Raw genomic sequence first — 283,234 nt, forward strand, 5'->3', positions numbered from 1 at the left:
GGGTGGGGGGGGTGGGGGGGGTGGGGGGGGGCAGGCAAGCGGAGACCAGGTGAGGGCGTGGAAAGGTGTTAAGATGTGCTCCAAGAGACAAGGGAGCCCCTGGAGTGTTTGAAAAGAGGAAGGAAGTGATTTGACTCGTTTTTTTAAAAAAATAATTTTTATTTACTTCTTTTTAAAATTTACATCCACATTAGTGAGCATATAGTGCAACAATGATTTCCAGCGATTCATCCCCTCTGTACAACCCCCAGCGCTCATCCCAACAAGTGTCTTCCTTACTGCCCCTTGCCCGTTTAGCCCATCCCTCCTCCCACAGCCCCTCCAGCAACGCTCCGTTTGTCCTCTATATTTAAAGTTGATTCACGTTTTTAAAAGATCCTGCTGGCTCCTACGTGGAGAATAGAAGGTAGAGGGAGGAGCCAGGGCAGAAGAAGGGAGTCCTACCAAGAGGTCTCCATGGAAATCGAGGCAAGAAAACATGGTGCCTCAAGAGTAGTGTGGGGATGGTGGGGGGTCAGATTCTGGACACCTTTTGGGGGTGGGGCCGGAGGTATCTGTGCTGGGTCAGGTGTGAGTGTAAGAGAGAGGAGTCAGGGATGACCCCAGCCGTAGCCTGAGCCATTTGCGAAGATGGGAAGACCAAGGGAGGATCAGGTTTGGGGATAAAAGTGAAGACTTCGGTGGAGTTTCTTGCCGAACAGCTGAGCAGAGATGTATGATTCTAGAGTTGAGTGGGAAGGTCTAGGTTGGGGAAGCAAATCTATAGTCAGCAGCATGTAAGATGGAGGTAAAGCCTCGGGACCCGAGGGGAGCACCCCGGAGTGAGCTGGGGAGAAAAGGGGTCCCTTGGGTGCCTGGGTGGCTCAGTCAGTTAAGCATCCAACTCTTGATCTCACCTCAGGTCTTGATCTCAGGGTTGTGAGTTCAAGCCCCTCATTGGGCTCCATGCTGGGCGTGGAACCTACTTAAAAAAAAAAAAAAAAGGGAGGTCCCTGGAGGTGTGAGGGGAACCGAAAGAGTAAAGTCCAGGAAGATTCAGGGAGGATGTATTCAAGTAGGAGGACTCAGTCACCTGATCACACGCTGATGATGAGGACCAGGCATTGACCATTGCAACAGTGGGTCGCCCGGGGTTCTTTGTCTGGGATTGTTACAGATAGCTGTGGCTTCCGCTGACCACCCGATGGAAAGGTTGGCTTGCATTTAAGGCCACCCAGTATAAAACACACTTGAACGCCAGGATCACATTAGGCATGGTGAAAGCCCGCGCGCTGCTGGGTGTGGGGGAACTGGGATCGATTGGGAGCAGGCCCCACTAGGTCATGTCCCCATCAAGGTGTGAGTGCTCGCAGGGCGGGATGGGAGCATAACTCTGTAGCAATGATTTGTGCACATGGCTCTCTCTCTTCTCTCCTGCTGTGTGTGTGTGTGTGTGTGTGTGTGTGTGTGTGTGTGTGTGTGTTTAAATGTAAGTTAAATGCACCACAGGGGCGCCTGGGTGGCTCAGTCCGTTAAGTCTCCGACTTTGGCTCAGGGCATGATCTCATGGTTTGTGAGTTCGAGCCCCATGTCAGGCTCTGCTGACAGCTCAGAGCCTGGAGCCTGCTTCGGATTCTGTCTCACTCTCTCTCTGCCCTTCGCCTGTTCATACTCTGTCTTTATCTCTGTCTCTCTGTCTCTCTCTCTCTCTGAAAAATAAATAAACATTTAAAAAAATTTTTAAAAAAACGTTAAATGCACCATAATGAGGACTCCGCTGTAAATGTCACAGCTGGACCCTCAGGCCTCCTGGCTCCAGGCCACTTTTCTGTCTCCCGCTCTCTCTCTCTCATCCCGAGTCAGTAGGGAACACCAAAATTGCAGGGAAGAGAGTAACCGAGGCTGAAAGGAGGAAGAGAGAGTCTAAATCACAGAATTCTAGGACCTCAGAGCCTGGCAGGTCTCCACAGGTCGTCTGGCACAACACCCTTATTGTACAAGTTTATTTTACAACACTATTATTTTATTTCATTTATTATTTTCTTATAATTAAAAAACTAAAACCAAAACTTTTAATGTTTATTTTTGAGAAAGAGAGAGAGCATGAGTGGGGGAGGGGCAGACAGAGAGGGAGACCCAGAATCCGAAGCAGCCTCCAGGCTCCGAGCTGTCAGCACAGAGCCCGACGCGGGGCTCGAACTCACAAACCCTGAGATCATGACCCGAGCCAAAGTTGGCCGCTTAACCCACTGAGCCTCCCAGGCGTCCCTTATTTTATTTATCATGACTTTTTAAATATTATTTCATTTTATTTTTCAGCTCAGGGTAGAGAAGTGCAGTGACTCACCCAAGGTCACGCAGCAGAACCCCCGTCGTCCCCCTCCTATCTTCGTCTTCAAAGCAGCTGGCCTGCACTGGCTACTCCGTGCCACCAAGCTGCCTCTCTCTTCACCCTCACAGCCTCTCTGAGGTGGCCCCTCTCATTTCACAGGTGGGCAAACATCACAGAGCAGGTGAGCCTGCAACCGGGGGACCGTCCTCCCACCCCCTCTGTAAAAATCTTGGCCGGAGACCTGACGGGGGCCGCTAACCCCACGATACAAGGCGGAAGGGGGCTCCCCTTGAAACCTGAGAGTAGTAAACTTAAGACCAGTAAAAGGAAGTTTTGCTTTGCACAGAGGGGGTGCTGGCTAAAAATACTAGTGGCTACAAGAAGTATTTAGATGAATTCATAGATAGTTGATCTTCACACAGCAGTTGGAGTGACCTTGTAACAACATAAATCATATCACAACACTTTGCAGTTCAAAACCTCCCGCTACACTTCGAGCAAAATCCAGACTCTTCCCCCCACCCCGGGGTGGCTTCCCCACCTTCCTCTCCTGCCCCCCAGCTCCCTGCTTACTTGGCTCCGTTCAAGCTGTTCTCCTTGTGGTCTCTTGGGCAGGCCAAGTGCATCCTGCATCAGGGCGTTTGTTTGCACATGCCCTTCCCTCCCTGGACTACTCTCCTCTAGGCTCTTTGCCTGGGCGGCTCCTTCTCATCCCCCAGGCCTCTAAGTGTCACCTCCTCCAGGGGGCTTTCCCTGCATGACCATCCCACTGAGTCAGTGCCTGCTCACTCTGTCTTGTTACCTGGTGGTTTTCCTCTTTGCCCTCATCATGAGACACATTCTATTATTTCTTTATTTACTTGTTTTGTGCCCATTTCCTTCGATGGAACGGTGAGTTCCATGAGGGCAATATCCCCATGTCTCCAGACCAAGTACCTTTCGGGCAGGGTGCTTGGCATGTGCTAGTTATTAATTTGGGATTGACTGTGCTGGACACCGTCCTAAACCTTTTATTTAAGTTCACTCAGTCAGTCCCCACACATCAACCCTGTAGGAGAGGTACTGTTAGCATTATCCTTATTTTATAGGTGAAGAAATTAAGGAACAGATTGGTTAGAAATTTACCCAAGGTCACAGCTAGTGAGTGGCAGAGAAAAGATTCAAATTCAGGCAGAGGGGCTCCAGAGACCATACAACTCTCTGCTCCCTCTCCAATATTTATTGAGAAGATCACCAGTAGACATTTCATGAATGAACGAATGAACGAGAGGCAAAGAGATTGGTACACAGGGCCCTGCAATCAGGGAGATGTGGGTGTGGGACCCAGCTCTGTCCTCTGTGAACTTGGGTCACGGATCCTCACTCTATTACGAAACAAAAGCACGGGTGCCGGACTGGCCCAGTCGGTAGAGCATGCAACTCTTGATCTCAGGGCCGTGAGTTTGAGCCCCACATTAGGCACGGAGATTACTTAAAAGAGGGAGAGAGAGAAAAAGAGAAACAAAAACCTCCTTGAGAATGCCTCAAAGTAATAAGAAAAAACTAACAACCTGACCGAAAAAGGGACAAAAGGCTTGAATGAACAATTTCCCGAAAAAGAAACCAGAATGCAAAATGAACAAAGAAAAAGATGCTTCATCTGATTAGGGAAGTGCAAGTGAAGACTGACGTTAGGAACTCAGAGGAGTCTAAGTACTAGTGAGGATGTGCACCAACTGGAACTTTCCTCCCTGCGGCAGAGGAAGGGCAAGTGCTCACAGTGCCTTGGGAGAACAGTTCGCCAGCAGTTGTAAGGCTGGTTATGTGCATGCTTGATGACCCACGATTTACTTATCCACCTACCTATTTGCTGATTTGAGAGAGCGAGCACATGAGCAAGGAGAGGGGCAGAGGGACCGAGACTCTCAAGCAGGCTCCGTGCTCAGCGTGGAGCCTGACGTGGGGCTCGATCCCACGACACTGGGGTCATGACCTGAGCTGAACCAGACACTCACTGACTGAGCCATCCAGGAGCTCCGATGACCCGTGGTTTAAATCTCAGATATGTCGCTTACAGAAACCCATGCGTGTCTCCACCAAGAGACATGCACAAGAGCAATCATGGCAGCAAAAATGAGAAACAGCCTACATCCCCTTTGACTAGCGAACGGATAAAGTCACCGAGGTCTACACAGACCACGGAGCACTAGACGGCTGAGAAAAATGAATGCATGCCGGCTACAATGCAGACATATATTTAGAAACACGGTGATACATGAAAAAAATCAAGCCGAAGAGAAACGCCCATCCATTATACTATTTACATAAAGGTATCAAAGCAAACAAAGCAAATATGTTGTATAGGGTCCATCCCCATATAGTGACACTATTTTTTTCCCAAAGCAAATGAGTGGTGACCACAAAATTCCATACTGTGTCCACCTCTGGAGGGAGGCAGGGAACAGAATTAGGAGGCCCCCAGGGGGCTTCAGTGGTGCTGGCGAAGTTCTAGTTCCTGAGTTGGGGCAGTGGGTCCACAGATGCTGGTAGTCATAAGCCAGACACTCATCACACATTCTTTGTAGTCATCAAATATTACATCATTTACAGAATTGAGAACTTCTGTAGTTCCCAGGCTTGTTCTAAGGATCAACTGGGAGTGTGGATAGAGTTGTTCATTCATTCAACAAGCACCCGCCATATGCCAGCTACCCTCTTAGACACGTGGGAAGATGGAAAAAAAGAGAACAGGATGCATTTGGGAGGAGGTGGCTCAAGACAGAGCCGCGAAGGGCACCAGCTCTTTGGAGCCAGGGACACCCGGGTATGGATCCCAGCTACTAGTTGTGTGGCCTTGGACAAGCTACCCAACCTCTCTCTCCCTCGATCTTCTCATCTGTAAATCAGGAATGACACCCTTGGCAATGCTATGAGGCTGGGACAAAGCTCTAAAGATAGCTGGGCGGGGCGCCTGGGTGGCTCAGTGGGTTGAGTGTCCGACTTCAGCTCAGGGCATGATCTCGAGGTTGGTGAGTTCGAGCCCCGCGTCATTGGGCTCGTTGCTGTCAGCACAGAGCCCACTTCAGATCCTTTGACTCGCCGTCTCTCTGCCTCTCCCATACTCATGTGTGCACGCGTGTGCTCTCGCTCTCAAAAATAAACATTAAAAAATTTAAAAAAATAATAGAGATAGCTAGGTTGCCATATACTAAGCGTTTAGCAAGAGCTCAGTAAATGTCGCCATTTGTACAAAGCGCTGAGGAGGTGGGGTGGAGAGGAGGGTGTGGCTCTGCCCGGGTGAGTGTTGAATGGGAGAAGTTTGGATTATGTATTGAGGGCTCTGAGGGGTCACTGAAGGTTTGAAGCAAGGTTTGAAGATCTGAAGACAGGATTCGTGTCTCAGACAGATCCATCTGGCTGAAGTGAGGGGCAAGACCAGAGCCAGGAAGTCTGTTTAAGAGGCTATTTAAATAATCCAGGTGAGAGATTATGGAGTCCTGAACTAGCAGGTCTGGAGTGCATAGGGACAGGGGGAGTGAGTGGACAAGACAGACTCCAGGACAGTTGGGAAGATAAAACTGATTGGACTACAAGACCATTTGTGGGGACAAAGGAGCAGAAACCACCTGGGACAATATCCAGGTGTGATGCCCTGAGACAGGAACCCAGGAGAAGCAGGCTGGTTCGGGGAGCAAGATGAGGAGTTCAGAGTTGGTTGAGTTGGTTTGGGGTGCACAGGGGCCACTAAGAGATGCCAGGAAGTGCTGCCTTCACACCTCGGGAGCTCAGGCAGAGCTCCCAGCTAACCGGGAGGGGGTGAAGTTGGACGGGAAGGGATGGAGGGTGTGAGTAGAGTGCAAGGTGCCCGTGATCCCAGGGGCAGGAGGAGGAGGAGCTGGGGAGGGAGCTGCACCAGAGCTGATGCCGAGGCGGGAGCACAAGAGGAATGTGGGGTCTTCCTGAAGTTGAGGGAGGTGACAGCGTGATGAAGGGTGTGGCACACCCCAGAGTCACAAGTCAGAGAGGCACAGAAGAAGCCACCAGATCTAGCCATGAGGGGTTGTCAGTGCCCCGGGCAGGATCATTTTCCTGGCCTGGTAGGACTCAACTTTGGAGAAGGTCCACAGTGAAGGGCTTTTCTTTCCCAGTGTACCTAGAGTGAATTGTGGCCTTCCGATGTCTCCTCTCTAGCTCCGATTCACCCTACAACCACCCCCTCGGTCCTACTCATCATGTTGGTTCAGTGTTTATTCCTGGTGGGACTGTAAACTTCAGGAAAAACCACCAGAAATCCTGCTGAGCATATTATTGCATTTGAGCCTGTTTCCGTCCGAGAGGTCTGTATTATTTTCTTTTTTAAAAAGTTTTTTTTTTGTTTTGTTTTGTTTATTTACTTATTTTGAGAGAGAGAGAACGTGCATGCACATGATCTGGGGAGGGGCACAGAGCGAGGGAGAGACAGAGAATCCCAAGCAGGCTGCAGCGCCTAAGAGGAGCCTGAGGTGGGGCCCCGACTCACCAACCTTGAGGTCATGATCTGGGCTGAAATCAAGAGCCCAGCACTTAACCAACTGAGCCACCCAGGCAACCCCGTCCATATTATTTTCGTACCCACTCAACAGATGAGCAGAGGCCCCGAGGTCAGGGACTCACTTGGCGCGTACTGGGGATAGGATCCATCCCTGACTTGTGGGTGGTAGTCAAGACCGACAAACCCCCATCATGTGAAACTACAACATCTGAACTCTGTGGCTCTCGGACTGTCGCCTACTTACAAATCACCGGAGACTGGTATGAATTCACAGACTCTTGGGTCCTAACCGTAGAGATTCTGATTCAGCAGGTGCAAAGCAGCGTCTGGGGACCCGCCTGGTTAACCAGCACCCCAGGTGATTCGCATGCAGGTGATGGAGAAACATGAACCTCATCGTGCGCTGCACACATGGCGTGATTGCAGGCAGCAGCGTGGTCCTGGACCCTGAAGCGGCCGGTTTCTGGCCATCAGTTAGGGCTCTGGCTGCAGCTGGGAGCTGGGCCGGGGCTGGGGGAGGCAGAGGGTGGTAATAAAGAAACAACAGGAAGCTCAGCTTTTATTAGCGCTGGGTAGTCGCAGCTGCAGGTGAGTAATCTGATTTCTGCGGCGTCCTGTTTTCTCCGCTGCCTGGCGGTTCCTCGACACCCACTCACCTGCCACCAGCCACGGGAGAAAGGGCGGGCGGGAGGATGGGCGTGGGGCGCCACCCGCCGGGTCCCCTCGCCCGCGCCCACGCGGGCACAGCCGCCGCGCCGCGGCCACCGGGGCGCACCTGGCGCGCTGCGCTGCGGGAAGCGGGGCTCCGCGCGGGGCGGCGCGCGCGGAGGTGGCGCGCACGCGCACTCGCGGGCCCGGCGGCCCCCCCCCCCCCCCCCCCGCGCCCCGCGGAGTTTGGTTGCGGGGCCGCGGGCGTGGTGCCCTCTCCCGGCTCGGCCGGGCTGGTGAGACCGGGAAAGAGGTGTGAACGGTATACACTCCAAAGCGCTGGGCCAATACGGTGGGGGGGGGGGGGGGGGTGCTCAGGAAGACCTAAGAGAGGCAAGGCTCTCAACCGGTGCGTGCCTCAGTTTTCTCCTTTGCAAAATGAGAACGATTAACTCTTCCTCGTGAGCCCGTTAATGCTAGCGAAGTGCCCCGAACGCTCGTGCACAGTAAGGGCAGGCGCTGTCACGGTGGTCATGGTGGCTGCTATTAGCCCGGCCCGGAAGCTGCGTTCTCCCTTCTCATCCAGGTACGCTGGCCTTCTGTGCCTGGCAGCCCCCATCTGGGAAATGCGGAGGGTGGGGAGGGCTTGGATCAGAAAAGTCTGAGGGGCTGAGAGGGTCAGGGGCTTTCCCAAGACCGGGGTTTGGTTGCATTCCTACCTGATGCGAGTTTTCCACTTGTGATGTGGGGTTGATAACACCTTCCCTGACAATCCATAGAGATAGATGCAAGGACCAAACGAGGAACCCAGAAACGCTTTGTCAGCTATGCAGTGCTGTCCACGTGCAGAGAACCGAAATTATGATTTTTTTTCCAGGTGCCTCTTTGTCCTCAAGGGTCAAGGATTAGTCAAGAACCGAACTAGATTTAGCCGGTGAGTTTCCGAGCCCCATGAGAAGGACCACTTGGCATTCACTTTCTCTGGAGAAGCCCACCACATCCAGCCTCGTTGGCATAAGGGTGGAGAGATCGATCCTACCCTCAGGGGGGTTCACCGTCCAGTTAGCCAAGAGGCAACGGTGTGGTGGGAGCACTGAGGGGTTGGGGAGTGCACTCCCTGGGGGTAGGGTAGGAGGATACAGGGAGGAGGACTTCTTTGAGGAATGGTTGGAGTTCAGGTGGGGAGAAGTGGACACACATTCCGGGCAGAGACAGTTCTAGCAGAAGAGTCTGGGGACAAGAAAGTATGTAGTGTGTTCAGGGAAAGGGCATGAAATGTGTCTGAGATGCAGGGTGGGAAGAGAGGGGTGCGGGAGGGAGGAAACAGGGCAGGGCTTTCAGTGCCACCATAGGGAGTGTGACTTCTCCTGAGGTTGATGGGGAACCCTGCAGGGTTCGAAGCAGGGGAGCGATGTCATCAGGTGTGGGTTCTAGAGAGATCGCTGTGGCAGTAGGTAGAGAGGACAGATAAAAGGAAGGAAAAAGAGAGGACTGCTTGAAGTTGTCGCAGTGAGTTGAAGGTGGTCTAAACGAAGGCAATGGCAAGGGAGCAGGAGAGGGGGACAGATGGGAGAGAGCTTTCTGAAACAGAACAGCAATACTTACAGTAGAACAGTTTGGGGGAGAGAAGGTAAGGACAACTGAATTTTCTGGCTCTGGAACCTGAGGTAGACAGTGACAGCATTAACTGGGATGGAGGACCCAGGAAAGGAGCAGGGTGAGGTCACCTTCAGGGTACCTGTCAGACATCCATTTCTTCAAGAGCTCTCTGTACTAGGCCCCCGGATGTGGGAGTAGATAAGACCCAACCTCATCCGCAGGAGGCTAGAGGGAGAGAGAAGAGAGAATATTGTATTAGGAAGCTTCGGTTGTAAGTGACAGAAACTCAGTTCAAACCAGGCTAAGGGGGGAAAAATTGAAAAGGAAAAGGAGAGATTGAGAATTTAGTGGCTCCTTTACCTTGGAGTTACAAGGGCATGTCAACTTCAGGCGTTGCTGGATCCAGGGTTCCTAATAGGGTGGAGAGGAAGGTTCTACCCTCAGGGGGCTCCTTGTGTTATCTCCCCTCCACCCATCAGTCAGTTCTGTTTGTTTCCGCCTGTCTTTAAGAATGGGCCTCTTTCTAACCCATGGCAGACGGGCCCTCTCCAGTCCCAGGAAGGGCTCTGATTGACCCAGTGGGCATCACACGCCCAGCCCCCGCCCAGTCACTGTACCAAGGAGAATGTGGCACTGTGGTTGGCCTCCTTGCCCTTCCCAGCTTGTAGGGCCCTGTGATGGACATCCCGCCGGCCCCCATGGACAGGAAATGAGAAGGACTGGGGATACGCCAGATGGGCATGACGAACTACATCCCTGCCTCCGTTCAGCCTGAGGCTTGAGGGCAGAACCCTGGGGAACACCGATGTTGAACAGAACTTGGGAAGGAGACTGAGGAGTATGAGAGGGGTTCTGGGTCTTCAAGGCAGGAGAGAAGTTCTGCAAGGAAGGAACGGGCAGAGGCAAAATCTGGAAGGGGCGACAGGCTCCTACTGTTCTGGGCTCCACCCACCCAAGCGGAAAGGCCCTCCCCCCCCCCCGTTCAGCCAATACAGGTGCTACCCCCTGCCCCCAGCAGAGCCTGTTTCTCTATTTGGGAAATGAGGATTCCAACAGAACACTCCCCCCAGCCGTGGCTGAGGGGCATGAGTGAACTGTCGCTGAGAAATGCTTACCTTGGTGCCTGGCACCTGGTAAGGGCTCAATAAATGGGAGCCACGTAAGGTGCTGGTGGAAGATACGGCGGTAATAATGGCACGCAGATTCCTGCTGTCCTGGGAGGGCGGAAAGTACAGCTGATAAATTCAGCATCACTGAGATACCGTTCAGTCAGTCAGTCAGTCTTTAATGGAACACCTGCTGTATACCGGTCCCTATGCCAGACACAGCAGATGGCAAGAAGGCTAGAACGCAAGAGTCTGAGGTAGTGTGGGACAGACACAGCTAATAGTTAGGCTGTAAGGTCATAAGCACCATAGGGACTGGGCTGTGGGAGCCCAGAGAAACTCGGTCGTGTGGAGGCACGAGGGCAGCGCCCCAAGAAGGCAGAATTTGACCTGGGTCTGAAGGACGCTGGTGAAGGACGGAAACAGCTGACATTTCACGAGTGCTCATAGTGGGTCGGGTACTAGGCCGGGTATCTATTTCCACGCATGAGGTAGGGGGCGTTGTCCCTGTTACGTGGATGGGGGCGGGGGGCCCAGGCTTGCTCAGAGTCACTTGCTTGTAGGTGGGGGCACCGGGCCTGGCCCAGGGGCCTGACCCCACTGGATGGAGGAGAGAGGAGAGATAGGAGGTCAGGCAGAGGGGAAAAAGTGTGACCCAACCGTCTGGGAGGGAGAGAGGGAGCCAGGATTCCCGCACAGGGAACGTCACGCCTCTGAGAGTGTGGGGCAGGGACAGTAGAACAAACATGAGGTGGGAGCCGTGACCTCCAGAAAGTGTGGTGCCCCCTGGAACCTACCTCTCCTTATTTGTAAAATGGGGACAAGGAAGTCTGTTATCTTCATCCCCATTTTACAGATGAGGAAACTGATTGTTAGATCGAGACCGTCTGGCTGCAGGGCCCACATGCTAAGCCACAACACCGTGGTTCTGTTGGAGCCGATGAGCTGTGAGAGTTCACTGCAAACCCTCCTCTCTGCCTCAAGGGTAGCCATGAAGAGCACCCCAAAGGAAGTGGGGAGCCTCCACAGGAAGAACCCTCAGAGGACCCCAGAAGACAGTCCTGTGCTCTTATGCAGAAATCCGATCTCTTAAGGCCCTTAGAGACTATTTCATTCATGCATTGGGGGGATGACGCATGTAACTTACAAATAGGGAAACAGCCCAGAAAGAGGGAAGTGACTGGTCCAAGGCCACACAACGAGCTGGTCGCGGAGAGCCATCTAGAACGCAGGTTGCCCGACACCTGGTCCTGTGCTCTTTCTCCATTCCAAAGTCCTCTCGTCACAAATGACCTCTCCTCTGCCTACAGGGCAGCAATCTCTCCCAGTGCCGAACACCTAGTGCGGACCAGGCACTTCATCTGCCTGTCTCTGGTCTTCCAGACTACCCTGTGAAGTATTATCCACGGCAGCCAGGAGACCTAGAAGTACGCACAGATAAGACCTGGTTTACTGATAGCACATTACAAAGCGTACCAAGTAATCGTGCATCCAGACTCTCCCGCCCTACAAATCATACAACCCGATTTCACAGAAGAGAGAACTGAGGTTCAGAGATGGGAAAAGTCTGCCTCAGGGGCTCCCGGCTAGGAAGCAACAGGGTGAGGACTAGTGTGCGGGCATTTCTGACTCCAAAGCCAGGGTGTCTTGTCCCCGCCCCAATCTGCTGTCAGGTAAAAGATGGCAGGACTTGCCGAGGGAGCTGAAGGGTGACGGCTGGAGGGGCTGATCCCCAATGATGAGCGAGGTAACAGTTCCCACAGTGGCTAAACAAAGAGCCCTTGCAGTCCGGCTGCCTGGGTTCGAGTCTTGTTCTGTCCCTTCTTAGTTCTGTGCCCTCAGGCAAGGCACTGGTCCTCCCTGAGCCTCAGTTTCCTCGTCTGTAAAATGGGGATGGTAATAATGTTGCCCACCTCGCTGTGTTGTTGGAGGGTTAAATTAGAAGCGTGTGGCACACAGCAAGCACAGTGAAAGTCTTGCCTCTTATTTGCTGGCACCTTGTATGACATTTGGTAGAGGCCTCCTGTCTCGTCTACTATTAATACTGCCTTTATAGCACTGCGTGTTCCGGAGCCTGGCCACCTGGGCTCTGCCACTTGCTAGCTGTGTGGTCTAGAGCTTAGAGGGAGACTGAAGGTCAGGCTCATGAAGTTTAAGCCTTGGGTCGCTCCCTTGCGAGGCCTTGTGCATCATTTTGTATTCATAATTTCCTATTATTTTTCTTACCGGGGTTCCCCAGTGTGGTATACGCTCTACTCACATCCTGCAAAGTGTGGATCCGCCCCTGTGTGCGCAACACGCTCGGCCTCTCCGGTGCCTCAGTTTTCTCATCTGTTAAGTGGAAAGAGTGTTACAGTGCTGATGAAGTGAATGAATACGTTTAGGACGCTTGACAAGTGCCTGGCACGTTGTTAAGTCCCCGATAGCTGTCGGCTTCTCAAGTGAATCTCCAGCTAGTGAATGTGCTAAATGCTAGTAAATGTGCTTCGTGGTTTACATTGGTCATGTTATTTAATTATGCTTAATTGTCACAACAACCCCTCCCATTTTACAGGTGAGAAAACAGAGGCTCGGAGAGGTGAGGTCACAGAGCTTGGAAGCCACACGGGTCTGATGCCAGGGCCATGCCCCTTAACTATTGCCCTGATACCTCCCTGTTTATGAGGGGCGCCTGGCAGCTGAACCTGAAAGGACTTGGGTCACACCGCAGCCAGGCACTGCCTGCCAGGTCACTTGCAGGGAATCCACGAGGCCCCTGCCGGGAAGAGCTCCCCGTCCCCCCCAAGTCCAGCTGGGCCCCCCTGGCTCTGCCACACCTAGTGCCCTCGTCCCTCCTGCCCCCTAGAGCTTCCTCTTGAGCCCCTGTCACCAGAGGCCCTGGCCCAGGTGGGGCGGGGGCCAACGGGTGACAATGACCGATTTAGAAAGTAAAGTTGCTTCTCAAACAAATAAGAAAGAAGAGGAAAGAAAGAAATGGCCTGCCCGCTTCCTGCCCCACTCTCTCTCCCAGCACCTGGGGCCCAGCTGTGAGCTTTTCACTGCTTGTTTGTTCATCCTGCTCGAGGAGCCTCTTCTTAAAGCTCCAGGCCCCCTCCACGGGGGCGGCGGGATGACTGTGGAGCCCATGGAAATAAGCACCCTCTATGATTGTTGTATTGTCGCCGTCTAGAGTATTGTTTTGGACAACAATACCAATAATCATAACAATCTGGGTTTCCTGCAGTTGGCAGAGGGGGGGTTATGGGCTTCGACTTGGGTGTGGCCGTCCTGGCTGCGATTTCTGAGGTGTGAAGGCCTGCGCAGGTCATTAGCTCTCTCTGGGCCTCAGTTTCCTTGCCTGCAAAGTGGGAATGGGGGCATGGTGAGCACCGGAGGAGGCAAGCAAGAGCGCGTACCACGCAGGGCACGGCCGCTGCTCAGTCGGTTACCAAAGCCAGGGTCACCCAAGAGCACGACTTTAAGAGCCTCCCCAGACGGGGTGGGAAAACTCGGTGGACTAGGAGGGGGTGATAACGCCTGTTGTGTTCTAGCCTCCGTTGTAAGGGCTTTATGTACAACAACTCACTTCATCCTTACCACGCCGCGTGCGTGCATACTGCCACCCCTGTGTTACAGATGAGATGAAGACACCCAAGAGTGATTTGCCCAAGGTCAGTGCATCCGGCAGGTGCAGAGCCAGGCCGAACCCAGCCTGTCCCGCTCCAAAACCGGCTCTCTTCTTAGGGGCATACGCTGCCCCGGGGGCAGGTCTGGCTGCATAGGGTCTGCTTTGCTGCGTCACCGTGGACAAGCCCTTTCCTTCTCAGCCTCAGTTCTTGCTCTGCAAGCTGAACAGCCCACGGTACCTGCCTCCAGACAGCATACAGCCCGCAGGGAAAGTCATGGTCAGATTTAGTGACCGTCTAGAGAAAGACAACGAATGAACATATCAGGGGCTCTGGAAGCCACGGCTGCCGCTGCCGTAATTATTATTAGTTTTAGAGCCACAGGCGAGAGTCAGGCTAGAGGATGCTGAGGGCCCTGCCCAGCTCTGCAAATCTAAATCCTGTGGTTGCAGCTGGGGAGTGACTCTAGGAGGCACCTGGTGAGAGGTGGCTCTACCCGTTGGGGCTAAAATAATCCCTGAGGCTGCCACCATGCAATCTGCCACTCACCTGCTCTAATTAATGGCAAACTCACCAACCCTGCCTCTCTGCCTCACTCCCATCCCCCACGAGCTGTGTGGCCCTGGAGAAATCACTCGACCTCTCTGAGACAGGAAAAGGACATGACCCTGCAGAATTTTGATGGATTAGAGATAATGCAGACAGAGTACTCAGCACAGTGCCTGATGTGTAGTTGAGAAGAGGTGATGAGAACCTGAGTTTGGGGGCCGACCCGCGTTCCATTCCCGGCTACACCATTTCCTACTGTGTACCCTCGGGCAAGTTCCTTGCACTCTCTGAGCCTGGAAAATGGGTTAGCACAGCACCCGGCATACAGTAGTTGTTTACCTAACGATTGTGGTTGGTGGTGACCGTGTCTTGCCCTCTATAAAGATGTCCAGAGGCCTTCAAAGATCCCAGGGGTATAATGTTCTCCACAGTGCTGTGTTTCTCTGTTTGCCCCTCTAGAACTCCCCTCTGCCCTTCTCCATCCTGTTCTGTGCCCTGGCAGGTGAACTCTGGGGTGCCATCAATGGCCTCTTTTGCCCTCTGGTTCTGGTTGGGTGGGGCAGGAAGGCAGAGGGCAGGTGGAGAATGGGGCATAGTGATTCCCCCAGCCCCTTGCTACAGGGTCGCACGGGTTGGCTGTGTCCCTCACCCAAAGGCTCTGGCTCCTGGTAGGCGACCCCGTGCATACATCTCTGGCCCTGAGTCCGGGTCGCTTCTCCCTCTTCACCCTTCAGGCCATGGGTGGTAACGGCCCCCCACTGTGGCCAGCCCTGGGATACTGCACCATCCCTCCCGGTCTCCCTGAATCCTGCCTGCGACTTTGGTAATAGTCTCTTGATTAAACCCTCTTCAAACTTCTCAACTTGAGTGTACCGTCTGTTTCCTGCCAAGGCCCTGCTCATGGTTTTAGTGTGACCTGTATCCTGTTGTATTCGTCAAGGACTCCAGGTAGAATAGCAAAACTTCACCCTGCTTTCACATGTACATACGTATCCACTTGAGTAACTTTGGCTGAGTATCTGCTGTGTGCCAGGCCCCGTACAGGCAGCCGGGAGCAGAGATAACCGAGCTAGAGCTCCTGACCCCAAGGAGTTCATGGACTAGATGGGGAGACAGACGCCTAAACAGACAACCACAATATTTGCTAAGAAGCCGTTATAGAAGCGTGTTCAAACCCTGAGGCAAGAGAAACCCTCAAACTCTGAGGGAGGCTGGGAAGGCTGCATAGCAGAGGGACCTCCTCAAAGGTAAAAAAAAATTCTTAATAACATATTTTATCTAACCCAATATTTCAAGGTATTATCAATGTATAATATCACTTAAAAGTGATACAAAAATCCTTAAGAATTTTAACATTTTTTCCCCTAAGTCTTAAGCAGTCCAGTGCGTTTTTTACATGCACGGCACGTCTCCGCTCGGCTGGTCCCCGTTTCAGGTGCTCAGGAGCCACAGGGGGCTGTTTCCCCCCACTTTACAGATGAGGAAGCAGAGACTCAGGAGTTAAGTCACTTGTCCGAGGTCCCACTCCCCGATGGGGGCATGATGTGAACCCACGTCTCCGTAGCTCCAAAGCCTGTCTCTTCCCGCTGCCCTGTTCTGTCTCTGGGCCAACCCCTGCTCCCCAGAGTGAAGACCTGGCCGAGGGCTAAAAAGTTAAAACTTCACCTGAGGTGAACTTCACCTCTGACCCCAAATCCTGTAATGTTTCTACATCGGTTGAGTCCATGGGACAGAGTGGGGGAGGGTAACCCACCAAACTGGGTTCTGACCCCTGTTCGGTCTAGGGTCCCTGGGAGGGCGTGAAGATAGGCTGGCAGGAGAGAACTGGGGACGACTGGTGAGTTGTAAGAATCTCTTGCCGGGGGAGCTGTTAATGGCTGGAAGGCACGGCCTGCGTTGGACGGGGGGTCTGCAGAGGTCACAGACTAGGCTCACCAGACGGTAGCCAGCAGGTCAACTTGGCGTCTTCGCCTCCACCACCCTCAGCGGTTCCTCCCTAGGCAAAACGCCGTATCATCCAGAAACACCCACTCCTGAGTATGTAGGGTCACAGTGAATAAGTCACTGTCATTTTCACACCGACGCGGGGGAAATTTCGATGGGATGATAAAGGTAAGGCCTTCTTCTTCTTTTTTTTTTGTAATATTTATTTCTTTTTGAGAGACAGAGACAGAGCTTGAGTCGGGGAGAGGCAGAGAGAGAGGGAGACACAGAATCCGAAGAAGGCTCCAGGCTCCGAGCTGTCAGCACAGGGCCCGACGCGGGACTCGAACCCACGAACTGTGAGATCATGACCTGAGCCCAAGTCAGGTGCTTAACCGACTGAGCCACCCGGGCAGCCCGGTAAGGCCTTGTGATGGGCAGCTTATCCAGGCTCTCGTGTGGAGAGAGTCCTGGGAGGATTCTTAGACCCGAACGTTGGCTGCGAGTAGGGGAGGCCCCTGGCAAGCCCGGGGTGTGTGTGATGCTAAAAACCATGATCAGTAGCTGAGTATCCAACACCCACCAATTCACTTTCATCAGCTGTCCACCTGCCGGTAGAATCATCATCCAACCATCCATCCGTCCACTGTCCACTCCTCCGGCATCCATCTCCCAATTCCCTCATTCCCCCCTCTCCCCATTCACTCACTTCCCTCCAGTCCTGTCCCCCCCCCCCCCCATCCCTCACCACTGACTCTGCACCTGGTCCTGTGCTGGATGCTCAGTGTGCAACGAGTAAGACTGCGATCTTCCTTCAAACCCAGTGAGGCAGGCAGACGCTTCGTCTACGCGAGGGAGGTGGATGTGGTGGTGGAGGGTTCTAGGAGGTCTGAGATTTCAGATCTGGAAGACCTAGACAGGCATCAGAGTTAGTCCCGCGATGCTAAGTCTGGGAAACCGAGGTCTAGAGAGGAGAAAAGACATGCCAAGTCACAGAGTCATGGGGGGGGGCGGGGGTGAGCTCAGGTCTCACTCCCATTTCCCTGTTCTTTCCGCCAGACTCTAGGCCCCACTTCCCCATCCATACTCAGCAACACTGGAAGCCAGACGCTCTCAACCCCTTAGTGCCTGGCACGGCCCTGGGCCTGGGGAAGGGGACCTTCCCTGTTGCCACGGCACGCCTGCGCTGTCCCCACGGACAATCAGATTGGTAGAGCTTTCTCGTGCTCTTCCCATCGTCCCACGGAAAACCCACCACAGTTCCGGAGGACTGGCGTCACCGCCCCTTTTTACAGAAAAGGGGGCTCGGAGCGGGGAAGGGGCCTGCCTAGAGTCACACAGCTCGAGTGCAGCGGAGCCAGCATCCTGAGTCACCATTCTGAACCTGATCTGAGACACCAGGCGGCACCTCACGTAGCCTTGAATGTTCTGGCCCCAGGCCGATGTTGTGCCATTGAAGGCAGGGGCTGCTGACAGGTAGGTTAGGCAGGGACGGGAACGTTGGGGGAAGGACCCTGAAAAGGAAACCCCGGAGATTGTTTTCACCTGGAAGGGCTCCGCCCCGCCCAGCAATGGAAAATGTGTGTCAGAGGAAGCCGCTGGCTGGGGATGGGGTAGGTGTGCGTGGGTGAGCATTTGGAGGGGCACAACGGGGGAGGGGCAGGATGTGCTGGGGTTGGTGGGCAAGGTCGGGGTGCCGGAGCGGGGCGCGGGCTCTGCCCTCTGCCCACTGCCTTTTTCTCTCTGGTTCTCGCTTTCTTTCTCATGCTCTCAGAACTAACAATACAACTTTCACTTCCAGACAGATGGGGCGACTGTCCTATGAAAGCTGTCCCCACGCCCTACCTCCCAGATCCCCCTGGCCAATTCGCTCTGCTCGGTAGTTACCGCAGCAAGCATTTATTGCGCTCCTGCTGCATGCTCAGATGCGGGGATGCAGGATGGCCTCTTCCCTGCCCAGAGAAGTGCACAACCTGGTGAAGACAGAAATATGACGAGACAGGTACAATACGTGGGTGACACAATCCCCTGGGATGCGGGGTGGGGGGGGTGGTGGGCAGAGAGGCCTTCTGGGAGACAGCACACCAAGCATGAGGGAGGTAATATGACTGCTCCTCCGTGTGCCAGATCAAAAGACTAAGCCCTTTCAAGGTGCCTTTCCATTCTCTGAAATAGGAACGGCTAGTATTCCCGTTTTACACGTGAGAAGGTTGAGGCGTTGAGACAAAAAGTTGCCCAAGGTGCCACTGCCGGACGCTGGGCAATGGGGGAGCCGGGATTCAAAACCGGGCACTCTGCTCTTAACCACTCTACCGAAGACAGGGAAGGGGGAACAGGTGGTGGTGGCGGCGGGGGTGGGGGGGGGGTAATAAGAGGAAGGGCCCGAGGAAATGCTGATAGCAGAGGGCAAGGGGCAGAGATGAGAGGCTGGGAGCATGTGGGGCCCAGGCAAGGAGTCCCTCCAAGCGTTGCCCGGGGCACTGGGGAGCTGTGGACACGATTTGAACAAAGGAGTGGCATGGGCGTGTCTGTTCTAGAAAGGCCCCCGCCTTTCAAGTGGTGATCAGTGGGGGCAGTGGCCGAAGTTAAATGTGATTGATTTCAGTGTGTTATTCGTTTCCTAGGGCCATTGTGACAAGGTACCGCAAAGCCGGGGTTAAGACAACACCGACTTATTCACTCTCTGTTCTGGAGGTTCGAGGATTGAAATCGAGGTACCATCAGGGTCACCTTGTCGAAGACTCTGGGTAGAAACCTTCCTTGCCTCCACTAGCTTCTGGTGGCCATCAGTCTGTGGCATTCCGTGGTGGTCCCATCTCTGCCTCTGTCAACAACAGTGTTCCCCTTGTGTGGTTCTCTCCTCTTCTTAGGAGGACACCGGTCAGATTGGACTAAGGGCCAACCCCGCTCCAATACGACCTCATCTGAAGTAATTACATCTGCAGCAACCTTCTTCCCAAATAAGGTCACATGCTGGGGTGCTGAGAGTCGAGGCTTCAACATAACTTTTGTGGGGACGTAACCCAGCCTATAACAGATGTCCTTAAAGTGCTTGTCATATAGATAAATGTCAAATCTGGGGGGAAAAAAATCCTATGCACATCTCACGTCACAGTTTGAGATTTAGGAAATCTGGCCTCGGCATGTCTGTCCCCCACACTAATCCTTTGCCCTAGTGAGTACTAAATAAATGTTTGGGAAATACTTGACTCGTGGTCCCCTAAGGCTCCCAGGTCTTTCCTTAACAAGTTAGAGAAATAGAATAAAAGTCCCCAGAGAACAAAGTCAAGCTGCCCTCTGTCCTGGATTCCTGGCAGGCAGCAGCCCCACTGACCTGGGCACCCCCTTCCCTGCCTGCCTGGGCACCAGCTTGGGGAAATAGCCAGTCATGAGAAGGATGGAAAGGAGAGGCCTCAGCTCCCTTCCTCTCCGGATTAAGCAGACTCACTGTTCTCAGTCCTCTCCCTTGCCTCCCTATCCAAACAGGCTCAGACTACTCCATTCAGACAAGTATCCCTGCATTACTCTTGCTTCCCTGGCCCGGTTCAGGCCTTTCCCTTTACCACTGGGACTATTGTCCCCAGTCTTCGAACTGATTTCTCTGCTGCCAGCACCAATTGGGTCATCCTAAATATGAATCTGATGACTTCTCTCACTGCTCTAAAACCTTCAGTGGCTCCCTATTGCTCTCAGAACAAAGTCCGTATGATTCCCTAGCTTACCATTTCAGACTTTGGACATGTTGGTCCCCAGGTAGCTATCCAGGCTCGTTCCTCACTATCTCCCTACATGTGCACTATCCTACAGGCAGGGGAGGTTCCAGAATTTCCATCTAAAAGAGACGGGGGGGGGGGGGGGTGTCGCATTCTGCTTGGCAGGGGACACCATGGAGGCTTGTCTTTATAAGCAGGAACGCCGGAGCATGACGGTGCTTTCCTGTTTTCGGCATCTGCTCCTTGGGGTACACGGTCCCCTCTACAGGGAATCATCTCCCTACATCCCAGTTTTTCAACATGTGACTCAAAGGACCTCTTCACCCTGATCACATAACCAAAAGGACTTCTCCCCGATCTGCATACAGGGTGTTTTGGTAGAACTTCATTATGAAGTTTATTCCAGTGCACCTTGTCCTGGCCACAGGTTGCACCTCCCTTCCCTTAGAGCTAGGTTCTAGCCCCAGGCCTGGGCTGAACAGAAGGAAGGGCCGGTGAGAAAAATGCCAGGGTAGAGACCTGGCTGCTGAAACACTTTGTCAGTGTTTGGCTGCATGACTCTAGGCCAGTCACCTTCCTTCCCGGGGTCCTTCTCAGGTCCTTCTCTGTAGGGTGGGGGATGGGGGGAGGCATTCAAGGAGGGTGAAAGCATGAGCTAAGTTTCTCCCTCCACCCCAGGTCTGACCAGACCTCGGTTCTATGAACAGAAGCTTTTGGGGGTCCTTTATTTTGTATTAATTTACATATATTTGCATATGTGCTGTAAGAGGCACTGACTACATTTCATTCATAGAAAGAACTGATGTCATCTAATTGATGTCCAGGGACGGAAAAAAAACCCCACTGGCTCATGGTTCTATCCAAATCTTACCAGTCAGAGGTCTTTAGTGATTAACCCTCCCACACCCTCCTTTTTCAGAGGAGTAACTGAGGCTCAGAAAGGGAAAGTGACGAGGCAAATGACACACAGTGAGTGTCAGGCTTCCTCCAGGCTTCCCAGAGTCCTCTGCCAGGGGATTGCCCCAGGCACCGGGTTCCTCTCTCCATGCAGGGTGCAGGGTCGAGGGGTGTGAGGGGAGGCTAGGTTTTCTCTGTAGGCCCTTCTCTGCACCCCAGAATAACAAAGCCTGCTAGCTTAACAGCCTCCGCAACCACCACAGGAAACCAAATTGTAGTAGAAAGTCAGATGGGAGTGGAAAATCTTCTCAGAGATGTGAGATCGTTGCTTTCACCTGTTCTAAAAATAACTCGGTTTATTAGAGATTGATAGATGACAAGATAACCCACAAGTTATTCCGCTGAGGCGGGGGAGAGGAGAGAGTTCCACCTGTTTGAACAAAAGGGGAGTTTGGGGGGTGCTGTGGGGGATTGGCGAGATGGCTGGACCCTTGGAACTCAGTGTTCAGTGAAAGTTAGTTAGGGGGGTGGGCAGGTGCCCCTCGGAACACCAGGGCCCGGACGGAGGACACTGCCTTCAAGGATCCTAGTCCAAGGAGCAGGGAGACAGATAACAAAAGTTGACAAATAAAATAATTGCAAACCGGGAAAAGTGCTCCAAGAGAAACAAACAGTACGGAGATGAAGAGGAACAGGCAAGACTGAAATGGTCAGGGAGACCTCTGGAAGGAGGGGGCCCTGAAGCTGGGACTGGACAGTGAGCAGGAATGAGCACAGCAAAGAATGGGGGGAAGGGCATCTCCAGGAGAGAGACCAGCATGTGCAAAGGCCCAGAGGTAGAAAGGAGCCTGGCGGATCTGGAAGCTGGAAGACCAGTGCTGGGCAGAGAGGGAAGGGGTGTGGACTTGTAGGAGGGGCTGGGAAGAGGGCAGGGCCAGGCCTGTGCCGGCTTGGGGGGCTTCTTAGGTTCATGGATTTGATTCCAGGTCAGTGGGAAGCTACTAAAGCGAAGTTTTCAGCAGTGGCATCAGGAGATGTGGTTTGCCTTTTAAGAAGCTTGTACTTGGGGCACCTGGTTGGCTCAGTCGGTAGAGCACGCAACTCTTGATCTTGGGGCTGTGAGTTCGAGCCCCACACTGGGCGCAGAGATTACTTGAAAAAAGAAGGAAGCTTGCTCTTGCCTGTTGTGGGGAATAATGAGGGGAGGCTCAAGCAGCAAGGAGACCGGCCACGCAGTGGAAATGGCATCCCGTGGCAGTCCCGGTGGCCTGGACTAAGATGGGGAGAGAACTCAAGGGACTCAAAGTGGGTTTTGGAAATCCATTTCACGGGAGCTACAGATGGGTTGGGCTGGAGGTGGGGTAGAGGGTAGAGAGAGAGAAGGCACTAGGAGGGCCACCCAGGCATCTGGCCTGAGCACCTGGTGGGTGGTAGTGTCATTTCCTGGGGTGGGGAAACACGCAGGCGGGAAGGGCAGGTGTGGGACTCCGGTTTGGGGGTGTGAGGTTTGAAAAGCCTGGCGATCACCAAGAGAATCTGCCAGAAGGCAGCTCCAGAGGCCCTAGAGGCCTCGGGTCCTTCCACTGTTAATGAAGTCTTATCGGTGAGCTCCAGGGGACCAGGGGCCAGCTCTGCTTGGTTTTATAGCATCAGCACCTAGGAAGGTGCCTTGCACATAGTAGGTGCTCCACAAAAAGTTGGTGGATGCGGGAAGCTGGATCATCAGCTAAAAGCAGCCTCCCAGGCATGGTGGGTGCTTCGTAAATATTGAAGGGATTCTCGGACCCCTCTTTTCTCACCCCTGCAGCCAGCCAGTCGATGATTCCTGCAGCTTTGCCTTTCTCAGTGTTTCTCAAGCCAATCCCCTACTCCATTCCTACCACCGCTGCCCTAGTCCAGACCCTCAGCGTTTAGCTACATTTACTGCGAGCTGTGAGCACCTACTATGCGCCGGGCGCTGTGCTAGGCCCTTTAGGAGTATTTTTCTTACTTAACACCCCCAAGGCGCAGGAAACCTTTCCTCCCTTTCACTACCCACAGCACCACTGCAACAGCCTCCTGTGTGATCTCCCCGTCTTCAGGCTCCACCCTTCCAATCCATCTGCCATACCTCAACCAGGGCGGTTTGCAAAACTCAACATCTGCTCTGTCCCTCCGCTGCTTACAACCCTCTGCTTGTCTACAGCATCGTGACCCGACAGCTTAACGTGGCTGACAGGACCCGAGTTCCATCCCTGCCTCATCTGCCACTGTGCCTCCGGCTGAATCTTCCCTTCCCTTGCAGGTCCCTGGAGCATCCGGCGCTGCTTCTCACCCCCGTCCTTGCTCACGATGCGTCCTCTCCTGGCGGGGGCGGGAGGAGGTTCCTATTGATACTTTGTTCACACTCATCATTTAAGGCTCAGCTCTTCTTCCCGTCTTCCTCAGCTCCGCTGCTGGCTAGGCTGCAGGTCCCTCAGGCCACCTTCTCCCCACTCTGTGTCGACTTCGGCAGCACCACTAATAAGGACTCTTTTTAATATGATAATTTGTCTCTTTAAAAAAATTTTTTTCATGTTTATTTATTTTCGACAGAGAGAGAGAGAGACAGAGCATGAGCGGGGGTGGGGTAGAGACAGAGGGAGACACAGAAGCCGAAGCAGGCTCCAGGCTCCGAGCTGTCAGCAGAGAGCCGGATGCGGGGCTCCAACTCACAGCCCGGGAGATCATGACCTGAGCCCAAGTCCGACGCTCAGCCGACTGAGGCCACCCAGACACCCCGATAGTTTGTCATTTAAATTAACGTATGGGATTATTTCCTACTCGTTAGGTCTCGTGGTTCCTGAGTCACAACTGAACAACGATCCCTGGGTAGCATTTCCCCATAGGGCAAGAGCAGTGGTCAGTGAGTCTACTCTTCTCCTGAGTTGGCTGTGATCTGAAATGAGTCGCTATCTCCAGAGACTGTATAGGTGTCAGTAGAACAGGGCTGAGGGGTCTTCGTCCCTTGCAAACCCTGGACTGTACCGAGGGGAAGAAGGCTCCGGTCCTCCCTCTGTCTTGGGGCTCAATGGGTTCCTCGAGTTTTCTTGTTCCCACCCAGGCAGAGGGGGAGCTGATGTCCAGTTGAGGGTTCTCCCTCCGCTAGGCAGGGGTCTACACCCGTATGGCCAGCGCGTGACCGGCCCAGCCAGCCCCTCCGACAGCGTGGTGCAGACCACACTAGGCAGTGGCCTAGCCCCTGGGAGTGAGAGCTCACCGCTGCCACGTTTCCACATGTCGCTGCCTGGTGGGGCCGCATGGCTGCCGCTCTCCGTGTGACGCTCCTGACCCTGTGGTTCAGGACCTGCTTCAGCTTCATGCACGTGGCAGCTTTGGCTGGACCGATGGTGTGTGGTCCCACACTGCTGCAGGACAGACAGACACAGCCAGCCAAGGAGAACCATGCCCACTCAGCATCGGCTTCCTTCAGCCTCAGCGACCAGCGTTCCAGCTCCGGGACCAGACTCCTGTCGTTCTGGGTGAAATGCAGATCCTATAATAATAATAATAATAATAATAATAATAACAACTTTTATTTATTGAGGCATATCATATAACATATACTATACTGAATGCTTTACAAATATCAAATAATTTGGGGCGCCTGGGTGGCTCAGTCCATTAAGTCTCCGACTTTGGCTCAGGGCATGGTCTCGCGGTTCGTGAGTTCGAGCCCCACGTCAGGCTCTGTGCTGACAGCTCAGAGCCTGGAGCCTGCCTCGGATTCTGTGTCTCCCTCTCTCTCTGCCCCTCCCTTGTTTGCGCTCTGTCCCCCTCCCCTCAAAAATAAATAAACATTAAAAATTTTTTTAAAAAAACAAGCATCAAATAATTTAATCCTGACCACAGTCTTATGAGGCGGGTAATTACTGGCCCCCATTTTGCACATTTAGGAAATTGGGGCACAGAGAGGTTAAGTGACTTGCCTACAGCTGCACACAGCGGGTAAATGACAGCACTGGGACATAGACCCAAGCAGGCTGGCATGCTCAACAGCTTTAACCGGTCACGTGACACGTGTCTGTTTGCTCGCCCGTCTCCCTTGAGAACAAGAACTGAGTCTTGCTCTTCAACACTGGCACAGCGGCTGGCACACAGTAGGTGCTCCATCAAGCCCCCCCCCTTAACAGGAGCCGGTTTGCTACAGGAGCCCTACGTAGGGTAAGAGAGCCTGGGGCGGGGCGGGTGGAGGGGTAGAAAATGTGTTTCATTTTAATGGCTTTTTGCAACCATCTATTCTACAAGATCACGTTCATTTTCACAGCACTGCTGGGCATGGATTATTAGACCCACCCGTCAGATGAGGAAACTGAGGCCCGAAGAGGCTGAGAAATTTGTCTGAGTCAGCTAGCTAAGAGTTGGTGGAGGTGGAAACCCAGGCCTCCTGACTCCAAGTCCAGTGCTCATTCTGCGCATCAGAATCGGGGTCGGGGAAGATGTTGCTGAACCTGAACCCTGTCCAAGGGGCATGGAGGCCCTGCCGAGTCCGGGGTCATTAATCACTCCCTCTCCCAGCATGAGGGAGCCTTTGGGGACCGAGGCTTTTTTCCCTTTCTCTCAGCCCTCAGGGTCTAACACCTCTTCAGGGCAGGAAACTCTTCCTTGTCACAAAGCTCTGGTCCTCCCTCCCCCCAAGTTCCCTCTAGTCCCAGGCCACTCCCCTCCCTGTCCCCCTCGAGGGTCCTGGTAAAAGCATCCGCTTGTCAGTGTAAATCTACAGGGTTCAGACCAGCAGCTGGAGACGGATGGGCAGGAAGCAGGAACAATGGACGAAAGAGCCTCTGTGCCCAGGTGGGTGGGGGAGGGAGAGGCAGGAAGCAGCAGCCTCTCTCCTCTGGAGGCCTGGAGCCTGGCTGGCCGGAGGCCTGGGCTGCCAGAACCTGCGGGGTTTATTTGGATTCCCCAAGGATCCAAGCCGGGAGCCCTTCGCAAACATCAGACCAGCTCATCTCCGTGGGGTGCCCGGTCCAGGATGTGTGTGACAAGAATGTCCCTTTCATGCATCTCTGTTTGTCCCTGGGGACTAGCACAGGGCCGGCTGCACAGTAGGGCAGGGGCTTGTCTGTTGCATGAAGAAATTAATCTGGCATTAACAATAAAGAATTGCAGGGTTTTCTTCTTTTAAAGTAACCTCCGTGTCCCACGTGGTGCTCGAACTTACAACCCTGCGATCAAGAGTCTGACTGAGCCAGCCCCTGATTTTCTTTTTTAAAAATATTTTTAAAACATCCACAATTTCCTCTTTCCCCTTCAAAATTTTTGCACAGACTGTTCTTTCTGCCTGGCGTGCTCTTCCCTCCGCTTTTTGCAAGGTCAGCACCTTTTTAGCCTCCAGGTGCAGCTCAGATAAAGCTCTCCCATGAAGCTTTGAGGGCCCACTTTGACCCACACCCCTTGCTAAGGTAACCCCCATTCCCTGGCCCGGCTAACTCAGCACCCTGTTGATTTCCTAGGTGGCACTTATCTTAATACCGCATCTTCTCACTTACTATGTATCCTCTTTTTTTTTTTTTTTTTTTTTTTTTTAATTATTCCCTGTCTCTCCCACCAGAACGTAAGTTCCCAAAGAACTCATTCATTGTTGCACCCCCAAGGGGCAGGCACTTAGCGATGCTCCATAAATCGTTGTTAAATAGATCAAGAGATGACCAACCGAGTCCTGTAACGATGTCATTCACACCCTGTGCTCTGCAATCTGCTTCCTTGACAGAACAAAAGGAGTCTCCAGCAGCAGAGGATTGTAAACCTCCAGCCCCGAGTGAGCGGCTAGTTCCCGGGTCAATAATTGTGATGATCACTCACAGATCACGTTAGGACTTCGCTTCCCCTGCAATGATTTTTTGAGTTTCGTCAAAATCTGGGTGTGCACAGAGGGGAGGGAATGGGGGGGGAGGCTGTATGTGGGAATGTCCACTGTTTGTCCAGCACACCGCAGTGGACGCTGGGGTGGACAGGGCTGGTTCCATCAAACCTATCCATTTCAAAGATGGGAAAACAGAAGCTCAGAAATGCCGCGGTCACCCACACACATCAATCCAGAGTTTTACCAGCGGAGTTCAATAGACCTGCAGATTCATGGAGCCCAAAGACTTAGTCATTCAAATATGTATAGAGCACCTATTATGTGTCTGACACTGTGCTAGAAGCTGGGGCATCACAACAACTAAAGGCTCAGAGACTCGGGACGCCTGGGTGGCTCAGTTGGTTAAGCGTCTGACTTCGGCTCAGGTCATGATCTCATGGTCTGTGAGTTCAAGCCCTGCGTCAGGCTCTGTGCTGTCAGGGCAGAGCCTGCTTCAAATCCTCTGTCCCTTCTCTCTCTGCCTCTCTCCCTTCTCTCTCTGTCTCAAAAATAAATAAGCTTTGGGGTGCCTGCGTGGCTCAGTCGGTTGAGCGTCTGACTTCAGCTCAGGTCATGATCTCGCAGCTCGTGAGTTCGAGCCCCGCGTCGGGCTCTGTGCTGACAGCTCAGAGCCTGGAGCCTGTTTCAGATTCGTCTCCCTCTCTCTCTGTCCCAACCCACTCGCATTCTGTCTCTGTGTCTCTCAAAAATAAATAAACATTAAAAACAAAATTAAAAATAAATAAATAAATAAATAAGCTTAAAAAAAAAAAAAAAAAGGCTCAGAGACTCAAAGCAGTTATGTAAAAGGCCCAGCCTACCTGACACAGAGCCACTTCAGTGACCTCGAAAGCAAGTCCCTGCTTGGCCAGGTGTGACAGCAGCGGGGCATGGGGTGGGGAGAGGAGCTCCGAAGTCCTGGGAGGCTGAGGGAGGGAGAGCTGACCTGGGGCTGGACAAAGAGACTCTGAAATGGAGGACAGTATTGACTCTAAGAGGCCAGCTTAGCTGGGGGTAGTGACCCTGCTCGCGTGCCTGCTGTTGGCAGCTGGTGTTGGATTGGTGCCCGGACATTCAGTGCCTTCACGTGGAGTGGTTTATGCCATCTCCACAGTGTCGGACCCAGGCAACAGAGAAGACCAAAGACCACTCCTTTGCCCAGGAAGCTCCCATTAAGCACCTCCCACAGCCTGTGCCGAGCCCTGGAGTCCCTAAAGTGAGGGAGACACAGTCCCGTTTCTAAGAGTCCTCAGTACGTACTGGTGGGGGCACCCAGATGTGCAGACAGGCCATTAGGGTCCTGAGATTCAGGCTACCTCAAGGCAGCACAGAGCAGCAAAGAAATCCACTAGCAGTGCCCTCCCAACTCCCTCTTCTGGGACCACCGAGAACATTGGGAGGCCAAACAGACCTGTACTGGGTCTCAGCTCCACCTCTAGGTCAACATGACCATAAGCAAGTGACTTAATAATACATCTGAACCTCAGTTTCCTTATCTGTAAAATGGGGATAGTAATAGTACAGTCCTTGCTTATGGAGCACTGTGAGAATCTGATGACATAAGCCACAAAAGCTCTCGGCGTACAGGTGCTGAAGGGACAGTGAGCGCCCGGCTGCTGTGGCCTACCGTTACCACCATTCAGCCTCACAAGTTCCTGCCTTGGATGGAGTCAGTCAGTCATGCAACGAACGTGGACGGGGCACTGGCTCTGTGCTGGGCCCAGTGCCTGACGAGGGGGAGCAAAAATGAGCGTTGCTCACCACCCAGGGAGGAGCAGATATGGCAATACACTTGCCACAGAATGTGACCGATGTTCGTATCGATATCGTATAAGGCCTAGTTCTCTGAGGCCGGCCTCGTTTATACTTCACCGCGGTCCTTTATAAGGTACACATCACTATCCTTATTTCACTGATGAGCAAACCGAGGCTCAGAGAGGCAAATCCACCTGCCCAGGGGTCACAGAAACTCTGCCTGTCTTTCTGTCCCGGAACCTATGCTCTGTCCTCACAAAAGCAAACCTCATTCCTCCAAAGTCTTGTACAAATGTGGGCTCATTCCGTCAGCGAACGCTTACTCCATCCCTGGTACATGCCGGGTCTGGACGGAGGTACACCAGGAGAGGAGCTGAATGGGCCGTGCCCCCCGCCCCAGCCCCCACCTCCAGCCAGAAGAGAGGTAGATCTGGGGCATGTTGGGGCGCTGTCCCCGTGTCTTCTTGGTAACACTGATGAGGGACCTTTTGGCACTGGCCTGGCCTTCCCTCCCCCATTAAAGTGCCCAGAGGGCTGCTGGGAAAGGCCAAGGGAGGGAAGCTGTGACAGCTTTAGGCCCCCAGGGCCAGCCTGGCTCTGACTCACCACCCACACCTGGCGTTGGCCTCAGGCAGCCGTGCTGCTGGAAATAGACCCGGGGTGGAGAGGAGCAGGAGCAGGAGCAGGGGAGGGGAGGGAGGGGGGGCGGGCAGGGAGGTGGCACCTGCATGCGTGGCTGCCATTCCCACTGTCCCCACCAGGAAGCAGAGAAATGTCATCCAACAGAGCCCACGCGAAATAAGCCAGGCTTGGGAACGAACGCTCCCTGGGGGCTGAAGACCCCAGCCTACCTGGGAGGCTGCCCCCCAGCCTGAGGGTTGCAATAAAAATAATGGCGGTGCCTCGGTGCCTCGCTTCCCACAACGGCTCGGTGGTTCTCGAGCACTTGCTGTGTGCCAGGCTGGCCTAAGTAAATGCTTTGCATGTGTTGGTGATCTCACTGAACTCCCACAGCTGCCCAGGAGGTCGTACTGTGACCTTGCCTCTTACAGATGAGGAACTTGAGACTCAGAGAACCAAAGTAAGTGCCTGAGACAACACTGCGCCTTGCATTAGAAAACGGGAAATCGCCTCAAGCTCCCCACTCCCCGCTCAAGTTCAAATAGCTCATTCTAGGTCACGCGTGCCAGCTCTGTCCCCATCTGCCCTGCCTGCATCACCTTCCCTCTTTACCAAGGTAAAGCCTCCCTCCTTAGCACTCTGGGAAGCAGAAATCAACCCGTAATCCTTCTCCTTTCCTCCCTACCTAGCTTAACCCTGCTCAGCTTTCAGCCCATGTCGGATCATGTTGTCTCCCTGTCTCAAACCTGCAGTGGCTCCCCATTGCCCTCAAGATAAAATGTATTCAAGAACCTTTGTACACTGGGCCCTTCCCACTTCTCCAGCCTCGTTGCTCCCTAATCTTTGCTTGGGCAAGTCAGGACACTTCCCAAAACTCGCTCTCCTGGTGGGCATGGTAACACTTCTGCATAGTAATGAGGATGAAGGGGCCAATTGATGATGCATGTGAGGTACCTGCCAGGGCCCTTGGTGCATACTCGGTGTTTGGTAGACCTTCCCGCTCTGCTACCGGGTCTGAGCCAGAGGCAGAGTTGTGGTGCGGGAACCGGTCTCTGCTTTCAGCCAGGCTGGGGTCAAAGGGCTCTCTAGTGGTCTAGCCCAAGGACTGGTCAGTGCTACTGGAATTCAATCATGCTGAGAAAATTTGAAAGACTTCAGGGCAGCAGTAGTTGGAACTAGGGGAGGGGAAAAGGGCAAAGGAACCGTTGGTAGAAATGTAAAGTGGTAGGCCACTGTGTTGGCAGCTCCTCAAAAAAATTAAAAATTCAACTACCACGAAAGAATTGCAAGCAGGGTCCCAAAGAAATGTTTTCACACCAGTGTTTATAGCAGCATTAGCCACAACGGCTAAAATGTGGAAGCAACCCAAATGTCCCGCTTCCCAGATGAGGACACTGAGGACCTGTGTCTTGCCCAGCGACACGGCAACCCACTGACGAATGAATGGATAAGCAAAATGCGATATAGGCATCCAATGAAATATCATGCAGCCTTTCAAAGGAGGGAAATCCTGACGCATGCTTCTACGTGGATGAGCCTCGAGGACATGATGCTGAGTGAAACGAGCCAGTCACAAAAAGGCAAATCCCACGTGATTCCACTTCTAGAGTAGTGGGATTCGGAGAGCTAATGGAATGGAGGGGCACCTGGCTGGTTGAGTCAGTGGAGCACGCAACTCTTGATCTCTGGGTTGTGGGTCCAAGCCCCACGTAGGGTGTCGAGATTACTTAAAAATGAAATCTTTTGAAAAAAAAAAAAAAAGAAAAGAAAAAGAAAGTCAAATGGAGGTTGCCAGGGGCTGTGGGGAGAGTTTCGGTTTCACAGATGAAAAGGTTTGGAGATGGATTGCAGTGAGAGCTGCCCAGTGTGAATGTATCGAGCACCACTGAGCTGTATGCTTAAAAGTCGTTAACATGGTACATTTTATGTTTGTGTATTTCGCCACAGGAAGAAAAATTGGAAAAAAGGGGCAAAAGAAACCAACTTCCCTAATCGGCTTTTTTACCTTCACCACAATCTAGAAGGTAGATACAGCCACTCTACACTTGATCTTAGCCAAAAGGCAGAGAAACAATAGATATACCCACTCTACAGGGAGGGAAGCTGAGGTCAAAAGAGTGAACATTCACGGGGGGAATCAGGGACAGCCAGATCCGGAAGCAGCTCTGTCAGGCTCCAAAGCCCATGCTGTTGTTCTGCCCGTACCCAGCACCCTGAACCTGGAGGATGAAGAGCATCAGCTTAGAAAAGGAGGGCAGGGCCGTGTGTGTGTGTGTGTGTGTGTGTGTGTGTAGGGTAGGGGGCACTGGACAAAGAGCTCAAATGGAAGCCTAAGGCAGGACTGGTTCCAGAACTGCAGGCACATATGAGGTAAATAGCTGGGGTGAGGTCAACCGTGGCATGCGGAGAAGCCTGGACTTCCTCCTTCCTCCCTTCCCCCCATTTCCCAGATGAGGAAACTGAGGACCTGTGTCTTACCCAGGCCTCCATAATACAGTGGGCAAGTGCAGGAGAGGGCTGAGGCAAGAAAGAAGGGGGACCCAGGCTGGGCAGCCACTGCCACCTCTCCCTGTCCCCAGACTCCCCCAGGACCACCCTCCCACCCCCACCTCCAGGCTTGGCCTGGTCTCCTGATTTACAGGTGGGAGTGACTCAGGCCGGGGCCTTCTCTAGTGGCCCCAGTCCCTGGACCACAACGGAGCTCTGGGCCTCTCAGCTGTGATGTCAGTGGGCCCTTCCTTCCTCCCACATCTGCTTGAAAGGTCACCTATTTTAAACTCTATCTCACCCCACCCTGTCCCTCCCCCCCCCCCCCCCAACCAAAGAGGATGACTTTTTCTAACCTGTGTCAACCACTCAGTTCAATATCCAAACAGCTTCCTTCTCTGGTGCCCATCACTGGGGCCTCCACTTCGAGAAACCCCCAGCAGATTCCCCAGGTGATAGAAGCCCACCCTACCTGCTTTTCATTTGATAAACAATCTCCTGTGAATCTACTGCATGCCAAGCACTGTCCTGGGTCCCCAGGGAAAGATCCTTGCCCCCCACCCCACCCCCGGAGCCTTACATTCTAAGACAGGCAAACACACAACAAATAAAGAAGTCAATAAATACAGTAACGGGATAATTTCTAAGCATGACCAGTGCTGTACAGAAAACAAAACAGGCAAGATGTTAGTGTCCTAGGGGCTAGAGTACGTGAGTGGTCAAGGAAAGCTTCTCCGAGGAGGTGACAAAGATCCAAGGGAGAGCATCCCCAAGGAGAGGAAAATAGCAGGTGCAAAGGCCTTTGGGTGAGAATGGGAAGGTATGTTAGAGAGCAGTTTTCAAAGTGGGGTCCCCCCAACCAGCAACATCACCTGAGAACTAGTTAAAAATGGAAATTCTGGGGACTCCTGCCTGACTCAGTCGGAGGAGCATGAAACCCTTGATCTCGGGGTTTTGAGTTCGAGCCCCACATTGGTTGGGTGATCATTTAAACATAAGTAACTAAATCGCTAACTAAAGAAATAAAGTGTAAATTCTTGGGACCCACCCCCCCCCCAGATCTACTAAACCCTTTTAGGGGTGATTGGTGATTCTGATGAACCTTCAGTTTTGAGGGTCTCTGCGGTAGAGCTCAGGGGGAAAGCCATGTGTGCTCTAGCGTGCTGACGGGGAGAGGGGTAGCCCTGACCGTTAGCCTCACTCCTGCCCATCCCATTTACTGCCTGGCCTCCCCTCCTGGACCCCTGTAGGCAAGGCTGAAGGCCCTTCCAAGGCTCCTCATTGCCCTCTGGGAGGAAATTACACCCGTCAGCTGGGTTTTCGATGCCCCTCAAGATCTGCTCCTACCCACTTCTCCAGCCTCACCCCTCACCTTTCTTCCTTTCAGATCTTACGCTCCTCTGTTCTTCCCCTCCCCCCTACTGTTCCCTTTTTTAGTATATTCGTTTCTTCATTTGGCTAATTTTCACCCTCCTTCAAAACATAACTCCGGACTCACTTCCTTCAGGAAGCCCTCCCTGGTTGCCTAATCGGGGTTGAGAGACTCCTCTCTGCTTTGACCAGCCAGTCTCCTTGCTTCCCCATCATTGCATTCATCACATAGATTTGATGTTATCCGGAGGTAATTGATATTTGATATCAATTTGATAGGTTTATTGCGGTGTAGTTGGCACACATGTAACATCGTGTTCGTTTCAGGTGTACAACATAATGATTTGATATCTGTATATATTGTGAAATAATCGCCACAATAAGTCTAGTCAGCACCCACCACCTCACATAGTTACAAGTTTCTTTCCTTAATGAGAACTTTTAAGTTCTAGTCTCTTAGCAGCTTTCAAATATACAATAGACTCTGATAAATTAGAGTCACCCTGCTGTCTGTACATTACGTCTTCAGAACTTATAGCTGGAACTTTGTACCTTTTGACCCCCTTCACTCAAGTTCCCTCACCGCACCCCCCCCCCCCCCCCGGTTGGTTTTAAAATGAATTCCTTTCGGGGCGCCTGGGTGGCGCAGTCGGTTAAGCGTCCGACTTCAGCCAGGTCACGATCTCACGGTCCGTGAGTTCGAGCCCCGCGTCAGGCTCTGGGCTGATGGCTCGGAGCCTGGAGCCTGTTTCCGATTCTGTGTCTCCCTCTCTCTCTGCCCCTCCCCCGTTCATGCTCTGTCTCTCTCTGTCCCAAAATAAATTAAAAATGTTGAAAAAAAAATTAAAAAAAAAAAATGAATTCCTTTCTATTTAATGATTTAGACAATACGTGAATATGTGCTTATTTTAAATTTTTGGACATACAGGCAAGAGTACAAGACCTCCTTCTCACTGATGCTAGTTTGGTGTCTATTGTATTTTTCTGTGCCCCGCACACATCCATATAGACGTACAGAAGTTGAAGGTTCACTTTGTGTTTATTTTTTCCACATGTCAATGGAATCTTATGGCTAAGTATTGTTCCAAAACGTGTTTTCTTTACTTAGCAACATCTCGGGGGCCACCTATGTCAGAACATGGAGACCTACCTGTTTAACTCCTGTATAGTATCCCAAAGTATGACTGTACTGCGTTTTTAGTCCTGCTTCCCTGTTATCTGTATTTCATGAGGCTCGGATCCCCCCCCCCCCCCCCCAGGATCTTTCCAATCTTGGAGAAACTGCCCCTCCTAAGGCTAGCTAATTCCTAGAGATAGCAGACAATTTGCCTGAGAACAGACCTTTCATATACAAACAAACCGATCTGGAGCCCACACCCCCAACCACCTTATCTAACTCTCACACACCAAGTCAGTATTTCCCCTGCCCTAACTCACCCTAGGGCCGGGTACTGCAAAACTAAGCACCACCTGATAGCCCAAAGCCTGCCGACATCATTCAAGCTCCAACTTGCCTACCCTAGCTCGCCCATTCCTTACCAAGGAAACCACAGCCGAGGTTCATTCCTTCTGCCTCCCCATGGACCCTGGTGCTACCGCGTGTGGCCTCGTGTGGTGTGGTGCACCCCTCCTCTTTGGAATTATAAGGAATAAAACGTCTTTCAATGGCTGTGGCCTCACTGTGTTGGCGCTCAGTCACCTCTATACATTAAGCCCCAGGTACCGTCAAAACACTGGATGATAGACATTTAGACGTTTTCAGTTTTTCACAGTTAGAGGAATGAGCTACAACGACCATCTTAATAGATACCTCTTTGGAGGAACGGCCAGGTAGTAATTACCTACTTCCTCACTGATCGCCTCGGGCAATGTCCCTCCACACCCAGCCCCGCCCCCTCCCCCTTGCCCTTGTCCATTTCACAGCTATTGAGTCACAGAATAATGAGACTCAACCACAGGGGTGGCCCCTGGAATAGTTTGAGAACCAAAGATGCTCCACAATACAAAACATCTCCCTCCTCCCACCAGTCCTCCCTGACCCCTGAACTTCCTGTTTGAAACTGAGCATCACCTGGTCCAGAGAGATTTCCCCTGGAAAGTAGAACATATCAGCCAGAAAGTCAGGGAGGGCTCTGTCAGAATCATGCCACATGGACAGAACACCGGGAGCTTCTGGGCTGGTCAATGCCCGGAGATCTGGGGAGAGTGGCCTGGAGAGGACACAGAAGCTCCGTGCTCCTTTTCACATACCTTGCCCCACACATCTCTTCCATTTGGCTGTTCCTGAATGATATCCTTTTATAATAAAGCAGTAATCTGCTGATAATGTTGACCCTGCCCACTGGAAAACAATGGGCTTCCTGAAGCTTCGCTGCTGGGACTCCTGTGGGGGAGGCCTCCCCTCCTCAGCTGACACAGCTGACACGGGGCTGCACCTCAGCCTACATTTGGCTCCCCCAAGCTCTGTGGAGATACTGGTCCATCCAGGTGAGGCTGTGCTTTGCATCTCTTTGGCTTTTAAGATATTTAAATATCTCCCTATCTCCCATCCCACTCCAAAGACTCCATTAGAACATGGAGAAAGAAGGAGGGAAGGGTGGGAGGGAGGAAGGAAGGAAAGGAGGAGGTGAGGAAGGAGGGAGGGAGGGAAAGAAGGAAAGAGGGAGAGAAGGAAGGAAGGCAGGAAGGAGGGAGGGGAGGAGGAAGGAAAGGGAGGAGGGAGAGAAGGAGGACAGAGGGAGGGAGGGAGGGAAGGAAGGAAGGGAAGGGAATGAAGGAAGGGAAGGAGGGAGGGAAAGAGGGAGGGAAGGAAGGAAGAAAGGGAGGAGGAAGGAAGGAAGGAAGGAAGGAAGGAAGGAAGGAAGGAAGGAGGGAGGGAAGGAAAGACCGTGGTTTTGGGTCAGAAGACCTGGACAAGTCACCTCACGTCTCTGAGTTTTGATTTCCTCACAACTGCCAGAATATATGTAGCACACATAATAGTGAACTAACATGTGTAAAGTCTCTCAAGCATAGATGTGCTAAAAACAAAAGCAAAACAACAGCAAGGCATGCTGTGTGTTCGCCACATGCCTGCCCAGGAAAGAGCCTGGGCTTCTCTGTTCTCTGGCCTCCACTTGGATTTGGCCAATGAAGTACTGGCAAAAGACTGGTGTCAGAAGGAAGAGAGAGGTTGGGTATTTATTGCCCCGTCTCCTCCCTCCCCACTGGCTGGGTTGACTGCGCAGAGTTCTTCTACCTAAGACCACACTTCCTTTCCTGCAGCTACCCCTCGCCCCTCCAGGCTACGGAGGCCAGGGCTCCCTGCTGTAGTCCTGGGTGCCCCTCCATCCGTACCAACCCCTTTAGGGATTAAGGCCCTCCATTAAACTCTCTCTCCAATGACCCCTTCGGCCTGCTGGAACCTTGACTGATGCAATGAGCCAGTTTCCCTATTTTTATCGAGGTGCTCTCTTGTCTGCCCCCCCCCCCCAGCTGCAGAAAGAAGGTTCCTGTATCCTGAAGGATAGACCAGTCTTAGGGGAGTCTCCAGAGGGGTGGAGTGAGACCACCCTTGGGCAGAGGAGCCTGGGAGAGGATTCTTGGCAGAGCAGCCATCGGAGATGCCTCGGTGCCCCAATTCTCTTCCTGAATTTTGCAATAGCAGGGTCTTGTCCGCCCTTCTTACCAGCCCAGGTGTCCAGGCTCTGGGAGCCTGACTCACACTAGTAAAATGGGCCAGGACCAATGGCTACATCAGCTTATTCAATGATCCTGAGAAGGATATGGGCTGAGCAGGAGGATTCTGAGGTCAGCTGGTGAGTAGGCTCTCCTTCAGGAATTAGTGGTAATAAAAACAGTCACCAGATACTGAGCACCTACCAAATGTCTAGGCGCTGCGCTGGGACTTTCATTCCTCCAGCAAATAGTCAGTAATTGATGTCGGGTACCATTCCAAGCCCTGGAGATAGAGCAATGAACACATACACAGGGACGCTGCCCTCTTGGCGACGGGCATCTGTCATCCTGGCTAGTCCCTGACTAAGGATATTGAGGTCCAGAAACTTGCTAAAGGCACTCACTGGTAAATGGTTGAGCCAGGATTTGAACCCAGGCCTCCCCACAGGAACTGTCATCTTTGGAAAGTCCAGGAGGATCAGGGAGTATCGTGGGAAGCACAAAACCCAACTCAGGGAGAGAGGACCTGGGAGAAGGAGGCGCTGATCTCGGGGGGGAGGGGACACGGGGCTCCCATCTGTATTCCAGCTGCCTGCGGTGACTAAAACATAGGGTCAGGGGCCCACGGTGACACAACCAGGGGAGGATGCTCTGTGAAATGGTGCTCCTGGCTTTTGCTCGTTTGTAATTTCCTTCTTGACGTAAAATTTGTGAGTCATGGTCTCAGAACTTGTCTAGTTTCACAATCCACAGAGATGATTGCAGACGCTGTCGTGACTCCTGCTGGCACATTCATTTTTCCCTCCCGGTTTGGGACATCGGGGATTTATTTTGGAAGGTCGGTGGAAGCCAGGCAGGGAAAGGTAAGCACAAGACCTCGTGTGCCGCTCAAGGGGAGTGTCGTGCCAAGGCTCCGGGAATGCTGAACAGCCGGCCAGAGCTCCGTCTCCCCGAACGCGAGCAGACATCCGCCTAGTTGAACACCTACTGTGGGCAGACGGTGGATTAGGCAAAGGTGGGCAACGGTTAAAACCATAGACCGCGCTCTGAGCTGACAATGGGGAGCCTGCCTGGGATCCTCTCTCTCCCTCTCTCTCTCCGCCCCTCCCCCGCCCAAATAAATAAATAAATAAATAAAAAACCCGAAAAACCATAGACCCTGGATTCACTGGATCCAAGTTCTAGCTCCACCACTTTCTGGCTGTGTGACTTCAGGCAAGTCTGTTCACCTCTCTGAGCCTCAGGTTCCTCCTTGGTAAAAGAGTGGGAATAATGGTGCCTTCTTGACAGGGCTGCTATGAGGATTAATGAAGCAACACATCAAAATGCCTCGAAGGGGACACAGCACGTTGCAAGCGTTACACACAGTGCGAAGGGTCAGTCCCATCGGGGAACACGAGCCGGGAGCCGGACACGTGAATATGCGCACACCGTATTTGTACGCGTGTAGTAATAAGCGAATTGTAACACAGGTGGGGGCTCAGGTAACCAGTTTTACCCCTCCCCGCTGCCGTCTGGCATTCACACAGCACACCTGGCCACCACAGAGAATCCCTTAGGATCAATCCCCTAGGTCCTCACCTCTTTGAGGTCTCTGTTCAAATACTGCCTCTTTTTCTTTTAATTTTTCTAAATGTTCATTTATTGTTTGAGAGAGAGAGAAAGAGAGACAGGGCATGAGCGGGGAGGGGCAGAGAGAGAGGGAGACACAGGATCCGAAGCAGGCTCCAGCTCTGGGCTGTCAGCACAGAGCCCGACGTGGGGCTCGAACTCACAAACCCCCGAGATCATGACCTGAGCTGAAGTCACTTAACTGACTGAGCCACCCAGGCGCCCCAAAATATTGCCTCTTTAGAGGATGCTCTCTAATTGCCCAATTGAATTAGAAACATGTTCTTCCTCTACCTCATCACTCCTCTTATTTCCATCGTAGAACTTACGCGGACATTTTCCCATTGACTTATTTGTTTGCTTGCTTGTCTAGGATCAGCCTCTCCCATACAAAAGTAAGTTTCCAGATGAGCTGGAGCCTGACATCCCTGTCCCTCCTCGATTCCCAAAGCCAAGTACAATGCCCAGCACATAGTAGATGCTTAAAAAATACTAGTTGAGGGGCGCCTGGGTGGCTCAGTCCGTTGGGCGACCGACTTCGGCTCAGGTCATGATCTTGCGGTCCGTGAGTTCGAGCCCCGCGTCGGGCTCTGTGCTGACAGCTCAGAGCCTGGAGCCTGCTTCGGATTCTGTGTCTCCCCCCTCTCTAACCCTCCCCTGTTCACTCATGCTCTGTGTCTGTCTCTCAATAATAAACATTAAAAAAATTTTTTTTAAATACTAGTTGAAAGAACAACTAATAAATTCCATCTTCCCAGGAGTTGTCTTCTGGCACCTGTACCTGCTTTCCCGAAGGAGGGTCATGGAGGCTCTGGAGGCAAGAGGTTTACATGTTGAGCCTCAAGCGTGCCTGTGTGGGTCACCGAGCTGGCCCCACTGTGCACCTGAGCCGTGCCCCCAAGAGTGAAGGGATGAGGTGGTGATTGATTGTCAGATGCGGCAGTCAGAGCTATCTGCCCCCACCCCCTCCTGGTACCACATGGCGTAGAGACAGCATTTGTCTGTGGCAGGAGGCCTGGTTCCCAATTCTATCCCTGATTCGTGGGGAGACCGTGAAGGGGCTGCTGCGCCTCACTTGGCTGCAGTCTCCCATCTAGAAAACAAAAGGGCTAGAAGAGATTGGAGGGTTTGCTTTTTGGTTTCTTTTTAATACCTTTTTTTTTTTTTTTTGAGAGAGAGGGAGAGCACAGGGGGTGGGGAGAGAGAGAGAGAGAGAGAGAGAGAGAGAATCCCAAGCAGGCTCCATGCTCAGCAAGAAGCCCAATGCAGGGCTTGATCCCAAGATCCTTGACCATGACCCCAGCCAAAATCGAGAGTTGGACGCTTAACCAACTGAGCCACCCAGGCGCCCCCCCCCCTTTTTTAATCTCTCTCTCTTTTTGTTTTTAGCTTTTTGGTTTCTTTTCAACTGAGATATAGTTCACTTGCCATAAAGAATCAAAAGTTTTTTAACTTTGTTTTGTCACAGAATATTTGTTTCAGACATTAAATTTTATATGAAGGTCCAATGCATAAACAAGGTAAGAGCGGGGTTGTTCGGGGGGGGGGGGGGGGAGGGGGCGTGGCTTGAGAACCAGGTCTGCTTAGTGTACCCCTTGCTTCCACCACCCTGCCCCCTCCCCTCCCTCAGTGGTCCCTGAGGCACTTCCGTGGGATCCCAGGGCTTAGAGGAACCCGGTTTGAAAACCACTGGACGAGAGGCACTGTTTAGGGGCCCTCCAAGGTGCAGGAGCCCTGGGGGGTGGCAAGGGGCCCCTGCTCTCCCAATTTGCAGATGAGAGTTGTTCCTTGAGCCGCAGTCCAGCTGCCTCCCAAGGGTCATGAGAAAGAAGGCAAGGGCAAGCTCGGGGCGCCGGAAGCGGAGCCGGCCAGCTGGAAGGCAGTGACAGGCACTGGTACCGTGGCCTCCTGGATGGGCTGGTGACATCACAACCCCAGGAAGCAGCTGCCCGAGAGGCCCTCGCTGTCCCTCAGTCCCCCTCTGGGAAAATCAACCGCCAGCTGTTGTAGTCCTTTCTCACTGGCTTGCTGTTCTGGATTGTCTCCTCCTGAATCATGATCTTCAGCCCCAGCAGCAGCCCCTTCCTCCCGTTAACGATCTCCTACGAACCAGGACCGCACTGCCCTTACAGCACAGCTCGTGATCACATGAACTCTCTTATATCATTTAATCCAATCGTCACCTCCGTGTTATGAAGTAGGGACCAGCACCATCCCCGTTTTACAGATGCTGAAACCGAGGCTCGGAGGGGCAGGCCAGATCGCACCAGGCGAATACCCGAGTCAGGATTTGAACCCGGTTCTGTCCAACTCCGCCTATGCTCTTTTCATGAATTACCACATTGTCAGTGTCAAAGCAAAACAATGCCGGGTGGAGAATTCTTCACACAGGGCAAGGCGAGGTTATAAATTTCAAACCCAGTGTCTTCTATTAAGGATTATACCTGGCCTATTACCCAGGCCTTCTTAGGAAACCTGGCAAGGGCTTACCCCACTGCCTGGCATTCTACAGATGTTAGCTATATATTAAAGAGTACACGTAAGCACGATAAAGAAATAACATAAAATAACATAAAATAAAATAAATAAAAATAAAATAAAATAAAGTAAAATAAGATAAAAATAAAATAAAATAAAATAAAATAAAAATAAAATAGAAAAAAAAAAAGATGTTAGCTATAATTATGACTCTCTCCATTTTGCACAGAAAGAAATGGAGGCTCAGAAGAGTGAAGTCATCCATCCAGCCCATAGAATAGATATGTGCCAAAGCCAGGTTGGTGAGACCCCAAAGTGGAGGCTGTTTCCCTTAAGCCTTGAATTTCTCAGCCAGGATTATCCACCTGCTCAAACCCTGTGTTCGTCTTCTAGGGCTGCTGTAACCAAACAACCACAAAGTTGGGGGCTTCAAACAACAGATGTGGATTCTCTCACAGTTGCGGAGGTGGGGAGTCCAAAAGCAAGGTATCAGCACGGTTTGTTTCCTCCAGAGCCTCTGGGAAAGAATCCTCGCCTCTATGCCTCACTTCTAGCTGCAGTGGCTGCCAGTAAAGGTCAGCGTTCCTCGTCCTCGGGCCCTGTGACTCCAATCTTTGCCTCAGTCTTCACTTGGCCTTCTTCTCTCTGTGTCTCTGTGTCTCAGATCTCTCTTTCCTGTCTCATAGAAGGACGCCAGTCCTTGGACTGAGGGTCCACCCTAAATATAGGATGATCTCATTTCGAGATCCTTAACTTAATTACACCTGCAAATACCCTATTTCCAAACATGGTCACATTCGCCGGTACCACGGTTAGAACTTGAGCACATCTTTTGGGGGGACATAATGCAACATGCCACATCACCACCACCACCCTGGCTCAGCAAATCTTCGTTGAGCACACCGTGCCAGCCCTGGGCACAGCAGGTATATTGCATTCATGGTGCCCGTGGTCTTGTGGGACAGGCAGACAGGCACAGGTCATAGTGGGATGGTTTTTTAACCAAGCATAGAGGGGCGCCTGGGTGGCTCAGTCCGTTAAGCATCCAACTTCGGCTCAGGTCATGATCTCACCGTCCGTGAGTTCGAGCCCCTGTCGGGCTCTGCGCTGACAGCTCAGAGCCTGGAGCCTGCTTCGGATTCTGTGTGTGTGTCTCTCTCTCAAAAATAAATAAACGTCATTGCACTGTAGGCTAACCAACTTGGACGTAAATTAAAATAAATAAATAAACATTAAAACAATAAATAAATAAACCAAGCATAGAAATAAAGACTATGAACCACAAAAGATGGCAAGTAATAATGTCCAGGATGGAGAAAGAAGGGAGCACGGTATGTGTCCTATCAATCAATAGATATTTATTAAACACCACATACAAGATATTTAGGGAAAAAATATATATTTGAAGAAAAGCAGCACAGAACTGAAGAATGAGCCCGAACTTCAGCTTTGGAGGCAGAAAGAACACAAATGCAGGCTTTAACCTGTCTGTGCCTCAGTTTCCTCATTTGTAAAATGGGAATACTAATAGTGTTTGCCTCACCGTCATTATTATATTTAAGTGAAATCTCTCAGGCATCCAGTCACCAAATATTTACTGAACCCTTTCTATGTGCCATGAGGGACTAACAAGACTCCTGGCACCAAAAGCACTTACTGTCCATTCTTATCCTCTTTCTCCCAATTCACAAGTTAGGTGAAAGTTCAGGACAGAAATACAAGAGAGGTCACAAGGCAGGACAGGCTCAGAGCCAAGAAGAAAGCACGGGATCCGTGTGTTTAGGAATAGTGAGGACACGGCCAGGAGGTCTGCAAACGCTTTTCCTGGGGAAATGGGCTTGGAATCAGACCCTGGAGGACAGATAAGAGGGGGAGGAGGGAAGATTCTGTGGAGCAGTGGTGGTGGGGATGTAAGATTGGGGGGTGAGGAAATCAGCTGGTAAGAAAAGTAGGTTTGGGCTAGATCCTTTCTGCGGCATTCTGGGCTTTTGGGTGGGGGTCAACTGGCACACCACTGAGAGAAATTTTCTAAATCCAAAAGAAGCAATCAAGGGTAAGCACAGATAAGAATGCTTTCAACCATACCACAAGTGTTTGTGTTTCTTTAAATTGTGTTCCAAAGTGAATATCACTTTTTCTGCAGGGCATTTCCTGTATGGAATAGTTCCATAGGTTCCCGCTAAATTTCACTCGGGTGCCTTTCCTACTCGACAAGGCTTTCTGAAGGAAGGGGCTGTATCTTAGCCAGTGCCACCCTGGTGCCTCACTCAGTAAGCACTCAATAAGCATTTCATTGAGTGAATAAATACTTCTATAATTCTATTTTACACGAGAGCATGAAACTTTGAGCAGCGTGCTAAAATGAATGTTTCCTGGCCTGGGGCAAGTATAATACTGATACGCACAACCCCCAAGCCAGGCAGGACTGTTCAGTTGTAGACAGCTGCTAGAACGACCAGCCTGGAATCTAGCAGGACAGAGCCACACAGAGGCCTTGCTAAACTAAACTTACAAACTCATATAAGTTGAGGCGGTGTTGCTTTAAACTCAGCCAACCAAAGGTGGATGCAAACGACTTTCTTTAAACAAGCCAGCGGCTTGAGACTTGAAATAGAACAGAAAGGGAATTCACAGGACTCAACCTTGTCTTCTGGCTGGAGCCCTTGAGATCTGGGGATGCTGGCCAGGCTAATTGTGTGTTGAGATAAGAAACGGCAGCCTTCTTTAAGGTTTATTTTGTTTTTGGAGCCACCAGATCCAGTGGGCGGATCATGCCTTGAAATAGAAGCATCTCGAAAAGCCTGTGAATCATTTCTTAGTGCCGGCCTGCAAGGTTTCATATCCTGTTCTCAGTGTTACCTTGGGTGCTGTGAGCGTGTGTGTGCGTGTGTGTATTGTTTTCGGGGTTGTTTGCTTAGGATTTGGTTTTGAAACTTTTACTTTCTTTTAATAGCTTTTTTTTTTTTTTTTTTTAAGCTGGAAGAATTTTTCAAATGGTTTTTGCGAGAAAGTTCAAACCCTGGAATGACTAAGTCTCTGGAAGAATTTGGACTTTGTGAGGGGAATTTGTTGGTATTTGGTATGAATCACCCAGTCACTGATTTCTGCAACGAGAAGATCCTTTGGAAAACTTTTAGGTCAGCCCCTTCAGTGCACACATGGGGAAACTGAGGCTCGGGGAGGGAGAGGGGTTCAGCCAAGGCCACACTGCGTGTCAATGGAAGAGATGGGACTGGAATGTAGATCGGACTCCTGGAACCAGCTTCGGGTTTGCAAACAAGCTGTCATGCACACAGTCTACGTTGAGGTGGGCACAGCTTCAAGATCGGGAAAGGAACAGAAAGAGAAAGAGAGTTCTGAAGAGTCATAATTCAAAGCATACAGGTTAAAAAAAACAACAAAGAGTATAGATTTAGAAGGGGCAGAGAAGCGAGGATGTGAAGGTACTCTACGTGCATTACCCCTGTTTAATCCTCGCCAGATCCCATGAGACCAATGGTTCTCAACTTGGGTTGATTTCGCCCCCCAGGGAACTTTTGGCAAGGTCTGAAGACACTTTTGTTTGTCACAATTTAGGAAGGGGATTTGCTACTTCATCTCTCAGGTAGAGGCCAGGGATGCCGCTGAAACTCACAATGCAAAGGGCAGCCCTCACAGCCAGTGTCCATAGTCCCAGGGCTGGGAAGTGCCCTGGGGAGGACACTCACATCTCTATCTCCGTTTAATGGCTGAGACAGCCTGAGGCTCATGTGGTCTTGGGCAAATTCCTTAACCTCCCTCTGCCTCATTTTCCACATTTATAGCATGGAGACAGCAGCACTAATGTCAAGGATTATGGTGATTAAACGAATTTATATTTGTAAATCACTTAGAACAGTGCCTAGTACATATCAAGTATTATATGAGTTTTTTGCTAAAAAAAAAAAAAAAAAAAAAAAAAGAAAAGAAATAAATTGGTCCAGCACACACAGAAAATAAGTGGAAGAATTGTAATAAAAGCCTAGGGAACATTTAAGGGCATGGGGGCTGGAAGATGGGAGACCTTCCTGGGGTGCGAAGTTTTGTGAGCAGGTGAGGCACGTGCATGGCCGTCCAGGTGACAGCTTACATCCTCGTGACCGTGAGGTTTTCCTTCTCAAAACTACCACCTTAAATGCAACTTCACCTTTTCATGTTAAAATGACATGCACTGTTAAACAGGAATATCTGAGGCAAGTCTGGCATAGCGAGCCACTGCGAGCCATCAGCAACTGCCCATGATAAACTGGCTGATGGGTTCCTTCTCGGCAAGCTGGGCTGCAGCTCCCCCCAGCAGGCCTGAACCACCAGTCATGCCCAAACCCACTGGCACCACCTGAATCAGGCCTGCATTCTGGACCAACCCCGCTCCCTACCCCGGCTTACACCCCACGCGAGGATCTGTGCCTGATCCTCCCACCTTCGGCTCTGATGGTCCTTTTACCCGGCCTGGGGCCCAGTCCCTGCTTTTCCACTTTGACCCTCTAATCCTGTCCTCAATCAAGGGACAGATTCCTCCACTGGCTCCTGATACCCGCCAGCTCTCTGCGTGGTGACCCAGGACTACCCGCTCAGCCCAACTCTCTCAGCGAGGGCTGGACTCTGGGATGGACACTAGGCACCCATGTCTCCCCCCTGTCCGGGATCCACCCTACGGGCCCATTCCTTACATCAACCATTTACCGAGCATTTTGAGATAAGTGCCTTATGTCCGTGCAATAGTCCTCTCCAGCTGTGCCCCACTCTCCCATCTGCAAATCTCACCAGCCCAAAATCAAAGTATTGGCAGGTGAGCGTTTCCTTCTGGAGGCTCTAGAAAAGGATATATTTATTTCCTCGCCTTTTCCGCTTTCTAGAAACTGCTGACATTCCTTGGTTCATGGTCCCTTCCTCCATTTTCAGAGCCAGCAACGTGACACTTCTCTGGCCCTATTTCCGTTGTCATCTCTTTCTCTGCCTCCCTCTTCCACTTTTAAGGACGCTTGTGATTACATTGGACCCAACAAAATAATCCAGGATACCCTTCCTATTTTAAGATCAGCTGATTAGAGGGGGTGCCTGGGTGGCTCAGTCGTTTAAGCATCCGACTTCGGCTCAGGTCATGATCTCAGGGTTTGTGGGCGCGAGCCCCGCGTCGGGCTCTGTGCTGACAGCTCAGAGCCTGGAGCCTGTTTCAGATTCTGTGTCTCCCTTTCCCTCTGCCCCTCCCCCACTCATGCTGTCTCTCTCTCTCTCTCTCTCTCTCTCTCAAAAATAAATAAACATTAAAAAAAAGATCAGCTGATGGGCAACCTTCTGCAACCTTGACTCCCACGTGTCATGTAATATAACATATGCTCAGATTCCAGGACACAGACATCTTTGGAGAGGCCATTAGTCTGCCAGCCACATTAACCAGCAGGCAGTGGTAGGTAGCATGACAATCCACACCCGCAGACACTCCTTACGCAGACAGCTGCTGCTCAGCCCTGGCTGATCTCATCACGCGTGTATACGGGTTCAGTATGGCTACATCTACCAATATTTCAAATGAAGCTGGAAAACCAGAGTCTCAGGTGAAATTTTCCAATCTTGAAATCATTTGGCAAGGCCAAAAAAATAAAATAAATTTTTTTTTTCTTTTATGGGCCAGATTTGGCCTGAGGCCACCCAGGTGTGACCTCTGGATCCACCTTCACCCTATCAGCCGTGGGGAGACGATGAGCTGTTCTCTGGCATTTACAGGCTCTGCAGGCTCTGGGGTATGAGGAACAAGCTGGGCCTGGAAGTGGGAGGGAATGTGGTCAGGAGCCTAGCGGGTACTGGTGGGGATTCCTCAGGGGAAAGTTTGGAGGGAGAAGGGACAAACCATTTCCCTAAGGGACCAACCATCACCTGCAGGAAGCAGCGGTGCATCAAAGGGCACAGGAAATCAGGCAGAGACTGACCTGAAGAAATCAGCCAGAGTGAGGTAGGCTTTATGCCTCATGACTTCAGAACAAATTAAGCACATACTTTCTAATTTCAAAAGGTATCAGTTCTTCCCTTCCCCTTGAAAAAAAAAAGAAAAAAACCTAGCAATACTGGCTGGCTGGGAGGAGACTGGCAGGCTGGGGGGATGGCAGGAAGCGGGGTGAGAAGGAGGCTTTCACCTTACGCCTTTTCATGCTTTTTGAATTTTGAGGCAGGTGTGTTACCTATTTAAAACATTAAATTGAAATCCTTTTATAAATTTTAAAATGGTTTGACATATGGTAGTTTATGTTAAAGGTAAAAACATAAATGCAGTTGTCATGGCGACTCTACTGTACTTCCATGAAGATGGTATATGTGACCTCAGGGCAGAAAGATTTAGAAATGGTGAAATGTTAATCAATTTGGCCAGTTACTTTGGACCTGCCATCGTAACTGACTGATGCTTCTCCTGGTCCTCACATACCAGGACTTCGATAAACCAGACTGGAATCAGTCTTTCTGTCTTTCTTGAAGTTGTCTTTTTAAGTAATTTCTACACCCAACGTGGGGCTCGAACTCACAACCCTGAGATCAAGAGTTACATGCTCCACCAACTGAGCCAGCCAGGTGCCCCCAGACTGGGGTCTTCTTTAGGTCTATTCTATTCCATTCTAAATGGCAAAAGGCAGGGCACCTGGGTGGCTTAGTCAGTAAAGCATGCAACTTTTGATCGCGGGCTGTGAGTTCACAGCCCATGTTGAGCCTAGAGTTTACTTAAAAAAAAAAAAAAAAGCCAAGAAGCTAAGGCTTTGAAGTCAGTTGGCTTGCCCTTTCCACACTGGGTGACCTTGAGCAACATGCCAAACTTATCTGAGCCTCGGTTTCTGCATCTGCAAAGTGGGGGTAATAATAATACCAGCTTCAAGGGTTGTGATGAACATTAGTGAGTTAATGTATGCAGAGGACCTGAAACAGAACAAAATCAGCATCCATAAATGCTGACTCAAATTATTTAACTACTTTTACTACCCTCTTTTAACCTTGTTTCTTTTGAGTGGGGAATTGTCAAAACCATAACAACTTAGGCAATAACAATGTAGGCAGTCTAAAATGAAGTGAATTTAACCCCTGGTTCCCCAAATCCTTACAACCACCCAAGGGAGTATCATTGTCTCTATTTCACAGGTGAGAGAACTGAGGGTTGGAGGAGGTGAGCAAGTTGCCCAAGGACACTGAATGTGGAGATGGAGAAGATAGAGGGCTGAACCAGGTTTTCAAGATTCCAGATCCCATGACTTTCCATTCAAGTCTGTTCTATGGCGTGAATATAAAATAACAGGGTTTGTTAGTTTGGTTTGGGGACAGTCCCTCCCCCACCATGGCCCCAGATCCAGTAAACTCCAAGGTGGGGGTCAGGTCAGGTCTCTGGCTCACATTCTGGCCTCAGCTTTGGAGCCAAGTTCCTTTCTCCCCTGGGAGGGAGACAGGGTTGGGGAGAGGGTGTCAGAGCATGGGGGCTACCACACATGACCTTGGGCCAGCTGCTGCCGGAGCTTTCTCACGGAGGAGGTTCTCCCAGCATCCCGAATCTGCAGCCTCCCCCTGACCCTTGCCATCTAAGAAGTCGTTGTTGCAGCTCGAAAACATGTCTGGCACCAAACTGGTGAGTTAAATGTCCCCAGAAAGATGGAGGGCACAGCCCAAGCAGCCTTTATCAAGTGTGAGAGTCCAGAGGTCAGCGGCTAAGCTCGCACGTTTCAAGCCTGGCTCCTTCACTTCCTAGCTGAGGCCTCTGCTTCACCTTTCTGAGATTTCCCCAGCTGTAAAATGAGGTAACGGTAGGATCTATCATAAACATTGTTGGGATACTTTTCTTTTTTAGAGGAGCTTTATTGAGGTATAATGCACATACCATAAAACTCACCCACTTTAAGTATAAGTCAATGGTATTTCGCACATTTACAGAGTTGCAAAACCATCACCACATCCATTTTAGAATATTTTCAATCAGCTCCCTTCCCCCCCCTCCCCCCCAAAAAAAACCCTGTCCCATTAGAAGTCACTCTCCTTTTGGGGCATCTGGGTGGCTCAATCGGTTAAGCGTCCGACTTCAGTTCAGGTCACGATCTCACGGTTTGTGAGTTTGAGCCCCGCGTCGGGCTCTGCGCTGACAGCTCAGAGCCTAGAGCCTGTTTCAGATTCTGTGTCTCCCTCTCTCTGCCCCTCCCCTGCTTGAGCTCTGTCTCTCTCCCTCTCTCAACAATAAATAAACATTTCAAAAAAAAGAAAGAAAGAAGTCACTCCCCTTCTTCCTCCCAGCCTTATGCAAACACTAGTCTACTTTCTATCTCTATAAATTTACCTTTTCTGGAAACTGCACATAAGTAAAATCACACTGTGCTCCTCTGTGTCTTGTTCCTTTCACTTAGCATAATATTTTTGAAATCTACCTATGTGTTGCATATATCATTACTATATTCCTTTATTTATTGCTGAATAAAATCCCATTCTATGGAGGTATATCTGTTTATCCATTCATCAGTTGATGGACATTTGGGTTGTTTCACTTCTTGGCTACAAGGAACAACGTGGCTATGAGTATCTCTATACAAGCCTTTGGGTAGATGTATGTTTTCATTTCTCGCCTACAAGAATTGCTGGGTTGGGGCACCTGGGTGGCTCAGTCGTCTAAGCATCTGACTTTTGGTTTTGGCTCAGGTCATGATCTCATGGTTTCGTGAGTTCAAGCCCTATGTCGGGCTCTGTGCTGGCAGCATGGAGCTTGCTTGGGGTTCTCTCTGCCCCTCCCCCACTCACGCTGTCTCTCTCTCTCAAAATAAATAAACTTAAAAAAAAAGTCACTGGGTCATATGGTCAAGTTATGTTTAACTTTTTAAGAAACTGCCAGTTTTCTAAAGTTTTCCCTTCAGCAATGTCTGAGCGTTTGTTGAGAGAATTAAATGAGGTAATTAACATAACACACTTAGCATAGTGCCTAGTCATAGTGAATCTTCAATAAATGGTAGCTGGTGCTAATCGAGGTCTTCATATGGTCAACTAATTACACTACCCACGGTACTGCTGCCTTCTTCCCTGAAAAGAAGGTAGATCTCAAAGAGACAGTCATTCTAAAGTAATAATGCCCATATTCTTGATGCTCTAAGCCTGGCACTCAAGCCTCTGCACACACCCTGCCTCCATCTACTTATCCGATCTTGGCCAGCATTCACCCACCGGTCAGCACTTTTGCTCACACTATTCTCTGCTCGCTCCCTCCTGTCTTCCTTCTGTCTGCCCTTCATGTATTAAAATCCCTCCTGGGGGCGCCTGGGTGGCTCAGTCGGTTGAGCGTCCGACTTCAGCTCAGGTCACTATCTCGCGGTCCGTGAGTTCGAGCCCCGTGTCGGGCTCTGGGCTGCCGGCTCAGAGCCTGGAGCCTGCTTCCAATTCTGTGTCTCCCTCTCTCTCTGCACCCACCCCCCCCCCCCCCGGCCCCCGTTCATGCTCTGTCTCTCTCTGTCTCAAAAATAAATAAAAACGTTAAAAAAAAAAATTTAAAATCCCTCCTGCCTTCGAGACTCAGCTCCAGTCGACTTTCTAACTAATTAGATCAGTACTGTCCAATCAGTAACCACTAGCCATATGTGGCTACCAAGCACTTGAAATGCAGCTAGTCTGGACTGAGATGTGCTGAATTATAAAATGCACACCAGATTTTGATGTGCATGAAATCACATGTGTATAATTTTTTTTTTTTTTTAATTTTTTTTTTCAACATTTTTAATTTATTTTTGGGACAGAGAGAGACAGAGCATGAACGGGGGAGGGGCAGAGAGAGAGGGAGACACAGAATCGGAAACAGGCTCCAGGCTCCGAGCCATCAGCCCAGAGCCTGACGCGGGGCTCGAACTCACGGACCGCGAGATCGTGACCTGGCTGAAGTCGGACGCTTAACCGACTGCGCCACCCAGGCGCCCCTGTGTCATAGTTTTTTTGGACAGCATTGGTGTAGAGCATCAACCTCCTAACAGTTGCTATTTATTGAGCACCTATTTCCTAATTTTTCTATGTGTTATCTGATGTAATGCTCAGCACGATCCTGTGGGGTAGATATTATGAATATCTCCTTTTTACAGATAAGGAAGCAGAGGGAGGGTGTGACCTCCCCAAGGTCACACAGCTGGACACTAGCAGATTCAGTATTCAAACCCAAGCTGTCTGACTCCAAAGCGGATAGTCTTCCGCGGGATTTTGCTGCACAGACTACTAAAGCACCAAGGGCTTTGGGGGTCTCCCTGGGGTGTCTTCGGCTGGAATTAGAACAGCTCTGCATGGTAATGAATCATGCTAATCAGAAACTCTGAATGCTTGTCTTTCATAAATACAAATTGAGACAGCAGATTAATTAATATAAGCAATGCATTTGGAATAAATTGGATCTGGGGATCTGTGGGCAGAATGAAAGGCTGAGGGCCACTGATCTAAACAAATACCTCATTTTGCAGGTGGGTAGACTGATGCCCAAGGATGAGAAAGGATCTGCTCAGGGTTGTCAATTAGTGGCAGAGCCAAGTGCAAAAGCTGGGTTTCCAAGATTCTAGGCTGAGCTTCCCTGGATCTACGTCCCCATCTTCGCAAGGACGGTCTCTGCCCCCAGCTACTTGGAAGCCCTTTGTCTTGAATCAGTCTCCTCCTCCTTCCCCTAGGCCCATCCCAAGGACTATAGTGGAGGGGGCCAGGAGACCCAACCCATTTCCCACCAGGGTCCCAAGGCCACCATCCGGTCCTGGGCCAGGAATTCCTTTCAGGGACTGAACTAAACGGGGCGGAAAATAATGCTGAACCCCTGGAGGCCTCCAAGAGCCCCTGTTTCTACTGAACCCTGGCCTACCAGGCCAGGCCTCCCCAAGTCTCCTCTCTGCCGGCTCTCCGGGCTCCCCCAGGCTTCCCCTTGTCAGCTCCCTTCTGCACACTCATATGTGTGTAGGGAGAGGAATGTTTAAACAAACTGCCCACATCCCGGGTTCCCTCTTCCCAGCCCTCTCCAAACAGGCAGGAGACTGTGCTAAACCCAGCACCGTAGTCCTTCTGAGCCAACCCAGGAGAGCCATGGTCAGAGGCACAGAGAAGAAGCCACCAAGAAATAGAGACACGGACACAAAGAGACACAGAAAGTGTGTCGGGCGACAAAGAGAGGAGATACAGGATGAATGTTTAAATCAAGATAAAGAAAGACATGGAGTAAGAGACGAAGAGAGTAGAAATGAGAAGAAAGAGGTGGAGGAGAAAAGGGGATTCGCGAAAAGGAAAATTAGAAGAAAGGAAAACAGGGAAAAGACCTAGAAATTAGAACTTGAGGAAAGTGACTGAGGGATCCATCTAATGGGCAGAAACGCGAAGGGAGAGAAAAGCCGAGACACAGAGAGCGAGGGCTTGTCGCGCTGGGGCGCGGGGGATGCGAGGGTCCCTGGGGGCGCTGGCGGTGCGGGGCGTGGGGGACGCGAGGGTCGCGGGGGTCCGGGGTGGGGGGACAGCCCCTTCTCCGCGAGCCTCGCCCCGCTGCGCCGGTCCCAGCAGCCACATTCCTCCGGGTTTCCCACACGCTCGCCATCAAAGAGTCCCCAAAGCCCAGCTTTTCCCGCGCCCCTCCCCCGCCAGGACTGGAGAAGCTATTTTTCACCCCCTCCTGGTCTTTAATCTGTTGTGGGGAAAGAAAGCCGCTTTTGTTGGGCGAGGGGCTGCGCGGGGGGTGGGGAGGGGGCGCCGGCGATTGTGTGTCCCGCAGCTGCGCGCCTGGGGCCGCCGGGGGTGGGGGCGCGGGGCGCGGGGCGCGGGCGGGGAGGGCCCGGGGTGGGAGCCGCAGGGCCCCGGGGAGCAGGCGGGGAGGGCCGGGGTGGGGGCCACAGGGGCGCGGGCAGGGAGGGCCCGGAGGGTCAGGCGGGGCCGAGGTGGGGCACCCGGGCGCTGGCAAGGAGGGCCAAGGTCGGGACAGGGCCAGAATGGGGGCAGCCAGGGCTCGGGGTGAAGGCGGAGGGGGAGGGTCACAGTGGGTGAGGGAGTGGAGGAAAAGGCCACCCGGGCGTGCAGGCTCATTGTCCTCTTGGCCCTGTTTGCACCTGGCCCCAAGATTGAGGGAAGATGGACACATCCTGAGGAGGCACATTAGGGAGAAGGCAGCACGCCCAGAGAAGCTCATATACTAGGCAGGGGACCACGGGCACTCGGGGAGACACCCCCACCCTCACTCGCAACCCGCAAGGAGGGTCCCAAAACCCTGAGAAGGGCCAACGACACACACTCAAGGGAGGAACACACACGTTCAGAGAAGCACCCACTTACTCAGAGACGTACACACATGTAAGCTGCCTGACATCATGAGGGTCTGTGAATTTCCTTCCCTTTCCATCCTCAATTCCTCCTTAAGGTAGTCCCCATTCTCCAGCATTTGCTTCCTTTCTCCCTCCAGTTGATAAGCCTGGCGCATGCTTCAGAGCGCAAGCTCTGGACTCAGGCTGCCCTGCTCTGCCACCCAACAGCTGTGTGACCTTGGGCAAGTCACATCACCTCTCTGAGCTTCAAACGATAGGATTGAGAGAGAGAAAATACATGTAAGATGCCTGGCTCATTGTTGGCACTCATCAAAAGCTGTCCTTTAAAAGGCTGCTGGTTGGGGCGCCTGGGTGGCTCAGTTGGTTGGGCAACCAAGTTCAGCTCAGGTCATGATCTCATGGTTTGTGGGTTCAAGCCCCATGTCGGGCTCTGTGCTGACAGCTCAGAGCCTGGAGCCTGCTTCCGATTCTGTGTCTCCCCCTCTCTCTGCCCCTCCCTGCTCACACTTTGCGTCTCTCTGTCTCTCAGTAATAAATAAACGTTAAAAAATTAAAAAAAAATAATAAGGGGCGCCTGGGTGGCGCAGTCGGTTGAGCGTCCGACTTCAGCCAGGTCACGATCTCGCGGTCCGTGAGTTCGAGCCCCGCGTCAGGCTCTGGGCCGATGGCTCGGAGCCTGGAGCCTGCTTCCGATTCTGTGTCTCCCTCTCTCTCTGCCCCTCCCCCGTTCATGCTCTGTCTCTCTCTGTCCCAAAAATAAATAAATAAATAAATTAATTAATTAAAAAAAAATAATAATAATAATAAAAAATAAAAATCAAAGGCTGCTGGTGCTTAGCCCCCTGTGATGATTACACTCATGAGTAGCTCCTACCTGTGCTTTCGGACACCCCTGCATTTCCAGCTCACTGCAGAGCTCTGGCCTGGTTGGGGATAGGGGACCCCCTTCCTCTCCGGCAGGGTCACCTTTATTCCCCTGACCGAGACCTCAGTACCTGTCCTCAAAACCTTTGAACTGTGGCTGGGACCTAGGCCAACCCAAGACAATATCCGGGCCGGGTGAACATTGCTTTTCAAGGCCTTTCTTTTTTTTTTTTTTTTTTGCCATATTTTTTCTTCCTTTGGACTTCATCTTTCTAAAGACTTTTCTGACCCCTTGTTAGTAGGAGCCCAAATACAACAGTCAGCATCTGTCTGCAGCAAAGACCTGAGAGTCACAGAATCAGAGTCATTCAGTATAACTTGCATCTAAGTTTTAAATCCCCCCCACCCCCAGATGGTCTCCCCAAAGTGATGACTGAGGTGGAACTTAATTCAGTACATGTTTACTAAGTGCCCATTCTGTGCCAGGCACTCTGAGGTCTACTGAAAACAGAGAGACAGATTCCACTGGCTACAAAGCAGGTGAGCTATATGCCTCCTATGGTGGTTGGGATGGTGGTGGGTTCAATGAAATCCTGAATGAAAGTGCTTTGGAACTAGTAAAACCTCGGCAATATGTTCATTTCCTTTTGTTGTTATTTAAGTCACAGTTGAACTTCCACATAACCTACTGATGCTTTCCAAACTCTAAAAGTTCCAAACTGTCCCTGCTTGATAGGTTATTGCTGGCCATACTCATTAGTCTAGAAATGCTAGGGCAAGGGAACCAGTCCTTTGTGTCTGCACACTGTGTGAAGTTTGAATGTGTGTCTCCATACTTGTGTGTATCAATTTTTGAACCACAGGACCGGATTCAAATCTCGATTGGTGGAGTTCTATTTCCTACCAGCTGTGTGACAAATCTCTTTGAACTTCAGTATCTTTGTCATAATAGTACCTATCCCCCAAAGCCTCTAGAAGAGATTGTGTAAGATAGAGTTTATAAAGCACCCAACAAAGGATAGGTGCTCAGAAAATAAACTCCGTACCTGCTTCGCTGTGGGTGTCCACCCCTCCACCCCAGATGCCAAGCCAGATCCTGGACATCTCATGGCCACTGCCTACCTGTTGAAACAAGGGGTTAGTTAACTTCTGGGTGGTATGGCTGTACCAAGCCAGGCTGGATTTGGGTTGGAAGAAGGAGAAAGGGAGGAAATTCAATTCCAAATCTGACTCTTTAATTTTTTTTTAATGTTTATTTTTATTTTTGAGAGAGAGAGAGAGAGACAGAGGCAGAGACAGAGTGCTATTGGGGGAGGAGCAGAGAGAGAGAGGGAGACACAGAATCTGAAGCAGGCTCCAGGCTCTGGGCTGTCAGCACAGAGTCCGACATGGGGCTCGAATCCACGAACCTTGAGATCATGACCTGAGTGGAAGTCGGATGCTTAACCGACTAAGCCACCCAGGCGCCCCCAAAGCTGATTCTTAAAAACAGGAGTAGTGGGGTGCCTGTGTGCCTGTGCTGACAGCCCAGAGCCTGGAGCCTGCTTTGGATTCTATGTCTTCCTCTCTCTCTGCCCTTCTCCCACTCTCTCTCTCTCTCTCTCTCAAAAATAAAAATAAACATTAAAAAAAAAAAACAGGAGTAGTCATTCTGCACTTTAAGAATAGATGTCTGTTGGGGTGCCTGGGTGACTCAGTCAGCCAAGTGTCTGGTTCTTGATTTCGGTTCAGGTCATGATCTTACGATTTGTGGAACTGAGCCCCACATTAGGCTCTGCGCTGGCCGTATGGAGCCTGCTTGGGATTCTCTCCCTCTCTGCCCCTCCCCCAGCTCAAAATTAATAAACATGAAAAAAGATTTTCAAAAAAGTATAAACATCCCTTAAAGTATGGACAGGAAAGGGGTTTTTTGGGGGGGAAAGAAAGCTCCAAATTTCCAAGAAATTTCCAATGCTGAGTCTTTCTGTTAGAAAACAAAGGTTTTCTCTTGGGGCGCCTGGGTGGCTCAGTCAGTCAAGCTTCTGACTTCAGCTCAGGTCATAATCTAATGGTTCATGAGTTTGAGCCCTGCATTGGGTTGGCTGCTGTCGGTGCCGAGCCTGCTTTGGATACCCCTCTCTCTGCCCCTCTCCCATGCTTGCTCTCCCTCTCAAAAATAAACATGAAAAAAAAAAAGTACTTTTTTAAAAAAGAAAACAAAGGCTTTCCCTTAATGTCCCCAATACCTTAGGGTCTGTCTTCCTATCATATGCACCACCCCCTCTTGCTTTTCTCTATCCTGTAGAATAAAATACTGTCAGGTCCAGCTATGTTCCGAAAAGGTCCCCTGAAGGGGCAGAAGGAAAAGCATAGGCACAGAAGGACAGAAGCTTTGACACAGGCAGACATGGGTGCAAATCTTGGATCTGCCACTTCCTGGCTATGTGACCTTGGGCAAGTATGTTAACCTCTCTGAGCCTCAGTTTCCTTGGCCATAAAATGTGTCTATGAGATAAGGTATGAGTAGGCACACAGTTAAGATTCAGTGGAGGATGATGATATAGCACCAATTACTTCTGAACTATCGCGTAGCCTATCTTGGAGGCCCCTGGAATCCTCACCCCTATAAGGACTCATGCCTTAGATCCCCAGGCTTCCCACATTCCCCTTCTCAGTATTACCCACATTCCTGACAACAGTCTCAGCAGGAGCCATTAAACTCACCTGGCACCACCCATTCCACACACCAGGGGCTATCGTGGCACAGAAAAACAACTAATTGGTTCCCACAGCGCTTTCCATCCCTCCTCCCCTTTCATCCTCCCAGCTGTGAGGTAGGTGGATATTATTTTCCTTCCCATTGTACGGAGGTGACAACTGAGGCAGAGTGAGGGGAGGCAGTCCCTACAGGAATTTGAGCCTGGTCTTGGTTCTGAATTGCCTGTGCTTTCCTTGTATCATAGGAGTTTCAAGCAGCACTTTGAGGTCTAGCCTTGCTAATGGGAGAAGGAGCATGTTTTCTGTTTTTGTTTTTGTTTTTTTTTGGAACATGTTCTATGTGTGTGGCTGGAAAGTCCTGAGCACACAGTTACAGGCACTTTAGGAGCAAACCAGTACCTATTAGGAAATGCAGCATCTGGGGATGTTCTGAGACCACAGCAGGCCACCCTAATGCTAATGAGAAGGGAGAGAGTGGACAGGGAGTCCAGTGAGGGGGAGGCCAGGGTCCTGGCCCCAGGTTCACGGCTGACATCCCCAGTAACCTTGGGCAAGCTTCTGAGGTTCCCTTGATTCCCACTTTGGAACACAACTGGAAAAAATAGATAGGTAGATAAATAGATAGAAACTCAGTTTAGGCAAAAAGACATCTGCGGTTCTCATCATCATTACTTTGGCTTTGAAAGCAACAGCTCAGAGACCCCCCACCATTTTTTAAAATTTTAGAGACAAAACAGTATAACTTAATAGTTCTGCCAACTCTTCAAAAAACAGAGAACACAACACTGAATTTTTTTTTTCTTTTCTCCTTCTTCTTCTTCTTTTTTTTTTTCTTTCTTTCAATTTTGGCAAAGGAAGATTCAGTTCCTGGAAATGCTTACAAAATGATTCCTGACACTGGGAGGAGATAGTTTAAAAAGGAAGAAGGAGACGACAAAGAAAAACTATATACTTATATAGATCAAGGAAGAATGTGGAAAGAAAGGATAAACAAAAGGAAGAAAAGAAAGGACTAAAGGAGGGAGGGGAAAAAAAGACTTTAAAGGGCCCCAATTCAAGGAACGTTATCAAGTTCCCAGCATCTGCAATTGACAAGCCGCTCGCCTGTCCGGGCGGCGCAGACCCCGCCCCTTTCTCGGGTGTCGGGCGCTCATTGGTGGGGGCGGCAGTCGCCGACCGGTGACTGCCCGAGGAAAGGTTGCCTGGGACACGCATCCCTGTGTGAACGCATGACGTCCCACCCTGGCGCCAGGCTGTCTGGGGCTGAGTCTTAGATCAACACAGCTGTGGGACCGGGACCCACAGCTGGGCAAAGGAGCGGATTCCTCAACAAAAAATAGGATTGTGAGAAAAGTTCTGAAACAAAAACAGCGCAGACAAAAGCCTTAATGACATCCTTTCATAAAAATAAAAAATGCAAGAGGGGGGAAAAAGCTGGTAAAAGGAGCAGAACTGGGAACAGAAAGTTCAGAGGCATTTGGAATAAGAGGCTGAGGCCCCGCCACCACTAAACTAGCTGCAGAAGGCCTGAGCTAGCCCTCCGGTTCGCTGTTGGAAAAAGAAGTCGCTAGGGTTCAAACTTTATTCAGGATTCCCAACGGTACCCTGCTTCTTTCAGAATTAGAATCTTAGATTGGAGAAGACCCTCAGAGGTCGTTTGCTCTCCACCCCGCCCCCCTGGCCGCCCCCCCCCCCCCGCCCCCGGCATTTTGCAGAAAATTCGGCTCAGAAAGGAAGGAAATTCGTCCAAGGCCACATTGCAAGGTGTTGGCATGGCCAAGCCACAATGCTGCTTGCTAATCCCACTGCATCCTTCTCCTGCCTTGTGTCACACAGCCCATGGGTATTTCAGCCTGAAAGCATCTGGGGAAATAATAAATGTGAAGGTGCTTTGCAAACAGCTACACAAGCCTGAGGCATCAGTGGTAGTAACAGAGGAGGGGAAAGGAGTGAAGAGAACCTGTGTGGACCTGTGGACGGAGCACCTACCACACACCTGGCCCCATGCCGTGTCCCCAGGCACCAAGGAGAGTAACAGATCTGGTGGAGGGAGCATGTCAGGTGCCTTGCAGAGCAGAGGCATGCAATAAGTATTTGTTGAATAAATGAGGTAGGTCTAATTAGCTTCATTTTATAAATTGGGGGATTGAGACACAGAGAGTTGACTTACTACAACATCATTAGTAAAAGAGAAGAGATTTGAACATAAATCTGCCTGGCCCCAAAGGCCATAATTTTTCCAGAACCCGCCCCCCCCCCCCCCCCCCCCCCCAGATTTGACCATTTTGCACAAACCACGGAAGTCTGCATGATAGAAAAAGAAAAGGTTTTCTATTTGGTCGCTCAGGAGTCGGCATAGCCACCATTTTCCCTTCCCATGACCAAACAGTTGGAATTCTCTTCTTTTGATGTCTGTAGTTCTAGACTGACTTGTGTACTCCCAAGTTGTTTTCTTCCTCCTTCTTGTGCTAGAGTATGAGAAACTTAAAACCATTAATATTCTAGAAGAAATCTTTAGAAGACCCCTTTCTTGGAACAGAGCCCTATGGTATGATGGCAAACAATGGTACTTCAGGGTTAGCTCTGCCATTAGCTATGGCGTGACATTGGACATGTTTTATAGCCCCTCTCTGGGCCTTTTACCGTCCCACACCTGCTTGTCCAAATTTCATAAAGCCTTAGATTCCTGGTATTGGGAAGGATTTAAAATAATAATTTGACACCACCTCCCCATATTATTCCCAAGGCAACCAAGGCCAGGGTACCTAGGCTTGTTCAGGAGTGTGTGGCAAATTATTGGCAAGGCTGGGATGTTGATTCCAGTGTCCTTTATACTATGACTATTTTGAGACTCTCTTAGCTCTGCGCTCCCATTGTCCTGTTAATCAGTGCCACATACTATAGAACTCTTAATTGTTTCCTGTGTTAATCTTGTCTCCCCAAATTGTGAGATTCTTGAGAGCAGGAGTCACTGTTTTATGTGAGGGGACTCCATAAATATTTACCAACTGATTGATTTAGGAAACAACCATTGGGGGATCCCACCTGGTCAGTTCCAAGATGAAAACCAGCACTTTGAGGCTGCAAATTCCCCAAAGTTCTGGGAAGTTACAAGAAAACAAGCAGAGAATACTTGAGTGCAATGTCCTGTTGCAATACAGAGCTTAGCTCTTTCCTGGGCTCTCAGATAGAGCTGGAGCTCTTTCAGCAAGGCTAAGAATAATCAAGTCCAGGTGGCCTACCCTTCCATTGCAGAAAGGGACAGACAATAGAGTGATGAAATTACCAAACTATTGTTTTCTGCATAGAGGTGTGTGGAAAGAGCAAAGCAAGAATTAAGAGATTCGCTGACCCAATGTGGGACTCCTAAAAAGACTAATGAAGAAACTATCCTGTCTGTAGGCCCATATTTAAAATCCAGTCCAAAAGTCCAATCAAACTCACTTCCAAAACACAATTGGGCATATATTTGGCTCCTTATGGAATGCATAGGGCCAGAGGGTGGGACCTCCTTTCTTTCTCCATGCAAAAATCACGGATTCAGCCTGCTTTCTCCTTTTCTTTTTTTTTCTTTTCCCCTGTTGCTCAAATAGTGTTCTTTGCTCAAACCCCCTTCCCCTCCTCCTTCTGCAATCTCAGCGCCTAGCCCAAATCTGTTTTCTTCATTGTAACCTCAGCTTCACCGCAATTAATTTTTTTCCCCTCTGGTCACAAGATAATTCCTGACGCCAGTGAGTCTGGAGGTCAGACGAACAGCAAATTGGGGAACAAGGCGGCACTAATTCCTTACAAGTTTCCCTTGAAAAATCCTTTGCTTTAAAAAAAAAAAAAAGCTTCTTTGCTGTTCAGGGATTTATGACCTCAGAGGAGCTGTGGGTTCGAACCAGTGTTGGGCTGTGGGTGGACTGGCAGGGGGCAGGGAACTCAAAGATCTGGGGCGCTGCCAGGAAAAGGCAAATTCTTAAAGTTAATAGTTTTAAGTGATTTTTAAAATCCTTGCTGGCAAAGAGGCCTGCCTCTCCCCAGTATCAGCGCTTCCTCATTCTTTGAATCCGCGGCTCCGCGGTATTCGGCGTCAGACCAGCCTGAGGAAGCCTGTTTGCAATTTAACCGGGTTGTGAACGCCCAGGGCTGGCGGAGGCGGGGCCGAGGGTCACGTTTTGCATAAGGGGGCGTGCCTTCGAGGCGGGCTCTATAAGTACGGGCCGCTGCGAGCGTGCGCGCGTTGCCAGCTGCCTTAGGGGTCCGTTGGCTTTCTGGGTCCTTTCGGCACCTCCGGTCTCATTCCTCAATATGAAGGCGCTGAGCCCGGTGCGCGGCTGCTACGAGGCGGTGTGCTGCCTGTCTGAACGCAGCCTGGCCATCGCGCGGGGCCGCGGCAAGGGTCCGGCAGCCGAGGAGCCGCTGAGCCTGTTGGACGACATGAATCATTGCTACTCGCGCCTGCGAGAACTAGTACCCGGAGTACCGCGAGGCACTCAGCTTAGCCAGGTGGAAATCCTGCAGCGCGTCATCGACTACATTCTGGACCTGCAGGTGGTTCTGGCCGAGCCCGCCCCGGGACCCCCAGACGGCCCGCATCTTCCCATCCAGGTGTGTGGGGGCGTGCGCGGGAGCCGGGGCGGGGCTGAGCTCCAGAGCCCGGATGCTGCTGAGACCCCCCCCCCCCCCCCCCCCCGGCCCCGAGCGTTCCCAAATACCATGCATAACTTTCCCCTCTTTTCTTTCTCCCAGACAGCCGAGCTCGCTCCGGAACTTGTGATTTCCAACGACAAGAGGAGCTTCTGCCACTGACCTGGCAGTCCTGGCGCCTCCAGGTGAGTGAGTATCCGCCGCCTTCTCCAGGGGCTGGAGGTGGGGCGGTGCTTAAACGACAAATCATGGAATTGGTAGGCCTGCCAAGGGATTGGGGCCTCCTCAGCGTAGGGAAAACGAGGCGAGAGAGGGGCTAGTGACTTACCCGCGGTCACATCAAATGAATGACGGAACCAATTCCCATCCAGTGTGCGTTTCAACCTTCAACGCACTTTGCCCCTGCCCTCCCCCAGTGGCCAAAAGACACGAGAAAGTAGGCGCAGGTAAATAAAATAGCCGTTCTGTTTGGGGTTTGGTAAAGGAAGCTGTGTCTTTCAGCCCTTGTCCAACTGGTGTCAATTCCAAGAGGGCGGGGTGGTTGCGAGCTCCGCCTGTGGTCCTTTGGCGCCAACTGGGTGGGGGCAGCGTGGGGCGCGGAGTTATCAGCTGGAGGTAGAGACCAAGTTTCCTCCCTGGCGCCGGGCAGTCTGCGGACGGCCCCCGCCTCGGCGCGCTCGGCGGAAACTGATGGCTCCCTGGTCTTCTTTCCTCCCCAGCCCAGAACGCAGGTGCTGGCGCCCGTTCCGCCTGGGACCCCGGGACCCTCTACGGCCGGAAGCCCGAGGGCATGGATGGGCCCCAACCTCGCCCTGCCCACTTGACTTCCCCGAACCCCTGCCTCGAGGCTGGACCTGGCGCCCGGGAGCGAAGGACTGTGAACTTGGGTGGCCTAAAGGGCCAGAGCTAGCTCTGGGCACCAGCTGGGCAACGTCACCCAGCCCCCACCCCACCCCCAGGTTTTAAAGACTGTCTTTCAGAGTGTGGAGGTGGGGGGTGGGGGGGGGGAGTGGCTGCTCTCCAAACTCTGCCAAGGCAGCAGTAGAGCTGGTCTTCTGGTCTCCTTGGAGAAAGGCTCTGTTGCCCTGATTATGAACTCTATAATAGAGTATATAGCTTTTGTACCTTTTTTGCAGGAAGGTGACTTTCTGTAACCATGCAATGTATATTATTAAACTTTTTATAAAAGTTAACATTTTGCATAATAAACGGTTTTTAAACACTTGAGTATATAGTTTGGTTCCTTAAGTTGCTAACACTCTGCGAAGACTGAATTTAGGGGAAATACATGTCCTTCTTGGACCTTGGGGAAAAAGCAAACTTGCTTATTTAAGGGGGATGGGAAAATGCCAGCTAAGACTGGAGTGTGGGGAGAGGGGGCGAGTGGAAAAGGCTCATGATGGGAGCTCCACATCCATTGAGGTTTGGGGGCAGAGAAGATCCTGGCCCTTGTCCCCTCATTTTACAGATGAGGGAAGATGTGAGGGGAAGTGACTAGCACAAGCTCACCCAGCAGGTTGGGAGCTCAGGATAGAAATTAGGTTTCCTGAGCCCCAGTCCTTAGGTCCCTTGAGCTCTTTGCTGCATTACCAGATGGTCGTCTTCTTCAATGTCATTAATGATTCATGAGGTCTTTCTAGCAGGGGATGTGGAAGAGTAGTCTCACCTGGTGCCCAGACGGGTGGTGGTTGATAGACCCATTTCAGAGATGAATAAGCACATGGGGGCCTGGTTTCATTTCCCTCCTCATGCTCTCTGGTTTGGCTTCCCCTTGGGCTTTCAAATTTGGAAAAAGTAGGAGAGGGGTTTTTCTCGTCCCTCAAATCCCTAGCCACTCTGATCAGAATGATTTGGGTGCTCGTTGGAAATACTAGTACCAACTAGTTGGTCGTTGAGGGCTCTGAGACTAGACTGGGAATTTGAAGAAGCTGCCTTACCGCCTCCATTCCTTCCGGTATTTCCTTCCTATAACACCTCCATTGGGAGTCTACTCTGTAAAGCATCTTTATCCCTTTTTCAGAAATGGAGAAACTGAGGCTCAGTAGATAATGGGTCTGAGTCAGGTTCTCAGAGCCCCTTGAGAGAAAGCGATGGGACTTTAACCTAACTACAGGGACGATAGTTGTAGGGGACAGGGACAGAGCCTGAGAGTGGCCATCCCATAGGTCCAGGTCTGAGAGGAGGGCAGAAGACAAGACCCCCCCCCCAAACCCACACCATCCCCTTTTGCCCCCCACCTGGCAGCTCCCCAGGTGGGCTCCACCAGGCTCCTGGCCTCACTAGATTCCTGTTTATGATATGATCTCATCTGTGTTGGCCCCTGGCATGAGTTACTTCAATATTTCATAACAAACAGGTCACGTCATCACCCTTCATGCCTTAACCTTGGTGAGCTTTCAGGGGTGAACAGGGGCATGTACAGGGGGGCGAGGGGGGGAACTTCTGTCTTTGCTAACCGGCTGACCAGCCGTTCCTGTTTCCTGGTTTCTTCTGATGATCCGATGGCAGGTATGAACACTCTTCAGAAAATACATGCACACACCTTTGAAGAGTAATAGCAGACCTCCAGTCCCCTGGGAAGTCCTCAGTCCCCATGCGTGGAACTCTTGCTCAAACCAGGTAGACCCAGGTTGGGTCCACCTTGGTTTGGATTGTTGGGTGTGCTTTGCTGGCTCTGGAGACAGACACACGGGTGCAGATCCTGACTCTGTCACATGCTAGCTATACAACTGCAAGCTAGACTGCCTCTCTTTGACCTTCAGGTTCCACATCTTAACTAATTGCTGATCCTGAGCATACTATTCGGAGGCCCCTGGCTCTACATTAGACCGTGAACTGCAGTAAAGCCAGGCACGGAGCTTCTACCCTTTCTGCCACAGCATGCTGCTTCCTGCTCACTCAGAAGCGGTGGGACTGGAGAAGGCTGGAAGGAGCCGATTGGCTCATCTGCCAGGTGACCTTGAGCAAGCCGCTTCACCTCTCCAAGCCTCTCTCCTCCTTTGCCCAGCAGCTGGCAGCTCTCGAACTCTCCCTCCCTGGACAGAAGATAATGGTGGGAAAGTTCTTTGAAATGCATCACACACCTACAAGGTATTATTAAGCTAATTCCAAGGAAATTGCCTGTCAGTTCTGCTGAGACTGAGCTGTTCAGGTGGCCGGGACAAAAGCTGAAACCAGGCTGCCAATTCATTAGTCATTAGAGAGTGAAAGCAATTTGGCCTCAGGTCGGAAAAGTCTGAGAGAGAGGATAGTGTCTTCTGTCATAATCACCTATTGAGCGCCTGCCAGATGCCAGGCTCTATTTTATCTTCTTTTCTTCTAATCCTCACCACAACCCAGCAAAGTGGGTATCATTATCCCCATTTTACAGAAGAAACCGATTCATTGGGGCTGAGGAACTGGATGCCGGTCACACCACAAAGAAGTGGCACAGCAAGGATTAGGAAGCCCAAGTCCGCGTAGCTTCAAAACCCACGTCTTCACGTCGACTCCAGGCCAGTTCTTCTCCCTCTCCATTCCCTGTGCCGGGTACTAGTTCAGTCCCCAGTGGGTGCTTGCTGAAGGAACGACCCAGGGCCACCTCGGGTCTCTCCCTCCTTTGTGAAAGGGGGTGACGGTCCTTCCCTTACAGGTTTGGAATTCAGATGAAAGGGAACATACATGAAGCATATGTCAGGCTCTCTGAAACACAAGGGTCGGTAAAACTCCGCCTCTTACGTCCATTATCGCATCAGCTCTGAAATAGGGCCATTTGGGAGACATTTGTACTTTGTAAATAAAAAACAAAACGAGAGTAACAAAACAGGCTCAGAACACGCGAAGTAACTTGCCCGAGGCCACCCAGCTCTTGAAGCAGGGATTCAAATTCATGCCCGTGACACCGGAGATGATGCCCTTTGGAGGAGGCCAGTGATAGCTCTCCCCAGCTGCGGATGCACCCGACAACCTTCAATTATCTGTTTTCCCGGCCTCATCACCTCTCACGGCCACCACTCTTCATTCCCCAGGCTACACTCTAAAGCCTCCTGTCGCTCTCTTTCCCGCAGAACTGCTTCTCGGCTCCCCTCGGCCCGCGCTCCCCACCCTGCAGCCGGGCAGCCGCTTTCCACCCGCCGCGGCTCGGAGCCCGGGCGGGGGTGGAGCCTCGGCCCACGTGGCCCGGAGCCCCGCAGGGCGGAGGAGAGCCGGCCCCGCCCCTCGCCCCGCCCCCGGCCCGGCGACCCGCGCTCCCCCCGCGGGCCCTGGGGGCCGCTCGCAGGTGTTCACTGGCGCCCGGATGTCTGAGCTCTGGCTCCGCTCTGGCTCCGGCTCCCTCCGCAGCCTGCGGGCGGGGCTCCCAGCCCATCCGGAGCCTCGCGGCGCCCCCGCCGCTCTGCCAGCAGCGCGGCCTCCCAGTTCCCAGCCTCCCGGCCTGGGGGGGGCCCCCCACCCAGCGGAGTCGCTGACCCGACTGCTCTCCCGCTGCCCCCAGCTGCGCTCGGGCCGCCGCAGCCTCAGCGTGCCCCCACCCCGCTTCCTGCCTAGGCAGTTTTGCCCTGGCCGGGCGGCCGCCCTGGATCGCACCCCGTTCCTTCCTTCCTTCATTCTTTCAGGCTACTCGCATTCCTCGAGCGCCTGCGACGTGCCCCGCACAAGGCCAGTCCGACCTTCCGAGTGTGGCCCCAGGCCCACCGGGGTTCTCCGGGAAGCCTCTGTCCTCCGCCCCCCCGTCTCCCTCCCCATCCCGCCCCACTCTCCTCGCTGATGTCCTGTTTCACCCACAATTTAGCATTGAATTGTTCTCTGGTTATTTCTCCTGTTAAGGGTCAGTCAGTGTCAAGGTCAAGGGGTCTCCTTGGGGCCCAAATCCGGGGTGAGTCTGAAAGTAGGGTAACGAGTCAGAGTGTGGCCAGCGTTGGAATTCTGCCAGACTGCGGCAGGGTTTGCGGATAAACGTGCTGGCCGATAAACCCAGAGCCTGGGTTAATAGACATGGTGGGAAGGTCAGTCTGAGTGGCATCGGTGGTCGAGGTTAGTGAGTCAGTCTATGGGTCGGGTAGGTGGACAGTCCAGATCAGGGCTGTGGGTTTCTTAGGAAAGGATTTGAGGATTGCCTTTGACAAGTCAGATAAAGGGGGTGGGGTGGTGGTGGTGCTGTAACCGTTTGAACTCAGATTCATACTCCTCCAGAGCTGGGGGCTGACTGTGGGTAGTCTCCCCCCTAAACCACCCAAGCTGTAGAACTGACTTTCCATCTGGGGACCCTCCTTCTCCTCAACACCACCACCCCGCTCCGCTTGGTGCCAGGTGTAGGAGGCAGAGCCCTCACGGGGCCAGACCATGGTCAAAGGGAGCCCAGGGGGGTAGTAACACTGGCCAAGGTAGGGAGGCCATAGGCTTCCGGCGAACCCCACCCTGGAGCCACCTTGGTCTGCAGGTAAGTTGATGTTCTTCCCTGCACCTTTTGTCATTTGCTCGTAAATCTAAAGCTTGTCATGGATAGAAGGGCTCTTATGGGTCACAAATGTGGCCCAGAGAGGAGAAGGAACCTGCTCAGCGACACACAGAAAGTTGCTAGTCAAGACAGGACTCAGACCCAAGCCTCCTACCTGCCTATCTAAGGGCTCTTTTTGTGATATCTGCTTACCCTGAGCAGAGACCGTCATTCCCACTTTAGAGATGGGGCAGCTGAGACCCTGAGAGGCTTAGGGCCTCACACGCTTTCTACAGAGAGACTGTCAGGGGCTGGTCCACACCCCTGTCCCTCCGTGCACCCTGAGGATCTGGAAATGTGAAGTCAAGGACGGTGGTTCGCTGGAGCATTGCCTCGTTGTCATTGCCACCCAGCCACCTCCCTCCTGCTCTCATTAGGAGCAAATGAAACAAGGGTGGCCAAGCATGAGTTGGAAGCTGGGGAGGGGAGAGAAACACTTTTTAAGAACTGCTGGGGAAAAGCTTAGCTGGGTTCTTGTGGAAACATATGGAACTCATTACCCTAAGTCGAGGTGGTCCCTGGCCAGCTGGCAGTTGGTTTGGGGCTAAAAGTGTGAGCTGTGTGGCAATAAGGGTACCAAGGCATGGCGGACCCCCTGGAAATACCCCACCTGCTCACTGATCCAGGTTCTTCTTGAACCTGGTTTTGTTTCTAGTCCATGCCATTTTTTAGCATTAAACCAAAAAAAAAACAAAAAAAAAAGTTTAAAAATAAGGGTTTCAAGACATTCCAGGCTACTAGGCCACTGTAGGTCACGCGAGGAGGAGGTGAGGACTCGAGGACCATCAAGACAGATGCTACCGCACCACACACACACCCTGGCTCACACACATCCCTTCCCCAGCAGGGCCCCTGACAGGTCTTACTGTGGGTCCAGATACACGAAGGATTGATCCCAGCTTCCATTCAGATGGGTCCCAAGGAGCCTAAATGTTGGTCACGCATCTCATTAATGGCATTTTCCACTGTAGATTTGACTCCCTCTACAAAGAGAGCAGCAAGAAGGTGTTCAAAAGAGGCCACTCACTCGTGCACAGCATTTTCATCTACATGGTAATAGGAGACTTGAGGGGCTGCCTCTATTTCACTCCTGCGAGGCCCACAGATATTAGCGGACCCGCAAAAGGTCACCCTGGAGTAAGTGTCAGAGCCCAGGTCTCCAATACAGCCTCCACATCCAGTGCCGTTGATGTCTGTAGCTCTTTTAGAACTCTGTACAAACCAATGAATCATACAGAATTGGCCTCAGCCAGCTACTCGAGCCCTCCCGCACGTTCTGAGTCTGGGAATCAGACAGATGCTGGTTGAGATCCTGACTTGCTACGTATCAGCTGCGCCCTTACAGGTAAGTTACTTATCCTCTCCGAGCCTCACATGACCGCTTTGATGATTCAATCAGATGACATATGTAAAGTGCCTGGCACTGGGTAGGCCCCGGGTGACCCCAACCACAGAGCTAGCTGGGCATGGCTGTCACATTCCTCATATAATTCTTTGCTCATCTTTCCAGGGAGGCAGTGTTGTTGGCATAATCCAATCACGGCATCTCAGCACTGCCTGCCCAGCACAGATGCCCTTCAGAGCCCTTTCACATGCACCCAGGAGCATCTGATCAGCAAGACAGCCAGGTGTCTTGAGGAGTAGAGCCGGGACTAAAAGCAGGACTCCAGCCCCCTAGTCTAGTACCTCCATTCCCAGGCTGTGCCACATTGGACAAGCTCCTTCACCTCTCTGAGCCTCAGTTTTCCCTTTTTTTTTTTTTTTTTTAAAGTTTATTTATTTCTTTTGAGAGAGAGCAAGAGAGGGGCATCTGGGTGGCTCAGTCGGTTGAGTGTCCGACTTCAGCTCAGGTCATGATCTCACGGTTCGTGAGTTCAAGCCCCACATCAGGCTCCGTGCTGACAGCTCAGAGCCTGGATCCCGCTTTGGATTCTGTGTCTCCCTCTCTCTGCCCCTTCCCCACTCACACTCCGTCTCTCTCTCAAAAATAAATAAGCATTAAGAAAATTTAAAAAAAAAAGAGAGAGCAAGAGAGAAAGAGAGTCAGAGAGAAAGGGAGAGAGAGAATCCCGAACTGACTCCATGCTGTCAACACGGAGCCCAACATGGGGCTCGATCCCACAAACCATGGGATCAGGCCCTGAGCAGAGATCAAGAGTCGGATGCTTAACCGACCGAGACAGCCAGGCGCCCTGAGCCTTAGTTTTTCATCTGTAAAACTCCCAACAGCGCCTCTTTCAAAGGGTGGTCGTAGGAATGAATTAAGACAACAGAGGTAGAGTACCCGGTACAGGTGAGGGGCTTGGGGCTGGCAGCCTTCCTGATTTCATCAGGAGAAAGTCAAGCAGCAGCCAGCTGTTTCTTCATCATCCTCACCTGCAAATCCTTTTGCCAGTGTTCAATTGAACTGACAACGGATAATGCGGATGTTCTAATTCTTGGTGTTGAAATGCTTCTGTGTGCCCACATTGCTCCACTTGGCGAACTGCGTGAACTTGATCAGGTGACTTAACTTCTTTCATCCTTAGTTTCCGCATCTTTCTGCACCTATAAAACGGGGGTGATCGTGCCTGCAACAGTTGTGAGGATTAAACCAGTTAACACACAGAACTCTCAGACTGGTGCTTGGTACATAAAAAGAGCCCCCCCCCACCCAGTACTAGTTGTCTTTCGTTATCTTAAAAGACCACGGGAAGTCTCTTCTCATGCATTCTATAGCCATCTGTGCTTTATGAAGTCATAATGTCTCAATTTTTTAAGTAACGTTGACATTTCAGAGAGATGTGCAGGTTTTCATCACATGCCTTTCTGAGACCCAGCCAACTTCACACGTAGTCACACATGTGCACACGCCCCTGCACGTGGAGACACACACACTTTGAGAAAGCCGTGCTACACTATGCTGCTTCCCAAATGGGCTGAAACCACCCCTCTTACCTTGGAGAACTGCCTGCACTCTCCCTCCCCCTCATCATGCTTTGTGGAGTGAGACAAGAAAGGGTGGTCACCTCTCAGCAGGAGCGTACTCGTAGGCAAAACTGACTTGGGAGCAAGTCCAGGCTCCGGCTCTTAAGCTGAGAGTTAGAGCCCGGGTCCCAGTCCTGGCTCTATCCCTCTCTTGCTGTGCAACCCTGAGCAAGTACCTTCACCTCTCTGAGCCTTGGCGTCTCCTCTGTGAAAAGGGGCTGACCGTTTCTACCTTGCAGGATTGTTGTAAGGATTAGAGAAACTCCTAGAAAGCCTGGCACACAGTGGCTGCTCCATAAATGAGAGCTGTTGAGAGCTTGGCTGTTTTTTAAATTTAGTAAAAGCTATCTTTTATATATTCCTCAATAAAATGGGGCCATTGTTTCTATGCCTTACATAATATGTTTTATTGGTTTTAAACACATCTGTTAATCCAACAAAGGTTCCCCCCCCGCCAAACATTATTTTATTTCCCATTTTATTCATATTTTACAATGTCTGGGCAAATCATTGAAGCCTTCTGAGGCTCAGTTTCCTTACCTCTAAAATGGGGAAAATGCCTTCCTCACCAGGTTGTTTTGAGAATTTAATGAGGTGGTGTATGTAAAAGTGCTTTGTAAAGTCAAACAAGTGGAAGAGATTATTTTCTGCCCTCGTTGCCCTTCCCCTCTCACTAGGCTGAATTCCTCAAAGACAGGAGGGAGTTTTGTTAACCTTTGTATCCCCAGCACTGAATGTGTAGTAATAAATCTAGTAATAACAGTGACAGCGATAAGAACTTTCATTTCTTGAACACCCACTGTGTGCCGTGTCCCAGACTAAGTGCATCATCGTAGGGGAAGGAGGAAGGATAGACATTTAGAAGTTTTTGGTTCCCTCTGCTGATTATTTAAAGGTGAAGGAATTGTTTCACTTTTCCCATGGGCAAGTTCTGTCTTCTGTACTGCAGATAAATTAATCTCATTCTCGGGTCTTATACATTGTTTGGCCAACCCAGTCGGGTAACAAGAATAGTAGTTTTTAGTTTCCTTATCCACAAAATGGGCTTTTGAGCAACTTGCCTCATATAAAAGTGTCCCACAAATGACAGCTTGCCTTCCCTCTTCTTTCCTCCCCACCTCCCCACACCTTTCCCTTGGAGAAGATGGTGATAGGTCAGGATGGTGATAGGTCAAGATGACTGGGCAGCAGAGGGCTGAGTCCCTTCACCCCTCTGGGCTTTTGTTTCTTTTTGGCACAGGAAGATCTTTCTGGAATAATTCCCTGATTCTGAAACCCTCTGAGTCTTGCCTCTTTCAGAAATTCTCCCTTATCGGCTACACTGCCAAATATTGGACTCACCCAAATACCACATGCCCCCCATGAGCATGTTGTGTGTTCCAAGATTTAATTTAGGGGCGCCTGGGTGGTTCAGCAGGTTAAGCCTCCGGCTTCAGCTCAGGTCATGATCTCACTGTTTGTGAGTTTGAGCCCTGCGTCAGGATCTGAGCTGTCCTGTAGCCTGCTTCAGATTCTGTGTCTCCCTCTCTCTCTGCTGCCCTCCCCCCAAGTGAAATAAACATTAAAAAAAATTTTTTTTAAGTCCTAGAAGGCAGAGTTGTGTGTTAGGGGTTTGATTTCTATTTCCCTAAGCATTTTCTTCATCATCTCACTTCATCCTTTATAAACCTTTCAAAGTCCCCAGGTCACAGATGAGGCAGCTAAGAGACAAAAAGAGCCTCGGTTAAGACCACAGAGCCAGTCCTATGACCCAAGACATGCCAGGAGCCTATAAGAGCTCAGGTACTCTCTAGTACCTTCTTTTCTTTTTTCTTTAAAGATTTTATTTGGGGTGCCTGGGTGGCTCAGTCGGTTAAACATCTGACTTTGGCTCAGGTCATGATCTCACGGTTTGTGGGTTCGAGCCCCGCAGCGGGCTTTGTGCTGACAGCTCGGAGCCTGCTTCAGAGCCTATGTCTCCCTCTCTCTCTGCTCCTCCCCCACTCTCACTCTGTATCTCTCTCTGTCAAAAATCAACATTAAAAAAAAGATTTTATTTATTTTTATCAGGTAAACTCAGCACCCAACATGGGGCTTGAACTCATGACCCTGAAATCAAGAGTCACATGCTCTACCGACTAAGCCAGCCAGGCACCCCCTTTGAGTGCCTTCTCGATACCAGGCTCTGTGCTTGGTTCATCCTCCCAGTAATTTAAAAAAGCAGATGTTGTCCCCACTTTCCAGACAAGTAAGCTGGGATTTGGACAGGTAAAGTAACGCGCCCAAGTCAGACAGCAGTAAGAGACAGAATCCTGATTTGATCAGGGCCGCCTCGTGAATGTGTGGTTTTTGTTTAATATTTTGAGGCACTTATGCCGTTTGGGGGCCTCGGAAGACGGCCTCTTCAAGTCTCTGCAGTGGTAGTGTTGTACCCCAAAGCAAGGAGTGACTTCCAAGGCTGACCCCATGCCCAGTTTTCTCAACCTCAGCAGCAGGGTCAGGGGTTTCCTAGAGCACAGCACACAGAGCCTGCAGCAGCATCTGCGTCAAGTACCCCCATCCCCAAAGCCCATTGTCTCCCCAGGAGACAATACAGATAAAGGACCCAGCCTAGTGCTGCCTGCATCAATCTGTAACCATGGAAACCCCTAGGGAGACAATTCCAAAGCTCCCCCAGCCACCCTCCGCCCTGCAGCTGTGGCTCCAGGAACCCAGCCTCCAGCAGAAGGGGCATCGCTGATAATTGCCACCCCCACCACTACCACTACCAAATGGGACACAGCTGGGCTCTCCTCCCCACACATTGTCCCAGCCTCTCAGTCCTAGAACTGGTGTTAGCAAAGGGGCCTTGGATACATTTAAGGCCTAAAGTTTATTTCTGTTGCAGGAAGGTCAGTTCCGTGAGATTCGGGCGCAGGCTGAGATAGATCATTGATCCCAGGGTTGCCCACAGGGGGAAAGGGGACTCTGAATCCTTAACCCTTGAACTGTCAACCGGGCCTCCCGGGAAGGGCTTAGGTCCTCAGCACATGACTCCCCTCTGGTGGCCAGTTGCTGTAATTGTCAGTGGAGGCTCCAGGGAGGAACAAAAATGACTTCTTCCTGGGTAGCTGCTGTGATCCAGACACCTACACATATTAGATCTAATCCTCATAACTACCCTGTGAAGTGGGTATTCTTACCCTACTTCCACATACTGAAGCCAAGGCTTTCTGAGGAAATCCTGAAGTAAAGCTAGATGGCAGAGTGGATGAACCCTGGCTCAAAACCTGCCCCATCATCACCAGCCCTGTGACCTTGGGCAAATTACCTAAACTTTCTGAGCCTCACTTTCTTCATCTGCAAAGCTGGGGTGATAACAATACATAGTTCATAGGGATGTTATGAGGATTACATGCGTTAAGATTTCTAAGCTGTCAGAATGGTGACTGGCACATAGTAAATAAATACAATTCTGGGCCCTCATACTCAAGCTCTGTGCCTTCAAGGCATATCATCGAACTACTCCTGGCCTCAGTTCTTTCATCCGTAAAATGGGGCTAATCGTGGCTTCCCCACAGGGCTGTTGTGATCACATGGATTTGTGGATATGGGGTATGAATGTGCTTGCTTTGCTACTGTTAGCATTGTTGCTTTTAATCTGCCTGTTGGGGGAGGAACAATCATGAGGGTGGGGGGCAAGTGGGATTAGAAAGTAAGGGGACGCCTGGGTGGCTCAGTCAGTTAAGTGTCTGACTTGATCTCGGCTCAGGTCATGATCTCATGCGTTGGGCTCTGGGCTGACAGAGTGCAGCCTGCTTGGGGTTCTCCCTCTCTCCTCTGTGCCCCTCCTCCTGCTCTCTCTTTTTCAAAATAAATAAATAAACTTTAAAAAAAAAAAAAACAAGGAGAGTAAGGCCAGGAGAAGTTGGTGCCTGAGAATACTGGCCCCTATGACCTCTTTGGCCCCACAAGGTCCCCAGTTCCCCTAATGCAGAGTCACAAAGAGATTCTGACAGTGGCCAGAGCTTTCCTGGGAAGAGATTGGGAGTGATCCTTCAGCCATTCTAAAAAACTTTCATTGAGTTCAGTTCAGTAAGCAATTCTCGCACTTCTGCTCTGTGATGGGCGCTGGGCTGGATACTGGAGTGTAATGATAGACAAGACAAGGAACAGCTTAAATCTGGAGAAGAGGATAGAACAGAAGAACCACTGTAATTACACTGTGAAATGATGACAGCTTGAGATTCTTAATAGGAGGTGGGGAGCAGGCATCAGAGTTCTGATGGGGGTGGGTGGTAGGAGCTATCACCACCCAGACCCATATGAACATCACCTGGACTCCAAAGGCTGGATGTCTTACTTATTTCAAGAGGATTCTGAGTCTTCTTTTCTTAGTTTTTTAAAGTTTATTTATTTATTTTGAGATTGAGAGAGAGAGAGAGAGAGAGAGAGAGAGAGAATTCCAAGCAGGCTCCGCACTGCCAGTGCAGAGCCCCACCTGGGGCTCAAATCCACAAACCCATGAGATCATGACCTGAGCTGAAGTCCAGAGTCAGATGCTTAACTGCCTGAGCCACCCAGGCACCCCGAGTCTTATTTTTCAGTGTTGGTAATTGATCTGGATCCTTGATTTTGCTGTCCCAGGTTCCAGTTCTGTTAATCTGAAGAGTTCTAGAACACCCACTGTTATTGAATGTTGTTTGAGATCACATATGTGTACAAGGTACACAGCATTCTCAATGATTTGTGTATCTGAGAAACTTGTGTCTGAGAGCAGACCTTTTTTTTTTTCCTGGTGGAAGAGACAAGACGTATGGGTGGCTTAGTCGGTTAAGCGTCCGACTCTTGGTTTCAGCTCATGTTGTGATCTCGTGAGTTGGAGCCCGCATGGGTGGCTCATGAGTGGAGTGGGTGAGTTGGAGCCCCATATGGGGCTCTGTGCTGACAGCACGGAGCCTGCTTGGGGTTTTTTCTGTCTCTCTGACCCTCCCCCCTCTCTAAATAAATAAACATTAAAAAAAAAAAAGAGAGAGAGGACATAGGTAAACAGGGAAAGCAGGGATGTTAGAGGGGAGTCAGAAGTGCATTCGATCAGAGCCTAAGGTCCTTGTGTGAAGGGGGCTGAAAATCAGAGGGGCTGGGGGCAAAGGGGTGGCCAGGCCATGGTGGGGAACTTCTTGCCAGAACTTATTAAGCTAGAGAGTGACAAGGTCAGGTGTGCATTTTAAAGAGTTCCTGCAGGAAGAGGAGAGAATTAATTGGTAATTGCAGGAATTGTGGGTGGCGCTTGCCTACCCTACTAGTCTGGGCATCTCTATTGGGACTTGAATCCGACTGCCCTACTACAACATGGGACCACCTTCACAGGACCCAACATCTGTGAAAACCATCTCCAGGGTCTGGAGACATCTGGGAAGAATCCGACCAATTTGGTAGCCCTGGCCTTCCAGCAGGGCTGCGTTTTTCACATCTTTTTTCTCCTCCCCAAGCCCACAGTGTGTGTGTGTGTGGAGGAGGGCGGTCGGGGCTGACTTGTTGACCAGAATAGATAGCCTTGCAGATTTAGGGCAGTTGCCTGAGTTTACCTCTAGATGGCAGCCTTAACCCTTAAACCTCGCCAGCTTCCACCCAAAGGCCAGAGAGGAGAGAAAAGGAGTAACTACCAAGCTTGCCCAGCCACCTTAAGTGCACATCATTATCTCTGGTTTACAGTTGAGAAAACTAAGGCTCCAAGAGAGGCGAAGTCATGGGTCCAAAGTCACACAGATAGGCAGGTGGAGTGGAACTCAGCTTCTCTTCAGCTTCTCTTGAGCCATAATTTCCTCACCTGTGAAACGAAACTGATCCACCTCTGGCAACGCAACCCTATTTTCTGTCACTATAGATTTACCTATTCTGGACATTTCACATTAGTGGAATCATACAATAGATGGCCTTCCATGTCTGGTTTCTTCCACTTAGCGTAATGTTTTCAAGGGTTTCCGTGTTGTAGCCTGTATCAGTCCATCATCCCCTTTTATGACCGAATGATTTTCCATTGTACGGCTAACACATGAAATGTATCCATTCATCCACTGATGGACATTTGGGTTGTTTCTACTTTTTGGTTATTATGAATAAGTCTGCTGTGAACACTCATTTTCAATTCTTTTGGGTATACATCTAGGAGTGATATTCCTGCGTCTTATGGTAACTCTCTGTACAACTTTCTGAGGAACCGGCAAACTTTTTTTCCAGTTTACATTCCTCCTGCAGTGTATGAGAGTTCCAATTTCTCCACATCCTGGACACTTGTTTTTGTCAGTCTCATCAATCACAGCCATCCCAGTGGGTGTGAATCTCATTGTGGTTTTGATTTTCTTTCCCTAATGGGCAGAGATTTTTCTCCCTTCGTTCCCACAGTGCCCATTTGGCTTCTCTCTTGATTTTAGGTTCATTTGAACAGGTAACACACTGGGGAGCCCTCAAACAGGAGGTCTGTACCTTCAGGAAGCTTCTATCAAGAATTTTGTATTTTGGGGGCACCTGGGTGGCTTCGTCGGTTAAGCGTCCAACTTCGGCTCAAGTCATGATCTCACGGTTCGTGGGTTTGAGCTCCACTTCGGGCTCTGTGCTGACAGTTCAGAGCCTGGAACCTGCTTCGGATTCTGTGTCTCCCTCTCTCTCTGCCCCTCCCCTGCTCATGCTCTGTCTCTCAAAAATAAATAAAATGTTTTTTTTTTTAAAAAAAGGGTTTTGTATTTTGATAAGCAAGGCTTTGAACAGAGAGAATCTGAGCATTTTTCAGGAGACGACGCACCGGAGATGAGGTCCACCAGTTGGAATGGAAGTTTGCTTGGGTTTGGGGACTTTTCCAGAGTTTTGGGGTGTGTCTGCAATAGGGTCTTTCTCTCTTACCAGCTGTGTAGCCTTAAGCAAGTTCTTTAATGTCCCCCATGCCTTGGCTTCCTCGTCTGGGAAATGGCATCCCTAACTTATTTAGTTGGGTGGGGCACACTCTTTCCACCCTCATCAATGTCTGCAGCAGAACCCTGGATTCAGTAGCAGAATGTACCCTCCTTCACCTGGGACACTGCGGATAATAAGCTCTTTATTCAGAATGACTCAGTGCCTTGGGAGCCAGAGGTCTGAGTTCAGTTCCTGGTCTCATCTCTAACCAGCCCTTAGTCAAATCTCTCTGCATGTTTGAGCCTCAGTTTTCTCATCTGTCCAAATTGCACCTGTGTTATAGGGAAATATCAAGGTGATAGTGCATATAAAGTGCCTAGCTGGGTGCTTTATGCTGGGAGGTGCTCAGGAAATGTGAATTATCATCACCATATCACTGAGCACAGGCCTACTATGGCCTGGCACCCTCAGAGAGGAAGGCAGAAAGATGAAAACAAAGCATGGGTCCTGTTCCCAAGGAGCCTAGAGTTTCCTTAAATGTCTGACTTCAGGCTTTTTGCTCCTGCCACTCCGCCATTTGAGTTGGGCCTTAAAGCTGGGTCAGAGTTGAGCATGAGGGGATGGAAGGGAGAAGGGGCCTTGGGGATATGGAGCCACGGTAGCAAAACCTGGGAGATGGGAGTGTGTAACCCATGAATGGAAAACTGCAAATGTTGTAGTTTGGTTCCACTGGGGCTTCTTCTGGTCCATCTCACACAAATCTTAGATAAAATATATTAAGTGCCGGGGCACCTGGCTGGCTCAGTTGGCGGAGCATGTACCTGTTGATCTGGGTGTTGTGAGTTCAGTCCCACGTTGGGTGTAGAGATTACTTAAATATATGTTAAAAAGAAACAAATAAAATAAAATATATTAAGTGCACAGTAATGCCCCTCTGAGGACTTTGAGGACAACTTACTGAATCACACAGTAAATAGACAGGTCACTTTTGCCATCCCCATTTCAAAGATGAGGAAATTGAGGCTCAGAGAGGTCCAGTAACCTGATCAAGAGCACAAGCTACGAATGGATGGGGCAGGGATTCGTGTTTGGGGAGATAGACTACAGATGTGCTCCCACAGGAATTAGTCAGTTCCCAGGCAGTGAAACTAAAGCCAGCCCCAGCTGCCCGAAACTCAACCACAGAGAGCTGGCTCTTGGCCCCCTTGCTGGCTCCCTTCTTTAGTCTCAGCCCCACCCTACCACCCCCATTTCCCTTCCTGGCCCTAAGGCTCTGCTCCTTCCCCAAACCTGCTCTGCCACAATTCCTTCCAGGATCCTTCATCTGTAAAATGGGGATAATGATAGTGCCTGTCTCAGGGGGGTGTTGTGAGAATCATCACCACCACCATTTCAATAGTGCCTCAGAGTCCTGTGAAATCAGCGAGTAGAAGCATTGTCCGCGCTTGATAGTTGAGGAAACTGAGGTTGAGGGGTGGAGCAGCAGCCTGCCCAGGGTTGCTCAGCTAGGAAGCAGAGAACGCGACTTGACTTGGAGCCTCCTTACCACTAAACAGAGCTTTGTTTGTTGAGTCGAAACACACTACGCATGGGTAGAGGTCAAGAAGCACTCTGGGAGGGGGAGGCAGGCAGGGAAGGCTTCCTGGAGGAGGTGAGGTTTAAGCTGGGCCTTGAAGGATCAGTGAAATGTGTAGACTAGAGTAAAAGGGTCTGTGTACTGGAGATAAGGCCAGAAATGTAACCACAGCTGCTATTTCTTTATGAACTAGGCTCCATGCTGACAGCTTTACATGCATTATCTCATGAGATTTCCCCACAATCCAATGAGGTGGGTGTTAATAGGGATGAGAAAAGTGAGGCTCGGAGAGTTTATAAAACTTGCCTGGGATCACACAGTTAGTAAAGTAACTACCTGGGTTTGGGTTTGAGCCCAGTGCTGTCTGCTACAAAGTCTGGGCTCTTAATCACCGTGCATTAGTGCCATTTCATCCATGACATCTGAGTTTGAGGACCTGGTATTAAGCTGGGGACTGACTCTGGAAGGTTTTGAAAGCCAGGCTCAGACCTGCATAGAAATCACATAGCACCAGGCAGGAACCGGCGGACCTGAATTTAGCTTCTGACAGCTGCACCACTCACCAGCCAAGGTCACATCTTGGAGCCTCGGCATCTCTAAACTCGAGAGCCGGGGGATGTAAATGGATTACCAGCAAAGAAAGTTTTGAAAGAGAGAGGGAGGCTCTTGTGACCAAAGGATTGTTTAGGAGAAACACGGAGATGTTCAAATATTTACTGAGTATTGGGCTCTGGGAATGTAACCGAGAACAAGAACGAGCTCCGCACTCCAGACCCAGCCCCCACCCAGGCCGGCATGGGGCAGGACACAGCTTGGGAGAGTGGAGGAGAAACCTCATATTGAAACAAACAAGGGCTCAGAAACAAACAAGGGTACACCTCTCTGTACCCGCAGACTGTGCCTCCCACTTGTGCCGGCACCTTGTCCAGACTGGACTGCCAGTTCTTAAATCAGTGAATCTCTGTGTGAGCTTGGGCAAGTTACGGAGTCTCTCTGTGTCTCCATCTTTACGACGAAGACCATCATGCCTCTTCCCAGGATTGTTGGATTCAATTAAATAAAACAACTCGTGTAATGATCTAACTAACGGGGAGCCTGACATATTGTAGGCACTCAGCAGATGTTTAGTATCCTCCTATGAAGAGGTATAAATGTTAGGCTCCACCCATCGCCCCCTGCCAAGAAAGAAAACAGGTTGCTGGCTTTCATTTTAGCGGGGGAGAAAAAGGATATAAAAGCGTATATGCTAAATAAGCAACCGTGCAAACTAACAAAAGGCCTTTGGCCTGGGCAACGTGCTGCTGGGTCTGGGCTCAGGACAGGACTCCGTGCCCAAATCTGCCCCCGCCCCGGAATCCGGGCCCATTACTCAGCGGGCCACCGTGCAGCTCCGGCTGCCTCTGCACGATACGGGACCCACCCTCCCAACCTGTTTCGCGGGCTGCGAGGGCCAGCGGGCGCCAGGCGACAGCAGGTGTGGCGGCCCCTTTAAGCAGCAAAGCTCGTGTTGCAATCGCAGCCTTGGGGACCGGTCCTTTCCGGGGGGTGGAGCCTGTGCGTGGTGCGGCGACCAACCAAAGCGCGGCATTTTCCGCGGGAGATCCGAATTTCGCGGCACGCAGTTTGGCGCTAAAAAAAAAAGGAGAAAAAAAAAAGAGGCACAGAAAGGCTCGGGGACTAGAGAGCCAGGCGCGAAGGAGTCGGTGCAACCGCGCCCCCCACCCCCTCGCCGGTCCGAGCGCATCGCCTCTCCGCCTAGCCCCCGGCGACCCCGGAGACCCCTCCCGCGAGCTAGCCGGACCCCAAGCGCCGAGGCCTTTCTGGGGCGCGGGGCCGTCCGGGTCGCCGCCGCCCTCGGGGCGGCACAGCCCCTGGCCGTGTCGCCGCCGCCGCCGCCGCGGGGCGATCTCTAAGCGGGGATCTCCAAGCGCTGCTCTGCTCGGCCGCGGGCCAGGAGGGGAGGGTCCGGCCTTGCCCCACAGGCGTCCATTGGCGGCTTCCCCCGGCCTCCGCGCCATGCCTCCGGCCGAGTGAGCCTCCCCGGGCTCCGGAGCCCGCAGGTGCCTGAGGGCGCGCCAGGCCCGGTTGGGGAGGGGGCGCTGTGCTCGCCATGCTGCGAGGGCCCCGGGCCCTGGCTCCAGCCGCCGGGCCGCCCTCGAAGGGACTGCCCGCGATGAGCCCTACAGAGCTGTGGCCGCCCGGTCTCAGCAGCCCCCAGCTCTGCCCGGCCACCACCACCTACTACACCTCGCTGTACCCGCAGACTGTGCCTCCCACTGCGGCGCCCGGCACCTGCCTCGACGCCACCCCCCACGGACCGGAGGGCCAAGCTGTGCGATGCGTGCCGGCTGGCCGGCTGCCGGTAATGCTGGGGACCTCCCCACCGCCACCCACCGCTTCTCCTTGTGCTTTTGCGGGTGTGGGAAAGGAGGGAGGGGCGCCTGGGACCCAGTTTGAGTGAAGCAGGTCGAGTTGGGGAGGGAAATGAGAGCTTTCGGCTTCCAGAACAACCCACTGCCCTGCATACCTGAGCAGAAGAGCCCTTCATTTTCGGACTTGGGATGAAATAACCTCATCTATTGGAGTGGAGTGGAATGAGCACTGGAGTGGGATTGTGGAGACCCAACCCACCACCCCCAGTGCACCGTGTGACCTTGGGGAAGTCCACGGGGGCAACACTGCCACCATTCATTCATTGCTGGATCCAGAAACTCCTACCGGGCATCTGGTATTGTCCAGGTTCAGGGCTTGACCTAAGGACAGTGGGGACTTTAAAAAAAAACAGGGCAAGGGTGGGGGCTGTGTTTCAGGTCCAGTCTGCCTTGGACAGACTCCAAATTTCCCATACAGCCAACTCTTTCCCAGTTATCTGCCCTAGGTCTCCCCCCAGGCCCAGCCTTCCCTCCCAGCCAGCCAGTAGCAGGTGCAACTTGAGGGCAGCCCCTTGGGTTTCCTATTCAGATTGTTCCTTTCTCAAGCCCCAGGCCACTGCCAGGGAGGGCCCAAAGTGTGGCACCGGGTACAGGGTGTGTTTTGTGGGAGTGGAATTCCTGGAGCCCTTGAGAAGGGAAACAATCATAGGGTGGGGGTAGGTGGGGTGGGAAAAGCCCTGGGGGTACTGGGGGGGGGTGGGGAACCTGGTTTCTGGTCCTGACTGCCACTAATTCAGTGGGGCCTTGCATCAGTCTTGGCACCAGTCTGGGCTTACATTTCCCTTGCTTGAAAACGCATGTGTATATGGGGTAGCTGGGCTAACTCATCTGAGGTCACTTCCAGCTCCAGGTCCTGGGTTTTGGAAACAGGCTCCAGGGAGGGGAAATGGGGGTGCTGTAGGCTTACTTAGTGGTGAGTGGTGAATAAGTTCAGGCACAGAGCTAAGACCACCCCACCCACACTGCCATAGAGACATCTGCTCAGACCTGTGTCGGTGAGCAGGCACGGACCCCCAGCCCTCCCTGTCAGTGGCTACCACTCCCTGCTACTGAAATTGTGCTTTGCCCATCCTCAAGGCTTTGAACCTTTCAGAGCCCCTTCCTGTGATTTCTAACTAGGAGGAAGGAGGCAGGGGTGTTACTCCCATTTTGTAGGCCAAGCAGCCAAAGATAACTTGACACCAGCTATCTATCTTATGTTCAGCATTACCCTGTGAAGTAGAAGGTATTAGTAGCCCCAGGGAGAAACTGAGGCACAGAGTGGGGATGTGATCTGTCCAAGGTCATTCAGGGGGATGTATGACCAAGGCTGGTGATCATTGGGTCTCTTCTCTGCAGCCTTAACTTTCCCTAGTGCAGCCTGACCTAGGAGCTGGGTACCCCTGGGGGAGGGGGCTCTGTGGCGGGCGCAGTCTCTTCTGGCCAGCTGCTTTCAGGCGCTCAGGCGGAGTTTCAGTGGCTGAGTTTCAGTAACAGCTGTGGTTTTGAACTGCTTCCCTCCCAGAGGAGCCCGAGTGCATCTGTCTGTAGCTCCCTCCCAGAGGGGCTCAGTGATCACAGCAAGAATGGCCCTCTTTTACTGAACGCCTCTCGTGTGCCAGGCACTGCTTGGCACTCTCCGCGTTGTTATCTTGGCCAAGATGCCTGGGATGAGGCATCTCACAGATGAGGAAACTGAGCAGAGACGTGAAGTCACTTGTCCAAGTCACAAGCCAAGAAGTGGGAGAGTCTCCTTGCATCAGACTGCCCTAAAGGCCTGCCGGGCCCAGAGCCCCCTCTCCTGTCGGATGCCCCATGGCCCCCTGCCTGTGGGCAGGCTTGGCCCCCTGCTTACTCATTTTACCAGGGTGTGACCTGGAAGAGCTCCAAACCCAACCCTGGGTGTGGCCGCTTGTTTTGTGGCCGGGTTGCAAAGTGCAGGGTGAGCAGGATTTGTTGAGGAGCTGCTGTTTAAAAGGACCTCAGGGGTGGCAACCAAGTTCAATGGCAGAACGAAGCCCTGAGCCCTGGTCTCCTCACTTCCTGTCCAGGGCTCTTTCCAGCACCCTCTGGGGAAGGCTTGCGGTGCTCCTCCGTGGCGTCCCTCCTCCGGCCGGGCACATCACGCTGTTCTGTCTCATTCCCGCGGGAATCCGTGAAGAGGGTGGGGTTCTGTGCACAGTTCTCCTTCCTTTTAATTTGTCTACGTTTTCCAAATTCCCTCTGAGAGCCATGACAGCAAACGGACATTTTAAGGAACAACCATGCAAGCCAGGTCAGAGGAGGAGATGTAGGGTACCGAGTGGCAGAGCTGGGATCTGGAACGCTTGTTCCTACCCCCGCCGTCTAAATGAGGACTTGGGGCTTGGGAGAACCCTGGCTCCGGCCCGTGTGTGCCCTCCGGCAAGTCAGCTCCCCTCCTTCGAGCCCCAGCTTCCTCACCTCGCTGCCCATGGTGGGGTTGTGCCAGGTGGTCTCGGACCCTCTCACTTCCGGGGCCGCCTGAGGAAGGAGCTTCGCTTTTGTCCTTTGGGGTTGGCAGGGGAGCTCGGATCCTGATCAGGCCTTTAGGAAACAACTGAAGGGGCTGTCTACGAGGGTCCAGGTTAGAGCCAGGCTGGCCTTTGCCCTTGGCACATCTCCGTCTCTTTCCAGCTTACCTCTGAACTGTCTTTCTCCTTGCTGGTGCCCCTCGTGCTTTAGTGATAGCCGCTTCCTTGTGCGAGCGAAGCGCTTTGCTGCATTGTTGCTGAACCCCCAGCCGCGGGGGAGCAGATTATCCCCATTTTACAGGTGGGGCTCAAGAGGTCGACTGTCTTGATGAGCTCACCCAGCTGAGACGGGGGGAGGCCTGGATGGGAACCCAGATGGGTCTGACTCCAAGGTTTGTGCTCAGGGCCCCCTTGGCCCTCATCTTCCTGGGCTTGTCCTCTGCCGCCTCTGTTCTGCAGGCTCAGGCCCATCTATGGGCTGACTTTTCTCTGGGCAGTGCCCCAAGGTGTCAGGGAGATGTCCTTGGATGAGGGACATTTTGCTGCTTAGGAACACTTGGAGTATAGCATAAGGGTGAGGGAGAGTAAGAGAAGGGAGGGAACTGGTGTGGGTGTATAAAATAATGGGGGCAGGTGGGCACAGCCGGGCCTTGGCTCAAATTCCAGCAAATTCCGGGGGGGATGTGTGTGGGACAGAGCTGAGGCAGCCTGGTATGTGGCTTTGGCGTCAGACAATCCCGGGTTCAAACTCTGGCTCTGCCCTTTGTCTGTGTGACCGTGGGCGTGTGTCTCACCCTCTCTGAGCCTCCATTTCTCGTCTGCCAAGAGGGATTGCCAACACTGATGTTGCAGAACCGATGAGCACGTGATAGGCCCAGTGCAGGTACTCTGTTCAAGGTCCTTCCTTCCTTCTCCCCACCTTGTAGGTGGTGAGATTCTTCCTCAAGTGTTCTGTGAACTCAGCAGGGCCTGGCTCCTGTTGGGTGGGGGAGGTGGATGGGGTTGGGGAGACTCTGGGCTGCCCCACCTTTGCCTCAGGTAGAACTCAGCTTGGCTTCCCTTCCCCTCCTTGCTCTTGGCATTCCTTCTTGAGGGTGCTGGGATGGACAACCTCAATCAGGATTGATAAAGGCCTTGGAGCTCACCAGGTCCTGCTTACTTCAGCTGTTAAGTGGGGGTTGGTGGTGCTGGGGAGACTCAGTGAGGTGATGAAGGTTGGGGCCCAGCCCAGGGCATGTGGAAGGTCTCAGTGAGTGACTGGGCCTTTCTCTAGAGACAAGATGGGTTACATTCCCTAGGATCTAGGATCTCACCAGCTGAAAGGTTAGAAAAAGAATATCCCAGAGAGACTTCAAGAGGAAGGAGCAGGGAAGTGTTTGGATCGCGTCCAGGTCTGGGTAGGGGTGGAAGAGAGTGGCATCGTATCCAGGCTCCTCAAACCCGGGAGCAGGTCTCCTGAAATCAGTCCGGGAAGGCTTCCTGGAGGAGGCAGGAGCGGGGAGGGAAACTGACAGCAGGAAGAGCTGTCACCACCTCCGACACCTGTCAGCCCAGCTGTGCTCAGCAGCAGTTAGTCTCAGCCCTGCCGAGCATGACCTCACTGTCAAAGGTTAAAATAGGCTTCTCTGTCCTGACCAGCTTAGAGGTGTCTGGGCGGTTGGGGGGAGAGGGAGAGGAAGGAAATGGGTTCAGTGGCCCCCAGAAGGGTGTGTCAAGGAAGAGGCCAAGCCTGGATTTCAGAGAGGGGACTCTGCATTTTCTGAACACCTACTGTGTCTGAGTCACAGGGTGAGCACTTTGCAGGAGTTAGCTCCTCTATTCCTTGTAATCATCCCTCAAGGTAGGTGATTTCTGCCTCATTTTACCAAGGAGGAAACTGAGGCTCCTAGATGCAGAGTACATCCCCAAGTCACACACAGACACAGTGAGTCCCTGAAGGAGCCGGGAGATTCAAGTCCAAGCTGGCTTATGCCCCCGTGCCCTAGTGCCCTAGCCCTGCCCCTGCCCAGCCCTAACCAGGAGAGAGGCCCCTTCCGGGCCAGTGCAGCTTCTGGGCCTAATTGGGGCCTGGTGGCAGTGGGGTGGAGAAGAGCAGACGGGTCTGTGGTTTGATTTCCCCAGCAGGTGTTTCCCAAGCTTGGCGGGAACAGGCAGGGGGAGCAGGGGGACCTCAGCTGTTCGTCCTTGAGAAGCAGGGGAAGGATTCATTGTCTGCCCCTCTCAGCAAAGAATGGCAAATGGAGTCTATTCAGGAGGCCCTGGGGCCCTTGAGCCGGAGCCCAAACATGGGGGTGGGGAATGTTTGCTCTGCTTCCCGATGTGGGCACCTCCCTGGGGTGTGGCACTGAGCCAGGAAGTCCCCTGGGCCTGGGCGGATGCCCAGCCCCACCCTGATAAGGGCCAGCTGTGGGGCTGTGATGGGCACCAGGGCAGGCTGGGCCAGCTGCTTTTGCACTTGGTGAGGCGGGAGGCTCTCCCCAGCCTGGTGTGGTTTAGGTCCTACCCACTCCTTCCTCCCCGCATCATCCTCTGGGCATGGTGCCAGAAGTGACCTTGGGGCCTGTTATTAAGGAACCCCGGGCTCTCGGCTGGACTGGCTTCCATAGTCTTCAAGAGCATGGACCTCAGAATGGGAGCGTTGTGTGCTCTTCAGAAAATAGGACTCCCTGCGGCACCTGGCTGGCTCAGTCTGTGGAGCATGTGACGTGACTTGATCTCAGCGTTTTGGGTTCGAGCCCCATGTTGGGTGTAGAGATTACTTAAATAATAAAATCTAAAAAAAAAAAAAAAAAAGGTAAAGAAAAAAAATAGGATTTCCTTCCCATGAAAGCTCACTTTTTGAGCCCCTCCTATTTCCTCACCAAGTGCAATGATGTTTTCACCAGGACTGGTGGTAAACTGAGGCACAGAAAGTAGCTGCTGGTGGCCTCCATGCTTTGGCCCCAACTTGGGGAAAGGCTGAAGGAAGAATGATTCTCAAACCCTGTCTCTTTCTCCTCTCTCCAAGGCCAAAAGGAAGCTGGACCTGGAGGGGATCGGGAAGCCAGCAGTCCCTGAATTCCGGACCCCCAAGGGGAAGTGCATTAGACTGGACGGCCTCCCCAGCCCCAAAAGTAAGCCTTGCCGATTGGGCATCTAAGGGCGGGCCCCGGATGGGGGATGGGTAAGGGCAGAGGGCAGCAGCCCTGCCCGAATCATCAGGAGTGATATTTGTAGCACACTTCCCAGTTTACAAAGTAGTTTCCTCTGGGTTGTGTCACGGGACCCTGCCAGTAGGTAGCTCTGTCCCCCTCTCAATGATGAGGCAACTTGAGACACAGAGCTTGAGCGACTTACCCAAGGTCACACTGCTGGTGAGTGGGGTCAGGACTCAAAGCCAAGCTAGCACTGCTTCTCCCACACTGCACACCGCTCTCGTGACCTGAACGTGGTGACCAGCGTTTTACTTGGGAGCTTACTATTAAAAAAAAAAATTACATTTCCTGCAGTCTGATCTTTTCTAAAAGAGAGAATCCAGGGTGTTTCTCCCACATGCAGAGGGCTAAATGAATGACTCAAAGGGAAGTGAAACTTGGGTTGGTCTAACCCGCGTGGCCTCAGAGATTTTTAAGATCCAGGGGCTGCCCGGGTGGTGCCTTCCTAAAGTTAAGCTGCAGGGAATTTCTGCCTCTGCCTGCTGGTATTTTCAGTCAATATCCTGGTTCCAGCTGGAGTTTTAGAAATTATGTTAGAGAGGAACAGTAATTTGGGGGGGTGGGGTCAGAGACCCAATGAAGAAGTTATGTGACCAGGTGGGAAACATGAGGGGCAGGAATTTGGGGATCTTGGGGCACCTGGGTAGTTCAGTCGGTTAAGCGTCAGGTGTCCAACTTTGGCTCAGGTCATGATCTCATGGTTCATGGGTTCGAGCTCTGCATCGGGCTCTGTGCTGACAGCTCAGAGCCCATAGGCTGCTGCGGACTCTGTGTCTCCCTCTCTCTCTCTCTGCCCCTCTCCTGTCCACTCTCTCTCTCTCTCTCTCCCTTTCTTTCTCAGAAAAATGAATAAATAAACATTAAAATTTTTTTTAATGAAAAAAAAAAAAAGGAATTTGGGAGTCTGGACAAGGTTCTGCCCTGATCTAATCACTCCTCTTGTGAGCGTTAGTTGTCTCATCTATAAAATGAAACACATTGAGATCAGGAATAGCAATAAAGTTTGCTCTCCCTTTGATTGGTAGAGGCTGCCGGGATCATTTTATTGAAAGGTACTAAGTGCACTGATCAGTCAGCGATGTCTGTCAAGGGTGCAAAACCTGACAAAAACAGCCTGTGTGCCAAATGCTTGCCATCTGTGTGTTAGGGGATTCTAAAGTCCCCTTCCGGAGGAATCTGAGACTCTCTAAAACTCAGTTTCCAAAACTAGTTTGGCCACTAGCTTGCTATATGACTTGCAAGTCACTAAATTTGCAGAAGTCTTCTTGTGGTTTAAGATGCTGCAGCTGAGATGTGGTCTTGGGACATCCACCTCATTAAGAAAGGATCTTTTTTCATGCGCCTGCCCAGTGTGATAGTATAGGGCTGATTCCTTTCAGATAATCATTGGGCTGCACATGGAAAGAAAAAGCAAATCTATACAAATGTTCTCGAATCTCAGCCCGTTATTCTCTCCCTACCGTAATCCTCGATTCCTGACCTAGCTGGCAGGATAGGGTGATGGTTAAGAAGGAAGACTGCAGCCGGACTGCCCAGATTTAAATCAGCTTTGTCACTTTCTAGCCGACTGAGCTGAGCAAGTTCCTTCACCTGTCCGTTCTGAAGTGTACTCACCCGTAAGATGGGATGCCTCTCAGGCAACAGCCTGAGAGGGTGTTGCAAGGATTAAATTTGTGGTATATGGAAAGTTGCTTAGAACGGTGACCAACACACGATAACTATTTGTTGGTGTTGATGGAGGTGGTGTTTCTAGGGCTGCCCTAAGCTATAATGGAAAGGGGCTGTGAACTAGGAGTTAGGATGCTTGGTTTCCAGTCGCGCCCCTGCCCCTGCGAGACCTCAGACAAGTCACGTGTCCTCTTTAGGCATCAGGGTCCCTGCCTGGATGGTGGTGGCGAACGACCTCCTGCCTCACAGTGCTCTGTAAACTGGAGAGGGGTTGCTCCAGCCCTCATGCGAAGGGTGGTACTTAACGGGTCCAGATCAAAGGATGAGGTTGTGACTGGGCCCCTTTCCTCTTAGCCCCCAAGTCCCCTGGAGAGAAGACTCGGTATGACACGTCGCTGGGGCTCCTCACCAAGAAGTTCATTTACCTCTTGAGCGAGTCCAAGGATGGCGTCCTGGACCTGAACTGGGCGGCTGAGGTACTGGACGTGCAGAAGCGGCGCATCTATGACATCACCAACGTGCTGGAGGGCATCCAGCTCATCCGTAAGAAGGCCAAGAACAACATCCAGTGGGTGTGAGTGCCTGGGCTGGGGCTGATGGCACCAGTGGGTGCACGTGCTGTGGGTGGAGGTGCGGGGTGCACGGTATGCAGTGGGTGTGTCGGGGCTGGAGCTCAGGGCGGCGTCCGAGAGGCTCACGTACCTGCCGGGAGCAGAGCCAATGTATTTAAGAGGGAGGTGGAAGGACAGATGTATATGCTGGGAATATACTGGGAAAGCAGGTTGGGGCAGCGTGGAGAATGATTTCTAGGACACACAAAGGCCCAAGAGAGGACCCAGATCCTCTTGAGTTGGGATCCCAAAGATTCCCCTCTTCCAGCTTAGGAAAGTCCCCTGGGAGCTGGGCTGTAGCAACCCACACTCCTTGCAGCTCTGAGGTAGGAGTCCGCCAGGCTCCTTTCCTCCCACAGAGAGCAGAGCGGGCCTGCAGCCCCTGGCGCGACCCTGAGGGAACCCAGGCAAGGCGTTTGGGGGAGGCGGGGGGTGGCATAGGCATTGACAGCCCCCCAAAGTGGGGTGAGGCTTGATTTGTTTCTTTTCCCTAGCCCAACCCTCAGACCTCAAGTTCCAGTTCCTAGCAGCTCCCCGGGAGCTAGGCAGGGCCCCTGATCTGCACAACCCAGGGGGCGCCGTTGTAGACCGTGTGAGTGGCCCCATCCTGGGGTTTTGCACCGCCCGTTTAGGCCCGCACAGCCGCCCTGGGGTTGGGGCTCCTGGATGTGCGCTGAGACTGACACTGGGGGACTGCTCTGTTCCCAGAGGCAGGGGAATGTTTGAAGACCCGACCCGACCTGGGAAGCGGCAGCAGCTGGGGCAGGAGCTGAAGGAGCTGATGAGCACGGAGCAGGCCTTGGACCAGCTCATCCAGACCTGCTCTCTGAACTTCAAGCACCTGACCGAGGACAAGGCCAACAAGAGATATCCTGTTGGGTGGGGGGAAGAGGTCAGGGAGCAGGGCCTTATCGGAGTTGAGGCAGCACCTCCCTGCAAGGCCTAACTCAGCCTCGGGGGCTGGCATATCTGTTTCTTCCTTCTTTGGTGGCCTGTCCTCACGAGCCTATCGAAGTTACTCTCCTTATAAAAGTAAGTCCAGTTTCTTAAATCTGGAAAATGGAGAAAAGAACTAGGTGCCCCCTTAATGTAGCCATTGTTTCTTAACTATACATACACAAGGGCACGGGTTATTAAATGTAGCGTGTGCCTGCTATACATAACTTTAAAAATATTTTTTTAACATTTATTTTCAAGAGACAGACAGAGTGCGAGTGGGGGAGGGGCAGAGAGAGAGGGAGACACAGAATCCCAGGCAAGCTCCGGACTCTGAGCCGTCAGCACAGAGCCCGATGTGGGGCTCGAACCCACCAACAGCGAGATCATGACCTGAGCTGAAGTTGGGCACCTAACTGACCTAGCCACCCAGGCGCCCCTACATAACTTTTTTTTTTAAGTATTTATTTTTGAGAGGGGCAGAGAGAGAGGGAAAGAGAGAGAGAGAGAGAATCCTAAGCAGGCTCCATACAGCCAGCAAGGGGCCCGATGTGGGGCTCAAACTCACGAATCGCAAGATCATGACCTGAGCTGAAGTCTGACACTTAACTGACTGAACCACCCAGGTGCCCCATATGTAACATTTTATATCCTGCTTTCTATCACCATAGACCGTTTTTATGTTGTTACAAATCCTTCCTAACTATTTGCTTGATCCATGAACTTGTTGCTATTGGACCATTTTTTGCCAAACAGCAGTCTCATAGGATTTAACCTCATGTTCAGGATGATTTGAGAATGTCCTACTCAGACCACATTCTGGTTTGTTAAGGCCTAGAGTCAACACTTAGATTGATTTGAGATTTCTGCTTTTATAAAGCAGCATTGTGATGAATATTTTTGTAGAGAGAACATTTTCCTATATTTTTTACTTATTTCCTTAGGTTGGATTCCTAGGACTGACACTATAAGCATGGGCTTTGCTAAGGCTTTTCATACACTTTTCCCAATCAGATGGTTCTACCATCTAATTGGTCTTTGGATCTGACTTTGTGTTTTTGGAAGGATTCTAGGCATAAAGAAATAAGATGGAGCCCTCCTGTCTCAGAGCTAATGATACAGTCTGAGATGAAGTCTTTACATAAAAAACCGTTATGAGGCAGCATTAAGAAATGGTGTATACTCCTGTTTGTTTTCTTTCTTTTTTTTTTTTTTTAAATTTTTTTTTTCAACATTTTTTATTTATTTTTGGGACAGAGAGAGACAGAGCATGAACGGGGGAGGGGCAGAGAGAGAGGGAGACACAGAATCGGAAACAGGCTCCAGGCTCCGAGCCATCAGCCCAGAGCCCGACGCGGGGCTCGAACTCGCGGACCGCGAGATCGTGACCTGGCTGAAGTCGGACGCCTAACCGACTGCGCCACCCAGGCGCCCCTGTTTTCTTTTTTTAATTTTTATTATTTTTTTTAACATTAATTTATTTTTGAGACAGGGAGAGACAGAGCATGAACGTGGGAGGGTCAGAGAGAGGAAGACACAGAATCTGAAACAGGCTCCAGGCTCTGAGCTGTCAGCACAGAGCCTGACGCGGGGCTTGAATTCACGGACCACGAGATCATGGCCTGAGCCGAAGTCGGCCGCTTAACCGACTGAGCCACCCAGGCGCCCCTCCCGTTTGTTTTCAAAAGGGATGCGGGGTAGCCTATGATTGTACAAGAACAGGTTATGGTGTTTGGTTATTTCTAAGCTGTAGACGGACCGAGAAAGAGATGTCCAGAGGCTTAGGCTGGCAGGCCGGGGGTTTGAATTGTGACCAGCTACTTCTCTTGACTCTCCTGCCCCTACACTGGCCTATGTGACTTACCAGGACATCCGTGCTGTTGGAAGCTTCAAGGAGCAGACAGTGATCGTTGTCAAGGCCCCTCCTCAGACAAGACTGGAAGTGCCCGACAGGAGCGAGGTGAGAGGGAAGCATTTGGTGGAGAGCAGGGTTAGGAGGGTCCCAGGCTGCTCTGTATGCTCTGTCCCTGGTGCTGCCTGACCCCAAGCTTCCCAGGTCCGTTCTGGTACCCATTACAAGATCAGTGGTCCCCGAGCTGGGGCAGAAATGGCAGAAGCTGGAAAGGGCAACAGGCATCAGATGCTGGCCCGAGAAAATCTCCGTTCCTGGTATCTTTCTGCATCCCATGGCCCCCAACATTTCTGGGCACACGCACACATGTGCCCACACATCGTGGTGTTAGCGCTCACAGTAATCCTTTCCTGCTAACTGTGTTTGGCGAGGTGAAAGACCAGAAATTCTTAATACTTCCTTATGAGGTCCTCTGTGCTTTGACCTCACCAACCTCTTCTCATATGCTGCCCCATGGTGTCTTTGCTTCAGCCACACTGACTTACCTACAGCTTCCCCGCCACACTAAGCTCGTCCCCAGTGTAAGACCTTCACCCAGGCTGTTCCCTCCAGCTGAAATGCTCTTCTCTTTCTCTGCCTGGTTTACTGCTGTTCATCCTACTGGTCTCAACTCAAACATCACTTCTTCAAGGAAGCCTTCCCTGATTACCCCCCCCCCCCCCCCCCAGATTTCATTACTACCTGTGCTTTTCTACCACACTTGACCTCCGTTTGCTGGGTGATTGGTGATTCTGTGGTTGTGTTCTGCTTCACCTATTAGAGTGTAAGCTCCACAGAAGCATGCCGCGCTCCTGTGGTACCCCCCCCAGCCCAGAGCTGGACACATAATAAATGCTCAAGAAATAATTCGTTTAATGGAAGGACATTAAGATAAAGGAGGCCCCACCTCTGTCTTGGAGGAGCTCGGGACCTAGTGAGAAAAAGACCCAAGCAAGCAGTCATCCTGCCATTTATAGACTCCAGGTGCCCAGAGAAAGGACAGTTGGAGGAAGAGTCCATAGATGGCTACAGGTTAATTGGGTCCTAAAGCATGAACAGGAGTTGTCAGGGGAAACGGGTGGGCAGAGGGCAGTGCAGGTGCACCGGGTGGAGACCTAAATGCCTGTCGGAATAGCATGTGTGCAGTTAATCATGGAGGGAAGAAGCAGGGGCGGGAAGGCCAAGTTATCAAGACGCTTTGTTACAAGTAACAGAAGGCCGAGTCCAAATGGCTTAAGTTGGGGGTGGAGGGGACTAAGGGGAAGCAAGTGACAGGTCCAGAGGAAAGACTTGGGGATTGCAGGCAAGGCTAGATGCAGGAGCTCAAACTATGACTTTCAGTTCGCCCCATGCTCTCCATCTTTCTCTGCCATTCTTTATGCTTCCATTAAGGCAGGCTCCCCTTTTCTGGTGGCAAAGCTAGTTTTTATGATAACCACCAGCTTGGTGACCCCAGTGGGAAGGGAGCTTCCGTTTCCCACCAGTCCCGCACGAGTCCTGGGTCCGATGCTCCTGGACTGACCTGAGTCGTGCGCTACCCTGAACCAGTCACCATCACAGTGGCTTTCCCAGCCTGTACCCCAAGCTCACCCATTGGAGTGGGAAAGAGTGCTGTCCCCCCAAAGTACATGAGTTGGAGAGGAGTGACTTCCCAAAGGAAAATCAAGATATTCTCCCTAAAAGAAGGGGACCTGGGGACCAGACAGGCAGCAAGAGCGGATGCCCACCACAGGTCAGACAGGGCAGGCGTCAGCACCAAGCTCAGGAGTTGCGCTGGCTCACGTGGATGGCGGGAGCCGTGGGTGTCCATCCATACACCCCACCCCGACCCATGAGTCAGTGCCCAGCTGCCCAGAGCCATGACTTGGCTTCTCTTCTTCCTCCAGGAGAACCTGCAGATATATCTGAAGAGCACGCAGGGACCTATCGAAGTCTACCTGTGCCCAGAGGAGGTGCAGGAGCCGGACAGTCCGACCAAGGAGCCCTTCCCCTCCCCCTCCCCCCTCGGCCCCATCCCTGACTCCACCCAGCCCAGCAGCAGCACTGACCCTGGGATGACAGAACCCATGGCCTCTCCAGGTAGGACCCTCTGTCCAGAGGGACAGGAGGTGGGGAGAGTAACCAGCCTTCGCGTTTCCTCTTCCATGTCAACATTTGTTGGGCGGTGAAGAGGGGTCCAGTCCTTCTCCACCCTTGTGTGTTTGCACGTCACACTTTATAGAGCTCATGCGTGTTCTTGTCCCAGGGGGGAGGCTAATGCTGCTCTGGGCCAGAGGGGTCCTGGGTCTGAATACCAGCACTTCCAGTTACCAGCGATGTGACCTTGGACAAATCACTTACCCTCTCTTTGCTTCAATTTCCTCATCTGTCAGTTGGGCATAGTAACTAACAGGATCTACTTAATAGGGTGTGAGAATTAGAGGAAATAATATAGGCAAAGCACTTAGAACGGCACCAGGCAGTAACGGCTAACTAGTCTTGTCATTATTACTGTCACTAGGGCTGGTGCCACACTTCCGTGGTGACTACGAGCGACAAAGCCCCTGGCACTCAGTAAGCCCTCAGTGAATGGGAACTACAGATGTTTGAAGGAAGGCTCAACTAAGATTTTTAAAAATTAATTAATTATCTATTTATTTATTTTGAGAGAGAGAGAGAGAAAGCATGAGCAGGGGAGGGGCAGAGAGAGAGAGAGGGAGAGAGAGAATCCCAAGCAGGCTCTGTGCTGTCAGCACAGAGCCTGACATGGGACTCGATCTTACAACCGGGAGATCACGACCTGAGCCGAAATCAGGAGTCACACGCTTAACCAACTGGGCCACCCAGGTGCCCCTGGGAGTTTGGAAAATTAATTAATTATTTTTATCTTTTATTTATTTTATTAATTTTTTGTTATAATTAAGATGTTTAATTTTTCTATTAAAATTTTTTAATGTTTATTTTTGAGAGAGAGAGAGGGAGACACAGAATCCGAAGCAGGCTCCAGGCTCAGAGCTGTCAGCACAGAGCCTGACCTGGGGCTCAAACTCACAAACTGTGAGATCATGACCTGAGCCAAAGTCGGAGACTTAATGGACTGAGCCGCCCAGGCGCACCATGACTAAGATTTTTTTTTTTTTTAATTTTTTTTTCAACGTTTTTTAATTTATTTTTGGGACAGAGAGAGACAGAGCATGAATGGGGGAGGGGCAGAGAGAGAGGGAGACGCAGAATCGGAAACAGGCTCCAGGCTCCGAGCCATCGGCCCAGAGCCCGACGCGGGGCTCGAACTCACGGACCGCGAGATCGTGACCTGGCTGAAGTCGGACGCTTAACCGACTGCGCCACCCAGGCGCCCCTGACTAAGATTTTTTTAAACCATGACTGTATCAGGTACATCTATTATCACGTTACTTTTCACAGCCATTGTTGAGGCAGGTGTTCTTGTCCCCAGTTTAGAGATAAATAAACTGAGGCATAGAGGTGATGTGACTCTCCCCATGTCCTCTCCCAGGCCTCTCCCCACGAGGCTCAGAACAAATCAAGGAAGGGGTTCCTGACTAGAGAGGCTCACCCCTGGCTGGGAGGTCGCTGTACGGCTAAAAAAAGCTGGCTATACCTGACAGGAAGTAGTATGAGTTCAGTCATGAGCAAAGAGGCGGGAGAAGTCCCAGGGAAGGAGTCTGGAAGGAGTAGAAATGGGAGCCCGGGAAGGACCTTCTTCCAGGATGGTTTATGCCCTTTACTGGGATCACACATCAGGTCAGACTGACAGATCCTTTCAGGTTGTGGAGGCCAGTGTTCAACTTTCTGTTTTCTTAGCAGCAGAATTCCCTTAAGTAGAACCCTGGTGTTTAAAGAAGCCAGAGCTCAAGCTGGTCTGACGGAGGAGGCTTGGTGGGGTGTCCACAGAACACAGACATGGATTCCATTTCTTTTTTTTTTTTTAATTTTTTTTAACGTTTATTTATTTTTGAGACAGAGAGAGACAGAGCATGAACAGGGGAGGGGCAGAGAGAGAGGGAGACACAGAATCTGAAACAGGCTCCAGGCTCTGAGCTGTCAGCACAGAGCCCGACGCGGGGCTCGAACTCACGGAGCGTGAGATCATGACCTGAGCCGAAGTCAGACGCTTAACCGACCAAGCCACCCAGGCGCCCCTTCCATTTCTTTAACTCAAGGGTTCACAAACTATTGCCTGCAGGCCAAATCTGGCCTGTTTTTAAGCAGCCCATGAGCTAAGAATTGTTTTCACATTTTTGAAGAGTTGGGGGAGAAGAAGAAAGTGACTGTGTGACAGAGATTGTAAGTGTTCTGCAAATCCTAGAATACCATCCGGTCCTTTACAGAAGTTTGCTGGGCGCTGATATAACTCAGCCCTTCATTTTACACATGAATAAACTGAAGCGCAGAGAGGGCAAGTGACTTCCCGAAAGTCACACAGAGGCAAGTGACTTCCCTAAGGTCACACAGAGGCAAGTGACTTCCCTAAGGTCACACAGAGGTTGGCGGCAGAGCTTGGACAAGAGCCCAGACCCCCAGCTGATCTCTCCTGTGTCCTGGTCTGGTCCGGGGATCCGGGCTTCTCCCGGCACCAGCCATCTCTCCCTCTGGGCACCTCCCAGTGTCTATCTCCCACTCCAGACCTGTGCCCCACCCTGTTCTCTCTCCTCCCTCGCTCTGCTTTCGCACTTCACTGTCAACATGTGTGCATCTCTCCTGAGTTAGAACCACTTTCGCTTCGGATGTCCTCTGAGACTTGGGGCAGAGGCGGGGGACCCTCCAACATAAGCGAGGGCGAGGTTTTTGCCTCAGTTTTACAGATCAGCTGTGCTCCCAGAAGGAGTGGAAGCTGACAAAGCAGTCGGTGGTGGGGCCAGCCCAGAAACCAACCATGCTGGCCACGTGGTCTTTTGGCGACATCCTTGCCGAAGGGAGCAGGGGGGGTTGTTTTCTGGAAGGTATACGTGCCGGCACGCACGCGCATACACACACTCTGCGTTCTGGCCCGAAGCAGAGTCATTTTGAGGTCTGAGCACCAGGGTCCACATCCAAAGAGGAGGCCGCAATGGTCTTGGCAACCAGGTTCTGGCGTCGTGCAGGGAAATCACTAACCCTTTGGGGCCTCGGTTTCCCTCGTCTGTAACGGAAGGGCTTTGGACGGAAGGGCTTCTGGAATGGTCTCTGACATTTCCCCACCTCTGACATTCTGAGGTCAACCTAGATGTAGCTGTAGCACAGGAGATGACTCTGAGAGACTCGGGCTTGAGTCTGCACCTCACCTGCTGTGACTTGGTGACTGTAGGCGAGTCACTGTGGCCCCTTGGAGCCCCCCGTTCTCACGTCTCTAAAAACTGGGACGCTTAAAACTCCCTCACGATTCCTGGACGGTTTACAGAAAGTGACACAGCGTGAATGCGATTTTTGAAAAAGCTTATACGAACCGGGCGCCTACTCTGTGCGGTTTGGAGATAGAGGAGTGAGTCTGAGCCATCGGAGTGCGCGGAGGCCCAGATGTAAGGAACGGCTCCCTCTGGGGGGGTGATAACTGTGCAGGAGACCAAGGCCCAGCGGAGGCTTTCACGCACGTTGTCTCGTTCCTGCTCAGCACGGCAGCGAGCTGGAGCCTTATTCTTCCTCTCGACGAAAACGGGGGCTTCACCGGTGGGGTGGGCGGGGCTGGGGTCCGAGCCCAGGTCCTCCCCCTCCTCCCGAACCAGGCCTTTTACTAGAACACCTCCCTGCAGGCCTCTGCAACACGCTAAAAAGTACTCCATTTTTTTTTTCCATTCAGATATGTTTAATTGACTTCTTTGAGCCTCAGTTTCCTCATCTGTAAATAGGGGTCACAATATTGTCTCCTTCGGGGCCACCTGAGTGTCCGAGGAGGTCAAACACACCTCTTCCTGGGAGCCCAGCCAGCCAGGGTAAGCCCTTGGTAAAGCACAGTTCTTCTTACCATTGACCAGGGCAGCACTCAGACAAGCTGCCCTCTACTTGCACTTATCATTGAATCCTCTCAACAACCCTGGGAGGTGGGTATAATCATCCCCATTTTAGAGGTGAAGAAACAGGCTCATGCACATTAAGTCGCTTGCCCATAGACACAGGATCAGGCAGGATGACAAACCAGCACAGCTGTATTTTCCAAGGAATGCGTGGTTGGGGGTTAAGTCATGGCTCAAACGGAGATTCTGGGTATCAGGATATCTTTGGGGGGTGGGGTGGGTTCTGGTGCCCTATTCCTCATCCCTGTGTAAGAAGTCACCTTTTTGCCTCTAGGTGGAAATGCACCTGGTGTGCTGGAAAATAGCTGGGGCCAGTGTGGCTGGAGAGGCTGAGTGTGAGTGGAGCGAGGCTGGGACAGAGGGAGTAGAAAGGCAGGCAGGGGCCAGATCACGCAGAGCCTTCTTGGCACTGGTTGAACTTGGATTTCATTCCCAGCCATTTAAAAAAAAAATTTTTTTTTAATGCTTACTTATTTATTTTGAGAGAGAGAAAGGAGAGCGGGAGGGGCAGAGAGAGAGAGAGAGAGAGAGAGAGAGAGAGAAAGAATCCCAAGCAGGCTATGTGCTACCAGTGTGGAGTCCGATGTGGGACTTGAATTTAGAAACCATGAGACCGTGACCTGAGCTGAAATCAAGAGTTGGACGTTTAAGCAACTGAGCCATCCAGGCGCTCCAATTCCCATTAAAAAAAATTTTTTTTTAAATTTTTATTCATTTTTGAGAGAGAGAGAGAGAGCACGAGCTGGCGAGGGGCAAAGAGAGAAGAGGGAGACACAGAATCCCAAGCAGGCTCTGGGCTCCGAGCTGTCAGCGCAGAGACCGATCTGGGGCTCGAACCCACAAACTGTGAGATCATGACCTAAGCCAAAGTTGGACACTTAACCGACTGAGCCTGCCAGGCGCCCCACCCCCCACCCCCTCCGCCAGCCCTTTTTAAGCTAGAACACAGACTTCAAGGGTCGAGGCAAGCTGACTGGTAAGGAGGCCCCGTGGAACTGGCAGAATTCATTCAGTTGTGGAAATGAGCCATCTCGCTGCCGGGCTGGGTGCTAGGGAAATGGCGGGACTGCGTGCAACTCTTGGGCCTTTTGGCTTAGGCAGCTGAGTGGGTGGTGGTCCATTCACTGAGGGGGGAAGACCAGGAGTGTTTGGTTTTGACGTGCTAAGTTCTGGGGTACCTCGGTTCTCTAAGCAGAGGCGTTGCAGGAGCCGAGAGCTCGGGGGCGAAGTCTGTGCCAGACGCGTCCACTGGGAGCGGGATTGAAAGCCAAGGGGCAGCTGTGGTCACCCGAGGAGATGTGCAGCCAGAGAGGGGAGTCTGAGGCTGGAGCCCTGGGGCACTGAGGGCTTAGAAGTTAGGAAGAGGAGGATACAGAGCAAAGGGGACAGGAGAAGTAGCCAAGGAGGTAAGAAGAAAACCAGGAGACTCTAGTCTATTAGAGCCAAGTGAAGAGGTGTTTCCAGAAGGGTGTGAATAACGGCACCAGATTCTGCTGGAAGGTCAAATAAGATGAGGCCAAGAACTGACCATTGGTTCGGCAACGTGAGGTCACTGGTTCAGTGGCGTGGTGGGGACAGACCTCAGTGGAAGAGTGAAGAGTGGCAGGCAGGTAGAGGATACATTTGGAGGGGGTAGAGGGTAAGCACAGGCAATTGCTGAGAAATTTTGCTATGAAAAGGAGCGATAAGCTGGGCTGGGAATTGGAGAGAGTCATGAGGCCGGGGAGGCTGCTTTTTAAAGATAGGAGTCATTAGCATGTCTGTGTGATGATGGGAATGATCTGGGAGAGAGAGAGAGAGAGAGGGAGAGATTGGTGATGCAAGAAACAGAGAATGTGGTTTCAGGGGCCAGGAACTTGATGGTGAGAGGGGGTAGGGGTGTTTGGGTTTTGTTTTTGGTTTTGTAAGATTTTTATTTTTAAGTAATCTCTACACCCAACGCGGGGCTCGAACTTTTAACACCAAGATCGAGAGTCAAGGGTCGCGTACTCTACCGACTGAGCCAGCCAGGAGCCCTGAGAGGGTGGGGTTTCGAGAGCTGGAGATCCCATCTCCTCGGAGAGGAGGGGAGGGAGGGTAGGAAAATGAGGGCAGTGGCTAGAGCGGCACCAGGAAGGTACACAGGGAGAAGGGCGCACGGTCGTCCAGAGGACGGGAGGGCTGTTCTTGTGCTCCGAGGTCTGACCAGACTCTTTGGGGCAACAGGCCCGGGTATGACCTTTGTCTCTTTGTCTCCAGGACCAGCGCTGACTCCCCAGCAGGCCCTGCAGCTGCCAGCGCCTCCGCCACCACCACTGCCACTTGTGCCCCTGGAGGCCACCGACAGCATGTTGGAGCTGCCACACCCACTTCTGCAGCAGACCGAGGACCAGTTCCTGTCCCCCACCCTGCCGTGCAGCTCCCCCCTGATCAGCTTCTCCCCGCCTTTGGACCAGGACGACTACCTGTGGGGCCTGGACGGGGGCGAGGGCATCAGCGACCTCTTCGACTCCTATGACCTCGGGGACCTGCTGATTAACTGAGTGGCCCTGCCTGCCCCCGGCAGCCCGCCCCTGTCTCTACCTCCTCACAGACTGGCGGGCCCTCTGCCCACACAGGGACGTGGGACACAAGGTGCCGTCCTCAGGGTACGGGGGTCTCCTTTTCTCCTTTCTTACCCCTAGCCGGCCGAAGCTGTCTCGGGGGGCCATGTAGGGGATTCAGGTGAGGAGCGTATCAGAGGTTGGGTCCCCTCCTTCCTAATGGAAGCTGAGCCCGGAAGGCCCATCCGGCTTCTGACCTCTGACCTCTCATGCGAAGAGCCACAGGTGAGGCAACCAGGTCCAGGGAAAGGGCCCCGGCCCCCCCGCCTTTTGAGGGGGAATTAGGACCCTGAATTTATCAAGAAGCACTTAATGCCTTTGTATTTATTTCAGGTTGAGTTTTGTTTGTTTGTCTTCCCTGAGTTTTTAGCAGGGAGATCATTCCAGTTTCTAGTAAGACTTCTCAAGACAGGCCCGGAGCTGTCCACCGTCCAAGGGCAAGCCAGGGCTTCCAGAGCCCCAGGCCAACTCCCCAGTTTCCCCACATCAGTGGGCTGGGTCTCTGGGGGGCCGTCCCGTCTGCTAGAACACTACTTACACTTAGGGCTCGTGATTCTAGTACGTGGTGGCCTGGCATCTCCAGCTGAGGCGCCAGCCTTGGATTCCTGGTCTCCTCTGTCCCAGAGATGGCGGCAGGGAGCCACCCCAGGGTAGGCGGCATCGAGGCTCCAGTTCTGGAAACCTACTTCCTATGGAATCCCCTACCTCTCCCTCGGGACGTGAAAATCAACCTTGCAGGGAGTCGGCACAGAAGAGCTCCCGGGGAAACACGGACAGGGACGTGGAAGGCGCCGAGGGCACCCTTCCTCTATTTTTGCCTCTCGCTTGGGACAGGTGCTGTCTTGCAGTGAGGACCTGGGAGGGAGTGGCAGCCCCCCCAAAGAGACAGGTGGGATGAAAACAAGAAAATGCCAGAAAGCACCCCCTCTGGTAGCTGCTGGTATAGTCTCCCCCTTCCCTGGAAGGATTTTTTTGTTTCTTGGAGGCAGTCATTCTCTAAGGACCTCCTCTCCCCACCAGCTCTCACACAGAAAGACCTCCCTCTCTCCGCCACGCCCCCCCCCCCCCCAGCCAAGGACAGAGGTGACCAGGACTTGGTGGCCTTTTGCCTCCTTTTGTCACAGGAATGCCGAAGGGCTGACAGGAAGCAGTCTTAAGTGCACACCAGACCTTGGCAGCTAGTGGGGCGATGGGTGTACGTTAACTCTTCAGGCGTAGGGTCCTGAGAAGGTCTCTTGCCCTCCTCTCTCCTCCCCCTCCCCCCCCCCCCCCCGCCCCGGAATGGCTTGACCATCCCAAGGTGTCTCTGGAGCCCGCTTGGGTGTGGGGGGATCAGCTCTCCTCCCCACCCAACCTGGGGTGGGGCTGCTCTGGGCTGAACCAAGGCTGTGCCCTCTGGAGAGAGGCAGCCAGGGACGGTGGTCTGAAAGGGCCACCACCCACCCTCAGGGAGCTAGGTTTCCTCAGGGGCTCAGCTGGGCAGCACTTTTGTTTTTCTTTTTTTGAGTTTGTAGCATTAAGTTGGTTTTAAATATGAAGTTGGCCTCACGGGATTGCTCTCGAGCTGACCAGAAGCTGGCATCTGAAGTTTGGGAGGTAGACTTGTTCGGACATGGGGGTCTGATGGGAGCTAAGGCCCACGTGGGGACAGTCTTGCCTTGTCGTTTTCTCAACTTCCCGGGCCCCTAACTGCCCTCTCAGGAGTGGTCAACAGGTCACAGATGCCTCGTGCTGTGAACAGGGCTAATTTTGTATGCTTTGCAGAAGCTCCCCAGATACTCACAGGGGGCTCGTCAGAAGCCTGTCTCAAAGCCCAGTATGTCCAGAGTCAAGGGACTACCTTGGCCCTTGGGCAGGGGGAGGGAGTGTTGCATGGAATCTGGTTGGGGGCATGTGGGGCCAGAGATTGAGATCTCTGGGCTGCCATTTAGCCGTGCCCCATCTCTGAAGACAGAGACGTTTGACTTCCATGCCTTTGGCTCTGTCTAGAGTGTTCTCCTGGAATTAAAGCAGACAAAGGGGAGAAGAGGCTTGCAGGACCCACCGGGAATGAGTTTAATGGCAAAGTCTGGCCAGAATTCAAGCTCATTCCCCAAATTCCCAGCCATAGTGCTGGACAGACGGGCTGCCCCTTGGGCCCATGGCCTGTACCCTGAGCAGCTGCCCCTGTCCTGTGCTATCCCCTCCATACCCTGCCTGGCCCCCGGGGCTGGACCGCCTAGGCCAAGCCTCCGGCTAGGGGCAGGGGAGTTGGGAGGGACACATGCCCATGCCTGTTTCTTGCCAGTGACACTTGAAACCTCTCGAGTTCCGTCAGGTGCTTTAAGAATGCATTTTGGCTGGAATTTCCTTTAGGGGCCACATGTAAACTTGAGACCTAGCCTCTTTCTGAGATATGTTATTGCTGTCAGGATGTTTCCCCAGCTCCATCAGCAGCCCACAAGTCACCTGTGTCCCCAGGGGCACCAAAGGTTCGGGGGCTCCAGGGAACTCGGTAGCATTAAGTTGTGCGGTAGAGTTGGAGATTCAAAGAGATTTCTTAAAACCAGGGACATGCTCCCATGTCCCTTCCCATGAAAAGTGTTCATTAGATCAGTGTGGTGTCCCTTCTCCACAGCAGTGCTGTGGTTGGACTGGTGTAGCTGTGGGGGGTGGTGAAGCTCAGAAAGCTGGTTCTGGGATGGTTTTGACTTTCCTTTCTCTCCCCAAGTTTTCTCAGCCTCAGTTCTGCACAGCCTGTAGTTTTCAGTGAAATCGTTTGGGTGTTCGCACATCTGAGCATCGTGTGGCTTTAGTGCATTTGAAGTGAAAGCCTTTTGGGGTTGTTTGCAAACAGCTTTCTGGTTCTCATCATGTCCCAGGGTCCCCACCTCATCCTGGGATACCATTCTCCCACGAGGACCCTTGGTGACCAGAAGCCCAGCCAGCCTGCTGGCTCCTGGGTGAGTGAAGAAGCCTTGAATATGGCACGTGTGTCTCGAGGGTAATTAGGCCCAAGAGAACTCGGTCCCCATGCTGGGACTCTGTACAGGTCACTTCCCTCTGGTCTGGTTTTTCCCTGGGTCCTGCCTTGATGAGCACCATGTAAACCTCCTTGTGTTGTGATAATTGGGCATTAAATGGCAACTCTGGACACCTTGATTCTTGTGTTTTCTGAAGGTCATTACCAAGTGTGAGTCTGGGGACTATCCTGACCACCTGGCTGATTTCTCCCCAGAAGCAGCCTCCCTTTCCCACATTGGCTTATTACCATGCCTGAAATGTCACCACTAAGACACCGAAAAGTTAGCACCCAGATCTAAAATGTGAACATCTCCCCTGCTCTGGGTCCATCACCTCTCATTGGACTATTTGGACAGCTCCCTTCATCTTCTCACTGCCACCCATTCTTCTCCGTCCCATCCTATCAGTGGTTCTCAAAGTGTGGTCCTCTGACCGGCATTACCTGAGAACTTGTGTGAAATGCATATTCTCAGGTTCTGCCCCAGACCTTCTGAAACTCAGGGCGGGACCCAGAATCTGTAACATAGTGAACCCTTCAGGTGATTCTAATGCAGCTGAAGTTTGAGTGCTCATGCCCTCTACCACCCCCAGAGAGTTCCTTCTAAAATGCAGGGTTTTGGGGCGCCTGGGTGGCTCAGTCGATTGGGCGTCCGACTTCGGCCCAAGTCATGATCTCACGGTTTGTGGTTTCAAGCCTCGCGTCGGGCTCTGTGCTGACAGATCAGGGCCTGGAGACTGCTTTGAATTCTGTGTCTCCCTCTCTCTCTGCCCCTTCCCTACTCACGCTCAGTCTCTGTCTCTCAAAAATAAATAAACATTGAAAAAAAAATTTTTAATGCAGGTTTTTTTTTTTTTTAATGTTTATTTATTTTTGGGAAAGAGAGAAGAGAGCAGGGGAAGGGCAGAGAGAGAGGGAGACAGAGGATCTAAAGCAGGCTCTGTGCTGACAGCAGTGAGCCCGATGCCAGACTTGAACTCACGAACCGTGAGATCATGCCCTGAGCCAAAGTCAGATGTTTAACCAACTGAGCCACCCAGGCGCCCCTAACATGCAGTTCTGATCGTGTCACTCCTACTTAATGGATGGCTCCTCCCTGCCCTCAGGGCCCCTTCACTTGGCATGAACGTCCATTTACAACATTACTAGTGGCTTACCCTCCCTTTTCACCTCACTGGCCACTCCATCCCACTACCCATAGCCACACTGGACTTCTTGGATCCTGAAAACATGTTTTTCCTCTGCTGAGTCTTTATACATACTGTTCACTTCACCCAGCATGCCCTTGCCTCCATTTCAGCTGAGCAGGTGCCTGCTTCTTCCTTAAGGCCCAGTTCAAGAGTCTTTTTTATAGAGTTTTCTTAGACACTAACATGTAAGCATTAATGTTTTGTACATAGATATGGTTATCTATGGGTTATTGAATACCTGCTATGTGCTAGGCACGGAGGAGACAGAAGTAAATAAGAATGGTCCCCATCCCTAGGATGTTCATGAGACACAAATGCATAAAAATATAGTCACAGATAATGTGATGGTTGCAGTAATATGCGTTTTAGGAGTTAGGAGGGTGGTCATTAGGGAGGGCTTCCTGGAGGAGGTGAAAGCCTGGGACATTAGCAAAGACAACATAAAAAAAGATGTCACATATTGAGCTTTGTGTGTGTCTGGGCTCAGCACCATGCTAAATCCTTCACACAACATAATCTCTGACTTCATAAAGTCAGTGTTCTTGTTGCCACCACTTTACAGATGAAGAAACAGCTTAAATGAATGCTCAGGTAACCCTCATACTTTGCTCATGGGAATGTAAAATGGTACAGCCACTTTCGAAAGGATTTTTGGCACAAAGATAAGCTTAAAACTATCGTAGGACTTGGTGATGGTGACCCTTAGGTGTCTACTCAAGAGAAATGAAAACATATGTCCGTGCAAAGACAAGACTTGCACATGAGTGTTCATTGCAGCATTATTCATGATAGCCCCAAGCTGGAAACATCTAAATATCCATCAATTGGCTCCTCTGAATAGAGTTGCAAAAATTCTCAACAAAATACTAGCAAGCCAAATCTAGCAATGTGTAAGTAAAAAGGACTGTACGCCATGGGATTTATCCCAGAAACGCAAGGCTGGTTTAAAATCTGAAAATCAACTAATGTAATGTATCATATCAGTAGAATGAAGGATGAAAACCACATGATCATCTCAGTAGATGCAGAAAAAACATTTAACAAAATTCCATACCCCTTCATGATTGAAAACACACACACACACACACACACACACACACTCCTACACTGAAACTAATATAATAACTATACTAGAATTAAAATAAAAAACTTAAAAAGAAACCTCAACAAACTAAGGATAGAAGGGAACTTTCTCAACCTGATAAATGGCATCTATGAAAAATCCACAGCTAGCATCATACTCAATTGTGAAATACTGAATGCTTTCTCTCCTAGATCAGAAACAAGATAAGGAGATCTACTCCCTCTGTTTCTATCCAGCATTATACTGGAGGTTCTAACCAGGGCAATTAGGCAAGAAAATTAAATAAAAGTCATGCAGATGGGAAGTAAGAAAAACTAGCTCTATTTGCAGATAACATGATCTTGTATATAGAAAATCCTAAGGAATCCATTAAAAAATATAAAACTAATAAATGAGTTCGGTAAGGTTGTAGGATATAAAATCAACATACAATAACCAGTTGTAATTTTATGTACTAGCAATGAAAAACCCCAAAAATGAAATTAAGTAAACAATTTAAATTATAGTAGCATCAAAAATAATAAAACAGTTAAGAATAAGGTTAACAAGGGGCGCCTGGGTGGCTCGGTTAGTTAAGCTTTTGACTCTTGGTTTCGGCTCAGGCCATGATCTTGTGGCTTTGTGAGTTCGAGCTCCGCATCAGGCCATGTGCTGGCAGCATGCAGCCAGCTTAGAATTCTCTCTCCATCTCTCTCTGCCTCTTCCCCACTCACGTAAAATGAAATAAAGAATAAGGTTAATACTAAAGAAGTGCAAAACTTATATTCTGGAAACTACAACGCATTGTTGGAAGAAATTAAAGAATACCCAAATAAATAAAAAGACAGCTCAATAGTAAAAATATAAATAACCCAATTAAAAAAAGGTCAAAGGCTATGAATAAGCATTTCTCCAAAGAAGATATACAAATGGCCAAAAAGCACATGAAAAGATCTCAGCAACATTAGCCACCCATCAGGGAAATGCAAATCAAAACCGTGAGATATTGATATCGGGGCACCTGGCTGGTTCAGTCAGTAGAGTATAAGACTCTTGATCTCAGGGTTGTAAGTTCAAGCCCCACATTGGGTGTAGAAATCACTTAAAATAAATATCTTAAAATGACAAGATAATCGCCTTTTATCTACTAGGATGGCGATAACCAGCAAGACAATAAAAAGTGCTGTGGAGGGGCGCCTGGGTGGCTCAGTCGGTTAAGCTGCTGAGTTTGGCTCAGGTCATGATCTCATGGCTCTTGAGTTCAAGTGCCACGTTGGGCTTTGTGCTAACAACTCCGGGCCTGGAGCCCGCTTTGGACTCTGTGTCTCCCTCTTTCTCTGCCCCTCCCTTGTCGTGCTCTGTCTCCCTCTCCTTCAAAAATAAACACTGGGGCACCTGGGTGGCTCAGTCGGCTGGGCTTCCGACTTGGGCTCAGGTCATGATCTCATGGTTGGTGAGTTCGAGCCCCGTGTCTGGTTCTGGGCTGACAGCTCGGGGCATGGAGCCTGCTTTGGATTCTGTCTCCCTCTCTCTCTGCCCCTCCCTCACTCATGCTTTGTCTCTCTCTCAAAAATAAACAAACATCAAATAAATAAATAGATAATTGAATAAACATTAAAAATTGTTTTTTAAAAGTGCTGTGGAGGGGCGCCTGGGTGGCGCAGTCGGTTAAGCGTCCGACTTCAGCCAGGTCACGATCTCGCGGTCCGTGAGTTCGAGCCCCGCGTCAGGCTCTGGGCTGATGGCTCGGAGCATGGAGCCTGTTTCCGATTCTGTGTCTCCCTCTGTCTCTGCCCCTCCCCCGTTCATGCTCTGTCTCTCTCTGTCCCAAAAATAAATAAATAAACGTTGAAAAAAAAAAAAAAAGTGCTGTGGAGAACTTGGAGCCCTTGTATACTGCTAGTGGGAATGTAAAATACAACGGCCACTTTGAAAACAGTTTGGCAATTTCTCAGAAAACTAAACATAGAACTACCATGGAGCCCAAGTAATTTCACTTCTAGGTATATACCCAAGAGAAATGAACACATATGTATGGCCACACAAAAACCACACAGATGTTTGTAGCAGCATTATTTACACTAATAGCCCAAGAGTGAAACAACCCAAATGTCTCTCCACTGATGAATGGACAAATAAACGATAGTATATCCATATAATGGAATGTTTTTAAGCAATAAAAAGACATGACGTACTGACATGTGCTACAACATGGATGAACCTTGAAAACATGATAAGTGAACGAAACCACACACAAATGGCCACATATTATATGATTTCATTTATATGAAATGCCCAGAATAGGTAAATCTATAGAGACTGAGGGTAACTTAGTGGTTGCTTAAGACTTTAGAAGAAGGGGAAGGGAGAAGGGGAGTGACTGCTAATGGGTACAGGGTTTTATTGGGAGGGAGTAATGAAAACACTCTGAAATTGACATGGTGATTGACATACAACTATGAATATCCTAAAAACCACGGAATTGTATACTTTCAGTAGGTGAATTGTATGGTATATGAGTTATAACTCAATAAAGCTATTATTTTACAAAAGGACATAGGGATCTTATTGGGGGCATGAAAATGTTCTAAAGCTGATTTATGGTAATGGTTGTAGTTACTTGATAAAATTTCTAGAAATCATTTCATTGTACACCTGAAATAGGTTAAAAAAAATTTTTTTTTGAGAGAGAGACAGAGAGAGAGAGCGAGCCCGAGCAGGGAAGAGACAGAGGTTGACAGAATCTTAAACGGTCTTCATGCCCAGCATGGAGCCTGATATAGGGCTCAGTCTCTTAACCACAACATCATGAACTGAGCCAAAATCAAGAATTGGACATTTAACCAACTGAGTGACCCAGATACCTCAGGTGAATTTTATATTATGTAAACTATACCTCAATAAAGTTGTTTTAAAAAAACAAAGAGTTTCCAGGTAATGCAACCAATGAGAGGCAAGGCTGAAAATGTATGTGAAAGGGAGAAGTTTCTAGAAAATAATAAATTTACCCAAATTGACTCAAAAAGAAATAGAAATCATTAACTTGTATTGATGTTCAAGAGGTTCTGACTCCAAACTGATGCCAGAGCCAGATGGATTTATAGGCAGGTTTTTTTTTCATTTTTAAAGTTTTTAAATTAATTCATTCATTAATTATTCTGAGAGAGATAGAGTGAGCGGGGGAGGGGCATAGAGAGAGGGAGAGAGAGAATCCCAAGCAGGTTCCGCACTGTCAGCATGGAGCCCGATGTGGGACTCAAACTCACGAACCATGACCTGAGCCAAAACCAAGAGTCACATGCTTAACCGACTGAGCCACCTAGGCGCCCATACAGGCAAGTTTTATTGAACCCTGATCTTGAACCTGTACATGTTTCAGAGAATGAGACAAAGGGAAGTCATCCAATTTTTTTTTTTATAGGTAGGTTAACCTAGATCTCCAAAGCAGAAAAGGACGATACAAGAAAAGAAAATTGCAGGGGGAATTCTTTTAAACATAGAGACACAAATCCTAAACAAAAATTAGCCAATTAAATAGAGCCTTTAAAAAAAAAAATAATAGCCAAGTTAGACTGATCCCAGGAGTGCAAACACGTTATCTGCACATTTGCTGCAAAACTCCAAGCTGTTCTCATGTGCAGAATGCAAGATAGAAATGCTACTGGGTGCCTGGGTGGCTCAGTTGGTTAGGTGTCCAACTTTGGCTCAGGTCATGACTCAGGGTTCCTGAGTTCTCGAGCCCCTGTCAGGCTCTGTGCCTACAGCTCAGAGCCTGGAGCCTGTTTCAGATTCTGTGGCTCCCTCTCTCTCTGCCCCTTCCCCCTGACCCTCTCTCAAAAATAAACGCACATTAAAAAAAAATGCTACTTTTGGGGGTACCTGGGTGGCTCAGTTGGTTGAGTGTCTGATTCTTGATTTCGGCTTAGGGCATGATCCCAGGGTCATGCTATCAAGCCCCACATCAGTCTCTATGTTAAATGTGGAGCCTGCTTGGGATTCTCTCTCTCCCTCAAATAATAAAAAATTAAGAAATGCTACATGAGGGAAGTTTCCCCAAGAATCTGTTGTTCCTCGTTTATTCATTCAGCAAATATTTGGGTGCCTATTCAGTACTGGTTACTGTTTTGACACGAGTGCATAACATAAATGCCTGCCCGCAAAAAAGGAAAGAGAGCAATGTATATGCTCTTCTACATTACTACATTAACCAATTAAAGGAAAAAAACCATGTAACCATCTCCACAGATATGAGAAAAGCGCTTGAAAAATTCAACACTCATTTATGATTATTAAAAACCTGATACATGACAAGACCCAGGAGTTACTATTTTATAGCAAATATCGTATTTAATGGTAAAACCTTAGAAACAAGATACCTACTATCACTGTTACAAATCAACATCATCCTGGTGAACCGGGACAAAGCAATAAGACAAGAGGGAGAAAAAAGCCAGGATCTGACTGTCCCCAACCCAATGCAGTCGACTCCTGTGCTGTCCTTAGACGAGGGTCATTTATTTATCAGACATTTACTGAGCATCTACCCTGTGCCAGGGTGGGATCCTAACTACCGTTTCTTGTCAAGAGTATTGACCTATTTTAAGAATTGGCTTCTTCTTTCCATGGATGCACATGGCCTGGTAGGTGTGTCTGCAGCACAGCTCTTGAGGCACCTGAAGGGTTCTAGATTACAGCAAAGAGAGAAGACCAGACCTCCCTGGGGATTCTAAAGGAGAATTTCTAACAAGGCTCAGCAGTGTGACAATACTATTTTGTTATGTATATTCATACATTTTGTTTGCCTCTTGATCCTTCCATTAATCCTGGGGGAGTAGGATGCAGTGTCCTAGTAAATCTTAATTCACTGGTGTCAGTCTTAAGTCAATCTTCAAGTGACCACAGCCATGGGTGACCAGCAGGATGCCCAGCGTATCTGCTGGCCAGTGGGGCTGTGTTGACCCAATCAAAGCACACATCTCTCCTGGTGCATGCACTCACACGCATGCGCGCGAACACGTGTGCGTGTTCGTGTGTGTGTGTGCGCGCGCGCGCGGGTGTGTTCCTTCAAAGGGATCACTAATCACCAGGAAGGTTATTTTATTTCCAACATGGGGACCACTGCCCTCTGGTGGCCACTCTGCCAAATGCCGAATTTAGGAAAAGTATTACCCTTTATTGAGACCATTAGGAACCAAGTTTTATTTAATCTCCATAAAACCTTATAGAATAGGTATTATCCCCAGTGCGGCTCAGAGAGGTGAAGTTACTTGCCTGAGGTCACACAACCAGAAGTGGTGGACAGGCTGTGATGGGTGAGGCAGTTTAGGGGGAGGAAGAGGGGCCCCTCATCTGCTTCACCCTAATCCCAGCCCTGGTGATGGCATGGGACTGGAATCGGGTCAGCCAAGCTCCTAGGCTCATGATCTTAACCACCTGGTGACCCAGCCTCCTAACAGTCATTATGGGGGTTCCATTCTAACCTTGGATGTTTCCTTTCTGTGTACAATCCTAGATGCTTGTAAAGCAAAGACACAGCCTTTTGCCCATGAAGAACGTGACTTGTGTCCTGCAAATGTAAGTTGTGAAAAGACACCTTGCTCCATGGAGTGCCTGGCTGGCTCAGTTGGTAGAGCATGAGACTCTTGATCTCAGGGTCGTGAGTTCAAACCCCATGTTGGGCATGGAGCCTACTTAAAAAAACAAAACAAAAACCCACCTTGCTCCAGGAGCAGCAAAGGAAGCATGGTGTGTGTATGTGTGTGTGTGTGTGTGTGTGTGTGTGTGTGTGTTTGGTGTTCTAAGGGAACAGGTCCTGAGGGGAAGCTGGAAGGCAGTGCAGTGTCCTGGCCACAAGGAGTCTTCTTCCCCGGGCAGTGCATCCCCCGAGACAGGCCAGTCACCACCAGGCAGGCTCCTTAGAGGTGCTGGGGAAACACTTGCTGGATAAATGACCATAAACTTGCAACAGCTGACCTGCTGTCCCTTGCAACGATACACATGATCGTTATTGCACCGTGTGGTCCTGAGGCGCAGAGGGAAAATGCTCGCGGTGTGAAGGTAATTAGCATTCCGCTGACCAGACATACCCAGCTTGGCTGTTTTAGCTCTTCTCAGTTTGCCAGCATTTTGCATCAGAATTCAAGTCAGCAGTTTTCCCTGAAACTAATACCCAAGTGTCTATTGAGCAGCCACTAGGAAGTCAAAACACAGGGAGAGGGCAATTGGCAGAGGGAGAGCTCTAGGCCATTTAGTCAGCACCAGCAGGGCGCCTGGTGCTGCCCTAAGCCTGGTCCTCTTTACTTCAACCCAGTGGGGCAGGAGGTGGGAAGAATGAATCCTTTCAGAGATGAGAAAGCAGCTCAGAGAGGGCAGGGGGTGTATCTAAAGTCACACAGTGAGAGGCAGAGCTGAGATCTGAGTCCAAGTCTAGCCTCACGCCAGCACCTCGACTTCTGTGCCTGTGGTCCTCAAAGAGTGTTCCCCCGACCAGCTGCAGCAGGATCACCTGGGCACTTGTTAGAAATGCAGATTACCAGGCTCCACGCAGAACTACTGAATCCGAAACCGTGGGTGTTGGACCCAGCAGCCTGTGTCTTAGCAAGCCCTCCAGGTGATTCTGTGTGGATCTCAAGTGTGAGACTCACAGACCATTGCTATTGTGGTCCCTGAGCCTCACCTGCCCGCAGCCAGATGGGGACCAACCGGAGTGGGACAAGCCAAATAACTCCGGTCAAGACATTTTAGGATAGTGCCAGGGGGAGGGAGAGAGTTCTGGGGCTTCTGAAAAGGTTTCATGAAAGAGATGACATGTGAGCCTGGCCACGACGAATGGAAGGACTTTAAGGATTATAAATGGAAGAAACGGGGCACCTGGGCGGCTCAATCAGTTAAGCGTCCGACTTCGGCTCAGGTCATGATCTCACGGTTCGTGGGTCTAAGCCCTGCCTGTGTCGGGCTTTGTGGTGACAGCTCAGAGCCTGGAGCCTGCTTCGGATTCTGTGTCTCCTTCTCTCTCTCTCTCTGCCCCTCCCCCACTCGTGCTTTTTCTCTCAAAAATGAAGAAACATTAAAAAATTTTTTAAATAAATAAATGGAAGAAAAAGCCTTTCAGGCAGAGCAGAGGCACGGAGGCCAGAGAGTGCCTGTTCGTAAGTGGGATAGAGGTCAGTTCATGAAAAGCTTTGCAGGCAAGGCTGAAGGGCCTGGCCCTTATCCTGGAGGCAGTGGGGGGCCGTGGTAGGTTTTTGAACAGAGGTACGCTCAGTGCAAAATTCCGGTGTTTCGCAGCATTTTCCTGCTCGCCCACTGTAGCAGGCAAAATAATGGTCCCCGAAGATGTCCATGTTCTAGTCCCCAGAGCCTGTGATTGTGTTATGTTACATGGCAAGGGGAAACGAAGATTGCAGACGGAGTTGAGGCTGATAATCAGCTGACCTTGAGATGGGGAGCTTGTTCTGGATTATCCAGGTGGGCCCAGTATAATCACAGGGTCCTAATAAGTGACAGAGGGAGGAAAGTCGGAGCCAGAGTCAGTGAGAGACTTCAAGATGTTGCACTGCTGCCTCTGGGGACGGAGGAAGGGGCCACGAGCCAGGAATGCAGGCGGCCTCTAGAAGCTGGAAAGGCAGGGCATCCAATGACCAGAGCCTCCAGAAGGAACCCAGTCTTGCCAACACCTTGATTTTAGCCCAGTGAGACCCATTTGAGGCTTCTGACCTCCAGAGCTATGGGATAAAGCTTCAGGAGACTGCAGAAAACTGTCTTCTTTTTTTCAACCAAAGACAATAACATCCGTCACCATTTTCTGAGTGCTTACGGTGCATACCTCACGAACATGCTCCCTTTAACCCTCACAACAGCCCCATGACATAGGCATTATTATCTCCATTTTCCATGTGGGGAAACTGAGGCTCGCCGGAATGAATAAGGAGTACAGCCAGCACTGAAGCCCAGGCCTGTCTCCAAAGCTTGTACCCACCAGGCTTGAGAGGACTTTAGACCACGGTGACAGCTTTCACTTGGGGGTGCCTGGAAGGGCTTCAGCGAAAGGAGGGCCTTTCCTGGCCGGAGCAGGGGCACACTGTTGGAGGGCCCCGGACCCCTGGACGTCCTCCCCTTCTAATGAGGAACTCGGCAAAGTCAAACTTGAACTTCTCGGCACAAACCCCCTCCCCCCTGCCTTGGATCTGCTTTCAACTAGGCCATGGAAGACTGACGCCCAGGTTCACAGCCAGATTGCTTGTGTTTGTCTCCTCGTCCCAGGTAAGTCCCTCACTACTCTCGGTTTTATTTCCTACTCTGTAAAATGGGGATAATAATAGTACCTACCTTTGAGAGTGTTCTATGGGTTATGGCACGTATGTAACAGACTTAACTCATTACCTATATGAAGCAAGTCTAAGCACCGTTATCACTATTTTCATTATCAGTTCATGTCGTGGGAGACCCGCCCCATCCCAAGCCTCCTTCTCAGGCACAGAGGAGGTGATCGACTGTGCAGATGAATTCCCACACATACGCTTTTAATATGAATATTTTTACGTGCTCACAAAATATTTCTTTAGGAGCTTTCAACCTTTTGTGGGTTTGGGGACCCTTTGGGACTCTAATGACAACTACAGACTTTTGTATGTGTGGTTAGTCCATACCCTTCTCTGAAAATTGCCCCTGGGTGCACAGGCATAGGTTCCTGCAGCTATGCTTGGACTCTGTGGGTGTTGGTGGGCCCCCACAGCTCGCAGGCAGCCTGGCTCACCCTAATGGGCATCCAGGGCTACTTTATCCAGCTTTCCAGCTGTGCAGGCTGTATACTGCCCCACTCTAAGGGGCGCCATGATGTAGACTACAATTCACAACCCTGGGGTTGTACAACATGGAGGCTTGTGAGCTTCTGATCCAGACTGGGGCTCCCCAACTGTCTCTCTCCCAAGGGAGTTTACGTGTTGAGAGTCTAAGATTAGTCTCTACTGGCAGCTCAAACTGAGGATACGTAAATGAAGACCATTTGGCCCTGGAGAGCAGCTGCTCTTGATTCTTGAGTGCTTTCCAGTCTCTCGTGGGACTCCTGGGTAGGAAAGATCTTGCACAACTTGAAACCACAGGATCATGGAGCTCACAGTCTGGCAAAGGGTGGGAGTGGGTCCTCACACACACACACACACACACACACACACACACACACACACGTGCACACGCAGGAAGTGAGGGGGAAAACATGGAAACATGAAACGTAATGAGAAAGCTCGGGAGCCTATGGGAAGGGCACCAAACCATCTCACAGCCTCAGGGAAGGCTTCCTAAGGCAGTGATATCTGTGACATCTGGGTCACGAGAATGAAGAGCAAACGGCCAGGCAAAGAAACTGGAAGAATAGTGCAGGGAAAAGTAACAGCCAGAGCGTGAGCAGAGAGGTGGCGGTCTGGTGGCCTTAGGAATTGGGCAGAGGTCAGTTTTCTTCTCCTGAAAGAGAGGATTGAAGAAGCAGATGTGGCTAGAGGGGAAGGGGCTTGTGGTCTTGCAAAAGAGTGCAGACTTGATCTTGAGGCAGGGGGCGGTGGGGGAGTCCCTTTTGCATCCATTTTCCCTCGGCAATCCTCGTTTTCACTTCTGGTCTTTGGTCTCATCTCATCCCACGACATGAAACGTGAATTCTCTACTCCCTGGAGCTCAGCCTCGAATCTTCAGAAGGTAGATTGTAGAGCAGAAGAAACAGGGATTTTGACATTAGATAAACCTGGATTCTAATTCTGTCCCTGCCACTCACTGGTGTAATTTTGGGCATCAGTAAACAGGAATAATAACACCTACTGGATCCAGCAAATATTTACTGCATGCCTACTATGGACCAGATGTGGGGACAATAGTTAACATTGCCAAATCCTTTCCATCCAGCACCTCATTTAATCATTTCTATAACATTATGAGGGAGATACCATTATTCCCCCATATTACAGATGAGGAAACTGAGGCCCACAGAGATTAAACAATTTACCCAAGGTAGATAGCAAAGCCAGGATTCAAACCCAGGCAGTCTGGTTCCAAAGCCTGGGTACATAACCAAGCTCTAATAAGGAAAGGAAGTCCCTTCTTTCAGAGAACTTATATTCTAATGGAGGGAGCAAACAATAAAAAAAATAAGACAAATAAGAAAAGCAGCATGTTAAAAGGCGTAAATGCTAAATAGGAAAAAATAGAGCAGGGTAAGGGTGACGGAGAGTATGGCAAGAGACAGGTGGTTGCAGTTTTAAATGAGATGGTCAGGATAAGCATCATCAAGGTGGTGACAGTTGAGCTAAGACTGGAAAAAAGTGAAGGAGTTGACCACGTGCATATCTGTGGAAAGAGCATTCTAGGCAGGGGGAGCAGCCAGTGCAAAGGTCCTGTGGCAAGAGTATGCCTAGTATGTTCAGAGAACAAGGAAGTCAGTGTGCCTTGCAGGCCATGTGGAAACTTGGCTTTTAGTCTGAGTGAAATGGGGAGCCATTCGAGGGTTTTAAGCAGTGAAATGACATGACATTTTGTATTCTGACATGATATTTTAAAGGATCACTTGCTTCTCTGTTGAGAGTAGACTATAGAGGAGCAAGGGTGGAAGCTGAGAGACCAATCAGAAGGTTCCTGAAGTCATCCAGGCACGAGATGATATGGCTTAAATCAGGCTGGTAGCAGTGAAGTGGTGAGGAGTGGTGGATTTGGAATCGATTTGGGGTATAGATCCAACAGATGTCTCGATGTGGGGAAGGAGGTTTGGGGAGGGAAATCTGAAGTTCAGCTTTAGATACGTTAAGTTCAAGATGCCCCATCTGACTTCCAGGATCTTCAAGGAGGCAGATGGATAGAAGAGGCTGAAGTTCAGGAGAGAGGCCCAGGCTGGCGTTACAAGTTTGGGAATCATCAGGATCTAAATGGTATTTAAAGTCACGGGATGAGGTGGGATCATCAAGGGCCTAAGCACACATAGGCGAGGAGGTGACCAAGGACCAGGGTCCTCAGTGTTAAGAAACCAGAAAGAACAGGAAGAACTGACATACATAGGAGATCAAGAAGAAGTCACCAGTGAGGGAGGAAGAAAATCAAGACAGTGTGGTGTCCTGAAGGCCAAAGGAAGAAAGTAGCATAAGAAGGCACAAGGAAGCTTCTGGAGGCCACGCAGGGTGAGAACTGAGCACTGACCATTGGGCTCAGCAATATAAGGGGTGTAGCAGTGACCTTAATGAGAGCAGCTGCAGTGGCTGGTGGGGGCAAGATTCTGATCAGGGGGAATGTAAGAGAATATTGAAGTTCAGGCCTCTCTCCAGAACTCCTACTTCTGTCCCCTGTGGCTCCGCGGCGCATGCTTCTGGGCCTCCCTGAGCTCGTCTCTCACCCTCCCCACCACTCAATCCCAGCAATATCCTGGGCTCTCCCTTTGATAGATGCAATTTGCCTGCGAGCCGAAATCGATCGAAGTTATTTTACCGGAAAGAAAAATATTGGAGGAGAGGAATTGGATACGGTGAATACAGCAGTGACTTTCAATGACTTCAGCTGCAAAGGGGAGCAGAGAAATGGGGCAGTAGCTGGAGGGAGAAGTCAAGAGGAAATGTTTTATCATGTGAGCTGTTGAGGCAAGTGTCTGTGCTGATGGGAGTGGATTTTCTGTATTGTCTTTCTTCCCTGTCTTTGCTCATTCTGTCCCCAGCTCCCTCAGATCCTTCGGGGCTCAGCTCAGGTGCCCTTTCTTCTCTGAAGCCTCCCCAGCTTCCCTGAGCCACACGTGGAAAGTCTCTCTTTTCCCCTCCCCCACCCCTAATTCTCAGAGCACCTCTTTTTTTTTTTTAATTTTTTTTTCAACGTTTTTTAATTTATTTTTGGGACAGAGAAAGACAGAGCATGAACGGGGGAGGGGCAGAGAGAGAGGGAGACACAGAATCGGAAACAGGCTCCAGGCTCCGAGCCATCAGCCCAGAGCTGACGCGGGGCTCGAACTCACGCACCGCGAGATCGTGACCTGGCTGAAGTCGGACGCTTAACCGACTGCGCCACCCAGGCGCCCCTTTTTTTTTTTTTTTTTTTAATGTTTATTCATTTTTGAGAGACAGAGCATGAGCAGGGAAGGGGCAGAGAGAGAGGGAGACGCAGAATCCGAAGCAGGCTCCAGGCTCTGAGCTGTCAGCACGGAGCCCGACGCGGGGCTCGAACTCACAAACCGTGAGATCATGACCTGAGCCGAAGTCGGGCGCTCGACCGACTGAGCCCCCCAGGCGCCCCTCAGAGCACCTCTTCAAGGGCCTTTACACGTTGCATCTTCTGATTATTTGAGTACAAGTTCCTTGAGAACTGCTCCATATCTTGCCCATCGTTGTAGCCACAGCTTCCCCATTCCTCATTTTCCGCTCAGGAATACACCTAGAATTGCTTGATGAATGTTGAGTGAACGAGTAAATTCTGGAGAGTCAGATTTGCCCAGGCTGGTCCAGGAACCTTGAGACAGCTATTTCATAAGGAGTGTGCCTCAAACGCTTCCCTTGAATAGTCCTAGTAAAGTGAGTGTTTATGTAGGGTGGTCTGGTAAACAACTTGAAGCAACTGGAAATTTCCTTGAAGGCACATGTTTTCTCTGGAAATTCCCCCAAATTGTGTAATTTATGCTGACACAGCCCTGGGTTTGTCTTATTTTCCCCCAAATACTGTAATTTACTTAATGTTTGTCATTTCGTTTCCTCCCCAAAGTCTTGAAATAAAACTTATGCTTCAGAAAGGGGGCCACCATAGTAGCACGTGTCTCTCAGTTTGAGTATCTGATAGAGGATTTGACATTGAAGTAGTTGCTTCACAAAACAGGAAGGAATTTGTTAGCCTGAAAGATATTACGACAGTATTCTGTCGTATATTTTTAAGTTTTATTTATTTATTTTGGGATAGAGCAAGAGAGCGCATAAGCATGGGAGGGACAGAGAGAGAGGGAGAGAGACCAACCCCAGCAGGCTCCATGCTGTCGGCATGGAGCCCCATGTAGGGCTCCATGTCACCAACCATGAGATCATGACCTGAGTCAAAACCAAGAGTCGGGCGCTTAATCGACTGAGCCACCCAAGCACCCCCAAGAGGCAATGTTTTTAAGTTAGGTAACATAGTTTGGTGATTAATAATAAAACAAAACAAAAAACAAACTCATGCAGACCTGGGTTGGGTTGGAATCTTGGTTATATTACTTGTTCATTCTGATTTTATACCAATTAACCTCTCTAAGCTTTAGCTTTCCCACCTGTGACACAGAGATAGCAAGAATAATGTTACCTGCCTCACTGGGTTGTTGGGAGTATTGAGTTAACTATTACTTGTATAGTCCTTGGCATTGTGACCGGTACATAGTAAGTTCTGGATAAATAAATAGGTAGGCCAGAGGCCCAGATCAGCAAACAGGTGGTTACAGTCCACAGTGAGAACTGCTGTAGCAGGGGATACCAGGGTCTGTAGGAGTGCCTAGAAGGACATTGGGGAAGGCTTCCTGAAGGAAGTGACATTGAATTTGGGCAGTTGAAAGGAGGTCAGGGGGTGTTATGGGTCAGCAGGAAGAATATCAAGAGGGCTCAGATCGTATCAGGGATGGGGTGGTGAGAGATAAGCCAGGAGCAGCTAGCCATGCAAAAAAAAAAAGCTGGACTTCATCCAGAGAGCAATGGGACCATTGAAGAGCTCTAAGCAGGGTAGTATCAGATCAGACCTGTAAGACTGGGGGCAGGCAGACCCGTAAGGAGACGAGCGGTGGTATGGACTGGACTGGGGTTAGCCCAGAGAAGGTGGCCACATGTGTGAGACATTAGGAGGCAGTGATAAGATTTGATTGAGTGGAAATTGGTGGAAGGAGACGGGGAGGATGACCCCGAGAGGGTGCATGGTGGTACCTTTCACTAAGACAGGGACAGAGAAGAAGCCAGATCTGAGGGCAGGTTACAAGATGGCAAGTTCAGTTTTAGACATGTAGAGTTTGAGAGGTCTGCCTGTGATATAAGCATGTGGAACCATCCCATAGGCAGTTGCATACATAGATCTTAAGCCAGAAAAGGGTCCAACGTGGAGAGAGAGCCTTGGAAGATGTGGTGGGCTCAATAATAGCCCCTAAAGATATCCAGGTCCTAATTCCTGGAACATGTAAATGTTATCTCCTATGCCAGAAGGAATTTTGCAGACGTGATTAATTTAACGATCCTGAGCTGGAGAAATTATCCTGGATTATCTGGACGAGCCCTAAATATAATCACAAATGTGCGTATAAAATGGAGACTGAGGGAAATCTGACCATAGAAAAGAAAGCAATAGGATATGACACAGAGACAAGATGCCCTTGAAGATGGAGGAAGTCCGCTAGAGGCCAAAGGATGTGAGAAACGCAGTTCTAAAAACTGGGAAACGCAAAGAAATGGATGCCCACCTAGAGCCTCCGGAGGGAGTGCGGCCTTGCTGTGCTTTGGTTTCAGCGCAACGAAACTCATTTCAGAGTTTTGACCTCCTGAACTGTAAGAGAATAAATGTGTGTTGTTTGCAGCGATTTGTTACAGCAGCAGCAATAGGAAACTAACACAGAAGGCGTCAACATTAATGGTATGAAGGAAGCTGGTAGGGATGGACAAAAGTGTCCAGGAAGCCTGGGTAGAGTGAGAAGAACAAAGGGTCTAGCAGAGAGCTCCCAAGGATCCCAGCAGTTAAGATACATGCAGAGGAAGACCATCTTGGAAAGGGCCCTGAGATGGAACAGCCAGAGAGGGAGAAAGACCACCATGGAAAATAATCGTCTCAGAATTCAAAAGAAAAAAGTGTTTCAAGAAGGACAGCGTGGCTAACAGTACAAAATGCTCCTAGAAGTTAAGAAAAGGGCCTGTTGCATTTTAAGAGAGAGATCCTAGTTGACCTTGAAATAACTCTGTAGGAGTTCTGGCTGAAAACTGACTGGAGTGAGTTGAAAGGTGACTGGGGGTGAATAAGAGTTGTATTTCACCGCATATTTGTCCTATCTCCTCCACCAGACTGTACACATTGTTTCAACTTTAAATTCTATTACGCAAGTAGCATATGCTCCTTACAGAAAAGTTAGGATATACAGATTAGCCAAAGAAGAAAAATTACTCATAATGTCCTCAGCAGGTAATATCTTAGTGTATATCTTTGTAGTCCCCCTCCCCCCAGGTAAAGCATGTAATACTTTCACTCACCTTGTGGAGTAAAATATTATTAGGCCATTTGAAGAGTAGAAGATTCAGGTTTAGAGAAGCAAGCCATTTGCTCAGCTGCACACAGCTGGTCAACAGCAGCACCAGGATTGGAACTTAGATCTATCAAATTCCAAAGCTATTGGCTTTGGAATATTGGCAATATTGTTGCTTCCCCGATTTTTTACCTGAAGAAATCTTTTCCGTAGGACTTCAGGCTCCAGAACGAAACCTAAGTAGATTTCTGAACCTCATCTCTCATCCACCCAAGGACATAGATGGTTTCTAAGAGGCAAGGGTTAATAGTGGGGGAGGAGTGGCAGTCTTCAGCCTGGTAAGGACAGTGAGCTGGGTTCCGGAGGGGAAGGCACCATACTGAGCCCAGGAAGAATGAGGGTGCAGCGAGAGGATCGGGAAAGGGGGAGCGGGTTGCAGAGCGCTTACTGAGTACACGCAAGGGTTAGGTTCTTTCCTTGCAACATCACCGTTAAGTGGGCAGCAGGCTTCTCACCTTGCAGACAAGGAAACTGAGGTTCCAAGAAGGAATGTACTTTCCCCCAAATCACACAGCTACCCAAAGGCACCGAGCCACATAGACTCCGCAGGGGCCAAAAGCCAAGGCGGGGAGTGGGGGGGGGGGGGGGGGGGGGAGGGAGGAGGGAGGTGCGGCTCAGAGCCGAGGCTGAGAGCTGAGTGTACGAAGCAAGGGAGGGATGGTGCAATTGGGAGCGGAAGGGGGGCGCCGAGACCGGGTGGGCCTCGGGGGAGAGATGGGGGCCTGAGTCGGGGTAAGGCTGAAGGGGCGAGGTCAAGGGGGCTGGGAACGAACCCATAGGAGAGGAGAGGTAGATGAAAGGCTCACGAAGCGGGGGGCGCGGAGGGGGTGGGAGGGAGGCAACTTGGGAGGCCCAAGAGAGGGATGAAAGGGGGAGTAGCTGCAGAGGGGCCGGGAGACAGATGCGGCTGAGCTTCCAGGGAGGCTGGGGCGGGGTTAGTGAGTTAGGGGAGGAGCTCTCGGCCTGGGTGGCCTGGGGGCGGGGCCGAGGAGCCGGGCGAGGGGCGGAGCTCCTGGGCCAGGCGGCCTGGGGGCGGGGCTGGGGAGCCCGGCGGGGGGGCCGGGGGCGGGGCAGTGAGTCGGGAACCGAGCTCTCAGGGGCTGTGAGGCCTGGGGGAGGGGCTAGGGAGCCCGGCAAGAGGCGGAGCTCTAGGGCTAATAGGACTGGAGGCGGGGCTGTGGAGCCCGGCCAGGGGCCGGGGGCGGGGCAGTGAGCCAGGGGCGGAGCTCTGGGTCTAGGAGGCCTGGGGGAGGGATTGGGGAGGCTAGTGAGGGGCCGGGGTAGGGGCTGGGGAGCCCAGCGAGGGGCTAGGGCCGCGCTGTCCTGGTTAAGGTCGGTGGGGAGAGGTTGGAAGGCCGGGGGCGGAGCCGAAAGGCGGGCGAGGTGGGGAAGCTCCGGGCTCCCAGGACGCGAGGCGAACCGGCGGTGCCGGTCGAAGGCAGTCGGGGGCGGGGCGGGGCGGGGCGGGGCGGAGGGGGCGGGGCGTGCGGAGGCCCCGACGGTGCTCGCGGCTGGCTGTGAGGTCGGCCCAGCGCGGTGCAGCGAGCGCCCCCCGCGCCCCGCTCCGGCAGTCCCGGCGCCCCCACCCCGCGCCCGCCATGCCCGAGCAGCTCAGCGTCGCCGAGTTCTTGGCCGTCACCGCGGAGGACCTCAGCTCCCCGGCCGGGGCCGCCGCCTTTACCGCCAAGATGCTCCGGTGCCGGGGGGCTGCACTGGCACGGGAGGAGGTGAGGGGGCCCTGGGCGGGCGGGGTCGGGGGTCCCGGCAGGGCCTCTCCTTGACCTTCACCGGCGTGACCGGCGCTTCGATGGCCCTTACCCCTCCCCGGAAACCTGACCCCTCTCTAGATCTGTGAGAATCGGGTGCATCTCAAACATCTGCGCCCTCCCCGTTGAGTCCGCGGGAGGGCCCGAGGGACCGTTTGTGGTGGGGGGGGGGGGCCTTGAGTTCAACTCGATGAAGGACTTCACAGGTCAGGGTCATAACCCCAGTGCTCTTGTTGGTCGGTCCCGTCTCGTGTTTGCTCAGCGCCTCACTGCATCTGTTTGCGTTTTCATCTTTGGAGCCCCACAGATTTGTTCCCCCAGTCACTCCCCTTCTGGGAAAGAGGCCTTCCCGCCTCAGTCCTGAACTTCTCCCCGGCTGCAGGGAGGCCACCTCCTCCTGGCTGCTGGTTCTGAGATTTGGCCGGCGCTTGTGGAATGAATGCGAATGAGAAGGCGCCAGGAGCCGGGGTTCACCTTGGCCAGGCTGTTGGCAAGTTTGTAGTCTCCCCTCCCCTCCCCTTTCCTCTTTGTCTTTCCCAGCAACGCGTCCCAGGCCTTTTCTTTCGCCCTTGCAGGCTGCCCCACCCCATTCCCGTCCTTCTGGAGTTCCTTCCTCTTTCTGGACCTGCTTGCTGCACTTTCCTGGGCCTCCTCTGCAGGGACTATTCTAGGGCAGACACCCTGTGGCTTTGGGCCAAGGGAGAATAATGTAGTTTTGCAGTTCCCTTTCAGAGGATGCCCCAAACTGGATGGCATTTTGGACCTCAGCAGGGGCTCTCATCTCCCATCCTTCACCTTAAGAGTATTGAGCACCTACTGTGTGGCAGATACAAAGCTCAATAGTTCATAATACCCTGGGCCACTGTCCTGAGGAATATCTCCTTCTCCTCCTCTGCCTGGCAGGCTGAACTCCTATCCCAGAATCTGCGTGCATCTCTTTGCAGGGGTGATAGAGGATTGTGGAAAGAGCATTGACTTTGCAGGAGGCAGACCTGCAAATTCTGGCCCTGCAGTTTGCCAGTTGTGCGAGCTTGGGTATGTGACCTGATCTCTTTGAGCCTCACTTTTGGCATCTATAAAATGGGATAATAATGTTTACCTCACAGGGCTCTGGTATTACATGAGTCAGTGTGTATAAAGCATGCGTCTTGATGAATGGAATGACTATCAGGTTAGTTGATGGACCTTTTTAGACAGTGACTGGGTCCCTTTTGTCCTCATTTCTCTTGCAGGGCCTCACCTAGTGCTCTGTACCTAGTAGGGTTACAGGCTTTAATTAAAATAAGAAGAAGCCAGTGAGTTTTTGGCTTTTTTCCTTGGGCAGAACCAGTAACTTAGAGTCCACTGCCTATGAATGTGGATTCTGTTTTTCTGGGAGGTTCACAGGGAAACTGTCATCTCGAGGGGAGAGACCTTCCCGAAGTTTGTCTTCACAGCCTCCCATGTCAAGACCTGGAAGACTTAAGTGCCATTGGTACCCTTAGGGCTTTCACAGCTCTCCCTCCTCTCTGGGTTCTTCATTAAAATGTTAAATCTGAGCTGGAGCAGGAGAAGGGGCTGTACTATCAACCTTTCTCCAGGGACAGAAATGCCCATTTATCCCTGTGCATCTGGCCCTGCCTGGCTCGGTGTGTGTCAGCACTTGTGTGTGCTGGGCCGGAGGTCGTGGGGGGTGGGGGGGAAACTCTTGGAAGGGGTCTGGAGACTCTAATAGGCTCTGGTCAGAGCTCAGCTTTGCCCCGGTTCAGGCCAGACAAAAATCTGGCCTCCTTTGCCTTCAGGACTTTGGTTTGATGCATGCAAGCATTTTTGTTTGTTTGTTTTTATTATTTATTTAATTTTTTTTAACTATATAATTTATTGTCAAGTTGGTTTCCTGCAAGCATTTGTTTTTGCAGCAGGAAGGCTGGGGCACCCAAACACAGCTTTTCTCTTCAGCATTTCGGTGTCCAAAAAGGTTAGAATCTGACCTTTGGATTGGACTCTGCTGAGGTTTCCTGTTTGATTTTGCATTCATGTTTATAGTTACATGCAGTTTGATGCGGGCATCTGCCCACCTCCACCCTCCACTCCATCTCCCTCCATTCCACCCCTACCCCCATCCTGGGCATGACTAACCCACACCCAGGCTTGAGGTTCCCTTTGGCTGAATTAAAATGCAACAGATTCTTAAAGCAAGGCTTCCAGTCCCCACTGGTTTCCTGGGAGTAACTGGAGACTCTTTCCTGAGACTTGCAGCCCCTTTTTTTGCAGTCCAACTAGGAAGGACCCTGGGCAGGCCACTGAAAACTGGAATGTCAGCATTGAGCAACCCTTTAAGATAGAAATCGCCTAGGAACTCTCATTGAAGTTGGGGAAACTGATGTCCAGAGAGTACAAGAGACTCGTCTAAGCTCCCATCTCTGGGTAATAAAAGAATTGTCATTGGCACCCAAATATTCTAACCCCTGTTCCGATTCTATTTCCTTCTAAAGCCCAACTGCCTGTTCTCCCTATGTAACTTCTCTGAGCCTCAGTTATCCCACCCTTAAAATGGGTTAATAATCCCTCCTTGTTTACCTCTCTAGGTTGTTAAAGTTTTGTTTTGTTTTTTTAACATTCATTTCTTTTTGAGAGAGAGAGCTCGAGCAGGAGCGGGGCAGAGAGAGAGGGGGACAGAGGATCCAAAGTGAGCTCTGCGCTGACCGTAGTGAGCCCGAGACAGGGCTTGAACTCATGAACCGTTAGATCATGACCTGAGCTGAAGTCAGATGCTCAACCGACTGAGCCACCCAGGCGCCCCAAAAGTTTTTTGTTTTTAATTGTGAAACACTATACAAATGTGAGGGAGTGTTAAGACAGATGATCATTCTGTCAACCACTTCTTTCCTGTTCGGGGCCCCTTTACAGCCATCATCTTATTGGTGGTCACAATACCACAGGTGAAAGTGGGCCCGAGAAGGTTAAGGCAGTTGTCTCGTGTCACATAGTGGGTCCGTCTGACTCTGAGTCTGTTCTCTGTCCAGTTCCCCGTGCCATCTCTGGGCTAGGCACCAGGGACATAAAGATGCTACCCTGGTTTGCTGGCTGATTGTGGAGATGTAGCCTATCTTAGGGAGATCAGTAGGAATCCCAGGAGTCTATCCTGAATGCCCAGAGAAAGGTACAGAGAGGCCAGTGGGGTGGGGAGCGAGAGAACAGTGAGGACTGGTGTCGTCAGGGAGAGCTTCCTGGAGGAGGTGACTTCCAGATGGGTCTTGAAGGATGGAAGAACTCCATCATTCAGTGGAGAGCATAAGTGAGTGAATTTGGAGACTGGTGGAAAGAAAGCATATTCAGGAACCAAGTAAACTGTTTTGACCAGTGCTGAGAATTCATGCTATATTGTGCATCTCAAACTACTAGTGAACTTATTTTTCCTATTAGATCTTGGATAAAGCAGTCTTCCGCAAATAGATCTGCCAAGACTTGTGTTTCATATGTTTATTTGAAGGTTAAGGGAGTTTTAATTGCACAAAGGACATAATTTTTATGAAGTTAAAAATTTTAATTCCAGTATAGTTAACATATAGTTAACATATAGTTAATTTTTAATTAAAAAATTTAAAAAGATAACAGAAAAGGCAAAAGCCACCTCTGACCACGCCTCACAATCCTTATACCCTCCCCGGAGGTAATTGCTGTGGAAATGTGTGTGCTTCCCAACGTACGTCCTCAGAGAAAACACATTATTATAAGGGGATGGTGGTTACGAGGAATGTTTACCTCAATTAGTATCATGTCTTTTGTTTTGTTTTGTTTGAGAGAGAGAGAGAGAGAGGGAGAGAGAGAGGCAGGGCGTGAGTGGGGGAGAGAGAGGGAGACACAGAATCCGAAGCAGGTTCCAAGTATCATGTCTTATATTACATAGTTTTCAGTTTTATTGGAGTCAGATCTGTCTTTTCCTTTGTGACTTTGCTTTTTTGGAATCTTGTTCTAGAAAGAACATTGCTGATTCTTTTTTTTTTCCTTTTGATTTTTTTTTTCATTTTATTTATTTGAGAGAGTGAGTGAGAGGATGGGGCAGGGGAGAGAGAGAGAGAGAGAGAGTCAGAGTCAGAGAGAGAGAGAGAGAGAGAGAGAGAGAGAGAGAGAGAGAGAGAGAGAGAGTCTTAAGCTTAAGCAGGCTCCATGATCAGTGCAGAGCCCGATGCGGGGCTCGATCCCACGACCCTGGGATCGTGACCTGAGCGGAAACCAAGTTGTACTCAACCGACTGAGCCACCCAGGGGCCCCCTCGTTGCTGATTCTTAATACTCTTGTGACTTTTACATGGTGCTCCATCACGTGTCTTTATTTGTTTGACAAAAAATAATTAAAATTATGCAATCTTAGCGATTGTTTGTTTGCAGGAAACATAAAGCCTCTCAAGCTGTTTCTGTTGAAGGGAAATTTGTTTTAAGGACTCAGAGGTGCCTCATGGGACTGAAAAGGTATAAGTAAACGTGGACCTCGCCAGGGCCTCACTGGAGGCCGGAAAGCTGTCAGAACATCATTTTGGTTCTCTTGCCTCTCTTTCTTCCTGCACATCTGAATACTGCTTTTGCTCACTTGTCATCACACAGGCCCCGAAGGGTATCGCACAGTCTTCTGGGGAAGACAGGTGGCTTCAGCCCCCACACCCACGTGACCTCAGTGGTCTAGCCTCTGAAGGTAACCAAGCCAGTCTTGTGTCCCACTTCCCCGTTCCTGGAGGAGAGCTTGACGGCCCAGCTCAGCTTCTGGATTGGTTCTAGAAGTGGGTTTCCACCCCTGGTTTCATCAGCAGAGGTCATGGAAAGATAGACTCAGGCGGTGTATGCGTGTCTACAGAGACTTGTACTGTGGATGGAACACTTCTCAGAGAAGAGGGGCAGAGCCTGGAGAGTCCCCATCCCCCATGTATCCATGGCAATGGTGCTTCGTTTGGCACAATCGAGGATCCAGGGAGAGGCGCTGTGCTCATCTTGTTTTCTGCCTACTTGGTTATCCAGGGGCAGATGAACCCCAGTTTGGAAAGCTCAGGTTTAGTGGACTTAAAAAGACAGAGGGCTAAAGGGTGTAGCATGACTCAGAAGGCCGTGAATGCCAGTTCGTCACTTGGGCTTTTTGTTGGACAGTGGCGACCAATGGACCCAATCATGTTTTCCAGGGAATGGATGAGGCCAGCCCTGCTGAGGGACACAGCGGCCAGTGAAGTACCTGGGGACTGCTCCATTGCGGGCCCCGTATTAGGCACTGGGTAGACACGTTGCTTATAAAAAGAGATGTAGGTCTTTGCCCTGTTGAGCTTACGGTCTTCTGGGGGAAGACAGGTAGTCAACGGATTAACAAACAAATAAATAATTGCACATTGTGATAAGTGGCATGACGGCTCATCCTCCTGGTCAAGGCCTTCCTTGAGGTTTGGTCCGAGGTCCTAGCCCCTCCCTAGCCCATCTCATCCACATCCATGGCTTCAGCCCTCTCTCATCTTTAGGCGACTCACACATCTGTATATCCAGCCCAGATCCTCACGTTCAGGTGCCCACTTGGCTGTTTCACTTAGACATCTCAGTATGTCCAAAACCACACTCGTGACTTTCCCCGCAGGCTGGCCCTTCCGGTATCCCCTCCTCTGTGAGTGGTACCTCCCTCTATTCTGTTACGCCGGCCAGAAACCTTGTACCTCCACATACATCCTTCATCACCAAGGATCACAAGTTCCATAAGCGTCTCTGGAGCCCACCCACTTCCCTACATCCCCACCCTAGTCCAGACCACCGCCTCCTCTCCCCTGGCGTGCTGCAGTGGCCTCCTAATTTGTTTCTCTGCTTTTATTCAAGCTCAATTCTCCTGATAGCACTGGATCTCTCTCCTTTGCAGCACACCTCATAGGTATATTTTGTATTTATTTGTATAATCATTTATTAAAATTTGGTTTCTTGGGGCACCTGGGTGCCTCAGTTGGTTAAGTGTCCAACTCTGATCTTGGCTCGGGTCATGATCTCATGGTTTCATGAGTTCAAGCCCCACATCAGGCTCTGTGCTGACAGTGTGGAGCCTGCTTGGGATTCTCTCTCTCCCTCTCTCTCTCTGCCCCTCCCCCACTCACACTGTCTCTCTCTCTCTCTCTCTCTCAAAATAAACAAATAAACATTAAATTTTTTTTTTTTTTAAATTTTTTTTTTTCAACGTTTTTTATTTATTTTTGGGACAGAGAGAGACAGAGCATGAACGGGGGAGGGGCAGAGAGAGAGGGAGACACAGAATCGGAAACAGGCTCCAGGCTCCGAGCCATCAGCCCAGAGCCTGACGCGGGGCTCGAACTCACGGACCGCGAGATCGTGACCTGGCTGAAGTCGGACGCTTAACCGACTGCGCCACCCAGGCGCCCCATCATTAAATTTTTTTAATAAAAAAATAAAATCTGGTTTCTCACTAGACTTTGACTTCCATGAGAATAGAATTTAATCTCACCACTATACCCCTAGTATTTACCATAACACCAGAGTAGGTGCTCAGAAAATATTGGTTGGCTAACAAATAAGTCAAAGAAGAAAACTAAGAAGGAGCATTAATAGAGAATAGTGGTGTGAGGGTGCTCCAGATGGAGGGAAGAGCTTAAGCAAAGGCCCTGAGGCAGGAAGGAACCTAAAGTATCTGTGACACTGAAGAAGGTCAGAGGGTAGAAGCATAGCGATGGGCAGATGGGAAGGGCAAGACCAGATGGGTTTGGGAAGGCAGGCAGGGGCTAGATCATACTCAAGCTTGTAGGCCCTGATAGCAAGTGTGGATTTTATCTCTTTTGCAGGCCAGCAGCATGATCCAATTTCTGTTCTAGAAAGATCATATCAGCTGCTGTGTAGAGACTAGACTGGAGGGAGCAGGGGAAGACCCAAGGAGGCTGTTGCGGCTGTTTGGGGAAGAGATGACGGCGGTGTGGATAGTGTCACGATTGGTGGAGGAAAAAAGTGGACAGATTTTAGAAGTATTTTATAAGTAGTGACACCAAGATTTGCTACTAGAGTGCGTGTAGGGGGTGGTCAAGAAAGGTTCCCGGGGTGTCTGGGTGGCTCAGTCAGTTGAGCGTCTGGCTTCGGCTCGGGTCATGATCTCACGGTTCGTGAGTTCGAGCCCCACACTGGGCTCTGTGCTGACAGCTCAGAGCCTGGAACCTGCTTCAGATTCTGTGTCTCTCTCTCTCTCTGACCCTCCCCTGCTCGCGTGCTCTCTCTCTCTCTCTCTCAAAAATGAATAAACATTAAGAAAAATAGGAAAAAAATAATAAAAAAAGAAAGGTTCCCAGATTCCCAATGGAAGAGTGCTTTGCTTTTACTTTTTCCTAGGAAGGGGAGCTCTGGGAGAGAAACTGTTTTGGGGGGAAAGTCAGGAATTCTGTTTGTCAAGAAGGCGTTTTAGATATACAAGTTTGGAGATGAAAGGAGTAGGCTGGAAACACACACTGGAGATTGTCAGGGTTGAGAGAGTGAGTTTCAAGCTTGCATCTATGTGAGAATCACCCGATACCATTCCCAGAGGGTCCAATTCAGTAGCTGTGTCTTTCTTAGGCTTCTTATTGCAAGTTACAGAAACCAACCTGAGCTGATTCACATAAAAAAAGAGTTCCCTGAAAGGGAATGCTCAGTAGTTTGCAGAATTTCTGGGAAGCTGGAGAACTGGGGTGAGGCGGCAGGCAGGATCTCAGCCAAAATCATTCCAATGAGCCAGTTTGGCGAGGACACTGTTGCCATGCGCTAAGTGCCACAGCTTGTTACTGCCACTGTCCCTGGAGACGGGGCTCCTTTGTTGCTGTTGCCATCAGCATAAGCGCGGATCTTCCACTCTCTCCTCCTGATTGGGATCCCAGTGCCTGCTTGGCCAAGACTCACTCGTACACCTGTACCCTAGCTGCAAGGGAGTCTGGAAAAGCAAGAATTTCATCTGGTCAGCTTTTGTAGGACACAAGCTCTACCAAGATTTGCACAGCAAGTCGTTTTTCAGGTGGAGGAAGGAAATTCAGATGTCTCACTGGCAAAAACCTGGCAGATGCCCTCGGCAGCTTTGCCAAGCATGCAGGAGGGTGCCTGGGAATCTGAATTTTAACCAGCACCCCAGGAGATGCTCGCACAGGCAGTCCACAGACCACATATGCGTACGTTACATTCGCTGGTGTTTAAAGCTGAGCAGTGGATAAAGTCACCCACGGAGAGGGATGAAGAGGGCCCAGGTCCAAGCTCTGGGGAGCTCCAAGGCCCAGAGATTGGGAGGGAGAGAGTAGTTAACGAAGGGGGCTGAAAAGGAACTGCCAGTGGGGAAGGAGGGAACTCAGTGCCCCAGAAGCCAGGAAAGGAAGATTTCAAGGAGGGACCAATGCTCAGCTCAGTCAGACGCTGCCTAGATGTCCAGAGGCAAAATAAGAAAATGGCAGATGCAACCCAAGGTTAGCAACACCGAGGTTGTTGATGAACAGGTTCCAAACAGGATTAGTGCTGTTTTCACCTCGACGCTGGCGTGGACTGATTTGAGGAGGGGGCAGATGAGAAGTTCTCCTGAGCTGGGGAACAGAGACATGGGATGATGGCTAGGGACCTGCATCAAGAGGGTCTTTCGGGATGGGCTTGGAACCCAACCTCTTGGTTGAACCCCACCTGAACCCAACCTCTTTCTGTTTCTGCCTCTGCACAAGAGCAGAAGGTCTTCCCCGGGGTGTCAGCCTCACGCCCAGCTTTGTGGAGTCTCCTCCCCTCTCTAAATTTCGGTCTTCAGTAGTCACTTCCTTGCCTGGTGTTCAGCTGTTTTTGGCCACTGAGGTGACACAAGTAGGTTTGAGGACAGAAACTGGAACTGCAGGTCATGGCAGAAGGAAAATGCTTTTCCCGAAGGCAACTTGGTAGTCTAGACCTCAGACAGGCATTGTTGCTAGAAGATCCTTTTTTTTTTCCTTAACTTTTTAAACGCTTATTTATTTATTTATTATTTTTTTTTTAATTTTTTTTCAACGTTTTTTATTTATTTTTGGGACAGAGAGAGACAGAGCATGAACGGGGGAGGGGCAGAGAGAGAGGGAGACACAGAATCGGAAGCAGGCTCCAGGCTCCGAGCCATCGGCCCAGAGCCCGACGCAGGGCTCGAACTCACGGACCGCGAGATCGTGACCTGGCTGAAGTCGGACGCTTAACCGACTGCGCCACCCAGGCGCCCCTAAACGCTTATTTATTTTTGAGAGAGAGAGAGAGAGAGCATGTGTGTGCAAGCGGGGGAAGGGCAGAGAAGGAGACAGAGGATTCGAAATGGGCTCCACGCCAGCAGAAGAGAGCCCGATGTAGGGCTCGAACACATGGAACCGCAAGATCATGACCTGAGCTGGAGTCGGACGCATAACCGACTAAGCCACTCAGGTGCCTGGCTAGAAAATCCTTTTGATGGGCCTAGTGCCTGGGCTCAGAGCACCTGAGGCAGCGAGGCCCGTGGAGGCACAGTGAATGCCCCAGACTCAGAGGCAGGGCCCTGGGCTCCCTCTACCATGGGAACACTGTGCCTGTGCCTCGCCGGGGTCAGGGACAGGGCCTCACAGTGGAGGATATAGGAGGCTGAGCTGGGAACAGCCGCTAAAGTTTCTCTAACTCAGCTGGCTTTTGACTTTAACTGAACTTTTAAGAATTTTGGATGCTGTAGCCTCTACCCAGATGTACTTTTTAAAAAAATTTTTTTTAACGTTTATTTATTTTTGAGACAGAGACAGAGCATGAACGGGGGAGGGTCAGAGAGAGGGAGACACAGAATCTGAAACAGGCTCCAGGCTCCGAGCTGTCAGCACAGAGCCCGACGCGGGGCTCGAACTCACGGACCGCGAAATCATGACCTGAGCCGAAGTCGGCCGCTTAACCGACTGAGCCACCCAGGCGCCCCTCTACCCAGATGTACTTTATGAAAATCTCCTCCCAGGGGGTGGGGCCTGGGCAAGTGAGCAGTTCAGAAATTCCCCGGAGACTGATGAGCAGTGGGCAAAAACTGTTGTGGTAAGCTGTGACCTGCCCACTTAAGGTTATTGAACTTATCCAACACCTGCTGTGAGCACAGGCGGGATGGCAGGTTCTGGGGGCATGGAGATGACAAGACAAGGGCCCCGTCTGGAAAGGAGAAGGACTTACACCCATGAAAGGATGACTGACAACCCACAGCATACAGAGATGTGGCTGAGGTCTATGGAGAGAGTCCAGTGACTGAGGTCAGACAATCCTGGGTTTGAATTCCTGTTGGTTGTGTGACCTCAGGCAAATGACTTAACCTTTCTGAATCTCAGTTTCCCCTTCTGTAAATCATGCGTGATAATAACTATCTTGTGGAGTTCTTTGAGGAGATTACATATAAATCATCTAGCATATCCCGGGCACATAACAGATATCTAACCTTTGAAAATTCTCTTTTACTAAAAACACAATATCACCTGCACATGGGATAGCTAAGGAGATCAGGAACCACACAGAGAAAATGGGATAATAGCAACAGGGGTGAAGCCATTACTATGAGTGAGTGTTAAAATTGTCTGTGCTGTCCTGGCACCAGGATAAAAAGAGGAATCGCACGTCCCCTGCAGGTGTCCAGGAGGAAAGAGCTGAGCCCAGTTCTGGACAAGGCAGGTTCTCCCCTTAGCTCTGCCCTTTGCTGTCTCCCATCCGTTCATTTCATCATGAAATGTTTATCGAGAGCCTACCTGAGTCTCAGTCCTAACTGTACATTACAACCTGGGTTGCTTTTAGGTAGATTTCTTTTTTTTTTAATCTTTTGTTTTTAATTTTTTTAAACATTTATTTATTTTTGAGAGAGAGAGGCAGAGCATGAGCAGCGGAGGGGGAGAGAGAGACACACACAGAATCCGAAGCAGGCTCCAGGCTCCGAGCTGTTTGTCAGCACAGAGCCTGACGCGGGGCTCGAACCCACGAACCGCGAGACCATGACCTGAGCCGAAGTCGGACGCTCAACCGACTGAGCCACCCAGTCGCCCCTAGGTAGATCTCTTGAAGTCGAGATGAAATTCACCATATGAACCATTTTAAAGCACTCAGGTGGGGACACCTGGGTGGCTCGGTTGGTTAAGTATTTGACTTCGGCTCAGGTCATGATCTCGAGGTTTGTTGAGTTCAGGCTCTCTGCTGTCAGCACGGAGCCCGCTTCGGATCCTCTCTCGCTCTCTGCTCCTCCCCTACTCGTGCTCTCTCTCTCTATATCAGTGGAATCCTACAACATATGGCCCCGTGTCTGGCTTCTTTCAGCGTAATGTTTGCAAGGTTCTTCTGTGTCATCTGGGTTGCTTTATAAGTTATGCAAATAGAAACAGACACCAGGCAGTGCTATAAGCATTTCCTGTGTATAATTTGTGTAATCCCCATAAGGAAACAAAGGCACAGAGAGGAAATAGCTTAGTAAACAGAATTGCCAAATAACATACAGGATCCCCATGCAATATCTGGGACACACTTATGCTAAAAAGTTATTCACTGATTATCTGAAATTCAAATATAACTGCATGTCCTGTATGTTTGCTGAGTCTGGTAACTCTTCTAGCAGTAAGTGGCAAAGCCAGGATTTGGACTTGGCACTTGGGAGTGCTTGACCTCTTACACCACGGGTCATGCCTGACTCTGATTTAACAGTTCTGAAGTGAGGCTCTGGTACCCTTCTTTTGTTTTAGGTTTATTTATTTTGAGAGAGAGAGAGAGAGAGAGAGAGAGAGAGAGCAGGGGAGGGGCAGAGAGAGAGAGAGGGAGAAGAGAATCCCAAGCAGGCTTCTGCTGTCAGCACAGAGCCTGATGCGGGGCTCGAACCTACCAACCGTGAGATCGAGACCTGAGCTGAAATCAGAAGCCGGACGCTTAATGGACTGAGCTGCCCAGACGCCCCTGGTACCCTTATTTTTTAAGTGCTGCAGGAGACTCCCCTGGCCAGCCTGGGGATTTGGGTCACAGGGCCCAGGAGCACAGAGAAGGTGATCACTGGGTCAGGATAGCTACCCTGCAGCCCTCCCTATATGCAGGGTGCTGGGCTAGGTGCTGGAATGCCTGACTGCATTCAATCCTGTGAAATAGATGCTGTTCTTATCCCATTTGACAGATGGAGAAATAGAGGCTCTGAGAAACTAAGTCACTTGCTCTAGGTCACACAGCTAAGACTATTGGAAACAGAATTTGGACCTCAGAAGAGTGTGATGTAAAAGCTGGAGTCCTTAACCCCTGCTGCTTTTTCTGCATTCCCATAGGGCCTTGCTAATAGTCACTCATTCACTCATTCATTCTTTCCACAAACGTTTGTTGCTACTCATGTGCCGGGTCCTGTGCCGGGTGCTGTGGATGCAAAGGCAGATGAGCCAGTCCCTGCCCTTTTATAGAGTTTTGAGCCCCCTAGGGAAGTCAGATGTGCGTGGTACATAAGGGCCATGAATGTCCTGATAAACACGCGTAGTGGGCATAGCGTGGCATAAAGGCAGGAGGGATGCGTTCTGGAAGGGCCGGTTCTGTTGAGGTAGGGAGGTGGTGACCTGTAAGTGGAGTCAGGAAGGACTAAGTGTTTTACTCGATAGAATGGATTGGGGGTGGGGGACTCTCCAGGCGGCTGGAACAGCATGAGCAGAGACTTAGCGGCTGGGAACAGCCTGGCGTGTTGAGGACAGTGCAGAGCTGGGTAGGACTGGGGTTTACGGGATTAGTGACGGACATCCAGTCGGGCACAGGGAGGGATTCATCCAGGCCAGTAAGGGAGCCCAGAAAATGGGAGGCGGGGGACCCTCTCCTCCTCTATCCAGGAGGGCAGGCCAGGCTGTCCGCAGAGTTGGGTGGAATTCAGGGCTTGGAGCCAGGAGCCAGACGGGAATCTAAGGCGGTCGGTCCGGCAGAGTTCTTGATCTCTTAGCTCATCACTGCCGAGCAGTCTCCCGAGGAAAATCCCAGCCAGGAAACTTGGGGTTTTCAGGGGCCTCAGCTTATGTCGAGGGTGCGGCTCCCTTCCTGCAACCCGCCCCTCCCCACTTCCCAACACCCTGCAAGGGGCAGCCAGTGAGGCCTAGCAGCTTCCCTGGCTGGGGAGACATCTGTAGGGGCCCAACTGAGGGGGCCCACGGCTGGTCATGGGCTCCAGCAGCGCAGGAAGGAAGACAGCAAGAGGCCGAGGGACCCTGAAATAATAAATGTCAGAGCTGGCAGGAGCCTTCCGCATCCCGCCCAACCCCTTCATTCCAGACTCCAGATGAGAGTTGAGGAGTCAGCCTGGGAGGAAAGGAGACTGAACAAGGTCACACCAGGGGCAGGGGTAGACCGGGGGCTGGCCCCAGACTTTGCAGCTTAGCCAGTGCAGGAGTGCAGGCAGGCAGGGCTGGGGCCCCTCCACATGGGTGATGCAGGGGGAAGCTGGGAAGAGCCCTGCCCTGCTCTCTGGCACCTCCTTCTGACTGCCCCCCCCCACGCACACACACACACTGACTCTTGGGCCACTGACTCTTGGGCCCTGGGGGGCGGCGGCCTTGCCTATCCAGATGAAAACCATTTGGAGATGTGCTCTTGCTGGTGGCTGAGGTTGGAGCGGCCTCGCGAGGTACGATTAACAGGACTCTGAGTCCCAGAGCACTGACCTGGAAGGGGATTTAGCAGCCGTGTCCGCCGGCTGTAAGGTGTACAGATGGGGAGACGGAGGCACAAGAGGAAGAAACTTGCTCAGAGGGGCTAGTGGCAGAGGCAGACCTAAAATTCAGTCCCTCTGCCTTCCCTCAGCATGTTTCTGTATCGCCTCTCAAGATGCCTGGCATCCACCATTAGACAAAATATGGCCACAGTACTCCTTACAGAGAGAACAGGTTCCGCCAGCTGGGACTTCCCTCATGGTTGGCTGTAGTGTGGGAGAGTGGGAGAAGGTTCTGGAAGCTAAAGGCTCTATGCTTCCTAGAGCTACCTACGTGACCTTGAGCCAGCTGACCAACCTACCCCAGCCTCTGTTGCCTCATCTGTAAGATGGGAAGGATAATAGCTACCTCACAGTGTTGCTGGGAGGGATGCATGGGGTAAAAAATAAAGTGCCTGCCCCAGAGTGCTCACTCAGTAAGCAGGGCGGTGGTTGGATTCATGTTAATAAGTGGACTCATTCTGGGACCTTGGAATCCAAGTCCTTCCCGTTGTGTGATCTGCTTTGCGCTGGGTCAGGCCGTGCTCCCCATCACCCTGTCGTGCCTGGGGGGCGCGTCTGTACCCCTTTCTTGCACTTGGGCACTGGTCTGCAGCCAAGTCCTAGAGCTGATCTTTCTACCGTGAGAATTTACCAAGTCCCTCCTCTCTTGTCCAGAGCCCTGCAGGCACTCCCCATTACTTGTGGGATAAAACCGAGGGCTTTGGTTAAAAGTTCGGACTCTGGAGGCGCCTGGGTGGCTCATTCGGTTGAGCGTCCGACTCCGGCTCAGGTCATGATCTCACGGTTTGTGAGTTCGAGCCCCAGGTCGGGCTCTGTGCCGACAGCTCAGAGCCTGGAGCCCGCTTCGGATTCCGTGTCTCCCTCTCTCTCTGCCCCTCCCCGGCTCGCACTGTGTCTCTCTCTCTCAAAAATGAATAAACGTTAAGAAAAAAAGTTTGGACTCTGGAGCCTGACGCCCTTGGTGTACGTCCAGGTTCCTCTACTCACTAGTTGTGCGAACCTGGGCAAAAGCCAGAACTTCCCGGGGCCTCACTTTTTCCTCATCCGTAAAACCTCCTGGGTTGTTGAGAGGATTCCGTGAACTGGTACAAGGTATGTCATGTAGTAGATTGTGCAACTCGTGAGCTCGGGGTCGTGAGTTTGAACCCCACGCTGGGGGTAGAGATTACTTAGTAAATAAAGTTAAAAAAACCCAAAGTCTGTCACAACAAGCCTGGCGTCCAGTAGTGATGGGAGCGTCTGCTCAACTCTCACTGCAAGCGTGGCCTCCCAGTGGGTCACTCTGGGCCCTGCTCGGCCCTGGGCCTCACTGCTCACCACGCCCTGGCCCTGGTAAGTGCTGCTTCGGAAAGCTCCTGGCTGGTCCCCGAATGTGGGAAGCGTGCCTTCCAGGGACTTTGCCAGGTACTCCCGTCTGTTAGAACCGTCTTCCCCCCGCCTCTCTTTGTTCCACTGACGTCTCCTTGTTTCCGAGGCCCTGGTGAAGCATCACTCCATCTCAGTGTAGGGTGGCTGTGGCTGCTCCGTTCTGTGTCCCCACACGGACTCCTCTTCTGCTCTGCGTTCGCCAAGCGCCTCTTCAGCTGTTAGCGATCGTGGCGTATCTCCCACACCGGGGACCTCGAGGGCAGGGCCTGAGCTGATGTCCCTCTCTCCCCAGCACCCACACAGGGCTTTGGGTACAGGCAGGTGGGTGCTCGGTGTGTGCGAACGAGCTCCTTCTATGTGCCAGTGACCGTTAGAGACCTCATCGCAGCTGCTCCCTCTGCCCCGCTGGGTGGAGAGGGCGGGTTTGTAGATTTGAGCGTCCAGAGCGTGGAGCTGAGCGGGGCTTGCCCCCGAGGTGGGGACGCTGCAAATACTTCTCAACCCCACCCTTTCCCTTCCTTGCAGACCACCCAGGAAGGGCCCAGTGGGGCTCCCCTCCTTTCTCTGGATCTGGTGGTTGGGCAGGTGGATGAGAAAAAGCAAACCATGAGAGCCTGACATGAAGAGGACCGCTCACGTTTGCATGGGCTATAAACTTCCCCAGTCTTTATGACTCCATTCTCAGTGGGAGGGGACTGGAGCAGCAGTGACTGTCATTCCCGCTTTGCAGGTGGAGAGCCTACTCCCGAAGACGCTGGGGACTTGCTCAGGGTCTCGGAGCGGGTGAGAAATTGGGTCTGGAATACAACCCAGGCCTCCTCCCTTCACATCATGCCCTTTTTCCACTGTGTGCCCTTTTGTAATCAGGCCATGGAGTGTAGAGGCTGCCTCGAGCCAGAAGGTCAGCCTTTACCCCTTCCTGCCTGCCTCTCAAAGACCCTTCTGCCTGATCCTTGCCCTCCATTGGCCCTGGGCCCCAGGCCCCTGGCCTCCCTCAGGCCAACGTCTCCAAACCCACTCTCGCATCCCATCCCCCTTGTCGAAAGCTATGCCCAGACAGCTGTCCATTGAAAGGGGTCAGTTCTGCGCACCTAGGGTGTCAAAGGCTAGTTTCAGTAACTTAGTGCAGTGGTCCCCTACCTTTCTGAATATAAGAACCGCTTGTCTTTTTTTTTTTTTAATGGTTATTTGTTTATTTTGAGAGAGAGAGGGAGAGAGAGATAGCGCGTGTGCACGCTCAGGAGAGCAGGGGAGGGGCAGAGAAAGATGGAGAGAGAGAATCCCAAGCAGGCTCAGCGCTGTCTGTGCAGAGTCTGATGTGGGGCTTGAACTCACGAACCCTAAGATCATAGACTGAGCCATTCAGGCGCCTCGAACCCCTTGTCTTCTTGTATTAACTCAGTACTGTAGAAATCTTCAAACATACCCCAAAGTAGACTCACCCAGTTTCAACAACTATGAATATTTTGCCGATCTTGTTTTTTCATCTACTAGCTCTCACTTTTTCCTGATTATGGAGAATTTAGAATTGTCACGGAGACAGAACACGATGGTGAACGGCCTCCATTTACCTGTGACCCGGTCCTGCCCCGACCTCATCCCCACCTGCTTCCCTGACTCTCAGTTTTGAAGCAAATGCCAAGCATTTGCTGAAATTCTAAAAAAGTTTAAAAAGCAAAGTAAGGTCCAAGTATTGCCTTTGGTCAGTGTGTGTTTCGAGTCTCTTATGATTTCTCCTCCATCATTTGTGGTTTCATTTTCTTTCTTTTTTTTTTTTTAATTTTTTTTTCAACGTTTTTTATTTATTTTTGGGACAGAGAGAGACAGAGCATGAACGGGGGAGGGGCAGAGAGAGAGGGAGACACAGAATCGGAAACAGGCTCCAGGCTCCGAGCCATCAGCCCAGAGCCTGACGCGGGGCTCGAACTCACGGACCGCGAGATCGTGACCTGGCTGAAGTCGGACGCTTAACCGACTGCGCCACCCAGGCGCCCCTGTGGTTTCGTTTTCTACGATCCCCTTGTTAGAGAAACCAGCGGCTTGTTCTGTAGTTTCACGCGCTCTGTGCTCACTGCTGCATTCCCCAGGTGTGGGGTCATGAGTGTCTCCATCTGTGTTTCCTGTACATTGGTAGTTGGATGTAGAAATGAGAAGCCCTAAGGCCTTTTCTGGGTTTTTTGGTGGCTTTTGTTTTTTTTGCATTTTATCATTTCATAAATACTGTAAGTGTAACTTGGCTTGCTCATTAAAACATAGTATTTTCATTTTCACGTTTAATATGTAGCACATATAATTTAATCTTCTTTGTGGACATCAAGGCTTAAAGGAGCCAAGATTCTGCCCCCTCACAGGGGGACCCCTTTTTTTAAGACATTTTTTTAAATTAAGTTTATTTATTTACTTAGAACAAGCAGAGTAGGGGCAGAGAGAGGGGGAGAGAGAGAATCCCAAGCGGGCTCCACACTGTCACCGCAGAGCCTGACATGGGGCTCAATCCCACCAGCCGTGAGATCATGACCTGAGCTGAAACCAAGAGTCGGATGCTTAACTGTTGATTTGAGTGATCCCTTTTTAATGTCAAAGTTTCATTGACCTTCCCACAAAGTCATACTTTTAGTATTGCTTGAGAAATTTGGAAAAGGACCTAAAGTTACCATGAATTCAAGAATGCTTTTCTTTTCTTTTCTTTTCTTTTCTTTTCTTTTCTTTTCTTTTCTTTTCTTTTCTTTTCTTTTATGTTAATGTTTTATTTATTTAGAGAGAGAGAGAGAGAGCAGGGATGGGGCAGAGAGAGAGGGAGAGAGAGAATCCCAAGCAGGCTCTGTGCTGCCAGTGCGGCCCGATGCAGGGCTCCGACTCACCAACTGTAAGATCGCGACCTGAGCTGAAATCAAGAGTTGGACCCTTAGCCAACTGAGCTGTCCAGCCGACCCTCAAGAATGCTTTTAAAGCTTTTTTGTGTCTTATTGATCATAACAGCTGCATGCAGGTGTGGAATGTGGTCGCGCTAATCTGTGAGACTGTTTTTATTGGTCTAGGGTGCTTCTTGGACGTGTGGCTTCGTAGGGCCCCGGTAGTGACTCTGTGGATGTCACGGGTCTGGGGTCCAGAGACTAGACATGAATAAGGGGGTTAGAGTCTAATGATTTGGGTGCCAGCTTCATTTCTTCTACTTTGTGGCTGTGTGAGCCCAGGCCACTTCCTTCACCTCCCTGAGCTTCACTGACTCTTCAGCCAGATGGGAACAATGCAACAGCTGCCCCGCTGGGAAGCTGGGAATCTTAGAGGATGGATGTCAAACTGCTTTATAAACTGTAAAGCCCCGCGAAAGCGTTGGTTTGTGTGCTTTCCTTAGTTCGTTTGCATTTCTGGTGAGACCCGGGGCAAGAAACTCATCCGAGTCTTTGCTGTGCAGTCTGTAAGATGAGAAGGTAATGTTAGATTATCTCTAATATTCCATGACTTAGTCCTCTGGGGGACAAGGTCATGGCCCAAAGCAAAGATGGAAAATGGTTTTCATCTCCTGTGCTAACTCTAGTCTCATTGTTACCTAAAGAGCAGTCTTAAAACAAAGCAAAACAAACAAACAAAAAGAGCAGTCTTAACAGAATGATAAACTGAATCCAGGTTTTTCAGTGGGAAAAACACTGTGATTGATTAATGGTGCCACAAAAGTGGTGCCTATGTCCCATATTATAATAGTCCAAAGGAGTGAATGTCTAATGGTGAAATTTAACCGGCAGCTCCCAAGGCCTTAGCTTTTGCTGCTCTGCTCCCTTGGCTGAGTCGTCATGGTTACCACAGCTGGCTCTGGGAAATCACAGGAATGAAGAATGGGTCCTATTGATGAATTCTGACCCAGGAGGGGGGCAAGCAGAAGGCCCTTCCAAGCAGGGCAGCTGGGCATGGCCCTAGTGCTGCCATCTGTGGTCTTTTGCCTGCAGAGAACACGGATCAGTGAGCCAGAGCACTGTGTGTGTGTGTGTGTGTGTGTGTGTGTGTGTGCGCGCGTGCGCGCACGGTGGGGGCAGTGGCACTGGGGGAAGTAGGGGCACAAAGGGCAGGGCCACCAGCTGGAATTCAGGCTTTGTCTTGGGCCAGCCAGGCAAGGCTGACCAAAGGACTCTAGTCGGTTTTCCAAATTTAGTCACCTCCCTGATGGTCTTGTGTCTCGTCTCCCCTGCCTCTGCCCGATGCTTGCCCAGGCTTTGGAGCCATTTCAGAGAAATCTAAATAGCCATCACTACTGATCCCAAATCCAGTGCCCGAGTCATGCTCTGCCACCTGAAGTCCTTGAATACTTCAAGTGGTGGGGAGCTCACCGCTTAGTCTTCCTTAGGAACGCCTTCCTCTGTTTGAGCTGAAATTTGTTTCTGTCTCCTTAAATTCCACCTCTCAGTCCTGGGAACCCTCAGGTCCAATTTGAACAAATCTATATTCTCTTCAGTAGGATAGCCCTTGGGATATTTGTAGTTGGAGCACCACCGTCAACCTTATTTTCTTGGCACAGGTCTCTCCCTGCCCCATCCCTGTTTGGGGGATGGTGAGAGGATATGGCAGAGGTTCTTGAGGTGGGGTTCAGATTCAGAGGCAGATCCGGTCTTGATATCAAAGGAGCCATGTCCCTTAACCTCTGCGGGGCAGCTTCGTGGTGTGGAAGGAACATGAGCCCTGGATTTGGCCAGACCTGGTTTTAAATTACAGCTCTACCACCGTTCAGAATTATGGGACCAGAACATACCTGGACTTGTTCCTTCCTACAGCAGCTTCATCTATAAAATGCCAGTGGTGATGCCGACCTCAAAGGGTGGCTGGGAAGGTGACAAGAAATGTGTATTCAGAACATGTGGCATCTTGTTGTATATGACTGCCCCGTGGCAGAGGCTCCACCATGGCCCCTCTGCACCTGTCATTCCCATATCTTGTTGAGCAGGATCATGGCAGGGTGGGGAGAAGACCTTTAATTAGCTCAAGGAAGATTGAGAAATTCCAAACCAATTCAGGTTCATTTTGGAATAAGTAACATTATTAGCTATGAAATAATAGGTTCTGAGCACTTTACTATGTGGATTCATTTCATCTCTCCAACAACCCTATGCAGGAGAAACTATTATCAACCTCATTTCATGAATGGGGACACTGAGGCATGGAGAAGTCACACAGCAGGTGCCTAGTGGAGCTGGAATTCAAAGCTAGATAGTTTGGGGCCAGCCTCATACTTTTAGCCGTGATGATTTATGTGTCTCTGATAGAATCTGATTCCCAAACTTTAGCATGCATCAGATGCACCTGGAGGGCTTGTTAAACCATAAATCGCTGAGCCCCTCCCCTAGATTTCCTGATTCAGCCGAAGAATTTGCATCTCTACCAAGGTCCCAGGTGGTGCTGATGCTGCTGGTTCAGAGACCCCACTTTGAGGATTAAATGGACCCACCTGAATCCAGAGGCTGATTTTTGTTTTTTCTAGCCTAGCCAGTCTTCGACACGGAGAAGGAGGGCTGATCTCATACACAGGCAGAAAGCAAACCACAGTAAGGATCGTACTCATATTTTCCAGATGCCTCAGGGCTTGGCACGTGCTGCCATGTCTGCGATCTCATACAAGCCTCACCAGTGACTGTGAGTTAAGGAGAGGATGGATTTTCTCGCCATATGATATCATTTTCCTACTTAAAAGAAGAGGACTTTTGGAGCACTGCTGTTGTAGTATTGCCCAGGAAGATTGTTTTAAGGAGAATGGGGTTAGACTCTCAGCTTGCGACTCATTGTGCTATGGTAGGGTCATTACAGGAGATCTGGAAACCTCTGTGCCCTTCCCCAGATATCTTCCCATCCCCAGGCTATCTATGATCAGAATTTCCTCCTTAAAACTATAGTTCTAGGGGTGCCTGAGTGGCCCAGTCGGTTAAGTGTCCAACTCTTGATTTAGGCTTAGGTCATGATCTCAGGAGCAAGAGACTGAGCCCCGTGTCGGGCTCTGTGCTGAGTGTGGAGCACGCTTGGGATACTCTCTCTCTCTCTCTCTCTCTCTCTCTCTCTCTGCCCCTCCACCCGTTCTCCCTCTCAAAAAAACAAACACAACTGTATTTCTTTAGCTTAAATCTTTGCCCCATTATATCATAGAGGGTAGTTGTTAATCAGCCGTCGATACCCTAGTATGAGTGGCGTGCAAATATTTTCTTGGGAAAAGGGTGATCCGAACTCTCCCCTCTTTGTGCCCACTTCAGGCACTTGCGTGGTTATGTGTCTGGGAGCCTCTTGAAGGAAAGGGCCATGCCTGGCTAAAATAGGCACCAGTAGGTGCTTGTTGCAATGAACGAATGAATGAATGAACAATGTTCTTCTCCTTTCCCATTCTTCCCAGGGCAAGCCTTCCTCTTCCAGCAATCCTACCATTTATATCACGCACCCCCCACAGCACCTCACCGTGCAGTCTTAGTCTCTTTCCTGCCTGTCCCGGGCCCATAGTCAAGCATCACCGAATAAGACTTTCTCTGTTCTTCCTAAGCAGACACGGCTGTCCTTCTCCTGGGCTCCCGAGTGCCTTGTCCACCTTACATTATAGCCATAGTTACATTGCAGGTGTCTGTTTACTTGGCTCTTTGCCCCTTAGATGGTGATGTCCCTGAGAGCTGAGTCTGTCTTTTTTTTTTTTTTTTAATGTTGATTTATTTTTGAGAGAGAGACAGAGCATGAGAGGTGGAGGGGCAGAGAGAGAAGGAGTCACAGAATCCGGAGCAGGCTCCAGGCTCTGAGCTGTCAGCACGGAGCCCGACACAGGGCTTGAACTCACGGACTGTGAGATCATGACCTGAGCTGAAGTCAGACGCTTAACCAACTGACCCACCCAGGCGCCCCAAAGTCTCTGTCTTTTACACAGAGTGTGAACGCAGGCACGCAGCAACTAGTGAGTGAGTGAGTGAGTGAATGAATGAATGAATGAATGAATAGCTATGTGAACCTTGGTTGCTAAGAGCAGTAGGGGCAGAAATGGTATCTTGCCAGGAAGCCATTTCCTGAGATATGTCTGACAAGGGCATCAAGTGATAGTTTATTGGTCATTAGGGTGGCTTGCCTACCCGTAGGCAAGTGGGAGCTAGCTTCGGTCACGAATGACAACATACCCCGCATAACGTGGCTAAGATAAGATAGACATTTATTTCTTTTATAAATGTTTACAAATAAGTGGCCCAGGGCTGCTAGGGTGGTTCCTCAATCACCAGGACAAGGCTACTACTTTTTTGCTCACCGTCCATAACAGGTGGCTTCTACGTTGTGGTCCAAGATGGCTGCCTGAGCTCTAGACATCACAAATGCATTCCAGCCAAGAGAAAGTTATGACAGAGGGTACCCCTCCCTCTCTTCCTTTTATCCTTTTCTGTTTTTCCCCCTCTTTGTTTAAAAAAACACTTTATTTTTTAGAGCACTATTAGCTTCCCAGCAAAATTGAGTGGAAAGTACAGAGTTCCTATATACCTATATACCTTCTACTCCACAAATAACCTCCCACACTATCACTATCCCACACCAGAGTGGCATATTTGTTATAATCAGTGAGCCTACACTGACACGTCGTTATCACCCCAAATCCATAGTTTATGTTAAGGTTCACTCTTGGTATTGTACATTTTATGAGTTTTGACAAATGCATAGTGACTGTATCCACGAGCAGGCCCATGCAGAATCGTTTCACTGCTCTAAAAGTCCCTTGTGCTCCACCTGTTTATCCCTTCTTCCCCTGGCAACCACTGATCTTTTGATCGTTTCCACACTTTGGCCTATTCCAGAATGTCCCATAGTTGGAACCACTATGCAATTTTTTCAGATTGGCTTTTTTCACTCAGTAATATATATACATCTTTTAAAACAATTTAGTTTTAAGTCATCTCTACACCCATCATGGGACTCGAACTCACAACCCTGAGATCCATAGTCACGTGCTCCACCAACTGAGCCAGCCAGAAATATATATTTAAGGTTCTTTTGCGTCCTTTGTGACTTGGGAGGTCCTTTTTAGCGCTAAACAATATGCCATTGTCTGCAAGTTTTAGCAGTTATGGATAAAGCTGCTGTAAACATCCATGTGCAAGTTTTTATGTGGCAATAGACTTTCGGTTCATTTGGGTAAATACCAAGGAGTGCAGTTGCTGGGTTGTATGGTAAGAGTATGTTTAGTTTGGTAACAAACTGCCAAGCTGTCTACCAAAGTGGCTGTAACGTTTTGCCTTCCCACCAGCAGTGAAAGAGAGTTCTGTTTCTCCACATCCTCATCAGCATTTGGTGTTGTCATTGTTTTGGGTTTGGGCCATTTTAATAGGTGTGTAGTCCTTCCCTTCCTTTTTTTAATCTATTCGTTTTGAGGGGGCGAGGCGCAGACAGAGGGGGAGAGAGAGAATCATAAGTAGGCTCTGTGCTGTCAGCACAGAGTCCGATGTGGGACTCGATCCCACAACCCTGGGATCATGACCTGAGCCGAAATCAAGAGTCAGACACTCAACCAACTGAGCCACCCAGGGGCTCCCCCTTCCTTTTAAGAATACTTTCTGAAAGCTAACAAATGAAATTGTATTGTATTGTATTACATAGGTCAGCACTTCGTCATATGACCATATTCACCTGCAAGGTAGGCTGGGAAGTGTCGTCTCTATCGCGAGTGGCCGAGTGGCCGTCGGAAAAGTCAGGGTTCTTTTTGCTAAAGAAGAAGAGAGAATGGACGCTGGGAGCCAACCAGCAGTCTCTGTAGGGAAGAGAGATCCTCTCAAACCAGCTTAAGCACTTAGGGGAATTTGTTGGATGGATTCGGGAATATTTCATGAAGACCCAAGGACAGGAAGTGTAGAGGAGCCTCTCAGGGTGGGTGCGGGATCGGGAGAGGTGCCAGAAACCAGAGCAGCATTTTTCTAGTGCTTTTCTGTGGCCGCATGGGTCTCGTTTGCTTCTTTTGTACGTCTGCTTTTTTCTTTTCTCTTTGCACACGGTGGGAAAGATGTCCCAGCTTCAGTACTTCAGATCAGTTAGCTAACTTCCCAGAGCCTGATTCCGAATTCCTTGGAGAGAGAAGCTGATTGGGCCAGCTTGGGTCAAGTGTCCACCCTAGTCCAGTCAACTGTGGCTAAAACAAACAAGGTGACAAGGGCCCACCGCTAGAGGGGAAGAGGGCAGCTTTCAGAGAATCTGTGTCGTGGGATGGGGAGACTCTCCGAAATGTATCACGGACACAGACTTCTCAGGTGCATGTCCCAGGACTTTGCAAAATGTCATTCATTTAGGTAAACAATTATTGGGTATTTTCTGTATGCTAAGCACACGGATCTGCCTTCTAGGGAGTTTTCTAAATCTCTTTGGAATTTGTTCATATCTTTAACCAAAGCTGTCGTTTGGCGTAAAGTCACAGCTCCTTAAATTAATCATCTCTTAGCTTTCCCTTTCAAGTCTCGAGGTGGGGATCGAGGGCTTTGGCGAACGCATATTCCCTCACCTAGGTCTTTGGGAACTGTCCTCCCCCTCGTCTTTGTTTCTCCAGTAGAATGTCTTAGTTCTTTAGCTGATTCAAATATGGCCTCCTCTCCCCCCATCTCCCTAAGTCCTTGAGTCTTTTCTTCATCCCTGGGATGAGCCTCCATTGGTCCCACACATGATGTTCATACTCAGGATTTCCTCCATTTTCCAGATAGCTAATCAGGAAGCTCAGAGCAAATAGGCAACTTGCTCGAGGTCACACAGCACCTGGGCAGGGGAGCTGAGCTTCAAACCCAGACCCCCCTCCCTCTAGAGGCTCCCTACATGCCAGAGGCTTCAGAGAACACCCCACATTGCCCCTGAGGTCGGCCCTGTGCATGTCCTCCTGTGAGTATCACTTAGAATCTTTGGAGATACTATGCCAAATGTGTTTGCTAACCCTGGTCACGTTGAAGGTAACTCTTTGAAAATAAACTCTCGGGGCGCCTGGGTGGCGCAGTCGGTTAAGCGTCCGACTTCAGCCAGGTCACGATCTCGCAGTCCGTGAGTTCGAGCCCCGCGTCAGGCTCTGAGCTGATGGCTCGGAGCCTGGAGCCTGTTTCTGATTCTGTGTCTCCCTCTCTCTCTGCCCCTCCCCCGTTCATGCTCTGTCTCTCTCTGTCCCAAAAATAAATAAAAAAAAAAAAAAAAAAAAAAAAAAAAAAAAAAGAAAATAAACTCTGATCCCTTTTTTGGTCACGGGACAAAAGAGGTGGGGCTGGGGTCAGGGCGGGGCTGTGGCGTGTGGTTGGGTGTGTGGGTGAACCACGGTACTGAAGCAGCCCCTGGAAACCCAGCTCTGCTCCTGCCCCGCTGTTTGACTCCGGGCAAGGCGCTCCCCTCTCTTGGCCTCAGTTTCCTCATCTGTGGTTCTATCAGCCCTTCTCAGCCCTAACATTCTATAATTTCCAGCTTAACGAAGCATTTCATAAGGGCTCCATGGGGCTGGGGCTTCTGTACCCCAACTGAAAGAGGAGTGTGTCTGGGAGGTTTTGATCTGAGCTGAGCCGAGCCCCCCCTGCCCAAGGCACGCGAGTCCTGCTTCTCACCATCACATCTCCTGGCCTTCCCCACAGTCTGCTGTCTGTTCTGCAACCCACAGAGATGGTTGTCCCACCAGTTCTTTCCAGTTGGGGTTGAGTGCGGCCCCTTCTGCTTCCTGAGCCTGGGATTTGTCTTCGAGAATACAGAGATGTCCACATTCTCTCCTCTGGTCTTTTGCTAAGCGTTTTGCGTGTACAACACAGAGCCCGATGTGGGACTCCATCCCACGAACCACGAGATCCTGACCTGAGCCGAAATCAAGAGTCAGATGCTAAGCCAACTGAGCCACCCAGGCGCCCCAAGCGTTTTGTATATATCTGTAAAACCAATCCATTTGCTCAGCACCTCCAGGAGTCTATAGTGTCATCTCCATTTTTGTAGACAAGGTACCCAAGGCTCAGAGAAGTTAACAGGTTTGTCTAGATTGACGCAGTAGGTAGTGCCAGAGTCAGGGTTCCAATCCAGGTCTGACTGTCCCCACTGTGCCACATGCCTTGCAATCGCTGTGTTTAGCTGACCTGCACTGGAGTTGGGGAGAAAAGTCTGTGGTCTTCTGGAGTGGTGTGACCGATCTATGTTTCCCGTGTGGTCTGGGTGGAAGAGGGTGGTCTATTTATGTTTGGTGGGGGGTGCAGGGGGACCCCGGGGAAGAAACGTTATACGTGTGTTTCGAGGGTGGGATCATGGAGTCCGGCACTCCTCCCAGCTGGGCATCCCTGAACTCTACCCACATTTGCTTCCAGATCCTAGAAGGAGACCAGGCCATCCTGCAGAGAATAAAGAAAGCTGTGCGGGCGATCCACAGCTCCGGCCTTGGTGAGTGAGCCTGCTTGACGCCCAGCCTGGCCAAGGAGCCCCTTCCCCAGCCCCAGCCCTAGCATGGAACGAACTCTGCCTTTCTCTACCTCCACAGGCCACGTGGAGAATGAGGAGCAGTACCGAGAGGCTGTAGAGTCCTTGGGCAACAGCCACTTGTCCCAAAACAGTCATGAGCTGTCCACCGGCTTCCTGAACTTGGCCGTGTTCACCCGCGAGGTGGCTGCACTTTTCAAGAACCTGGTGAGGCCCTGTTCCTTTCTCACCCAGCCCTTAGCCTAGGCTCAGGGTACATCAAGTGGGCTTAAGAACCTGACTGAGAAAGGTTCCACCCTTCTCGGGGGTTGCCCTTGACCTCCAGTCTCCCCTGACCTTGACCAGGGACCCAGTTCCCTTTCCAGTTCTGACCTACCATTTGCGTTCCTCTTCTCCTCTGACTTTCCCCCCATGTCTTCTCTTTCCCGCCTTCCCTCTGACCCTGCCCTCCTCTTTCTCTTCTGTGCGAGTACCCAGCAGCAGATGGGCCTCACAGAGGGGAAGAGCCCCACAAAGAGAGGGCTTCCTGGAGGAGGTTCGGGAGAAGGGAGGGCAGAGCCTGGGGTTCCTGTCTTTGTGCCACTGCCTCCCCTTAACCCTCTTTGCCCTCTGCTTTCCCAACTGCATCTGCTGTGTCCACAAAGCCTGGGAACGACCTCCCCTCACCAAGCCTCTCGGCTCCTGCACGTGGTCCAAGATAGAAGCTGTTCCCCTGAACAGGCACGGTTCTCGGTGCCTCACGTGGGTTAACTCATCCGATCCTGGAGCACAGCTCTGTGGGTTTGGTTTTACTGTCTTCCCCGCTTTACGGGCTAGGAAACTAGGGCACGAGGTTAAGCACCTGGCCCGAGTTCACACTGCCGGAGTTGAACCCAGGTTGTCCGGCTCCAGTGTCTGAACTCAAGCCTGCCTGTAGCACCTCAGGAAAGCCCGTCGCTCCCCAGGCTCCATGGCTTTGGGACTGGCTGTCGTGGCTCCAGTCCCTCCCTTGCCCAGGCCCTGGCTGCATCATCTCTGAGACGCAGTTTGCTTGGTGGTTGAGCCCCCAGACCTCAGGCTTAGACTCGGACCCTGCTCTGCGGCTCTCTGGGTGGGTGTCCCTGGCCAAGTCGCTCACTCTGCCTGGGCCCCGTCTGTAAAATTGTGCTCATAATGGTACCCACCTCACAGAGTTATAATGAGGTTATGCAAGTTAAGTGCCTACCCCAGAGTAAGCGCGCAGTTAGTGATAGATAATATTGCCACCTGTCATGATTGTACCTCTCTGCATAGCACTGCCTCACACACCGTCCCGTATGTAGGGCTTTCGTGTTTGAGTTCAGCTGAATTAGTGACCTCTTTTGTCTTGACCTCTCCTCCTGCTGTTTTCAGTCAAACTAAGCTTTGCTGAGGGTCTACTCTGTGCTGGGCATCGTACGAGGGGCTGGTGACACAGGAAAGAGGCTAATGCCGTAGAAAGCCGTAGTCTAGTGGGAGAGACAGGAGCTGAGATGTGGGACGACACCAAGCATTACCAGTAGCTTGGCACAAATTCGAGGGCCCAGTGAGTTGGGTCAGAGGCTGCCATGGTTCAGAAAGGGGAAGGTCAGCGTAGACCATGGGGAGGAGCAATCAGGAAGGCTTCCTGGAGGAAGGGAGACCCAAGCTATACTTTGAAAGGTGAACTAAAATATCAGACAGGCAATTTGGGTTGCCAAATGATAGAAACTCAATTCAAACCAGGATTTTTTAGTGGCGCCTGGGTGGCTCAGTCGGCTAAGTGTCTGACTTCGGCTCAGGTCATGATCTCACAGTTCGTGAGTTCGAGCCCCGTGTCGGGCTCTGTGCTGACAGTTCAGAGCCTGGAGCCTGCTTCAGAGTCTGTGTCTCCCTCTCTTTCTGCCCCTTCCCTGCTCATACTTTGTCTTTCTCTCTCTCTCTCAAAAATAAAAAATAAAAAAATAAACATTAAAAAATCTTTTTCAAACTAGGATTTGTTATAAAGAGAATTCATTGGCCCCCGTAATGGGAAATCCAGGTATGCAACTGGCTCTAGGCTTCTTCTCTTTCTCTTAGATAGTTTCTCTCTGTGTCTGCTCAGTGGGCAGGATGGCCCAGCAGACCCAGATTCACAGTCTCACCAGAAGAAAGACCCAGTGTTTCTCCCAGGACTCTGGCAGAAAGTTCCAGGAAGGATCCTGATTGGCCAGCTCGAATTGTGCACCTGAGCCAATCCCTATTGCCCGAGGATGGGGTGCTCTGGTCAGCTCTGACTCCTGTGTTTACCTCACGTGACCACAGGGGAAAGGGTTCCCCACATGATGGGGGAGGGGAGCTGGCCAGACACAAACAGCAGATGGCCACTTCAGAGTCAGAGGGGCGAGGGGAGGGTGCTCGTGGCAAAGGAATGGAGATGGGCTGACCGTGGATATTCCTGGAGCTGTGAGGCGATGAGGCCGGGTTAGTCAGGAGAAGGGGAAACAGCGCTTTCAGGGGCCGGCTCTGCCACCCCTTCTGCCCCCCACCCTCACCCCAGGGCCCTCCTTTGCCCTCTGACCCTTCCTTGTGCCCTGTAGCCCCTTGGGGCTCGACAGATGGTCACCCAAGATGGGGGATGGCGGTCTCTGCTTTTTCCAGGTTCAGAATCTGAACAACATTGTCTCATTCCCCCTGGACAGTCTATTGAAGGGGCAACTGAGGGACGGGCGACAGGTGAGTTTCCATTCGGGGAGTGGAGGTGCCCAGAGGTGATGGGATGGAGTAAGAAAGAGGTGGGCAGGGGACCGAAGGGCAGACAGGGCTGGGCTGAAGCCGGAGGTCAGGTGAGGCTGTCACAGTGGGAGTGCTGACCCTCGGAGGGGCGGGAAGACCTGGCTTTGGGGTCAGTCTGGGATGGCTGAACTGTTGTCTGCCGGGGCCCTTACGGGAAACGGGTCAGGCAATTCTTACAACAACCCTACGAGGTGGGTTCTGTAGGTACTGCCGTCCCTGTTCTGCAGTTGAGGAGATCGAGGCCCAGGGAGTTTGGTAACCTGTTTACAGGTTACCTGGCTAGTCCAAGGAGCCAGGGCTGCTCTCTGCACCTGGCAGCTCTAGCCTCCAGGCAGAGCAGAACTCAAAGAAAGCGACAGAATAATCTCCCTGAGAAGTCTGCCCCAGAAGGCCCAGGGGAGAAGCTGTCCTCCTTCCAGAGACTTCCCTCTTGCCTTAGGCCGGCCACCAGCCTGGGAACCGCCCAAACCAGCCGGGCAGCTTTTTTACTTGGCTGACGGGGACAGTTCTGGAGGGTGTGAGCACTCCAGCTGGATGAGGCCCAGGCAAACCAGGCCAGAGATCAGCCAGGTCTCACCGGCTTGCTGTGTGGCCCTGAGTAGACTCCTCAGCCTCTCTGTGCGTGTGTCCCTCTACATGTACCCTTCCTGTGGAGAGGATGATCTGGTTCCAGGCACAAGAAAGGGTGGGATAAAGTTAGGGGAGGAGCCTGACTTCCATCTTCCTCATTCTCTTGGCGATCTCAAACCCAGCTGATTCTTAGCAGCTATAGGAAGAGGTCAGGTGGGAGAAGGGGTTCAGTCCTGAGAAATGGTGCTGGTCGGGTCTCGTTTGGGGGGTGAGGTTTACAGTAAGGGCTATGGGGGCAGGGGTTGGTTGGAGTATGGCTCTGAGCAGCATGGGGGAGCATGAAAGCACAGGGTCCTCCTAAAGGTAGCAAAGCATACTGTTGATTCCAGCCCCCAAGTGCCCCTTTGGGCAAATTGTTCTTTTTTTTTTAGTTTAGTTTTTTATTTTGAGAGAGAGAGTGTGTGTGTGTGTGTGTGTGCGCACGCACACTCCCATGTGTAAGTGGGGGAGGGGCAGTGAGAGAGCATTCCAAGCAGGCTCCCCCACACGGGGCTCCAAAGTCACAAACCATGAGATCGTGACCTGAGCTGAAATCGAGAAGAGTCAAGAGTCAGTCGCTTAACTGACTGCGCCACCGAGGCGCCCCTGGGCAAATTGTTCTTTTTAAACCACAGGATTCCAAAAAGCAGCTGGAGAAGGCGTGGAAGGACTACGAAGCCAAAATGTAAGTGGCTGCGGTCAGGGTGGTTTGCCCAGGGGAACGAATCTTGTGTTGCAGAAGGAGGCTGGACAGGGGGAGAACCTCAGTGCTGCCAGGACGTGTCACCCAAAAGCACATGGCATCTCACTCTCTAACATTTTTTTTTTTAATGTCTATTTATTTTTGAGATAGAGAGAGTGTGAGCCAGGGAGGGTCAGAGAGAGAGGGAGACACAGAATCTGCAGCAGGCCCCAGGCTCTGAGCCTGGACAAAAAGGCCCGACGCGGGGTTCGAACTCACGAACTGTGAGATCGTGACCTGAACCGAAGTTGGTTCAGCTTAACTGACTGAGCCACCCAGGCACCCGCCATCTCACTCTCTAGAGGCATTTACAGGAGGTGATCTATGCCCAGGCCTGACAGGAGTCTGGGGGCTGGACTGCAGGACCACCAAAGGGGGGCAGTTGTGAAGGGTCCTCGAGATCCTGCTCTCAGAGACCCATCTGCTTAGTGGTGCCAGAAGTGGGCAGAGAGAGGGAAAGGCTGCATGCCAGTAAGTCTCTACAACCACCCAGCCTGTGCGGGAGGTGTTAGCATCCCAAGCGTCAGGAGGAATTGGAGGCTCAGACGGGTTAAGTCGCCTGCCTAAGGCCACACGGGGAGGCGGAGGCGGAGCTGGGGTTCCCGCCCCTTCATCCTCTTTCTGCAACACCAGGTGGTTATTTGTAAGCGTTTAGTCGGACATAGAGGAGGAAAGGGAGTCAGTGTCAGACCCACGCCTCTTGTGCGCACCTCACGATACTCCAGACCTCTCACTGGCTACTGGCACATCATGGGGACAGAAGGAGCCAGTCCCCCCAGAGCAGAGACTCCTCGGGCCCTGTCTATGGGACTCTGCCAGGGCCCGGCCAGGCCCACCGTACCTCAGAGCTCTGTTTACTATTTGTAAACTGTTGTCTTCTCTTGCATTTTGCAAAAGCAGTATGTGTCCATTGTGAATAACTCAGGAAATGAGGAGGAAAGAAGAAAAAACTTTAATTATCCTTAGGAGAGGATGAGGGCCCTGTGGGGAACAGCTAGTACTTCTGTTATATGAGTGGTTTTTTTAAAAATTTTTTTTTAACGTTTATTTATTTTTGAGACAGAGAGACAGAGCATGAACGGGGGAGGGTCAGAGAGAGAGGGAGACACAGAATCGGAAGCAGGCTCCAGGCTCTGAGCCGTCAGCCCAGAGCCTGACGCGGGGCTCGAACTCACGGACCGCAAGATCATGACCTGAGCCGAAGTCGGCCGCCCAACCGACTGAGCCACCCAGGCGCCCCTGTTATTTGAGTGTTTTTACATAGTATGGGCAGATGCTCCAGTTTTATCACTTAAAAAAGTGGGAGGAGGGGCGCCTGGGTGGCGCAGTCGGTTAAGCGTCCGACTTCAGCCAGGTCACGATCTCGCGGTCCGTGAGTTCGAGCCCCGCGTCAGGCTCTGGGCTGATGGCTCGGAACCTGGAGCCTGTTTCCGATTCTGTGTCTCCCTCTCTCTCAGACCCTCCCCCGTTCATGCTCTGTCTCTCTCTGTCTCAAAAATAAAAAAAAAAAATAAATAAAAATAAAATAAAAAAATAAATAAAAAAGTGGGAGGAGGGGAAACTACCAAAGACCAAGAGGAAAATTCTTTAATAAAAAAAAAAAAAAAGCTTATTTATTTTGAGAGAGAAAGAGGGAGAGAGAATCCCAAGCAGTTCTGTGCTGTCAGCACAGAACCAGACAAGGGGGTCAGACTCACAAACCATGAGATCATGACCTGACGGAAATCAGGAGTTGGATGCTTAACGGACTGAGCCACCAGGAGCCCTGGAAAAGCTTGATTTCCAAGACCAAAGCATTAACAACTTTCTAGTCATTTTCCTATATATAAAGAAATATTTTTTACAAGACTGAGAACATAATAATCATATTGAGTTTCCTTTTACTTAAAAATACATTGTGACCCGGGCGTCTGGGTAGCTCAGTCATTAAGCCTCTGACTTCCGCTCAGGTCATGATCTCACGGCCTATGAGTTCGGTCCCGCATCAGGCTCTGTCTGCACCGACGGTGCGGAGCCTGCTTGGGATTCTCTCTCGCTTCCTCTCTCTCTTTGCCCCACCCCTACTCATGCTTTCTCTCTCTCTCTCAAAATAAGTAAGAAAATAAAAATAAAACTTAAAGTACATCATGACCGTCTTTCCACATCATTGCATATTCATATACATCGTCACTTAAATGGGCACGCTGTGTTTGAACATACGCATGATCCGCAGTGTATTTCTTCCGCCCCTGACTTTGGGGAAGCATCCTTGGAACTAAATGTTTGCTCTCTCCCAGAATCATTACTTCTGTAGGTTCAATTCTAAGAAGGAGATCCTGGAGCTTTATTGTTCCTCCAGCCCCAGGGAGGCTGAAGGAAGGCCAGGACTCCCCTCTCCAGCAGCGCTTAGGTCTCTACTGCTGTTGTGCCTGTAGACCGCCCCCACCCCCCGCCTCCCCCGCCGCCCCCCCCCCCGCCTCCCCCGCCGCCCCCCCCCCGCCTCCCCCGCCGCCCCCCCCCCCCCCCGTGGGGTGTGGGAGCTGTGGTGGGCGTGGCCATCTGCTCTCTTTAGAGGCCCAGAGAGGGGCGTGGCCACGCAGGCAGTCTTCCTAGCAATTTGATGTGGGGCCATCACATGGTCTGCGTCTTCCCGAGTTCCCTTGACTAAACCGTCAGCCTTGCAGGGCATCACCTACCAAGTGGAAAGAATAAGCCCCACCCTGCTGACCATCTCCAACCAGCTCTGCTTTTACCAGATTTACATATACATGCATATACATATGTTTTTGTATATGATTTTGTTTGTAAGTAATCTCTACACCTCACACGGGGCTCAAACTTACAACCCTGAGATCAAGAGTCGCATGCTCCACTGACTGAGCCACAGTCAGGCGCCCCGTACCCGATTTACGTATTGATCTTGCCTGCAAGGTTTTGTTTAAGGAAAGACTGTGTAACTGATAGGGAGAGGGGCTTGGTGAGGGTTGTTCAGTGAGTAATCACCAGGGCCTGGACTAGAACCCAGTGCTCTTTCTGCCCTGCTCCGCGGTCTCCTGGCTCCTGCCGGGCACGTTACATAGGCTGAGCTACCTGTCCTGGCACAGGCGTCTGTTACGCTCCTTTTTATGAGGGCTTCAGGTATAGCTAGATATTGGTGCGCTGTGAGTTACTGTAATTTCCACCTCGTGCTTACCAAACCAGTCTGGGCAGCAGCTGGAAGGGCCCAGAATAGCGTCTGTTGGATACCACCAGGAGCCTCACTTCCTGGTTGTTCATATAGGAGGAGGGCTCCCCTGTCCACCTGGAGCTGTGAAGAAAGGCATCCCTTGGGCAGGGACCTAGTTTTTCTAGGGTGTTCCCTGTGCAAGTCTCTTTCCTCATCTGAGAAATGGGGCCAGTGATACCCTTGCAGGGTTGGTGTGGAGATGAAATAAACACAGTGCATATGAAGCACCTGGTGCTCTGGTTCCACAAGTATTTATCTGAGCCAGATAAATCTTTCTGAGCCAGAACTGCGATCAGAGTAACACAGCAAGGGGCTGACCGGCAGGATCCCAGGCCTCTGCTCCTAGCATTTCCCCTGGCCAGCTTGGGCTCTTGGACAGTCCCTTCCCTCCTCTGGGTCTCAGCTTCATCTTCTGTGAAACAGTCTCTGACTGTGGCCTGTCAGAAAAGACACCGTGGGCGTGGGTGAACTGGGTGATGGGGCTTAATGAGTGCACTTACCGTGATGAGCAGAGAGTAATGTCTAGAACCGCCGAACACTGTATTATACACCTGAAACTAATAGGACACCATGCGTTAACCATACTGGAATTAAAATTTTAAAGTTAATAAAATAAATACAATTTTTTTAAAAAAAGAAAAAAAAAAAAAAGAGACACTGTGCCTGTCACCAGCAGAGGGAACCAGACAGGGAAGGAGGGATGGGGCAAATCTGGGACACAGCATTGGCTACCAGTGCCGTCCCCAAGCCTGGAGCATCCGACAGACTGGATGGTGGCTCGAATCCAGATGCTGGATTCAAATCCTAGCTCCAGCAGTTACTAGCCGAGAGATTTGGACGTGTGACTTGTCTCGGCCTCAGGCTCCTCACCTATAAAATGGGGTGATGATTCCTGCTTCCTGGGGTTATCACTTCAGCATGTGAAGAGTCTAGCAGAGTGCCCAACACAATATCAGTGCTTAAAAATAATAATTAGTAATAATAGCAGCTGGTACTTATACTTACTTATAAGCTTCTTTTACCTTAGGTACCATGATAAGCTCTTTACATCTGTTATCTGATGTATTTATTCCCCTTGGCAGGGAAGGGGGCTGTTATTATCCCCAATTTATAGGTAAGAAATAAGGAAGAGAGTGCCACCCCAATCCCTGCCCTAGTGGATCCCACTGGTTCGTAAGCGAGAAGAGAGGTGGGTGGATAAATAATGAAGATACAAAGCGACGGTGCCGTAAGAATAGTGTCGGCATTGAGGCGGCAGACAAGACAGGTGGTTTCGATCGGGTGGAGGGAAGGGTGGCAGGGGGAGGCATCACAGGAGAGGCGATTCCAAGGCATCAGGTCAGCGGGTGCATGGTTCGTTTTGATTCCTTTCCTCTCCTCCATCCTCCTCACTGACCCCCTCCACCGGGAGTGCCTGCTCCCCGTCTGAATACTACACTGCTCCCCGAAGTCCCCTTCTCCAGTTACCTTGGTCTTCTCAGTAACTAGCATTTCACTGCTTTTCACTCAATGTTCATTTCACTCCTTCTGCTGCAACTCCGTTCAAAGGAAATAAAATATTCCCAGCATGGGAAATGTTTCTACAACATTGGTGATCCTTTGAGGACAGGGAGGGAATAGGAGTTGCTCTTTTCTGGGAAGGGTGTGGTGGAATAAAAAGCAAGTCCCCAGCTAGTAGTCTGAGGCCCTCTCAGACCTGGTAGGGTATGGCTCTGTAGATTACCGTAGCTGAGGCAGGGACAGAGCTGTGGTAATTCATGAAGCCATTTATACTTTACAGGTTGTCTCTATCCTGAGCTAACTAGCTTCTGTCCTTTAATCTCCACTAGAGCCTGTACGAAAAATATTAAATAAATCAGGAAGTGCCCCATGCTAAAAACAAACAAAACATTATCTAAAGGAATCACCAGTAGTTACTATCATACTCACCAATATCATTAGCATCATCATAATCCTGACGGCTTACCGTATGCCAGGGACTACTGTACCGTACATTATGCCATCTGAGAACAGGCAGCATTTGTTTCATTTTGGAAATGGGAGACATTGAAGCTTAGATTTACAAAGGTTAAGTGAGAGAGCTGCTATTCAAATCTAGAACACACATTTCTAGCCACTGTCCCATGTTGTGCTTCCTTTTCGCCCATTTGCTCTTGAGCAGATGTCTTTCCATGCCAGTACGTATAGATCTCCCTTATCCTTTTTGACGGCTGCATAGTATTCCCACAGATGGCCAGAGCATAATGTATCTATTTCCCACTGATAGCCATCTAGCTTATTTTTCACTTTTACTAGTGAAAGATGAGGTTAGCAGTGTGCATGGGAGATGCCCCCACCCCTGCCAGCCGCTCTGCCTGCTTTGTCTCCTGCCCTCTTAGCAAGCTGCCAGGCTCACTGTGGGCACACCACAGCCTTAGCCATTGCCCCTCCCTGCTGCTCATCTTCTGATCCCCTGAAATAGCATCTGCCATGACCCCCCCCCCCCCGGCCCAGTTCACAGGGTCAGTCCCCACCCTAACTCCACCAGCCTGCCACAGACTCCCTCTCGGGGTATCATAAAGCTTTAGGGAAAGGAAAAATAACCGCTCCCGAGAAAAAAAATTTTTAAACCTACAGACCCCCACTCTAGAGTAGTGGGGCTCACTCAGGGGCACCCCCCCCCCCAGTAGACATTTCTGGCTGTCACAACTGGGAGATGCTACTGATGTCTAGTGGGTAGAGGTTGGGGGTGCCGCTAAACATCCTACATCTACTGAACAGCTCCATATCAAGGAATTATCTGGTCAGAACATCCGTAGTTCCACGGTTGAGGAATGGCTCAATGGGTCTCCAGGGACAGATCCTGCATGTAAACACTGACCTCAGTAGGGCCTGGAACTTTAAGGCCAGAATGGACCTGAGGACTCTGCCTAGGCCTTTGCTTCCCTAGTTGACAGACAGGAAAACCGAGGCCTGGAGGGACCTATGATAATACTAGCTGTAGGGTCGTCCGTGTGCTAAGTCTTCTGCATACTTTGTCTCATCTGGGTACAGATAAGGATCCCCATTTCCCGGCTGAGGAGACTGAGGCTTGGGGAGGGGTAGTGATACTTGTAATGTATCCCACAGTTGTCATCTTTGCTCAGGGCTGGTACCTACTTGGAAGCAAAACTGATAAGCAAGACATCTCCTTTACAGAGGATTTGTGGTTACATGTGCCCAGCCCCAGATGTGGAAACACTCTCCCGGCTGAGAGTGGGTGGTCTGATGGGCGTGGGATTTCCAGGAAATCGTTTACAAACAGATCCAGCCACCCCCAAAGAGGGAAAACAGCCAACCCTTGAGATCTGTAGGGGGAAGGCCCAGGTTACTCTTAGCTACAAGCTGTCTTTGCTCACAAAGAAAAAGACAAAGGTTTTCTAAGCTTTAGATGGGAAGCTCCATGGTTCAGAAGTATGAAGGTACCTACTGATCCTCTGAGCCACTGATCCTTCCGGCAAAATCAGCCTGGTCACCCCAAACCCCACCTGGCCCTAATCTAAGCCTGTCGCCTTCCTGCATAAAAGCCTTCAGCTCCTTCCCACCGCTCTTGGGAGCAATGATCTGAATTAGGCCCTGCGTGATCTGGCCCCTCTGTGCCTCACCTGGAGCCCCTTCCTCTCCATCTCCGTCCCTGAGCCCTGATGCCCCCTGCCTCCGGCTACCATGTGGTCTGATGCTCCTAGCTTCCTCCAAGGCAACCTCTCAGCCTTTCAGATCTCACCTCAAACAGCACTCCCTGAGCAGCCGGGCGATGTCGGATCCCCCATTTTAGTCTTCGCGGCTGCGATTTGATTCATGTCTTTCTCCCCCACCTGGATCCTCCTTGTTCACCATTGTACCCCAGCCCTACCACACAGCTGGCACCCAGGAGGGCCCCCTCACTCTCGTGTGCCCGTGGCAGAGAGGGGCATGTGGAGGTGGTGGGTCGTGAAAGGGGCTATGGCAAGAGTTGTTCGGGCCTCTCTTTCCTTGGGGCCTAGGGCCAGGCTGGAGAAGGAAAGGGACCGGGCCAGAGTGACAGGAGGGAGCCCTGGGGAGGTGGCCCAGGACACACAGAGAGAACGGCGTGTCTTCCAGCTGCACATGTGTGAGGTAAGGGGCGCCGCAGGGGTGAGGGGAGGTTGGGATGTGTCTCTTCGCCTCCTGAACCCCCGGGGTCCTATCCAGATGGCACTTGAGATATCACCGAGGTTCAGTCATGGCCAAGGTTAGCCCGGGGTGGGGACAGCAGCCCCTTGCCCCCAGGATTCAGCTTCTGCACACGCTGCACACTTAGCCCTGCTCTTTCCCCAGTATCTGCTGAGAGCCGGGGAGAGCCAGATGAAGCAGGGTCCTGATTTCCTGCAAAGCCTCATCAAGTTCTTCCACGCCCAGCACAAGTAGGTTTCTTCTCCCTTGTCCCCACCCCCACCCCCACCCCGTGGCCCTCACCATTAACACTTCAGACAACACAAAACAAGGCCCATCCCCAGGATCTGGCAGGCCCTCGAGGACTCCGCCTGTGCCTTTCTAGGGAATGCTTTCTAGGGCTCCTCTTTACTGGGAGCCCCATGTATCAGGCACTAGGTACTTTTACACGTTTGCGCTCGCTCAGTCCCCCAACAGCCCTGTGAGCCAGGAGAAACCCCCATTTGTCCTCAGAAAACTGCAGCTCAGATTTACTAACATCACGCAGCTGGGACGCGGGATCCTGACAGGCAGGCTGTACTGCCCCCAGGGGCCCTGTGATCCTTGGAGCACCTTCTCTCACCCTTCCTGCCTCCCTCATTCTCCTCTTTCTTGTCCCCCGTTTGGCCTCACGCCTCTTAGCTTTTTCCAAGATGGCTGGAAGGCCGCTCAGAGCCTGTCCCCCTTCATCGAGAAGCTGGCAGCCTCTGTACATGCAGTAAGTCGGGCCTCACCCTTGGGCACGTGGTCAAGTCCTCTGTCTTTCCCGGAGAATCTGGGGGTGTGGAAGAGCTGGCCCCTGCCCAGAGAGCAAGGCTGCTGCCCTGCAAGTCTTGATCCGGGCTGTGCACCCGGCACGTCTGTGGGCTGACAGCGGGGTCCTGCCTTCTGTCCCATAGCTGCGTCAAGCCCAGGAGGAGGAGCTACAGAAGCTGACCCAGCTCCGGGACTCCCTCCGAGGGACACTGCAGCTTGAGAGCAGAGAGGTCAGCCCCTCAGTCATGCCCACATGAATGCCTTCTCCCAAGGCCGGCCATGGAGGGAGGGAGAGAAGGAAGATCCCACTTCAAGGGGCCCTTGAGAAGTCTCCCTGAGTGAGACCCCTGCACAATGAGGCTCTTCCCAGACGCCCTAAGGTGTCCTTTGTGTGTCCGAGGAACAGGAGAATCTGAGCCGGAAGAACTCGGGAGGTGGCTACAGCATCCATCAGCACCAAGGCAACAAGCAGTTTGGGACGGAGAAGGTGGGCTTTCTGTACAAGAAAAGTGACGGGTAAGTCACTCAGAGAGCTCAAGTAACTTGCCCAGAGCCACACGGCCAGTAAACAATGGTTGGGAGAGCCACCCAGGGGGACTGTTCTCATTTGCATAGACTCTGAGGGTTCCAGCACCCCTCCGCTCTAACAGTGCAAGATCTTCAGAATCCTAGGCACATGAACTCCTGCTGGAACTTACTGGTTGTTCTTAACTTGAAAAAGAATAATAGTAGCAGCTAGCCCTTACTGAACACTTATTAGGCCCTACGCTGTCCCCGTGCCTTCACCCTTAACTTCTCTAATATATGGAATATGACTGGAAATGAAAGCGTTGACTGTGCCTTGCTCCCTGGTGTAAAAAAAAAAAAAAAAAAAAAAAAATCAGTCTGTGAAATGCAAAGGCTCCGGGGGATGTATTCATGTTTCTGTTTACTAATCAGCTTTTATCAGAGAAGAATAGCTTTGTTATACCAATTAATATTCACCTCTTAAAGAAGTACCAAGTAGCTTTGGATTGTGGGTTTGCTAATTTCTGTTTTGGGGGTCTCAGTATCTATCTTGCTTTATCCTTAATCATAATGCGTCGGTGTGGTCAAGGGCCTGATGCTCCTGTCAGACTAGGAGCTCCCTAAGGGTTGGGAGCAGTGTCTCCTTCATCAGACTAGAAGCTCTCAGAGGGCCAGGGTCACATGTTCCCCTTTAGAATAAGGATTCCCAGAGAGTGGGGGCTGTGTTTCCCCCATCAGACTGGGAGCTTCCTCAGGGCAGGACTAGGTCTCCTCCATCAGAAGGGAGCCCCAGAAAGTGAGGGGTGTAGGAGTCAGGGGATGGAAGAGGTGAAGAGGTGTGGCTGGAGGTCATACAGGTGGGGCTGGAGACCTGGCCCAGGGCTGTGTTTTCTGATACGGGGGAGTTGGGCGTGAGCCTTGGGTCAGTGTCTCTCTGTCCCTCTGGGCTCTAGAATTCGAAGAGTCTGGCAGAAAAGGAAGTGTGGAGTCAAGTACGGCTGCCTGACCATCTCACACAGCACGGTGAGGCCTGGAGGAGAGGGGGTCTCAGGGCTCAATAGGTCCTCTCTTCACTGGTCAGAACAAGCCCTCCCTCTAGCACTGGCCCCCAAACCTGGATCCAGGTGGCTGGAGACCCCCTGTGGGAGGAAGGATGGGATTGAAAGCTCCCAATGTAGTCTTGGCCCACACTCCACAATCCATGAGGTGCTGGGAGAGAGGAGATGTGAACTGGAACAGGACTATTATAGCCATTTAACAGATTGGGAAATAGAGGCCTAAGGATTTGGGAGGCCCAGAGGGTAACATGTGAATCCTCTGTCCCCCAATTCCCACAGATAAACAGGCCCCCCGTGAAGCTGACCCTGCTGACGTGCCAAGTGAGGCCAAATGCTGAGGAGAAAAAGTGCTTTGACCTGGTGACCCGTGAGTAGTCCCTGTCTCCTCTCCAACAACTGCCTAGGGCTTCTCGAAGAGACCTGTCAGCTCCCAGGAGGCTTCAGTTAGGGGTCTCTGTCCAATCCCACATGTGTTTATCAAATAGCTGCTGCTGCGGCCATCAGACTCCTTAGGCCCTGGGTGCTCTTTTTAGAGGGTACACCCCACATCCCATTAAACATTAAAATGTACCCACATCCCACATTAAATACGATTATTTCTGTAAAGTATATTTGAATGGATTGGGGTAATTGGGCTTTCAAAATTATCATTTCTTTAGAAGTTTCAGTCTCCATCCTTTGGAGGCTTTGATGCCAGGCTTTACATGGGGACCAGTGCAGGCTGAGAAAGACCCAGATCTCATCCTAGGGAGCTCTCTCTGGCAGGGATGTATCCAGAAGAGAGGTGCAGATACAGCACTGTCAAAGATTAGGGAGCGGAAGCCCTGCCCTGCTGTGAGGAATCAGGAAAGGCTGTTTGGGCCAGAGAGCATTTGAGTGCAGCCTTGAAGAACACACAACACAGAGTTTGGGGGCAGACATTTCAGGGGACAGGACTGGCATGGTGAAAGACATGGGGGCAGGACAATGGGTCTGACCAGTCTGGCCAGAGTGTAGGGTTCACAGAGGAGAGCGATGGGAGATGAGACCCGGGAAATACCTCTTAAAGGTTTCGACCTGATTTCCCGGTAATAGGGAGCCACGGGGTGTCCTGGAGCAGGGGGTGGCATGATTAGATTGGAACCTTGGGCACAACAATCTGGCAGCCGGTGCAGGTTGGGGGAAGGGGGAGTTGGGGAACAAGGAGACCAGACAGGAGGAGGCTGAGGGCCCAAGTGGGGTGATGGCAGTAGGTTCGGAGGATACTCTGCCTCTGAGCTGGGTGGGGTCCTGTTCCCTGGACCCTGTAACTGGGGTTTCACACAGAGGCTTCTTGTTGGGCTCCTCCTTTGGAGGTGACTTCTGAGAAACTGCCTGTGCTACTGGCCACTGTCATTACCCTCCCCACCCCAGCTCTGCAGAGCCTGGCTCCTCAGGGACAAAAGCCACCCCCCCCCCCCCCCCGGGCCCAGCTGTTTGGTTGAGGGCTCCCTGGGCCCGGGGAAGGTCCACAGGATTTCTGTGGACCAGACACACGTCGGTCTCCCCACAGACAACAGGACATACCACTTCCAGGCAGAGGATGAACATGAGTGTGAGGCGTGAGTGACTCCCCACGGCCAGCCTGGGGGTGGGGTCAGGGGAGCCCTAGCTACCTCCCAGCCTCTGGGGACCCCACCCCTGCGGGTGTCACTCCTGGGCCCCCCCGGCATGCTCTCCGCAGTTGGGTGTCAGTGCTACAGAACAGCAAGGACGAGGCCTTGAGCAGTGCCTTCCTCGGGGAGCCCAGCGGCGGCCCGGGGCCCTGGGGGGGCGCCGGGCTGGATGGGGAGCCCCAGGACCTCACGAAGCTGCTCATCGCGGAGGTGAAGAGCAGGCCCGGAAATGGCCAGTGCTGCGACTGCGGAGCTGCAGGTCAGCCAGTGGACGGGGCGGGGAGGGAGGTGGGAGGGGAGGGGGGGAGGGGCCCCCACCCACCCCCACCCCCCCACCCCCCCCACCCCCCCACCCCCAGGCTCAAGCTTCTCCACCTTGCAGACCCCACGTGGCTCAGCACCAACCTGGGCGTGCTCACCTGCATCCAGTGCTCCGGCGTCCACCGCGAGCTGGGTGTGCGTTTCTCGCGCATGCAGTCCCTCACCTTGGACCTGCTGGGCCCCTCCGAGCTGCTGGTGAGGGTGGGGCGGGGCCAGCGGTGACATTAGGGGCGGGGCCTGGTCGGAGGCTGGACTGGGTCCACTGGCTCAACCTGAGACTGTGGGCCCTGGAGAGGTGGGGCAGGATCCTGACGCGCCGGGAAGGGGGTGATGTGGGGCGGGGGCTTCCGGAGGCTCAGTCCCCCAGGGGGCGCTGTCCTAACCACCGGTCTTACCCCCACCACTTTCCTGCGACCCCAGCTGGCCTTGAACATCGGAAACACTCGCTTCAATGAGGTTATGGAGGCCCAGCTGCCCTCACATGGAGGCCCTAAGCCCTCCGCTGAGAGTGACATGTAAGGGGATTATCCGGTGGAGGGGGGACATCCTGGCTGGGGATTCTGCTTTTCCAGCTCCCGTGGTCTCAGGAGGGTCTTGGACCAGAAGTCTGGGGAGAAGGGAGCCTCAGATCTGGAAGGTCTAGGACGTGGTTCTGGGGAAAAGGAGATCCGTATCTCCTGTGGGAGGGTCCCAATTGTGGTTGACTTTGGCAGGAGCTCGCGCAGGGACTATATTGTGGCCAAGTACGTGGAACACAGGTTTGCCCGCCGGTCCGCACCCGAGCCTCAGAGACTGCGGACGGCCATTTGCAACCGGGACCTCCTGTCAGTACTGGAGGCCTTCGCTAACGGGCAGGACTTTGGACAGCTGCTGCCTGGGCCTGAGGGCCAGGTGAGAACCACCCCCAAGGGCCACTTATACCCCACCCGCTCTCTCATACTCCCCAGCCTTTCTCCAGGATCAGCTATTCCCCTCACCCCCTACCCCGCCTCTGACATCTGCTCAAATCCCACCCGGCAGAGGGGTAAATGGGACCGAGCACTTCAGTCGAGCAGACCTGGGCCAGACTCCTGGCTGTCTGGCTTTTCCAAGCTGTGTGATCTTGAGCAGGTTACTTAACTTCTCTGAGTCTCGTTTTCTCATTTGTAAAATGAGTTGATGATAGCACCCACAGGGTAGAAGTGAGAATTAAGTTATGTATATAGAGGGCCAGGCATATAATATGTGTGCAATGAATATTAGTATCTTTCTGTTTCCTCGACTAGCCTTGGAAATGGCTAAGGGTGCGTCAGAGTAGATCAGGGAAGGCTATTGCATTGGCGACTCCAGTGAGCCGGGAGGGGGTGAGTCAGAGGGGAAGGGTATCAGAGACATGTGAATGGATAAATTGACAGGAGTTGCTGACTGTACATGAAAAAAATCGAATGCCATGTCTTTGTGGGTGGGGCTTCCCAGTGGGCAGCGAGGGTGCAGCACTTAGGTGAGGTAAGAATTTGGAACAGCCTACACGTGAGTGATATAGCTGAAAGTATGAGGTTAGCTGAGGTCTCAAGGGGCCAGTGAGAGAGAGGAGCAGAGAGAGCCCAGGGCTAAGAACCAAGGCTGGGAAGCACCTGTTATTGGGGGTAAGAGGAGGCAGAGCCAATGAAGGAGGCAGTGAACGAATGGTCTCTCACCTCCCTCCCAAGCACGTTCCATCCCTGTGGTCTCCTCTCTCAGGGTTCTGGCAGCTTTATGTCGGGAGGTGTCCAGGGCAGCGAGAGTTCAGGAGGGTAATACTGGATTGGGGGCAGGTGGACTGGGGGAAACTCAGAGGTGTGGCTGTGTACCCAGGCACCTGGAGAGCTTGCCCTGCACTTGGCTATCAGAGTCGCCACCCAGGCCTCCCTGCCCCTGGTGGATTTCATCATCCAAAATGGGTGAGAACCTCCCTGCCCATCTGCCCACCTCCTCATACTCCCCCTTGTTCCTTTGTCTTCTCCGTTCCCCTTCCCCCTTCCCTCTTTTTCCCCCCTGACTTTGACCCCTTTGCCTGTCTGTTCCCCTTCCTTCCTCCCCGGCCCCCCACCCCCAGAGGTCACCTGGACGCCAAGGCTGCTGACGGGAACAGTCCCGTGCACTGCGCTGCTCTCTACAATCAGCCCGACTGCCTCAAGCTGCTGCTGAAAGGGAGAGCTTCGGTTGGCACAGGTGGGGCCCCGACGCCTCCTCTGCCAGACTTCCGGTTCCTTACTACCCCTCGTGTGGCACTTCCTGCCTTCTTCCCAGATGGAGAGCCCTGGTAACAAGCATGGGCTTTGCAGACAGACTTGGGTCCTAATCCCAGCTTGCCTCTGACCACCTCTGTGACCTTGGGATCTGTCCATTCATCTGTTGAACCTCAGCTTCCTCATGTGTAAAATGGGTATAATACCACAGACCAAGTAGAGCTGCTAAGAAGATAAAAAAAAAAAAAAGAATGTGTCTGAAAGTATTTAAGCAAATGAATATTAGCTGAGTTCAAATAATAGTGATTATAGTAGCCACTATTTATTTACTGTTTAACATGTGCCTGGTAAGGGGCCAAGTGCTCTTGGCACAAGAGCCTCACAACAACCTCAACAGAAAGGTATGAGTATTATACTCATTTTGTAGATGAGCAAATCAAGGCCCAGAGAGGCTAAGTGACTTGCCCGAGATCACACAGCCAGGAAGTAGCAGAGCCGAGATTCAAGCGCAGTCTGATTCCAGAGGCCCATCTTAACCTCTAATCTATAATGTCTTTTGACCCTGACCCCTAACTTTACCCCTCACAGTGAACGAGGCAGGAGAGACAGCTCTGGACATAGCCAGGAAGAAGCAGCACAAGGAGTGTGAGGAGCTGGTGAGGTCTAGGAAAGGAGGGGAAGCCCCCGACCCTTCCTCTTTCTCTGCTGAGCCCCTGACCCTCTGAACTGCCAAGGCTTTGTTTTTGGCAGCTGGAGAAGGCCCAGGCGGGGGCCCTCGCCTTCCCTCTGCACGTGGACTACTCCTGGGGACTCTCCACAGAGCCTGGCTCCGACAGTGACGAGGAGGAAGAAGAGAAGGTGGGTCCTCACCCCATCTCTCGGGCCTTCGTGAGAGAGCAGATAGAAAGAGCCAGATCGGACCTGGCGTGGGGAGGGGCAGGGCTGAACTGGAGGAACCACACCATCCTTTCTCCCATACCTTTGCCCCTGCAGCGCTGCCCTCTGAAGCCCCCAGCCCAGACCCGCTGGGCCAGCGGGAGGGTCGACCTCAGCAACAAGACGTACGAGGCCATCGCCACCCTGGGACCAGCTGCCCCTCAGAGCGAGAGTGAGGCCTGCCCCCCGCCCTTGCCGGTCAAAAACCCTTCTCGGACCATGGTCCAAGGGCGTGTGGGACATACCAGTGGAGGTATGACTGGCTGCCCAGAAAAATGCTCATCATACCATTCACTGTCACCAGCGCATTGAGTTAAGGGTGCGTGTGTGAGCTCATATCACCCTCATAGTCTCTTGTCAGGCAGAGGTCATCGTGTCCCCCTTACAGGTAAAGGGGCAGAGGTGTGGAGTAACATCCCCCAAACCCCACAGCTAATACGTCCCCGATGTGGGATTCAAACCCGGGTCTGTCTTATTCCAAATTCTTCAATGCTTTCCTTAAATAAAAAGAGAGAGAAGCATTTATTGACCATCCACTGTGTCTCCAGTATTTGGGGAGCTACACTGAGACACAGTCTAGTGGGGGAGATAGAAGCTGGAATGCAGTTCATTACAATAATAGACACAATGGTATAGAACGTAAATCCCCGCCCCCCCCCCCCACACAAAGAATGTAAATCTCAAGAGGACAGGAGTGTTCCGTTGACTAGTATTTCTCCTGCACCTAGCACAGCACCTGGCTCTTCTCAAGAACTGTTCGTTGAAAGAACGAACAGCCTTGTTCTGGGAGCTCAGGGGAGGGAGGGAGCGTGTCCTGTTGGGACTGGGGAGTGGTTGAGGAAGGCATCCTGTCTGGGTAGCATCTGTGTTGAGCCTGGGGAATGAGCAGAAGAGTCCAGACTGAGGGGCAGGAGGGGTAGAAGCCAAAACTGCATCAGTGTGGCCTGGCCATCATAGCAAATGAGACTGGGCATGGTGGGGAGGAGCTGAAGGGGACCACCGGGGAGGTGGGTGGTATCTGGGAGTGGGGACAGCCATAGACCCTTGAGGCCAAGGACTGCTTTGAATTGAGAACAGAGTAAGTGATAAAGACAGGCTTTATCATTTCTGATTCTAGATCGTTCCGAAGTCCCCAGCCTGAGCTTAGAGCCTTCTGGGGCCCCTGAGAGCCTGGGCAGTCCAGCCTCCACCCCTTCCAGCCTCACAAGCCCTGGGGAAGCTGGAGGTCCCAGCCAAACCCCCCCACCGAGCTCTGAGGAGGGCCTCTGGGAGCCCCCGGGCCCCTCCCGCCCCAGCCTGACATCTGGAACCACCCCCACGGAGATGTACCCCCCGGTCAAGTTCAGGTGAGGGCCCAGCTGGGCAAGTCTCCCCCATCCCTCTGCACATCATGTATTTCCCCACCTGTCAGTGGTGCCTACCTAAGGCCTGGGATACCTCCCTGCTCTGAGGCCCATGACTAACACAGAATGCTAGCCCTTGAGTGGAGGGTGAGTGGGCCCCTTGCCCCTCACACACCTGCTCCTGAGTCTGGGAAGGAGCCTGAGACCCAGACTGCTGGAGGCCAAGTGAAGGCTTAGTCCCTCCTGTCTAGAGGCGGGAGTCTGGAGGCTCTCAGTGGGATCTCTGCTGTGTTCCCACCTCCAGCGCAGGATCCAGTCCTCCCTTCCCTGGAAACAAGCCCTTTCAGTTTGCAGTTTGGGGGGTAGATACGGGGAAGTCTCCAGAGCCCTCGGGAGTCAGTTCTAAGCCTGGGGGCCTCGAGGGGTTCTCTACCCACCTGCTTAGGCCCCAGCCTATACCTGAGCTCTTTTCCCCCACACTAAGGGGCTCTCAGTGTGAGGTCACATTGGCCTTTCCCTGCCTTCCAGCTCCGAGAGCACCCGCTCCTACCGGCGGGGTGGGCCGGAGCCTGGAAGACTGTCCCTCAGCCAGGCAGCCTCTGTGCAGAAGGAACACGCCGGTATGAGCTCTGGGACCATGGTTTGAGGGGCGGTGGCAGGACACGTGGGAGGCAGAGGGGGTCAACGGGAGACGGTTGGGGACCTCTCCCCATGACTGGGGTACATATGAGAGCAGGTGGCCGCAGCTTGGTCAGTGCCTGCCCTTCCCACCACAGCCCAGGACACATGCAGCTGGGGAGAGCCCAGGCAGAGGTGGTGATGCCCAAGCCCTGGCTTCTCTCCGGGAAGGCTGAGCGAGCCCCTGTCAACCAGGCTGGAGGCTCAGAGAAGGTCTCACCTCCCTGCAGATGAGGCAGGATTAGGGTGGCTGTGTACCAGTCTTTAGTGTGCCCGACTGTCCCCTTGTAGGAATCTGCTGAGACTGCCAACTCCCAGGCACAGAGGCATGTGACAGGGACCAGGCAAGGGCTCTCATCCTTAATCCAACTTCTCTCTGCTGGATCACGAAGCCTCTCACAGCTACCCATAGTTAGTTGAGGAACTGGGAGTGGGCACAGGACAGAGCCAGTTGGGCTGAGAATAAAACTGCTTGTTCCTTGTTCCCCCGGGGATTCCTCAGGGGTGGCCATGGGTGTCAGTGCTGGGAGCGGGGGGCAGCAGGGGCAGGAACCGGGTCTCTCTGAGGAATTGCCACTCTCACTGTATCAAAGTCAGGCACCAGACACAAATCTGTGTCCACAACCAGGTATCTGTCACCCAGCATTTAGCCGATACTTGTCGTTGAGATGTGCATGCTAAGAAGAGGCCGGGCTTCAGAGTGTGGAGGCCTTGGAAAAGTGGCTTCACTTCTTTAAGCCTCAGTTTCATTGTCTGTTAAATGGGGATAATTTCATCTATCCATGAAAGGACGGTGGTGAAACTGAGTGAGATAAACAGCTGGTATACAATAAAAGTACTTAGACGGGGCGCCTGGGCGACTCGGTTAAGTGTCCGACTCCAGCAAAGATCATGATCTTGCGGTTCATGAGTTCGAGCCCTGCGTCAGGCTCTGTGCTGACACTCAGAGCCTGGAGCCTGCCTAGGATTCTGTGTCTCCCTCTGCCCCTGCTGCTGCCCCACTTGCACGCTCTCTTGCTCTCTGTCTCTCAAAAATAAGTAAACATTAAAAATGTTTTAAAATATATAATATAGGTACTTAGAAACTATCAATTTTCATTCTTCTATCCCCAGGTTGGCTTCACTGAAGGAGAGGGCTCAAGAAGGGGGGTTCTCCTGGAAACTCTGCGCAGCTTTTGCAAGACTAGCTCCTTGCTGGCCTTTGCATGCCCGAACTACCCCCATGTTTGGGCCCCAATGTTCAGAGCTAGGACTTGAACCCGCAAGACTGGGGAACTGAGGCGTCCGTTCCCTTGGGTCTTGCTGTCTCTGTCCCTTGTGCCTCCGTGGCTGGCCTTCCTCCCTGCCGTGGACCCATACCCCTTGCCCAGGACACTGGGCCCATGTTAGGGCTAATGGTGGCTCCTTCCTCTCTATCCCATCACTGCCCGGAGGCCAGGGAGCCAGAGGGCTGGGTCTGAGATTCTTGAGCTACTCTCCATCTTGAGAATGCTCAGTCTCTCATCAGACCAGAACTCTGCTTCTTCTCTCAGTCTGGGGGCTCCGTAAGAGTAAGGCCGGCCTATCCTCATGCTTCAAGTCCAGACCAGGGATTCTACCAGACAAAGGGCTGCCTTCTTGGACATTCATTAGTCTAGGACTCCTCTCCTGAGTTTCTCTCTATGTCCAGATGTCACACAAGTAAGACAAGGGTCTTGCAGATGTGGTCCCTTGCTAGGAAGCTGGTCCCCAAGGCTGGGCTTGGGAATGGGCAGGGCTAGATCCCAGGGGATGGTCCTCGGCCCAGGGGCAGACAGTCGGCTGGCTTACACCGATGAGACCCTGCAGTTGTCTATAGCTTGCATGCCTTCTGCTTGGCCAGTGCTCATGCTGAACTGGCTGTTAAGTAAATACTCTGAAGAGTACTCCTTTCAAGGGACAGCGCAGCCTTCCCGGGCACCTCTGTTATATTCCCCAGCCGGGAGGTAGACTAGGAGTAACCCCCATTTGCCTACTCTCCTTGATTTAGCAGGAAGAAAAGGAATGGTCGGAGATGACCGATCTTCACTTCTCTCCTTTTTCTTCGGTCAACTCGGGAGCCTTCCAGTCTTGGGGGAGGAAAGAGCTAAGAAAGGAGGAAGGAAAATAATAGGAAGGGAGAGCAGGAAATAAAGTTTCTCCTTCCCCTTGCCAGAAATTCCACCATGACTTTCAGCCCCATGTTAGAAAACAGGTACACTTAAGCCATCATCAATCTCTAACAGCTTTATGGGCACTGGGCATGAGGCCCTGGCAAGGATGGGCCAGGCCAAACAGAAGAGGCTGGAGGGTGCCAATGGCCAACGAAGCAGTCTGGCCCAGGAGGCTCAACTGTTTACCCTGGATGGAGACCTGACTGGTCTGGGATCCCACAGGAACAGGGTTGTCTTCTGAGCCTCCAGTGTCTGGTTTTGTTCATCTCAGACTTGTTATTTCACTCATCTCTAATAAAAGATTTTTGTTTTATTAAATTCCAGTGGTTTCATTTATGTGATCTGAAGAGCATTAGGGAAGGGGGTGGGAATTCTAGGGCCTGGAACTCTTTCTCTGGACCTGCTAAGGGAGCTGGGCCTGGTGTAGAACAGGGATGATTTTGCCCCAAGGGACGTTTGGCAATGCAGAGACTTTTTTTTTTTTTTTTGACTGTTCCCAACTGGAAGGCGCTGCTGGCATCTAGTGGCTAGAGGTCAGAGATACTGGTCACCATCCTGCAATACACAGGTCAGCCCCACAACAATGCATTATCCCATCCAGAATGCTAGTGGTGCCCAGGTTAAGAAACACTGGTGCAGAGAAAGCCTGTTGGACGGGGAGTCAGGAGACTCGTAGTTGAGGTCTGCCACAGCCCTTGTCTCAATTTGACTTTCCCTGAGACAAAGCTTTGGGGACCAATAGTTTATTGTGAGGTGACCCCAGGAAACATAATAAGGAAGTAGGGAGTGGAACCGTAGGTCAAACGCAATAGAAGTTGTATTAATGAGGGCTACCACCGGGAACAACTAGGACTTATCTTGGGGACTGTATTGATTAGAACATATCTTCAGGCTCCTGGCTGGCTCGATCAGTGGAGTGTGCGACTCTCGATCTCAGGGCTGAGAGTTCGAGGCCCGTGTTGGGTACAGAGATTACTTAAAAAGTAAATAAATATATAAGAACATGTCTTCAAGTTGTCCCACTGAAAGTGAAAAAATTGGTGTGTTTACCACCAAGTCTGGTCTTCCACTGGTTGCGGGGTCCTTCCTGGGGGGTGTCCATTCCCAAGCACCTCCAGCCTGCTCTGAACCCTCATTCAGGGCACGTGGGAAGGTGTTGGATGTGCGTCCGGGAATTGCCTGCTGTGACCTCCAAGTGAGGATAGGTAAACAGAGGGAATATGGTGGGTACCAACGGTGTCTAATATGGCTGAGCAGTGCAGCCCTGGGCTCCTCTAAGCCTCAGGCTTCCCACCCATACAATGAAAAGGTTGCACTCGATGTTTTCTTAGGGTCCTTTGAGTCCCGATGATGTAGGAATCTTGGCTTCTTTTGATGTCCTACAACTCAGGGTGGGAACTGTGTGGAAGTTTGAGGAAAATCAAATGTTGTTTTTAAAAAGGCAGTCCTGGGGCGCCTGGGTGGCTCAGTCCGTTAAGCGTCAGACGGGCTCAGGTCATGACCTCGCGGTTCATGAGTTCAAGCCCTGCATAGGGCTCTGTGCTGGCTCTCTGCTGTCGTCACGGAACCCGCTTCCGATCCTCTGTCCCCCTCTCTTTCTGCCCTTCTCCTGCTTGTTCTCTCTCTCGATAAATAAACTTAAAAAAAAAAAAAAAAGGGTAATCCTGAATAACTAGATGGCTGTCCCTTCAACCCAGAGGTTGGTTGGGAATTGGCCAAGAGACTGTCCCCCATACCAAACCGATAAAAGTCTAACCTCAAAGTGGTCCACATTGCTAACGTAGTCAGACCCCACCCACCTCTGGCTTCCTGCCCTGTTTGCCCCCAACCTACCTCTCTGTGCTACAGCCCCAGCAATTTTTCAGTTCCTCCAACCCTGACATGCCAAGCACACCCCCATCGCTAAGCTTTGCACATTCAGAACTCCAGGAGGACTGTTTTGTTCCCCTCTGGATGCTCAGGGCTAGAACTGCCTGGCACATAGCAGGTGCTCAATAAATACACGTTGAATGAATGAATGTCTCTCCATCTCTTACACAAACACTCCCTTCCTCCTCCCCTCAACTCCCACCCTGCACTTCTGCCCAAAGTTTAAACTTCACTGCTTCAGAGCAGATGACACCTCAACTGGTGCAGGTCCCCTCAAATGTGTTCTTCAAGTATCCTCCCCTTCTTCCTGACCCTCGCCCCAGTTGTGATCATATGGAATTGATTGTGTCCAAATGTGCTTAGGCTTTTTCTTGCCCATAGACTCAATCTCAAACTTGCTGGGACTAGTCTGTCTTGTTTGTTGCTTGGACACTCAAAAAGCATTTGTTGAATGAAAGAAAAACCTGCCCGTTCCTACCGAAGTCCCAGGCCACACAGCAGCAGTCAGAAGCCCATGAGTTGTGACCGAGGCTGGGTCAGGGTTCTCTAGAGTTTTGTCAAGAAAATCTGGAGATGTCACTGAACACCCCATGCCACAGTGCCCTACTCTGTACACACTATGAACCACTTTTCATGCTTCCCTCTCAGGTCCCTTAAAGCCTCTCTCCCGCACAAGGATCACTTTGCATCAATTAAGCTCACTAGTTTAGGACTTTTCCTGGGTCTGCTGGGGACACTTGGAAGGTCCTTCCACTGGAATCCAGATATGTGCACAGCTGCGGGGGCACAATTCTGCTTCCTTCCTTTCACCAGAGATGACCCTTCCAGACCCAATCCCAGTAGGGAGCCAGTGGCCTGACCCTGAATAAAGGGCACCCACGCACCTGGGTCAGGATTTCTCAAAGCCGGGTGCACCTAAGTATCTCCCAAACCCTCGCTACTCAGAGAGCAGTCCTGGAGGCCGCTCCGCCCGTTGCGCTCCCGGGAGCTTGTTAGAAATGCAAAAACCTCACTGCAACAAACAAAATAGAAACAGAGGGCCTGGATACACGCGTGTCCCCAGGCCATGTGCACGAATGAGTGAGCAGGGGGTACAGCAGAGCTGGATTTAACGATCGTGCACGAAATATAATCCGAGGGCACCAAGATGCCTGCACCTGGGCATAGGCGCGGAGCTAGGTCCCGCTTTGAGCTGCGATCTTGCACCGACGCGGGAGCCAGGACTCCTCCTAGAGCGCCCGGGGCACCCTCAGGCGCCCTCCGCGCCGCGACTGCCTCCTGGGTCCGGGGACCACGGCCTCCCCACTTGCCAGAGAGCACTCCTTCCCAAATCTCCCTTCGGCAGAAGGGCCCAGGTGGCGGGCGCTCTCTCGAAGCCTCGTCCCTCTCCGCAGGCCAGGCCCGCCGGCGCGGGCAAACTTTGCCCGGGCGAGTCCTTGAAGTCTATATTTAGTGCACGTCACCCCTCCCCCTGCGGTCTAGAGGCGGGCGGGCCGAGAGGGGTGTGGGGGGAGAGCCCCGCCCCCGCAGGCGTGTGTGTCGTGTGGGTTTGGGGCCCCGCGCGGTTGCGCGCGCCCTCGGCCTTTGCGCCTTCCGCAGCCCCGGCGCCCCTCGCCCCGCCGGGCGTCGTGCGCCAGCATGGGCCAGGAAGAGGAGCTGCTGAGGATCGCCAGAAAGCTGGAGAAGATGGTGGCCAGGAAGAACACGGTGAGGCTGCAGAGTTTGGGCCACAGCCCCCGCCCCCAGGAGGCGCGGCGCGTGCGAGCCTGGTGTCCCGGGGGCGCGTGTTGGCGGCGCGCCCGGGAGGCGCGTGCGGGACTCGAGGGAGGCGCGGCTGACGCAGGGCTCAGCGCCCCTTGGGGACTGCTGGGGACCCCAGGGTGGGTGTGTGCACGGCCCAGGGCGCTGGGCAGGATCTTGCGGGACCGCAAAGACGAGGCTTGTGCATGCCCCTCTGGACAAGTGGGGTTCGGGGGCGCTGGGTAGCTTCTGCAGGGCCCGGGAAAGCGAGCGAAGAGACCAGGACCTGGAAAAGGACTTTCAGAGTCCGGGGACTCACGGCGGCGTGTGCAAAGCCAGGGGAGCGGCGGCGACAGCGGGGCGGGGGAGAAAGGGGAACGGGGGAGGGGGGATGGTTTACAAAATCCTGGATGGCCCGAGAAGGGGCAAAGAAACTTGAGCTGATGTGGGGTGCTGAGCCGCCTCTATCCCTCACCCCGGTAGCGGATCTGGAGGAGAGCAGCAAGGGACCTCCGATCCCACAACCTTACAGCTTGGGGCGCCAGGAGAGGTTCTATTTGCAACTTTCCCTTAACTTGGCCGCAGGGTGGGGCCCCGGGCAGGCTGGGGCCGAACAGGTGCTGGGCAGCCGCTGCGCCCTAGGCGGGGGGGGGGGGAAGGGGGGACGGGCTGGAGGCCTGGGCTGTCGGGGCCGGGGGAGGGGGAGCCGGACCCAGAGGGGAATCAGGACTGAGGGCCCTACCTGCGGATACCTGGACTCTCAGGCCGACTTGAAGTTAATGTTTGATCCTCTCCCTGATCTTTGCCTCAAGCTGGAGGCCACCGGGTTGCCTGGCCAGAGCAAACTTGGCCTTCGGTCTGCGAGGGTCTGGGCACACCCAGAGAAGGAAGAGAGGAGAGGGTAGCCCATGGGACTGTCCCCCCACCTCACCCTGTACCAGGGCCCTCCCAGTCCCATCTTCCATAGCCAGGTGTTGGAACAGGACCTGCCTTTCCAGCGCATTCTAGATGTGACTCTTGGAGCTTGGGGGAAGGGATGGACCTAAGAGAAGTTTTAGAGCAGGGAAGATGGAAGAGTCCCATGGAGTGTCAAGCTACCCTGGTGTAGACAATGAGTTGGTGTCCATACAAAGGCCAGAGTTACCAGTTTCCTCATCTGTAAGAAAGATACGAGATTATCTGTCTCCTGGGCAGGAGTGCCTCTGCTGGCAGTGGTGAGGGTGGAGAGATGTAAAACCTCCTGGAGGACTTGAACTAGTGCTGGGTCAGAGTTAGAGAATGACGCCTGCTTTTGCACAGCCAGGAGGGGCACAGAAACCTGCCGAGTGCTGGGAACCCCCTCACCCACACATTCCCAGCCTCCACCCACCCCCCCCCCCCGCCCGTGCCGGGATCCTCCAAAACCAGTGCAACTGAGCCTCAAGTCAGAGGGCACTTTCCCAACTGGGGGTGACGGAGCTCAGCCCGGGTCTTCTGAGCTCAATGCCACATCACAGTCCTGTCCCTTGCTGACTCCAGACTTGAGCCATGAGATTCTGGGCTTCCGGGGCGGGGTGGGGGAGGCCGGGACACCTGAGGAAAGGCAGTTTTGGGGAGTAGAGCTCTGGCTGAGGAGGAAGCCACCTGCCCTGGGTTCCCTCTCGCTCCTTTTATGGCCCTATGCTCACCACTCTGCTTCCCTGTCTGGGCCTCGATTCCCTCTTCTGTGAAATGGGAAGAGGAAACTGTGTCCCTGGGGGATGGATTCCTGAGGAAGTACCCAGAGCTGTCTCCCGGAAAGAGGCAAGCCTGGCCACAGGGTCTCTGTAGCACAGAGCTCGTCTGCAGCCACGTCTGCGCCTGGGCTCTTGGCAGCATCTGGGTGGGCACAGAGCTCTGGGCCTGTGGCTGACGGAGGTGGAGACTGCTCTGGGAGCAAAAGTGGGCCCGCCCAGCAGTGGTTAGAGAGAGGAGGACACACTTCCTGTAAGAAGACGGATAGTCCACGTTGCAGCTCAGGCCTGGGGTTCACTGCCAATTACTGAAGTCCCAGCAACTTTCTCAGGGCTTTTGTCAGACGCTGTGCGTGTGCACCAACTGGAGCAGCTTCAGGCATACACCAAACAGTCACAGCTACGCATACACATAATTACAGGCAACAAACATAGCCACACACACGCACAGCCACACACAGCAATAGCTAGACAAGCATCTATACACATAACTGCATGTGAGTCGTGGCACTGGTACTGACATGATAGATACTGACATGATAGATACACGGACCCGTATGTTTACAGAAAGACACGCATGCGTGCACAGCACAGCTACCCCCATACTTGCAAAGTTACGGACTTAGCAAACAGCCACAGTTTCACATCACAGGCATCTCCCACAGAGAGAAACAGACACACTGTGCTTCGAGCTGCATTTACACAGCTCCACACACGGACTAAAGATACTGCTCGCTGCATATCCCATCCCTGTACACAGACAGACACCCAAGTCAGCTCTTGCACACGGCTTCGCAAGTCCGGCTGCACTGAGGCTCCTGGGATTCTCCAACATGACCCAGTTGTACAGTGTGACATTCAGAGATGCACACCCCGTGGTGAGCTGGAATCCGCTTAATGTCCATTGTTGATTTTTTTCAGGAATTTTGCAAGCTGGTTGTTAAATACAGCCATTATTTTATTTTATTTTTTTTAGTTGATTAGCGTTGACGCGCATTGCCACTTTGGTTTCAGGTGTACAACATAGTGATTCATCAACTCTATGCTATGCTGTGCTTACCACAGGTGTGGCTACCTACCATCTGTCACCATACAAATGCTGTTAAAATACCATTGAGTAGGGGCACCTGGTGGCTTAGGCGTCAGGCACCTTCGGCAAAGGTGATCCAACTTTGGCTCATGTCATGATCTCACTGCTCGTGAGTTTGAGCCCCACGTCGGGCTCTGTGCTGATAGCTTGGAGCCTGGAGCCTGCTTCAGATTCTGTCTCTGTCTCTGTCTCTCTCTCTCTGCCCCTCCCCTGCTCATGCTCTGTCTCTCTCTCTCTCTCAAATATAAAATAAAACATAAAAAAAATTAAAAATACCATTGACTATGTTCCCTGTGTAGAGCCATTATTTTAAAAATTAAATGATATGCTTCCAGTTAAATAAATCCTATTAAAAACAAAGGACATTTAAAAATTAAAAAAAATAAAAACAAAGGTAATACACACTCCAAAGTCATCACTTCTAATTATTTTACTACATTTCACTCTCCATGGTCTAGAGGTTCTGTTATATCAATATGGTGGAAATCCTAGTATAACGGCATGATAGGGTACATTTCTTCCTAGTGCCTCCTTTTAGTTCAGTGACAGCATATTGGTAGCTTGAAATTGACCTACAAATCAGGCGGGTTTTTTTTTTTTCCTTTGAGAGCTGGGTGTTGAATGTTGACCAACATGGCACCACACTACTCACGTTGATATTCCATAACTACACACATCTAGACAGCTTTTCGTCCATACTTACACAGGTTAAAGCTGAAAGGCCTGAGTTTGAATCCCAGCTCGATGCCTTGTAACTTTGGGCAAATTATTTAATCTCCCTGTTTCTTGGGTTGCTCATCTGTGAAAATGGGGTAATAATTCAGTAAGAATGAGAGTAGTAACAGTACCTACCTCGCAGGGCCAGTGTGAGAGTTAAAGGAACTAATGCAGGTGAGATACTTAGAGCAGTGCCCAGCACAGAGCAAGCCTTTCATTGGTGGTCCATGCGTGCAGGGTTACACGCAGGCGTGCACATCCACAGGTCACGCCTCCAGAAACATACTGCTAACCCATGTTCCAAGGGAGGCTGAGGGCTGACAGAGGGCAACCCTTGGGATGTGGTCCTGGCAAGGAAGCCTGGCAGGGCGGGCATTGGCTGCTGGAACCACACAGTGAGACCAGGGCAAGGGGCATACAGGACACAGTCAGCTGGTGCTCCCCAGGGAACCCATCTCAGGCCAGGGGGCGGGGCTGGCCTCTAGGAAGTGGGTGCAGGAAAGAGAAGGCTGAAATGGGGCATGGGTGGCCCAGGGCCTGACAGCCAGCAGATTTTCAGATCTGAGGCTCCTTTCCTCCCGTCACCCCCTCCCTTCCCACCTTCCGCTCTCTGCTTTATTCATTCACTCAGGAAACACTGGGCTGTGTGCTAAACCCTGACGTTTCAGAGATTAAAACAGTCCTCCTTACCCAAGAGAAATGAAATGAGAGCGTATGTCCACACAAGGACTTGTACATGAATGTTCCTGGCAGCTTTATTTGTGGTAGGCCCAACTGGAGACTAGCCCAAGTCCCATCAACAGGTGGATGGATGGCGGAGCCTGGCTGACTCAGTCGAAGGAGTGTGCGATTCTTGATCTCAGGGCTGTGAGTTCGAGCCCCATGTTGGGTGTAGAGAGCACTTAGATAAATAAACTTTAAAAAATCGTTTTAAGTTAAAACAAACAGGTGAATGGATAAGCAAATTGTGGTGCGTCTCTACAATGGAAAACAACTCAGTAATAAAAAGAACTATCGATCTACACAGCAACGTGGATAAATCTCAGTTACCCTGAGTGGAGGAAGCCAGATGAGAAGGCCCATTGCAGTACTCTTTATATGAAATTCTTTAAAATGCAAATGCTTCTAAGTGACAGAAAACAGAATCGTCGTGGCCTGGGCCTGGGTTGGGGTACAGGGAGGGTAGGTTACAAAGGGGCACAAGGAAACTGGGGGGTGATGGTTATGTTCTTATCTTGATTGTGGTGGTGGTTCCCTGGGCGTACACAAACGTCAAACGTGCGGTTCGTTGCATGTCACTTACACCTCAATAAAGCTGTAAAAAAAAAAAAAAAAAAAGCCATGGCCCTCACCGTGCAGAAGCTCTCAGTTAGGAAGCGGGAGGATGAGGAGGTAGTCACAGAAGCAGTAACAAGAAGCCACAGTGATTAATCTTAGAGGCGAGATGGGCATGCATGGCCAGTAGAAGGAACAGCAGAACGAGTGGCAGGGGTCAGGGTGAGCGGTTAGGGCTGGGCCCTGTTCAGAAGGGCGAGAGGCCAGCTGGGTGGTGGGAGGTGAAGTTAGAGAGCTGGTCTGGGGCAGAATCTTTTGCCTCTGTCTCTCTGTCTCTTTCTGTCCCTTGCCTGGCCTTCAGCCACTTGTCTCCCTATATCCTGTTGCTGGGGCAATCTCCCCCTACCTCCTGCACCCCTCTTTCCCACCGACACCACACAATGTCAGAAAGGGGCCCGGCGCAGAACCTATGTCCTCCGTCCTCACCTTGTGGCCTCCCACAGGAAGGGGCCCTCGACCTTCTGAAGAAGCTGAACAGCTGTCAGATGTCCATCCAGCTACTCCAGGTGGGGCGGGGGTGGGAAGCCTCGGGGGCAGTGCCTGGGGATGGGGAAGTAAAAGACGGGGCGGGGGGAGACCTCCAAGGTGGAGTCTGGGAGGAATTTCTAAGGGGAGGACCAGGGGCAGCGGAGGTCTTGGGCTCTGAGGGTGGAGACTGAGGCATTTAGATGGGGGCAGGGCACCTTTCACGCATAGGAGGTCCTCTGGGTCTGTGAGAAAGATCGGTTTGCTTTCCTTGAATACCCCAATTCCTCAGGCCCTGGGGCTGTGGGATCCAAGGGGCCAGTGATGCAGGGAGAAGGAAAAGTCACCCAGTTTTAGATCCTCCCCGTGTCACCCCCACAGCCCCCAAGCATTACCAGAAGCTCTTGGCCCTGAAAAAAATCAACACAGATCCAAGCTGTAGTAGCCAGAGCTGTGTCTTAAGCTGAAGCTTGAACTCAAAGACACCAGGAGGTGGAAATGGTGAGGGGTCATCAGCAGCAGCCCAAACCACCACTGCCGTCAGTGCACAGGGCTGGGCCTTGGGCACCGGACCTCACGGAGAGCCACAACCAGGGCTGTGACCCCAGCCACGGGTTAGGGCTGAGGCCCCGGAGAGGCTGGGGCTGGGGCTGGGGAAAGAGGGTGCGGAGCCAGGGCAGGACTTGCCAGCTAGGGCAGCCCATCCTGTGTGTCCGTGCCAAGACCAGCCCCTGACCCTCTCGCTTTGCAGACAACCAGGATTGGAGTCGCCGTTAACGGGGTCCGCAAGCACTGCTCAGACAAGGAGGTGGTGTCTTTGGCCAAAGTCCTCATCAAAAACTGGAAGCGGCTGCTGGGTGAGAGGGGACAAGTTTGACTCTGGCTGTGTTTTGCTCCCAGTCCCTGGGAGGGGACCATGCCTGGCCTATAGCAGGCACTCTGTATGTTTGTTGAATGACTTGACAAATGACAGGTGACCTTGTAAGTGGGGAATGCCCGTGTTTGTCTACACAAATGCGACATTTGTAGACGTGTGAGTTTTTGTGTACGTGTGCCTATCTGTGTATGTATTTCTGTGTGCTTGCGCGTGGATGTATACAGCACATGTCTACATACACACATTTGTGTGCAGACGTCTTTCTGTCTCGCTGTGTGAGCGTGGATTTGCACACAGATGGCATGTGGTATAAATGTATTCTTGCGTGTGTGCATGTGTGTCGGAGGCACGGGCGACTGTTCCTGCCCCTGCCCTTTGCTCCTCCCTCCCCCAAGTCCCGCGGGGACCTGCTGAGACAGAGGTGACTTTGAGAACAATGTCATGCTTTCATTTCCAGACTCCCCTGGACCCCCCAAAGGAGAAAAAAGAGAGGAGAGAGACAAAGCGAAGAAAGAAAAAGGGCTTAACTGTTCTGATTGGAAGCCAGAGGCAGGCCTTTCTCCACCAAGGAAAAAACGGGAAGATCCCAAAGACAGGTATTTTTTCCTGGGGTGGAGAGAAGGGGGCCGGCATGTGTCACGTCCTCTGTCAGCATCTCTGTGTATATAACTCGTTTGATCCTCACGCCCCCAGGAGGTGGCTGTTGTTCTCATCTCCTGCAGTGCCCCTCCGTGGGTCTTGTTTGGCTCAAGCAGACAGACTCAGAAGACCCAAACAGGCCATTCCTGGCACTGGCCTCACCTAGAGGGCTCCAGGGCCAGCAGGGTCGGCCCAGGCGTTTCTCGTCTACTAGGGAACCAACCACACAGTGTCCAGACCTAGACTCCCCTCCCCAGGTACAGGGTGATGACGCACACCACAATGTTGGGGGGTCTTTGTTAGAAGACAAAGCTGCCAGGATCCCAGCAAGGGCAATGACCAGCTCCAAGATTCACCGTACTTGGGGCAGCCCAAAAGCTATGCTTTTCTACCTATTATTTATATTTCATTCAGAGCCCTTCCTGTCTACATGTCATTTACCAATCAGGGCTCACTTGCTAGAAACAGTGTTGCCTACCTAGAAACACAGCTGCCGCCCCACCCCTGTCAGAGTTCCAGGGAAATGGGGCTAGGAGCTTACTTAACCATAGAGAAAGCAAGGTGTTTTGTTGGCTCTTTGTTCCACATTTCCATTTCGTGACAAGGAAGCTGAAGGTTGGGGAGCAGAGACTTCCCCAAGATCACACAGCTGTTATGTGGCTCAGTGGGAGTCCGGTCTTTGTCAGACCTCCCCAGACCTCTGCTGAGAGGAATAGTTGTTTTTCTCCACTCTGTGCCCCTTCCCCCTTGCCCACCTAGCCAGGGTCCCCCAAACTGCATGACTTTCAGATAGACCCAGATGCCTTACCCGTGACAGTAGATAAAAGCCTTCATCAATGTAGAAATAAATCCTACCTGTTCCCTATCTGACCGGACCGCTTAATTCCTTGGGGGGGGTGGGGTGGGGGTGGGGTCTACCTGTGTTCACCTAAGAGATGAGAAGGCAATATTAGATAATACTGAACAGTCTCTGGTAGTACTAGATAATTAATGGTAGGTAATATGGAGAATACCATCTGTGATTTATCATCATCTTTAATGAACACACCTTTGACCCAGGCTAGCCACTATAAGGAATCATTTTCAGGAATTAACCAGATCTGAACTGAGAACTGAGTTCTGAGTTCTGAACCAGAACTGAGCTCCTAGCTGGCTGAGTCGAAGAGCATGCAATTCTTGATCTTGGGTGGTGAGTTCAAGCCCCACACTGGGTGTAGACATTACTAAAAAAAAAAAAAAAAAAAAAAAAGAACCAGATTAAAGCATAAACACTATATATGTGTAATATTTTTTACTGTCGTTTCTGAAACATCTTTAATCTCTGAACCCCTTTTAAATGAATGTTTGTTATAATCCTATAAAACAAGTGTTTTACAGAAAACACTTTAGGGAATGATGCTATGGAAGGAAGATCTCACCCAGAGGGAGACATACCTCCTCCAGGTTACCCCCAGTTTGGGCTGTGAAAATAGCTGTGGGGCAAGATGTCCTTCCGTGCACAGAAGAATCCCACATACTGAAAAACCACCTACTATGTTCAAAAAGCCCGTGGAGAGGCAGGGCTGGATAGAAAAATATTTAATGACGTGGGAAAATGTTCACTAAGTATTACGAGAATCTCTATGTATGATATAGTATATATAGTATGACCCCATTTTTATAAAAATTAAGAAAGTGAGAGGCACCTGGCTGGCTCAGTCAGAAGGGCATGTGACTCTTGATCTTGGGGTCGTGACTTTGAGTCCTACGTTGGATGTAGAGTTTACTTAAAAAAAAAAAAGTTAAAAAATTAAGTGAATTTTGCGTGCATGTATAGGAACAAAGACGGGAAGGATATATACTAGGGTGCTAATAGTGATTATATCTGGGTGGTAGGATTGAGAGGTTTTTTTTCCTTCTTGTTAATTGCTGTCTTTCTCATTTTTTCCAATAAATACGTACTAATTTTTACAGAAGAAAAAAAAAATGAAACTTTAAAAAAAATTTTTTTAAGATTTTTTAATTTACTTTTGAAAGAGAGAGACAGAACAAGTGAGAGAGAAGCTGAGAGAGAGAGACAGAGAATCCCAAGCACACTCCATGGCGCCAGTGCAGAGCCCGATGTGGACCTCGGCCTCACGAGTTGTGAGGTTATGACCTGAGCCGAAACCAAGAGTCAGACGCTTAACCGACTGAGCCACTCAGGTACCCGAAACTATTTTTTAAAAAACGAAAATATATCAGGGTGCCTGGGTGGCTCAGTCGGCTAAGCGTCTGACTCTTGATTTTGGCTCAGGTGATGATCTCACGGTTTGTGGGTTCAAGGCCCGCAATGGACGCTGCTGACATTGCAGAGCCTGCTTACGATACTTTATCTCCCTCTGTCTCTGCCCCTCCCCTGCTTGTGCGCACTCTCTATCTCCTCTCCCTCTCTCAAATAAATAAGCATTAAAAAAATTTTTTTTAGGGGTGCCGGGGTGTCTCAGTCGGTTGAGCATCCGACCTCGGCTCAGGTCATGATCTCACAGTCCATGAGTTTGAGCCCCGCGTCGGGCTCTGTGTTGACAGCTCAGAGCCTGGAGCCTGCTTTGGAATTTGTGACTCCCTCTCTCTCTGCCCCTCCCCCATTCATGCTCTGTCTCTCTCTGTCTCAAAAATAAATAAAAACTTTAAATTTTTTTAAACACAAAAATATATCTGTGATTATAATTAAGAAGAGCCTCATAGTCTACTTTGTACAATAAAATTGTAAAATCTGTATTGTTGGGTTTCTTTTCACAATGATCCCATATCGCTTTTGAGATCAAAACAAATAATAGCATTTAAAAAAGTAAACAAGGGGGCGCCTGGGTGGCGCAGTCGGTTAAGCGTCCGACTTCAGCCAGGTCACGATCTCACGGTCCGTGAGTTCGAGCCCCGCATCAGGCTCTGGGCTGATGGCTCAGAGCCTGGAGCCTGTTTCCGATTCTGTGTCTCCCTCTCTCTCTGCCCCTCCCCCGTTCATGCTATGTCTCTCTCTGTCCCAAAAATAAATAAAAAACGTTGAAAAAAAAATTTAAATTAAAAAAAAAAAGTAAACAAGTAAGAGTGATAAAAATCTGTCGTGGAAATAATGGAAAATATAGAGAAGTAAGGGAAAAATCACCCACATTCCCCCCACCTAAAGATAATCGCTTGATATTTTGGTGTATGGGTTTTTTTTTTAATTTTTTTTGTGTTTTTTTTTTTTTTAATTTTTTTTTAACGTTTATTTATTTTTGAGACAGAGAGAGACAGAGCATGAACGGGGGAGGGTCAGAGAGAGGGGGAGACACAGAATCGGAAGCAGGCTCCAGGCTCTGAGCCATCGGCCCAGAGCCCGACGCGGGGCTTGAACTCACGGACCGCGAGATCGTGACCTGAGCCGAAGTCGGACGCTTAACCGACTGAGCCACCCAGGCGCCCCTTTTTGTGTGTTTTTATTTTTGAGAGAGACAGAGAGACAGAGCAAGTGGGGGAGGGGCAGAGAGACACACACACACACACACACACACACACACAGAATCCGAAGCAGGCTCCAGGCTCTGAGCCGTCAACGCAGAGCCTGACAGGGGGCTTGAACTCCTGAGCTGTGAGATCATGACCTGAGCCGAAGTCGGACGCTTAACCAACTAGGCCACCCAAGCACCCCTCTGGTCTTTCTAAAGTGAAATACTTGTCAGATGTTTCTGTAAACTTTTTTATGTTTGTTACTTTCATTTTGCTCATTTTGCAATTTTGTGCCACTTGGAGAAATCCTGACATTTCACTTTTCGTATGGCGTGTTCTGTTTTTGCAAAGGGGCTAGAAGTTTGGCTGGCAGGGACCCCTGGAGCCCCACGGTGCCCAGTGCGGAGTTAACGCTGACTGCATATTGCTAGGCCAACTGTATCAGCACTTCCTGTGTTCATGCTCAGGCTGGTCTGGTCACATGTGGTTCTTAGCACCTTAGCTAATGAAGGACCAGGACGGAGAGGGGTCTCATGGGATGAAATTGAACGACTAGGGGCTGGACCTTTGGGAAAGGATACCAAATGGGATATGGGACTAACCTGTAGAATAGGCCATGAAAACATCTGGGTAAAGATAGCAGCCTGAGCACATGTGTTTCCTTTTGCTCCATCCCTGAATCCCACTAAAGATCATTACAGCGATTTTTTTTTTAAAGAACTACAAGGATGACAAGTATGGGAGAGGAGACATGTGGAGAGCAGAAAGCCAAGTCCTGGGCTGGACTTGGTCACTTACACCCCTCCCCCCCACCCAGTCTCTGAGACTGAGTAGTGTGACCTGAAAAATAGTCATTATTTTCTCAGGTTTCTTTCTTCTTAACAATAAAATGTTTTATTTGTAATACATTCTAATTATATTTAATGTTTTAATTTAACTATTTTGTGTTATATTTATTTTATTATACAGGTTTTTACTTGCTCACTGTAGAAAGTTTTAAAAATACAAATAAGAGGGGCGCCTGGGTGGCTCAGTCGGTTGAGCGTCCGACTTCGGCTCGGGTCACGATCTCGCGGTCCGTGAGTTCGAGCCCCGCGTCGGGCTCTGTGCTGACTGCTCAGAGCCTGGAGCCTGTTTCCGATTCTGTGTCTCCCTCTCTCTCTGACCCTCCCCCGTTCATGCTCTGTCTCTCTCTGTCTCAAAAATAAATAAACGTTAAAAAAAGAAATGAAAAAAAATACAAATAAGAAAGTAAAAAATCCATCGTCTAGAGACAAGCACATATAATTATGTATAATCATCGTGTGTTTAAATACAAATATCATTTATGTAATCATTTGTACCCTTCAAGACTTAAAAAAATTTTTTTTAATGTTTATTTTTTTTTTGACGGAGAGAGAGAGAGAGAGAGAGAGCATGAGCGGGGGAGGGGCAGAGAGAGAGGGAGACACAGAATCCGAAGCAGGCTCCAGGCTCCGAGCTGTCAGCACAAGAGCCTGACGTGGGGCTCAAACTCACGGACCGTGAGATCATGATCTGAGCCGAAGTCGGACGCTCAACCGACTGAACCACCAGACTTTTTTGTATGGGTCATCACTACCCATAAAAGACTTATTATATCAATAACATGGAAGTATGCTCTGTATATTATTTTGTAACCTTTCTGCCTACATATATTTATTTCAACAGGAAGGCATGTGTACTATAAAAAGTTTAGAAACTAGGGTGGCTCAGTTGGTTGAACATCTGACTTCGGCTCAGGTCATGATCTCATGGCTTGTGAGTTCAAGCTCCGCGTCAGGCTCTGTGCTGACAGCTCAGAGCCTGAACCTGCTTTGGATTCTGTGTCTCCCTCTCTCTCTGCCCCTTCCCCACTTGCTCTCTCTTTCTCTCTCAAAAATAAACATTAAAAAAAAAAGTTTAGAAACTCAAACACAAAAGAACAGAAATAACCACCATTAACATTTTGATGTGTATCTTTCTCATCTCTTGAACCTATAAATGTACATTGGAAGGGCACTATATAGACAGTTTTGTAACCAGCATTTTCCATTTGACAACATCTTGACCACTTTCCTGGGACATTAAGCTGTTAATGCTGGTTCACTTTTCGCTGTGAATGAAGCTGTTGCTGAGGCTGAGTGGGAAATGGGGAGGTGGTCTCCCCACCTTGTGGGGAAAATTAAGTCGGCAGTTGAATTAATTTCAACTCTATTGGTGAACTTTTTTGTTTTAGTTTCCTTAATGAGGATTCATTCTGATTATTTATTATGTAAACACTAACCACATTGGTGACGTTTAAAAGAAAAATGGAAAATATTTGTCCACAGTGTGCCTCTTCCATCAACCAAAATGGCTGTCAGACATCTTCTCTTCCGGTCCCGAGCTACTTGCACGCATTGTTTTTCCGTTCCTGTAGGGAAAGTGTACAAACTATGACCTATGACCTCCCTGTTTATTTCCCTTCCTATTGTATCCTAAGCATTTTTCTTGTTCCTGAATACTTTTCATAACGCTCATTTGCCATAACTGCAGAATGTTTCTCTAAAAAAGAAGCAATCTCGAGCATTTGCTCTCAAAATGAAGCGATGAAGAAGGGCCAGAATGGGAGGAGTCTTGGGGGTTGAGGCTCATGGCTTCCCTTCTTTCGAATTCCAGCTTCCCGGTCTGGCCTGCACCTGTCCATCCCCGTGGGCATTCGGGGAGGAACGCCAGAGAGAAACTTCCGGGGTTCAGTGAGGGACCAGAGGGGCGTGTGAAGAAGGGTCTCTCCTCTCCCTCTCTACCTCTTCCCCCCGTGTTTAAGCAGGGGTGAAGGTCTGGAGCTGGATGGGTCTTGTCCACGGGATAATCAGACCCAACCCCTGAAGCTGCCTCATCCACTGTCTCCCACACCACCTGGAGGACGAGGAGGAAGCTGTAAATCCATGCAGGAACATTGCACACTCTGGAAAATGAGAAATCAGACAGCCTAGGACTATGGAGCATGGAGGGTTCTTTGTTCTTCTTCTTCTTTATGTTTATTTATTTCTTTTGAGAGAGAGAGAGATGGTGCAAGCAAGGGGAGGGGCAGAGAGAGAGAGGGAGGGAGAGAGAGAATCCCAAGCAGGCTCCATGCTGTCAGCACAGAGCCCAGTGCAGGGCTCGAACTCATAAACCATGAGATCATGACCTGAACCGAAACCAAGAGTCGGGCACTTAACCAACTGAGCCACTCAGGCGCCCCAGGACTTTTTTGTTCTGGGAGCTGCTGTAGGGACATAAATGTCCTCTTCCCAGCCAGCCCCTGGACGCAGATGCTTTCCTCCCCGTTGACAGGGGAGGGAACCTATACTCAGAGAAGACTGGGATTGCAACTCATGTCATTGCCTCCCTTTTCAGAACGATAACTGTTGTATAGGCTTTACGCACATGGAAAATGAACTGCAAGGAATGACGCTAAACTTAATACTTGTTACCTCGGGGGAGCTTTCTTTTCCCACTTTTAGTTTTTATATTTCTGTATTGTTTGACTTCACGTTATCTGGCAACAAATATTGATAGAGCACCCACTCTGTGCTAGGCACTCTCTTATTCGCTTGGGATAAGCCAATGAATAGATGAGATTGGATTCCCCAGGAGCAGAGCCTGAGACAGATTCAAGTGCAAGGGGCTTACCTGGGAAGTGATTTCAGGAAATGCAGACCAAGGAGTGAGGGAGTGAGACAAGGAAGGGAAGGACACCAGGGTCTGTTAGTGGGCTGGAGAGGGGTCACCTGGCTGGCTCAGTCAGAAGAGCATGTGACTCTTGATCTGTGGGTGGAGAGTTGCAGCCCCACGTTGGGTGTAGATATTATTATTATTTTTTTTTTTAAAAAAGGAAGTGTGGCTAAGTGAGATGGGCAGTGGGAGTTCCAATTTCAGACATTAATTTTATAAAACCAATAAAAGCAGGGCACCTGGGTGGCTCAGTTGGTTAAGCAGCCAACTTCGTCTCAGGTCATGATCTCGCAGTTCGTGAGTTCAAGCCCCCCATCGGGCCCTGTGCTGACAGCTCGGAGGCCTGGAACCTGCTTTGGATTCTGTGTCTCCCTCTCTCTCTCTGCCCCTCCCCCACTCGCTCTCTGTCTCTCTCTCTCTCTCAAAAATAAATAAATGTTAAATTTTTTTATATAAAACCAATAAAAGGGGGAAATATATTAGACATCATAAAAAGAATGTAGCTACATGCATTTTGGAAAATAGAAACAAATTTTCACCTCTGATCCCATCAGCCTAACATAACCCTGGTTGTATTTTCTTTTTTTTTTAAAGACGTGTTTTTATCTTTATTTAGTTTTGAGAGAAAGAGAGAAAGAGGATGCGAGCTGGGGGGAGGAACAGAGAGAGAAGACACAGAATCCGAAGCAGGCTCCAGGCTCTGAGCTGTCAGCACAGAGCCTGATGCGGGGCTCAAACGCACGAACCAACCGTGAGATTGTGACCTGAGCGGAAGTTAACCCCTTAACCGATTGAGCCACCCAGGCACCCTGATATTTATTTATTTTTTAAGTAATCTCTACACCCAACGAGGGGCTTGAGGTCGAGTCGCATGCTGTACCCACTGAGCCAGCCAAGGTTGTATTTTCTTTCAATTTTTTTTTTCTCCTAGGCATTGGTTTTCCTGTGTGACTTTAGAAACAGTATACACCTAATTTTGTGCCCTTTTTCACTTGCCATTTTAACACAGCTCTTCCGTCTCCAAGGCCCATGTGCCCCTCCTCTCCTTCTCCTAAGTAAGGTGCCCACAGGGGAGTCTGAAGCTGATCCAGCTCCTCGTGAGAATAGGCAATCCCGGGAATTCCAGTGTCCGTGGACTGCAGCTAGCCAAGGCCCGCCTGCCTAATAGCAAGAAGGAAGGGAGCCTGCTGAGAATTACTTATTAATAATTAGTAATACCAAAAAAAGGGGGTGGGGCACCTGGGCGGCTCAGTCTGTAGAACATGGGACTGTTGACCTCGGGGTTGTGAGTTCAGACTCCACTTTGGATATAGAGATTGCTTAAAACTAAAAAGTGTTTACTAAAAAAAAAAAAAAAACAAAAAAAAACACAAAAAACTAAAAAGTGTTTACTTATTTATTTTTTTAGAGAGAGAGCGCGCGAATGGGGGAGAGGGGAAGAGGGAGAGAGAATCTCAAGCGGGGCTTGATCCCATGGCCCTGGGATCACAACTTGAGCCAAAACCAAGAGTCAGACGCTCAACCGACTGAGCCACCCAGACACCCCTAAAATCTTTTTAATTATTAGTAATACATGGCATAACACAGGTAACGTATCTGGTACATACTAGGCTTCCTTCCCTTGATTGCTTCGTTTGATGGAGGGTAGGTGCAGGTGACCAACCCACGCCCCCTGGAGCTTCCTCTCCAGGCAGCTCATCCTCATCCCGGCAGGCCTGGCTTCCGGAAGCTTTCTCCCCAGCCTCTGAGCTCTCTAGCTCAGTAGTGGGGCTAGCCTTCAAGAGAATCTCATCTCCAATTTCTGTTCTTTCAGGAGAGACTCTGTGGACTCCAAGTCATCAGCCACCTCCTCTCCAAAAAGGCCATCGATGGAAAGGTAAAGGAAGCCGTGGGTTTCTCCATCCCAGAGGTTCTGTTCAGCATGTGTCCCTCTCTCTGCTTCCATGGAGGAAGCCCAGGGCAGGAGAAAGGAGGAAACTTCATACATTATGTTGCTTCCAAATTCTAGGACCCACGCAGCAAGTGGGCCCCTGAATCAGAGATAGGGCTCCTTCACTGGGGTGGCTGACCAGTCACTGTTGCCCCATCACTGCCTGGGGAACATTCTCAAGGTCAGATTGAATCCAGTGAGGACAGGGGTCTTGAAAGTCTATAACTGGAGTGTGATCTCTGGGTTTGGTTACCCAAAATAGCATAAATCATCGAGTTATTTATTCATCAAATATTTGTTGAGGGGTGGCTATGTGCCAGGAACTGTTCTAGGTTCCTGTCCATGGATATAGCTGTGAGCAAAAGGAAAATCGCTGTGGTCATGAGGCCTATGTTCTAATAAGGAGTGACAGGTAATACATAAGTAAATATGTGACCGGCGCTATGGAAAACAGCAGAGTGAGGGAGGTTGAGAAAGATGGTCATCAAGGTGGTCAGGAGAGTCCTCATGAGCAAACCCTTCAAAGAGATGAAGGAATTAGCCATGCAGATATCAGGATGAAGAGTCAAGATGATGGCTCCAAGTCTTTTCGCTTGAGCACCACCGAGGACGGAGTTGCCCTTAGTTGGAACGGGGAAGACGGTGTGAAATCAGGCTACGGCGGGAGATGCAGAGCTCAGGTTTGGATGCGCTGGGTTTGAGGGGTGTCCTAGTCATTCAGGTGGAGAAGTTGAATGGGCAGTTAGGTTATACTAAGCTAGAATTCAGGAAGAATGTCTTGGGCTGGGAATCTAAGTTTCAGAGTAATTAGCATGTATCTAGTATCTGAAACCACAAACCTGAATGAGATTGCTAAGGAGAGACTGGCTAAAAGAGGGAGTGTGAGCTGTGTTCTGGGGGGAGGTCCGAGGTCAGAGCAGGGAGAGGTGGCTTAGAGGTGGATCAAAGCAAATGATTAGTGTCCAGGGGCCATACTGGATGCTGGGGCAACCGGGTTAGGATATGGTAAGGGTGTTGGCTCCTAGGAGGCTATGGGGAGCCGCTCCATTATTAGACCTAATGTGCCAGTGAGACTGACACTGGAAAGAAAAGAGGCACAAAAATTAGGTCATTTAAGGCTTTCTGGAGATTAAACAGACCCGAGATGTTGATGGGGGCTGCTGTTTGCTCTGTTCCAAAATGGCTGCCGGGGGCCAGCTGATGAGTGGAGGCTCTGGTGAGTGCTGCTTGGGAGTGTGTCTGAGGCCCCATCCTGCCTCTGAAGAAAAGAGTCGTGTGGTCCCCTGGCATTGTCTTCCATGAGTGAGGTCTAAGAACGGAGGCTCCGGCGCCATCCTGGTTCTACACCAGTGGTTCTCGATGGAGAGTCATTTAGAAACTTGTGGAACACTTTTGTCACTCTGACTTGGAGGGGATCTCAGTTCGGGGTGCTGCAACAGGATGTCATGGACTAGGTGGCTTAAGCAACAGACGTGTATCCCTCACAATTCTGGAGGAAGGGAAGACCAAGATCAAGGTGTGGGCCAACTCAGTTCCTGATGAGGGCCCTATTCCTGGCTTGCAGACGGCCACCTTCTCACTGCCTCTGCACCACACACACACACACACACACATTTCTCTCCTTCTTGTAAGGACAGTGATCCTATCATGGGGCCCCCACCCTCATCTAAACCTAATTACCTCTCAAAGGCCTCACCTCCAAATTCTATCACATTGGGGGTTAGGGCATCAACATGCGAATTTATGGAGGACACAAACATTCAGTCTGCAATGGGAGAGAGGGAGGAGTGCCGCGGCATTTTGTAGGCAGGAGCCAAAGATGTTTAATGTCCTAGAACACGAAGGACAGCCTTGCATAATGAAGGATTGATTGTTCTGTCCCCAAAGGAAACACTGATCATTAGTCTAGCTCTGGGTGTGATGTTATAATAAAAACAGTTCATGTTTGTGTAAGGATTTATACCTTCATACTCCTCCCCTGACTTTGTCTGGTGACCTTGAAGTCTCCTGACTCCCTCCCATGATGCACTCTTTTTCTGAAGGTCAGTCAAGCAGACCATGTTTGTCCTTAGAGCAGTTGCACTATTTCCTGCTGGTTCCGTATTGGGGGTGGGGAATCCAGAGGGACAGAAGCGAGTCTTGTAAATCCACCTTGTCCACTACCCGGACTGTTTTCTGCACTCTCTTCCTCTCTATTTCGTCTTTCTCTTTAATCCATCCATCGATCCATCCCTCCAGCACGTATGTTGAGCACTTCCTTGCAAAGTTAGCATCCTCCGGGAGTCAAGGTCGTGTTCACCCAGTGGGTGACTAGTGGAGACCATGGCAGACTGGAAAGCACCTGCCTGTCTGAAGGGGGCGCTCACTGCCCAGCCCAGCTATTTGTTGCTTTATGGAAACGCAGGCTCTGTGTTCCATGTCTTCTGACTTTTTAAGGAAAGCGGGACATCTCAATTTTCATATGAAATTCCCAATTTTAAATATTGACAACATATTCCTATTTTTCTAAGACACAGTAGGGCAAAGAAAACACATCTGGAGTCCACCAGTTGTGGCCTCTAAGCCCAGGCAAAGATTTAAACTCATGACCTCTGCCTTTATAGAGCTAATCACTAGCATGGAGGCAGACACTAAAATACTTTCTGTTTTTATTTTCCAAGTGCTTTTTTTTTTTTTTCAAAAAATGTTTTTCAAAGCTATAACATTCGATGGGGACATAGGAAGAGTGTCTCAATATGACTTGAGAAGTCAAAGAAGACCTCATGGAAGAAAGTGTATTTGTGCTCAGAACTGAAAAATAAAAAGGAGTTTGCCTGGTAGACAAGCCAAGTCTCCCGGGCAGTGGGAATGGAACGTGCGAAGGTGTGGTAACGTAAGTGAGCATGGTGCTCTGGGAACTGTAGCTGGGGCATCAGGGGGCAGAGCACAAAGGGCACCACTGTGACAGTGAGGAAGTTTGCACTTTATCAGCTGCCCTTAGAACCCGGGTGTCTGGATTGACTTTTTGCGGAACAGTCAGGCTTGCCTGGCGGTGTAGTAACGGCAGTGCCCTCGAGGTGGCGCGCAGGAGCAATGAGCAGGCCTCCCGGTGCCTCTGCTCCTACCTGGGGCGGGAGAATTTTTCTAAGGGCTTGGTGATGTCAGATCACAGACTGGGTCTGGCGCTGGCACATCCGGGGAGCAGAAGGAAGCTGTTGATAAATCCGACGCCCCACCCCCACCTCCGCCAGTGATGCCTTCTCTGCAATTTGTCGCAGTTCCCACTCGTGTGCGCTGAAAGCAAAATGAGCCTGGCTGCCTGAAATGCCACCGACGCGTGAATTCCAGCCAGCCGGCCGGCTCCTAGCCGAGGGGAGGGAGAGACGCGGGCTGGGAGCGCCCTGCCAGGAAGGGGCAGTGGGTATGCAACAAGCAGCCTAACCTAACCTGAGTAAGGGGACTCTGGGAAACTCTCTGCCTTTTAGGGACACAGTGAGATGTGTTGAAAAGAATTTGGAAGGCAGGCAGATCTAGGTTTGTGGTGTAATTCTACCATTTGCTAGTTGGATGACCTTGCGCAAGTCAGTTCAGCTCTCTGAACCTCAATCTATTGATCTGTACGATGAGGATAATTATGACCCCCTTTCAAGGTCCTTATAAGAATTAAATGGGGTAATAAGGGGTGCCTGGATGGCTGAGTCAGTTAAGTGTCCCAACTCTTGATTTCGGCTCAGGTCATGATCCCATGGTTCGTGAGTTCGAGCCAGGCTGCAGGCTCAGTACTGACAGCACGGAGCCTGCTTGAGATTCTCTCTCTCCCTCTGTCTCTGCCCCTCCCCTGTTCTCTCTCCAAAGAAACTTTTAAACACATAAATGTGGTAACAAAATGCTTAACGCTGTTCCTAACCCATTTAAATGCACAATAAATGCATAATGCTTGGTGATAATTCTGACACTTACTGTGCAAGCTATATAAATTACCTAACCCTGCATTACTAGAATTCTCTTAGGTGCTTTAATCGTCTCAGAAACTTTCTGAGATGGGTACTGTCGCCATCCCCATTACTCGCCCAAGGTCACATAGCTACAGAGTGGTGGTGTCAGGACTTGACCCCGGAGTGTGGCTCTGGAGCAGCTTGTTCTTAATAAGTATACCACTCAGTGTGGGCATCCCCAAGTGAAAACTGTTGTTATCATGACTCCTTCCACGCAGCATGCGCCAGGCTCCCCTGTGTTGGTTCCCTACTAGTGAGTCCTATAGACACCGAGGATGTGGTGGTGGGGTTTGCAGGTTACTGAGGGGCACCAGGAAGAATCTGGGGCTCCATCATGACTGGAGATGAGTTGGCCTGGGTTGTGGGAGTTGACAGGCACTGACTCAGCTCCCTCTCTCGATCTCAGGGGCAGGGTCACCAGCCTTCCAAAGAGGACCTGTCGCCCACCCAATTCAGCTCTATCTAGGCCCTGTGGGTGTGCCTTTCATCTCTTTGTGGGCAACTCCCTCAACTCACATTCGTTCATTCAACAAAGGTTCATCAAGTGTTGGCCCAGAGCACTGTTCCAGGTGCTGGAAAACAGTGGTGAACCGGCCAAAGGGGTCCCTATACTCTGGAATCTATCGTCTGGAGATGGAGGCAGACAGTGTTTATAAACACACAAACAAGTTAATTATAGACTTGGATAAGTGCTATGAATGAAAGAAATCAGGTCATGCGCCAGAGAGTTACAGGGCAGGGACAAGCTGCTGGGCTGGGCTGGTCAGGGGAGGCCTTCCTGAGGATGTGATATGTGAGCCGGGCCTGACTGGTGGGGAAAAGGACCAGTTGTAAGACAATCTGGAGGAGGAAGAGCCTTCCAGGAGGAGGGAGCGGCCAGTGCAAAGGCACTGTGGTGGGAGTGACAGGTGTATTTAAGGAAGAGAAAGAAGCTGTGCAGTGGGGGGCTTCAGTGAACTGGAGTGTGGCATGATACTAGGTCAGAAGGAAGGCAGGGGCCGATGTGGCAGGGTGGGGGGCTGGGAGGCCAGAGTGAGGAGTTTGGCTTTATACTGAAAGTAATTGGAAGCCATTAGAGGGTCAGAAGCGGGGAGCTATGATATCAGCTGTGAGTTTTTGAAAGGGTTCCCCTGGGCTTCTGTGTGGCAAATGGGTTGTAAGGGGGGCAAGAGGATGTCGAGAGACCAGCTTCAGGGCTACTGTGGCTGCGCAGGTGAGAGCCCCGTGGCCAGGACTAGGGTTGGGCGTGGGGAGATTCGTTCCGGTTGCAGGCAGCCCCTTAAGCTCTAGAGTTTACACCCTTCCCAGCCTTCCCTCCCCCACACCTTTCCCTCCCACTGAAATCTGACCCCAACAGACAGCAGGTTGGGGCTCACGTTCCCCATCCCCTGTGCCCACTGCCAGGCCACTCAGTTGTCAGGCAGGGTGGGGTCGAATCCAGGGTAAGTTGATCTGGAACAGAAAGGTTCAAACTGCATTTAAAAAATAAAGGCCAGGAAATCCCTTTGGACCAAATTTTTGGGAATTCCAAATATAAACCTTAGAAGAGCAGAGGCTTCCCTTCCCAGCCCACCTCACTCCTGAGGCAGCACTGAGGCACCTTTGAGGAACCTCAAGGCTCCAGAGAACACAAGAATCCCAGTGGTCCAACGGTGTCTGTGGTAACAGAGGGCATCCAAGGTCAAGGCAAACAGCAAGGGTTGAGGAACGAAGAGGTCTCCGGCAGAATCTACGTTGAAGAGGGCTCAGCAGGATGTCGGATGTAGGATCTCGTAACCCCATATTTTTAACACTGCAAAGCCTAGGCTACTTGGTCAGCTTCACTCTCAGGCACAATTCCTTGGGCCTGGCTTTTCAGAAGCCCAGCATCGTCTTCCTGAAGGTAAGAAGTGCATCCATACCTCCAGAGCTGCCTGGTGCAGCTGCCCAGGTTGTGCTCTGTACAACCCCAGGAGGTACCCAGCTGACAGTGTGAATGGAACTCCCTGGAATTAAGAAATGCAGCAGCCCTTTAGGACCTTCCACAAGAGTTCAGTGTGGTAAGACCCTGGAGCGGAGGAAGGGGCTCAAATTTCTTCAACTCTCATGAGTCCGGTTTTCCTTGGAGGCCTGAGGGCTGGCCTGAAAAGAGCCAAGACCTGAGGTCGGAGGCGTCTCGACTGCCTGGCCCCACCCCAAGGGTAGTGCGGAAGCAGCTCTGAAAGGGAGGCATTCGTGCAACTATCGCTCCAGCCTCTCACCTGTACCTGTGTCAGCACTTTGTTCTTTTGTCTAACTTTCTTTTATTGTGAGAAGATAGTGTGTAACAGCATGTGCCATTTTAGCCTTTTTTTTCAGCATAAGAAAAAAGATATTTCATCAGGCTGAGTGGAGTAAGATTTACCAGATATGTAAGACAGATGAGTGAGCGTTGTGTATTTCACATTTGATGGTTATTCTTATTCAGTGAAGTTCCTATATAGATTTATTTTATTATTTAAAAAAGAATTCTTAACGTTTATTCATTTTTGAAAGACAGAAAGAGACAGAATGGGAGCAGGGGAGGGGCAGAGAGAGAGAGGGAGACACAGAATCCGAAGCAGGCTCCAGGCTCTGAGCTGTCAGCACAGAGCCCGATGTGGGGCTTGAACCCACAAATCGTGAGATCATGACCTGAGCCAAAGTCAGAGACTTAACTGAGTCACCCAGGCGCCCCAGATTTTTTATTGTGTCAAAATAAACATACCATAAAATGTAGCCATTTTAACCAATAAATATATTTTTTAATGTTTTATTTATTTTTGAGAGAGAGAGTGAGCAGAAGGGGGCAGAGAGAGAGGGAGACACAGAATCTGAAGCAGACCCCAGGCTCCGAGCTGTCAGCACAGAGCCCGATGAGGGGCTCAAACCCACGAACTGTGAGCTCATCACCTGATCCGAAGTTGGACATTTAACCAACGGAGCCACCCAGGCACCCCTCGTTTTAACCATTTTTTAAGTGTATAGTGGTATTAAGTACATTCACATTGTTGTGCAGCCATCACCAGAACATTCTCATCTTCCCAAACTGAAACTATGTTGCCATTAAACATTATCACCCCATTTCCCCCTCCTCCAGCCCCCGCATCCACCATTCCCCTTTCTGTCTCTATGCATTTAACTATTCCAGGTACTCCACGTAAGTGGAATCATACAAAATTTGTCCTTTTTTTTTTTTTTAAGATTTTATTTTTATTTGAGAGAGAGAGAGAGCATGCAAGCAAGGGAGGGGCAGAGGGCGGGGGGGGGTTGTTGGTGGGGGACAGAAGATCCAAAGCAGGCTCTGTGCTGACAGCAGTGAGCTCAGTGCGGGGCTTGAACTCACAAGCCCTGAGATCATGACTGAGCCGAAGTCAGATGCTCAACCGACTGAGCCACCCAGGCGCCCCCAATATTTTTGTCCTTTTGTATCTGGCTTATTTCACTTATAATGTCTTCCATTCATAGACACTCATCCACGTTGTACCAGGTGTTGGAATTTCATTCATCTATATGGATTCCACTCCTTTCTGTGGCTGAGTAATATTCCATTGTGTTATATACTACATTCTGCTTATCCATCCATCCGTCACTGGGCACATGGGTTGCTTCCTCCTTTGTTGGCAGCTCCTTGAGAACAGGAAGACAGGAAGCCTGTCTGAGCCATCCGGTTAGAGTGACCACTCATGATTATCAAATGTTTTCCTTTTTTTTTTTTTTTTAATTTTTTTTTTAACGTTTATTTATTTTTGAGACAGAGCATGGACGGGGGAGGGGCAGAGAGAGGGAGACACAGAACCGGAAGCAGGCTCCAGGCTCTGAGCCATCAGCCCAGAGCCCGACGCGGGGCTCGAACTCACGGACCGCGAGATCGTGACCTGAGCTGAAGTCGGATGCTTAACCGACTGAGCCACCCAGGCGCCCCAAATGTTTTCCTTTTAATGCTTATTTACTTGAGAGAAAAGAGCAAACAGGAGAGGTGCAGAGCGAGAATCTGCACTGTCAGCACAGAGCCCAACACGGGGCTCGAACTCACGACCCATGAGATCATGACCTGAGCTGAAGTTGGGCGCTAAACCGACTGAGCCACCCAGGCGCCCCCTGTATATATATTTGTGGGTTTTTAAGCCCAAACCAAAATGAGATCATTCTTAGGCAGTGAGTGAATCTTAGGAGTTAAGAGTGGAGACTTTGCAATCAGACAGACTTGGGTTCAGATCACAATGACGTAACCGGTTCCTCATCTGCAAACGAGGAAGAGAAGAGTATCCGATTCCTAGAGCTGCTGTGAAGATTAAATTAGAAAATATTCCGAAAGTTGCCTGGCACATGGTAAGGCCAGCCCTCTTCAATGGTGGTAAATTCACCATTCAAGAGGCTGCCGGCTCCTTGAGGAAGGGAGCTCTCCTAACTTGTCTGCTTTATCCAGACCTGTGGAATAAGTGTCTAGTAAGTATTTACTGGATGAGTGAGTAAATGGTTCAGTAAGAAGATAGAGCACCTCGCATGGTATCTAATGGACTGTAGTATGATTTCAAACCCTGTTATGCTTCCCTGTAACCAGCAGAGCAGAGTGGTTGGTTAGGAGCCTAGGCACCGGATTTCAACTCCGGTGGGTTTTAGTTCTGGTTCCCCCAGGTGTGTGACCAGAGTCAAATTATTTCAAATGCAACCATCCGTGCAATTCACTTTAAAGTGCATCTCGAAAATGGAGATAAGAATAGCACCAGCCTCATGGGGGTGTCGTGAGGATTAAATGAGATGATCCATGTCAAGCGCCTAAAAATAGCACCTACCTCAGAGGGCTGTCATGAGGAGTAAGGGAGATCGCCCACAGAAACATCCAGAGTGGTGCTCAGTGGATGCTTTATTCGCTTAATGTCAAAATGTCTATTACTGTTTGTCATCCTCAGATCAAACAGCAGCAAATCGAAAGCAGAGACCCCCAAAACACCCACCAGCCCCTCGACCCCCACCTTTGCCCCCTCCATCTGCCTCCTGGCACCCTGCTATCTCACAGGGGACTCGGTGCGGGACAAGTGTGTGGAGATGCTCTCAGCAGCCTTGAAGGCCGAAGGTGAGAGGGCCTGGGCCAGGGGCAGGGGAGGGAAGGGCTTCCCAAGGGCAAATGAGATGCGGTCTTTCTCAGTGCCATGGGAGTGGAACAGGATGCTACAGTCCCCTGTATGGGCAGGCTCCACTGCCAAGGTCATGTCTGGCTAATGCCTGTGCTTCCTGAATCTCTTTTAGACGATTACAAGGATTATGGAGTCAATTGTGACAAAATGGCGTCAGAAATCGAAGATCATATCCTTGAGCTGTGCCAGGGCTGTGGGTGCCCGGACGCCAGGAGCAGGTCTCCCAAGTGCAAGGGACCCAGGACAGTGAGGGGGAGGGGAAGGGCTCGGGGCCAGCCCCCTGCTCTGCCTCTGAACTGGAGTTCTTCATTCTAGCTACCATTTATTAAGTCTTGCACCTGCCAGCCTCTTGCTAAGCTGTGTATGAGCAGTACCTCGTTCAAGGCTGAGAACAATCCCGCAAGGTAGGCTCACCGATTAATCCCATTTTACAAGTGTGAGGTCACAGGCTCGGAGAGGTTAAGTCGCTTGCCAAAGCTCCTACAGCTAATAGTAGTGGTAGACTTGGGATTTGAACCCAGAAAGTGTGACTCTAGAAGCGGAGGGTTCAACTGCTGTGCTAAACAGGTCGGCTCATCATACGGCCGGGTTGCAGTGTCAAGTGTCAGAGCAGGTGGGGAGGACAGCGTTTCTCATGCTCAGCCTTCTCCCCTCTTCCGTCCTCTGAAGATAACAGCTCCCATTTTTTGTTCCCTACTATATACCAGGCACTGTGATGGGCAGTTGATACTTCCTACTCCTGCCAATTGTCACAATCTCTGTGAGGCAGGGGCTGTTGTTCCCATTTTACGGATGAGGAAACCGAGGCTCGAGAACTACTGGGTGTCACAGCTTGACTAAAAACCTTGGCCTTTGGATTCCATGTCCTGAGTTCTTTACACATGGCCCGTTCTCCCCCTTTTTGAGGGGGGTGCTGTATAGACAGAGGAGGTGACCACTGGAGGGATGTGGGCTCATTGCACCGAAAGATTGTTGTCTTGGGAAAGAAAACCCTACAATGTGCCCCAATGAATGCATGGGCTATCTTTTACTGGAGAGACAAAGCTTTGCCTATCAAAGAGGGAAGGGGACAGAATCCCCAGGGGAGAGGGGTTCTGACTGTGACTGGGCTACCTAGGGAGCTCAGTCTGTTGGGGAGGGTCCCTGGTCAGTCTGGGCTGACCATGGTCAACAAGCTTGCCTGTTGCCACTTCCTGCCTGAGTCCTACCTTTATATGCTCTGACATATTTTCTGGGAGTTCCCCTCCACCATCATTTAATTATGAACGGGCATGTCCCGAGCTGTCCAGCACCTCACCAGATACGTTGTCATAAATCCCAGTTGATCCAGGAGCATAGAGCACCAGGTGTCAGAACTCTGAGCTTTGTCTTTGTTTCCTCCAGACGGTTGTCCCTTCAGACAGGTCCCTTCTACCTTCAGGCTCAGTTTGAAACAAAGGTGGGTTGGGGCACCTGGGTGACTCAGCCGGTTAAGCGGCCGACTTCAGCTCAGGTCGTGATTTCGAGGTCCGTGAGTTCGAGCCCCGCGTCGGGCTCTGTGCTGACGGCTCAAAGCCTGGACCCGCTTCGGATTCTGTGTCTCCCCCTCTCTCTGCCCCTCCCCCACTCATGCTCTGTCTCTCTCTTTCTCAATAATAAATAAACGTCAAAAAATTAAAAAAAAAAAAAGAAGAAGAAGATGGGAGGTAAGGAGGAGGATAAGTTCGGGGGCTTGAATGCTCTGTGTCCTAAAAAGGTCTGTTCTCTTTGGAGTGACCTTGCACTGACACGGCAGTGTAGGGCCGTGCTCCTCTGAAGGGGTCATTGACCCCCGGGCCCGTGCTCCACCTCATCCTGCTGCCCTGTGATCTCAGGAAACGGAGACGGAGTCAGGGAGAGGCTGATGACAGTGATGCCGGCCCTCCTGTCCCCCCCCATATCAAGCAGATACACACCTCCAGGAATCCCAAACGCACATTTTTAAACAAATCTTTCGACTTTCAAATGCATTGTGGCACGTTCTTTCTTTTCAGGCTGTTACTGTACAAACAGCATGAACACAGCAGGAACAGGAAAAAATAGATAACAGCACCTTTCCTCCCACTGCTTGTAGCAAGGCAGCCGTTTGCATGTGTCCGTAGTCCCCACAGTCTCTTTCTCGTATGTGGCTCTTCCCAGCAGAGGGCTTGCCTTCCTGACTCTGCTTGGCGTGGGAGACGGAGAACACGCGGCTGTGCTCCCTGCGCTCCTCCAGAGGATGGAGAAGGGAGGAGGGGGTGGGCGGCCTGTCTGGGAGGCAGCATCTGGACAGAGAACTCACCGTGGTCGGTGGTCAGGGGCGACTTCCTGCTGAGTGAGTGGAGAGAGCATTACCGTCAGGAGGGGGTCTGGCTTCCAGCCCTGTCTCTGCCGGGAATTTGCCACGTGACCTTGAGCAAGGGCCCACATCCTTTCTAAGCCTTTAGCTTCCTTATCTGTTCATGAGAGAAGTAACTCTGACCAGCAATTCCCAAAGTGGGTCCCATGGCATGGGGGTCGGTATTCCTAGAAAGAAAGGGGGAAGCGGGGAGGTGTCTCTATCCTGTAATATGTTGGAAACACCAAGTTAAACACAATGATGTGTTTATTGCAATACCTCTTAGAGCCTTCAACCTGTGCCTCCCAATCTTACGTTTTCCTCCGGTAGCCGGACTCATAACGTCCAGAGGCCCTTCGAAACTGGGGGATATCTTTATCAGTGTCCTCATCTTCACAGCCCCTTCGTGTTGAGCACTTGATGTCCCAGACACCAGGCTGGTGCATCACGCGGTACGGCTTGCTGAATGCTCGGCACAGCCCTGTATTTTATAAATTAGGAAACAGAGACACAAAGAAGTCACGTGACTCACCTGAGTCACACAAAAGGCTCGACAAACGCAGGATGCCCATCCCTGGGGTCCTGACACCACAGTGCTTGCTGTGGCCTGATCTCACCAGAGAGACCGTCTCTCGTTCGGGATGCGTAGCTGACCCCAAATGCCCTGAGCGAGATCTCCACTGTGGGAGTCAGAGGCCACACGGGTGCCCAACCCCTGTACTAGTCCAAGGAGAGGAACCGATGGTCCTGGGGCTCCTCGGGCTTTGGGGAGTGGCTTCCCAACCTTCTGTGCCCCTCCACGAGTGGCTCGCTGGCCCTTGACTGTGTCACATATCTACCAGGAGCTCAAGAGCACGGACATGAAGTACCGGAACCGGGTGCGCAGCCGGATCAGCAACCTCAAGGACCCCAGGAACCCCAGCCTGAGGAGGAATGTGCTCAGCGGGGCCATCTCTGCTGGGCTCATTGCCAAGATGACGGCAGAGGTGAGAGTGGGGCTGGGGCCTCTGCATGGTGGGGCAGGAGGCCAGGCCCCGCCGGCTTGGCCCTGAGAGGCAGCGGCTTGTGACTCAGTGGAGATGAGCCGGGGGGCTTTTTCAGCCAGACCACTGCAGACTCCCCTTCCCTCCAGGCTTCTGGGCCGTCAGGATAGCGAACACAGCTCATATGAATTAAGCACTGCGCTCAGTGCTTTGGGCTCATCGGCTGATTGTATCTTCACACTAGGTAGAAGTTGTTTATTGTCCTCATTTTACAGAGGAGGACACGGAGGCTCCGAGGAGTTCGCTGAGTTGGCCATGCACACGGCTAGAACATGTCAAAGCCAGGGGCACCTGACTGTCTCTGTCGGTAGAGCAAGCGACTCTTGATCTCAGGGTTGTGAGTTCGAGCTCCGCGTTGGGCGTAGGGTTTTCTTTGAAAAAAATTTAAATCTTTAAGAAAAAGAAAATGTCCAAGCTACCTGGCCCCAGAGCACCCACTCTTTACTGCTTTTTTTTTTTTTTTTTTTTTAACATTTTTTATTTATTTTTGGGACAGAGAGAGACAGAGCATGAACGGGGGAGGGGCAGAGAGAGAGGGAGACACAGAATCGGAAACAGGCTCCAGGCTCCGAGCCATCAGCCCAGAGCCTGACGCGGGGCTCGAACTCACGGACCGCGAGATCGTGACCTGGCTGAAGTCGGACGCTTAACCGACTGCGCCACCCAGGCGCCCCTACTGCTTTTTTATCTACCTCCTTCTCCTGCCTCGTTCAGTTCTATATCCCATTATGCAGCTCTGGGCGCAAGCCAGAATAGCGGTCCCTATCTCCATGGAGCACAGCCCTAGGTGGGGAGACAGACGTATTTTCAAATTTATGCATACAGAGGTGGTAAGAGCCGCGATAGAGCCACCAGGGGAACTTACAGGAGGGAAGGATTGACCCAGCTTAAAGGGGTCATTAAGGGAAGGAAAAGGAAACAAGCCTGTTCGAGGAAGTCTGTGCAGTGTTTAGCAGCTTCAGAACTGTGCCCAAGTGCATGAGTTTGAGTTCTGCTTCTCTCACTTAGCTGGGTGGTCTTAGACAAGCTACTTAACCCCTCTGTGCCTCAGTTTTCTCATCTGCGAAACCGGAATAATAAGAAGAACCGCTATCTCAGGAAGGATTGAGGAATTAATATATGTGAAGTGTTCAAGTTAATATGTGTAGAGTGCTTCCCAGAATTTGTATACGATAAGCTCATTCACCGACCATTTCGTGTAACCCCCAGCACCATGCTGTGGAAGAGGAAATATTATGCCCACTTTATCGCTGAGAAAACTGAGGCCACACACAACTAGTAAGTGACAGATGAGAGTTTGAGCCCAGATCTGTTTATTTCAGAGCCCACGCCTTGGAAACACCTTTTGTACACCCTTAGGTATGAGCAGCTCCCTGTTGCCAGAGTTGATAGAGGGGGTTTCCCACAAGCACTCGGATTGCACTGCTGAAGCACCTCTCAATCCAAGTGGCCTAGACAAGGGGAGGGGAAATGCACTGGGATCCTGGCGTTCCGGGTGTGCCTCAGGATGTCTGGGAACCCTCTGAAACTGGTGGCAAGGGTGTGCCTCTGTGTGTGTGCGAAATGTAGTGGGCGCGTGTACATTTTTCTGTTCGTTGGTTTCCTCAAATATCTCAAATAAGAGAGGGCCCTGGTTTTACGATAAAATGGGGAGCTTGGCACAGGTAGACCAGGATTATCTTTCTGCTTAATTCAAAATATCTGATCTTTTTTTTTTAAATTTTTTTTAACGTTTATTTATTTTTGAGACAGAGAGAGACAGAGCATGAACGGGGGAGGGTCAGAGAAAGAGGGAGACACAGAATCGGAAGCAGCCTCCAGGCTCTGAGCCATCAGCACAGAGCCCGACGCGGGGCTCGAACTCATGGACCGTGAGATCGCGACCTGACCCGAAGTCGGCCGCTTAACCGACTGAGCCACCCAGGCGCCCCCAAAATATCTGATCTTTTTAGGCAAACAGCAACACATGCCCAGAGTTACTGGGTTCGCAACTTGGCTTTACGGTGTATTCTCTTTCCTTGAGAGGAGGAGCTGGGACTTTTCGTGAAAGCCGAGCCTTGTGTTTCCTCCTCCCTGGCCCTCACTCTATGCCTCTGGGGTCCCTCTACTTCTTTGTGTACGCATTGTAGGAATGCTATCAAGAGACTCTTCTGGGCAATCCAAGGCATTGGGAAATCAGGCCCAGGAGAACCAAGAGCAAGGTGTAGACACAGGTTTGAGCCAAACCCAGCAAGATCGCAGAAGCTAGAGGTCAGAATGGAGCTGTGTCTGGGTTAAGGCCAAGGCAGGCTCCAGAAGTCCCAGCACAGCAACTGACCGAGCCAGACATGTGGATGGTCTAGCCCCACCCAAGGACTGTTCATTAGAACAGAGCGAGAGAATCAGGTGGTCAACCCAGGCCCAAGAAGAGGCTGACCAGACCAAGAGGAGCAAGCCAAGAACTTAGCAGGCCCTCCACAGGGCCAGCCACCAAGGACCCTGTACCCTGCCAGTAACCCAAGTGCTGAATCAGAGGAGACCTTCATCTTGGGGTCATCTTTTGCCCCAGGCAGGAAGTTTCTATAAGAAATAGAAGACCAAAATTTAAAAAAAAAAAAAAAAAAAAAAAAAAAAAAAGAAATAGAAGACCAGGGGCGCCTGGGTGGCGCAGTCGGTTAAGCGGCCGACTTCAGCCAGGTCACGATCTCGCGGTCCGTGAGTTCGAGTCCCGCGTCAGGCTCTGGGCCGATGGCTCGGAGCCTGGAGCCTGTTTCCGATTCTGTGTCTCCCTCTCTCTCTGCCCCTCCCCCGTTCATGCTCTGTCTCTCTCTGTCCCAAAAATAAATAAAAAACGTTGAAAAAAAATTTTTTTTAAATAAAAAATAAAAAAAAAAGAAATAGAAGACCATTTTTGCTCCAATAAGAAAAATAATGGTTCCGGGTTGGGCTATCCGTTGTGCTGTGGCTCAGGGGACAGGGAGTTGCCATCAGAAAGAGCCTGGGACAGCGGATGCCTGCTGCACGGGTGTCCCTCACTGCATCCTGTGTCTCCCTGATTCTTCCTCATTCTTCCTTTTCTCTTCTCCCCTCTACCCAGACACATTACAGAATGGGGTCAATTCTGAGATGTTCTTTAGAGCTGGTGAGTGGATCTACTGTCAGCACCATGAGGAGACGGGTTTTGTCTGTTCTCTGCTCAGCCGGCACTGAGACCCATGCCTGACCCGTCCTAGCTGCGCCACACGTTGGGTTCATATTCGGGGTCCTCCTCTAACGATGCATACACGCGAGGATCAGTGTCCTCTCCCACCGTACTTTCCTCATTTCCTACCTTATTTTCCATAGCGCTGTACTTCCTCCCTGTGGCCTTGACGTTGCCTCCTCCTAGGCGAGGCAGGGCAGAGATAGGCCAATGGACTGGTGAGTGGGTATTTCTCTGTTCTCTCTCACACAAGACCCTCTTTCCACAGTCCGCCCCCCAGCCACATCTGCCACACTCCTCACCTTGAACACACCCCAGACACCCTTCCCCAGATGTGTTATTCTGGTCTGATCTTTTGCATCTGCTGTTCTCTTTCTCTATAGCTGCCATCTCCCTTGGGTACTCCTGCTTATCTTTCAAGACCGGTTAAGGTGTCTTCTTTAGTGAGCCTCCCCTGCCCCCAAGCAGTCAGCCACCGTACTCTGGGCTTCCCCCACCGTGCCCTCCCCCCCCCCCCTACTTTGTATACCTTGGCTTTAAGTACTTCATATGCTGTCCTATAATCCTGTCTAAACACTTGGCTACACTACCAGATTAGCATTGCCTGGGGACAGGAACCAGACCTTGGTATCTGAATCCTTAGGGCTCAGGGGCAGTGGTCTGCTGGGGCCAGCGTTTATCAGCTCAAGAGAGGTGATTATGCGTAGCTATTCCCAGCTCTGCGCTCAGTCACATGCATTAGCAGCTACAAATCGGCCATGGTAGGAGTATTTACACGATGGAAATTGGTCACCCCTCTGGCTAAGGCCCGTTCATGAACACACAAAATGCAGCTAAAGGCATTCAATAAATTGACATCCAATACATTTTGAATGAATGCATGCATTGAGCTCTGGATGTCCCTCCAAATTAAAGTCAGCTGCTTTTTGCTTGTATTGCCCCAGGTTGACTTGTTTTCCTGTATACCCCTGCCAATGGTTAGGACCTGGTTCTTGAACTTAATACAGTAGGACTTAAACATCTGCACCCACCGGAATAACTTGAGGGCACTAGTCAAATTCCCAGGCCCGCCCTTAGAATTTTGGATTCATAGGAATGTGCATTTCATCAGGAGGCCCAAGTGGTGATAACTCCGTGGTTGGCACACCAAAATCACTTGACCTTTGTGCCAGCTCTGTTTTCCGTGGTTTAAGGAGTCAGGATAGACAGCAACAATGACAATGTTTAGCCAGTGCCAAGGCCTCATTTTAACGTTAGCTCCGGCTGCCCTCCCTCCCCCCAAACCAAACTTACCTAGAGCTCTCTCCAGTTTGAGTGGAGGAGTCAGAATGGCCAGGCAGGTGGATCAAGGCAGGATAATGCAAACACTGAGTGTCTGCAGTAAGCTGATGGGAGACAGGAGACTCTGTTCTATGGGAGCTTAAAGACAAAGATGTTCTGTGATGCAGGTGAGCAGTTAAGCTCGTGCACCCAGGAGCTTCAGGTCCCACTTGGGTCAGGGTAGCAGCAGCAAGTCATGGATAGTTGAGGTCAAGGTCCCCAGCAGGCAGAATGGACTAGGCAGTGATCACAGTTTGGATCAAGGGCCCTGGGTCAAGTCCAAACTGGAAGGATAAGGGGAACATGACAGATCAGGTGGTCACGGTCCAGCCAGTTCAAGCAGGAAGGTTTAGGCAGGTACCCGAGGTCCTGGCCGGCAGGGCGAGCACCAGATCTGAGGAAATGTATACAAGATGTTGACCCCGGGCTGGAAGCTATTTGCCTTCTGCTCTCCGGCACGCGCCCTACCGCTCGTGGCCTGCTCAGAGTCTGCCTGCAGTTTTGCCCGTCCACCCGAAGCACAATGGGGGCTCTTTGGGAATGGCCTTTCCTCAGCTGGGCCAAGGCCAGGACTCCAGGCCTCCCTCCAGCTCCTTGTCCTCAAGCCAGCATGTTCCCCTCTCCTCTGTTCGGGCTCCCTAGAAACTGGATGGGGGGGCAGGGCTCCTGGAACTCTTTATCCCTGAAGGGCAGACTCATTTCTTTCCAGGAAATGGCCAGTGATGAGCTGAGGGAACTGAGGAATGCCATGACCCAGGAGGCTATCCGTGAGCACCAGATGGCCAAGACTGGCGGCACCACCACTGACCTCTTCCAGTGCGGCAAGTGCAAGAAGAAGAATTGTACCTACAACCAGGTGCGGGAGAGGAGAGGCTGTGGGGGCACAGGGAGGGGGGGTTGGGGGGCGGAGCCAGAGGGAGCCTCGGGGAGAGCCCGGGGGAGAAAGGGCTAACAGCCCAGGCTGCAGAGAGAAGGGCACCTCTCAGTACATCAACATGATGCGCCGTGGCTTCTAGAAAATGTTCTGCTGCACGTAGACTCACCTGGATGCGTGTTTACGAGGCTCTGGCCTGCCCTGAAGCCAGAAGAGGAGGAAGCAGACTCACCAGGCGTAGACTCGTGTAGAGTCCCAGATGGGATGGTTGGAAAGAAACTGAGCAATAGAAAACTTAGCTCCCTCTTTATACATGGGGAAACTGAGGCCCGACAGGGGTCAAGCTCCGCAGCTCTGTCCAAGATGGCCAACATGGTCCTAAGTGGCAGAGATGCTGTTAAACCCAGATCCAGACTTTTCTGCCTTCGATACGGCCAACTTGGCCAGTAAAGCTTAAGGGATTCGGCCCCAAGCCCTGAGGGTGAAGACCCCTATCCTGGCACAGGGAATTTAGAAGGCTGGGGAACCCCCTTCTCTGAAAGACTTAATGCCCGAAAACTGCCTTCCGTTTCTGGGTTGTACGTGTTATGTTCTTGGGACACCAATGTTCCTGGATTCTAACTTGTACCTAGTCACGTTAGAACTCCACTCATCCCTCCGTCTGCCGGACATGCCAAGATTTAGCAAGAACGCCTTGCCCGCGGGAATCTTTGGCTGCAGCAGAAATACAGCCGGCCTTGCCATTCGGGAGAAGTCTCTCAAAGAATTCCCGTTCAGGAATTCGGAGGTGTTTTTGTAAGCCTCCTGCTTCCTTCCAAGCACATTTCCACGCGGAGTGATGTGCTTCCTGTGGAGTGATTACCTCCCTACCAGAAAGAAGTAAACGGCCCGTCAGCAGAGCTCTCCCTGCACAGAGAAACCCCAGTGTTACCCTCCTTCAGGTGTTACCGCTCTCTAGCAACGAGGCTGGGCGAAGCCGGGTCCTCCTGGCCCGCTGCTGGGCTCCCTCGTGAGCCGGGCAACCACCTCCCACCGCACAGACTCCCAGCTCACATCACATTCACAGGCGAGTGTTGGCAGAGGGGCATGTCGTGGTCATCCAGGGTCAGCTGTAGAAAATCAGAACAGCAATTGTTAAATCTGGAAATTCAACGGGTTTGCTGAGAAGCCCGGTGCCTGCATCTGCATGGTTTGGGTAAGGGGATGAGAAACTAGAAAACATGGTATTAACTAGTCCCCGTGATCCAATGATCTTCAAATTCCTGTTCCTCTCCGGGCCTCAGTTCTTGCAACTCTAAAATGAGGAACGAACTCGATGGTCTTTAAGGGTGCTCCCAGCTCACTCAAGTTCTGATCAGTGGAGCACAGCCACGAGGGTGTGTCCAGAGGTGAGTCAGGGAATCATTCCTGTAGGAGCTGGGCCTTGAGGCAAGAGAAGAGAGATCAGTTCAGAAGGATCGAGGCCAAAAGTGAAAGTGCAGAGGGCTGGGTGAGCCAGAGAGGCACTAGAGGTGAACTGATGGACCTGAGAGAGGAGAGACAAGGATATGCTGCTCTCAGTGATGAGGGAATTGCCAAAGTGGGGCGGGAATAACAGTGCCGAGCTCTGGGATTTGGGCCTTCTGCTACAGACAGTGGGAGCTACGGCAGGTCCTAGAGCACAGGAGTGAATTCCTGAGCGGCCCTGTTCTCTCTCAGGTGCAGACACGCAGTGCTGATGAGCCCATGACTACCTTTGTCTTATGCAATGAATGTGGCAATCGCTGGAAGGTCTGTATGTCTGTAACTTTCTCCCTCCCCTGTCGTCCACAGCTGCTGCCCCACATAAGGAGTAGTATACCCACAGCCAAGGAGGGGAGCTTCCCAGCCTGCAGAGCTGGAGATAGTGGCGGGTGGTTGCTGGGGAGGCGGGGAGAGAGTGCATGTGCATGTTTTTGTTGGGGAAGCCACCCGGCTGGGGTGGGAGCAGCCGCCCACATTTTATCACAGGATGGGCAAGTCTGTCATTTGAGCACAGATGCAATCAGCCTCCTGAGATCCACAGAGGGGAGGAAAAACAATAGCACTCTGCATTTGGGCCACACCTCTTTGCAGAGTTCTTTCGCAGATGCACTTTCCTTTGAACCCTGCCCAGCACAGCCAGGGGTGAGCGCAAGGCTGAGCCCTGTCAGGGGGCGTTGCCACCAAGCGCTCCCAGGTCATCTTCCCTTCATAAGGCAGCCCTGGAAAAGCCCTAAATTACCCAAGACTGTAATCTGGGCTGCTCCGGCCCCTGCAAAGGCAGAGGTTTTGTTTTAGGGCATGGGAACCAAGCACACACTCCTACCAGAGTGCTCCTTCCTGCCACGTCTTCTGAAAAGACTCAGTGTGGTCATGTGATTCATGTCAGTTTCCAGTACCGTCTGACTTGCACGTGCACTGTGTGCAGCCTGGGCGACCAGGCAGGCTGCAGGTGCCCCGAAAGTTCTCAGGTACTTGGCAAGGAGCCCAAGACTGACCGGGAGTCGGGAGCCCTGGTTTTAGGTCCCCCTCTGCCCTACCCACTGTGTGGCCCTGAGCATGCCATGCACCTCCCTGAGCAAAAGGGTGATGGTGATGCGTTTCTCCCATGGTCGATGCGAAGATCATCACGTATGCATACACACTTTGCGAACAACTATGAGAAATATTCCTTTCACTCTCAGGCGAGGAAATTGAGCCACTGAAAAATACTTAGCGAGCATAAAGCCGGCACAGTTTGGAGCACTGAAAGACAGTACTCCAAATTCCTGATCGATTGAGTTTTCTGCAACCTTACTAAAGGCCTTGATAGCCCTGGAGCCTCATTAGAACCGCTGTTGTTTTTTAAGGTGAAAGTCAGATGATTATGTATTTTTCCTTTATTCACTTATTGAGCACTTAGGGATGGGACCAGTGTAGTGGCCTTGGGGTTTAGAGCATGGGCTTTGATATCAGTTTCGGATTCTAGGTTTATCACTTACAAAGCGACTTTGCTGAGTGACCTGAACTTGCCAGGCCTGAATTTCGTCATTTATAAAATGCGGGTGTTAATATCTAGTCCACAGAGCTGTTTTGAGGATTAGAGAAGGTAATACAAATACAACATTAACAGGGCTTCTGATAGCACGTATGGTATCTTTGTCAAATCGGAAAAGGGTCTCCCTGCCTCCAAGTGAACCCAGCCTTGCACCAGGATACAGCACTAGGCAGACGGGGCAGAAGCTAAGTTTCAGCCCCAATTTGCCCTGTGGCCCGGCTCTCTTGTGCAGTGAACAACCTGTACAACTATACCAGAAAAAAAAAAAAAAAAAGCCCTGAGCACATATGTGCTGACACATAGAAACCACCACTCTTATTACAGTCCGTTTGTTACCTACTGGTATTATGGGAGTTTGAGTAAGTCACTTAACCTGTCTGAATTGCTCCTTTACCTACAAAAATGGGAGTGATATATAGTGTCTACCTCACACAGTGATGGTCAGGATGTAATGTTGCCTATCCCAGAGGAAGTGCTCAACAAATGGTAGCTCTTGTAATTTTTACAAGAAAAGGGAAAAGGACATTCTGCATGCTGTGAATCCAGCTCCCCGCCCTCATCTCTTAGTTGGAGAGGCAGGGCTCACTAGAGGTAGTAGCTACGTGACTTCTGATTTTCAGGTAGTGTCCATTGCCATGTGGGAGGCTTAATAGTAATCACAGCGATGTTTTTGACCATGAATTAAAAGCCCACCACATACCTGACATCAGATTTTCACTCATTTATCACCTGCTATCTTCTTGCATTGGCCAGCGCTCTGATCCCATTTTACAGATGAGTGATTTGTGCAAGGCCACACAGCTAATAACGGCAGAGCTGGGATTTGGATTCTGGTCTGTGTGGCCCCAGATACTACCTTCTTTTTCATGTCCCCTCCGTCTGCCCCCTGGCCTCCTTGGGTGACACAGGGAAAGCTCTAAAACGTTACTGCCTTTTTGATTTTGTAGTTCTGCTGATGGAACCGCCAGCCAGGATTTCAGTGAACAAGGTGAGGAAGAACAAAGAGAAAGCACTAAGCCAATCTAGCTGGAGAAAAAAATAAAAATTAAGATGAAGAAAAATGCTGAACTCTGAATGGGGTCTTAGGGATCAGAGGGAGAAGTCTTTTGCATGTTAATAATCAGTTATTAATATACGCTAATGGGGTAGCATAATTGGGATGCGACGCTAAGAGTCTGTGTTGACAAACCTCTTGCAGGAGCTTAGAGGCTTCATGCCCGAGGTGTCCTGCCTTAGAATGTGGGCTGGCAGTCCTTTGCTTTGAGGCGCCTCCCTCACATCCCAACCTCTCAGCTTTTTCCAAATTGAAAAATACCAACCGGACACAAATCTTACCACCCCCCCCAACCCCCCAGAGTCACACGTGCAGAACAGCACGCACACAGTTTGGCGTAGGCAGATGGGACTCCCGTGCCGTGTAGAAAGATTTTTACTTCTCATCTCTTCCCAGACTCTCTGCGATGCCCTGTTTATGCTGGCTTTGGGCACCTTTAAGGACTCCAGACCCAGTCCCTCTAGGCAGGGAGCAGATCATCTTGAGCTCAGGCTTTCTGAGCGAAAGGTACAGCAATGCCTTTGAGTTCTGCGGTCCCTGGGAGATCCGGAGGCTTGGAGCCTGCCCGGGCCCTGGCAATGCACTCTTCACAGCTTACAGGGCACAAGGCACCTTGGAGTGCTCCTCCTGCAATGATACTGGCTTGCATTTTATGCTGATAAGAACTTTAGGCAAAGCTGGAACCTTCTGGAAGAGTCTTGTGAGCAGGTCTGGTGAGCACGTCCAGGGTCTCAGGCTCTGGCTATCTCTGGCCTTCTGACAGCCCCAGGCTGAGCCTCCTAGACCCTGTGTTTCCTCAAATAGCCAAAGTACAGGGGTCTGTGAATTCATGAGAGCTTGGGAAGGTCACTTAGCCTCTCTGGGCCTCTTTCTTACCTGTAAAAGTAGGAGTGGCATGAGTGCCTACTTCACAGGGTCATTGTGCAGAGGCCACTGGTTTCCATCCGCCTGGGTTCACTGTTAGAGCAGCTGTTGGGAGTAACTTCAGCCCAAGCTCCTTATATGCCCTGGCATCATCCGGGGATTGGTCATTGCCTTCCTCCTTCCATCCATCAAGCGCCTCCTTGTATAGACGAACCCTGTAAATAAACCGTGCGTGGAAATCTGCCCCCATCTTCAGCTTTGCAACAGTCAGATTTGGGGTAGGTCCTTTGGAGGGACTGAAAGTCTTCCCACGGAAGATAAAAGACAGAGCTTGTAAGTGGCAGAACCAGGACTGAAACCCTGGTCTTCTGCTTCCTGTCACTGTGCTCAATGCTATGAAAGCCCCAGAGTCCTACACAGTGCTCAGCCCCTACCTCCCAGGAATTCCAGGCCTGGCAGGGAAAGAAACCATAAGCAGTCTTCCATGCCCGACAGGATGTGATAAGAGCTGTACCTGAGGGAGGCATATTACCCATGGAAGTTTGGGCCGGTGTTGCCTCCAGAGCCAGGTGCTTCTGAAAGTTCAGTGTGGATGGGAACCCCCTGGGGATCATGTTAAAAATGCAGATTCTGATTCAGTAGGTCTGGGGGGAGGGTGAGGTTTTTTATTTATTTATTTATTTTTTTTTTTAGTTAAAAAATTTTAAAAACGTTTATTGTTGAGGGAGAGAGAGAGAGAGACAGAGCGTGAGCGGGGGAGGGGCAGAGAGAGAGGGAGACGCAGAAACCGAAAAGGGCTCCAGGCTCCGAGCTGTCAGCACAGAGCCCGACGCGGGGCACGAACTCGCGAACCACAAGATCATGGCCTGAGCCGAAGTCGGATGCTCAACCGACTGAGCCCCCCCGGCGCCCCCAGATTTTTCATTTCTAACAACGTCCCGGGTGATGTTGTTGCTGCTGGTCTGTAGAACACACTTTGAGTAGTAAAGGTTTAGATATCCAGATTTTTCTTTGCATGATCTAATCCTCCATCCAAATGCCTAGAAACCAGAAGCAACAATTATCAATACATTCAGGTTAATAAATGTTACTTTGGGCTGTTTAAAGTGGCACTGGGGGGGGGGGGTGGTTTTCAGTAGTCACGGTGTCCGTATCCATTGTGCTCCCAGTGTCCCAGGGAGTTACAGCACAGGAAAAATACAAAAAACCGAATCTCCACCCTCAATGACCTTACTGTTTACAAAGGAGATGAATCAGATTAAACAGCAAAAAAACAAGTCAGCTCCAGACTGCACATCTATACAGTACACATCTACATTCACAAAAGGGCCCAGAAAAGCATGAATAGGCCTCAGACTGTGTTCATCAGCAGACATCAATACCCTCCCAACTGGTCTTCCTGTGTCTGCTCTGGACTCGCTCCAATTCAGGCTCTCCCCTGCGCTGACCAGAATAGGCTTTTCAGAATCGCAACTCTGGTCATGTTAGAGTCCCCCCACTCCCCCACCCCCATTCCAGGCCTTCCATTTCCCCCCACTGCGTTTTGGCAGGGTCCACAAGGCCCTGCGGGGCTGGCCTCTGCCCTGCCCCCACACTTTGTGCTCCAGCCACACTGGCCGTGCTGCGTTCCTCCTTGTCATGCTGTCTTCGCACAGACTGTTGGCTGGGACTCGTGATTTAACCCCATCTCCTCCTTCATGTCAGAGACAAAGAGGGGGCGAGTGGCAAGGGAGTTAGCATGAACTTCTGCTACCAGGAAGTCTTCCTGGGGGTGTGTGTTGGGGGGGTGGTGGAGATTGCTACCTTACAGGAGGAAGAAGACCAGGTCAGGTAAGGTGGAACACTGAGGCAACACGCTTGGGATGGGGGAGAGAGCGTCTCACCAGCGATGTTATGGCCCAGAGACCTTGAAAACCAAGTACTTTCAAGATCTTATGACCAAGTTAGAAGATATTTTCAGACGGTTACAGGATCCTCAAAGACTAGATCCGGTGAGAAGTCTTTCGTAGACTATATCCAGACTACCAAATCTCCGTCTTTAGCCCTGGATTCCTGGAGCTTAAAACTTAATGTCACTAAGTATTTATCTAGATTTCTCCTCTCAATACACTGGCCCTCTCAATACAATTAATCTGAAACTGAACTCACATATTCACGTTCTTAAACGCCTTCTTCTGTCTTGTGTATTTGTCAGCTGGTTCACTACCTAGAAGCATCTCTGACGCTTTCCCCTTGCTCTCTTTACTTGTCAGTTACAGATCCTATAGTCCCTCCCTTGTCCAACCCTGGTCTCCATTGCTATCGCTTGCAACACTGTCTTTCAGGTTTTCTCTTTCTTGTACCGATGCAAAGACCTTTTACTGATCTCCCGACTCAAAGCATCCTTCCCTTACCTGCATGTGCCTCGCATGGCTCTGAACATTGTTTCCCCAGTCACCTCTACTGGACTTCCACCAGCCGTCAAACTCAAACTCCTTGGTTTCACTTTCAGAGCTCCTCTCCTGTCTTGGGTGGTTTATCTTACACCTCCGCTGCCCCTTTGCTCCAGCCTGAGGGACGTATTTGCCCTTGAAAACCTGATGGATCTTCCGAACTATGCCTGTTCTGATTACTGCTCCCCCCCCCCCACCTTCACCCTAATCTTACCAATCTTCAGCGGCTCACTTGAGATGAGTGTTTTTTTTTTTTAAGTTTATTTATGTATTTTGACAGAGACAGAGACAACATAAGTGAGGGAGGGGCAGAGAGACGGAGAGAGAGAATCCCAAGCAGGCTCCATCCACACTGCCAGAGCAGACCCCGATGAGGGGCTCGAACCCATGAAGCTGTGAGATCATGACCTGAGTTGAAACTGAGTCGGACACTTAGCCGACTGAGCCACCCAAGGCACCCGTCTCTCCACACTGGGTGTGGAGCCTGACACGACGCTTGAACTCACAACCCTGAGATCAAGACCTGAGCTGAGATTGAGAGCCGGATGCTTGACCGACTGAGCCACCAGGTGCCCCCATCTTTTTTTTTTTTTTTTTTAAAGTACAGTTGACACGCAGCGTTATGTTAGTTTCAGGTGTATAGCATAGTGATTTGACAATTCCATACATTACTCAGTGCTCATCACAGTGAAGTGTGTACTCACCGTCTGTCACCGTACAGCATTATGTTATTGACTATAATCTTGACGCTGTGCTTTTCATCACAGTGACATTTTATACCTGGAAGTTTGTACCTCTTAATCCTATTCACCCACTTCACCCCTCCCCAGATGCACATCTTCTGTGAAGTCTTCTCTAACCCCTGGCCACAAGGGATATTCCTCAGAACTTGCCCAGTGCTGTGAGACTGCCATAATGACACTGCATTCTACCATGAAGATGATGGTGATGATTCCTTTGTATCACAGTATCAATAATATCTAATAATTATTGAGCATTTGCTAACTGGGTATCTTGGACACATTATGTATGCCTCCATTTTCCATCTGTAAAATGGTGATGATCATGGCACCTGGTTCAGAGGGTTTTGAAGACTCATTACGATCATACCTGACACAAAGTACTTGGTTAGGAAACATTAGCTAGTGTAATAGGGGCGTAATTTACATTGTCTCAACTCACCCTCAGACCCATGAACTGCTTACTGTTATTATACTCTCTTTTTAAAAATTGGGATAACATATATATAACATCAAATTTACAACTTCAACCTTTTGGGGGGATTTTTTTTGCATTTTTTCAAGTTTTTATTTAAATTCTAGTTAACATACATGGTAAAACTGGTTTCAGGTGTAGAATTTAGTGATTTATCACTTACACATAACACCCAGTGCCCATCACCCATTTAGCCCATCCCTCTCCCACCTCCCTCCGTCAACCCTCTGTTCTCTATAGTTAAGAGTCTCTTGTGGTTTGTTTCCCTCCCTCTTTTTTCCCCCTTCCCCCTATGGTCATCTATTTTGTTTCTTAAATTCCACATATGAGTGAAATCATATGGTATTTGTCTTTCCCTGACTTATTTCGCTTAGCATAATACACTATAATTCTATCCACATCATTGCAAATGGCAAGATTTCATTCTTTTTGACGGCTGAGTAATATTCCATGTATATATACCACATCTTCTTTGTCCATTCTTCAGTCGATGGACATTTGGGCTCTTTCCATAATTTGGCTATTGTGGATAATGCTGCTGTAAATATTGGGGTGCATGTGCCCCTTCGAATCAGTATTTTTGTATCCTTTGGGTAACTACCTAGCAATGCAGTCACTGGTCGCTGGTCGTAGGGTAGTTCCATTTTTAACTCTTTGCGGAGCCTCCATACTGTTTTCCAGAATGGTTGCACCAGTGTGCCTTCCCACCCACAGTGTAAAAGGCTTCCCCTTTCTCCACATCCTTGCCAACATCTGTTGTTTCCTGTGTTGCCGATTTTAGCCATTCTGACAAGTGTGAGGTGGGTTTGTTTTTTTTTTTTCTAATGGACTGCTTCACGGAGTTGTGTGTCATCCTTGCACAGGGCCATGCTAATCTCCGTATTGTTCCAGTTTTCGTATATGTGCTGCCAAAGTGAGCCCCCGTCTGAACCATTTTTAAGTACGTACAGTTCAGTAGTGTTAAGTACATCCACATCGTTGTGCGGCCAATCTCCAGAACGTTTTTCATCTTGCAAAACTGAACCTCTATACCTGTTGAACGTTTCCCCATTCCCTCCTCCTTGAGGCCCTGGCAAGCACTGTTCCACTTTCTGTCTCTCTGAATTGTCATTACTACACTCTTTTTACAAAACTGAGGATACCAAAGTCCAGAGAGCAATTTGCTTCTAGGAGACAGAATCTGGACTTGAACCCGGGTCCTTGTTCACACGCTAAGCTGCTTTGAAATATGGCTTCATCTCATAGAGCATCTGTGATGTGTTTTACTTCCCTCATAACAGTCATGGCCGCCGTGTGGCCAGGCCCTCTCTGTGCCCATGTTTTGTAGCCATTCTCAAATGTAATCCTCACGACAGCCCTGCAGTCACCATGAGGGCCGTGTCCTATCTCCCCGCAGTGTCTGGTACAGAATAGAGACATGTTCAGTGACTGTGGGCCTCGCAATGCCTTTAAGTAGGCTAAATAATGCTAAGTAAGCTTGTTGTACATTTTTTAATGCAATTGTTTACATTTTTGGAAAATATTGATCCTCTCGGGAGAAAACTAGCTGAAATGCATGAGTTCCTAAAGAACTTCCCTATCCTTTCCACTCCCCACTCCTTCTGCAGTCAATCTGCTCTTCTCACCCCAGGCCAGCCCCCAGGCCGCACCCCCCCCCCCATCTGTACCTCATCACCGGCTCTGCTGATCCACAGCCAAAGGCAGAGACAGGCAGGCAAGGGGACACAAGAGACTGTCCCTGCTCGGCTTCCTCCTCCTGCCACTCTACCTCCACACCCTTCCTTCTAGCCCTGCACAGTCCTGGCTATCCTGGAACAAGCTTTGTCCTTTCACGCCTCCGTGACTTCGCACATGCTGTTCTGCAAGACTGGAATGCTTTCCCTCCCCTCTCTTCTCCACCTCCGAGACTCCTACAGTCTTTGCAAGCCAGCTCAGATGTCACCTCCTCTCTGAAGCCTCCTCCCCTGCCCTCTGCTCTCAGTCTGCCCCCTCCTCGGCACAGACTTGCTCATCATGTACTACAGCAGTTGGACTGCAGGGACTCCTAGTCACTGCAAGTGTCCCCGTGTCCCCAGCTCCTTGTGCTGTGATGAGGCTTCCTCTCTGCTCCTGGTGGGGGTGGGGGGGGGCGGGTCAAGAGGAGCCCGGGCACTTTGATTTTTTGATGTGCCTGGTATTTTTGAAAATGAGGAGATGGCAAAACAAGTTTGCAAATAAATACTGAGGCAAGTTTTTCCATGTTTAATAAATTAATGCTTCTAAGAATACAAAAAAAATACAACATAATTGTGCTTCTCACAAGATAATGATAGGATTTATTGAAATATAATAATTTATAATGTACCACAGGCCTAGCGGTCTGTTAATGAGAAACAAGTTTAGGGACACAGACGGAGGGTCTTTGATCAAACCGGTCAGTGGATCTGCCATAATGTGAAACCCCATTTGGAGATTGTGTCAAAAGCCCAATTTGGAGACCCTGGCCAGAAGGTTCTTCTGGCCCCTTTCTGTGCTGATAGGCTGTGCTGCCACCTCTGTACGCAGTAGGTGCTCACTGTTTGCTGAATGATTGGCACACGTACAGCTTTGCAAGTTAATTATTGAAAATTCACATACAATAAGTATTCCTGAGAAACAATGAAGTCCTGAACAATGGGGCAGGAAGCCACCTCCTTCTCCAGTAACCCCAACCTGAGTCCAGCTGAAGGCTGCAGCAGGAAACCCCTCACCCACTGTCTTTCCTACCCTTCCTCCTCAAGGGCACCAAATGCAGCTTCTGTTCTTGCCTCTCTTCTCCTCCACCCTCTTGAGGGTCCCAGGTGAAGAGAGAGAAAAGCACTCAGAAGGAGGCAAGCAGCCAAGCTGGGCTGCGAGAGGAAAGTTGTCCTGCCCCCAGGCAGGCCTGAGGAATAAAAGAAACAGAGGACAAAGAAGGACTTAAAGCACCGGAGCAAGGGGGAGAGAGGCCTAAGGAAGTTTACAAAGCAATCTGTCAGTGAAGGGATGAAAAGGGAGCCCTGCTGGGCTGAGTGGCGCAGGCGCTCTACTCACCTTAGGCCCAGTTAGAGATGTGCGTTTACTCAGCCAAAGTCGTCCCAGGAGCTTCCCAGAACGCGAGCGAGGCCTCCACTGGCCGGGTTCTGGCAGCCTCAAACACCTCTGCTCTAATAGGCTCAATACACCAGTTTGCTTGAACCCACCAAACTGGCCCAACTTCCAACTCCCTCTGGATTTCTGACAGAAACACTATGTGGGTGAAGGTCACCAGCACTCTGACTTCCCAGATTTCCTGAGCCGGTGAAAATATCCACAAGGCCTTTCTGGAAGTCTCCCCTGCCACCAAAGGCAGGATTAATAATAATAACGGCTACCATCTGAGTGTTCATTCTGTGTGGAGGGCTTTACCCCATCTCACTTAGTGCCCACCACCGCCTTAGGTATGATTGCCCTGTTTTACATAAAGGGAAATGGGCCTGGAGAGATTGAATGACTATCTAGAGGATAGACAGCCTGGATTCCAACTCAGGTCTGTTTGACCTCGATGCCCACCCTCTTCGCTCTATGGATATTGTCTTTTGGGAATCCTCTACAATTCTTCTTTCTTTTTTTTCTTTTTCTTTTCTTTTCTTTTTTTTTTTTGTGGTACCCAAATAAATTTCAGATGGGGTAGGATGGTACAATTCTGAGCTATCTAAAGAATTCCTAACCTCACAGCTGGGGATGGGAAGAGCAGTGGGAGTGGGAATCTGCCTCATGGCTGGGTAGGGTCCTAGTTCTTTTTAGACACTTGAGTAATTTAACCATAAATAACTGGGCACTGGGAACAGGACACTCACTAATAAAAGCATAGCCTGGAGTCATGTTGGGGGGGGGGGGTAGAATTCAAGTCACTCAGTGGGTGGATGTATCTGCAAAACAAAAGAAAAGCCCCTTTCCCAGCCCAGGCAGAGAAATCTCCTGTAAAGTTAGAGACAACAGGCTTCTGGGCACGTAGCCAAGGTTCTGGGGATATTTATAACTTGAAGAGGGTGGGAGTCCCTAATAAGCTGCTATATTCTTTTTCCATCACTTCCCTCTCCAAGGCTACAGCGAGCTCAGAGCTCTTCCCCACGCAGAATGCCTGCTTTCCCCAATGTTCGGCTTCCATTGTCTAATTTTCTCATCCTGGCTGGGGAAAGGAAAGGCTGCAAGTCCTTCCGTTCGGAAGAACTCCAGTTGAATGCAGCTTAGCCGCTGCTGGTGTTTCTTGGCTAGCTGCTGTGGTCTCGGGGATCTGCCTATGAGTGTGTGGTTTCCCTAAGCTGCTTGAGAGTCTGTGAGTCTTTGGGATCCGCCTAAGATCTCTGGGCTTTGCCTGCAAGTCTACGGGTTTGAGATCTACCTGCGGGTCTGAGATATCCGAGATCTGCCAGTGGTTTCTAGAATCCTTCCAAACACTCGAAGTCTCAGAGAACTCTGCGGATTTGGAATCTGTTTGAGGCCTCTCAGATCTTGGAGCCGGCGATCTAGTGGATCTTCTGCGGGGCAGGCGGTAAGTGTGTTCTTTCCCAGCTTGGTTTTTCGGTTTCCCACCTTCAGCGGGTCAGGGACTACTAGCATCCTGAGGGCCCGCCCAGCTCAGGCCCTCAGAGGCCCAAGAGCCCATCCGTGCAGGAAATCGTCAGAAATCCTCTTAGTAGACAAGCCCCCAGGGATGATCAGGACAGGTTTTTTCAGCCCTGGGGCTTGACTTGCTCCTTCTTATGCGCCCTATCCTCCACCCTCGCTTTTGATTTCCCTCGGGTTTTCTCTTCTCTGCTGGACGCAGCTCAGCCCGCCCATCAAGCGGCGCCCTCTTTAGAAGGACAAGGTTGGATGCCCGTACAGGGTTAATAGCAACAGGGCCGGGACACCGCCTGGCCGAGCCGCGGTCTCCACTAGCCAGCGCACTGGAGGCGCGGGGCCTCCTGGGAGTTGTAGTCTGAGCAGCAGGGTGAGAGTGCCGCAGGCGCTGCTGGGAGACGTAGTGCGTGGGCGGAGCTCAAAGTTCCAGCGCGGCCGCCGAGTCTCCCCTGGGGAGTGGGCGGCTGCCGCTTTTCTCTCAGGCCCCGGCTGTCAAATTAGGGCTGATCCCAGCAGAACTCAACACAAGCCAGCGCCTATATTAGGCCCGACGTCGAAGTTAAGGCCCGACTCAAGACAAGCATAAGGTCGTGAGGAGATGCAGGGCGATCCCTCTGGCTTAATCGGGCCGTGGTCTCCGAGAGACGAAAGCGGAAGATACTCCTCCCTGGCTAGGAGGACGCCCTTCCTTCTTCACCCTTTTGTTCTTTTCCCTCCTTGGTTTTTGGCCTCTGACTGGCCTTTGTACGCGGGAATGGAACTCCAACTCCCGGCAGGCCACGGGAGCAGGCGCAGGCGTGATCGAGGTGCTCAGCCACGCTACAAGAGGCGGGCCTAGTGTTCAGCATCTAATTGGCAAAACGTTTTGCAACCTTCGCTCGCTGATTGGCTGAGATAGCTGCCGGAAAGGGCCAGCCTCGAGATGGGAGAGCGGAGGCGTTCTGTGGGCTGGGCTGAGAGCCTCCTCCCCGAGACAGCATCGACTTGACCCCCGGCCCCGGAGGGCCCGAGCTAGGGGGCTGTCTTAGTAAATTCCGGCAGTGCCTCCACCCTCCGGTGGCGGAGACACAGAGGGCGGGTCGCACTCGAGGGTCAGGAAGGAGAGTGACCCGGCCCGGGTCCCGAGCCCTCCCCACCCGCCTGGCGGCCAGAACTCCAGCCCTGGGGAGTGGGCAGGGCCTATCTTCTGTGCCTCACGCCCTGCTTTTCGCCTCCTTTAGCGCTGTCTGCTAGCTGCTTTTCCTGCTCTCTCTTCTGGGAGGCGAATCCTTGAGCCCGAGATGGCAGCCACCCTGCTCATGGCTGGGTCCCAGGTAAGCCGGGGGTGGCTTCTCGGACCCTGCCTCTGCTTACCCACCTTGTCCCGGCGTTTCTTCGCTGTGCAAATCCCTGTTGGAAATTCCCTGGGATTAGTAATTCGCTCGCTTCGGTATTCTGCCTCGAGAAACCTCAGTACCAGGCCAGTATAGCCACGAACAAGCATTTATTGAACACCTGCTGTATGCCTTTAAATCCTAGGAAGACAAAAGATGGATGGAACGGTCCCTCCCCGCCTGCTCACAATCTGTAGGGAGACAGACGCATTCGTTGAACTGTGATACAACGTGATAACAGCTTTATTTGTCCTAGAAACAAAGTGCTGTGGTGTGGGAACCAAGAAGTTGGGGTGATTAATTCTAAGGAGCCTAAGGGAGGAGTGGAGCGGAGCAGGGGGCCAGGGGACACTGAAGAACTGTCTGTACTGGAACAGGGCCTTAACGAATTGTAAATTTTCACTAGTCTGAGACATACAGGAATAGAGGAACAGCGAGTAAAAGGTATGTAGGGATGTAGGCGCTACGTGTGTTCTGAGAAAAGTACTAGAAGATAAAGTTCTGGAGTGGACAGGAGTATCTGGCCATGGGACCAGAGCAGTCAGCTGGTAAATGGATCCCTTCTCTCCCACATCTCTTTTTTTTTTTTTTTTTTTTGGCCTGTTTATTTCTTCTTTGGACTCTTCAGATCAGACTTGATACCTTTTGCCTTCGCAACAGTTCTAGCCATGTCTCTAATTTCAAAAGGAGGGATTAGTGTTAACCTTCTGGATACCCAGTAATGAGGAAGCATTGTGTGATTTCAGGCACCTGTGACATTTGAAGATATGGCCATGTACCTCACTCGGGAAGAATGGAGACCTCTGGATCCTACACAGAGGGACCTTTACAGGGATGTCATGCAGGAGAATTACGGAAACGTTGTCTCACTAGGTAAGTAAGGATTCTCTGCCTTTCTTCACTCCCACGTTTTTGAGACTCAAAAATGGCTCAGCTCTTTCAACACAACCAAGTTGTGTGATTTTTAAAGCATTGAATCGGATATTGGTTTGAGTTGAGTCCTCAGGCAGATCTTGGAGTGTGGGAACATCAAGGTCATATTGTCTAAAAGGAAAGACTGTTTCTGCCCATTTTAGAAACATTCAGATTTCTTGTGCCCTGAGTCATCTACCACTCTCCAGCCTGTTTGTACAGATCACTGACCAAACAGGTCTGACATAATGGTGCTTGCCAGGATATAAATGCCCATGTAAATGGTCGTTTTACTAGAAGATGAGGAGGGTTCTGACTCAGGTTCATGGGAGGGCAAAAGCCACATTTTTGTGTTTGTTTTGTCTTCAGAGCCTTAGCTTTGCCAGAGGTCCTTTATTTATCTGGAGCAGGTACCTGTCTAGAGATGTTTCAGAGTTGATCGTAAATTTTGAGTGTGTCAAATGTTGTTCCAGAAAAATCCTGAACTCAACGAGATCACAAATTCTATTAGGAAGAAAAGTAATTGTTTTGATGGTTTGTAAACCTGTTTTCTCTTAGCTATCCTTTGGTCTGGGCGTAACTACAATAAACAGTATATTCTTGAGCTGAACAGTCTTTTGACTCACTTTGCCTCCTAGTAAGACTTGATAGAACTTAGCAACCATATATGGTTCACTAGGTCATCTGCCCTTCATTAGGACTAATTCTTATTTTGAAATCTTTATTTCTATAGCCTTTTCCAGAACAAAAGGCAAATAGAAGGGGTTTCCTTTTTACCTTAGGCTCTCCCTGATGTTCCAAGATTCTTGGATCTTTCCTTTAGAAAAGCAGCTAAAATTTATTTATCTAGATATAGTGCAGTCTCTCATCCAAATGTTCACCCCAACCCAACAAAAGCAAGCAGTGAGAGTCTTAAAGAAATGTGAATCTGTATGGCTCTGCCAGCCCAAGGAGTACTTGTTAGAAGGACGGAAGCATGGAAGGACACACACACGCACACACACACACACACACACACAGAAAAATAAGTTCTTTTCTCAAATAAGTTTGATACTGGTAAATACCAGTATTATTGGTAAATAATATCTACAGGGCATCTGGGTGGCTCAGTCGGTTGAATGTCCAACTTCGGCTCAGGTCATAATCTCATGGTTCGCTAGTTTGAGCCCCACATCAGGCTGTCTGCTGACAGCACAGAGTCTGCTTCAGATCCTCTGTCTCCCTCTCTTTCTGCTCCTTGCCCACTCATGCATGTGCCCTCTTTTTCTCTCTCTCTGAAAAAAAAAAAAAAATTAGTAAATAATTAAAATTTACAAGGCTTCTTAACCTCAGTACTCTTCAGAACCTTTAATGTGTTAAATGGCGTGCCCATTTCTTTTTTTTTTATTTTTTTTATTTTTTTTTATTTTTGGGACAGAGAGAGACAGAGCATGAACGGGGGAGGGGCAGAGAGAGAGGGAGACACAGAATCGGAAACAGGCTCCAGGCTCCGAGCCATAAGCCCAGAGCCCGACGCGGGGCACAAACCCACGGACCACGAGATCGTGACCTGGCTGAAGTCGGACGCTTAACCGACTGCACCACCCAGGTGCCCCAAGGCATGCCCATTTCTAAGAAGAGATGTTGAATGCACCATTTACCAAAGTAGTTTATCCATGGACCCTTTTCTCCCAGCATACATAGTAACCTCTAGGTTGATGAGTGTGCTAAGTAACACAACTTGGAAAAACAGTGTCTGGTAGAAAGTTGCTTATAGATAGTGGTTGTTTATTTTCTTTTTCATTTTCATTTGAAGGCTGTGTTTAGTTAATGTCAGGGATGTTCTGAGCCAGGCATCATTTGTGCATTCTCCAACCTTCCCTCCTCTATTCACATTTAAAAGCCGCTTGGGGTGCCTGGGTGGCTCAGTCGGTTGAGCGTCAAACTTTGGCTCAGGTCATGATCTCTTGGTCTGTGAGTTCAAGCCCCGCGTTGGGCTCTGTGCTGACAGCTCAGAGCCTGGAGCCTGCTTCGGATTCTGTCTCTCTCTCTCTCTCTGCCCCTCCCCCTCTCATGCTCTGTCTCTCTCTCTCTCTCTCTCTCTCTGTCAAAAATAAATAAAAATTTTAAAAAAATTGTTAAAGGCCACTGGAAGGAAGCAAGTAACATTTGGCAGTCACTTTTCCTGTCAACTAAGACTTGATATAGCTAGACAAAAATGTTTTTTCCATCCTAACCCAGTAGATTCATAGTAAATATCATATAATGATAATGATGAAGGCTTGGAAAGTTTAAGAACGTACACACAATGCGATCACATGTAAAACATCTAGGTCCTTAGCTTCTAGGCATTCTAATATACAGTCTTTTATGTTTTCTGTTCTGGTTCTTTGAAAACACCAGGAGCATATACAATTTTCATAAAGAACCATTAACGGTAATGGTTCAGAGCATGAACTGTTATCAGACAGACGTGGATTTGAATCTTAGTCCCACCACTTACTACTCTGTGAACTTTTTGCAATCACTTCTCAGGGTCTAGAATTTACTATCCATAGGGTAGGAATCATAATGCCTGACTCTCAGGGTGATTGAAGTAATTTGGGGAAAGAACTTAGCACAGTGCCTGGTACACAGGAGACAAATTTTGTGTATTTGCCGGGATTATTATTATTATTATTTACCCTTTATTACAGATTTTGAGATCAGGAGTGAGAATGAAGTGAATCCAAAGCAAGAGATTAGTGAAGATGTGGAATTTGGCACTGCATCTGAAAGACCTGTGGGGAACACCGAGGAAAATCCTGAAAATGAAGAAGGCTTTGAAAGCAGGGAGAGACCCGAAAGACAGTGGGGAGATTTAGCAGCAGAAGAGTGGGTAAGCTATCCTCTTCAACAAGTCACTGACCTGCTCGTTCACAAAGAAGTCCACACGGGCATCCGGTATCATATATGTTCTCATTGTGGAAAGGCCTTCAGTCAGATCTCAGACCTTAATCGACATCAGAAAACCCACACTGGAGACAGACCCTATAAGTGCTATGAATGCGGAAAGGGCTTCAGTCGGAGCTCACACCTCATTCAGCATCAAAGAACACACACCGGGGAAAGGCCTTATGACTGTAACGAGTGTGGAAAAAGTTTCGGAAGAAGCTCTCACCTCATTCAGCACCAGACAATCCACACTGGAGAAAAACCCCACAAATGTAACGAGTGTGGGAAAAGTTTCTGCCGGCTGTCTCACCTCATCCAGCACCAAAGGACCCATAGTGGGGAAAAGCCCTACGAGTGTGAGGAGTGTGGGAAAAGCTTCAGCCGGAGCTCTCACCTAGCTCAGCACCAGAGGACCCACACGGGTGAGAAGCCTTACGAGTGTAATGAATGTGGGCGAGGCTTCAGCGAGAGATCTGATCTCATCAAACACTATCGGGTGCACACGGGGGAGAGGCCCTACAAGTGTGATGAGTGTGGGAAGAATTTCAGTCAGAACTCCGACCTGGTGCGCCATCGCAGGGCCCACACGGGAGAAAAGCCGTACCACTGTAACGAATGTGGGGAGAATTTCAGCCGCATCTCGCACTTGGTCCAGCACCAGAGAACGCACACAGGGGAGAAGCCGTACGAATGTAACGCTTGTGGGAAAAGCTTCAGCCGGAGCTCTCATCTCATCACACACCAGAAAATTCACACCGGAGAGAAGCCCTACGAGTGCAATGAGTGTTGGCGAAGCTTCGGAGAAAGGTCAGATCTCATTAAACACCAGAGAACCCACACCGGAGAGAAGCCCTATGAGTGCGTACAGTGTGGAAAAGGTTTCACTCAGAGCTCCAACCTCATCACCCATCAAAGAGTTCATACGGGAGAGAAGCCTTACGAATGTACTGAGTGCGAGAAGAGTTTCAGCCGGAGCTCGGCACTTATTAAACATAAGAGGGTACATACTGACTAAGTCCTGTAATTATAAGAAATGATTCACTTGAAGGTACAATTTTATTTGATAGCAAAGAGCTCCCTCAAGACGGAGCTGCTTTTACCGTAGTGAGGTTCCTTGCCGGCCATCGTTTGAAACATCAAAGAAGATAAGCCAATTGAAATTCTGACCCACAACTTTGGGAATGTTCCCCCCTTCTCCCAAGGAGTGATTTTTTTTATTCACTGAATATTAATGAAGTACTTCATCAGAATCAGCTCCACAAGTAACTGGGAATCTGAAGACCAGGGGATGCATGCTGGTAAAGCCTCAGGATTGGAAATGGAGTAAATCTTTAAAAGTTATCTCTCTCATTCGTGGCCCAAAGAACTATGCTAGGGGAAACGTTGGACTGTAATAGGGTGGTCACAGCTGCTTCGGAAAAAGACAACCAGAGACTGCCTGAATTGCCACACCTGTTCACTCTCCATAATTGTTGGGCACGCACATCTTCCCCTTTGAAAGGCGTTTTCCTTGAGTTGCGTATGCATTTGTATCTTTCCATCTTCCTGAGAGCAGGATTCTGCACGATGAAGGCAATGATCATAACTGTTTCCCTCATTGTTCCTAATTACCTTTATTCAAGCTTGCATCTTTGCAAAAGCTAACTACAGATGCAGATTAAAAGGAAACATGAGACACAGGTTTGGGGACCAAGGACTCATCAATGGTGGTGACTTTAGCAAGAGCTGGTTACTGTTGTTATTGCCACTGATCAAAATGTATTCCTTTTCTTTGGGGGATCACTGTAGGGAACAATGTAGGGAGGGTATCTTCAAGGGAAGATAGGACCATACTGGTGGTGGAGTGTAAGGAGCGAGTGGAATTGGCCGCTCCCGGGAAGGAAACACAGAGTTCCTCCCCAAGGACCACCACCATTCCTTTCTGTGTTCTTCCCCTTCTGCCTTGAGAGGTCAATTCTACTGCTAACTCTAGGATTTGATAAGGGCCACATCCCAGTGTTTCTCTTGGCTTGCATAAGGGCATGTGTATGTACAGTAAAACGTGTATTCCTGTAATTTTTCCAGTAGTGGAAACTGAATTCACACAGAATTAGCATGTTCCTGGGTGATGTTGATCATGTGACAGAACTACAGACAACTCCAGTGTGAGAAATGTCCTTTCATTTTCTTTTTTTTTTTTTTATAAAGGAAAAATGTTAAACACTAGTGCTCTAGTGTGCACGCTCCTTTAAGATCTGTCTTTGTACAGAACTAAGCACTTGTTTATGTGTATCTGTCAATTGTGGGAGGTAATAACTGGACAGATAGGTTGAGTGTCCTGTTCTCAGACTGAATACTCTTCTCTTTGGCCTACTCACAAGGAATTAATAAACCCAGATAGGAATGTGTTTCTATCCTGTCAGTCTACAGATACATGTGGTTAAGATGAAAGTTGACCCAAATTAAACCTGTTATCGTCAGTTCTCCTTATCTCAGCCCACATAGGAGTTAAGAAATACCCCAGGCATTGGTGCTTATCCAGGCACTTGGGGGTGGAGGTGTGAGGGGGAGTGGACTAAGGAATATATCTTTTTCGAGAGTGCCCCAAGCTATTTCTACTGTGCTTTATTGTGAATGCTGTAACATTTGAAAAATATTTCGCCATAGCTCTTTGGGACTTGGTGTGTTAAAGGAGCCAGTGGTCTCTCTCGGGTAGTATACTACGTCGAGTCATTAGGAGCCACAACTGTGTGGGACTGCATCCTTTGCAGGGACACAACCTTGAAAGGAACAAAATGAAACACCACTCCATCAAGGAGGTTTCTTCATGTCGCCACTCCCGTTTAAATACAAACTCAACTCGGGCAGGGAGCATGTTTTGTGTCCTGTACAAAATCTAGCCGATCGTGGGTATCCATATTTTAATTGTTGAATGACTCACATGTTCTTGATGACTGAACTCGAATATGTCCTTTCCTGTATCAGTGTTGCTAATGGTTTTAACAAATATCAGAGTTCGCCTGTTGTTTCTGTGAGGCACTCTGGGCATCACCTTTGGAGTGGCCACAGAAGACAGCATCCTCATGGCCCAAGGGTATTTCACTCCCTCTTTCTTCCCTACTCTCCTGCCCCATCCCAACCTGTTCCTGCTGCTGCTTTTGGCTTCTTAGAGGTGAGTGGCTCAAGAAGAGGCTTCTTGGTGCCCCAGCCATCTCTCCATACATGTACACTCCAGCTGGGAAGTTCAAAGGGCAAGGGCCAGACCAGCTGTCTCCTGTCTTTCTGCCAACTGCTGCCCATTTGCTGTGTTGAACTTTTGTGTAGAACTTCTGCATCAGACTCTCTTTGCTAATGCTTTCTGCATGTTTCCTGCTCCCAAGTCTCTGGCCGCTTCTGCACATACCCTGAACACTTTGTGCCTGTTTTCTATGGTTGTGGAGAGTGAGTGAACAAGTAAGTATGTAGAGCAGTTTTTCGTAGGGTATCGGTCGCAGTTATGCTAGTGTCTATCTACATCTGTATTCTAACAATATTCTATAATTAAAAGTATAATTTTTAAAAATCAAAAAGCTGAGAATTATTTTAGTAACCCAGCACCGATTCATAAACTGGTTTCTCGTCAGATTCACTAAGAGTGGACACAATTGTCTTTACACTGATGCATTTGTACAGATGTTCTGGTAGAAATTTGGGCGCACATTATTTTCACACACTGGTGGGCCCTCTGGATATTGCCATTATTTTAGGAAGATGCAAAAATCTGGAGAGTTTCCTGTGAAGATTGGGTTGGAGGCAAAGCAGCGTGGAAGTATTTGGTATGAGTGTCTCGTTAACTTTGGAGAAGGTGAAACACAAACACATCCAAAAGCAAAAATGAAAGGAGGCCTTGTTGCTTTAAGGAGATATTTTTGGATATCTGTTAAGAATGCTAAAACAATTTCTTCTGAACTAGTATTGGAATCCCAGAACAGATCCCTCTTAGAAATAGTCAAAGGCTTTCTATTCATGACACAGTTTGCCTAAGGCAGTGATTATGTATTACTAAGGTGTGGCCACAATTTTCAAATTACTTACAAGTAATTTTCTCTTATGAAACCTTTCTTTAAATGGCGGGCCAGTCTAGGCGGAGGTAGGGAGTCGAAGTGCTTTAAATTGGGGAAAACTACAAAGATGAAAGAAAAACTTCAATTAAACCTATACCCAAGACTTGGAAAGAAAAGAGATTTTATTAAAACATCCTTTAAAGCTCTCTTTTTCCTTGCTACATGTTCAACAATTTTTATTTCTGGGAGGAAACGTTAAAGGAAAATGCTGGCTCACCTGGAGCCCCCCTCTAAGGGTATTTGATATGTTAATATTTTGCCATTATTATAATGGAAGCAGATTTCCTTCTGTGTGAGCTGTTCTCTAAAAGGCCAGGTTAGGGCTTTGCTTCCAGGCCGTTAGGACACCCATGAATGCACTGAAATGATAATTTGTTAAGTGGTTCCCTACTGTTTCAAAAGTTAGTATTGTTAGAAAAGGAGTTCCTATGCCCTGGGAGGAATGGACTTTTTGAAGCATTGGTTAGATGCTCTCTAACCCGTCTCTAGTGGCGTAGCCTGGGCCCTGTGTATCTGTAGGAGACTTCAAGATAAAAGGGCATTAGTGAAACACAACTGAGGAGGAAAACTAATAGAAGAAAATTACCTTGTCGTGGCCTAAAATTGTTTCATAGTTAATCCCATTTTGTAAATATTTTATTTTTTAATGAGTTTTCCATTTTTTTTTTAAATTTTTAATGCTTATTTACTTTTGAGAGGCGGGGAGAGACAGAGAGACAGAGACGAGCAGGGGAAGGGCAGAGAGAGAGGGAGACACAGAATCTGAAGCATGCTCCAGGCCCTGAGCTGTCAGCAGAGCCCGACGCAGGGCTCGAACTCATGGGCTGTGAGATCGTGAGTTGAGCTGAAGTCGGACGCTCAACCAACTGAACCACCCAGGCACCCCAAGATTTTATTTTTAAGTAATCTCTACACCTAACATGGGGCTCAAACTTCAATCCCAAGATCAAGAGTCGCATACTCTTCCGACTGAGCCACTCAGGCGCCTCAAACTAATCTCCTTTTTTAATGTTTTCCTAAATGCTTTGTGTTCAAAGTTTTTATCATTTTCAGCTTCTCCAAAGGTGGTTTTGTTTTTCCTTCAGGGAGAGACCGAGGCTGATGACCTCAAAATCCACTCTGAATTTCACAACAGCCCCTGCGCCTAGCTGATTTATGGACATCCCCGTTTGGAAATTACCAGGCACCTTAAAATCAACCCCAAACTGACCTTACCGCTTTCTTCCACCCCCCGGCTGCTTTCTCCTGTATTTAACTCAGCCATTGCCTAGTTACCCAAGCTGGAAACTTGGATATCACACTCAACAGCTCCTGTTCCTTTCGGCCTTTCCCCAAGACAATAAATATTAGTTGAATAGTCATCCAGTCATGACCAACCTTGCTCTTTCTACTTGCTTTCTCACCACTTACCATGCAACCTTAGGCAAGTTCATTAATTTTCTGTTCCTTGGATTTCCCATCCATAAAATGGGGGTAATTATATCTACCTCCTAGAGTTGCAAAGATTTAAGTGAGATAATGGGCTTGAAATATTAGCTGCAGTTATTCAGACCATCACCAGACCACATCCTGCTGACTTTTTAAAAAAATTTTTAATTTTATTTTTAAGTAATCCTACACCCAATATGGGTTCAAACTCACAACCCTAAGATTAAGAGCCACACACTCCTCTGACTGACCAGCCAGGTGTCCCCACCCACATCTTGTTTACTGAAACCACCCCCTAATGAGTCTCTCTCTCTCTCTCTCTCTCTCTCTCTTTACAGTTCATCCATTTGTTTTTGAGAGAGAGAGCATGCATGAGTAGGGGAGGGGTGGAGACGGAGAGAAAGAGAATCCCAAGTAGGCTCTGCACTGTCAGTATGGAGCCTGATGCAGGGCTCAAACCCATGAACCATGAGATCATGACCCGAGCTGAAATCGAGAGCCAGCCGCTCAACCGACTGAGCCACCCAGGCATCCCATGCATCTTTTTTCCATTTGCAATCCCCTCTGGTCTATTCTGCCTAGCTGGAGCTGGATCTTACTAAAGGGCAAATCCTTTCTTTGCCACTGTTCTGTGTAAAATCTTCTCATGCTTCCCATCGCCCGTTGCATATGGTGAAACTCTTTTGGTGTAATTTTTGAGGAGGTCATCCGTGCTCTGGCCTCTGCCGCCCTCCACTGCCCTCAGCTTCAGTTCTCTGTGCTATCAACGCTACAAGCTGAATCTCTTTCTCTCCACTCCTGGCCAACTCCTTGTCCTTCAAGTCTCATTCCTAACTTGTTCTAAGAACCCTTTCCTGATCCCACAAGATGGACAGGTGTCCCGTTTCTGTGTTCCATGAGTCTGTGCCAATCAAAGCACTTTATCCCTGCTTCATAATTGCCTGCTTACTTTTTCATCTCCTCCATTAGACTTTGGTACCCTTGAAGAAGTCATTGTGTCTTGCTCACTATTGTATCTTCAGCTATTAGCAAATGTTTGACTGAAGATATAGAGTAGGCAGGCAACAGATATTTGTTGGATAAGTGAGAGGACATTATGTGTAAACTTCATTCCCCTCAGCAGAGCTGGTGACTTCGGTTCCAATTTGTCACCGCACAAGCTACTCACCAAAGAACGTTAGAAGTTCTGTCATTGGATATCTGGTGGGGCCTTATGCAAGATGAAGAAGGCTCCCAGAGCCAATAGGACCTATCAAAGACACCTCCCAACCTGTCCCCCAGATAAAGCTGGGATAATAAAGGCAGCCACCCCTGGTGGTTCCTGTATTTGATGGGTCATTGTCATCTTCTCTCTAGGAATAGATAGATTCTTTATGGCAACTTTGGAGCTGTGTTGCAAGGTAGGCTGTCAACACAGGAAACTTGGGCAGGATTTTAAGCTCCCTGTTCTAAGTTTGGTATTTGATCAGCCTCTGAATTCTTCAAGCAGAGCACATAAATAAATTGGTGGGTAATCTTTTGCAGGAAGAATCCAGATTCCTATGACAATCTAATGAAAAGTTTCAGATCATTTGCTTTTATTGAGTTTTCAGAATTCTTTGTATGTTTTGGACACAAGTCCTTTATCATACATATGACTTACAAGTATTTCTCCCAGTCTTTGGCCTTGCCTTTCATGCTCTTAATAGTGTCTTTCAAAGAACCAAAGTTTCAAATTTTGATCACCTGCAGTTTTCTGATAGGATTTTTACCCCAGGTTTCCTTTTCTAGATCTTCACATTGGTATCTTGAATCATAGCACTTAAATCTTTGTTTTTTTTAGCAAAGGAAGGGAGAAAGCACGCTTTCTGGACTTCATTCTTGTTTAGTTACATCCACTGTACTGGAGTTTGAGTTTTAGCCTAGGTAGTACTGCCATTAGATCAGGGCAGCAGGGCCACCACCCTGAGCCCTGCTCTTTAAAGGTCCCTGGTCTGGCTTTGCTCGAGTTGCACCTTCGCTCATGGGGCTAAGGATGTGCCCATCTGGAGCTCATACCTCCTCCTTCCCTTTCTAGATCACAAACTCTAAGTATCCAGGACCTTGGAATTCTTTGCCCAAATAGCTCCCTTTCAAGTGTCTTCCCCAGGTTTGCGTTCTTGAAGGTAAACCAATCTGCACGTGTGTACCCCTAGGCCTTAGGTTTGGGAGGATAGACTGAGATTACACCTGCAGGTTGCGTAGCCTCACGCATGTGGATGTTAGGGCCCTCCTAGAACGGGACAGATACAGAGTAGGGAAAGAAGGGGACAGGCCTCTATTTGTACTCTTCTTCAGTCCTGGTTCCAGCTGTCCTATCAAAAATTTCCCAAAAAAAAAAAAAAAAATTCCGGGGCACCTGGCTGACTGAGTAGGAAGAGCATTGGACTCTTGATCTCGGGGTCATGAGTTCGAGCCCCACATTGGGTATAGAGATTACTTAAAAAAATAAATAAACTTAAAAAACTTGAGTGTCTGGCTGCCTCAGTCAGTACAGCATGCAACTATTGATCTTGGGGTTGTGAGTTTAAGCCCCGCATTGGGTGTCGAGCTTACTTTATATATTTTTTTAATTTTATGTTTTATTTTTTAAAATTTACATCCAAATGAGTTAGCATATAGTGCAACAATGATTTCAGGAGTAGATTCCTTAGTGCCCCTTAGCCATTTAGCCCATCCCCCCTCCCACAACCCCTCCAGTAACCCTCAGTTTGCTCTCCATATTTATAAGTCTCTTCTGTTCTGTCCCCCTCCCTGTTTTTATATTATTTTTGCTTCCCTTCCCTTATGTTCATCTGTTTTGTCTCTTAAAGTCCTCATATGAGTGAAGTCATATGATTTTTGTCTTTCTCTGACTAATTTCACTTAGCATAATACCCTCCAGTTCCATCCATGTAGCTGCAAATGGCAGGATTTCATTCTGATTGCCGAGTAATACTCCATTGTATATACATACCACATCTTCTTTATCCATTCATCCATCGATGGACGTTTGGGCTCTTTCCATACTTTGGCTATTGTTGATAGCGCTGCTATAAACATGGGGGTGCATGTGTCCCTTCGAAACAGCACACCTGTATCCCTTGGATAAATGCCTCGTAGTGCAATTCCTGGGTCGTAGGGTAGTTCTATTTTTAGTTTTTTGAGGAAACTCTGTACTGTTTTCCAGAGTGGCTACACCAGCTTGTATTCCCACAAACAACGCAAAAGAGATCCTCTTTCTCCGCATCCTCGCCAACATCTGTTGTTGCCTGAGTTGTTAATGTTAGCCATTCTGATAGGTGTAAGGTGGTATCTCATTGTGGTTTTGATTGAGCTTACTTTAAAAAAATGTATGGGCCTGGGTGGCTCTGTCAGTTAAGCACCCAGCTGACAGCGCAGAGGCTACTTGGGATTCTCTCTCCCAATTTCTCTCTCAAAATAAATAAATAAACATTTTTTTTTTTAATTTTCCACAAGTGGCTTATCGTGGGGGAGTCAGAACCTATGAGATCCAGATTTCTGAGGTAAGTTATTTGTTGGATGGGTGAATATACTATGAACCAGATCACCGAAAGAGGAGGAGTCTGGGATGGGTATGAAGGTTACAAGTTAAGTCATTTAACAAACATTTGTTGAGTACAGTTTAGGTACCTGGCATAAGACTGAATGAGATGAAGACTCTGCCCTTGTAGAACTTATATGCTGGTGGGGGAGATGGACAATAAACAAAGACATATATATCATCAGGTGATAACAAGAAAAACAGACATAAGGGAAGGAGAGTGAAGGGGACCGCTATTTTGGAGAGAGTGCTCAAGGAAAGCCCCTCTAAAGAGGTGACATTAGAGAACAGCCCTAAATGAGCCACCAGAATATCTGGGGGAAGTGTTCTGAATACTTAATTTACTGAAGAGCAAACGTTAAGTGGTGAGGCAGTGGTTGGCATACTAGAGGAACAACCACCAGGTTGGTGGGGGTGGAGTTCATTGAGCAAGGGGTCAAAAGGTGGGAGATGAAAACCATCTTTAGAGACTAGCTGTTGAGTCTGAAGAACCTACTGCATCCAAACATATACTCATATGCCCATCAGGTAGTTGCAAATATGAGTCCAGAACTCAGGGCCAAAAGTGGGGCTGTACATAAAGAAATGGGAATAGCTGGTATGGAGATAATAGTGTAAAGCACGCATATGAATGGGTGACCCTGATAGAGCGTAAGAACAGTGTGAAGGGTGGAATCCTGGGAACACCAGTAGATAACAATGGGCAGAGGAGAGGACCTAGAAGTAATACCTAGTATTACTAGGTAATTATTACCTATTACTAGTAATACCTAGTAATACCTAGAAGTATTACAGAGCCCAGAATATCAGGAGATGAGAGTCACAGGGCCAAGGGATGGGGCATATTTCAAGATGTCCAAACATAGCAAAGATGTCTAGTGAGATACTGTATTTGAAATCCTGTGTAAATGGGAAAACTCTATGTGAGTACAAGGTATTACAGTCTTGTTATTATTAATGATAATTAGAGAACACTTCCTCCTTCTAAAGGATATTTCAATTTAAGGGTAATGAGAATTTAGTTACATACACATAATCTATTTATAATCAATTCTTACTGTCTTATTGAATTTTAAAATCAAGTCATAAGTAAGTTTAACTGAAGGAGCAGGATTCACAGTCCCTGTTGAATCTGATTTGGGTAACCATGTATTTAACTTGTATACTTGAATATGGGTAAGAATATCTTAAAATTCTCCTGGATTTGGGTTAAGAGCTTACAGTAACACTTCCGTGAACGATTTGCAGACTATAGCTCTTCTTCCCTTTAAGGGAAGCCTTAAAATAACTAGAATTCAATGGACCAAATGTTATGTTCAATAGTCTCCTGGAATTTGATTTCTGGAATTTAGATAGCAGGTGTCGCCACCGCCTGTGCCTCTCTCTTTAAATGGCTGCAGAGTTCAGTGTCAATGGATAGATGGATCAAGGTTCTCGTGGTGGGTTGCCAGGGAATCTTATTGCCAAGTATGTCAAATTCTTCCATGAGACCACGTGTTCGTCGCTCTTAAACTGGGTCTAACAATCCTAATTAGACTTGAAAGTTGATTCTTGCCTTTCTTGAGTGTGGAGGAATGGAAGGTTAGAAAGGAGCGCTCACTTTTCTCGCTTTTTCCATGTTCCAACAGAACTCAAGGAGAACAGAGAACTCGTGAGAAAAAGTAATCAGGACAAAAAGAACTTCAAAATCAGAGACTTCCAACATAAGCTTTGGGAATATGAAGGCTTTTTAAAAAATGTTTATTTTTGAGAGGGGGAGTAGCAGGGGAGGGGCAGGAGGGGAGGGACAGAGAGAGAGGGAGACACAGAATCCGAAGCAGGCTCCAGGCTCTGAGATGTCAGCACACAGCCCAAGTCGGACACTTAACCAATTGAGTCATCCAGGCACCCCCACATTCCCCACTTTTAACACAGTGATTTGTCTGCAGAGGGCATACAATACATATTTGTGGAATATCAAATTCACAGACACATATACACACACACACACATTTTTTTTTTGAAATTCAAAACTCCAATGACCATATCTTCCAAACTAAAAAATCAAGATACATGGTCTGAAATGGTGGAGTATAGTTATGAGGACTATATGGCCAAAATACTTGAAATGTTATTCCAGAAAATATCAGGTGATAGAATCTCTTTAATTGCAGTATTAAGCCCAGGGGTTCTTATCCTGTGGTCAGTGGAGCTAAAGGAGTCTCTGGATGGAAGCAGATGGTCCTTCATCTTGGACAGAAAGAAATCTTATCTTTCTTTTCAGGAACGTCCAACTGAAACTTAGCATTTTCCACCATCGTGAATGTGGGCAACAAACCACAGTAGAATTAGCATCTTTCACTCTGTCACCAGTAGAAATCACAGACATTTCCCTATCACATTATAGTTATCATGGACTTCTTGAATACCTTCTCATGACTACTTTTTAAAAAATTTTTTTTTATCATTTATTTATTTTTGAGACAGAGAGAGACAGAGCATGAATGCGGGAGGGTCAGAGAGAGGGAGACACAGAATCCGAAACAGGCTCCAGGCTCTGAGCTTTCAGCACAGAGCCCGACGCGGGGGTCGAACTCACGGACCGTGAGATCATGACCTGAGCCGAAGTCGGCCGCTTAACCGACTAAGCCACCCAGGCGCCCCTCATGACTACTTTAAAATTTCAGTAGTTAGAGCGCCTGGGTGGCTCAGGTGGTTAAGCGTCTGACTCTTGGTTTGGGCTCAGGTTATGTGATCTTGTGGTGATCAGTGAGATCGGGTCTTAGTCCCACTCTGTGCTCTCAGCACAGAGCCTGCTTGAGATTCTCTCTCCCTCTCTCTTTCTCTCAAAATAAAAAACTTAGGGGCGCCTGGGTGGCGCAGTCGGTTAAGCGTCCGACTTCAGCCAGGTCACGATCTCACGGTCCGTGAGTTCGAGCCCCGCGTCGGGCTCTGGGCTGATGGCTCGGAGCTTGGAGCCTGTTTCCGATTCTGTGTCTCCCTCTCTCTCTGACCCTCCCCTGTTCATGCTCTGTCTCTCTCTGTCCCAAAAATAAATAAAAAACAACTTAAAGAGAAGGGAAAAAGAGGGGTGCCTGGGTGGCTCAGTCGGTTAAGTGTCCGACTTCGGCTCAGGTCATGATCTCACGGTTTGTGAGTTCGAGTCCTGTGTCGGGCTCTGTACTGACAGCTCAGAGCCTGGAATGAGCTTCAGATTCTGTGTCTCCTACTCTCTCTGTCCTTCCCCCACTCACACTGTGTCTCTGTCTCAAAAATAAATAAACATTAAAAAAAAGAAGAAAAACAAGAAATACTTTTAAAAAGTTAAAAAATAAGGGGTGTCTGGGTGGCTCAGTCAGTTGAGCGCCCAACTTACACTCAGATGATGATCTCGTGGTTCCTGAGTTCAGGCCCTGAGTCAGGCTCTGTGCTGACAGTTCAGAGCCTGGAGCTTGCCACGGATTCTGTGTCTCCCTCTCTCTCTGCCCCTCCCCTGCTCGTGCTCTCTCTCGCTTTCTCGAAAATAAATAAACATTAAAAAATACATAAAAAGTTAAAAAATTTCAGTAGTTATTTGACCTACTGCAAGATCTTGATATTTCATGTTAGTAAAGACTACTGTATCACAAGTTTGTTCTTAAAATATATTAATGTAATTGTTTCAATATGAAGTTTCTTTTGTAATTCTATGTATTTTATTTTTAAATCTAGAAGAGATCCATAGTTCTTATTGGACTGTCAAAGGACACTAAAAAGGTTAAGAACCCTTGAGCTAGAAAGAGGTTAATAAAGTTTAAACTTTGAGGTCCCTCACTTTTACCATGCCCTTCCAAGATTGTGTTTTTCAATCTTTTTTTTTTTTATCATTTTATGTTACTTCTCACAAAGATCCCAGCATTTGTGTAAGTTTCACTAATCCAAAACTTGGATCCACTGAGACATTTAGCTTGGTACTGGGCATAGGTTTTTATTTTTCAATTTTAAAGTTTATTTATTTAGAGAGAAAGAGAGAGAGAAGGTGAGCACAGGAGGGGCAGAGAGAGAATCCCAAGCAGGCTCCAACTGTCTGCTCCAGAGATGGAGGCCTGACTGGAACTAACGAAGGGTGAGATCGCGACCTGAGGCGCAATCAAGAGTCAGACACTTAGGGGCGCCTGGGTAGCTCAGTCCTTAAGGGTCTGACTTCCGCTCAGGTCATGATCTCACATTTGGTGAGTTGGAGCCCCACACGGGGCTCTTTGCTGACAGAACAGAGCCTGCAGCCTGCTTCTGATTCTGTTGTCTCCGGATCTCTCTCCCCCTCCCCGCTCCCCAGTAAATAAATAAATAAACCTTTAAAGAGACACTTAGATCACCCAGGCGCCCCCACACAATAGGTTTTTAATAATTAATTTGGGGCTGGTCGGTTCTGAGAAACTTAATTGATCCTCTAGTGTATCTGGAAATCCTGCTGACCACTGCTTGACCTTCTCCAGTCCCTAAGAGGAGTAGGGTATTGGATGTTGGGATAGGGAAGAGCTGGGAAGGTTGTGGGAGGAGACAGGCTTTGGGCTAAGGCGAGATAGGGAACAAACCGGTAAGGGCGGAGGGTGAGAAATAGGCTTAGGAATAACAGGAATTTGCTTCCTTTGGGACTTAGCTCTTCCCCCCCCCCCCCCCCCCCGCCCCGCACAGCTCTTTTGGCTTCACGCATGCGTATGTCTGCCTTACTACTTCATAAAAAATGAGCTTCAAACCCTGTGGGAAAAAAGGTCCCCGTTCCAGCACGTGTGAGTTGACACTGCTCTTGGGTCATGCCAACTTTGGCGATTTCCCTCACATTCTGAGCTGACCCAATGACGTGTGGAAGGGAGCCGGGGGGCAATTTTCCGATCCGAGGGATGATTTTCTACGTGAAACTCTACAGCCAGACGGCCGGCCAAATCATTCTTAAACCGCGTTCCAACCAGCGCCCAAAAGATGACCCAGAGGGAGGCCCGACCGCGTGGCGGTGGGCGTGTCTGGGGCGAACGCCGGCGGCGCGAGAGGGATTAGGGACGCCTCGGCGCGGGCGAAGGGACGGGAGGGTCGCGGCGGAGCGAGGCCCGCGGGGGCAGCAGGGGGCGGGGTTCCGGAGGCGGCCACGCGGCCTGAGGCCTAGGTTTTCGGTCTCGCCCCGGCGGCGGACGAGGAAGGAAGAACCCCGGCTTTTCAGGGCCTGGTGCCCCGCAGCCTCGCCTCTACCCGGGGCTTCACCACAGACCCCTTTGTGTTCCTGCCCCCGCCCCGGAGGCGCCCCAGCCGGCGGCGCTGACTTCGCTCATTGGCTCAGCCGATGGCTTCATCGATTGGCTCCCTTGTCCCCCTGCGTGAGCCGCTGCTTCTCGCTACTATTGGGCGCCTGGGCTGCCTTTCAGGCCGCCGCGCGAAATGATTGCCCGGCCACTGGGAGTCCCTGGAAGCAGTTCCGGGAAACCCCGCGTGCTGCCGGGATCGCGTCTCTGTCCATGAGGGGGGGAGGGGGTGGCGCGCGCGCCATTTCTAGTCGTTTTCAAAGCGCCTCGCGCTGATTCTCACGGGCCCGGCCGGCGGCCCCAGCTCTGCCCTGGTGAGTCTCGCGCCGGCCCGTGGGGGGAGGGGCCGGGAGCCCCGATCCGACCCGACGGGGCCCATCCCGGGCTCGGCGCCTCGGCCCCAGTTTCGTTTTCGCACCGAGGCCCCGGGGTGGGGGTGGGGATGGGCTGGGGGCGGCTGCGGCTTCGGCCTCGTCCGGCCGCGCCGCGGAGGGCCTAGCCCCGCCGAGGCGCCTCCTCGCCCTTGCGCATCCTCCCCCCGCCCCTCCAACCCTCGGCCCGCGGTCCACGCCGCCGGTTGCTCTCCGCGCGGCCTGCTGGGGATGGCCGTGTTTTTCCCGCCTCCGCCGGCCGCTCCACGCGGCCGGCCGGGCGGCCTAAGGGCGCCCGCGGCCCCTTCGTCTCCCTCCCCCCCCCTCCCACTCCGGAGCCGCTTCGCTCTCGTCTCGGCCGGCCTAGCCACGAGTGGGATGTGTTACTGATCGGGACGGGCCTGAGGGGTGGGGTGGGCAGGGGGCGGGATGCAAACCCGGGGTTACCTGAGCCGGGAGAAAACTTTTGTGCGAGCTGGAGCCCAGGGGCCGATCCGTGTAGGAAGCCTTCCTTCCTCCCCTCCCCCACGCTGCATGCTGCGAGCCGAGATTTGAAGGAAAAAATGACTACTAGAGGCCACGAAACTTAGGCTTCGAGCGGCGTCTGAGAGGCACGATTCTGAGACTGTCACAGGCGCACCAAATTGGAAGGACGATTCTTTTTCTTAGGCGGCAGTAACCGTGTTGCCACAAGATGAAACTTAAAGCCAAGGGGTTCTTGAAAGGTTCGGTCCTTTCACACTGACCTGTTTGAGATTTTTGCTGTCCCTCAAGAGGCTGAATTTATGTCTCGTGAGTCAGTCGTAGGATAAGGGCTTGACACTCCTAGCCCGTGAGATAACCGTTAGTTTTCATTTCTTTGGTCCTTTTAAAGCCCGTCTCTTAAAATGAAGAATTTGCGCAGAGATGTTCAAGAAAAAGTCAGGGAGGGGCTAGTGCTGACTTCCCAAATCTCCCAGCAGCCCTTTAAAATCTTATTTAAATGTTTCCTTTTTGCAAAAATGCTTATCAAATGACTCTAGTCACAGTACATTTGCTGCATCCAGAAATATGGTTTGGCTGTGTGGCATTGTGTTGAATTGACACAAGAGTTTTAAACGATCTCCTATGACATAAAAGACTTTTTTTATTTTTTTTTTTAAATGAGCACATTGTATTTGGCTTGAGAGAGGTTTTTTCCTTGGTCCGAAAGGTTTTATTTTCTGGAATCTAATTATTTTACTTTTTTTGTCGTTAAAGTTTACAAACTTTTTGAAAATTCCAACCAATTTCAGAATCAACTTGTAGGAGAGCCTTTGCAATGAAATGATGGTCATAAATGTTTCTATCTTGTGCTTAATGACCAACTTGTCTTTTTGCTTTACACATGCTTAAAAAAAATACCACCTCACCAGATGTTCGTTGAACTTTCCTGTTAAAAATTTGCTTCTTTTCTGTGGCTGATAGAATTCCCAGGTGCAATACTGTAAGGGTCTTGTGATACTGAGAACTTTTGAGTTCTGATGATCTTAATGGTTGTATTTGAGGGTGGGGGAACGTGGGCAAACAGAACTATATGTTCACAGATTTTGGACTTTAGAGTGCATCTTTATAGAAATAGGTTGTATTAATCAGTAAACGTATTCATCTTACACTGTAAGTAGTTTCTTGATCAAAAGCGTGCCAGTTTTGAATGTTTTCGTTTTTGCCAATTCATCAGAATTTGAGGCTTGCCTTGAGAAACATTTCTCCACCCAGAGTTTTAACCAGAGTCTGCGTCTGTATAGACATTAGTGGGCTATCAAGTCTTAACGTTTGTAATCATAAGAAGTCATATTTATCTTATTTTCCGAATAACCCTTTCTGCATTTTCCTCTCTTCCTGTTCTCTATTACCTCCTTCCCCTTGGTCTTCCTCCCTTTTTCATTAATGTCAACTAAATATCTGTGGACTTGGAGATGAAAAGAAGTTGTTATAGGTCAGAAAACTGCACCTGCTGCATTTGCACAGTGGTTGATAAGCAATTTGGAAGTGTGGTTATCGCGGGTTTTAGTGCTTTTTAGGAAGCTTGTATTTTCTTTCTAGCTAACTAGGGTACCTTGAGGTTCATCAAGAAAAGTAGGCTTCTTCTTGAGATCCACCTTCATGTCCTTTATTTCAGTATTTGTTGCAATGTCTTTATTCTGCTGCTTATTATCTTCATCACATTCACTAGAGACCAGTGCACTTTAATTCCCTGTCTTTTAGAGGCAGTATAGAGACTGGCCTTATACGGTTTTATTATCTAATCTCTCTCTTCAGGGAGTTGGTCCATTTCAGCATTACATACAGGTTGAACATACAAAAAAATAATTTGGGTAGGTTAATCTGGGACATCTGACCTAAGTTTACCCTAATTTAGGTAATGTTTGTTGAAACTATTTGGAAGAAGTTAGCTGTCCATTCTTCAATATGTTTTTGGAGCTTTATTTTACTGATACGAAAAATTCGATACGTACTCATGATTTTTTTTTTTTTTTTTAAAGAAGCAACCTCAATTATAGCTCGTGTTTTATTTTATGTGGACTTAACACAATCATTTAGCTTTTAAACTTGGTCATTTTTTCTTTTAAATCTGTGAATGGGAAAACAGCAAATTAATTTTAGAACAAAAATTAATGTCAAGTTGTGTTGTTTCTTTTTTAAGTGAGGCGGAGAAAACCCAAACCACCAGCATGTTGAACTAGAGACAGCAGAGCATTTATTTCACACCTATCCTAGATTTGAAGCAGAACTAGGATAATTTGAAAGTCCCTAAACTTTGATTAAGTGGTCTGTGGGTGTTCATTGTTTCTAAATCAAACTTTTAAAACTGTGTAAGAATTGAGAGCTGATGGGCTTTTTAGGATTTTGTGATTTGTTGATATGCTTGTGAGGACACAACAGCTGCTTTTGTTAATCAGCAATTCTACCTTTAGTAAATTCAAGCCTTTTTTTAACCTGGTGTACATGAAGTTCCTTAAACATCTGATGCTTCCATGTACATTTTTTATGGTTTTACAGGATTATTATTGCAAATTTAGGTCAGATACATCACAAAAGGCATATAATATTATTTTGATAGAGTTTATTAGCAGCATGTATACAAATTAGTTTAGATAAATCATGCATTGTCCTACAAACTAGTTATTTCTGGCTTAATGTAATATAGCTCCTGAATTTTTTCCAGCAGCATAATAAAATGGCTAATCAGGTGAATGGTAATGCGGTACAGTTAAAAGAAGAGGAAGAACCAATGGATACTTCCAGTGTAACTCACACAGAACACTACAAGACACTGATAGAGGCAGGCCTCCCACAGAAGGTGGCAGAAAGACTTGATGAAATATTTCAGACAGGTATAATATGCATTTCTTGTTTCTGACTGGTTATGAAAGTGAGGGCAAACCACTTTGAATTTTATAGATTTTTTTTTAAGGTTAAATAATACTTATTGTTTCTGATCTATGTAGAGCTGAATGTTTGTTACTTTCCCTTCATTGAGGGCATATTGGGTTTGACTTTGATATTCTTATTTCATTATTTTGAAGCCTTCTTAGTGTTGAATATGCAGTCTTAGTTGTTTCAGAACGGTACATCAATTTGTCTTAGATTTACCACCAATTAAAATGTATGTTTCAGCATACCAAATTTTACATTTTCTTAATCTAAATCAGTCATCATTTTGCTTTTACTTTTCTACTTTTAGCTTCTTAAAGTGATTGTTAAATCAGCTTAGGTCTGATTAGGTGGCATAATAAGAGGACTGGTGAGACTGTATTGTCTGAAACGATAATAAATGTCAGACTTCTTGAGAGTTTGTGGCCTGTCTAAGTTTCTAATAGACAAAAATCCACATCTCTCAGTAATTTGGAAGTGTTTGGTTTGTAACAGCTGCTTTTAAAAAAAATCTAGAAGTCCCATGGATAAGTGCTTAAGCAAATATGAATACCTTAATATGGTTGGTTGTAAGTGGTTTGAAGTTTTAAAGAGGGAGAGAAATATTTACCCTTAGGGAGTGTTGTTCATAAATAAATGTGTCCTCCCCCTTTGGGGCCATAGATGGAAACTTTCTTCCTCTGTGTTTTGTGTGCCTATTCCAGATTTGGGAGAGAGAATTGAATTGTCTGACAAATGTGTCTTAAGTACTCTAGTAACAAATATCTGTTTTTTTGTCCTTAAAATTTTTTTTTTTTTTTTCAAATCTGAGAAGCTTAGGATAATTTTAGACGTTAAAATGACTTTCTAAAAATGACTCCTGGGTGATGGTTCCATTTGAAAATCAGTCCTCAGGAACTTGCTGTGACATTCTGCCATAGAGAATTGGCAGTGATTTGCTCAGAGATGCTCTCTTGTAGAGTGTTTGTTATTGATAAGAGGCTGATGGTTTGGGTGTAGGGTTGGATTGACAGAATGGATTGATGGGTGTCCTGAGTTGTGGCTTTGGGTGGTGGTATGGAATATGGAAGTAAGGAAACTCCAATTATTTAGGCATGCTCATCTTGAGCTTTTAAAACAAATCTTGGCAACATTTTCTTAAAGTAACTTTACAAATGGCATTACATTTATTTAAAATATATTTATTGTATGGAATAACGTTCTTTTTGGCTTTATCAAAATGGAGTCACTTTTGATGTTAGTTCATATGGACTCGGGTTTTAATCTGCCAAATATTTCCATTTTACATTGGATCAATTCTGAAATATATTCTTACATAGAGAGAAACACAACACAAACTTAACAGACTCAAGAAACTATATTATAAATTGAGTAGTTGTTCTGTGTGCAGTTAATATATGTATAGATTGCAGTGCCAATATATTTTCTGTATAGTTTACTTGTAAGTCCACAGTAAAGTCCTTAATGCCATTTGAAAAAAAATAGTCATTACTGACAGTGTTGTGAACACCACAGCATCTTTTAAACCTCAGCTTGACACACATCAAAAGAACAAAAGATTGCCTTAAATGACTTTCAGAATTGATTAATCAAGCTGCACTTGCATTTGTAGAAGAGTTTAAAATTATGCCTTTCCACATTCTGATTGCAGCAAAGTGGATGCTCAGATAAACAAATCAATTTCATTTTCTCTTTGGTGCTAAGGAGGAAAAGCCTTTGATACCTTTTGGAGAGTGGAAAGAATTATTTAATAAAAATGGTTTCTTTTTTTTTTTTTTCTCCCACCTCTTGTGTGGTTAGCAACGACTACAGCAGTCCATATAATTTGAAGGTTGATCCTTGGGGAATACAGTGTATGCTTACTACTCTAACATAAATCAGAGTTTGTTATATTAGTGCTTAATCTGTAGTACAGTGTGTGCATCAGATTTAACTTCCAAACCTTAAACTTTTTGGGGAGTGGGAAACGGGGTTAGGATTTTTGTGGGGTTTTTGTGGGATGTGGGGATTGAAATTTATGTTTATAAGTTGTTGACATTTTATCTCTTATTTTCATATTTGTACTCTTGACCTTTCTGTGTATATAGTATTTGTATAGCTGCCTATTTGCATATTCAGTGAAAATGCAGTTGGTTAGTAATAGTGTCGAATATAACAACTCTTGATTAAACATTGATAGCATAGCACAGTTTAGATTATCCCTTTTGTTGCAGTAACATTACCCCTTTTCAATTTAATTTTTAGGATTGGTAGCTTATGTCGATCTTGATGAAAGAGCAATTGATGCTCTCAGGGAATTTAATGAAGAAGGAGCTCTGTCTGTACTACAACAGTTCAAGGAAAGTGACTTATCACATGTTCAGGTAAGGCCATTGCTAGACATGCCTTTGAACAACTCATGATCTGAAATTACTTTACCATTACTTTTTTTCCTGAGAAAGTTGGTATTTTTTTGTTAGTGACTACCTCCGCTTCTTTTAAAAAAATTAGTCCAAAGAAAAGAAAAACCTGCTTATGGCAAAGAGTTTTCAGAAACAAAAGTGTAAAGTAAAAGTCTCGCCCCGCTTTGCAGTAAGTTACTTTAAAAACAGGGTTTGCTCATTGTTATTAGTAGGTTTTTACATGTTTAGATTCCTGCGATCTTAAACATTTTGGGGTTCTCTGATTCTGTTTTATTATCTTGGGGGAAATAATGTAGATAAGAATAGTTTTGGAATGTCTGGCAAAGATAATCCAGACGCACTTGAATATGAACAAAATAGAAGACGGTTTTGCCAGTGTGGAAGGTAAGCTCTTACCCTCTGCTCCAGTCTCCAGTACATAGTAGCCTCTCAGCAGATATTTGTTGGGTGAATTAATGAGTAAATATTTTGTTAAAATTCTTGTCTTTTGAAATTGTAATTTAATTATGTATTTGACCTTTCGACAATTCCTGGTGGTTCTTTTTCATTGAATTACTTGCCTGTTCTAGAACAAAAGTGCATTTTTATGTGGAGTTATGAAGACCTACAGGCAAAGGGAGAAGCAGGGGAGCAAGGTGCAAGAGTCCACAAAGGGACCTGATGAAGCAAAGATCAAGGTAAAACTTGACTTGGGTAGTCGTGGTGATACTAAGTTTAATGAGGAGATTGAATGTTTTTTTCATGTTTTCTAGGAAGTTTTTACAGTTCCACTTTTTTTGTTTGTTTGTTTGTTTTTAAACTAGTGTTTTAGAAATGAGATAATCTAAGGAAAATTAAGAAGCATTTCAGGGGCAAACATTCAATTGTATGTTTGGTGAAAAGCCCTAATTCAAACTCTTGCCTCATTGCTTGTTCTTCTGGCTGTGCATGGTACATGTTTATTGATGCTTCTGATAATAGCTTTTTAGATTGATTCAGTCATGTCTCTTGGTTTGGTTTCTTTCTAAGCACTTTGTTTCTCTTTATCTACTTCAGTGTCCTTGTTTGTACACTGGGAAGAGTGATAGTACCCATATCATAGAGTTGTGAGGATTAAAGGAATTAAGATATGTCACGTGCTTGGAATAATGCCTGGAATGTAGCAAGAACTGTGTAACTAGCACCCATTACTGTTACTTTCCTTGAGATAAACTTCCCTGAAAGGTGAATATAGGGCTTTTGGTGAAAGACCAGTGAACCTAATTCCTTTGTTAAATGGATGTTGATGTTTTATTGCCACAGAGATAGACTTTTCAAGTTGAAATAGTTACTTTATTTAATGAAGCTGTTTGTGCAGTCTTCTGTTTTAGACAGGAAATAGAACTTGTGGCTTCTATCATGGAACTGGTTTACATAAACCTCCTTTTGTACCTTTTACCCCCTCATCTATAAAATGGCATAACTCATTCTTATTTTTTTTTTTTTTTTAAGTATTTACTTATTTATTTTGAGAGAGAGAGTGGGAGCAGGGGTGGGGCAGAGAGAGAGAGGGAGAGAGAGAATCCCAAACAGGTTCCATGCTCTTAGCGCAGAGCCCAGTGCAGGGCTCAGACTCTTGAACAGTGAGACCCTGACCTGAGCCAAAATCAAGAGTTGGATGTTCAACCCACTGAGCTACCCAAGCACCCCTGTATTTTTAAAATGAACACGTGAGGGGCATCTGGGTGGCTCCTGAGATCAAGCCCTGCATCGGGCTCTGTGCTGACAGCACGGAGCCTTCTTGGGATTCTCTCTCTCCCTCTCTCTCTCTGCCCCTCCCCTGCTCTCTCCCTCAAAATAAATAAGTACACTTAAAAAATAAATATATGAGGGGCGCCTGGGTTGCTCGGTCGGTTAAGCGTCCGACTTTGGCTCAGGTCATCATCTCACGGTCCGTGAGTTCGAGCCCCGCGTCGGGCTCTGTGCTGACAGCTCAGAGCCCGGAGCCTGTTTCAGATTCTGTGTCTCCCTCTCTCTCTGCCCCTCCCCTGTTCATGCTCTGTCTCTCGCTGTCTCAAAAATAAATAAATGTTAAAAAAATTAAAAAAATAAATAAATAAATACATGAAAAGCCCATCTGACATAATAGTTATTTTTAAGGAAAACTTACTAGCGTGTATTGAATAGGCCTATGTTATTTCCCTCAGGCTGGGTATTTGCTCTTGGTAAGGTATGTATTATACATGTGATATGTGCATATGACATATTAGACAAGTAATGTGTAAGTATGTAATATATGTAGTGTGTTTTTATTGTGTATCAACATTTATTTCTGTGCTTCAAGGTAGAGCAGCTCTTTTTGAGTCAAAGGTAGAAGAATAGAGAGCTTGAGATAACTCTGGAATCCCAGAGTTCCTCCAAAGATATTTTTGAAAACCACTAAACCTGATGATGTCTAAAATCTCTTGTTGCTTTGACATTGTGTATAGATCTTCCTCAACTTAGGATGGAGTTACACTTAGGTAAACCCATCTTAAGTTGATGAAAATATCCTAAGTTGAAAATTCACCTGATGACACTTAACCTGGCAAACATTGTAGCTTAGCCTGCCTTTTTTTTTTTTTTTTTTTTTTTTTGTAAGAGAGAGAGAGAGAGCGAGCGAGCAAGCAAGCACCTATGTATATGTGTGCAAGCTGGGGAGGGGCAGAGGGAGAGGAGAGAGAATCTCAAGCAGACTCTACATCCAGTGGGAGCCTGTTCTCAGGACCTCACAACTGATATTAGGACCTTACTACTGTGAGAGCATGACCTGAGCCAGAATCAAGAGTTGGACACTTAACTGACTGAGCCACTGAGGCACCCCTAGCCTAGCCTACCTTAAATGTGTTTAGAGGGGCGCCTGGGTGGCGCAGTTGGTTAAGCGTCCGACTTCAGCCAGGTCACGATCTCGCGGTCCGTGAGTTCGAGCCCCGCATCGGGCTCTGGGCTGATGGCTCGGAGCCTGGAGCCTGTTTCCGATTCTGTGTCTCCCTCTCTCTCTGCCCCTCCCCCGTTCATGCTCTGTCTCTCTCTGTCCCAAAAATAAATAAAAAACGTTGAAAAAAAAAAAAATTTAAAATGTGTTTAGAACACTTAACATTAGCCGAGTTGGGTAAAAACATCTTATAATGAAATGTTAGATATCTCACGTAATTTATATAGAGTTCTGTACTGACAGTGAAAAACTGTGGTCGGTATGGGTACAGAATGGTTGTGAGTGTATTGGTTACTTACCCTTGTGATCGCATGGCTGACAGGGAGCTGAGCCTCCCTGCCACAGCCCAGTATCACGAGAATATCCTACTGGATATTGAAAAGATAAAAAAAACAAAATATGAAGTGTGGTTTCTACTGAATGCATATTACTTTCACACCATCCTGAAGCCAAAACTTGTAAGTCAAATCACTGCAAATCAGGGACCATCTCATTTTTAAGACATGAAGTGTAAAATTCTCCCCTTTTTAGGTACATTGCATTTCCTTTTTTTCCATTTTTTCTGTTTTTTTTAGGCCTCTCCTATAAATATAAACCCTTACTTTCTTTTCTGTATTCCTTCAATACCTAATATAATGTTGTGGAAGAAGTTGGTAATCAGGAAGCATAAAGTTGCTTGTTTTTTGTTTGTTTGTTTTTTGTTTCTGAACCTGAGTATACTCATTTGGTAATTGCCACATATTTTGAATCCGTGCTATATGAGAAATGGTCTGGTTTTTATAGAGCTTATGATATAGCAGAAGTAAAGACAAAAGGATTAAACAAAACAAAGGTTAACTTACCTGACTATAATAGAAAGTCAGAGTAGGAAGATGTGAGAAATAGCAAATGAAGAAAGCTGCATGAAGGAGGTAGGACTTCTGATTTATTTTTTATTTTTTTGTAATTCATTTGTTCTTGAAAGAGAGCGTGATTGGGGGAGGGACAGAGGGAGAGAGAGAGAGAATTCCAAGCGGGCTCCTAACTGTCAGCGCAGAGTCTGAGGGGCTCAAACCCACGAACCATGAACCACGAGACCATGACCTGAACTGAAATCAAGAGTTGGATGCTTAACCGACTGAGCCACCCAGACACCCTGGGACTTCTGATTTTTTAAGAGTAGAGAACATTTTATTTGAATTGAATCACAGGTGGATATATGGTATATAAAGGGAACAAGTTAAGGAAAGCTCTCATTGGAGTAGAGGAGAATGCAAATGAGGAATGCTGCAGTATGTGTATGTAGATAGCCGGGGGTTAGCTTCTGTCACATTTTTAATAATCCTTACCCCGTCTTTCTGTTCTCGTTCGTAACAAAAATGTGTTCTGTGCTTAGAGATTTCATTTGCCTACAATTCAAGTATAAACAGATGTATAATTGTCTTTAGGCGTTGCTTGAGAGGACTGGCTATACTCTGGATGTAACCACAGGACAGAGGAAGTATGGTGGTCCTCCGCCAGACAGTGTGTACTCGGGTGTGCAACCGGGAATTGGAACAGAAGTGAGTATTCTTCAGCTGTTTGCCGAAATCTTTCCAGTTTGTAAATTATTCTATTCTATAATGGGGAAGAATACTGGATTCTTTTCAAAGTGTAGTTATAATTATTCGTTTTGGATATCCATCTGTATTTTACTGTCCTCCTAAGCAAGGAGAATCACGTGACTAGTAGATGCCCAAACACTTCGTAAAGGAATGTAGAGTTCTTAGAACTAGTTTCTAAAACCGTGCAGCCAACAACACACTGTTTTAGTTGCTTGGGTTGAGGTTATTAAGGACAAAGAATTGCTTCGTTCTGTTTTTGTTTCATGTCAGTAATTTTGAACAGTGCTTGTCCTCCCTTCTTGACCCACCCTCCTCACATAAAGGGTACTCAATATTTCCTGAGAGATTTATTGATGGGAGTGGGTTACACAAGGGAAGGATGTAGAATCAGATAAAGGTAGAGCACATTGGTTTGTCCTTGAGCAAAGAAGCAATCCTTCCTTCTGTATGAGCCTTTGTAAAGGTTTCTTCATACACCTTTATGTTAGTTAGCCAGTTCTAATCCTTTAAATGGTAAAAACTGTATGCCAAAGTGTAAGTTTACAGCAGGACCTTTTCTGATTTGGTGTCTTCCAGGTAACCACGAGCAAAGATAATTATTTCTAGTTTGTGAATAAAGATATCGCCAATTAACATAACCTTTTAGATTTATATCAGAAGTAATTCCAGTATATTCTCTGTGTAGAGAATAGAGTTTACATTCATTGGTCTTTGTTCCCTGAACTTCTTTCAAACATAATTACAACTAGTATTCTATTTCTTAATATTTAGCAATATTAAAAGGGACTCCAAGCATTTAAACATTTTTTTTTAAGATTTTTTTTTATTTTTAAGCGATCTCCATACTAACGTGGAGCTCAAACTCACAACCCAAGATCAGTTGCACACCCAGGCAGTTGCCCCAACCCATTCTTCATTTTTAACGTCCTGCTTAGATTTTGAACCCTTTCAAATCTACGTTTATATTCTGTTTACTTTTAAACAGTAGGTAGTTTGGCCTTCTTACTTGAACGACTTCGAATGTACTTTTTTCTGATGGTTTTACCATTAAGTTTTGTTTTCTTACCTTAGACCGTCATAAAGTAAATAAAAAATGGGGGGAAAAAAGTAAAAAATGGAATTGCTCATTTGCCTCTTCCTTATTTTGAGGCAGCCTAAAACACCTCCAAGAGGGGAATACAGTCTAAAAAAGTTATCTACAGTGTATCATCCAGCAAGTGATGTCCTTGTTGATATTTACCAGTTACTACATTTATTTTAGTCTTATTTCTTTAGTTATAAAATCCTTAGGAATAAAAATTAAGACTATAATATTGTTACTGTATATTACGTTGTTATTGTATATTATATATTATCGTACGTTAGAAAATACAATTTTAAAACTATGTTTTTATAGTTGGTCTATTTTATAATTAAAAAAATGAACTTTTTTAGCCCATTGGATTGGTTTTATTAATGAGCTCGTTAATGGAGACTTGTTGTATCTTTGTTTTATATAGTTAAGAAAGGAGTTTGTTAGTACTCTTAAGATTTCGCTGAAAGCATTTGAACCATTTAATAGGATAAGCTATTTTGAGTATCCAGTTAGAAACAAAGTTGGTATCTTAATTGTAAACTATGTATGTTCTCTTATATTGCATTGTCTCTGAAAAAGATGCATCTTCCTATATATTGGGTATCCTTGCATACAGCAAATATTGGCTACAGTGAAATCCCTGTATGAGCGTAAGCCACTGCTGTCAAGCAGTTTGTTACCACAGAATCTTAGTGTAAAGGTTTGGATTCTTCCTATAAAGTTAAATGAGATTTGGTCTATACTTGTTGAAAATTAAAGTTTTTTAAAAATCAGAAAAATAAGAGGTTTTTTAATATATTGGGTTGCTAATTTAATAAATTGGTTTTAGTTGGTGTCATTTTGATGCTGTGAAGTTTAAGTTTTTGTTTTTGTTTTTTTTTTTTTTAATTTTTTTTTTTCAACTTTTTTTTTTTTTTTTTTTTTTGGGACAAAGAGACAGAGCTGAACGGGGGAGGGGCAGAGAGAGAGGGAGACACAGAATCGGAAACAGGCTCCAGGCTCCGAGCCATCAGCCCAGAGCCTGACGCGGGGCTCGAACTCACGGACCGCGAGATCGTGACCTGGCTGAAGTCGGACACTTAACCGACTGCGCCACCCAGGCGTCCCAAGTTTTTGTTTCTTTTTATATTTCACTACAGTCATTAAGAATTTTTAGCTCTTGATTGAGAAAGTTGAAATTAGGGTCAGTGCCTGAGACTGACAGTAGTAAAATTTAGTTGTGAGAAGACGAAGGGTTCATCTTTGGGTAAAACATACTATAAATTAATCCTATAAGTGAGCACCCATTTGCAGACGTTGTTCTTAGACATTGCCCTGAGATGCGAAATGTACAAGAGAGATAGGTATTAATTTTGAAGTGTATTTTTTAGTGTGTCTTGGCCCTCAGATCAGGTCTGGTTCTAGTACCTGTGCCTCTTCAGCTGGCATTGTACAGCTATTTTGGGAAGGAACTTCTGTTTTTATTTGTTTACGTTATAATAAGCACTTACGTGTTTAAAGAGCAGAGCACTGATGTTTTGTAGAGGAATTTAAAGGAAATGGTAGATTGAGATTTAATTCTTTGGTTGATTAATGGAAGTGTGAGAAAACCAGTATATTTATTTAACAGAGATGTAAAAGTATATTATTTAGTGGTACCTAAATTGAATTGTGTATAAGGAAGAGCTGCTGTGTTTGCAAAATAGCAAATAAGAGCTGGATGATGGACGAACTCCGTAGACACTCAAAAGACGATGTTGTGCTGCCTGTTACCTCTATTGCTTCCAGAGCCTCAGAGGGCTTTCTCTGTTACTATTGAAATATTTGATGGATAGATAGTAGACAGCCAAAACTTTTTTTCAAGCCTTGATGCTTAGTGAGTAAAGAAAGGACTGTTGTTACGGTGTTCATTAGATGCTGTTGGTTCTGATGGGGGTGGGGGGTGGGGAGGATTACCTGCACATGTCTGAGTGCTAACTCCAAACGGTTCATGTGGAGCCAGAGTGGCACAGGGACCAACAAGTTAATATAAGGAAAGCATTGCTATTTCATTTTAGTTAATTAAAAATTGAGCTTAGAAACTTTTAAAGGAATTATGCTTAATTAGTTCTTGAATACTATTTATTTTTCGCCTTTTTAAGTTAATGTCCTAAAGTTAAACTGATCTTGAAGTGAAGCCATCTCCTTTTTCTTAGTAAACCAGTATTGTTATTATTATTTTTTTTAACGTTTTATTTATTTTTGAGAGAGAGAGAGAGAGAGACAGCACAAGAGGGAGGGGCAGAGAGAGAGGGAGACACAGAATCCGAAGCAGGCTCCAGGGTCTGAGCTGTCAGCACAGAGTCCGACGCAGGGCTTGAACTCACAAGCAGTGAGATCGTGACCTGAGCCTAAGTTGGACGCTCAGCTGACTCTGAACCACCCAGGCGCCCCTGTTTTACTATTATTTTTTTAATGTTTAATTTTGAGAGAGAGAGAGAGAGAGAGAGAGGCACAGAGTGTGAGCCAGGGAGGGGCAGAGAGAGAGAGCGAGACACAGAATCCAGAGCAGGCTCCAGGCTCTGAACTGTCAGCGCAGAGCTCAACACTGGGCTAGAACCCACGAACCGTGAGATTGTGACCTGAACCAAAGTCCAATGCTTAACCGACGGAGTCACCCAGGTCCCCCAGTAAACCAGTATTGTTAGCCTGTTTCTTCCACGGACCCCAGTGATTATAATACTGGGGACTTTGTTGACCATGGATTTGCTGATTTTTTTTTTTTTTCCAGAATATTTTTTTTCTAATCTTATTTTTTTTATTTAGCTTTATTTTTTATTTTTAAAAATTTACATCCAAATTAGTATATAGTGAAGCAATGATTTCAGTAGATTCCTTAATACCCCGTACCCATTTAGCCCACCCCCCCCACAACCCCTCCAGCAACCCTCAGTTTGTCCTCCATATTTATGAGTCTCTCGTTTTGTTCCCCTCCCTGTTTTTATATTATTTTTGTTTCCCTTCCCTTATGTTCATCTGTTTTGTCTCTTAAAGTCCTCATATGAGTGAAGTCATATGATTTTTGTCTTTCTCTGACTAATGCTGATGTTTCTTTTAAAGTAAAACAGTATTCTTAAAAAAATCTGTAAGTTAGACTTCTAACATTCAAATGATATTTTAAAGTACAAGGAACTTGTCTTGTGAATCCCTTCTGTAGAGTGATTAATCAATCATTAAGTTACTTTTTCTGAAAATACAGGTTTTTCACTTTAGGTTTGCTTGATAAGGTAAATTTTCTGGTTCTAAAAATATAAGCACAAATGTGATAGAAGTAGTATAATAATCTGACACCTAGCTTCCTCACTTAGCTGTGTGTCAAAGGTTTTTTCATATTGCCACTTTCTCTGCTCTTTCTTTGCTTTATTATATATTTCTAATGGGTATGGAAGAAATAGGGGTGGTGAAAAATGCAATTATGAAGCACCACTGCATTATGTTAATAGAAGCAATATGAAACAGAATTTGCTTTCAAGAACAGTTTTTAAATATTCAAATACAAGTAACCTCAAATATAAAAACACTTTGTCCGGGTTGGGCCAGAGAGCTTAGCCACACCAAAAAATACACTTCAAAATGAATACCAGTTATCCTTGTTTATTTTTTGTCTTAATGAATGCTCATTTATAGGATTGATAATATAGGGTGGTATAGCTGAGGCTAGTGAGAAGTGGTTAGATTCTATCAGGATTTATTGATGAGCTGGATATGGGGATGTGGGAGAAGGGAGCCAAGGAAGACTTCAAAGCTTATGACCTGAGCAGCTAGAAGGATGGAGTTGCCATTTATTGAAGAATGCTGTACAGAAGGACATTTTGGCAAGATTGAAAGATTGCAGTTCAGTTCTGGACATGTTAAGAGTTAGATGTCTCTTAGACCTCCAAATGGAGCTGTTGAGTGAGCAGTTGCTTATATAATCCTGGAGTTGAGGGGAGAGTTTTGGCTGGAGATTATAAATGGTGGGAGGCATAGGCATCCAGATGGTATTTAAAAACCAGAGTTTGGATGTGGTCACCAAGGAAGTGTGTGCAGCTAAAATAAAGGTCTGAGATCTGATCCCCACAGCCCTCTACGTTTAGAGGTTCGGGAGATGAGAAGGAACTAACTAGCAAGGGAACTGAGCAGAAAGAGAAAAACCTGGGGTATGGTATCCTAGAAGTCAAGGGAAGAGTTTTCACAAAAGGAAGCTTGGTCAATGATAACAAACTTTCCAAGTAAGACAAGGACTGTGAATTGCCATTTGATTGTGGCAACGTGGATGTCATTAGTGACTTTGGCAGTGGTGGTAAAAGCTGGGTTTGGAGAAGATTCAAGAGAGTGGGAGGTGAGGGATTTGAAAATAGCAAGATTGGTATAGCTCTTTTGAGCACTTCTGCTATAAAGGGTAGCAGAGGAATGGGGCAATAACTGGAAGGTGTGTCATAGTCAAGATATATTTTTGTTTCCATTTAAACTTTAAGTGAGAAATTATGATCACTTGTGTGCTGATGAGAATGGTCTATATATAAAGGAGAAAATTGATGATCAGATTGTTGCTGGACCAAGTGTCCTTGAGTAGAAGAGAAGGAATGGGAGCTAGTGCATAAGCTAACAGCATGAGGTAGATTTTCATTTGTACATTCGTCAAAGGTGAGCAGCTGTTAATGTTTCAGGCACTGTGATCCGTGCTGGGAATAAAATGAGAACAAGATGTGGGCTCTCTGCTCACATGGAAATTGAACCCTCTTGATGGTGTTATTCCCAGATAGGGTATTGCAACTCACTGATTAAGAAACTTACTCAAAAGTAACTAAAATGTAGATTTGAATCCAACATAACTTAAAAGTGAGCTATTTCTCACATTCTCCCTACCTTCACAGCTGTCAACGTATTAGTCCGTACCACCATCATCCCTTGTCTGGGTTGCCTTGTGAACCTGACTGGTCAGCCTGTTTCTCCATACAGTCCATTTTCTACCTAGCTGACAGCCCTTTAGAACATGTGATACCTACTCACTGCCCAGAACCCCCTGATATCTTCCCGACCCATTTGGAATAAAATGGAAACTCCTAACGTGGTTTAACTTAATCTGGCCCCTGTTCTGTCTTTCCCAACAGGTTTCTATTCCATCACTGTCCTGTATCTGTTTTTCAGATACGTCTAGTGTATTCCCATCTTTTTGCAGTTCCTTTACCTTGGAATGCTCTTTCCTCAGATTTTTCCTTAATTTTCTACCTTAAGTCTCAGTTCAAATTTACTTCTTCAAGGAAGCCTTCCTAATTAAAATATAGCCTCTTCCTCATCATTTATTCCCTTTCCTTGCTTTTTCTTAGCCTTTAACACCTCTTGAAATCATATTGTTTATTTAACTTTTTTCTCTATCAGTAGTATTTAAGTCTCATGTTTGTTTAGACCTTGTTTGTGGTATTCACTGTATCTGTAGAACTTAGAAAAACAAACATGGCACATGAATTGAAGGTATATGCAATTCCATGTCTCATGAAAAGTTTGGACAAGTTCTAGGAGTTGGGAGGAATCCAGTTATCTATATAGGCTAGGTATTATTTATTGGAACAACTTTAAGCTGATACTTAAAAGATTAATTGGATATGGATAGGGATGGGAGGGATTCAAAATATCTGAGATTTTTTTTACATAGGTATTATTTCTTTAGTCATCTCATGGGTGGAGGGAGCAGCAGAACTTACGTTGTCCTAAGAGAAATGGGGAAAATTAAAGGAACTACTTGGCAAGTGTGGGTTTTACTTATTTTGTTTTTTGGAAGGAAGAAACATTTGTTACAAATCTATTATATCTACCATATAATACTTAGGAAATACAATTAAAGAAAAAGAATAAAATTAGAACAGTTTTTTCATGTACTGATAAACCACTATTAGTACTATTCTGATACATAGTCATATTTATGTCTGCATCTGTATTCAGAAAACAAAAATTTGGGGCACTTGAGTGGCTCAGTCGGTTAAGCGTTTGACTTCAGCTCAGGTCATGATTTCGTGGTTCATGGGTTCGAGCTCCGCGTCGGGCTCTGTGCTGACAACTCAGAGCCTGAAGCCTGCTTCAGATTCTCTCCCCCACTCATGCTTTGTCTGTCTGTCTCTCTCTCAAAAATAAATAAGCATTAAAAAAAACCTAAAAACACAAAATTGGCATTGCTAGACTTATTGGTGATTTGAGGTAAAATCAGGACAACCAAGAGGAAATGCTTTGTAGGCAGTTGGAAGTATAAAATTAGGTCTTGGGATGTAAATCCGGGAGATGACTCTATAGTAGACTTGGGGAATGGATATGATCTTTAAAAGTGAAGAAAATACAGGGAAGATGAGATAGAGCCATAACTTTGGGAAACATGCAGATTACTACTAGGTGGCCAGAAGAATCACCATGGAAAGGATAGAGAAATAATTAAAGGTGAGAAGACCAGGCTAGTGGAGGATCCTGAAAATTTAAGGGAAGAGAATTTTTAGGAGGCAGCACCACTAATGTTAATGCTTATTGCAAAGGCAAGGAGGATGAGACTGCGGAAGCAAAGTATCCATTAGTGACATTTGGGCATACAGCTTAGCATTTGAGGAAGAAGCCAGTGCTAGTTAAAGAGAGAGCATAGATGGCAAGGGCTTTTCAGAGTGAGTTTTCATTAGAAACATGGTTCTATAGGGATATCGCATAGATGATGCCTTAGGTGTCTAGTTATTCTCTGTAGCTGCACAGCATTAAGGATATAGTAGATGTGATGTGTTCAAAGCATTTGAAAGTGAAAGGTAAATGGGTAAAGCTTTCTTGTTTGTATATTGCTTTGTTATGGGAAATTTGGCACGTTTGAAGACAAGAACCAGTGGGTAGGAAAGGATGTACTGAGCAAAATAGAGTCAAAGAAATAAAGTTTGCGGTTATTTCCAGAAGAAGGTGGGGAGAAGAAATGGGCTTAGTTATTAGGGGTAAGGAGTTAACCTTGGAAAGGAAGTAAATCTCTTTCTCTGAGGTATAAAGAAGTAAAAATAGTTACTGAGAAAGTTTTTAAGGCTGAGAGGAGAGAATATAAGGACACCGGTGACTTTCCCACACAATCTCCTTGGAATGACTTAGTGAACGAGGATTGGAGACTTCACTGAGACAGAAGGACTGAATAGCTGTTATGTGAGAATTATACTAGGAATTCAAAAGAAGACCTCAAGTTTTGCCAGACAGCAGTGAAGGTAAATTTGATTATTTTGAAAAGGGTTGTCTTAGAACAACTGTTACATTAACACCAGAAACTTAATATCTAGTAATAATTTGGTCATCTTTTGGATTGCTGTTTAACTAATCAGGTCATTTTTCATAGTATGAAAAGATGAAGATGTGTTTCACTAGAAAATTCATCTCTAACACAAACATTTACTCTTTAAGACTGTGTGTGGATTGCAAATGTTTTCATGTGAAAGATTATCTTTGATGTTGCCGACATGGTGGAAACTTGAAAATTGTGATCTGATATTAAATACTGAGAAGGCTTTTGATTGTTTAATTCTAATTTATGTTATAATTTAATCCTTATTACATAATTTTAATTAAGGTAGAGCACCAAATCCTCAAATGATGAATTTTTTTCACACCTTAAAATGAAATACTCTGACAGAGAAAGGGATACATTGAAGCTCTGGAGGGTTTTGTTTGTTTGTTTTAATTTAACATCCAAGTTAGTTAGCATATAGTTCAACAATGATTTCAGGAGTAGATTCCTTAAGCCCCTTACCCGTTTTGACCCTCCCCCCTCCCACAACCCCTCCAGCAGCGCTCTGTTTGTTCTCTATATTTGAGAGTCTCTTATGTTTTGTCCCCCTCCGTTTGGATATTATTTTTGCTTCCCTTCCCTTATGTTCATCTGTTTTGTATCTTAAATTCCTCATACGAGTGAAGTCATATGATACTTGTCTTTCTCTGACTAATTTCGCTTAGCATGATACCCTCTAGTTCCATCCAGAAGCTCTGGAGTTTTAAGTGGTAAAGATACTAGAGTTGAGAAAGCTTGAGGAAGAGCACTTCAGTCTTTATTCAGTTCATGTTTTTATAAAAATGCAGAAATATTTCCCAAAGATACATACGTGCCCTTTGTTATTTTTGTGAGAAAAGGAAAAACTATAAAAATTAAAAATTTAGAGTTGTTTGTACGAATTTTGCACACTCTTTATTAATTAGCTTCCATTTTTCCCTATAGAATATTGTTCTCTGTTAATGACCCTAAGGTAATCATAATAAATAAACATTAAGGTTAACCCCCAAAGATTCAAATTGTACTTACTCCTCCTTAACCATCTTTGTGCCCCTAGCCCCTTAGAAAAAGGGCAGTTAGGCTTTATGGCTCTAAAATCAAATGTTTACATTGGGATTGTAATACAGAGATTTTTTTTTCAGGTCTTTGTAGGTAAAATACCAAGAGATTTATATGAGGATGAGTTGGTACCCCTTTTCGAAAAGGCTGGTCCCATTTGGGATCTACGTCTTATGATGGATCCACTGTCTGGTCAGAACAGAGGGTATGCATTTATCACCTTCTGCGGAAAGGAAGCTGCACAGGAAGCTGTTAAACTGGTATGTGATAAAGAAATACACACTGTATAGCAAGTCATTATTTGAGAGAGTTACCTCAATTAAAAATGTTTGCAGTTAACATTATTTTCTTCAGCTTTTGCTTTGAATGGTTATATATTGATTAAATTGGTACGTGATCTTTGCTCTGTATTTTCTGATTATGAAAGTAAAAAAGAATGAACATACCCAAGAAATAATGTGTTAGAGAAAGTCTCTCCTAATTCCTAGAAGTTATTTATTAGATTGGCTAGTAACTAAACTTTCATTTGAATATGCATTTGGCTTCTGCAGTTCCCTTTTGATTTTAGGCAGAAAGGATGTCAGTCATTACTATGAAACTTTAGGATAAGATTCTCAAAAGGGTAATGAAGGCCGGGATGGATTCTGCAGAGCGTAACTGAGTAACAGCGACTTTTAGGACATAATTCAGGAAATGATTGAGACTCTTTTATTTTTGTCACCACCTAATCATACAATTTATTTTCTAAGTATATGCCTATTCTTCTATATTTTGTTTTCAGGCCCTTCAGCCTTCTCTGTTTCTCTGTCTTTAATCTTTCTCTCCTTTTTTTTTTTTTTTTTTTTTTTTTTACTATTTTATAGCTAATCTTCTGTAATCTAGTAATTTCCTTTTTGCAGGGCCTTTAACCCTTTGTACTTAGTAGTACAATAGTATGACTACTACTAGGAGGAGTAGGAGTAACAGAGTTCTGCAAATGAGGTGTATCTTCACTCCTGTATTGGTACAACCATCTCAGTAACTTAAAATAACAGTGTCATTGTTTTTGCCTACTCTTTCCAGATATCTAAAAGCCTCACTTTGTCTAGTTCCAGTCCTTCTAGAATGGGTACCTCTTCCACCAGGGCTTTTGGTTTCATTAATCACTTCTAAATTACTTCCACTTCTAGCTTGACCCAGATTTTAGTTTTTATTAGGGACTTTTCCTTCTGACTTACTATTGAAAGTTTTCAAAGCTTTATTTCCACATTTTTGGTAATGTATGGATGATTTTATTTTTTAATCACATATCTTTTAGTAAGGTAATGGGTAAGTAATGTTAAAACCTAAGAAGCTAAAGTTTACCAAGGAAACTATCACCATAGTGATTCAAATAAAACTGTTTTTATTTCCTATTATTTCATGTAATTTTGAAGGTATTTTGAAGGTGTTTGATATGCTGTTTAAAACTTTTCATGTATACATTTAGAATTCTGTGTTTTGTGTAGAATGTGAAATTCTTCTAAATTTCTTTTGTATTAATTACACATAGTTGTTACTCTTTTTGTATTGTTATTTTGCCTTTGGCTTATCTGTATCTAATTTTATCTCCAAGGACCCTGAATGATCAGTCTTGGGTATTTTTTCTGAAGTTCTCTGGACAATTTTTCAGATAGATCACACTGAAATATTAAATAAGATACTTTAAAAAATAAAGTGAAATAACTGAGTCATTTTTATCCAGAGGAGCAGTGAAAGTTAACAAAACCAAACTAAGATGAGAGACCATAACAAGTTCTAAAATACACATTTATATAATGGTAAGCATGAGGGAACTTGGTGAGTTCATGAAGCAGGAAGTGTTTGACCTTAAATTGTTGAATTTTTTAGATTGAGATCAGTCGTCCTGAGTTTGGGATGGTTGTGGGGTATCTGGTTCTCTTCTTCCTTGCAGTGTGACAGCTATGAAATTCGCCCTGGTAAACACCTTGGAGTGTGCATTTCTGTGGCAAACAACAGGCTTTTTGTTGGATCAATTCCGAAGAATAAGACTAAGGAAAACATTCTGGAAGAATTCAGTAAAGTCACAGGTAAAACAAAAATGTATTTAGTAGAAGTTAGTTTTGGGACGTCTGTGGTACTATTTATAAGTACAAAAAAAAAAAAGGTGTATATTAATCTAAAAATTCAAACAAATCTTCAATGTTTAAGTTGCCTCCTTTCTACTTTGCAGTGGTTTGGACTAAGTGTGTTCCCTCTCATCCTTAATTTCTTGGAATGACCCCTTCACTTCTGTGCCTTAGCTTTTGCCATAGTCTTGCCCTGAAGGCTTCCCAACATTAAGTGTGCTTCAGGGCCAAGAGGGTGAGAGTTCTTATCCTTCCTGTTGCCTTGTCTAAACCAGATTTTGGAAAATTTCTGATTCTAAATCCATGGAATTGAGAAGTTTGTTGAACATCACAGGTCTATATACATTTATAACTGAAACAAAATTTAACAAAACTGTTAATTTCACTTTTTATGCATGATTTAGCATGGTATTTCCTGTTCCTTTTTTTTTTTTTTTTTTTTTTTTTTAATGTGGGTAGGAATATACTGTTGCTGGCTATGGTTTAAAAAAACATTGATTTAGACCATTACTTCCCCTCATAAAAACCATGTTTTTGTCTTCCAGATATATTATCCTTTCTCCTTCCTTGATGCTGTCATCTGTTGCTCTTCTGGTTTCAGTCTTTCATTAATTGGAGATTGCTCTGGCTCGTAGTGTTTCTCTTCTGCCCTAAATTGACTTATTTGTAGTACCTTTAACATGTATATCGATGAACTGTCCAATCCTCTAGCCTCCTAGTTTAATGACCACCTCATCCCCAGTTCTTTACCTCAGCTCCCCCACATCCAGATCACATTCTGGATCTTGCCGCCAGAAATTCTCCCCACTCCAAAATCTTGATTCCTAGCATTCCGCTTTGTAACCACTTCCACCGCCTGTCACAGTTGTGTTGGTTACGTACCCCTAATGGTGCAGTTCTTTGACTTCATCACTTTGTTAGTTTTCTGGCTTCTTACCCATTTAGTCATTCCTTCAGCAAGTGTTGATATCTAGTGCCTGTTAAGTGGTGGCATTGTGCTATTTGCTGGGATACAGTGGTGAATAAGATGTATTATCTGCCCTTGTAGAGTTTATATTCTGGGAAAGGAGATAAGACAAAAAAATTAAAGAAATATTTATACATTGGGGTAAGCAGTAAGCACTGAGAAGAGGGAGATGATACTTAGCTAGAGAATAGCTACTATCCTTGCTTTGATGGTTATGGAAGGCTTTTCTGATAAGATGACATTTCAACCAAGACCCAACAAATGAGGAGGATGTAGCATTCAAAGAGCAAAGGGATGTGCGTTCCAAGAGAGCAACACATACCACAGCTCCAAGGCAAGAGAGAAGTTGGTGTATTAAAGTAACTGAGAGAAGGCCAGTGTTCTTCAAATTACTGTAGAATTAAGGGTAGAATTGTATGAGATGCCACAGGGGGCTTTTGTGGACCATGTAAGGAGTTTAGATTTTTTGTGTAATGAGAAGGTATTTGGAGGTCTCAAGCAGGGAGTAATGTCTGTTTCATGCTTATAGAATATTATCGCTGCTGCCATATGGATAATGGTTTAGAGGGGCTTAGGAGGAGAAGCTAATTAATTAGTTGAGGCTGTCATGGTAGTTAAGATAGAAGATTGGACTAGGATAATAGCCATGAAGGTGGAAAGAGGTAGATGGGCTCAGAATTGGGTAGGGGAGTACAGGAGGTAAAGGAAGAAATCAAGAATGAGTCCTCAATTTCCGTCTTGAGAACCAGGAGGTGGGACTGTTTGTTAGATAGAGAAGTAGAGAAGACAGATTTAGGGAGCGGTGACTGCGGTTTTGGACATGTTAAATTCAAAATGTCTTTAAGTCTGGGCTAGAACCAAAACCTAAGCATTCTTAAGGATGTAGATAGCTTTTAAAAGTACAAAGTAGCCGATACTACCTAGAAAGAACATATGTGGAAAGATGAGAACACAAGACAGTAATATCTAGCAGTCGTTTTCATTCTTGGCAAAAACCTTAATTTTTAAGTTAGATCCAAGGATGATTTTTGGTAATGAGTATTTGTTGAATGTAAGTTCTCTTGGGTTTATGTTAATAATTTGGGTTTTAAGTTCCTTGGTAGTGTTTTCATAAATTACAAGGTCATGTTATATCAAACACTCTAAAACACTATAGAATGTTATACATCAGCATATAGTGGTTGGACCTGTTGTTTATGGCTGTACCCTCAGGACCCTGAAAAATTAAAAGGGAACATAAAATACTGTGTCAAAACCCATATCTAACAATGCTGATTTAATTGTCTAATAGGTAATTAGGGAACCCTTTTGAGGCTTCTTCAATATTTTTTGCTCTTCGGCAAATGGATTTAGGTCTGCCTAATCGCTAGATGTGTGGTGGATGCTTTTGGCTTATATATCTGGCTGTTGGTTTAACAGAGGGTTTGGTGGACGTTATTCTCTATCATCAACCCGATGACAAAAAGAAGAATCGGGGGTTCTGCTTCCTTGAATATGAGGATCACAAGTCAGCAGCACAAGCCAGACGCCGGCTGATGAGTGGAAAAGTAAAAGTATGGGGAAATGTAGTTACAGTTGAATGGGCTGACCCTGTGGAAGAACCAGATCCAGAAGTCATGGCTAAGGTAAATGCAGTTGCTTGGGATGGGGGTGAGATTATCATTTAAATTTTGTACTTAGAATAAAGCTCAATTTTTAAACGTTTTATGATAAATATAGATTGTAGCTCTTGATCTTAATTATTTAGGCAAGGACCTGCTTTAATACCAAACTTAACATCCTGTCTTGGTATCCAGAAGTTTCTTTTAATCCTCCCTTTTCCCAGAGATTAAATGTGCAAAGGAACTGAAATGAAATCCCCTTAAGTATTTTCATACACGCTGAGAATTTGTTTAGTGCTAGGCACTAGGAGGGATACAGAGGTTTATAAAAGACCAGGACTTGTTGAATAAAGTAATGTTTTGGAGATTATGAATTGTAATCTTCATTGACCATACTATGACTTTTTTCATCTAATGGTCAAGCTCCCTTAGAGTATTGTCTCCATGAAGAAAGACAAAGGGTTATCATGTTTGCTGTTATGTGATAGTGGCAAAATATGCACGGCAAGTCCTGTGGCAGGCCCTTGCTTTCCTCCTGAATCTTATACTTGCGTTGCTGCGATCTTTGCCTGGTAAATAATGGTGCCATGAGATCTGATGGTTAGGCTTTCATTTGGGTGACTCCAGGGATTGAAGGGACACATCAGAGTGGCATCTCTGCTGGTTCTAGTGAGTTTTTGTGTATTTTGGTGTGTCTCTTCCCTTCTTGGTAATGAGGCAGCAACTCTTTGATGGCCAGAAATTAGTGGTTGAATTCTTTTAGACTAAGAAGTCTTTCTTTAAAGGTTTTTTTTTTTTCCAGGTTCTGAGCAAGTAGTCTTCACTCTAACTAGTTTGAAGGAGAGCCAGCCCCAGTTTTTACTAGTATGATCAAGTTTTTGTAGGCACAGACCTCTTGGGATTAAGAGAAGATCCATTGAAAATGAATCAGAGGCTTTCAGATGTGCTGCTCAGTATCTTTTTCTCATTTCTTGAACAGATTTGTGTTAAGGAAGGGACTGGGAATTTAAATAGCTCTGATTTTTTATTTTTATTTTTTACTAACATTTTAATTCCATTTGTTTATTCTAATGCAATTTGACTTTGGGAAGCTACTGAACTTGGATGTTCTCTGTTTTATTGGAATTGGATAAGTCTCTTAAGAACCCTTACAACTTTGACTGCCTTGTAGAAACAGTACAGTTTATATTACCTTTTCTATAAAAACGTGTTTAAAATAGCATGTGTCATGTGTAATATATCTACACATTATAAGAGGTAAATAAAATTCCCAGAGAATGTAAGTGTAGCTGGTAATTTGCTCATCAACGCTTTTCACATACCTCTTGTAACCTTTCAGATTGAAATTCATCCTAAACTTTTTTCTGTAGGGTTAGAAAACGTCAACATTTTATGCGAGGAACTATTCTTCCGAGGTCATAAACAAGTTTCAGAAAGAAAGGGAGGCCTCAATAAACTTGAATAATACTTATTGAATAAATTTGATCGGATAATACTGATTTCTTTATTGTTTTCTAAATTCCACCAGGGGGGTCCTACCCTAAAGAGTAAAAGCTTCTGGTATTACTTCACTCTATCAGTGTTGTAATTCATTGGAAGATATTTTGTCAACTTGGGTCAGTTTTATAATAAATCAAAACCTAAGAGCCTAAATGTATTTTTCTTAAAGGGACTTTGTTCCTTTGGAACGTTTTAAACAAAGTTTCAACAAATAATTTTTATATAGTCTGTTGTGGTTTCATCTCCAAAAAGAATAAAAGATCTGTGTTGAATTTTTTTTAGAAAAGTAAACCAACAGAGGCCTGCATAACATAGAGATTGACCTCTGTGACAACACTGCAAAAATAAAGGGGGTGGAGGTGAAAGTGGACGATGTTAGGTTTTTTCACCTTGAATTAATACCTTTCCTCAGATAATTTTTATTCATATAGCCCTTTATCTAAGGTAACAACTTATTCAGTGAGTGTGTTAATTTTTTTCTTTGAATAGGTAATACAGTTCCTTAGTTCAAAAATCAAAATTATGAAGAAAGGTATAGTCAAAGAAGTCCCACTTCTACTTAATCCTGTCTGTCATATTCCCTGTCCCTGATACACACCCAGTTTTAGTAGTCTCTGGTTTATTTTTTTAGAGGTTCTTTCCTGACTTTACATGATGGTTACAGGTAACCTACTATATTCACTGATCTATATTTGCTTTATTCACTATCCTATTTCATTAGCTCTAAGGAAGTGTACCATTATTATGCATACCACTAAAAAGTTATTAAATGTTGCCAATTTATGACATAGTGCTTGCGTGTCACATCGACTATAAGTTGGATACCTATTTCGGAGCTGTAAAAAAGGGAAAAAATGTCTTGCCAAAAGTGTGTCCTGTTAGTCTCTTTATATCCACTCTTAGAACTCTTCCTCATTTTTTATGGTTACATAATTGTTCCATTCTGTGGATTATACTGTGCTGTGTTCAACTAACTAGACATTGGGTTGTTTCTAATGTTTTATTATTACAATGCTGTAATGAATGAGCTTGTATCTTGTTAGTTGATACAAGTTCAGATATGTCTGTAGAATAGATTCTCAGAGATAAAATTGTGGGCCAAAGAGTAAATGCATCTGTAATTATTAAGATACTGCTATATTCCCCTGGTACTGTTTTACTCACGCACCAGCAAAATACAAGAGGCCCATTTTCCTCATCGTTGTTAAAATAGCGTTTTGGATTTTGCCAGTCTGGTAAATGATAGATCTCAAAACCATTGTGATTGCTTCTCTTCCTATGCATGGGTTTAAGTTTTTAATATGTTGAGGGCCATTTGTGTTTCTTTATATGAACCATGTATTTGTGAATTATGCATATCTTTTTGTTTCCATTGAGCTTTTTTTTTTCCTTTTCCTGGAGCTTTGATATTAAAAAAGAAAGATGAACTCTAATATAAGTCATTTGTCTTTTGGCTCCACTTCTGGTATTTTTGCCATATGAAAGTCACTTATTTCTAGTAGTTGAATTTTATCACTCCTTTATATAATAGATTTTCAATCACAGAGCCTTCCTTAGAGCAATGTTTACATAAAGGAATTACCCTTATTTTCTTCTAATATTTTTCAGTCTCTCCCCATCCCCATCCCTGTCCACCCCTTTGGAAGTTTTTGATCTATTTGGGGTTTATCCTGGTATATATAGTGTGAGGTATAAATCCAACTTTTTTTTGTTAAGTTTTTATTTTTAAGTAACTTTACACCCAGCATGTGGCGTGAACTTACAATCCTGAGATCAGTTGCATGTTCCACTGAGCCAGTCAGGCGCCCCCCCCCCCCCCAATTTTTATTTTTACCCAGATGAACACTACACTGTTCCAGTGATTTAAGAGTTATAATTTGTTATATGTGGTTGGGCTAGTCTCTAAATTTTGTTCTTTTGTTCTTTTTTTTTTCCCCCTATTTCTTGTTTATTTTTTCATATGAACTTTGGAATCTGCTCACTCAGTTCTAGGGGGGAAAGCCCCAAAACATACTGTTTTAGAGGGTGTTGAGGGACGATGTTAAATTTTTGAATCAACCTAGTAATTATGTGTTGGTTCCTTGAGGGTTCTGTTCACAGTGTTAGGGATTTTAATGGCAGGGCAAGAGAAGGACCCAATAATCTATATAAATTGGTAACTGACAATAATTTTCTTGGTAGTTTTCATACTTTCTGTGATGTACTTTTAATATTTAATGTTTTTGAAAAGGCAAGGTTGCCATGAGGATAGGAAGAAATACTCTTAGTGTAAGACTTCAGCTAAAATTAAGTAGCCAGTGCCAATTTTGTGTATTTGTTGTATTAGGTGAAAGTTTTATTTGTGAGAAACTTGGCTACTACAGTGACAGAAGAAATATTGGAAAAGTCATTTTCTGAATTTGGAAAACTCGAAAGAGTGAAGAAGTTGAAAGATTATGCATTTGTTCATTTTGAAGACAGAGGAGCAGCTGTTAAGGTAGAGATTTTGAAATTTTGCATCTTGATATTCGAATTTTGTTGTTGAAACTTGCTAAGCCCATAAAATGACTTTAAAAACTGAAATAAAATTGGTTTTCAGCTTTTGCCGAGCTCTGGAACTATCTTTTAATTATCTGAAGTGGTAATAGTTTAACAGGTAAGACTTCATATTTCAAAGCCTGATTATTACTAACTGGGCTTGTGATTTCAGGCAAGTAGTTTTAATCTCTGTATTGTTTTTGTAAACCTAGGGTTTGATAGCGTGATGCCTTGGAAATATTACAAGGTGTATTAATTAGCTGTTGTAAATGGTAAAACAGGTAATGAATGTACTATAACTACTCTATGGATTTATGAAGGAACCTGAGCCTTGTACATGACTTCACACACAGTACAGCATATTTAATTCAGCAGATGTGTTCTGAGAGAATGGTTAGTTCCTTTTTTTTTTTTTTTTTTTTCTTAATGTTTGTTTATTTTGAGAGAAAGAGACAGATTATAAGTTGGGGAGGAACAGAGAGAGAGACCCAGAATCCAAAGCAGGCTCCAGGCTCTAAGCTGTCAGCACAGAGCCCAGCACAGGGCTGGAATTCACAAACTGTGAGATCATCACCTGAGCTGAAGTCAGACGCTTAACTGACTGAACCACCCAGGCACCCCTTTAGTCTTGCCTTTCTTCAGTCATTTTAGAATTCTAATAGTATTAACTGCTTTTGCTGGTTTCAGTAGTTGTTAGAGATATTTCTTGCATGTAATAGTTGATTTGATGATAGTAATGAAAATGGTGAAAAAAGTAGTTTCGTGTGGTGGCTATGACATCAAAGCTGAATACCCTGCTGTTTTTCTCTCCTAATGGATCGGTATCATTTTTAATGTGTAAAATTTCTAGTTTCTTGTTCCTCTTGCCTTTCCTAGTGGGGGAAAGAAGACAAAACACTAAAAAAGCTTTTTTATGTATTTGGGGAAATACGTTCAAAATCCTCAGTGACTCATTCAGGCTTAGTTCTTTTCCTACATGTTCTGTTGGTGGAGTGGTGCCACCTCTAATTTGAGCAGTTTTTGTTTCCTGCCTAGGGTGTACTGCTTTAAAGTGTGCCTTATAGAATCTTTGACTCGTTAGAATTTATTAGTTTGCTGCTTTTTTTTTTATGTTTGTTTATTTTTGAGAGAGATCACGTGAACAGAGGAGGGGCAGAGAGAGGAGGGACAGAGGATCTGAAGCTGGTTCTGTGCTGACAGCAGAGAGACCGGTGCAGGGCTTGAACTCACAAATTGTGAGGTTGTGACCTGACCCGAGGTTGGATGCTCAACCAACTGAGCCACCCAGGCGCCCCTGTTGGTTTGCTTTTTGATGGAAACTAATTAATGAGATAGCACTGCTTATCAAATTCACAGTTTAGTACAGAATCTAATGCTTGGTTTCTGAAATTGCCAAAGGTATGAAACACGGATAACTGATAAATTTATACCTTCTAAACACTCATTTTCATTCAGTCCTTATTAAATAAATAGTTGCCTCTAATTAAAAATAATCATAAAAATTGATTGGGTGGTTTGCCACATTACAAAATTTATCAGCATCTGGGAAGCTTTTGTAGACTTGACTTAGTTGCTTTAGGTGAAGGAGCCAAAAGCTAATGTGGTAAAGGGGAGAATTAGCTTGTAGAGGAGGACTGATTTAGTCTTTGTTCAGATACTTTTTATCACTGAATGCTCCTTATAGGTAGAGCATTTTATTCTGTTCATCCAGAGAAGAAAAGGTTGTGTAAGAAAACAGAAAAGCTGTGGTGAGGAGGTGATACCTTGTTACTGAGTTACTTGAACTTTGATGTATGGCAGAGGCTGTTAGGTGGAACAGCATAGATAAAGGACAGAGCATAGAATACTTATGGTTACTGTTTCCCAGGTGAGTACTTGAGTCTTCATTAGTCCACGCCTGTTCTGGCCTCTGTGCTCTTAACTGTTCAGGGGAAGTATGTTTTAGGTGAAGTGTTGTGGGGGAAACCTAGGCAATTTTTGGTCAGTATCTTGTTCCGTTTAATTGACAACCGCATTCAGTAACGTCATTTGTCTTTAATATCTTTAAGATTTTTATGGAAGAGTAGTTTCAGATTTACATGTTGAATGCCATGTTTTTTATTTAAAAATTTGAATCCTGAAAAGTTTGTGTTAATACTGGTGCTTTTCCCAGATGTGGATTTGCTTCTTTGGTATGGCTCAACTTGGAGGGGTTAGTTATTTAGAATTAAGGAGCAGTGATAGGCAGCCCTCGAAGCCCCTTTACCTTTTTAAATATAATAGTATTAATAGTAACCGACTGAGCCACCCACATTCTTTTGCCAGTTAAGATAGTTGTGAAATAAATTGCTTATTAATTGTATTAAGTGGCACAGACATGTTTTTGTAATTATGTTTTAAAGTACTAGTTTACTTGCAACATAAACTTATTTTTGTAATTTTGTATAGGCCATGGATGAAATGAATGGCAAAGAAATAGAAGGGGAAGAAATTGAAATAGTCTTAGCCAAGCCACCAGACAAGAAAAGGAAAGAGCGCCAAGCTGCTAGACAGGCTTCCAGAAGCACTGCGTGAGTCTACATTTTAATAAATACATCTCTGAACAAGGAATAACTTGGTAATAGAGATCAAGTTAGTAAAAAATTTAGGATTGGTCTTGATGTAAGCTAATTTGTTTTTTCTTTTCTCCCTTCCTTCCGTTGCTAGGTATGAAGATTATTACTATCACCCTCCTCCTCGTATGCCACCTCCAATTAGAGGTCGGGGTCGTGGTGGGGGGAGAGGTGGATATGGCTACCCTCCAGATTACTATGGCTATGAAGATTACTATGATGATTACTATGGTTATGATTATCACGACTATCGTGGAGGCTATGAAGATCCCTACTACGGCTATGATGATGGCTATGCAGTAAGAGGAAGAGGAGGAGGAAGGGGAGGGCGAGGTGCTCCGCCACCACCAAGGGGGCGGGGAGCACCACCTCCAAGAGGTAGAGCTGGCTATTCACAGAGGGGGGCACCTTTGGGACCACCAAGAGGCTCTAGGGGTGGCAGAGGGGGTCCTGCACAACAGCAGAGAGGCCGTGGTTCCCGTGGATCTCGGGGCAATCGTGGGGGCAATGTAGGAGGCAAGAGAAAGGCAGACGGGTACAACCAACCTGATTCCAAGCGCCGTCAGACCAACAACCAACAGAACTGGGGTTCCCAACCCATCGCTCAGCAGCCGCTTCAACAAGGTGGTGACTATTCTGGTAACTATGGTTACAATAATGACAACCAGGAATTTTATCAGGATACTTATGGGCAACAGTGGAAATAGACAAGTGAGGGCTTGAAAATGATATTGGCAAGATCCGATTGGCTCTAGATCTACATTCTTCAAAAAAAAAAAATTGGCTTAACTGTTTCATCTTTAAGTAGCAGTTTGCTGCCATTTGTATTGGGCTGAAGAAATCACTATTGTATATATACTCAAGTCTTTTTATTTTTTTCCTCTTTTCATAAATGCTCTTGGACATTATTGGGCTTGCAGAGTTCCCTTATTCTGGGGGTTACAATGCTTTTATCGTTTCAGGCTTCATTTTAGTTTCAAAAACAAGCTGAGCACACTGTTAAATCATGATTTTGCAGAACCTTTGGTTTTGAACAGTTTCATTTTTTTTTGGATTTGGGATAGATTACATAGGAGTATGGAGTATGCTGTAAATAAAAATACAAGCTAGTGCTTTGTCTTAGTAGTTTTAAGAAATTAAAGCAAACAAATTTAAGTTTTCTTGTATTGAAAATAACCTATGATTGTATGTTTTGCATTCCTAGAAGTAGGTTAACTGTGTTTTTAAATTGTTATAACTTCACACCTTTTTGAAATCTGCCCTACAAAATTTGTTTGGCTTAAACGTCAAAGCCGTGACAATTTGTTCTTTGATGTGATTGTATTTCCAATTTCTTGTTCATGTAAGATTTCAATAAAACTAAAAAATCTATTCAAAACATTACCTATTTCAAATTCAATTGTGTCCTAAAACATTATTTTATTCGTAATCCTTGCGAGGAATATTGTTTTCAAATTATAACTGCCTATGTGAGTGATCAAATTCATGCAAAATTTCTTGTCTATTCCAATATGTACCGTGGCTATCAGACTGAGAATTAGTCTAAATTCTAGTATTTATTCCAAATAGCACTTTATTGGTTGGTGTTCTCTCATAGTCTCTTCTAATTTTGAAATTTTATCCTTTATTTTTATAAAAACAGGTTCAAAGGCTTTTGAACATTCTTGCAGGCATTGGATAATTTGCGTTAAATAAAAATGGGGCTGGGGAAGCAGACTGCAATTTATTTTGACCCACATTCTTTCTATAAAGGATAATTTGTTGCCTGAAGAACTTACTTGCTGGATAAGTGAATGTATCACAGGAAAAAATGTTAGTACTGTGGCGTCAATTGCACTGCGGACTAAACATCAATTTTAGCGTACGTGATTGTGACTATCACTTCAGTTACTGGTTTAGGAATATAATTTCCAATTGTAAATTTGCTTTGAGAAGCACTCATGCCTTTTAAGAGAGGCTTAAAAATACCCACTTCTGACTTTCTGTTAATACCTCTTACTTTTATTTATTTATTTTTTTACTACCCTACTGGCTAAAGTTTTTATTGGCCGAGTTATAACACCTATTTCCCTGTTTCCTTTAGAAATTCTGAATTATTGCAATGGCAGTTTTACTTGAGAATAAGAGGAACAAAAGAATCCCACCTTGACAGTGCAGAAAAGTCTGGATCACTTTCAAATTACCATAAAATTTTCCCTTATGTTTTATTCTTAGGTGGGTCTAAAATGTCATTAAATTATAAAAATAAGCCATTAGGGAATAATTAATTAAAATGGACACACCTTTATTATGTGTTTTGTTCCTGTTTGGTGTCTTTTATGACAGCAGTAGTAAATTTCAAAATCATAAGCCACTTAATATGAATGTGCTTAGATCATATTTTGGGTTTCATGGCTTCTCTTTTGACTTCAAATAAGAGAATACTTACTGATGAAAGTCTATATCTCATTTCTCTTTAAAAGTACACTTATTATATAATTCAGTAAGTTAATAGGCCTTATTAATATTCCTTTTGTTTTCGGAAACTCATAAAGGAATTATATAGTCTGTTGTATTTTCAAATTAACATGGGTATCTGTTTGGTAAAGCTTAGATCTAGGTGTTTTTCTTATGCCCATGTATGCAAGTAAAGACACCAAATATTCTTTAAATGCTGCTTTTAAACTTTGAAAATACAATCTGTAGTTGTAACAATAAGCCTAAATTAGACTTAAATATAATCCTGAATTTTCTTGGAAAGAAGAAAGCATTTACAAGTAAAACTTGAATTGTTTGTATTTTTTAAAAATTTGATGTTACCAGCTACAAAGTCGCTATGAAGAAAATTAGGAATGGGAAAAACAGTGATTCTGAAACAGATTAATTTATTTTGCTTCCCCTACCCATCCTAAAATATAAACCCTAGCAAAAACATAAGACTAAATAAAATTTGGGTCCCATGTCAAAATCCTTTCCTTTAATTGCAAATAATATTTTACTCGCATCTATTAAAATATGCCTGAGTTGTCCCTCTAATATTGCTTTATAGGGTTTTTGTAGCTATTTTATTCAATAGAAAAACACAACTTTTTGAGCATTAAATCTCATTTTAGAGCTTTTTCCCTTGTTGATGTCTTGTAAACTATTGCTGTAGCAGCATTCAGAGAAAATAGATTAAGAGCTTAACTTTTCACAGAAATAAATCTAACCATCTAATCTATAAACCTCAAATATGTCCATTGAGGAGGTCTGTGTTTTAGATTTTCATTAGGTGTTTTATTTTATTTTAATGAATTTTTTTAATGAGTTCTGGGAAATTTCATTTCCTGCTCTTGTGCCATCTTTTTTGTTCCCCAACCTAATTCATTTGCTTTTACTTATGAGCCTGCTGCAGTAATGTGTGTTGGGAAATCTATTTATTTCATATTGAGGCCAACCTCTTCATAGGTACCCTCCTGAGACTGACATAAATATACCCCTTCCCCATAATGGAATGCTAATTTTTATTTGATCACTCATTTATAGCAGTTGCTTAAATGTATGTATTTATATGATGGTGTTTTAATTTTTTAAAAGCAAAAAAGTTCTAATAAGTTGCCAGATTTCTAATAAATCCAAGTTTATTTGATCAATTGATATGGAAATTGAGTTACTATGGTTCTGTAGTTAGTTTTTTAAGCGAAAGTTCAGCATAATTGTTTTTCAGTTTTCTTAGTTACTGGGGTTATTCTGCATAAGAAAGCCCAATGCTTTCTGCTAGTAGACAATTTTTCTCTCATTTGACTTTGAAATCTGACTTAGGAGGTGAACCCTCTTTTTAAAAAGAACAGCATGCATCAAAATAAATTCTGTTTTAAATTCCAAAAGAGAAGAGACCTAAAATTCCATTCCTAGCATAAAGCCACATAATATTCTTGAAACTCATTACATCATTTGCCTCCTGCCCATTTGGATAATCATACCTATGTTTTATTAATTGTGTATTATTTGTAAAAACCAAAACCCTTCCAGTAAATACTTGCTATAAGGCTATTACTTGTCAATTATAAAGACTTTTACATATGGTAAAATTTGCAGTTTTGATTTTCCAAAGAGGATTTTGTTACATTGAGCTATCCAGTATTCTTAAAGAAAACCAACTGAAGTATGTGGAAGAAATTTTAATGTTAGCTTTGTCCCTTACCGTGTGGCATTTCTTAAGTGAGCAGCTAAGAAAAAGCCTTATAGAAAGAGTGCACTGGATTTATAAGTGTGTTTATGTTTCTCTAAGAATGGGAGCTTCTGTTAACTTAGTTCTGAGTAAGCCTGGGGATTGGGTGACTGACTAGAGAATTCAGAATGACAAATCCACTAACCAAGCATGTTTACTTTTGCACTAGAAGTTTGTGATTAGTTTTGATTTTTGAAATGCAAACACCAAGCCTTAAAAGTACTGCATATTTAATGTATTAGTCAGTAATTAATATTTATATTTAATTTGAAGTGTAGTTACTGTTAATCTTTCTAGAATAGTTTTTTTTTCTTTTTAAATATATATACATACGTATTTTTTATTTAGAGGTTACCAGAAGCTCTGGGTTTTTTGTTTTGTTTTTGTTTTTTAACCATTTTCAGATGTTATCCAGAAATCTGCAAGTGTACTTTTCCTGTTTTAACTCCTTCCTTTTATCACCTGACTATCAGGGAAGCGAGGTTGAGGCTGCCCTGACCTGACATGTCATGATGTCGACTTGCTAGGTGGGGTTCGCTGGGGACGATAACCAGTGGAATTGTTGGTAAGAAATTTTTTTTTCCTATTTTTTTTTTTATCAGTAGTGGGGCATTAAGTGTGGGAGGATGCCCATATTTTATAAGTGGGCATTTATGTTGGCCTTGTAGACAAATAAGACATAATATTAAATAATTTTGTTCTTAATAGGAACATATAATAAGTACTTCATACTTTGTATTGTCAAATTATAGTTTAGCAGGAAAGGCCTGCAAGTATGAAGTAATGAAATACTCAGGGTATATTTTAAGTGATCGAAATAGACACCTTACAAGATAGACTCTAAAGTCTCTTAGACAATAAATTTGCTTTTATTTTACTGTGATTTCAATCCCTCTAATATCTTTATTATGTTTGCATTCTTATTGGGTAACTTAACACATAGTTCATCTTAAGAGATGTTTATTGCACGCCAATTTTAGTAAAAGTAGGAAGGTGTTGATAGAATGGAGGGTTTAATAAGCATTAGGAGAAATTATTTTTAAATCTTCCAGAAAATTTTAACATTGTAAAATGAAACTTAAAAGTTCTAGCAGTTTCATAAACGGCAGAGGGCTTGTTTTAAAGATACATTTGATATAATGACTGTGGGTCAAGAGGAAATTACATAGCTAAAATACTAGGACCTTGAACAGAGTGAAACCACAGATCTGTCAACAACTGTGTTTTGTCTGAAACCCAGGACAGCAGCTGGGATTAGTAGACACTGGTAGAATTTAGGAGTCAGTTTTTAGATGATTACTTAAGATTAAAATCTCTCATAATGGAGGATTCCATGATAGTAAAGTATAAATTAAGGGAATTACCTTTAATAACTAAGCATTTCTGACCATAACCCATAAAAAATAATTGTAATATGTCTGATTAAAAGTAATTATTCATGCCTGAAGAACCTCCCTGATATTCTTATGCCTTCTTTCTCAGTTGAGTGTATCAGTCTAGGAAGAATCTCTTAGATGTATGTTAAACGTTCTAGTGTCCTGAAATCTTGTCTGTAAGCTTGCTGTAGATTACCTGTAAATCGCTACAATGAAATTGTACTTTAAAAATTGCAGTAATTGCATTATTTTGTTGAGGTACTTGTTTCTCTTTTGACATATTATATGTGTGTATCAGTGATAGAAAAGATAGAGATTGCACTAATAATGGTGCTCTTTGGAAAACTTGTTATAGTAAGTAGTAGGAACACTCAAGTAATTCTGAGGGGTTCATCTAAGTTAAGGAAAACGCAGTACAAACTCTAGTTAGCTTTTATATACTAACAATAAAACACATTTCGTGGGGTCAGAAAAGTAGGTATTACGGGGGAAGACTTAAATTCCTCAAATATAAACAAGGGCTTTCATTTTATGTAGTAACTTTGTTAGGATCCTGTGAACATTACTTTTCTTGATTTCTCATCTATGATGGTTGGACAAAAGGGACTTTTCTAGCTTGTTCAGTAACATAGGTAGAATTGTACTTTAATGAATCCAATTAAGATGTTTAGTACTATGTTATAAGGCTATTTATATAATTGAGCTGAAAGCTCCTGCAGACATTACATTGCTATATGCACACAGTAATATGGGAATATCAAAATAGGACCATTTGCAAGACCACTTAATCAGTTTAATAAAAATCGTGCTTTTGGTACAGTGTTCAGGTACCATAACTGTATTGGAATATTTGTACAATGTTAAATATTCTTAATAAAATCTAACATGTTCAAAATGTTGTGTTGGTGATTTTGGGTGGGGCGTGCTGATTTCAATTGTGGAAAACAGATTCAGTATTTCTATAATTGAGACTTTTGTGGTCAAATGGAGTTCCTGTCTTCAGATTCAGTACTAGATATTGGGCACCTTTTGAAGGAAGGTAGTGAAGGAGTGGGAAGAAGTAAAAATAAAAGGGCCGAAATTGAGGGGGTTATTAAAGTGTCAGGAAGTAGCTTTAGTGGGGGGTTAGACCTGGGTCTACAGGTGTAAGATGGGAATGTTGGCTTTGGCATAACAGGCTGCCACTAACTTTTTCTGATATAATTATGGCATTTGGAAATGATACCAGAAAACATACAGAGGTGGACAAAAGTAAACACTTACGCAGTGTTTTCAGTAGGCATTTTATTCCCCTGGTGTTCTTGACCCCTTGACATAACATGTCAGTAGGTGAAGAAGTGGTGAGAGACTATTTCAGGAAGGCTGTGTTGGAGGGTTTAGATGCATCATTGGGAAATGTCTCCAATATACAAGAAGTACCATATCAAGAGCTAATTCTTAAACTTTACGAGGATTTCTCTTTTAATACTGATCCCATTCTGTTGAGGAGGGCCCTAATACAGTACTTATTCTCATGAGTTCTTTCTACCAAAAGAGGTAGAAATTTTGCAACTCAGATGGAAATTTACTTGAAATAATGTGCTCATTTTTCTGCAGATACGTACCAGTAACAGCAAAAAAAGATCTAGGAGGAAAGTGATAGAGACCTAATGATCTATAAACAAATTGAGTGAGAAACCCTTCACAGGGAGTATTCTGCCTTGTTTCTTTGAAATGAAGACTGTTAAATAAATGTGAGCTAATAGAGGGGGAAAAAAAGTGATTGCCCTATTGTTTTAATATAAGAAGAGTAGACAAAATACTTCCTCTAGGTCAGTATTTTCCAGAAAGATTTTATTGTTTTATTTTTGTTTTCCTTTTGTCCAAAATCAACAGATCATTCACTGAGACAGGAAGGAATGTTCTAACAGAAAAAAATATTTAAACTTGGGCCGCTTTGAATGTTGACAGAGTTGGGGTTAGGATCGGCAGCTTACTGATTTATGGTGTGTTTTTTTCCAAAAATAAGAGACCTTGCTTTTGACAATGGATTTAGGCTTAGGCTCTTGGTATCTTTTGGCTCTACCTAAAGCCCTGAATTTATTTAGTTTATGTTTTAGAAATAATTAGATTTTATTAGATATTTTCAGTGGAGTGTATTATATTCACGTAGGGGACTATTTTCTGCCTATAGCTATGAAAAACACATTTCTATTGACTTACACTTGAAATTTGTGACTGAACTCACAATCATGTATAGGCATTTCCTCAAAAACTAAGAAGCAAAAGTAGTGTTTTATTCAACTATTTACCTAAAATTCCCAAAGGGTGATTTTTAGGTCCGCCTAGCCATTTATTAGGAGGGCAGGAGCTTAAAATTAGTTACAGAATTGTACAGCTCAAGTCATGCCTTTAAAATAACAGGTTCGATCACTTTAAAATTATTTTCTACAAGGATAAAGGTGAGGACCTGTATTGTCAAGGATAGTGACATTGGGGCGAGGGGGGGGGGGCGGGAAGGAGTTCAGCTTCGATTTTCAGTAAAAGGGAAATATTTCCTTAAATATGAAAATACTGCATTATCAAAGATTGCATATACTGTATCAATCAAGCACTGTTGAATAGAATTTGGAGACAAAAACATGCCTATACTTTCAATACTTGAGTCAGGAATCCTTTAAATCTGCATGTATCAGTTGTCTGGGTTCGTATGTAAGTAGATCAAACAGCAGTGAATATTGTTTAAAAAGCCATTACTGTTTTTGTTAGCTAAATGGTTATTTTGAAATATTTGTGTTTTATATTGATCAAAATATTATCAAAAATTGTTTTTGTTAAGCCTATTGATTATAAAGGGCTTTATATATTTTGCTGAATTGGTGTGGTCAGAGCAACTTGGGTATATTTCTGGCAAGTTATGATATAACTAAATATTTTTGGTTAGATGTTTAACCAAACATGTTTAACATTGGCTGGTCATATTGAAACTTTCCATGCTTCCTGTTAAGCAGAACCTTACCAGGTTAATCATATTTAAGTATAACCTACATAGAGTTGGTGTGGAAAAATCTGATCTGTCTAAATACAACCAACAATTAATATTTTTATTAAAACTTCTTTTAAAGTAATGAGTAAGTATGTTAGTTGTAACATCGTTTCTATTTAACTTTTCAAAATATGAAAAAAGATAAATGAGATCATTTGTTGCATTTGTCAAAATAATATTGAAAAAGCTTGTGATTATTTTAATTTTCAAGTTAAAAACTGTTTAGGTCCCAATTCATCATTCAACAGTATTTCTCAAACTTCAGTGTGGGTGGAAATCCCTGGGGATTTTTTTTTTTTTTTAAATACATATTATAATTCAATGGATTTGCAACGGGGTAGGAATTTGCATTTCTAACATGCTTCTAGGTGATGCCAGTGTCCCTGACTACACTTTGAGTAATAGATTATCTCACACCCCTCTGGGGATTCAGAGTAGACCTTAGTAGAAAAGATACCAGCAATAGATACTTGCAGTGGTTTGCAGGATCTGGTTGGTCCAGTTGGAAATTTAAAACTTTGGGAAAGGCCACCACATATATTAATAGTGTTCAAGATCCAGAGGAAAGTTTAGGAGCATAGTTTGCAAGAAAATGAAATGAGTTTAGAAAAACAGGCTTTAATAAAGTTTTAAACAATTAATGGAAAATAACAATAGGAAAGAGCAAAAAAGATCAGGTCGCTAAGGACATGTCATGGCCTGTTTGTTTAGGAATTAGATCAGGAAGTGTGTTACAAGAGTCATGGAAGATAAAATAACTTCTGAAAGCTCAGAAAGGGAAAGCTGATAGGTTACTAAAAAATACCTGTGTGTTTTTATTTTTCTTGAGATTTCAGAATGTTGAAAGAAAAAACATGGTTAATATTCACTAATTAGATCAAAGTAAATCTAGAGTGGGCAGTGAAAAGCTAAAGCAGATTAAGGAAAATCCTTAAAGGTGACTTTAAAATCAATTTATATGGATTAAGATCAACAGATGGGAAATGCTCGTGAAGAATAGAAATGGCAGGTATGTCTGTTTTTATATAAAGAGAGGCTAGAAGGTAGGTAGTCCCTGATAAATTTGGCAAAATAATTGGCTTTTTGACTCTCAAACTTTATTTTATTTTATTTTGAAAAATAAAAATACAGATGAAGTACAGAAAATAAATACTCTGCTGTTTCTTTTCCTTAGCCAAGCTTTTTTCTTCTTATGGTGGGTTAGTCATACTATGGTGTGAGTACTGTATACCAGGCACTGTGCTAAGGAATTGCTTGACATTGTATATTACGTAACCAACAACCCTTTAAGGTAGGTGGTATTGTCCCCACTTTACATATGAGCAACTCAGCAATTGAGATTAAGGAATTTATTATATATAGCTAGTGGTTCACCTGTCTATGAAGTGGCAAAACCAGGATTAAAACCCTTTTCTGCCAGACTCCCAAGTGTACGTTCTTAACTACTAGGTTGGAAATAGGCCAAATAATGTGAGGTCAGAATTAGATGTTGAATTTTATGTTTACTTTAAAGTTTATATTTTTATGAACAATTTTACATTTAGTTTAAGGCTCTTTTAAAAAGTTATGC

At 48.5% G+C, this 283,234-nt stretch overlaps 6 protein-coding genes, 2 long non-coding RNA genes and 2 other non-coding genes across 18 annotated transcripts; 8 read left to right on the forward strand and 2 right to left on the reverse strand.

The window, feature by feature from the left end:
• The first annotated feature begins 8,155 nt into the window (after positions 1-8,155).
• On the forward strand, positions 8,156-26,755 carry LOC131505293 (uncharacterized). 5 transcript variants are annotated; one of them, XR_009258348.1, is made up of 5 exons: positions 8,156-8,403; positions 11,485-16,671; positions 17,311-17,864; positions 18,053-18,253; positions 18,876-19,460. It is a non-coding gene; the product is annotated as an uncharacterized LOC131505293 (long non-coding RNA). The 5 variants fall into 5 exon arrangements; XR_009258349.1 differs by lacking the exons at positions 8,156-8,403; positions 11,485-16,671 and adding an exon at positions 26,593-26,755 and having other exon boundaries at positions 16,748-17,864; positions 18,876-18,965; XR_009258351.1 differs by lacking the exons at positions 8,156-8,403; positions 11,485-16,671 and adding an exon at positions 23,146-23,861 and having other exon boundaries at positions 16,748-17,864; positions 18,876-18,965.
• A 34,001-nt stretch (positions 26,756-60,756) lies between these two features.
• ID3 (inhibitor of DNA binding 3) lies at positions 60,757-62,405 on the forward strand. Its single transcript, XM_058718667.1, has 3 exons — positions 60,757-61,139; positions 61,281-61,363; positions 61,903-62,405. The coding sequence occupies exons 1-2, from the start codon at positions 60,840-60,842 to the stop codon at positions 61,338-61,340; spliced, it is 360 nt and encodes a 119-aa protein (XP_058574650.1). The 5' UTR covers positions 60,757-60,839; the 3' UTR covers positions 61,341-61,363; positions 61,903-62,405.
• A 17,295-nt stretch (positions 62,406-79,700) lies between these two features.
• Positions 79,701-102,956, forward strand: E2F2 (E2F transcription factor 2). The gene is made up of 7 exons (XM_058718672.1): positions 79,701-80,405; positions 85,954-86,059; positions 88,163-88,382; positions 89,128-89,286; positions 91,201-91,315; positions 93,133-93,325; positions 99,472-102,956. Exons 1-7 carry the CDS (start codon positions 80,154-80,156, stop codon positions 99,753-99,755), a joined length of 1,329 nt encoding a protein of 442 aa, XP_058574655.1. The 5' UTR covers positions 79,701-80,153; the 3' UTR covers positions 99,756-102,956.
• A 7,721-nt stretch (positions 102,957-110,677) lies between these two features.
• TRNAK-CUU (transfer RNA lysine (anticodon CUU)) lies at positions 110,678-110,750 on the forward strand. The gene has a single exon. It is a non-coding gene; the product is annotated as a tRNA-Lys (tRNA).
• A 10,877-nt stretch (positions 110,751-121,627) lies between these two features.
• On the forward strand, positions 121,628-171,915 carry ASAP3 (ArfGAP with SH3 domain, ankyrin repeat and PH domain 3). The gene is given in 27 exon segments (XM_058718669.1): positions 121,628-122,040; positions 148,383-148,455; positions 148,553-148,698; positions 151,108-151,182; positions 152,487-152,536; positions 159,800-159,911; positions 160,113-160,198; positions 160,629-160,704; positions 160,886-160,972; positions 161,149-161,258; positions 162,203-162,272; positions 162,587-162,674; positions 163,839-163,887; positions 164,010-164,200; positions 164,324-164,457; positions 164,683-164,777; positions 164,976-165,153; positions 166,096-166,181; positions 166,337-166,452; positions 167,058-167,125; positions 167,220-167,327; positions 167,463-167,658; positions 168,523-168,751; positions 169,277-169,307; positions 169,309-169,368; positions 170,540-170,567; positions 170,570-171,915. Coding segments are annotated over 27 exon segments (2,715 nt in total). The 5' UTR covers positions 121,628-121,911; the 3' UTR covers positions 170,614-171,915.
• Positions 171,916-174,976: 3,061 nt separating this feature from the next.
• Positions 174,977-213,077, forward strand: TCEA3 (transcription elongation factor A3). Of its 2 annotated transcripts, XM_058718674.1 has the most exons (11): positions 174,977-175,173; positions 180,504-180,566; positions 181,277-181,382; positions 181,860-181,998; positions 191,001-191,063; positions 200,002-200,165; positions 200,339-200,394; positions 203,392-203,547; positions 208,815-208,961; positions 210,678-210,749; positions 212,964-213,077. In XM_058718674.1, exons 1-11 carry the CDS (start codon positions 175,105-175,107, stop codon positions 212,970-212,972), a joined length of 1,044 nt encoding a protein of 347 aa, XP_058574657.1. In that variant the 5' UTR covers positions 174,977-175,104; the 3' UTR covers positions 212,973-213,077. The 2 variants fall into 2 exon arrangements, with proteins under 2 accessions (XP_058574657.1, XP_058574658.1); XM_058718675.1 differs by lacking the exon at positions 180,504-180,566.
• On the reverse strand, positions 201,913-208,818 carry LOC131505300 (uncharacterized). The gene is made up of 3 exons (XR_009258352.1): positions 208,079-208,818; positions 206,915-206,967; positions 201,913-203,042 (listed from the first exon to the last, which is right to left on the reverse strand). It is a non-coding gene; the product is annotated as an uncharacterized LOC131505300 (long non-coding RNA).
• A 5,322-nt stretch (positions 213,078-218,399) lies between the features above and the next one.
• LOC131505847 (U6 spliceosomal RNA) lies at positions 218,400-218,502 on the reverse strand. The gene has a single exon (XR_009258610.1). It is a non-coding gene; the product is annotated as a U6 spliceosomal RNA (small nuclear RNA).
• Positions 218,503-221,715: 3,213 nt separating this feature from the next.
• Positions 221,716-230,929, forward strand: ZNF436 (zinc finger protein 436). 2 transcript variants are annotated; one of them, XM_058718670.1, is made up of 4 exons: positions 221,716-222,112; positions 223,404-223,496; positions 224,303-224,429; positions 227,144-230,929. In XM_058718670.1, exons 2-4 carry the CDS (start codon positions 223,464-223,466, stop codon positions 228,394-228,396), a joined length of 1,413 nt encoding a protein of 470 aa, XP_058574653.1. In that variant the 5' UTR covers positions 221,716-222,112; positions 223,404-223,463; the 3' UTR covers positions 228,397-230,929. The 2 variants fall into 2 exon arrangements, with proteins under 2 accessions (XP_058574653.1, XP_058574654.1); XM_058718671.1 differs by lacking the exon at positions 223,404-223,496 and having other exon boundaries at positions 221,718-222,112.
• Positions 230,930-241,865: 10,936 nt separating this feature from the next.
• Positions 241,866-274,457, forward strand: HNRNPR (heterogeneous nuclear ribonucleoprotein R). 3 transcript variants are annotated; one of them, XM_058718677.1, is made up of 11 exons: positions 241,866-242,019; positions 245,267-245,432; positions 247,717-247,835; positions 248,444-248,551; positions 252,234-252,347; positions 261,874-262,050; positions 263,724-263,859; positions 266,285-266,490; positions 270,293-270,442; positions 272,911-273,032; positions 273,169-274,457. In XM_058718677.1, exons 2-11 carry the CDS (start codon positions 245,276-245,278, stop codon positions 273,779-273,781), a joined length of 1,902 nt encoding a protein of 633 aa, XP_058574660.1. In that variant the 5' UTR covers positions 241,866-242,019; positions 245,267-245,275; the 3' UTR covers positions 273,782-274,457. The 3 variants fall into 3 exon arrangements, with proteins under 3 accessions (XP_058574660.1, XP_058574659.1, XP_058574661.1); XM_058718676.1 differs by having other exon boundaries at positions 241,868-242,019; positions 245,264-245,432; XM_058718678.1 differs by lacking the exon at positions 245,267-245,432 and having other exon boundaries at positions 241,870-242,019.
• The last annotated feature ends 8,777 nt before the right edge of the window (positions 274,458-283,234 follow it).

This window comes from Neofelis nebulosa, chromosome 2, assembly GCF_028018385.1.
Source record: "Neofelis nebulosa isolate mNeoNeb1 chromosome 2, mNeoNeb1.pri, whole genome shotgun sequence".
Lineage (NCBI taxonomy): Eukaryota > Metazoa > Chordata > Mammalia > Carnivora > Felidae > Neofelis > Neofelis nebulosa.

Coding starts and splice junctions, on each gene's coding strand:
- ID3 (XM_058718667.1), top strand. CDS start 60,840: ATGAAGGCGCTGAGCCCGGTGCGCGGCTGCTACGAGGCGGTGTGCTGC. Junction 61,140..61,280: donor GCCCGCATCTTCCCATCCAG/GTGTGTGGGGGC, acceptor TCTTTCTCCCAG/ACAGCCGAGCTCGCTCCGGA.
- E2F2 (XM_058718672.1), top strand. CDS start 80,154: ATGCTGCGAGGGCCCCGGGCCCTGGCTCCAGCCGCCGGGCCGCCCTCG. Junction 80,406..85,953: donor TGCCGGCTGGCCGGCTGCCG/GTAATGCTGGGG, acceptor CCTCTCTCCAAG/GCCAAAAGGAAGCTGGACCT. Junction 91,316..93,132: donor AAGTGCCCGACAGGAGCGAG/GTGAGAGGGAAG, acceptor TTCTTCCTCCAG/GAGAACCTGCAGATATATCT.
- TCEA3 (XM_058718674.1), top strand. CDS start 175,105: ATGGGCCAGGAAGAGGAGCTGCTGAGGATCGCCAGAAAGCTGGAGAAG. Junction 191,064..200,001: donor AAAAGGCCATCGATGGAAAG/GTAAAGGAAGCC, acceptor TGTCATCCTCAG/ATCAAACAGCAGCAAATCGA. Junction 208,962..210,677: donor AGAATTGTACCTACAACCAG/GTGCGGGAGAGG, acceptor GTTCTCTCTCAG/GTGCAGACACGCAGTGCTGA.
- ZNF436 (XM_058718670.1), top strand. CDS start 223,464: ATGGCAGCCACCCTGCTCATGGCTGGGTCCCAG. Junction 223,497..224,302: donor TGCTCATGGCTGGGTCCCAG/GTAAGCCGGGGG, acceptor GTGTGATTTCAG/GCACCTGTGACATTTGAAGA. Junction 224,430..227,143: donor CGGAAACGTTGTCTCACTAG/GTAAGTAAGGAT, acceptor CCTTTATTACAG/ATTTTGAGATCAGGAGTGAG.
- HNRNPR (XM_058718677.1), top strand. CDS start 245,276: ATGGCTAATCAGGTGAATGGTAATGCGGTACAGTTAAAAGAAGAGGAA. Junction 262,051..263,723: donor CACAGGAAGCTGTTAAACTG/GTATGTGATAAA, acceptor TCTTCCTTGCAG/TGTGACAGCTATGAAATTCG. Junction 263,860..266,284: donor AGAATTCAGTAAAGTCACAG/GTAAAACAAAAA, acceptor TTGGTTTAACAG/AGGGTTTGGTGGACGTTATT.